Below are 288,358 nucleotides of genomic sequence, written 5' to 3' on the forward strand. Positions count from 1 at the left end.
AGCTTTATTAATACTGCTATATGTTTAACGTAACTCAGATTATCATCTAAAACATGATTTAGGTGATAGTCTGACGTTGATTATTATTCAGGGAATTATAATATAATAGTTCACGTACTTATACAAAGTTTATCCATTTAATTGGGTAGGTTATGCTGTCTGTAATATTCGTTGCTGGACAACGACATATTTAATATACTATACATTATATAACATACCTACATATTTACATAATATAAAGGTTTAGTTGTCGTCAAAGTAATCAGGCTCTCTAGCCCCTACGGGGACTCTAACCATTAAGACAATTCATTCCTAGTTTTAGTAGTGTTTATGAGTCAAATTATACATATTTCTATCATTTGGAAATAGCTCCAATACAAACACTATAGGTACTATAGATGGTGACCAATTTGAACCAGATTCCAGTTAGGATCCTGGAATTCTTAATTTTATAGGTAGGCACCTACTCTATCACTCAAGGAGAAAGATATCAATCCACATCATCAATTTCCCAACCAATTGATTTTTCTGCTACATCACATAGAAACCTATCGAGAACTTTGTTTTAAAGTTGTACATATATTAATTATTTAAATAAAAAAGGATCTAAAGTTGAGCAATTTAAGTATTTTGCTTTTCAATAATTTTCAACATTGTTAGTCAGCCAATATATTTATCATTATTGTAATCCCATTACATATCTTATAAGTGACTAATGAATAAACCATATACTTACAGTTAAATAGCGCCCTTGTCACAAACCCCGAAAAAAGAATTCATGTTGTTCCGTTTGACATACAACAGAGGAGAATTCGCTGGCCTAACTCGAAGATTACCTAAAAACTCCATTAAATTCGATCTAGGCCTTTTGGCATCCAATAGGCCTGTATATTCAACACCTACATACACAGGTTATTTTTATATATTAATAAATTTAATTTAATGACGTCGCCAGTAACTGCAATTATACTAAGATTTAAAAAGTATTTTAGTTAGTCTATTGGTCATGCAAAATTAAATTGAATTAAATTTCTAGCTGATAGCGATGATACCACGATTTTGGCAACCAACGAATCTGAAATGGTGGAATTACTCAACAGAGTTGCTAATATTAGATTGGAACTAGGCCCTACAATAAACCACACTATTACTAAGCTTATGGTAGTCGATCGCGCCTAAAAGCTAACAATGACTGGGGCAAGAACATAGACAATTTCATCTGGGGTCTAGTATCAGCAATAACGGGTCATGCGAGCTGAAAATCAGGCGTCGCATTGGAATGGCCAAAACAAAAATATGGCGTGAACGTAACATCTCACGAAAAACTGAAGTGAGGCTAGTCAACACTCAAATTTTTTCCATCTTTAGCTATGGGGCTGACACATGGACACTAATGAAGGCCAACAGAGATCGGATTGATAACTTCAAATCGCTTGGACAGCATTCCGCACCAACCAATCCATCCTTCACACTCTAGGTGAAAAAACTAGACTATCATGCATCTGCCTCCGTAGAATCTTAGAGTTCTTTGGACATATCAATAACCAGAAAAGATGGCCACAACCTCGAACAACTGATACTTACTACTTATCTCTGGATACTGGATGACGCACTGCACGTAGCCAAACACAGGCACAGATGGCGAACTATTGCCAAAAATTTGCATCCTCAGAGAAGTCACGACCCTCATCAATGAGGAATATGACGCGAGGAGGAGGAGGAAATTTCTAGCAATGATATAAGGCTGTATAATTATTATACACAATTTTTTGTCATTTAGACCGAGACCACATATAACTACCACGGTGAAAGATTAGCTATTATTTCTTATATTATACTAATAAATTGTTTGGGATGATGTGAGGGAAGAAGAGTTTTGCTCGCTAATTTAATTTTGAATTTTGAAAGAATTTTCTTTGTACTTTTAAAGGGAACAATGAAATAGTATAACCAAGCAGCACATAATTAACGTTTAAAATATACGAACAAACATACTCTGTGATCGAGTTTCAGTCAGCAGTTCTCGAAAATATATGTTTTAATTATCTCTGAAACTGCTCTACAATTTTGATACAAGTGGATCTAGTCGCGATCTAGTTATCTCTCTTTCTTCCTTCTCATGAAGCTTTATCTCTTCCACTATTTTGAGTCAAATTTCTATATGTCGCAACGACTCATTAACCTTATACAAATACCATTCGTACAGGGTAGTATTAACACAACACCTATATCTATCTTCAATAAATTATCTCGTAAAAATGCCTCGCCTAGTTTAGTATACTGGTTCTCGAAAGCTCGAGTGATTGCTAGTTTCGCGTTTATCTGGAACTTGCAGAATCGAAAGCAAATTGAAATTGGCTAGAAGAAACATCCTTTATCAAATTAGCCTACATTCTTACTCAGGTCCGGTGCATCCTACTACCACTTAAGGCGTGCAACGCAGAGTTTTCCGAACAGTCGGGGATCCGGTGATCTGTAAACAACTCGATTATATCAATTAAATTAAGATCTAAGCAAGAAGAATCTCGCTAAGTCATAAAAAATCTTATAAGGATCATTATGTTAGAGAGCCATCTTAATGCACTTACTACGTTTCCAGTTTTTGCGTGTTACTTTGCGACTTATATACAAGAACTATTTAGATTTCAGGGACAAACAGTAAATATAACACACTACTTGACTTTACTACAATCATCAATACTTAAGCAGATTTGTATGATAATAATACATATATAGTAAGTTTCAATTTAAAACTGAACTTGCTGAGCTGATCAATTCGGATTGACTATCGCATTGAAATACTAAAGAAACCATAATTTATCCAAGCACCATACTTATTGAAGCTTAAACCGTGTTGGAAAATTCGAGCACTTCCGTTCGTGACAATTTCAAATAAGATTTGGGTAACAATTGTTCATGTCAACCTAAAATTACTTGAAGTGAACTCACAAAAGGATTACGTATTTACTTATAGTATATATTACTCTTTGGCTAAACTGTCTATCTAATATTAAAAATTTTTATAATGGAAATAGTCTGAGCTGAGGGGGTATGGCTTCGTTTTATCCTGAGTTTTTGAAGCGTCACTTAATGAATGAGTTCCCTAATGAGCTACATACGTTAAATTTCTAGCAGGCAAAGTCACGGGCAACACTCGTTTATCATAGTAATTATGAGGATAATGATGCATGGTTCTTAGCTGGTTCTGCGCAAGCCACCTAAAATTGTATGATAAGTATTATTTTAATAGGCTATGTTGTTAAATGATTTAAAAGATGTACTAGCATTATCTTATCAGTGCTTCTGCCAATGTCAAAGCCCTTTTACGAACTGATGTAGCTTCACGAGGCTTACCAAGTCTTGTTGCAATATGTCATATTATTGTCACTCCCTATGATAAGATATATTTCTAATTCTATTTCAACCACAGTAAGCGTAGCCGAGTTTGACTTAATACCTATTTCATTCTGTCTAATATTTCGTATCTATAATATAATATATTCCACAATTATAATTATATAAAATGTATTATATGAACGTGAAAAATTTATATGTGTGCGCCTCCCACTGGTAATACACATACTGGTAGTTAAATATGTTGCCACTGAAAGTGAATTAATTTTATTTTTTCACTTTCAGTGGCAACATATTTAACTACCAGTATGTATTACCATGTATTACCAGTGGGAGGCTCCGTAGCACAGGATGCCGCCTAGACTATGGGTACCAAAACGACGCCTATTTCTGCCGTGAAGCAGTAGTGTGTAAGCATTACCGTGTTTCAGTCTGAAGGGCACCGTAGTTAGTGAAATTATTGGGCAAATGAGATTTGACATCTTATGTCTAATTGTGACGAGCGCAGTTGTAATGCCGCTCAGAATTCTTTTGTATTTAAATCTTGAGCTACGCTGCATTGTAATGGGCAGGGTAATATTTAGCATCAGGTGAACGTCCTGCTCGTCTCGTCCCGTATTTTCATTAAAAAAAATAGGAATGAAAATAGTATCATCGCCCTAATCTGATGGTGGAATAGGATTATGAAGTGGGCATCGGAAATCCTTACCTAATAGAATTCTAGCTGTGTTTGTGCTTATTAGAATTTACATGAGACGTACTCTTTCTCACTCTTTAGATTGTAATTGTATTGTCCCGTGTATCTCGGATCTTTACTTTCGGATAAGGGACGGAGTGAACTCGATATCAGAAGACGAATTCAAATAGCCAAAGTCGCGATGAGAAAATTGATCAGAATTTGGCAATGCAGGAAAATCTTTAATACAAACAAATAGAGTCTCGTCAATACCTTAATCTTCCTCTATGGATCTAAAGCGAGTGGCAGAGATGCAAGAACAAACAAGTCTATACTGGAGAAACTTCACATTGGCACTAGATAGTTCACAATCTGCTTTAAAATAATGGGGTATTTTGGCCACATTGCCTTCCCAGTAATTTAGACGAACCGATAGGCAAGGTGGAGGGCAAAAGACCACGCGGATGATCACCCAGCCGCTGGTTGAACCACATCATGACACTCATTGGCCTACTTACGACCACAATAAGGAAGGCCGATGACCGAAAGGAAGGCTTTAGTGACCAACGTTATGAAAACTTTGAAGTACGGATACGACCTTCAGAAATGAAGAACCAAGAACGTATTTCAGTACAATTACAATAATAAATAAAGTTTTAAGAGATAATGTACTAAAAACAAAATCATTTAAAAAAAATACATTGCTGCCAGTTACAAGATTAAAATTTAGGTACTTTAACACATATATACCATAACTACCTGCGACTTGTATACTTCGAATTGACTTTACATTACGTTTTTGCTAAATATGCATCAACTTCAAAATTTTGTAGAGTTAAAATTAATATTTTACTTTTAAGTTACTTTCTTTTAAAGCATGCTTAAAATAAGCTTGCAACTAATATGTATTTTTTATTAAATCTAGGCATATAATATTTTGAAAACTTGAGCGAATTTTCTATCTATAGGTATTACATATTTAATATAATATATATATAACATGTTACATAATTGTCCATGAAAAAGCAAATATTTATTGAATTAAAAAAAGTATCAACCCTAATAACCTATCATGTCAATGAAAGAATTTTCAGAGATTACTTAGACAGTAAAAAATAAGTGTATATTATCTATATACTATATATATATATATATAATAATTGAAGAACAGAAGAAAATTTATCTAACCTAACCTAAAGACTATTTCGTTTATGGTTCCAAAGGTCCAATTCCAATTCCAATGTACTCGGAGTTTTTGAAATTATATTATGTGAATGACATGGAGACGGTAATTTAAATAGTGCTCACGAACTGTATCTACAATTTTTTATTGATGCCATACCACCTGGGATTGTAATGTTTCGTGGATATGGCAAGATATCTACATTGTACAGGCGGGTATTGTTCTACTTAGTAGTAGTGAACTACAAAGCACTTATGAAAAGAGGCCGAAATGATGTTACAGCATTGCTAAGAGGTACCAACACCTACCACCACGAGAAGAGCTATGATAAGATGAAAAAAGATCGAACCATGTTGTAGCCTGGCAAATTCGCCGCAGCGATGGTCAACATCCCTGCTGATATCCAGGAAAATTTTCTGCGCATTGTATCTCAGGCAGTTAGAAGTGTGCACACGTAACGTGAACTGTGTTATGTGGACTATTATGGCAACATTCTCAAGGTCTAGACGATTAGGACGCAACCAGTTTTTATCACTGTAAGTGATCAAGTAGGCAGTCGTTTATGGTTGTTGTTATTCGCCTTTCAGATGAAATTTGGTATTTCCGTTTTCCCTTTCCAAGATTGCGTTTCAATGCTGATTATTTTATGTTTAATCCATCTTTTATCTTTTTTTATACAAACTACGGTGTCAAAATAATCATCATCATCAGCCGGAAGACGTCCACTGCTGGACAAAGACCCCCCCAAAGATTTCCACAACGATCGGTCTTGCGCTGCCCTCATCCAACGTATTCCGGCGATCTTGACCAGATAGTCGGTCCATCTTCTGGGGGCCTATCAAAACAGCGTCTTCCGGTAAGTGTTCGCCATTCGACGACTTTGCTGCCCCAAGGGCCATCTGTCTGTCGAACTATGTGCCCTGCCACTTCAGTTTCGCAATAATTTGGACTATGTCGGTATCTTTAGTTCTCCTACGGATCTCCTCATTTCTGGTTTATTGTATATTGGTTATTGTCAATATACTTTTTCCATTTGGACAATTTATCCCCCAAATTATGAATGTCCTAATTTTTATGTTTCACTGGGCACCATCTGCAAATGATGTAGTATGATTCTGGGTCACGTCTATTAGTTCGGGTTCATGTTGAAAAGTCAAAGTTTTCCACCTTTGATACGCCATCTCGGTTTACATGTAGAGTAGGAAATAAAATTTTGACCAATAAATGTAGGGAATTTAGTTTCTTCGAATATGTTTCATATTTTTATTTATAAATGACCCTGACATGTTGTCGTACATAGTCTAACAGAAAGAGGCTATATCTAGACGTATAAATTACCTAAGCTTTTACTCAATAAAAAAGTAACTATCTTCCACGTAAAGGTAGAACGAAATTTATTTCACAGTTTTTCGAGGTAGGGTGCAATGTGTTAGGTACCTTGTATGTAGGTACCTTCGAACAAAGCGCTTGCAACTATTTAAGAAGCTGGCAACGTTCTCGTGATTCCTCTGATGTTGCAAGAAAGAGAGAAAAAAACATTTTCCTTCCATCCCATCCCCGTCTATCAAAAACTTGTAAAATAGCTGAAAAAGAGTAAACTAAAGGCCATAAACATTTTAATTTGGATGGGAAAAGCAATATTTTCATAGGCACATAAGTGAATTTGCCAGAAACTGTCATAACCATAATGATAACACACATAAACTGATGATGCCTACTACTCGGCTAAGTTGAATTAGTAAGTCTTTTGTGGGGCGATGTATATGCTTTTACAACAAGATCCCAGAAAATGTTCAGAACAAAAGTATTACGTTATTCAAAAGAATTGTTAAGAAACGTTTATGTGGTAAAGGTAACATAATAGACTTTAATGATACCACAGATTGGGAATGGAGTGACCGCCCTCAGGCTATTAAATAATAATTTTAATTGTACAATATTACTTTGTAAACATATTTATTCGATGAAAAAAAAGCCCGCTGAGGTTGTTGCGCCCATTCTTCTCAGGTCTGAGGCATTCATTTTGGAATGGGTGGTAGTTTTTTGTAGTAGGTAGTTTTTTGACTTTCAATAAGTGATGTCACATCCTATTTTAAATAAAAATATTTGAATTCGAATTTGAATGAAAGTGCATCTTTTCCGTTTGGGATTGTGAACTTTACCGATATCCATACTTTTGAACGGACTAAAAAAGGTGTTATGTGTTAGTATTGGATTAAAAAAGGTTTAATGTTTCTTACCTCACAACTCCGACCGTTAATGAACCGGTTTGAAAAATTACTTTATCATTTTAAATGTATAATACTTCCAGTTAGAAGTAAAAGGTAATCTAATTAAATCAAACAAATTCTAGTCTGACAAACGTAAAAGTTGACATTTGCAAGACTTTGGCATTTTTATATAGAATAAATATATTTTTTTGTGTAGACACAACAGATGTCAAAGAACGTTGGAACAGTTAAGCAACTTTGTAGGCGTCAACCATATCTTATGGGTGATTCGAACGGTAGGTACTATCGATGCCATCTGCAGCTGACGAAGCTGAAAGGAAGGCTTCGGAAATCTTTGATGAAAACATTTACCCTAGCCTTGTTTGGACTTATTGGATTTGCCATAATACACGCTTTTTATAATCTAATGATAAAATCCCATATTATTCCACTACTTGTATAAAAAAGGTATGAACCTTTGATTTTCATTAACAACAAGTTGCGGCAACGCTCCTGCGAGTCCTCTGGTGTTGCAAGATAATATGGGTGGCAGTGATCACTTAACACCAGGTGACCTCTACGCTCTTATGTCTTCCTCTTCCATAAAAAAAGTTATCCTAGTAAAAGGCCCACTAATTTTCTTAATGTGTTAAATGATCACCTAAACTTTTTAATAACATTTTAGAAAGTTAGTAGCTACCAAAAAATATTTTTTTAAATAATACTTTGAATTTGGTTTATTCTGGTGCACACCCCTGAACAACCACATTCAGCACGCGTCGATGTCGGCTGTTCCGCCTGAAAATGTTGGGTGTATGGATAAACGAGGACAGCCCTATCGCAACTCTTTGAAATTGAGACGAGAAAGAACCTTCGTATCTTCAAAAGTAATTACCAGATGGAACAATGAATTGAGATCTTACACAGACCAGTGGGAGGCTCTTTTGCACAGTATGCCGGCTGGATTATGGGTACCACAACGGCGCCTATTTCTGCCGTGAAGGAGTAATGTATAAACATTACTGTGTTTCAGTCTGAAGCGCGCCGTAGCTACTGAAATTACTGGGCAAATGAGACTAAATATCTTACGTCTTAAGGTGACGAGCGTAATTGTTGTGCCGCTCAGAGTTTTTGGGTTTTCCAAGAATCCGGAGCGTCACTGCATTGTAATAAGCAGGGTTTTCATTAAAAAAGACAGGTCCAAAATAGGAACTGGCGCTGGCATCTTCTCACAGGCACTAAACACTAGGAAAGTCCATGGCTAAAATGTCAGAAATGGAATGGCGGTGCTAACTGCGCTGAAGCACAATACCACAACGGCGCCTGTTTCTGCCGTGAAGCTGTAATGTGTAAGCATTACTGTGTTTTGGTCTGAAGGGCACCGTAGCTAGTGAAATTACTGGGCAAATGAGACTAAATATCTTACGTCTCAAGGTGACGAGCGTAATTGTTGTGCCGCTCAGAATTTTTGGGTTTATCAAAAATCCGGCGCGTCACTGCATTGTAATAAGCAGGGTGTATCAATTACCATCAGCTGAACCGTCCTGTTCATCTCGTCTCTAATTTTCATTAAAAAAAGACAGGTACAAAATGGGAACTGGCGCTGGCATCTTCTCACAGGCACTAAACACTAGGAAAGTCATGGCTAAAATGTCAGAAATGGAATGGCGGTTGAATTTGCATTGTTGAATTAAAAGTTCTCTTTGGTATTTGAAAATTTTCCTACTATTAGATAAATCGGTGAAAGATGATGGTTGAAATTTAAAAGTAACATCAATTCCTGCATAATTGACGATAGATGAAAATTATATAAATTAACAAAAATCTTATTTTGCAAATTGAAAAATGGAATAGTGTTTTCAATTTAATGTATTGTCATCAGTCCTCGATAAATCTATGAATCTGGCCGTTTAAAGTGGGTCTAAATCACGCCTAAATGAGTGGGTTACAAACAAACATACATACAGGTGAAGATAATAAAAAGCGTGTAATAAGAAGATTGAGATAGCGCTGGACTGGTCTCAGAACAAACCTATAAAGAAAAATATCAAAAAGATAAAAAAAAGAAAAAAAAAAAGCCACATAGGTATATTAAGCTATATATTATCTAAATAACTGGTTATTGAAAAAGGGTTTTATTATTATTATTACCGAGGTCAAAGCTGCAAATTCATTAAAAGCTGCAGTTTCTCAAAACTCTTAACAGCAACAGTTTGACTCTTAAAATAACAATAATTTTAAAATATATATTTTGTATTTTATAACATCACTTTACGAAAACGGCAAAATTTTAAATCAAACCTACCTACCTTAGAGTATTACGTAAATTATAGAAACAGATATCACTAGTACATAAGAGTTATATAAACATACATATATCATTATATATCCATATCAAAGTATTTATGAACCTAGTTATCAACTTGAAATTATCAAAACTACTTTGCAAATCCTGCGTACTATCTACCGACAAAATGCAGAATGGACAAGTTTTAATAATAACCACGCCTTTTCCAACATGGTGGTTCCAACAAGTATCTCACTATACAAACGGTAAAAACTAACAAACATATCTCTACTTGATCTAGAATGAGACATCTATATTATATTCAGCATGTATTAAAAAGAGACACGCTATAAAGAGTGAAAGAGTCAGAGCATATCTTAGTGCATTTCACGTCATGATTCTTTTATCGTGCAATGGAGCGGATATCTGCAATGCAGAATGCAACTCTATGTTGTTGGTAAAGAGTTGTATTTAGATTGTAGATTTGCATCGGCCATGTGAGATCCTGATTGAGAGAAACGGAAATATGATTATGAATACATTGAACAGAGATATAATGCATCAGATGAGAGTAGGCTCTTCGTGTAATACTTTTGAATACTTTTAAAAGATGGCGGTAGGGGTACATAATGCGATGTGTTTCCTTAAAAGTTTCAGTATTTATACAGCCATCTTGACACTTTGATAGTAAATGGTAATAATGATATATAAACATGATATTATTGTAACTATTAAACATATTAAAAAAAAATACAAACTTTGATTTTTATGAATTAAAAACCAAATAACTCCTGCTATATAGCAATTTTGCTTTTAAGCCTCAGTTTTATAGATAAAACATAGATAAAAGGTGGTAAGACTACAAATTATGCAAATCATAGTTTTTGTAGGTACTATGTTTATTCTAAAGATTCTAATCTTCCTATTAGATTTCAGTCTAGAATTACTATTCATAGTAGGAATTAACCATACCATATCATTATAAAATAATTTATTTTGAATTTTGCATATGAAATAATGTAACGTTAGCCAGGTAACTTGTATTACCAAACCTACATTATAGAAGAAATTAATGCAAAGAAATAGAGAGGTTAGTATTTCTATTTGTTGCTAAGTTTTTGGGATTACTTTTTATTAAAAATTACTATAAGCCGCGTCTTCTTCGATAGCTTACTTAGGTTTTAACCCAGCCAAAAATCTATATGTATATTATGAGATCCAATAACAATTATATACCTACATTAGATACAAATTTTGAAGACCTACTTCATGTATTCATGGTCTAGGTATTTTCATAGGTAGATACGGATATATATACCTACCTGCCTACTTATTAAAAATACCTATCAATATAAGGTATAAATAGTTCTCCTTTGTGGTAAAATCACTGGTATACATTTTAACCTGTTACTACTTCTATTAACTATAATCTAATTATCTATCTTCTATAAACTAAATTATATAATAAATATTACTAGTAAGGTATATATACCTACATAGCCTAATTTTGGTCACTCTAAGTTTGAGGAATTTGATAGGTTCTTAGGTACTCACGTATCACAAAAACCTGAATGATTTAAACAGAGCAAACTTGGAGTTGGTAGGTAACTGGATTTAGACTGTGTTATACTTATTTATAACACAATATTGTTTCAAATTTCTTTCATTCGTTGAAACCTAATAACACGGCGCTTAAAATCATAATGAGATTCAATGTTGATAGAAATATTTAAATTTTGTACTCACGTGGGTACAGCGGGCGTAGCAACTTTACCTTCGAGACTGCCGGCGACACAGAGCGCGCCAATTCGTCAAATAACCGCTTTTCCCTACAAATATCACAGACTTCCTCACAAAAACCACGGGCATATTTCGGTAAAAGTACGGAGCGAGTCGAGATGTGTCGACCGTAGCCGCGTTCGCATCTAAACGGCCCGACTTTTATGTTAGATTACAGACGTAACTTTTATAGATCCTCGGTGCTATATAACGCTGTCGGCGGCTTTAGGGGACACTAGACCTTACGTTGTGAGGTTAAGAAGTAGATTGGTGTGGGGGTTGTGGTGCACGGGTGTCATTAAATGTCGCGCGACGAGGGGCGGGGGACGAAGAGGTGTGTGGGTAAAGTTTTGGGTATTGATTGAATATGAGATGGATTAGTCACTAATGATCATCAATTGGCTGGAGAAATGGTGTAATTGGTGCCCTCGTCGCTACAAAAGAAAATGTTTACACTGGGGTGTCTTTATTAATTTTATATGGATGACTGTTTCTAATGCTTAGGTAAATCTACACCTACACTTGAGTGAATATAAAATATGGAAAATTTATTTAACTTGGTACTTCATAGCCCGACGTATACAAAAATGATGGCCGATTTCATTGTGACTAGAAGAGAGATTTCATAAACAAACTAGATTCAAGAACAAATCTTAAGATACAAAGTTTTATACCTTTGTTGACTTTACTGTGTTGAGAAAGTTAGAGGTAGAGTTTGATGATGATATTAGTTCTCTTGCTTTTGTTTTTACTATACAATTTAGGTATGAATAACTATAGTTAAAATTGTAGAAGTTTTGTAAATTATTTTTATTCAGTTTTCAGTCGGGTTATTGTATCTAATGCTTAGCCATAATAAGTACAATTATCCATACCTACCTATGAATATTAAAATTTACCGTTTAGGGTATAATTCATATTTTTCATGACAATCACTGATATTTACTTACTTCTTAGACACGATTTTAAATAATGATAAAGTTAATCTTCCAAAAACATGTAGACTCTACATTTTCATTATGTATGTATGGCGTATAATAACCGAAATACCAGCTATCTTTCACCGTAAATTGTATCATTAATTAATCGATTGTTCTGCTTAAAGAAATAAGTATTTTTTTTACAACTAACATAGTGAACAATTTTTGTTGAAATTTATATTGAATAGCTATAAGATCATAAGTGATACGACTAGCTGTGTACTTCCGGTGAGTCATTATATACAAATAGAAAAAAAAACTTTAAGAAAATCTAGATAGGTGCGTTGATTAAAATATGAAGTTTCGAAAATTCTTTATGCCTACATATGAGTCTGACCAGACTTATTTAGCCATCAGCAGATAAAAATGGGATAATTTTTTTTTAATAAGTTACAATCAAATCAATGCCGTAATGAATCACTGATTCAATTTATTTATGTTTTTAAAGTACACTTTAAAAAAAACCCAACATGCTCGATGAGCTTACAAATATTGTCATTTAATTCAAAAACATTCTTCACCTTAAAGAAAAAAACTTAAGGGTGGAACCATGCACAATTTCTCCATCTTTGATTTTCATTTTTATCGTATATTATTTATATATTAGGTAATAGTTATATTGGTAAATAATTAATTCTCATAACCATAATATTACAATATTATATTCAATAAGCGATAAAGTATATATTCGGTATATATACCTGTTTTTTGAGCTTGTTGTAAGAATGTTGTTAAGTGATGCTTCATAAAGATAATATCTTAATAACTTAACAAGCTCCCGTAGCCATTACGACATAATGTTTAACATTTTTTTAATAAAACACTTTTTAGAGAATTGAAACGCGTGTAATTCTAACTTTGTTTTTACATTAGATTTTGTGTAGTAGTTACATTTTATTATTAATTAAGTTAATCCGACGTTTCGTAACCTTTCCTGAGCACGTTTCTGGGAAAAACACAATTACATTACACGCGTTTAAATACTCTATAAAGTGTTAATCAAATAAAAATACTTAATTTAACATTATTAAAAATGGCTTTATTATGTAATTTAATTAGATTAATAATGTCTGAAATGTTTTTTTTTTATTTACATTAACTTATTAATAAGATCTATTGAAACATATCCTTATGTCAGATACACATCTGTTAACCTACTAGAAGATGGTACTAGATTTGATTATTTAAAGAACAAAATTTTGACTGTATTCTTAAATTAATTCGCGAAGTATTCTTGTTACTGAATTTTATTTAAAATATAAATTATTTAAGGGTAAAAGGTACTGTAGCAATTACAGAAATTCCTCTGATAGGCGGTCATTTTTATATTGTTACTAGCTGACTCGACAGACGTTGTTCTGTACATAGTAAATAAAATACTGTTTTTTTTTTATGAATTGCCAATAATATTTCATAACATCAAGAATTATTTTATAAAATATGCACCCTGTTGTTAGAATGAAATTGTTTCACAGCGGAACTGTCAAACCGTGCGTCAATAAATTTTCTCATAGAAAATATGTCCATACAAAACAAATATTGAAAATAAAAATAATTATGAGTCGCAAATAAAATAAAAACTATCCTATCTCTCAAGTTGGACCAAACTGCACTCCATGAAGTAATCCCCATTAAAATCCGTTCATTAGTTTAGGAGTCCATCGCGGACAAACAACGTGTCACGTAATTTATATATATTAAGATTTTGGCATTTATAAAATAACGAACTGTCAATATTTAGCTATCTATTGCTTGTTTTTAGTTGGAGATACATACTGACAGACGGTCGGATTGTCAGATGGTACGAAACTTATGTAAGTTTTAAATCTCACTAGCTGACCTGGCAAACGTTGTTTTACCATATAAAAATATAGACCTTTCTTGAGCTTCAACGAATATATTACAAAAGATTTCATTGAAATCGGTCCAATAGTTTAGGAGTATTAGGGAATATACAAACATACATTCTCTTTTATATATAAAGATAGCAGTATTGACATGTTTAGTTCATACGTAAATAAGATCTTATACTTGTAGGTACTAATTTTTACTAAATATGTATTGTCATACTGTATAGCCGAGTGGTTAGCGATCCTACCTACTAAGCTAGAGGTCCCGGGTTCGAATCCCGGTAGGTGCAAGCATTTATATGAAGAATATGGATGTTTGTTTCTGAGTCATGGATGTTTAAATGTGTTTATGTATGTTTATATGAATTTATGTATGTTTAAGTAAGTATATTGTATTAAATATATCATTGTCTTGTAACCCATAACACAGGCTATATATATGCTTAACTTGGGGCAAGATAATTTGTGTAAAAAGTGTGTCAATATTATTATATTATATTATACTCAATTATAACAAATCCCTGATCTTTGCTCCATTCAATAATCACATCACGTCTGCAAAGCATGTAACATTGAAACGTCGTTACAAGGTTTCCGTACAATGCTTTCGAAATACATTTTTTTTACTGCTTGTTCCATAATATGCACTTTAAGAGCAGTGGATGCTGATTGATTTTTGTTTTTTTAATGTAAATAAGGGACAAAATGAGCTGGACGTTCAGCTGATTGTAATTAATACGCCCGGCCCATGCCAATGCAGTGCCGCTCAGGATTCTTGAAAAAACCCAAAAATTCTGGCACTACAATTGCGAACGTCACCTTGAGACATAAGATGTTAAGTCTCATTTGCCCAGTAATTTCACTAGCTACGGCACCCTTCAGACCGAAACACGATAATGCTTACACATTACTGCTTCACGGTAGAAATAAGCGCCGTTGTGGTATCCATAATCTAGCCGTCATACTGTGCAAAGGTATGGTTGTTGGTTTCGTTTCCTAATTATGATCAATTTTGTCATAAGCGTTTCATTTTACAATTAATTTAGAGTGCTTAAATATGATTTAAGGGCCATATTCGACACGGGTTGCGAAGGCTCAATGGAGATGGTTAGAGGAGGCCTGTGCCAGAAGTTACTTTTGATCAGTTCTTTTAAAGTGAAACTTTTATAACATCGTCTCAAACTTTCTCGTCTGCGTGTTGCATGCCGCGTGACGGTCGGGCCGCCCCTATAGTTCGCAGCAGCTGACCGTGTAGTGTATAGACTATTACTCATTTGTGCCAGTGCTCCACGCTATTCTGGTTGTTTTTGTAAGTGTTTAAAGTAAATGTTGTTATTTATCAAAGTTAAACTTTTATTCAATATTTTTAACCAGGGCTAAGACACAGAGTTCAATAAAAATATTAGTTGGAGACTTAGTCTACTTTTACTATTTCCCATTATTATTCCAATTTTCCAAGTATAAAATTAAGATTGATAAAGCGATCTTTATACCTTTAATGGAATATTATTCCAAAAAATATTTAGTTAAATGTCTATAATCTGAAAAAAAGTTTCACTATTACCGTGGTTTCATAAAACCACACAATCCTTTTTTAATATAGTGTACTTTGATTTATATTTTAGATAAATTTATCCTAGTTTCAAAAATAAAAGGCTTTTTATTTATTTTAATATTAATTGGTGATAGACTTATAATATACTAGCGTATAGAAGACTTGACAGCTCTATAATGCGTGATTAATTTTGATAATGAATGTGTGATTGATGATGTGATTTAATATTTAAAATACTAAGGACCTAATGTCTAGCGTGGCTGACTGTTTACGAATTGTAGATCGAATTCGGTTACAGTTACAATAGATTCGCTTCCTTTTTCTATCTTGCTGTATCTTCGTAACAGATATTCATCCAACTCCCGCGCTATGTTTGTATATCTTCTTCTTGAGGTGCCATCTCCTACCGAAGGTCGGCTATCATTAGTGCTATTTTTATCTTTGACACAGCAGCTCGGGATAGGGATCCTGTGCTAAGATTGAACCATGTCCGGAGATTCTTAAACGACGAAGTACGCCTTCTTCCGGGAGGACGCTTTCCCTGGATTTTCCGTTGCATGATGAGTTGGAGCAGGTCGTATTTATCATTACCAAAGTACTGCAGCTTGCGTTTCTTGACAGTATTAAAGATCTTGACAGATGTTTGTATACAGTACACTATATTGTAAGTCCATAGATTTGACAAACCATATTATTTTTAACTATTTTTTTATAGGAAAACTAGCTGACCCGACAGACGTTGTTCTGTATATAATAAAAAAAATAATGTTTTTATATGAATTTGTCAATACTCGTAATATATCATAACATCAAAAATTACTTCGTAAAATATGCACCCTGCAGTCGTAATGAAATTGTTTCACAGCAGAACTGTCAAACCGTGCATCAATAAATTCTCTCATAGAAATGATGTATGGACACATCAAAGGCAAAACAAATTTGTTGTTTTTATTTAATTTAGCAGCATTTTCCTATTTATTCGCCTTTCAAACCTTCACTGGACATCCACAAATAATTCAACACCTAAATATGCCAAATCGGTCCAGCCGTTCTCGAGTTTTAGCGAGACTAACGAACAGCAATCAATTTATATATATATATATATATAGATAGGTAGACATGTTATTATTAAGAATATTAGTGGGAGTAGTTACCTACCTACAAAAAAAATGAGATTGTTATTATTACTGTTGGATTCTTTGATTTCAATCGTTTATATTCAAATTAAAATCCTTAGCAGTTCTGCGGTAGAAGCTATATGTTACATAAAATATTATCAAATATCGAGGCCAAAGATACTCAAATAACCTTTGTAACGGTGTATTCGGCAAATGAAACTGTCAGTATTTTGGATACAACAAAATACAAGTTTTATTTTTGTTTCTTTTTTGTTGAATTCATTATTTGATATTGGAATATTACTGACGTTTATGTGCACAATAACGTATCCTATATGAAATAATAATTTTAAGGCAAAATATTTACTTAATGAAGAAGCTACAAAAATAATTAAAAAAAAAATTAAAATATTTAGTTTATTTTTAAGAAAATAAGGGACGAGGCGAGCAGGACGCTTAGCTGATTATAATTTATACGCCCTGACCATTACAATGCAGTGCAACCCAAATTGCGCTCGTCACCTTGGGACATAAGATGTTAAGCCTCATATGCAATTTATATCAGATTATCAAGATAACTTTAATTCTGTTAATGCCTGATGGTATTATTGTTAAAATTTTCAATATTCGCTACTTATACATCAAGTTATGTGCTTAGTGAAGGGTCACAACACAAAGACAGGTAGTGAGTAATATCTACCAATTTTCTTTTATTTGATCCTTCAGCTTTTGGAGGATATTTTGATTTTTCCCCACCTTTGTAATATCAATATAACAGCTGTTAACTCAATGCATACAAAAATATAAGATAAATTTGGGTATTACAATACTGCCAACTTAATCCGATATAACTAAGACAAAATGAATTTTTTGTCTCTAAATTATTTATTTATTTATTTATTGAAAAGACCAACAGCATAAATATTACAAATTAGTCTTAAAAATTAGTGTACATATAATAGCCAATTACAGGTCTCTCTATATAAACAAAAATCAACTAATGAATTTTCAACTTAAATAACTTTAACTTATAAACAAAAAAAAATCGACTTAAATTAATTTCAACTTAATTTACTTTAACAAGTAAGTTAAATTAGTTACTATAATGTGAAAAATGGTGCCCTCAGAAAGAAATTCTCCCAGAATAATGCTCAGTTAACGAAATCTATGCGAGTGAAGTCTCGGGTGAACTTTAATAATTAAATTGATATAATACACGTCAGTCGTCACGCCAGTACTCAATATACCAGCTGTTTTAGAGCCAAATGATATTATCGGCCGCGATTGCAAGCGTCCTGATGGAATGACGCTGGTGTCTTGACGGACGCGACTTGCATTCACTCTGTCTCCTTCTCATGTCCAAGTTACGTCAGTTGGTGCTGGGGCTGCTGCTTCGACTGCCGAAGACGGCAAGCGTCTCAAATATGTTGGTATCAGTGAGTCATACATCTTTATGCCCTTTGGTGTCGAGACACTTGGCCTGTGGGGCCCAGAGGCGCGGAGAATGTTCAAAATACTATCTTCGCGCCTGGAAACCCAAGCGCTGGCAGCTATCTGGGTCTACGGATCAGCCTAGCTATCCAACGCGTAAATGCTGCCAGTATTTTAGGTACGCTTCCACGTAATGATAGTTTAAATTTTGTGTAGTCATAGTATTGTAAATATAGTTATAAGATTTGTTTTGTTTGAATAAATATTTTAATGCTTATATAATCACATCAAGAAGTAAATAAGATCGTAATAATTACAACTATAAAACCAAGCACCAAGTTTTGTCTCTTAACTTTATACCAAAATCCTTACAGCTTAACCCTACGAGACAGTAGAACTTCCACCGCAGTATTAAAGGTCTTAAGTTTTGCGCAGTTTCTCTCCTATTACCGAAAACAAAGCCCAACCGGGGGCACGGGAGGCTGTTACAGTTTTACGAGCTGGCTCAGTTTGCGCACGCGTGATGCAGGCCTTGATTTGCATTGAGCTATTGACATATTCATGTATATAGATATATTACCTACCCACACCTTTCTATGAAGTAATTGCTACGGCTTTTTTATGATACTATCGAACTAGAGCCCTTATAATGTGTGTAAATAAGTGAAAGTCAAAGTCAAAAATATTTAATTGACATAAAATCAAAAGATTGCTCTACAAAGTCAATCACTAAAAATACAATACAAATACAAAACATATTTTTAAAATAATGCAATCCAGTCTTCAATACGTCAATAATGACACAAAAGTATATTATATTTACTACTAGCTGAGCCAGCAAACGTTGTATTGCCGATATTAAAATCGCGATACAAAAGTAACCGTAGATGGGTGAAAAAATGAAGTGAAGTTGTATGTATTTTTTAATGCTGACTCATAATCAAACAAATTTAAAAAAAATGTCATAAAAATTAAAAAAAACATTGGTTTGGACCACACTTACCATTTAGGGGGATGAAAAATAGATGTTGTCCGATTCTCAGACCTACCCAATATGCACTCAAAATTTCATGAGATTCGGTTAAGCCGCTTCGAAGGAGTTTAACTACAAACACCGCGACATGAATGAATTTTATATATTAGAGAGATTTAATATTGTCAATTAAATATTTGTGTGGCAATACAAGTATTTGACCACGACTCATACAAATACATAATTTACATCTCATTGAAACTTAACACCTAGTCTCAATGTGAAGAACGCAATTCCGTTTGGAATTGAGTTTTCAAGAACCATCGAGGGCATTGTATTGTAATGGGCAAGCCGTATCACTTATCATCAGTTAGACGTCTAGTTCGTCTCGTCATCTCTTAGAGCCTAAACACATGTCCGGATCTGAAGCCCTATTACGAATATCGAAATACGAAGTTTCGGTTGACGGATCGTACATTTTCCAATTACGAAAGTGTTTCGGATCCGAAGATCGAAACGAAGTTCGTGATTAAACATTTTGTCTTTCGCTTACCTTATTCCCAAATTACCTTATGTCTATGGTTCCGCAACGATATCCGTGCGCACGATTCGGATCCGAAGTACTTTCGTAATAGGATTTAATTTGGAATTCTTCGTTCTCTCGTTTCGGACCGAAACTTCGGTTGTCCATTTTGGTAATAGACCTCCTGATACGGCCGAAACCTCGGACGTGGTATTGCTAGAGGCCCATTTTCAATGGTATGTCACATTGTCCATCACACAAAATTATTATTATTACCGTCTGGACCGCACTGAGTACGACACCGGACAAATAGATGCGAGACCAGACCGGAGAAGTAGGTCCGGCCATACCAAATATGTGTTTAGGCCTCTTACACCTCAATACATGTTTATGAAAATAAGGGACGAGACACGGCATTACAACTGCGCTCGTCGCTTCACTAGCTACGGCGCCCTTCAGACCGAAACACAGTAATGCTAACACATTACTGCTTCACGGCAGAAATAGGCGCCGTTGTGGTACCCATTATCTAGCCGGCATCCTGTGCAAAGGAGCCTCCCACTGGTATGCACTTGTCATTCAATGTAGACTGTTTATTCACTTAATGATTATTTGTTACTCTTGAGACACAATTTGATTAAATGTCTCACTAACTCATAATAAAAACAATTGAATAAATCAAGGGGTCATTGCTGTTCAATTATTATTAAAGGAACTCCATACTGAGCTTATTAATGTGTATATATATAGCTGTAACCTATTGTGATAAATATAGCCTATTGTTATAAGCTGTCAGTATAGACGAGCACATACCAATAGGTACTTTAATGAACGATCTTGTTGTGAAAACATAATTTGATCAGCAAACAGTAGTGTGTGCCAGAATTATATTTGCTTCGGCTAAGGTAATCGTACCTACCTAGTGAATTACTGGGGTTTTGAAACTTAGCATCTTATGTCTTGTGAGTTTAATCACCATATAATGTCTTATTTATAAACGCAGTGTAAAGTTACTTCAAGCTTAAAATTAGTTTGCCCTATCATGAAATTTTGTAGTGACAAAATTAAGATAAAGGCAGACTGTGTTATTACAAAAAAGTTAAACATGTGTTGAATTTTCTTATATTTAAAAACGAGTCCAAGCATGTCTACGGTGTGCCACATCATATCATATTCTTAAGGATTAAGATAATATATGATGACAGATAAATGACAGCTGTCAAAAATTGCGTAACGTTCTTTTATTTGTTTCGGTAGACTTCAGTTTATACGTGTTAAACGAATTATAAGTTGAACACTGTTTTGTAAAAGAAAAGCATAAACTCCATTTTAGGCGTCGTTATTGTTAGGTCACTCTTTAACAAAACACGTGTCTAAGCCATGTTTAGTTTTAGTTTTGTCTTCCAAGAATCGAATACTACGAGGTGCACCTGTTTGTCCTTTAGGCTACTAATTTTCATAAATAAATAGTCCATATATTAGTGATATGACAATATACTTCATACTTCCCACGGCAACGGGAAAAAGCAATATTTTTAAGTTTAAGTATGTTTTCCCATTCTTTATATTGAGACAAAAGCATACTGTATATCCAACGAAGTATTACAATAAATATTCAATTTTATATGCCACTTATATGCCAAATACATTACCGTAGATGTTGATAATATTTATGCTAACTTAACTATCTTAAAGCACTAAATGTGTGTACTTTGAAAACTATTTATATAAAATTTATCTGAAGGTGACCCAATGATTAAAGAAGGAGTCAGTTTAATGTGTTTGCTATTTAATAAAATGCTATTTGGCAAGGAGTCGGTTGCAACAATCTTGCAAATGTATCGTACAGATATATTTTTATCGTTGTTGTAAATTGTTTAAATTGTTCGCATGATATCGTCGCTAAAGCGTCTTAGCATAAACACTGAGCTTTATTGGAACCTTTTTAAGGAACTAGTACTTGCACAATGATAATTTTGCGAGAGGACTGAAACCTTCAATGTTTTGGTCATATTAATATATGATGTGGTAGAATATAGTTTGACTACACATGTACGAATGCTAGACATATTTGAGTAAGGTAAATATATAAAATAAATAAATAAATCATAAAAACCTTCAGTGGTTTAAAGTTCAGTAGGGGAATTTACCTAAGCGAACTGTAATATGTATGAATTACGTATTATATATTAATATGTAGGTATGTATGTATTACGTAAAAAAATTCGCAATTACAGATTTGACCGGTCAACCCAAGTACCGCTCGTTCACGAGCATTACGCATTGAATAGCTATCGCTGCGCTCGGCATATCTGTAAGAAAGGAACGACTCGCCCCACGACGCTGCCACAAGCAAAAACATTTGATTTACTCAAAATGGGCCAAGATAACAGTACTCAGAATATGATTGCTTAAATGAAAGAGCTGAATTGTTACATACAGATTGCTATAAATAATAAAAAGATAAACTTATTAATAAATAGATAATCCCAATTAACCCATTATTAATGTAATTTACTTTCAGATCTTTATAATTAACAGATCGTCATCAAGTTACATGAAAGGACCCCCCGTAGCTTATTTGCATATAAGACGGAAGGCTGCGTAACAGTAATGGGGAATAAAATTAAGTTTTTATTAACAACGAAGTACATTATCTACTTGTTATCTTAAATAAGTTCATGTTATTTTAAGTGAAGCTTTATAATTCGAAGTTTTATTCCTCTCTTATTCAAGAAAAAGTATGTAAGTATAAATATTTCTAGACTAACGAAAATCTAAATGTATCTTTTTTTCTATATGTATTATATGTATCTTGGTAAGCGATTACAGTTAGTGCTACTGTATACATATACATAGTATACACATGTATAGCAAACAGCTATCCCCTAAATTATATTAATTGTAAGAAGGCTCTTCATGAACCACTTCAAAATATGTCCAATGAAGATACAGAAAAATTACAAATAGCGTTAAAATAAACATTATTTTTATTTAATTTGTATTACTTAACAGTCATTGCTTTGAAAACATTGTTTACTTATATACTTAACCTGTAGATAATTTAAACCTTTTTACTTTATTAATTAAAAAAAAATGTCTTTTATGTGATTATTTAGTTTTAATATCAGCTTGATTTACGCATGAAACACATGTTTACCTAGTTCAGGCACAGTGTTAACTAGCTTTTAAGTAAGACTTGTGTAACTATTCTTATTTTGTATCAACTGCCAAAGATATCAAATGTTACAAATATGTTGGTATCAGAGAGTTTTAAATCTTTGTGATGTTTGGTAATGAAACTGAATGCCCGTGGGGCCGGGAGAGTTGGAGACTCTACAAAGTCCTTAATACACGTCATAATAGAGCTACTGAAAGGCTAGCGCTGGTATTTATTTAGGCTATCGGATCAGACCAGCTATCCAGCATGAAAATGTTGGTATCCATTCGTGCTATGGTATGCTTACCATCAATACATTTATAAGCTATCCAAAGCAGAAATGCTGTATATATTCTTGCTACACTTCACTGTAACAATAGTTTTTTTTTTTTATGAAAATAAGGGATGAGACGAGCGGGACGTTCAACTGATGGTAATTGATACGCCCTACCCATTACAATGCAGTGCCGCTTAATATTATTGATAAACCCAAAACTTGTGAGCGGCACTACAACTGCGCTCGTCACCTTGAGACATAAGATGTCAAATCTCATTTGCCCAGTAATTTCACTAGCTACGGCGCTCTTCAGACGGAAACACAGTAATGCTTACACATTACTGCTTCACGGCAGAAATAGGCGCCGTTGTGGTATCCATAATCTAGCCGGCATCCTGTGCAAAGAAGCCTCCCACTCCCATTTATTGAGTATCGAATCAAAGGGTGGGTCACTTGTAGAGAATGTATTATTTTATAACATGATGTTAAACTATAATTAACGCACTCCTTAAACAAATACTCTTACCTCAAATTAGCTCAAGTCGTTACTTAGGTGGATTCAATATGTATAATATATATTATATGATTCAGCGATAAATAACTCCAAGTCACTATGTCAAACTGTATAATAAGTGAATTACACTCAATATAAATACTTTCACATTTTACCATTTTAAACAAAGTCTTAGTCAAAATTATAGTCACATTTTATTACCAGATATTTTACTTTTAATACCACTTCTTAATTAACTATAACACATTTACACTGCACAGTTGCCAAGAACATAATATCGTTTCGACGACAGAATGTGAAAAGAGTCTAGTCATAAATTTACATTTGCATAAAAACAATACCAAGTCTTGCTTACTGCCAATCCTTTTGTTTATGTTCAATTAGTATATTACAAACATTTTTATATGTTTATTGTTCATTCCATAACTTTGTAAGTAATATCTATATTTTTTGTATATAATTTATTTAAATTTCATTTGGCATTTGCCTTAAAATTAATAAATGGCACATAATGCCATAACAATCTTAATCATAATTTATCTTATTCAGAATTAATGACAATTTTGAGATTCTTTCAAAAGAAAGTTTGATACTTGTCAAGCACTCTCTTGGTCATTTAAACTTTCTCAGTTAAGAAAAGAATATTTTTATGAGAGTCGCTACACTTTTAAGAGAAAAAAGGTTGCCTTCATCATAATATAATAATATATACTCAATGATATTAAATTTATTCAAAACAATACTTATTTAAGTGAAAGTTATCAGTACGAGGAAGTGTAGATAATGACAGCATTAACTCGTTTGAAAGCTAGGCTGATCTGTTGACTGAAATAGCTACCAGCGCTTGGGTTTCAAGTAGCTCTGTTAAATCAAATCACTTTATAAATGTAGGTCAAAAAAATTTTTTCTTATTGAATCTAATCCTACTTGGTAATGGGTTGAGCTAATGAGAAAAGTAGCAAGAAACTCAATTCCACTCTGTTAAGGCGCGTAGATAGAACTTTGTACATTCCCCCACGCCTTACAGGTCAGTGTGTGGACACCAAACGGCACAAAGATGTAAGAAACATTGGGACCTACACATTATGTGACGGTCTCTCACCATTTCTAATTTTCCAGTTAAACAAATACACAGCCATGATAGATTTAATCTCATCGGTGGATCGCATAGGCGACTTCCATCGCGGTCTGGTGCCATCAAATATATAACACGTACAACGAGTTCTATGAACTGACAACCTTAAAATTTAAGTCGACTGTACTAACGCAAAAACAACTTGATACCTTAATATTTTAACTGTCAGGCGTAAAACTGAACGGCTCAATTACTTGGCAGAGCACATATACGGAACTTTAGTGTGTATCTTCTACTGCATTTATCATTTCATTATTTATTTATCAGATATCAGCATTATATCATCTACAAACTTGAATCATCACCAACATCACTATACGGTTGTGTGTCTCTGTAAAGTACGGTTCTCAATAATATTGAGAATTTTATTTTATTTTATGGAATGAGCTTCTTTGGGTGGTAATTCCATGTCGAAACGACTTAGGTAACTTAAAAAAAGCACGTACTAACGTGAAAAAAACGTTGCCAGACGTCTTGTATGGGCGAGCAACGTCCATAAGAAACACTGATATCTTGTACAAAACCACGATCGAGAAACCCTAAGCATTTTACCTTTTGCAAGCCTAGAACGCGAAATGGCGAGGTTGTGCTTTATAACCGACCTGTCAGGGTCACACGATATCCACTCTTTAAACTGCATATTTTTTCTTCTATTACCATTACACATTATAAAAAGCACATCAATATATAGCTGAGACACTAATAAATAATCCCGATACTTATTTTAAGTTGTCGAATACGTATTAATATAAAAAAAAATCAATAAAAAATTTATCGTGGACGTCCATTAGTCTGTGGTTCAAAAAAACGGCGTGGTACGGATACCTCGAGAGCGACATGATGAAACGACTTAAATTTTTTTTCACAATTTTCAGAATTAAGCAGAGTAGGTTTCTTTTCGAAAATCATTACTGTAGGCCTTCTCGATTTTTTTTAAAAAAACGCAGGTGATTCGATTTTATTCGAAATTTAACTTTTAAAAAAAATATTGCATTAACGTTCGAGGCGTGCACTTTTGGATTTTCCAATTTTTTAATTCTACAGCTTCTTTTACTTCCACTTCTTTTAATAACTAAATACCATAATAGTTTAGAAATACACGTTTATTAATGTAGGTATACAATAGAAATATAAGGAGAGACTTCACGACAGACTCTAATAGGATAATGACACATTGGTAGCTATGGCGTGGTCAATATCCTTTGTTATGATAATGAGAGAAACTTTGTGACTGCCTCTGAGATATAACCCGATATTTATCAATTCTGGGAGGCTGGGAATACAATGATAATATTACATTGTGTAAGTTGAATTTTTATGAGTTAAGTTTATTTAATATTGGTCTAAGTAGTTGATTTATTATTATAATTCTATATAATATACATCTAGCCTGTGCAGTCTCTGTATATAGGTACAATTGATATAGACGAACCATATAGCCGAATGGTTAGTGACCCTGACTGCTAAGCTAGAGGTCCGGCGTTCGAATCCCGGTAGGTGCAATCATTTACATTATCTTAATATATATAAATCTCGTGTCACAATGTTTGTCCTCAATGGACTCCTAAACTAATGAACGGATTTTAATGGGGATTACTTCATGGAGTGCAGTTTTGTCCAACTTGAGAGATAGGATAGTTTTTATTTTGATTCGGGACCCATAATTATTATTTTTTTCAATATTTGTTTTGTATGGACATATTTTCTATGAGAGATTTTAGTGACGCACGGTTTGACAGTTCCGCTGTGTAACAATTTCATTATAACAACAGTAGGGAGCATTTTTTACCAAAATAATTCTTGATGTTTTGAAATATTATTGGCAAATTCCTATAAAATAGTACTTTTATTTTATTATCTACAGAACAACGTCTGTCGGGGCAGCTAGTGAATATATATAAAGTATTAAATATATCGTTGTCTTGTACCCATAGGCTTTGCTTAGTTTGGGGCAAGATAATTTGTGTAAAAGTGTGTCTATAAATAAAAAAAAAATGATAAGCTGTAAAAGTAGTTCGTATTTACCTTTATCTTGTTATATTAAATAGATTCTAATTTTTATTTAGTTCAATAATAATATTGATATTCATGTCATTTGCAGATTATGAGATTCCAAATTATTTCAATGTCATTATTTCACCGTATTTCACTTAAAACATAAATGAAAGGGACTATTACCTATATCTATTTTTTTTTAAACTAAAACCTAATAAAGAAACCTACCTGGGTATGTAAATAAACATGTTACTGTAATAATAAAACTCAAAATAGGGCTTGGTAAATATTTTTAACTTAACAGCAGATATTAAAATCAATTATCAAAATTAATCTTAGTGAATTTTAATGCAATAACTATCTTACTTAAACTTTATTAATGCGCATAAATTGAAACGTACCTATATACCTGCATTCAGTCCTGTCACTCTGAGGGATTGCTAAAGGACTTTAATTATGATATTTCTGATTATGTAATACTATTACTAAATATACAATACTATGACTACACTTAAAACTATCATTACGTGGAAGTGTACCAAGAATACTGGCAGTATTTCCGTGTTGTATAGCTAAGCTGATCCGTTGACCAAAATAGCTGCCAGCGCTTGGGTTTCCAGTAGCCTTATTAAGATATAGCCATTATTAAGTTAATAAGTATTACCTTATTATTATTAAGAATTACCTTATTAAGTTCGCCATTATCAAAGATGCCACCATGAAACTTTGTATAAAAGTACTTGATAAGAAATAAATGAATATTTACTTATATATTATATAGCTTTATCATCCTTCTTTTTGAGTTGTTCTTGGTAATAATTTATATATATTGGGCCAAAAGGGCCAGAGGGTTGTGTTAGGAAAAAGCAAAACCTATATTTTATTATTAGTTTTTTAACTAATAAGAACTTTTAATATTCATTAAGAAGTTTTATATCTTTCAAATTCAACGGGACATTTTATTATTATTTTGTTTTTATGAAAATAAGGGACGAGACGAGCAGGACTTTCAGCTGATGGTAATTGATACGCCCTGATCAACCCCAACCCCAATAATTCTAAGCGGCACTACAACTGCGCTCGTCACCTTGAGACGTAAGATGCTAAGTCTCATTTGCCCAGTAATTTCACTAGCTACGGCGCCCTTCAGACCGAAACACAGTAATGCTTACACATTACTGCTTCACGGCAGAGATAGGCGCCGTTGTTGTACCCATAATCTAGCCGGCATCCTGTGCAAAGGAGCCTCCCACTGGTATGAGATTCTGAGGAAGCACGAAATGCATTTAACATGGACATAGCCGCCGGTCAAAGCAAGTAAGATATAAGCCTCATTCTCTACCTACGTTTTCTATGAAAAAATGAGTATCGGAAGTCACAAACAGAATATAAAACAACTTACAAGAAGACATTGTAGTGTTAATATTATGCAAATGGCAAGAGACGAGAACTGAACAATAACCCGATCGAATGAATGAAAGGATTGTTGTTTCAACTCTACATTTATTCATTCATTTGTTATGGTAATTTAGAGAAAGCTCTACTGATTTCTAATACCCAACGAATATTGTGCTTTGAATCATAGATCTGTCCAAATGAGAAACAATAAGAAACCTTTGTCAAAAAAAAGTCGAGTAAATTACGTTCAGGACTTTCTTTAAATTTTAATGGTTTCAAAACTTTAAAACTAATGTATGACAATTTATGTTATATTACTATAAACTAAAACAATCGTTAGCGTGTTTTTTTATGGAATAGAAGGACAAACGAGCGTACGGGTCACCTGGTGTTAAGTGATCACCGCCTCCCACATTCTCTTGCAACACCAGAGGAATCACAAGAGCGTTGCCGGCCTTTAAGGAAGGTGTACGCGCTTTTTTTGAACGTACCCATGCCGTATCGTCCCGGAAACACCGCACAAGGAAGCTCATTCCACAGCTTTGTAGTATGTGTTTAAGAAATATACGCGATGTATTTCTGTTTATTGTATTTGTATAAGCTCCCCGTTATATAAGCGTTTGTTTGATTTTAATCGGTTCTTAAATTGAAAGCTGAAACTTCACTGGCAAAGTCGTGAGCCCGTTAGCCCTTGCTGACTAGGTATGTACTACACTAAAGTTTTACACTGAACATAATATTATAAAATAAACATAATTTAAATGACTCTTCTGTTTACAAACAGTTAAAGTCAGCTGTAAGAAACATTATGTCAAAAATCATTATTTATATCTATAAATAAACTAGCTGTCCCATCAAACGTTGTATTGCCGATATTAAAATCGCGATACAAAAGTAACTGTTGATCGTAGATGGGTGAAAATTTGAAGTTGTATATATTTTTTAATGCTGACTCATAATCAAACAAATTAAAAAAAAAAATCGTGTGGACCACCCTTAACATTTAGGGGGATAAAAAATAGATGTTGTCCGATTCTCAGACCTACCCAATATGCACTCAAACTTTCATGAGAATCGGTCAAGCCGTTTCGGAGGAGTTCAAAGTTTACACCATGACACGAGAATTTTATATATTAGATATTGCAACAAAAAGCTATATATTCTGTAGTTAGTTCTTGTGGTTACTGAAATCCTGGAAGTTTAAGATTTACAACCGCTAGGTGGTGACTCTATCAATGTGTTATTTTTATATAGTAAAAAAATAATCCAATTTTTTTTGTCTCTCCGTTTTGCTTTGTTGGCAGTAAATGCATTGAAATAACAGAGCGGGACCGCATTTTGTGTTGACTCGAATGGTATGATACGAAATATAAAAAGGTACTTAGGTACTTAGGTACTTTTACCAGTGCGAGGCTCCTTTGCACAGGATGCCGGCTAGATTATCAGTACTACAACGGCGCCTATATCTGCCGTGAAGCAGTAATGTGTAAACATTACTGTCTTTCGGTCCGAAGAGTGCCCTAGCTAGGGAAATTACTGGGCAAATGAGCGGCACTACAATATAATGGGCAAAGCGTATCAATTACCATCAGCTGAACGTCCGTAGTTATTCCACAGAACAGTTTAAAGAGATTACTTTTACATTACTGTAATAAGATTACTTACTTCTCTTCAACAATTTCGGTGGGTTATCCGACAATACTTGTGAAACATAACTTAACTACTTTAATAACTTTTTTGAATATTAGTAGGATTTTTTTTGAAAAAACCTGACAATTTAATGGAAACTTTCAATAAGTAAATAATTTGTCTTCTAAACATAATCATTATCTTTCAACAGTTGTACCAGACCAGTGAATTTGCGCAGTAACAATCATATACAGATTATCTAAAAACTTGCACCTATGTTACATCAATACGTACTTATTTTTTATTGCTGTTAAAATAAACTGTCGTAATTTTAATAATATTATATTGTAAAACTCGAACAGCATAAAACTAAACGTATGATAATGTCCAAGTATTTTAATGCAAATGATTTAAGTTTTCTTTAGTGTTCATTCCGCCAATATTTGTTTTTAAACAACTCGACACGTGTTTCGCCTATACACGAGGCATCCTCAGGACGTGTTGTCTCGCTAAAATCTGGCACGAGACTGGAGTCTAGTCGAATTGTTTAAAAACAAATATTGCCGGAATTAACACTAAAGAAAACTTAAATCATTTGTATAATTATGGATTTCCGCAAAGTAACGCCTACTTCAATAAATTTTCAAGTATTTTAAGGTACAACTTGTAATAATGTAACTCAAACAATGATGCTTCGCTTTGAAATCCTACCACAGAGCTCAGTTTTAAGATGTCTATATATAACTTAAAAGATCTAATCAAATAAGTCCGATAAAATGATTAATAATGGAAATACTTATACGAAGAATCAATGAAAGAAGAACAGAACAATATAATAATTAATACCCAAAATAATATTGTGATTCCTCTTATTCTGTACTATCAGAGCTTGGGCGGTGCTGATCAATTACAAACTTAGCAAAAGGTAACCGAAATCACGTTTGTTTGCCCCAGTGATTGAAAAAATAACAGTTAATACAAGAGTATGTCTTTATCAGACCCTAGAGGATTGGCCAAATTGTAATGATTAGAATTATAATTTTAAAGTGCAAAAGCTCACACAAAAATATCTGCAAGAAACGAACAATGGCTGAAATATTAAAATTATTCGAGGAGTCGTAACATTACCTAAAATGTTACATAGAAAAAACTGTATACAAGAGAGATACAGAGAATAAAGGAGGATTTATAAATAGAAAAGTAACTGTTAATTTAAGGATGTTAAGTATATTCAAGATAAACTTGACATACTATATAATATTTTTCTTGATTACCAACTGATAACAAGTTAAGATAATAAGCATATTAAAAAGACACAATGAACTTACTCTGATGGTACATAAGTTATCACAAGGCATGCACAAAGTAAGTAGTAAGTGATATATAGTAAGTACTTACGTTGCGACAGCAACAAGTTGACGTCACGAAGGCTATATCACAACACAACAGCGCTACGAAAACGCTTCCGTCTTCTCAGTATCACTTGCATATCTCCGCTCGCGAATACGAACTGATTTTTTCTCACGCAACGGCCCATTAAACTTAGAAGCTTCCGTCTCGCTCACTATCGGAATTGTTCAAACGTGTGGAACAAGGAAAGGTTGCGGTTTATAGGTTGTTGATAGAATTGATATCCGCTTCGTAGTTCGTAGCGTACCGACGCTGGTCTTGACGGCGTGTTGCATAATTCTGTTTACTGTGACATTGTAATGACGTTCTTATAAAATAAAGGATTATATTCTTCTAGTTTTAATATATTAATTTTATGGATTACTTAAGACACATATATTGCAGACTTTGTAAATTTCACCTGGATAATTTATACTTTCGTATTATTGGTATCTTATACCTATCGTTTCACAAAATTCTAATATCAAAATTGTCAGATCATTATTAACATTTCATTTATGAATTAAATAAAAATTTATCTGAACTGTCACTTCTATGATAGTTCTATAGTTTGCTATGCTATCGTACACGATAAACACTTTTCTAAGTTGTATGGAACAAATTCATAACATTATTTTCACATTAAATTAGGCACGTAAATACAGCTGAATCTTTATTTAACCACAAATTTACTTAAATTATGATTCCTTTTTTGAATAAGCAAACATAGATTTTTCAGCATTGTAAAATATAATGATATCAACATAATATTAGATAAAGTCAAGATACGTTTAGATACAGACAAATGGAAACAAATTAAAGCTAAATACGACTAGCAAAACGTTATTACAAAGTCACAGCGCACAGTACAATTGCGCCAAAAGTTGTTTAGGGAACATAGGCGTCGCCCAAAGCGCAGCCGTAGATCTATCGTGGTTCGGTTTCATCTCTACGAGCATTGGAGAGCAGACCATCAAAGAGCCCCACGCTCCCCGGACGTGCCGCACGGAGGGGGTAAAACACTCCGATGGGGTAATTTTACGAATATTTTTATTGTTCTGCGCTACGTCGGTACGGTAACGAGAGTTATATTAACTTGGAATATGCAACTTTGCCCTCAGTTTTATATATTTTCATCTAGATTGGACTTGAGTTTAGATGCGACTGAAGACACTATGCTTGTCTGTTTGTTTATCATAAGGGTTTTTTGCAAATAATAATAAATTTACAAAATGCTAAATACAAACACAAATCTTGAATGTAATTTTTTAAAATGAAATATAATAAGCAATAAGAGTAACTAAAACTTAATCTTAAAAAAACTAAATAATTCCTAAATTTTCCTTCCTCCACACCACCTATTTTAAATGTCATTTTAGTATTGGACAGAAAATCTAATAAAAAATATTGTTAAAGGTACTATCACAAACATAAAATATGGTGTATTGATTTTTTGATATTAGGTATATACGTGTGGCACGTGTTTAACTAGTTATTAACTTCAATTAAACATATATGATCCGCAACGTCGAATAGTACTGCAAAGCTCTGTGATTGGACGATAAGACTATTAATCAATCGGGGTCATGTACCCACCGTCTAGATTCGGACCTTGATATGGAGAGCTGGCATTGGCAAAGAGCCAATAGCAGAATATATTATGAAATTTTGATTTAAATTGCTATTTGTGTCTCTCAATTGAGACTGAATACTATTTATATGTTTATATAATACACACATCAAAAAAGTCTAAGCAACATGTACTAATTTAAATTTTAGGATGGTTTTTCACATTATAACATTGTATTTTATTTTTAAAATAATTTTTTTAGGGTCCAATGATGTAATTATAACAGCTGTTGTCTTTATAAGTTCTTTTTATAACAGAAATTATTAGATATTAGATTATAATGAGGAAACTAAGGTACATAAGCAAATAAACATTTGTTTTTTAACAAAATGAAATCTCTAAATAAAATTAATTTATTGTGAAAGGATAGGATAATTTAATACAAAGTATGGCCTTTGCTATTCAGAACTTCTCGGCAACGATTATTCATTGAATTAATGAGACTGTTTATGTCATCTTGCGGTATTCGCTCCCAATGGAATTGTAGCAAATCCTTCACCTGTTGGGTTTTTGTCACTGGCAAGCACAAGATCACCTCTACTCACGTTTTTTTGTGACACCAGAAATTAGCTGAGAAACAAAGTAATACATGTTGCCGGAAAATTAATTAAATAATTCAAGCAATGGAAGACTTTGATAATCCATGGGAAATACTTTCGTCCGTTGATTTGTAACTATGTTCGTGTAAACCATACCATACCAATAAGGCTTGCCTTTTGTAGGCAGGGATTGTTAGTTATTCCTTTGCACAGGGTGCTAGATTATGGGTACTACAACCTCGCCTTTTCTGCCGTGAAGCAGTAATGTGAAAGCATTACTGTGTTTCGGTCTGAAGGGCGCCGCAGCTAGTGAAATTATTGCGCAAATGAGACTTAACATTGCAAGACCGCAATTGTAGTGCCGCTCAGAATTTCAAGAATCCTGAGTGGTATTGCATTATAATGGGCAGGTAATTACCATCAGCTGAACGTCCTGCTCGTCTTGTCTAGCATCTTCTAGTGATTCGGAAATATCCTAGTCGCAAATGTGTCCAGACATCTACTTACTATATACTTGAATAATATTTACTCGATCTCATTTATAATTTCATACGCCTGTTTTGAAAACACTAACAATAATCCAAATGTTATACTTTTATAAAAATACTAAAGCAACGGAAATATTAACCTGAATGAAATGTGATTTCATAATACTTATGATATTTTCTAGCTGCTGTGCACTCAATAAAATTTAAAATCTAATGGGAAAGATATAATTTGTACAAAAAAAATATTATTTAAGAGTTCAAGAGACTCGTAGCACAGGTTTTAATTGCTTTACTATTCTTATAATTCTTACTAAATATTGAGAGAAATAAACGTTTTTTGTATTTTTATCAATATGAAAGTCTATAATAATATTGACAATTTGAACAACACTTCATACCAGTGCGTAAATGAGTCTCCATTCGTATATGACGCAATAAAAAGTAAATAAAATTCTTTATCAGTGTTTTAAGTTAACTAACTTTAACTATTTATTTGCCTAAATTATCTTAACAATATCACAATGTCAACTCGATTTGACAGTTCAAATTATGTGAGAATTTTCCATCTTAATACGCTAATTATTTACTAACGGCCGTTCCCAATATACTATCTACAGATAGAGATAAATTACTACCTTCTACTGTCAGTAATAAGCTGTCAATAATCTAAAGCTGTCCCAATATACGCGATAAGTCATTCTTATCGCCAGTTCACTGTTGCAATTTCCATACAAGTGGTAAGCTATACGTCATCGCATTGGCAGACAGCGTGTACGGATAAGGTGAGTTACCGTCGATAAGTTTATTGGGACAGAAAAGTCAACGATAGTTACGATTTTTATCTCAAGTAAGAGATATACTGAATATTGGGAATGGCCGTAAGTATATAATAACATGAATAATGCTACTGAAATTTAATTCAAATGTCACATATATTTACAAAGAAACACATACTACAGATAAGTTCGATTATTTTGTACTACATATAAATCTCGGGTTTCATTTGATTTTACGTAACGAAAATTGATGGAACATTCTAAAAGGACAAATTGAATCTTCACTTGAGTCCAAATAGGAAATTCCTGATAATCTTGAGTGTGGGTGAAATTCGATTTGCCTAATCGGAAAGAGGGCGTCGACTCAATTACGGAGAGTGAATTGAGGTACGCCGTAACAATGAGTACATAATTACATTATCTTGACACAAATTGTCAACGAGCAGAGGTTTTGCTTATAAATACGTGAAATAGTAGAAATAAATCAAATTTTTGTGACTTTGGTATATTCTTTAATTACTGTCGTGTATATTATTTGATAAGTATATAATTAGACATTGGAACTAATATAGTAAAACATAGTTTTTATGTTTTTATATACCTTATTTGCGTGCATCAATAATTTCGTTTAATCAAATTAAATTCTTTGGGATTGTTTATAAACAGGTAGTATACTATAAATTCTGAGAAAGTTTTTTACTCCACCAAATGGAAAGAGTAAATTTAAGTGAAAAAACAAGCATGAGTTAGGCTCGGGCACTAAAATGTTCTGTCTGTTCTGTCACTGTACATCAAAACATTTTTTTTTAATTGCTTAACAGCAATGTTTTAATTACCAATCTTAGTTATTATTATTATTTATTTCTATGACAGCAAGCAATAGTAGCAACATACTTTTTCGAAGTTTCATCTGACGAACTGTTTTGATTTATGTGGTACAGCTTACTGACAGACGGACAAGCGGACAGTAGAGTCTTAGCACACTAGTTTCTGTCGGATTCCCTTCAAGTGTGAAACGTTAAAATTACCGCTTATAAAGAAGAACAGAAAATAACGCAATCCCCCGAACAGAGACTACCTAATTGATGTTATCGTAAAATAAGTAATTTATATTTCCAAAACACTATTTTAAATGCCAGATAAGGTCTTACAATGTTGCATTAACTGCATTGCTATCAGTACATGTTACATATCTGTAAAATACGGACACTAATTTAAATAATATTCACGAAACTATTTCAAAATAAACAAAATAAAGGACAGAATGCGACCAATCAGAAGGGACTCTACATTTAACGCATGAAACCGCCCAATTATCATTGACCCTCGATAATTTTTATACCGAACTTGAAACGTGTACTTTACAATGTTCATGAGGGATCTGAGAGGTCTAATAAAATGGTGAGTTGTATAAAGTTGTTTCGGCCAGGTTCATTTATATGCTAATTGGCGTGGAGGCGGCATTTTCGAACCGGTACGGGGCAAGTTATTAAATGCAACTATGTTGGAGTTTATAGAATTTACCTACCCTGAAATGGTAGATATTATCTGCCTACTCAAAGTAACTCCGATTTTAATTGGTGTTAAGAAAGCTTAATGCGCCATAATGAGATTATAATATATATCGAATATACTTTATAAAATTTCAGAAATAATTATTATTCATTATAAAATCAAATATTGTTATAAATAGTTGATTTTGCAATGAACTAGTTTACTTAGTCTTTTTTTTTTAATAACAAAAACAACTTTTATATCATAATAAAAATATAGCATATAAATATAATTCTATCCTGTTTATTTGATAATTTTATCTCTCTCTTTATATCATATTTAGTAGGTAAGAGTTAAGTATAAGACTCTATTTTATAAATTTATTCCTTATGCTTAAACTGAAAATTATTAGGAGTAGTAATTAAAGAATTAGTAATGTAAGTAATAGTAAGTAGTAAGGCAAATAAAAAATAACGAATTAGGGTAACCGTTAAAAAACTTTTTAATGGTCACTATTCCATATTTTATTCTTTCATTGTCAACATTATCTAAAATGATGTTGACGTCTTATATTTCTATAATAGATAAAATCCCGTTCTAAATATACTTAGGTCATTAATTTATTCTGGAAACACTATAAAGTTATTGGAAAATTTTGAAATATTGATAATGCTTCCTTTCAAATATCACTATATATTGGTGCTTGAGATAGTTAATTAATATACTTAACAAGCAATAATATGCTGTGTTTTTTTATTATAATATAATATTTTTGTGAATTTAATAAGTTTTCGCAGTCTATGAAAGTAGAGCTGTAGTCGTAGTTAGTATTGGTATACCATATGGAATTTAACGTGTGCTAGGAATAATTTCATTATAAAGTACTGTGTAACACCCAATTATTTATAATATTATATAATAACATATTTTTACTCCCATTAAGCAGAATACCAACTCTTAAATCGTAAAACAAACTTAAGATTTAAAATCAACACCAGATGGCGCTGATACAAAAGTGCCAACAATTATTAGAAAATTTGCTGAAAAAACTTTTTTTTAAATCAATGCTATCACTTGAATCAAGATTTCAATAAGAGTACTTTTTTGTTCTTTTTTGCTTTAATTTCCTTTATCTGTCTCTTTTCAGATTTTTTGTTACCATCTCTGTAACTACTCAATGGATTTATATATGAAATCATAAAGTCAATTCAAGATATTTTTTATTCCTATTTAATTTCTTTAGTTCTAAGATGTGGAATTTGTGTATTTGTACTATTACATTTTACCTTTTTCACTGTGCTCAATGCGGCATTCCACTAACCACATTGTGTAGGTATATTTGTAACAACTCTTATTATTTTTTGTGGAAGAGGAGGGCATGCGAGCGTCCGGGTCACCTAATGTTAAGTGATAATCTTCGCCTAAATTCTCTTGCACCAGAGGAATCACAGGAGGGTTGTCAGGATGTTAGAATGGTAGGTGTAGGTAGGCGCTTTTTGTATACTATGAAACCTCTTAGAAACTAGTTGGAATAGTACTCACAGGAATCCATTTATACGAATTTATGAAAAAAAATGTAGAAACCATCAAAGAATGAATAGAGTTGCTTGACAATAATTTATCAGCACCGCCATCGAATTTATTTGAAGTGATAATTCGTTCAATATACATTAAAGATAAATTATATGAATTGTAAAATATTAAAATTGCCTTACAAATATCATCTTTAGTGCGAGTTGCTTAAAAATGTAGAAAATTTTAGTTCAATAACTAATCACTTCCAGGTCAGATGAAGCACTAATAATTTCCCAACCAGTTTAGATAATGAATCGTGCACCATAAAGAAATTAAATAACTAAAAATATAGAAATATACTAGAAATAAGGGATTGCTTGCAACTACTTCTAGTAGGCTTCATAAGACACATAATAGCTTTAAGGGTAACTGTATACACTTATACAATAAAGTCCCAGCCACTGTTCAGGCATTATCTGTAAATAAATTTAAATGTTTTATAAAAAAATGGCTCTGTCGTAAATCCTATTACTCCACTGCTGAATATCTAAATGATCGGACAGCCTGGGACTAGATTGTGATTATTTTATAGCGATAGAAATGACTGTACAATATTGTATATTTTTATTGAAAAGAGCGCAAAAAAAGATTGCTGGGAGAGTTTCTTGCGCCGCTTCTTCTCTCTCAGAGCGCCATTTGTTTCCGAAGCGGTAGTAGTATCTAGTATATTAGAAATGACATCAAAAATAATTCTGAAGGAATCAATTTTGAGAAAATAAATGCCTTTTATGCCTTTTTATATTCTGTTTCAAAAAAACTTTTATAATTTATAATAATGTTCAATTTTAAATATTTTACACCGACCGTATTAAAGCTTAAAATTTAAGACCAGAAAATTTTTATGATTTCACGAAATACATATTGTATTTCGTGAAATCATGTTTTATTTAGTCTTCTGTTAGTTTTATTAATAGGTCCACCCACACACACAGTCTTAGAAGTTATACTTTTATTTTATTTTAATTTTAATTTCACTTTTGTATTATGACAGTATTTTTATTTTATTTTATCTGATTTTGATAATTTGATTTGACTAGGTATGTCTGGTACCGAGTAGTCTCTGACAGCTGAAAATTCAAATTCAAATTCAAATTCAAATATTTTTATTCAAAATAGGATTTAAAATCACTTATTGAACGTCAAAATCTACCACCATTCAAAAGAGATTGCCTCAGACCTGAGAAGAATGGGCGCAAGAAACTCAGCGGGCCTTTTTTTTTAAATATAAAATATGGATTACAATAAACATTTATAATTAAAGAGCCTGAGGGTGTTCGCTTTATTCCCAGTCCGTGGTGTCATGTCGGGAAGGGTCCAAGAATAGACCCTTGTGGTAACCCCATACCGAGAGGAGTCCCAGGAGATCTCCTGCCATTCACCTCGACCCTCTGAATCCTATTATTTAAATATGAGATCAGAAGATCGAGTGCAGATCCTCTTATACAGGTCATACAGGTCTCTATCGACGGTTATTGCTCGAATACCAAGCCCGTGAACGCTGGAGTGCCTCAACGCTGTGTGGTATCTCCCACGCTGTTTCTTCTGCACATCAATGATATGTTGGACACCTCCAACCGACGGCAGCACGGACGATGTCGTATACATGGGCCATCCAGATATCTCTAGGGAAATCATCGACTAGTGTGGGGAGAAACTTGTGTCTCCTATCGAGTCCTCTCTTGAGAAGGTCGCGGAATGGGGTAAATTGAACCTTGTCCAATTTAACCCCCAGAAGACTCAAGTTTGTGCGTTTACCACTAAAAAAACCATTTGTCGTATTACCGCTCTTCGACAACACTTCCCTTACAGCCTCGCCTAGTATCGGAATTCTGGGTCTCGATATTTCGAGTGATTGCCAATTCCGCGGCCATCTGGAGAGCAAAGCCAAATTGGCTTCGAAGAAACTGGACGTCATAAATAGAGCACGGCAATACTTCAAGCCGGCCCACATTCTAGCGCTATACAAAGCGCAGGTCCGGCCACATATGGAGTATTGCTGTCATCTCTGGTCTGGCTGACCCCTGTATCAGCTCGACTCATTTGACCGCGTACAACGCAGAGCAGCTCGAATTGTCAGGGACACAGTGCTCTGTGAACGGCTGGATCACTTGGCGTTGCGTAGAGACATCGCTTCATTGTGTGTCCTTTACCGCATTTATCATGAGGAGTGTTCCGATGAGCTGTTTAACCTGATTCCTGCCGCCGAATTCCACCTTCGCATGACACGCCACAAGTTAGGATATCATCCCCACCATCTGGATGTGTGGCGGTCCTCCACAGTGCGGTTTTCAAGGAGCTTTCTTCCACAAAAATGTGGAATGAACGTACTTGTGCGGTGTTTTCGGGACGATACGACATGGGCCTGCAACACCTTCAAAAAAAGCGCGTACACCTTCCTTAAAGGACGGTAACGCTCCTGTGATTCCTTCTGGTGGTGTTGCAAGAGAATGTGGGCAGCGGTGATCACTTAACACCAGGTGACACGTACGCTCGTTTGTCCTCCTTTTCCATAAAAAAAAAGATATTAGTAGTAGTCCTAGACCAGTAGGTTGGTCTGTAGACCCGTTGAAGCTCATCACGTGCCAATATGTGTTTGGTTTTCGAACTCGTAAGTAGGTACGTTCTACGCTCGACAACACTCCTGTGATTCCTCTGGTGTTACAAGAGTAAAGGCCGCGGTGATCACTACTATCATATTTTGATCTGAACGAGCATACATAGGTGCCCTCGTTTCTTTTTATTCTCTTCAATAGAAAGCCAATACTATTTCTTCTCTTTTATTCACCTCGCCACACATACTGTTTCGTTCCGTTAGGCAAAATAAATAATTTCATTTCATTTCCTTTTCTATTGGTCTTGATAAAAGTAAAGCTTAGACTGCGTTATTATTGTCGTCGAGGTTTCTTCTCACCCCCCTGTGTGAGAGCGTCAGGGCTGAACCCTGTACTCTGGCACTTCTTCTCCCAGTACATTAGGAGAGTCTTTGGGTATTGTTGGCTTCGTCGCTATTTGCGTGGGCGTTTTCTTTTAAAATATTTTTTTATTAATTATAGTGTTGGTATACTCAATGTATTTAAACACTCAGCGGTTTCGAACGCGAGTTTCTTCAATCACGATATTTATTGTGGCATTATTTGTGTCGCACGGTCGCATTAATACGTTGTATCTAAGAGTCTTGTGTGGTTGAAGTTTTCGAAGAGTTTCGACAGTTTCAATAAACCACACCGCATTTGAGTTATGAGTACAATATGTAGCAGGACACCCTATTTATATATATGTAGAAGAACTAACAGTTATGGAATTTTTGATTCTAGAGCTATAGTTACCAATAGATCAAAAAGAAAGTCTGCAAACTTTAAAATAAACAGTTAAAACATTCGCCAGAAATTCGTAGTACCTACAGTGCATAACTTACGCACAAAACTCAATAACGAAATAAAAGTGAAGAAAGTTACTTAAATAGAATGTTCATTTAAACGATTCTGTTGTGTATGAACACCTCGGACACTATTTCCATACATAAACAGATATGTACTCTATAGAAATTAATGTCTGACATTTATGTTGCAATTTCTGTCGTAGTCTAAGCTTAGCTAATGATAGTATCGCCTAGGCTACTGACTTCATACTTGGAGAATTCCTTACCGTCTTTATAACTTCGGACTTCTGGATATGCCCACTCCGCTTGTTACAGCTTTCAAATTATTTATATTAATTTATCAGTTGTGGCGGGTCAACATTCGGTGATCACTTACTGTCAGGAGAAGGCTCCAAGTCACAATTCCTTATAAATACAATTATACTATTATTAAACTTTTTATATCCTACTTTTAGTATGTTTCAGCAGCAAATGTGCATTAAAACTGAAACTCAAATAATTTTATCCAAAAAAAGGATTTTTAAATTTACTTATTCAACGTAAAAATCGACTCACTATTCTAACATAACATTCCAGGATGCGGCAATATTATGGATACCACAACGGCGCCCTATTCTGACATGAAGCAGTAATGTGTAAACATTACTGTCTTACGGTCTGAAGGACGCCGTAGTTTGTGAAATTACTGGGCAAATGAGACTTAACATCTTATATCTCAAGGTGACGAGCGCAATTTAATGCCGCTCAGAATTTTTGGGTTTTTCAAGAATCCTGAGCGGCACTGCATTGTAAAAGGCGTATCAATTACCTTTAGCTGAACGTCCTGCGCGTCTCGTTCCTTATTATCATAAAAAAACATACTTCTTAATATTATATCTAGGCACAAACATCGTATCGAACGCTCGGTGATTTTCTATATCGTCTCTATAGAATATCCCCCTTGGATAACGCATACTATAGGTACAGTAACTATCCTTATACTAAAAGTGTCTTACGTAAGTCACATATAGTATTAATTTAGCCTCATGCTTATCACATCTGTGACACTATTAATAAGCCAGGAGGTGGCCTACAAGATCATTACTCTCCCTGACTTTGTATAAAAACAATATTTTAATAATCTTAAACACTCAGGTCAGTCCATATGATAAATATGCATTTAACTTTGAATAATTGTAAATAATAACAGTTATTAACGAGCGTCTGTTATCTCTTCTTTTGTTGCACTTTCGTTGTATAATAATATTAAAAATACGGGTAATGTAAAGAGTAACATATCAACAGTTTACCAATGGTAGCCTCCTTTGCACAGGATGCTGGCTAGATTATGGTTGCCACAACGACGCCTATTTCTGCCGTGACGCAGTTATGTGTAAGCATTACTGTGTATCGGTCTGAAGGGTGCTGGTGAAGTTACTGGGCAAATGAGACTTAACATCTTCAGCGTGACGAGCGCAATTGTATTGCCGCTCAGTTTTTGGTTTTTTCAAGAATCCTGAGCGGCACTGTATTGTAATGAGTAGGGCGTATGAATTGCCAACAGCTCCTCGTCTCACATACCATCAAGTGACACGTATGCTCGCTAGTAGACATAAAAAAAAATAAAAAGGTTGAAAGAAAATAAGCCAGGACACGACGAAATATTTAATTTTCATTATTTTTCTTACATTTCTTTTCTAAATTCGTCATAACTGTTGAGAGCACATTCAATTAGGTAATTATATATTGTTACTTAACAAAACCGCACACTCGATCTGTCGAGATTTCAACTAAATTAATTTATCTGTACAGCGTTTACGAATTTTTATAACTATAACGATAGAAGGAAGTATGATTTAGTTATAATCGTAAGTCGAATTAAATTATGGTTTATACATAGATTCTACATTAACTTAATCTGAAAAGCAATATTCACGAAGAGTAATTTATATTTTAAATGGCACATCCAATTCTTACATAATCTAAGTACTTGGCCAATCAATGATATTAGTTTCATGTAATTATAATTAGGGACATATTTTTATGTCGTTTATATGTTTACAATTGACATTAATTTCACATGACTTTTGTAATTCAAAATTTGCTTTTCAGAGGGGAGAAGAAGCTTAATATGTATGGCAGTTACTATTTAGATACAAAGTTTATTAGATATATTATATGGGATAAGGAACCACACCTTTTATATAAAATAGGGTAACTTATGTTCGCTATATCAGTAACTAGCTTAAATAAATATGTCGATAAAACCCGATTTTATTCATGATATAAAGGTTCAAAATTAAATGAATATTAATTTTCATCCATGTCTTTAAGCAAGAGGTCTAAAACTCAATGAGATTCTTGAGGATTCGTCTCTGTATTACTTAAGCTATTGCAAAAATTTAAGCGTATATTGCTTGTGTATATACTATTTAACAGGGTTATTGCCTCAAAACTAGTAGATAAAAGGAGTGGTTTAGTTTCATAAATGCACAGAAGTTAAGATGGATTTGCGCTAATGTAGAAATTCGGTCAACTAGACGAGGTCGCCATTTTGTACAAACATCTAACCATCTATGCCAGAACAACAGATATAGCATATGTACTACCATAGAACAATTACATAGATACGATACAATAGGAAAGTACGAAGCTATATTATGATAACCTTAAACATGGTATGACTTTTCATGTTACTTATACGAATACACTTACAATAGAAAACTGTACATATTTAGAGATTTAATTCGATGTACTACAGTAAAATACAGCTATAAATGACGATAAAGGCTGTAAGTATATAAATAAATAATAAAATATTTAACTAAAACAAAAAAGCGAAAAGATCGTCTTAAGCGAAATTAAAATGAGTCATAGGACAATAATGCACCTGCCCCTATCACCTAAGTTTTAAAGACAAGGCTCTCTGAATACCCGGCGTCTCTCTAACATATCCCAATAATTTAAAGATATCAAACAAGTGCTTTAACATATGAAATTTTAATAAAAAAAAGTTAAATAAAGATCAAAAATATCGTTGCTCACATTGATTTAATTTGTATGAATGAAAACATGTATACAAAAAAACTTTTTTAATAAGACGTTAGGTCTCAAAAGCCCAGTAATGGTAAATGTTACTATAACATAATTAATGACTTTCTTAGTAATCCACTGATTGGGAATGGAGCGACTGCTATCAGGCTATTTAATGACAAATAAAAGAATTCCTCTGAGTTTCTTGCGTTTTTCTCAGGTCTGAGGCATTCATTTCCAAATGTGTAGAAGTTTTTGACTCTCAATAAATGATTTCATATCCTATTTTGAATAAAAATATTTGAATTTGAATGATACTATCTACGGCGCCTTTCAAACCGTAACACAACAGGGCCCGATTCGGCGGAGGGCAACTGGGGCTACAGCCACAATAGAGACATCGGAAAAAAAATTCAAATTCAGACTAATGAACAACTTTTCTTTCGTTTCTTTCGCATTTTAATTTAACCTACAATAATTTGTATAAACATGATTATATTCAAGATAAACAGAAATCGTCGATGTATATTTTCTTACACGAAAAACTAAATTGACCATTTCATTTGGAAAATATCTTGGGGCTGGCCCCAAAATATGGCCCCTGGGGGGCCTCCACTCTTTTGTTGCCCCGAGACTATGTCAGAAAAAGCCCTCGAACTGATAATCGTTTGTAACTTTATATTTCTTTCTTTTTTCTTTATAAGTGTGAGCTTGGACATTTTTTTCCTATGATGAAGCTTTCCTTTGATATCATTAAAATACTGAGATGGAAGAGAGACAATGGTCTTCAGCAAGCTTCGTTTTTTTAGTTATAACATCAACTTCAATATCAAACAACAGTAACTTAATGTAACTACTGGAACCAAGTTAAAGCTTTGTCAGAAATCCATAATTTAAATAACAAAAATTCATTAGATAGAAAATAAACATTAATAAATATTTGATCAATCTTGACACAATAATATTATGAGAGTACAAGTAAAAATATTTTTCAAAGACAACTGCCACCAAATTAACCCAAATAATTCAACAATTTGGTAACGAAAATAAATGTAACTGATTAAGAATTGAACAGCGATAAGAAAACAACTTAGAGCATTTAATCAAAAGAAGATGACATGCGCACGACGCCCATATCGCAACTATAATGATTGTCCTTTAAAGGACATTTCTAACGCACACAGAGCAAATCAAAAAACTAACGGCTATATTGTTACGCACGCACACAATAAAAATGAGCTCACAAATAAACAATTACGCACAACAAACAAGAATCTTAGCTGTGTGCATGAACCTTATGTAATATTACGGGTATGAGTCGTATTATTGAAAACTACCATCCATCCATGCCGTCTTCGGTTGATTAAATACTCCAAGTAATACAACAATAAGCAGTCTCACAAATATTGTACAAAAATCCATTTCAATAAACTAGAAATATTCATATGCTCAATTGCATAAGTGGACACTTATATAACTTCAAATACAATAATATCTAGCTTTATCAATATCAGGAATCGTAACTACATATATACTACTAGTTTCGATATTACATGCACATAATTTGTAATTAATACTATACACATAAGACGAAACATTATTATAATGAGATTCTCTGGGACTCGCCTATCGCGCGCACTAGTCGTGGCACTGCACTGGTTAAAAGCGTCAATATTGCGTTCCTATACCTACCACACGTTAAAGCCCTTTTAGTCTATTGGCTAACTTTGGACGTCGACCTTTAAGTACAACCATCAGAAACTTCACTCGAGTCCTTTGGAACTACACCTTCGGATTTAGCTGGGAATACCGTGGTGAAGGGGATAAGTCCCAGAGAAAGGCGCGGGTCACTGGTGGTGTTTCGCTGGCGGGGCGTGGTGCAGCGCCACATGGTGAGGGGCATGATGATGCGCACTATGGTGGTTGTGGTTATTGGCGTTTGAATTATTATTGTTATTTTGTGCCGCCTGTGCCGCTTGCCTCTGCGAATTCTTCTTATTCTTCATCCGTCTGTTCTGGAACCATATCTTCACCTGCCTCTCGGTGAGGTTCAGATTCCTCGCCAGTTCCCATCTCTTTTGTTTGGACACGTAAGCGTTGAAAAGGAACTCTTTCTCTAATTCAAGTGTTTGGAACTTTGAGTATGGCTTGCGTTTTTTGCGCACGGAGACCTGGCCAGTCCAATCCAGAGGATTCGATGATCCACAACCAACGCCCACTCCCACAGACATGGAGAGCGAACCTGTACAAAAAAATAAATAAATTTTATCGCCGTAATTATTTTACTACAGTCAGTTATGCAATGAGAAAATTTCGTAAATAAAATTGATCAGGTTATAAGTAAGTTTTTAATATTTCAGAAGCCTATATGAAATTTTAGTCTATATTCATCCCGTTACAAAAGACTACATTCAAACTAAATTTCATTAAAATCGTTCGCGAACTTCATTTACTTATTAAGATAGAAAGGCATAGTACAATCGTGACTACTTATCTTAAAGTTTGTTAGTTTTTCAGTTTAACATCCAAAAAGTACTAAAATAGACAGAGATACTGTTGCATTTATAATATCTATATGAAATTAAGAAACTATTCAAAGTCTTACTTTGAACTTTATGCCAACACGAGTACCTACAAAACACCATCACTAATTTGCGAATTACTATTCAATGCTCGCAAACAACCTATTGTACAGGTACGGTGTTACAGTGTTACTATCGAATGCTGCGATTAATGTAGGCGGTTGCTTTGATGAGGTAACCGGCTATTTGTATGCGTCTTACAACCTTTCCGATCTGATGCAAACTGCACCGTTTCCTATACCAAACGACAATCTGCGTTCATTTTGATATAGATGCCTCATTGTTTAGCGAATGAATGCACTGTCGTAAGATTATTCAGGTGTCAACAATCATATTTATTAATTTGTGTCATGCAAACTTATATCTGACGTACTTTAAGTAATAAGATACTAAATAGTAAACTACGCCAAGTTATGTGACTTAAGTCGCATGAAATTATAATATCCATCCAAGCGAAATAATTTGTTTTTGTTTTAAAAGGCCGCGTCCATACAAGAGACAATAGAGATTTTATAGTCGGAAATAAAATCTAGTTTGCCAGCTCCCTGACATTTTCGTTCGTCATAATAAAATTGAAAATTGTTAAACTTTACAGAATACACCTATTTTTATGATGCCGTAAACATAACTGTGTGTTTGTATAATAATATATGTATGTTGTGCAAATTTACAGACACATGAATCATACCTAATAATGACGGAATTGCGAAAAAAAAGATTCAAACCAGAGCAGATTTTGCTGCTCAATTTCGTTCCAGCTGATTGATATTAATATACTTAATTTATGAAAACAATCTATTAGTAAAGTCTCTTTTAATAACAATTATATTAAAGAGCAAATTGTTTCTTACACTGTTATGATAAGCTTCGTTAAAACTAAAATATTCCGAACCAGAATTGGGACGCGTAAATTAAGCAAATGTAGTCCGAGACATAAATTATTAGCAACGACTGATGCATTCATGTTATTTACACGAAACAATTATTTAAAGAGAGCGTAACAACAAGCGGAGTTGTCAATTAAGAGAGGATAGGTAGCGATCATTGGTAATAAAATTGTGGGCTCCATTCGCCCATAAACTCACCTACCCAGACCGCGAAATCTTAAGAAAACTTGTCACTCGCTAACAACAGTCTTTAACCCTCGCTGTAAGGTCGAGAATCGCTTGCGGCGATGAGCATTTGCAACCTTATTTCAATTAAGGTTAAGTGTCAAGAATTCACGATTTTAAACAAGATGAATTTATTTTATAACTGAATTAGAGCGCTTTGTCTGTATGTTTTGCGACCTTCAGATAAGCTTTTTAAAAACAAGGAACTAATTTGTTAGCTGCGACAAATTGGAGAGGACGATTTGGTGATAAACTATGATATTACGTAAGCTTATTTGTAAATAAAATGTATGTGACGCGTATCAATAAAATATGTTTGTACGACTCCCCGTATATTAGCATCATACAATTCAAAATCAATGTCAACTTCAGGTGGGCAATAAACATACATTCATAAAGTGACGCGCACACCTCGTATAACTTTTTCAACAATTGTTTCCTTTTAATAGGCCATTATATGTACGTTCACGCAAAACTATATCGAGCTACACGTCTGCTGTAGTAGAGGTGTGTTTCTGTGATCTGTTTAGACACGCAGCGATGGAAAGCGAATTGTAGAGCCGGCCGATTTGAATGAAGGCTTTTATTGCTCTCGTATTGACACATAGTATACTAATTAAGTTTAGGATGTAAACCGGTGTTATTGAATGGTCATGACTCAGTCGCGGTTTTACGATATCATAAAGTGATATAGTGGGGTGATTCCTGGATACCAACCACAATTCAACGAGATATAGCGCTTACGTCTATACGCATAGAGTCCACATTATTACTCTGTACTACAATAAAAATGTGTTGTACTCTGTGGAAGCAAACCTGTGGTCAGTATTCAAATTCGCTTTTGACATTTACCCAAATTAGACACGTGAAGTAATATAGAAATATCAACTCTATTACGAAATGCTTAAGAATGAAATTCCTTAAATATTCTCAGCGTCATTCACCAAAAAGTTTGTATTTTCCACTAATCTATTTATTGCAGCAATATTTGGTTTATTACACCGGCTACTTCTCAAATTGTTTATTGTCTTAACTCCATTCAGGTATTGTATTTATTTATTAGTTATACATTTTTATTGGTGCTTCATTTAACATAAAGTTTAATTTATTGTTGATAGTAAAGTGCCGTTTTACATGCCCTATAAAACGGTGCTTATGGTACGTTTTTAAACATTTGTAGCACGTGTTTCGTTCATTCATCAAATTTATGGTGTTCTGTGGGAAAATGTTTTGATTTGGAATTTATATTGCTTCATCGATAGACGTTTACTGTTTGGACCATAACTTACGCTTACTTAGCTTATCCCATTACAGGCTTCTTTACGTGGTAATATCTGAGTACTTTGGTATTACCTATTTCATTTTTTAATTTCATAAGAAGCTCCTTACAAATTGTAGAGTAGGTATTCTGTCAATTTTTTACATTACTATAGGTAGCATAAATATAATCACTTATGATCTAGAGTTTTGGATAAATACAAAAAATATATGAAAAAAGTTATATTTTTGAACTTTAAAATATGCTGGTATTTTCATAGACGTACGCCTAGTTTTCATATTATTATAACGTCCGTGCTGCCAATGCATTGTATGCATTGTATGTAGGTAGAGTTTCAAGATAACATTACTCTCCCACACTCGCAACGCCAGCTAGCTTGTATGCGTAACGCACACTTATTAATATTGTCAATGTGTGCCTCCCAACAGCGCCATCTACTGACGAATGGAGTTAAACAAATGAGGTGGAGGGTCAAGGTTGAAAAACCCATTATTAATATTTTGTTTTTACAAACATTTATATTTCACAAAAGTTACGGGTTTTTGTCTCGCTTACAGGGAAAAAACCCACAGTATTAATGGTGCAATTGTTTCACAAATTCCGGACACTGTTTTATTTATTATCGTTAATTTTAAAGTTATGAATAAATTTAAAAAAAAATTGACAAATAGAAAGGAAAATTAATGAGATGTAATTTGACTGTTTACTGACCTGGTAAGGCGCTTGAAGGTGGGTATGGTGCACTGGACACTGACTCAGGAGCGTAGTTGCGGAGGCCGTAGGCATCGTGAGAGAAGCCAGACGCCTCAGAGACTGCAGCTCGTCTCTCGTCGCCTACGTAGGGCAGGGGCTGGTCGCCCCGCGGCGCTCCGTACGGGTAGTTCCAGCACGGCTGGGAGAACCCTTGGTGACAGCCGTCCGTGTACGGCTTGTATTCCCCACCGCTGGCCGGCCAGAACGGTAACGCCGACTTGCGTTCTCTCTCCACCGGGATGTTGTAATACGTCGGCCCCGCCGGGTACTGGTGCTCGAAGGAGCCGTCCGGGGGGTAGCCCCAGGACTGCTGCGCGTGGCGGATGACGCCCGGCTCGGGCTCGTAGCGCTTGGCCGGGATGTGCAGCGGCTGGGGAGGGTTGGAGCCCACGGACGCCGGCGACGCGGAGGAGGCCGACGGAGGAGCAGCCGCCGGGGCCGCGGGGGGCGAGCCGCCCGGGGGCGAGGCGTGCGCCTCCTCGTACAGGGCGCCGCCGACGCCGTTCATCATGGTCCACCAGGCCGGCCCGGCGGAGTGCCCGGAGGCGGGCGCTGGCGACGCGGCGGCCGCATCGCAGGGCGCGAGCCCCCCGACATGGGTGTCAGGGTACAGGGTGGCGGCCGGGCAAGCCACGGGGGAGCAGGCACAGGCCGGGGTTCACGCGGGCAGCGGGCACATGTCGCCGACCACGCAGCGACACATGAAAGTTAAAAGGCGGTCCCCGATTTAGCCAGCGAACGATGTCACACTACTGGAAAATCTAAAGTTTCACAAACGTCAGAAAACCAAACTAAATCTTTTTAAAGTCCAAGCGACAAAGTTATTTAATCTATAATGTAAACTGTTTAAACTCAAGTCCGAATATTTTAGTCTTAGTACAAAAACAATTCGTATAAGACACAAGTTTGTGACGGGAAGCAAGTCGCGAGTGTATCGTAAGGTTCGCGAGAACGGAGAACACAGTAATACACGAAGCGCGCAGTCGGCAGCGCGGTCGAGCGCGGAGTGGCGACGTGCCGCGGTGTGCGGAGCTCGAGCACACACGCGCAACCCGCCGCCCGCCATCTAGCGGCGGGCGGCGGTACTAGCGCCGACTCGCACGGAGCGACGTCCGGCCGCCCGCTCCCGCTACGCTTTATGGAGATCCGCATTCGCATTCAACCATTTAGACTCTTGTAACTAATTCGATGGATAATTTAATTATATTTTACCAAATTATATTTCTATTCCAATCTTATGATTCTGAATATATTTTTATCTTATTCGAAGGTTATGTCTGTATTATTATTTAGTGTAACGCAAGCTTTTTTCAGTATAAATTTTTACCTAGTAGTATTTACAGGCTCCTCTCAATCGACCATATAAGAAAAAAGATACGACTTTAATACAGACTATAAGTATGACTTTTAATTGAATAATTATTTTACCTTAACATATTTTTTAAGTATTCATAATATGTTGCAAAGGTTAATACTTTACTAGGGCAATGTTAATTATTGTGCATAGACTTATTAGATCAAATATCTTGATATGTAGTTATGTATGCCCTTGGTCGTTGGATGTTCAAAGCGCGTGTCGCGGGTGCGTAGTAAATCCATTAATGGGCGCAAAATAGCCATAAACTGCCGTTTAACCAAACTGCAAGCGTCACTCGACGAGTTGCCATCAATAAAAAACGCGAGACTTTATGACGGCAACTCACTCACGTTTTATTGTGAATATAAACTTAATTTTATCGTCTGTTAATTTCACCACAAACAATCCTAGACTCTAGACATATTAAATTATAACTATAATCTGTGTCAGTGTCAAGGTCGCGATACACTGCTCGTAATTTTTACTATTACCACAGAATACATAATATATGACGTTAGAAGTAATTTAGAGCGAGATAGAATTTGTATTGCTTCTCGCTCATTTTGGAAGCCCCTTATAATAAATTCGACAAAACATACACAATGTACTACTGCACAATAAAACCTACAATATTTCACACCTAAAAAAATACATGTTCTGTTTACACAAGAAACAGCTATAAAATATGTCAAGTTAACAAAAGAAACAGCATACACACATGCTAAGTATTGTCATAACTCTTGTAATCGCTCGCGGATTCCTTTCAACGCATTATTTTAATTTTGGCCGACTTGTAAATATAAAGTATGAGATTTTGCATCGATGAATCAATTTCCCACACTTAGCTATTGTTGGGTGCCTTCATAATTACGCAACGACACTAGAGGAACGGTTAAATTTGTCAATGGACGTGCTCTTGTGAGTTTATTTAGGATTATTTTGTGCAAATTTATTTCATAAAGACATCAATATGTTATATAGGCGAGTCCCTACCTGCGTTTTTCAAATACTTTTCATATTTTATATAAAGTCTATAATATAGAACCATTCTTAACTTGAAACGTTTCTTCACAGTTCAAACTCAAAAATATTTTCATTTTAAACTACTCAAATTCTGTATGAATAACACAATAAACTCAATATTTTTTGTTATTATTTTAGTTATTACATATATTAAGACTGATGGTTGATCTTCCTTACAATAATTTTCAATAAAAATCTAATAGTAACAAAAAGCCAACTACCTATAGGTCTTTACGAATGGCATATTATGAGCTTAAAATAGTTACATACACTTAAGTAAATACTGTTCACGATAGTAGTAGATATAAATATGCTCTAATAATTTAATCAAAGAAATTGTTATCATCAACTGCCTTATAATAATAATACATATATAACGCTTATCTCCCATAAGAGTTAGGTACACCACAAAGCATGATTTACCACCAGATTCCATGCTCATCTCGCATCGACCCTAGCATTTCTTGGACTTCCATTAATATCTCTATTTTGAGCATTCAATCTGATTTTTATATGAGAATAAGGGACCGGACGAGCAAGACGTTCAGCTGATGGTAATTGATACGCCCTACCCATTACAATGCAGTGTGGCGCTCAGGATTCTTGAAAACTCAAAAAAGAAACCCAGAAAAGACATAAGATGTTAATTCTCATTTACCCAGTAATTTCACTACCTACGACGCCCCTCAGACCGAAACACAATAATGCTTACACTTTACTGTTTCACGGCAGAAACAGGCGCCGTTGTGGTACTCATAATCTAGCCGGAATCTTGTGCAAAGGAGGAGGTGACGATGGTAAAGTATTCAATCAACATTCACTCAAGCCCTACACAAACCAAACCCGAACATTCCCTTTTCTCGCAGCAACCATTTTAATCTCCCAAATCAAGCCGAGCAACAAGAAAAAGGTATATAAAATAAAAACGTTATGCAAGACAAGGAACAAAAAATCATTATCGTGTTTTAAATCAGTGCCTTGTGTGCTGGAGTCGTGTTGAATGACAGACACAAACACAGCAAGGAGTGCACGCCTGAGCCGAGCAAGCGCGTCTATAAATATTTACATTAGGAAACTCTCCAGGCCAATGGCTGGTATGAGGCATGTAAATAGGAACATATTCTTATCTCTAACGTTGCGTTACGCAAATAAAGATGTTTGGGCTACCTCTATAGCTAGTTTTATTTAAAACTCTACGTTCAGCAATACACAATTTGCTGCGTGTCGGTTCTTCTCAATCAAATTTGATTTTGGAGTATTTTTTTTAATGAAAATAAGGAAGGAGATGAGTAGGACGTTCAGCTGATGGTAATTGATACGCCTTACCCATTACAATGCAGTGTCGCTCAGGATTATTGAAAAACCCAAAAATTCTGAGCGGCACTACAACTGCGCTCGTCACCTTGAGACATAAGTTGTCAAGTCTCATTTGGCCAGTAATTTCACTAGCTACGACGCCCTTCAGACCGAAACATAGTAACGTTTACACATTACTGCTTCACGGCAGAAATACGCGCCGTTGTGGTACCTGTAATCTGGCCGGCTTCCTGTGCAAAGGAGCCTCCCATTGGTGGTAAGTAATTTAATAAGTAGATCATACATTCATTTAAAAATTTAATTAAAACGCATAAAAGTCATTTTATTTCTCAAAAAAAATTCCTTTAGAATTCTTTTTGATGTCACTTCACACACTACCACCGCTTCGGAAACAAATGGCGCTCTGAGGGACAAAAAACGGCGCAAGAAACTCTCCCAGCATATTTATTTTGCGATTTTTTAATAAAATATATGATAAGTATAATATTTATACTGCCATCGACGTGAATTTCAGTTTTTCACAAATTCCGCGGGAATCATGGATTTTTTCAGGATAAAATGTAGCCTGTGTCCTTTTCCAAGCTCTAATCTATCGCTGTACCAAATTTCATCAAAATCGGTAGAGTAGCTCCGGCGTAAAAGCGTAGCAAACAAACTCACATTTATAATATTAGTACGGATAGGTGAGTTAAAATTGGATGTAGTTCCAGAAAAACGTTCCAAGCCACAAACATCACATTTTAAGTAATTTGTGTTTAATGTTTAATAAATATTGGTGTATTCCATACATGTGGGTTGAGCTATTAAGTCATGATGTCATTTAAAGAGTGACGATAGGGCTGCCATTTTTTGTCAGTCCGTTAATATGAATCACGTGACCAGTTTTGTGTTTTTAACTCAATTTCGACATGATTGTGGTTTGGAACATTTTTCTGGAATTATGTCCAATTGTAAGTTAAAATAATGTAAATTTATAACCTATATACTAATATTTTTTAAACGAAAGCATGTTAGTAAAGAACAAAGATGTCCATTTATACCAGGTCACAGTTAAAAAATCTCGTTGAAAGCTAATTTCAGTTAACGAGCTTTCTCTTATCGGTGCATATCGTAAATTAACTTTTTATAGGTCCTGATTGTTAGTTACTGGTTCCGTTACAAACGTATCTTATATGATTCTTAACATTAAATTGGCATCATATTTTAAAACATCTCTGTTCCTTGTACGTGTCTTCTATAAATTGAGCCGAGGTTCGAGGAATTAAAAATAAATTTAACGCTTTAATAATTGGGTAGTTTTAAAACTGATTGCGATATCCAGTAACACAAATATTGTCTTTAGTTATCAATGGTAGTTTATACTACTGAAAAATAGAAGATACATTTAATATAAAGTATAAAAATGTGATTATAATTGGTATTGGGCAAATATGTAATCGTTAGTAAGTAGTAATTTGGAATAACAAATATTGCTTGCTGGTATTTATTTATTAAAAACTAACCATGAATTAATTGAGTTTGGGTGTAGGTACTCTTTTTAAATCATTAATTAATTAGACTTGAATCAATATTCTTAAAACACTATTAATGACATTAGCATTTGCTAAGCAAGAGTACTTAAGTATTATTTAGCTCATTTTTAAACCTAGGCTTTATTGCTTGAGGGAGATATCCGTAGACATACTGTTAAGTAAATATGGTATGCGTTTTTTGAAGTTATACTTCTTTAGGTGCGTTATGAAAAATTGATGAGAGTGAAATTTTAAGATGCGCGCGCATCACTGTAACACAAGAGTAACAAGGGTGAAGTTGGTTGCTAAAATTTTCTGACGTTTGCGACATTCGTTTTTTTTTTATTTCTTAGTTCATTATTAGGATAGGCAAAGGGTTCAAGCCCGTACAGCCGTATTCAGTATAGCAATTTATTGTCAAAGCCATCGTTGCATTATTTTTGAAGTTATACGTCTTTTGGCACGTTATGAAAAAATTATGGTACTTCTAAGTTACCTATGACTAGAGTGCAGCTATATATATATATATATATAGTATATTATACATATGATTAGGATATATAATTAAGCTCCTTCATAATGATTTTATGTACGAAAAAATCTAGTGATGAGGTAAGGAAATCGATAAAACCAATATTTCAGTAGTGTAGTAAATATTTTATCGTTATAATATTATGATAGCTGGCATTCAGCGAACAGGGTATATTTATATTTCAACCATGAGGCCTTGTTCTTGTACTAAGAATAAATGACAATTCGAGTCTTTGGAATGAATGGATGTATTTTAACATAGAATTATTATTAAGTAGTTATCTGTATGAAGGTCAAGTTATGTCACTAGATCAAGACCATGGTTATCAAACACCATGGGTCGATAAGTGCGATAGATTACGTAAGGTACTACGTCTCAACAATCACGTAGCTTACAAGGGATGATGCCATAAGTCTTCCGGAAGTAGTTTCGTGTCTTTTTGGAATTGGTTTTAAAGTAGATATTATCGCCAGTAATTCAGTCAAATCTGTGTGAACATTTTTTTTCTCGCAAATATAACTGTATTAAGGATTTATATTAGAGGGGCTAACAGGTAGCTAATTTGATTTTAAGTGAATATTGTTAAGGATGGGCAACTGTAGTAGAATAATGAGTTACCGGCTTTTTAAATATTGTTTTCTCACATAAAAGCTACTGAAATTAGTTTTTTGTAATAAAACCGATTATCTGAAGGAGCGACAAATTTGAAATGTTATTTTTAACAAACATTCAGCTGGCTTTTGACTTATTCATGACAGATAATAGAAAATTATAAATATTATTATAAAGTGATAGATTAGATATTCACCTTGTCGTAAGCTAGCGAGCGATGTCTGCGTGAAGGGGCACTGCAATCTGTAAATAATATCAACACAGAGTATATAAATGTTTTTATATAAACATAACGAGAATACGGTACGGATGAGAATTGAAATCACATCACCATACACAGATAAAATTTTAAAACGATGCGGGCCTTGATCCCACGACCTCTCGCGTTCCGTGCGAGTACTCTTCCAACTCAGCTAACCGTTCGAGTGACGTATCGTCATAAAATCTTTTTAAAAACATAACAAATTGATCACATCACCGTTCATATACGCTGTTGCTGATGCAGCATGCACAGTGAATGAATTCTTACAGTGTTATTAAATATATTTATTTTACTTAAACTTATTATCTAAATGAAAACAGAAAGAAGGTATTTGGTTGAAGGTAGAAGTTTGTATTATTGAGCCATCTTTGGTTTATTATAGTATCATGTAACATAAACTAATTAATGTGAAAGTGCATATAATTATTTTAAAGTAGGTCTCAATATATATTATTTGTCTATAAAACATTTTACTTTTATATTTTGAACATATAAATGTTATTTTTTATATTAAGAAGGGCGCGGAAAAATAATGTAAGTGTAGCTATACACTTAGAAATTTTTGAGGCTATAGTCTAGAAACATACCTACTCCAGTTTTAAGGTGCAGCAACGCATTTCTAGACCACTGCTATTGCATGTTCATGGGCGATTTTTTTTACTTTCCATAAGTTAAGCCAGTTGCCCATTTGTTATATAAACATATATATATATATACAAATAAGCTCGTCTCATTTTAACTTATAACGTCAACACAAACGAACTCATGCCATTTTATTTTAAACCTCTTCATTTCATTGACAAATCTCTACAATTCCCAATTTTATATCTTAGCCTTATTCCGTTACGAATATAAATCCTTTCTAAGTCATTCGATACGGCACAAAGTCACGAAGTTTACATAAAATAGGTGATTTGCGCCGATTGCCACGGTTTTTTCCTTCGTCGGGGTGTGGAACGCACCAACCCACTTATATTTCAAAGAAAAAAATATGTTTACAGGGTTTTTTCGTTAACGATCGGAGACTTGGACGCGTTAGCGATCGTAAATCTGTTTTGTGTTTTGTAACAATTACCCACGTTTCCGTGGAGTGACTTTAAACAGATTTTTCAGGATACTGTTAGTCTATGTACAAGAGGAAATATTATCTATATATGTGAGTAAATATGAGACATGATGACAGATGGCCGATGGGGCAGTAAAGTCCTCGAATGGCAACCACGTAACGGAAGATATAGTGTTGGTAGACCCCCACAAGATGGAACGATGACGTGGTCAAGATCGCCGGAATACGTTGGATGAGGGCAGCGCAGAACCGATCTTCGTGGAGATCTCTGGGGGAGGCTTTTGTCCAGCATAAGGCTGAGATGATGAAGTAAAACTCAGGCAATTTGCTGAAGAGTCAGTCAGAATCGGTTATAAGCTGAGGTGCGTCCAAATTAGGTCAGGTCAGCTTCAACTTTTAACACTATTGTGTTTCTCAGGAACATTTTCATATTTATTTCCATGTCCAAAAGGCGATGCTATTTTCAAATTAAACAGTTGTTTCTTTGAGACTATTCTAAACATAATCATATATTTCTATATAGTAGGTACCTATAATTATGATAACGCCGTATTTAAGCACAAATATTTAAAATATTTTATATACAATGTTAAACCTATTCATAACAACATAGCTGTGTTTAAATTCAGTCATTCGCTTTAAATTCATAACATTGAGATCTAAGGCTTCTATCGAAATACAGATCTGAGTTCTTTTTTGTTAATTTTTATTCAAGAATGGGTAAATAGCTGCATAGCTATAGCGCACAGCACTCGCTCCGACATTTACGACTCAATTTAAAAGCATGCCGCCTCCATCGTCGAGTGTTTTCATCACCAATACAGTAAGGTCTATCTGTCTGTTTAAACATAATCCCGTTGTAGACCTTACACCGCTGGTGAATATATGTTTCTATAATGTGGTGACAGGACAAGTTAAGTATGTATCACAATGTGAGGCTTTATCTTCATTGGTTTGCCTTTCAATTTGTTTCCCACGCACGATTGAAAATTTTAATTAGTTCATACATCGATAAACGAAACCTAGTTTAGCTGCCTACAAAAAAAACAAATCTATTATATTTATAGCTGAACCGATAGACGTTGTTCTTTTCATAATTCCACCGGTTCGAAAATATATGTTTGTAGCGAACTCTCCTATTCCTAGGCTCGTATAGTTCGTAAATTATTTGTATGTAAGTTAAGTGAATAAAATGTAGTCATAATAATTATATTTCTTAGTCTTTTATAATAATAATTTAAAACTAAATCATTTAACCATTATTACTTGTTAGCATATAAGTTTTTTTTTTCTCTTAAACTAATGTTTACTTTGTGAAAATTATTAACGCTTTGGTAGATACCTGTAATTGTTTGTAACATTAAGTGCATTATATTTAGTCTGTATTATAAATATAAAATGCATCAATGTACACAAATGTTGATATTTCTAAATAAATAATTGAATAATAAGAAAAACTCTTGCATGGTATTTCGTAAAATCCGTTCTTAGCTGACCTTTACTCGGCAAAAGGAATATTCCAATCAAATTTCAAGTCTCTACACCTTATGGTTCCAGAGATATCGTAATGAGTCAATATATCGGTGGAAATCTCTTATATATATAAATATATGCAGACTAGAGGTTTCCCGTGACTTCTTCCGCTTTTATCAGTGCTATCATGTTAGCCTATATACAAAACCATCATATATCTGTCATCGCTACGGCAGCGTTTTCGTAAGATAGGTTTTCGTTCGACCGTTTTTTCTCTGACTTAGGTACTTTGCAAATCCAACACCATGAAATTTTTTTTTTGTTTTGGGTTAATATTATGTGGTTTTCTATATCTAACAAAATTTTAAAAGTTGGTTCATATATCCAGAAATTGTACCTCCTACAATCTCACAAACATTTTCCTCTTTATAATTATTATAGATTAGTTAATATAAAATATGTTATGGCACAGATCTGCCAAAACTTCCTACGTATTTAGTAGATATAAATGTACGTATAGGATAGAAAGATGACGTTAACAGATATGTTTACGTAACACAGAAATATTTACAATAACAAGTGGAGGGGAGCCGTAGACTGTCCGAGAGTTTAATGGTGCGAGAACAGACTGGATCATATCCCTGAGTTTACGACGCGAAAGTAAACTGCCGATTCATTTGCAATTCTAACTGCGATTTAGAAACGGTTCACCGACAATCCCGGGACAAACTGACGTCAATAATCGCTCTCATTTTATATAAATATAAGCATATTATATGTATATACTCAGGGCTGTGCATTGGTTTTCTAGCAAGGTAGGCACTGTGAATCTAACAAGTCGTAGTTCGGCTTTGGAATATACAAAGATTGCTTACCGTAGGTATCTACGGTCTATATCTAGTATCTAGCGTAAGGAAAAATTTTATGAGTGGGTGTTCAAAAAAAGTTTGGTTATAAAATAACGGAACCAAATTAAACTAAATTAACTTTAACACTAGTGCTATATTTATTTAGGTTTATAACGAGGTAAGCACTGCCTAATTGCCTACATAATATGCACGCCCCTGCATATACTATTCCATAAATATACGAAAAGAATGGAGTACTATATAATATCACGAAAGATAAGCAATTGTTTCACATCTTTCTATATAGGTATTAATTAATATGCTTACTTATTACAAATGAATTTCCCAACAGAAACGACTTCACTTTACGCGTACTTCTATCATAAAGACCATCGTATCTTTTGACAGATTCTGATACTGCGAAGATTCTAGAATTCAGCGAAAGTCCAAGTCTTCTAAAGTCTTTGGAAAGTCGTTGGTTTGATAGATGATAGAATCATCAATATTCTGTTATTTATATTATAATAATAGGTTATTTAAATGCAATAAGCATACAATACCTACACCGAGGTAGATCCATTTCTCATCGGAACCACATTGGTCACAAGATTGGGCTTAGCACATGATGTACATACAAAACGTTTCGTAACGCGGTGGGCTTTGCGTTTAGTATTCGATACAAAAACAGATATTATCTTCAAGGGCATTGAGACGGTGGAACGCCCAGAATAGATCGCCTCGATCGATACAACCATGAATTAGAATGACTAGTTTATACAAATATTTCAAGTGGTCGAACTTAGAACCTTAAGAAAACAGAAAAGTTCTGAATTTCTTCTATTACAGGGGCTTAATTAAAATGATGTATATTTAAAGTTAGAAATAATAATACAGATTGTAACCCTTATAAATAGTACCTTGTATCAATGACTAACACTAATGTAAATCAAACAAAGTAGGTACCATGAAAAGTATTTGTTTAATCAGATAGCGTGTGTGTCTTGGAGTCGAAACTTTAAGATGCTAGAAGTATATTTTATTTAAATAAAACACTTTTAAAGGATCAAAACGCGTGTAATTGTAACTGTTTTTACATTCTTGTTTTGCGCAAAAGTTACATTATAATTTAAGTTAACCCGACGTTTCAAGACCTTTCCAGATATCGTTTTCAGGGGGACTGCAGATGAATTGAATGAGACGAGATCTAATGTAAAACAGTTACAATTCCACGCGTTTAAATCCTTTAAAAGTGTTTTATTGAAATATGTAACTTAATTATATATGTAATAACTGATAAAGCGCCTAGTTTTCAAAAACATTCTGAAAACTCTTGATTTTGACTCAAGGCGTCTCTTAAAAACTACTCTATTACACTACTGTTTTAAACTAACTGCGCAATTTCGACAGAAATTCTACAATTCAAAAGGTGACTAAAATGTCATTAGAATACTTATCAATTAAAATAAATCTTAATCGTGGATAAGATTCATATTATGAATAACTGTTATGTGGCATTTGAATGTATTTTCCGACTTACTTTTCGATATATTTAGCACCATTAGTTAACCTTTAGTTACTACACATAGCGAGTGATTTATGATCTGTATAAAATTCGTTGTGAATAATTTTACTGTTAACATGTAAATTTATTGACATTTCCAGTTTACTTAACATATTCCTAAATAATGCAACTTGTTTACTAGTTGGAGATCTGTGCTAATTATGTAGATACCTAATAAATTTTTGTAGTGAATATATATTAACTTTTTAAAAATACTGCAGTTACTTATGAGTAAAGAAATTGAGCATTAAATGAAAATAAGTATAATAAAGTATAGCGCAGGGAAGTTTATTAAAATATTAATATTAAGAGGATAAAGATGGCTTTAATAAAATAGATACAAGGTTAAGGTTAAATATACACGTCTTAGTAATGTTTTTTTACATTAATTATATAGAGAAAATTCGTATTATCAAAATATTAATACCGTTAAGATGTTCTATATTAAAATATAATATACCTATATGTAGGTAATAAAAAAGTTAAAACATACTGAAAGGTTTTACAAATACACACAATTTTCTCGATGAAAGCCTACGCAGAGTTGAAAAACAGAACAAAAAATACTTAAAAAGCCTTTAAAGAAAAAAAGGCTTTTCACAATACTATTTGCATGTCATTTGTATATAATTTCTATACACCAATTTAGTAATTTAATAATACACGAGAAAAAAATCAATTAATTTTTATAAAAAATATTCATATTATATTTGGAGCCATGAGTAGGTTTTTGATGTATCAAAACATCTAATTGAAGATAGCAATGATCATAATTTATATTCTTTATCTCTGGAGAGAGACAGTTCATGAATATTAATGTTTATAGATACCAGATAGTAGGACATTTGATATGCTTATAACAGTAATGCTATATTAAGCTGGTTAAATTGTATTTTGTACAGTTATAAACAGCTCTGATGTCACAGGTCAATCATGTTTTTATGAGAATAAGGGCGAGACTAGTAGGATGTTCAGCTGATGGGTATAAGCCCTGCCCATTACAATATAGTGCCGCTCAGAATTATTGAAAAACCCATAAACTCCGAGCGATACTACAATTGCGCTCGTCACCTTGAGACATAAGTCTCATTTGCCAAGTAATTTCACTAGCTACGGCGCCCTTTAGACCGAAACACAATAATGCTTACACAAAAATGCTTCACGGCAGAAAAAGGCGCCGTTGTGGTACCCATAATCTAGCCAGCATCCTGTGCAAAGGAGCCCCGCCCCCCACTGGACTGACTGGATTTCTGGACTGTGATTAAACGTGAATGACAGTAAACCAAAAAAAAAAAAATAAAGGAAATAAAATAATTTAAAGTGATAGTGAGAAAAATTATGAAAATAATAATGATAATGAAAAGCAGTGAGTGTGGAAATAAACAAAAATAATTGAATTCAAACCTTAGTATCATGTTCTGTGTGGCGTCGCGCCTCACCTGTTAATAAGGTTCGACCGCGGTTCCCGCACGCTCGAGCCTTCGCTGCTAGCCTGCAACAATTACAAAAGTAAAAGTCAAAGTGAAAAATAATTATTTTTATACAGAATACTCGATGCCTCAGCCATAAGTGTATTTGTCACATTGAATCATTTGACTCCCCACTAAAGTAATTGTAATACAACTTTCTCAGCGCAATACATCCTTTCCCCCAGCCCCTTATTTAACTATATGTTATATTAAAGCACGTTATTTATGCATAGTCAATAGTATTAGTTTAGTTTAAGCATTCGTAGATACTCATGTTTTCCCAGTTTCTTCGAATTCGTTCAAAAACATTTTGTATTCGGTTACAAGCAAGTTTCATCCTCCAACACGTAGATAGAGTTATATGAAAAGGTTTTTGAGGTTTATTATAAATTGCTGAAATTAGCGACTTTTGCTAAAATTGAATAGTCACATTTAAAATTCTTACAATAGTATATAGTAATATTACACGACTGATTAAAAATATCAAAACTGAGGCAATAAATTAAATAATTTAAAATTCAATAATTTCTATGATAATATAATTGCACTAATTACTAATTTAATCTTCCACAAAAATAATTACTATTTTACACTACATAAGCAAGGAAACCCCTAACTTATAAGATAGAATAAAATTTTTATTTATTTATTAAGTACATAAATAACTTATGTATTTTGACAACTTACGTGATGACAGCTTATTTCTGTAGACTCTTTAAAGCAGCAAAAATTCAATAATATACATTTTGGCTGCGGATAGTTAACGATACCAATTCAGAGCTTGATATATTCGGTAGTGGGCTGGTCAGGTTTAAAGAAAGTGTTGTTAAACACTTAGCTGGTACTCAATCTGCATTTTTCAAAGAAGTAGTTTTTCTTTTTTATTCGTCTCCATTATTTCAATTAATAATTTGTACTTTCATATCTTATTTTGTTTTTATTGTAGCGATAGTATTAGTTCTATTTTTCAGAAGTAATTAGGGAGTATTTTTTGTAATTTTTATGTTCACCATATTTGTCCTATACTTTAGTACTACTAATTGTAACATAAGAAAGAAAATTGTTTTGTATATAATGTGGTGTGCTTTAATAAATAAAGTAATAAATCAATCTACGTATCCCTTAAAGAATATTCCATATACAGTTTTTACTTTGTTACGATATTATTATACCAACTATATTTTTCGAGTCAACAATGTTTCCAGATTTGTTCGTAACCCATTATTTTAGTACAACGAACCCTCTGTCATATATTAGTTTCAGAAATATGTATGTTGGTTTTATTAACCCTTTCAAATGTGGCAGACAGTCAAACTACTGTTCTAATAATGAAGCTTATTATGTTTTTAAAGACAAAAACTAAACGAATTATAAACGCTTTGCTAGAGAAAAATATCAATGTTGTTACTGAAGATATAATTATTTATATATTTCACGAACTGCTACAAAGTTCAAATAATACCTTAATTTATTTACGATTTGTGTTAGTTAATGCACCAGATAAACTCGCAAGTATAATAATAATAATAACCTTTATTTCTCACCAGCAACCAAAATTAAAATATAGCGAAAACTTAAAAATACAGGGGATACATAAGTTTTGGTCGTGGATCGCTGGTGCCTGTGGTAGGTAATAAAATACCTGTATTACTAGTCACCAGGATTCCACTTTTACACAGTGACTAAAAAGCTTGATATTCCAAAGAATAGAGGTAAATGTGTGTGTGTGTGTATGTGTGTGAGTATGTGTGTGTGTGTGTGTGTGTGTGTGTGTGTGTGTGTGTGTGTGTATGAGAGAGAGAGAGGGGTGTATGTGCAAACATGCGTACGATAGGGTGTTCTCGGTTTATAGGTGTGCTAACTATCCAAGACCTCCAGAAGTCTCTCTATGTGACATTAGTCTTGCAAAAGGAGCCATTCGTGTGCAGCTGACCGACATTTGTACATGTTTAGACCATACAAACATAATACCTTGTGTAGCTTATTAAAAAGGTGCGGTCCCAGAAACAGAAAGAATCTGCGGCTAAATGCATAAGAATCTAGATAATATTACGAACTATGGCGAAGAATGAAAAGAAACGAAAGGGAAAGAGTATTTGTGGCATAAACTTACAAATTACTAGCGTAATGACAAACATAGTGCGAGAAGAGTAGAAAAACGTGCGAGAAAGAAGGACATCTCTTACGGAAATAGAGTAAGATAGAACGGGACAGCGAATAAATTGTTACTGTTTGTTTTGTTTGACAAGATATAAGCAGTGAGCCACGCTTGGCATAAGATCCTTACCTCCTTATTCATAATGGTCTGCTAACTTTAAACAGCCGCTTAGGAGTGTTTTTTCTCATTCTGACTTAGGTCAATAGAAGAAGACAGAGTGAGAATTAGCAATGCTTTAAGTTAGCAGACTATTATGAATAAGGGGGTTAGTATTTTGAACATTAAACATTGTAATAATATAAACTATTATTTAATTTTATGAAAATTTGTAGTTTCTATTTTCTACAGCACGACTTTTATGAAACTTCCCCACAGCATTGATAATTATTCTGTATAAACTTAAGCAATAATCATATTTGTGTCTATACTAAGTTATGGCTTCTGTTTATGGCAAAAAAGCCGAACCAACCCTCGTAAGTAAGTCAAGGCATTCCAGCTATAAATGCCCACCAAAGCTAAATTTATTTTATCGCTTATTCCACTTAAGAAATAGGTTTTAAGTATTCCCAATATTTTATGTAATTTGTCGTCGCACTTTTTAGTAGCGAAAAATATATATGGGGTCACAGTGAATAAAATCGAAGTAAGTAATGTCATTCCTTACACAATAGATATGTTATTCAAATCAGGTGTAGTCTTTTATTTTTACTCTTTTAATATTAAAATTGGGCTTCATATTGGTTTTCTATATACGGCAGTAATGTTATTAAAATATAATGTATTTATATATTATATGCATGTGAAATTGAAATTCAACTATTTTTATTTAAAATAGGACTAAAATCATTCAAACATTTGAAAGATTGAGTGATTATATTAAACTGGTTATTAAAATATTTTGTGTAAATATTTTAACAGCAAAATAAAAATGAAATAGAAGTTCTATGTTTCTTTTCAGTTTTAGTCTTTAGCTAGTAACTAATAAAATGTGTTTAATACTTTGATATTTCAAGTGTCAAAATTGAATGTATACTGTTTATAGTAAATGTAATTTATTTGTCAACACTATTATATTTCAAAACGATTCGGAAAAGGCTCCCGGAAGATTATTTCAACAATGGCAGAATAGTTGAAAAGTGCTTCAGATCGTAAATTATACCTTGCTGAAAGATGATTTTTATTTTGCAATTTACGTGTTAGGAAATACGTGACCAGACGTAAAGTGTACAATATATCTTAAGGGACTACGCGCACTTATTCAGCTCCATTCGCGTTTCGCTGAACGATTTTGGTCACACTTATACAGCTCTGCTTCTATCAGCCGCGTACTGAACTTTAAATCACGTCTACACTCTTAAATCTTTGCGTGCATAATGATTACATCAAATCAATGCAGGAACAATACAGTTAGCAACTTGTCGAAAAGGAGTCGCGAACCATCCCTGTAAAGAGCTGTTTTAACGAAACAAATTTATCCTCATTTTATGCTGGTTTGTCGCGAAAGCAGAATGGACGCGGAAAGCTGAATCGACACGTACACGTCTCCATACAAAATTGTTGTTTTCTATGGACAAAAGCTGAAAAGAGCTGAATAAGTGCGCGTAGTCCCTAATACGTTTTATTACGTTCTTTAGTAATGCGAAAACCAGTGCATTGCTCTCGTCTGACTTCTTAGAAGTGCAGTATCAAGAATCTCACTCTTATGTCGTTGAGATCCAACGATGCACTTGAAGATTAGGCCACATTCTCGCTTCTACCAAAAAAACGACGACCCTTCTTGATTAAGATAAAACATGAAAACAACTTTATTTATATGTATATACAGGAACTAATGTAAGCTTACATTGAATTTCTGTTGTCAGAAGTTGAAGTGCACGTCAGAATTATTACCTATGCTTATTTTATTAAGGAATATGAAAACAAATTATTGGACTACCCGATGGCATGTACACCAGAGGAATCACAAGAGTGTTGCCGACTTTAAAGCACCGAATTTAAATCTAATATATAAAATTCACGTGTCATGGTGTTAAACATTGAACTCCTCCGAAACGGCTTGACCGATTATCATCAAATTTTGAGTGCATATTGGGTAGGTCTGAGAATCTGACAATTTTAATTTTTAATTTATTTGACATTCTTTTTAAATTTGATTGATAATGAGTCAGTATTAAAAAATACATACAACTTCCAATTTTCACCCGTCTACGATCAACAGTTACTTTTGTAACGCGATTTTAATATCGGCAATACAACGTTTGCTGGGTCAACTAGTTATGTATATGAATTCGAAAAACGAAAAACCGTGGGCTCCGTGGTTAAAGAGTTAATTGAGTCATTAAAAAAACACCCAAATGTTGGGAGTTTTATGGAGTATAAATTCCGCAAAGATTTGTTGACACGTGTTTCGCCTCTACACGAGGTCTCCTCAGGAGATGTTCACTCGCCGCATTTCGGCATGAGACTTGTGGATAACTTTGAAACATTTTAATACTTATGGATTTCAGCATAATAACGCCTAATTCAATAAATTAAAAAAAAACAGTTTATTCATGAAATAGTATACGGCAATTAATGAAAGTTTGATTAAAAAGTTAAACGATGTTTAAGTATCAAAAATTCTATCTAATTGAAGTAAGTGAAGGAACTGCAATAAGTGTTTTAAATATAATATATTTGTAACTTAATAAACTACTACTAAACTACTAAAATACTTCAAATGTATTTTGATGAAAGTAATCATTATCAAGAAATTACAAGAGAAAAGCAGAATTTGTTCAATTAGGTATATATTTATTTTATGAAAATAAGGGACAAGACGAGCAGGACGTTCAGCTGATGGTAATTGATACGCCCTGACCATTACAATGCAGTGCCGTGCAGTATTCTTGAAAAACCCCCAAAATTCTGAATGGCACTAAAACTGCGCTCGTCACCTTGAGACATAAGTTGTTAAGGCTCATTTGCCCAGTAATTTCACTAGCTACAGCCCGCTTCAGTCCGAAACACAGTAATGCCTACACATTACTGCTTCACGGCATAAATAGGCGCCGTTGTGGTACCCATAACCTAGCCGGCATCCTGTGCAAACGAGCCTCCCACTGGTAGGTATACAATAAATTAATATTCTCAAAACAAACTGGAGAAAATATATGTCTAAAAGCAAGATTAGGAATTATATAATCAACGTATAGAATTTAACTCGAAAATCCAGCTATTGTTTTAGTGCCCAAACTTATCGGAATTACCTTCATACGAACAACGAAATTACTGCATTCGAGAGCGTCGTAAGTGCAAAAGTGCACAAGTTAACTTTTATGGAGTTGAATGTCATATTTAAAGGGGCGGAGATAAATGCATCTCTTTGTTTGTGGATTTATATCCGCTTTATTACAAGTTCGTTATGTGGCCGCATGCTGAGTACCATTGTGCAAGTAAATGAGCTATAAACGAAATACTGGCATCTGCAGGTAGAATTATATACATAATTATAAAAATATATTTAACTGTTATATTATACTAACACAAATAATAATGCTTATTTCTAATAAAAAAGCTGCTGCTTATCTAACTAATATTATAAAGCTGCAGTGTTTGTTTGTTTGTTTGAACGCGCTAATCTCTGGCACTACTGGTCCGATTTGAATGATTCTTTCAGTGTTGGGTAGTCCATTTATCGAGGAAGGCTATAGGCTATGTTTTTTTTTTTCAAAATTATTATTATTAAATTATCCGTAATAGAATTGCTATTTTGTAACACAAGGTGTAAAATCGAAAACCTATTTTTGCGTGCGCTGCAAAAACTATTGACAATAGAACAAAATGATGTACAGGCTATAATATAGGCAATATTTTATTACTTATAAAACTATCGCGTGAATTATACTTTATATGGCAAAACAACGTTTGCCGGGTCAGCTAGTTGCTAATATAATTTAAGGATAGGCGCTTAAGCTAGGTATAACTTGTGTATAACCTTAGCCCCCCTCCCACCAGCCCTCTAAACTAATAAGTCGATTGTAATTTATTATAAATTTTATTGAGGCTTATAAGATGTGTTTGAGTGTATGTCTAGGTTTGTATATCTGATTGGTATGAAAGTTTCCCGAGAGCATCATCTCTTAAGATTTGGTTTTATAGAAATCTAAATAAGAAAGTAAATAAAAGTAAAAAAAGTAATAAGAAAGTAAAGACTTACTTTAAACCAACGTATACTTTGTAACAGATATTTTGTAAATCTATGTAACTAATATGGTACTGCAATAAATTATTCCATTCTACTCCATTCTAAAGTATTAGAAGTGAAACAGCTGATTTTAGCAAAATTTTAATGCTCTCTATTTTTCAATATTTTTGTAAAAGTTGTATAAATACAAAATAATCTCTAGCTCTCTCTCTCTCTCTCTATATATATATATATATATATATATATAAATACATAAAGCTATTATTTTTTATTACATTTATTGCAGACAATTTGGACATGATTTGAATATATCAAGGCGGATGACAGTGGATGACAAAAGCATCCCAAGTATTAATACAAGCTTCTACTGTCAGTAATTAGCTGTCAATAATCTGAAGCTGGTAAGCTATACGTCGTCCCATTGACAGACAGCGTATACGGAAACTTATCAACGGTAACTCACCTTGAGTTACCGTTACCGGAATAGTATAAGTTTATTGGGACAGAAAAGTCAACGATAGTTACGATTATAATGTCAAGTAGGCCACAACCGGAGATAGATTGAATATTGGGAACGGCCGTAAGAATATACGTATCAGCGATCTATCAATCGTTCTTGATAATATTATATGATATTGGAATAACTTATAGTTAAGGTAACTTATAGTTATGATCTATGACAGCGATTTGGCTTCTAGCCCACTGTCTGATAGTTAAAACGGTCTCTTCACTCATAAATATGAGTAGTTTACGTGGAATTCAGAAACTGTATGTAGGTTTTACATAAATCATACCTATCTCTAAAATTCCAAATCTCCATTTTCTTGAAGACACAAAATTTTAAGATAAATCAAATATAATATATTGAATAATAAGGTAAATTAAGACGTCTATACTGAAGGATTTTTTATTATCTAATACAAAGTATCACATATATGTATGTAAGTAAAATGCAATTTAAAATGTAACTTCGTATAATCCTAATCTATTGGTTAGGATATTGTATCTCAAACTCAATTACATGAGTGTTATTGATTTTCAAATTCAGTTTTTCCATAAGTATAAAACACGTACGACGAAATGCGATATTGGTATTGCACATATTGCAATTCGAGATAAGGGGAAGGAAACCGTCCGTTGTTTCAATATACCCGCATATGTGACCAATATTGCTTTTGTAGTTTTATCAAGATGACTTACTTTGGCGGTCTTTATTGCTCGAGACACCTTGGTTTTGCTTCTTACTTCTGTAAAACAACACCCACAAATTGTAGTAAACACTGGGCTTATTCGTAAATGTGCAAATACATTACTTTCGGTGTAACTTGAGTCACTTTCGGCACGATCTCCATTTTGTCAGCCAACCAACAAGCATAACCATTAGCTGGATTTCATCGAAAGTATACTATCGGAAAAATGCTGTAAGCTTAATTAAGGACCATAATATATATAATATTGATATTAATGAATTTAAATTTTAAATCATCATTAAAATATTTCGTACGTTTCGAAACTTATTTGAGAATGGTAGAAGAATATTAAAAGAAGTAAATAAATTATTAAAAACTTACAATCGATTTTATCGTAGGAACTACAAATGAAAAAAGATTACTACTTATTTGATCAATAGGTATAACAATATGGATATATTTGTTAAGAGTTAAGCGTTTTAAAATTCGCGAAGACATGATCGACCGGTCATCCTAAGTAGAGCTTATTCTCGAGCATAATGCCTGGACAAGCCATTGCTCCTCATAGGGAATACCACCATATCATAGGGAACGACCCACTCCATGACTCCGCCACAAGCATGTCAAATTAAATATAAGCGAGCATAACTAAGGCTGCCACTAGCATACAACTAATTAAAAACATTTGTATAATATACACTATATTATACAAATGTTTACGAAATTTTTATTAGAATTTAATTTATTCATTCAATAATTAATTATAAAGAAAGTACATTAATACATAACTGTAGTTATATAACAGCACCTAATTCATTGATTGTATTTGCTATGGTTCTTGTGAACGTGTAAGTCATAACAAACTATGGTTTCCTCAAATGAGACCGGCAACGTCGCCTGTTACTAATCCGGATATTCTCTGATTACACCCACACACACACAACACACACTGCTTTATATCTACATAACAAGAGGTATATCTACGCAATGGTGTTTGTAGTTCTAGAGTCTATCTTGAAATTTTTTCGTATTCAATTTGTTCTCTGCCAGTTATCAACTGAGAAGAATGGAAGATGATCACTTTCGCGCATTACAGTAGCTTTTATTTAAGCCTTATGTTTGAATTTAATATAATTAATAGAATTATCCCTTGGTGGCAGCAAAGGTACTGTCATTCTGGGTAAAAATCCTCCCACTGGTAAATCTAATAATTGGCTTCTAGTCAACTTTTATGTATCTAACTAAATACGTATTTATTTCTCGTGTGCTCTGAAGACTTTCTTACAATGGATTTTTCATTCTAAAACTTGCAGCAGCATCTTATAGATATATGGCGTTATTTCAAAGTAATTTACTTACCAATAATGTTTCATACAGATAACCTTTCAATACAGTATGTATCCGACATTTTGTGTTTAGAAATACCCACTGGAAAATTTCAAATTAATTTCATATTCTGTTAGAACGTAATTCATTTCAGTGAGCAGTTTTTATTTATAGCAAATGAACTAATCGAATTAGAGAAGGCGAAATTTATTTGTCAGGAATAGTATTAAGTGCCATATCCCTTCCTCTGGTAGAAAGAGTGATGATGTAAGTAAGCAATAAAATGAACACACCTATTTTCGTCACATAGCGCCGTGAAAATTATTTTAAAACCGCGCCTAATTTCGTTACATCTGCGATGAGCCTAACAAGAATGAAGCGACCCGCTTTTCATCTCAGAAACGCAACATTTACATTTTCGTCTCATTTATTTGCTATTTCGGGCCAACTCAGCTCTCCCCTCTCTCCCTTGCGCCCGGCACTCCCTACAATGAATAAGTCTTCCGTACGACGGGCGAGAGTAAAAAGGGAATTGGGAAGGAACGCTCTATAAAGTCTAATTAACTTTGAAGTGAAAGAGCAAATGTAAGGAAATATAAAAAGCGAGAGAGATGAATTTACAACGCAGCTACCGTTCTATAGAACACAAATTAGTTAAGGAACAATGAACATCCTTTTAAATGAAAATAAATCTTGTTTGTATAAATAGACGTAAATCAAATAGACGAATTTCATTCAGTGAAGATTGCTAACGGAAGCGGTATTACGTGATTAGAATTGACTGTGGTTAACTGAGATATTTACGAAGAAAAATACCCAATGTTGTTATTCAGCGGTCGTCCAGCATAAAAATAATGTATCCCTTTGTTTTTGGGGCGGCACCCTTTTTCTAATAGAAGTTATTATATTACCACCCCCTCGCTTGTTATTCGCGGCTTACCTTTAACAGGAAGCAACTGTATTACCTGATGAAACTACTTAAGTTATAACTTACTTAATATAAAGCCTGAGATCTATAGAGTTCTTAGACTTTCCTCAGACTTACGTAAAACTTAACTGGGTGTAAGCTTAGAATAATCTTTGATATCGTTTTTACAGTCATTTTGCCATTTTGCAGCTAAAATTATGCTTAGATTAAGCTAAGACAGCTCAATGCAAAAGTCAAGTTCTTATATCATACGCAGCTGATTTTTGCGAAAGTAAAGTTTGAGCAAAGTCTAAGTACGCTATGTAAATATCAGCCTAAGAGGTAACATACCTGCGGTCTTTCTCAGATTTAAGAATTCTAAATCAATATTTCTGTCGCGCTAACGTCGTCGGGATAAACATAAGTGCAATACGACCAAATACTGATACAACTAAAAATCTTGAGTAAACTCAAAATTCAAGGTTTTATTCTCTACTATTTCTCCCTCCAAAACTTACACAATCGCAATGGAATGGAAATATTCTGTGTCAAACTGTCTATATCTATTATCTATCCAACTCTTCTCATGAATTGCGCTACTCTTGGTGACTGGATGATAAAAAAGTTTTTATATATTTTATAATTGCTCATAGAATGCTCGCTTAATAATATTTGTTTATGGTGTGTGTGTGTGTGAATTATGAATCTACTGTACCAAATACTCCGGTGTTTTACTTATTAATTTACATTTACTTTTCTTGACTTCTCTACCCGGGTGAGTGAGGCATTTAGTATTTGTCGTTTAAGTATTTTTGTTGTATCACTTTACATATATTGAAATAGAAATGATTTGTCAAGCGATTTAGCTGTAAATGTTAATCTTAAACAGTGGCAATGAGTTTCTTGCTCTGTTTCTCATTAGAGCTCAATTATTTCTGAAGTGGCATTAAATGTAAAAATAAAAGAAAACTTTTGACATTCATAAGTGTAATTTCTTTGACCTACATGAATAAAGTGATTTTGATTTGATTTATCTGCCGCTTAAATCAGTATATATAGGTGTTTAACTGACAATCAGTAACAATTGTTAGCTGTGTTACCATACGAAGGAAAGAATAATAATATCTACAGAAATTCGTTTAAAATCCTCAGCAAACATATCGTAAGCCAGATTTCTTCTGATAGAAAAACGAAAGGCCCAAACGAACCCCGAATATAAATCGCCTTGTTATATTTTCCGGGACATTTGGATTCATGAAGTTTGTGAGCCTTGACGACAGGCATTATTAAGTTATATAAGTAATATTCTACTGCTTTCGAGAAAGTATTCATGAAATATATAACATAAAAGTATACTCTCTATACTACCAAGCTGGTGGTATTACTGAATGACTGTGCAATATTTTGTTTAAAAGGCATTTATTATCTCAAAATTGATTTCTTCACAATTCTTTTTGATGTCATTTCTATTACACTAGACACTACTACCGCTTCGGAAGCAAATGGCGCTCTGAGAGAGAAGAAACGACGCAAGAAACATTCCCAGCATTCTTTTTTGCGCTCTTTTTAATGAAATATACAATTCAATTTAATCTTGAGTAAAAATTTAAATTATTTCTACATTAAATGAATGGAAATCTTTCTCGTCTCCTCAACACATAAATTCATAACCATGATTAAAAATATTGACACAACCATTCCAATTAACGTAATCAAGTAGATTTCTTGCCTACATAAATAACATGATCAGCTGTTGTATGAACTCTCAGAAATTAACACAGTAAGGTGGTCACCCACCCATCACAAGTGAGTGCCAAATTTTATTAGTAATACTCAGATAGCTGCAACTTTGACTATAAATAGTAGTAGTTTATAAAAACAGGCTATTAAAACCTGTTTTTCTACATAAAAATATGAATATATGATATATCAGGATGGTCTATCTTTTTTTTTATATAAAAAGGCAAACGTGCTAGATACTCATGTGATGGAAAGTGGTGAGGAACCGCCCAAGGACATCCACAGCACTAGGGGTTAAGAGATGTCTAAAAATATAATCATTTGTGTTTAAGACTTAAGATAAGAATTTTCATAAAATGTAGAAAATCAAATTGAATGTTATTGTTTTCATTCAAGTTCCAGTAGGAGGCACCTTTGCACAGGATGCCGGCTAGATTATCGGTACCACAACGGCGCCTATTTCTGCCTTGAAGCAGTAATGTGTAAGCATTACTGTGTTTCGGTCTGAAGGGAACCGTAGCTAGTGAAATTACTGGGCAAATGAGACTTAACATCTTATGTCTCAAGGTGACGAGCGCAATTGTAGTGCCGCTCAGAATTTTTTGGGTTTTTCAAGAATCCTGAACGGCACTGCATTGTAATGGGCAGGGTGTATCAATTAATATCAGCTGAACATCCTGCCCGTCTCGTTCTTTATTGTCATAAAAAAAAAACATTTTTGGTTTTGTTCAAAAGCTTGTACTAACAATAGTTAGCTTTTACACTTGTTTCGAAGGGCATAATTAAAAAAAGACATTCATAAGCAAAGCCAGGCCTTTAAGTTGGGAAGTATTCCTTACATTTCATACCTAGATAGGTGGTATGAAACGTTAAGGGAATGCATAATACTCAAAAATATATTTAAGTAAATTTAAGCTTTAAAATATGCATATCAATGTTGGTATAGAACGTTGGCTCAGCGGGGTATCTCAAAAGGCTCCTCTCAAGACCGTCGCATTTATAATAACAATACTTCAAATGCAAATTTATCTGCAAACAACGAACGGAGAAAATACAATGCCTTTATAAGTTTATAGCTTAAGATTAAGCTAGCCTTATTTCTATTATAAAGTGGCAGAAGTTTAGGTGATAGGTGTAGAGTATCAAATTATATCAAGGTTCAAAGTAAAGTTATGTTTTAAAACAGTAACAAACTTTTGAAATACGTATTTTATTACATTTATTTATGAAGTTGCTATTCCTTAATAAATTATTAATTTAATAATATCAGCTCTTTGAATTCAAACAAGTTTTAAGAGAAAGTTTAATAAGTTATCATATAAAAGTTATAATTGTTTCAGATATGAAAATTAACGAAATTTTCAACACGAAATTTATTACCTATTAAATCGCTTTTGTATTCCTTTTACTGAACTAGGAAATAGTAAAACATAGAATTTCTATCTTCTACCAACATTTTTATTAGATTTTGTATGTAGATACAATCTTAATAGGTACATTTTTAACCAACTAGAATTATGTAGTTTTTAACGTTTTAAAATATTAAATATATTTAGTACACATTCATATGTTTCTCAAACTATCAATGTCAACTCAATGAAAGAATGTTGATCCTTATTGTAACATTTTGGCAACTTTCAAAACTATTTAAATTACAATAACTAAAACAGCAGGAAACACAAGGGTAGAACAAAGCCTACAATGGATGGTTACATAACATAAAGGGTGAAAGCCTCCGCGATTATGAATACGAATGAATTTCTTCGCGTAATTAGGTCAGTCAAGCCTTTTGTTGAATATGCTTTTGTCAAAGTCCAAAGCATTTCTTTTAGCTTTTACAAACAATTGTTATAAAAGTCAGGCTTTGATTATTATTTAGAAAGATAAACTGAAGATGCTCTTATAATTTATGCAACGATGTCATTCGACATTCGTCGACCAAATTGGGGACGTTTTGTAAAAAGAGTTTTTCTGAAGCACCCGAAACCAGCGAGCATGTATGAAAAGAGTAATTAATGTAGAAGAAGCGTGTGAGTTTCGTAAGGATAGAAGCTAGTGACATTCTGTTATCTCTGCCTATCCCGACGGGAAAAAGACGACAGTATATTTGTGTTTAAATGTCAAAGTATTCTTCTATTACTTAATAAATAGTAATTAAATAAATACTAAAAAGCCCGCTTTTTATAGAATACCGAACTGAAATATTTGATATTTAAAATTAACATCAATTCTTAGCCTTATTGATGAAAATTATATAAATTAACAAAAATCTTATATATGATTATTACATTATATACCTACTTAATAATTATAAAAAATGGAATAATTTTATCAAATTATTGCATTGTCATCGGTCCTGGATAAATTAACGAAGTTGAAACGAAATCTGGCCGTTTAAATTGGGTCAAAAACGCGTCCAAAAGTGTCTGTTACAAACAAACATACATACAGGCAAAGCTAATAAAAAGCGTGTTAAAAAAGGCTAACTATTGCTAAAGCTTGAAAATAAAAATTAATATATATGTGCTACATGTTATTTTGGTTGATAAAATTTGTCATTATTAAAAAAAATCATCATCTTAATCTCTTGTGATTTTTCTCTTCCGTTTGTAATATGAGTAAATCATGACCAACAATGAAATTAACTAAAATTCATATACATTTTGAGGCAAATTATTAGTCACTGTTCCAACAAATAAAGCAGTCAATTCAATGTTATTTAACGCTCCACTAAGTTTCAAAGTGTGAGGAAATCATATCAGTAGAAAGTTTTACTGCCGATTTTGCGATTCGCCGGGCGCCTAATTTTCTCGATTTTCCCGTTTCCCTCGACCATCGCGTTGGGTATTTATTAAAAGGCCGGGAAGGGTGTAGCTGGAAACGGACCGCAAACTAAGCCCTTTACCTCTACCCTAGTAAATGAGGTTGATATGAAGTACGCTCTTAATATTGCTATGGCGTTACATATATAATTATATAATTAAATTATTAAATTATAGTCTGTTTTAAAAGACAGCTTAGTATCATTTCCATATCAACCACCAACAATTCAATTTTATATTTTTATGAACTTAATTGTTGTAGGTACTGGAGCGTTCTGCCAATGCTCGCGTGGTACGTGTTGCCAGAGCAGTATTGCCGATATTGCACGCTCGCTCGCACGTGAAGAGAAAGACTTTTAATAACATACAATTAATAACAAAAGACTGGCTCTGGAACTTTGATGACTACCAAACCTATTAGTAACATTTAAGAAACAAAATATATCCACTTAAGATATCTCATCTTTTGTCTACTTATGTTTCTTATTCAGAAAAATTACTCAACACTTAATTTGAAACATTAGAATGATTAGTTGCCTAAATTTAATTGAAACTTATACCAAAGTAGAACTAATGTAACGTTTAATTTGGTTGAAATTCAGTCTATTCTGTTTGGCATAAAAGAAAATATATATAAATCCAGTGTCCTGAAGTTTGTTCCCAGTGAATTCCTAAACCAATAAACGGATTTAATAGGGATTACTTAATGGAGTGCAGTTTAGTCCAACTTCAGAGATAGGATTGTTTTTATTTCGATTTGTCACCCATAATTATTTTTATATCCAATATTTGTTATTTACGGACATATTTTCAGTGAGAGAATTTATTGACACACGCAGTTCTGCTGTGAAACGATTTCATTATAACAACAGGAAGCATATTATACGAAATAATTGGATTGTAAAATTAATGTAACTGTATATAACTATGTAATCTACTCATTTATTAATTTAAATAAATGTTTAATTCGTAACTTATTCTATATAATACCTAAAATTAATTATTTATGTGTATGCTGTGTTTATTTGTAATCACTACATTTAGTCCCTAATTTTTAGTTCTAATTTTTATATTTGTGTGTATTATTGTAAGTGATTTTAAATAAACCTAATAAATGAAATAAAAAAAAAATATTTCTTGATGTTTTGAAATTCATAAAAATCAGTATTTTAATTATTATGTACAGAACAACGTCTGTCGGGTCAGCTAATAGAAAATGAATAAATTAATATGAAGAATAGTATATTTGAAGTTCATCACACAACGTTCAAATATTTCTAAAATGTTCCTCGTTTGTTTGCGAAGAACACAATATATTATGTACACAAATATCATAACCTTCCAAGTCTACGGAAACCTTATATCTCACTTCTCTGTACTTTTGTTCAATTTAAAAAGGTATTAGATGCCAAAATTATTATAGGAGAATACACTTATCCTCATTGCAATAGAGAACAAATTTCCTCATGACAAAGACTGTACTAAATCCGTTTACAGTCGTATGCGTGTGACACGAGCGAAGTTAAATGTTCCTACCGATAGTTAAAGTTACCGCAAGACACTGAGCGAAATATATTATGACTTCTTGCCTTTTATTCCAGCTACCGAGCTGGTATTTAGCCTTTGAATTATCTTATACATGAATCCTTATTACAGTAACTCCTAAATATTCTACATAGAATTGGTTGAATAAATAAATATATAATATTGACACAGTTTTTTACACAAATTATCTTGCCCCAACTTAAGCATATATAGCCTGTGTTATGGGTTACAAGACAACGATATATTTAATACAATATATTTACTTAAACATACATAAATTCATATAAACATACATAAATACATTTAAAAATCCATGAAATAGATAGCTTTTTAATTCACTGTACTTAAAAGACTTAGATAATTTATACATCTAGATAGAGTCTCTTGCTAGACAACAGATAAAAACAGGCCATGAATATTAGTTTAGTGTACATGACAAGTTACGTCTTACAGTTATACGTCTAGATAGAGTATGACAGCTTTAAAAACGTCTAAAAAATTGAGTTCAGAACTATCTTTTATTTTGAGCAATTCACGCACACTAACACAAAGTGTCATACAAATTGCGATTGTAAGACGTTGCTTGTCACGCACACTAAACTAATATTCCTGGTTTGTTTTATCGGTTTTCTAACAGCAAGAGGCTCTATCTAGACGTATAAATCATCTAAGATCTACATATTGAAAGGGTGAATTCTAGAGAAAAATTGAATTAGAATCCCAAAACATCTCCATCAATTTATATATTCGGTCTGAAGCTTTTAATAAATACAAATTTAAGAACCTACCTATGATTAAAAGACATAAAAGGCATTTATTGTCTCAAAATTGATTCCTTTAGAATTCTTTTTGATGTCATTTCTAATATACTAGATACTACTACCGCTTCGGAAACAAATGGCGCTCTGAGAGAGAAAAAGCGGCGCAAGAAACTCTCCCAGCATTCTTTTTTTGCGCTCTTTTCAATTAAAATATACAATATTGTGCAGTCATTTCTATCGCTATAAAATAATCACAATCTAGTCCCAGGCTGTCCGATCATTTAGATATTCAGCAGTGGAGTAATAGGATTTACGACAGAGCCATGTCTTTATAAAAAAATTAAATTTATGGATAGATAATGCCTGAACAGTGGCTGGGCCTTTATTATGGAAGTGTATACATTTACCCTTAAAGCTATTATGTATCTTAAGAAGCCTACAAGAATTAGTTACAAGCAATCACTATTAAGAGCAAAGTATATTTGCCTTTAGATTGTATTTTTAGTGCCAAATATATCTGCTTAAATAAATTATTAATTAATTATACTTAATGAGTCAAAAGAGATGGCACAATGTATGCTCTGTGCCGGATCAGTGAACGAGTTAGCGGTCGTAAATCTCCGCTGCTTCGGGCAAAATCGTCACGATTCATTCCGAATCACAAATATTGTCCTGAATTGTAGCTCTTGGCATGAAATGGAGAATTCAATGAAAACTATTCACATTATAGATAGCTATAGGTAAAGAAATAAATAATTGAAACGGGTTACGCAAGAGAGGACGCGCTGTGATTGTAAATTTAAATTTAAACTGAAAATTTTTACCCTGAACCTAACCTGAAAAATCTAACAAAAAACAACCGATTTCAAATAAATGTTCTAAAACAAATAGATAACAATTTGCACTAAAAAGTTTAAAAATAATTGCTTATTTTTATACCTATAGAGTCATAATTGAAATGCGACCACACGGGCTGCAGCTTCCAAATAAAAAGAATCATCAAAAAGTTCTGAGGTAACAAACAAAAACAAAAAGAGTCGAATTGATAATTCCCCTATTTTGAAGTCGGTTAATAATACAAAATATATAGAGTTTCTTAAGATATTACTATAAAATTTTATTATCTAAATTTAGAAAAGTATATAAAAATAACGTTCTTAAATTAAAATGGGTTAATTCTTTCAGATTGATACCTACTCGAATATCAAAGATTACCTCGCTGAGACCTCAAAAAATAACGCGCGAGCACAAAAAAGTAATTCCATTGATGATCGCTAAAAAAACGCAGGTAGAATAAAAATCAAGAGTTATTAAGCCGATTTACTTAAAATGACATTGTAATATCAAAATGCAATAATCATAATCCTTTAGTTCTCCGACTAAAATGCATTCTTATTCCGTTTAGATAGAGTATTTATTCACTTGATAAGTCAAAAAATTCTTAATGGAGCGTACAAAAAGCTTGGGTTCGGACGCGCGTTTATAAATACACTAAGCGGCGTCCATGTTGGATTTCGCGCCAATCAGAGAGCACGCCACAGAGCGTGCATAGCGTAGACCTATGGCTACTATGACACGGCTATCACTCCCTATTATTATATCAGATCAAAGAATGGCCGTCGGTTTTGGCCCAAATTCAAGAATTTTAAAATGCACCGAGGTCGGCGGTTCTCTCGCTACAAGTTCTGCGAATTTTAAACTTGTATTCAGAGGCAGGTGTGTTTTGATGCATTTAATGAAGGGATTTAATTAGTAATTTAGCTACGTTTGATAAGCCTAAGTACGTAAAATATATATGAGCGATAAAAAAGGATGGTGCATTGCTCACTAATTTAAAATATCTTTTTATTATTTTATAAACCCTGAAAAAAATAATGAATTGGTTTCATCACCTAAGTGGATATCTACTGCTATTTTTAGCTAGATATAAGCAGGTCCTATGCTGTGTGTAAAAAAAAACAACAAAGCCTACTAATTCAAGCCGAAAAATATAAATTTATAGTACTACTACTCTTGTATATTAGTCTATTAGACTTAAAACAATATCAAGTTTTATAATTTATCATTATTTTACTGACAATGCTTAAGATGCAAATTAGATGTCATTTTATCTGTATTAAAATTAATTTATAACCCCATAACGCCATATTTAGTAAATCTTATAATAGTAAAATCGCTAGGTACTCTTTGTAAACAGACTTATCGATACACAATTTTTTTATTTGACTTTATATCTCACAGAGGAATGTAAACTCTTGATAGGGTTCGTAAGTGTTGATATCGTTAATAGTTCTCTAATGAAGAGATAAAGATTCCAGTACGAGTATATTGAAACGAGCTTGATAACTCTGCGACTGAAATATAGCAACAGATGTTGCGTGTCAACGACCTCACCGGCCTGTTCGTGATTTATATATGCGCCCACGCAATAATCGATGGCGGGGAAAATTTCTTAATTTGGTACCTACTTAGGTACGTAATAGACTGAGTGAATAAATTAAGTCATTATTTATATGTGTTTATACTTTTTAAATGAATGACAGAGATATTTATGTTTTAGAAGAAGGTGTGTACATTTTTAAACGTATATTTTAGAAGAGAACAACAACACAGAAAATAATTTAGGTACTAAATAAAATAAAAAATTTACTTAAGTATTTCAGCTTAACAATTTTGTATTATATTTACAATGTATGCAAAGTTATGCAACAAAAAAGCTCAAACTTACTCATTAGCTGAAGTGAAAACTTGAACATACTTAAACGTTGTGTATTTTTGGATATTTTGGAATGGTTAGGGAATAATTTAGCACAAACTGGGTTATTTATCAGTATAAAAGTACTTGCATTTATGTGGTTTATTATAATATTCATATCCTATTGCGCTGAAATACACAAAAATGACCTACATAAAAAATTTAACACTTTAGAACTATTACTAAAATCAACTTTCATCCATAATTTCAATAACTGTCTAACGAATTTTGGATCAGGTCACGTGTCCTGACGCGAGTTTAACATTTTATACCCATCTCAAGAAAAGTGCTCAACGCCGCTACAGAACTTTACACTTCAAAAAAAAATTAAATCATAATAAAAAACCAAAAAATTGCTCTATAAACGCTATAAATAAATAAAGGTATTTTATGAGAGTAAGTAATCTTATTATAAATGATTTGTCAATTTTACTTAGCATGGAAATGAGCATTGTAACATTTTTTTAATTCTAAGGTTTCATACTTATTATTATTTTCGTGTATTTTCTTAAAAGTTATTGACAATTTTTGTGTATATCGACATTTGTATGTAAGGTACGGTAAGGTAGGTAGGTAATTACTATGTTGCTATTATTTGAACAAAATAATAAACAATTTTGTCCATCAAGTTTCATTTTAAATGTCATTGAAAGTAGGTGATATCAATGGATAGTTTCCTGCCATTTAATCCTCCGACATCCAAAAAATATTCATAGAACATCCTCGTAACTTAAAGGCTGATAACGCATCTGTTGACCCTTGGACAAGTTGACAACTTCATATCATACGAGCCTCTTACCCTTTGCTCCATTTGCTCATATATAATTAAAACCCAATCCAATTATTTTATTTCAATAGCTCAAATAAATCACAAAGTCACTTGATTATAACAATATTATCCTCGATATAATAATTTCATTTTCCGTCTCGATATTTTCACCCCACATCTGCGTAAGAAAGCTTTTTATTTCCTCATCAGATATTTCAAGTTAATAGACAGTTAGGAGTGGCGGATTGTCAGAGGTGATTTAAGAAAATTACTTTATAAAAAGAAACGAATTCAGAGGGCTCTGGTAGGGTGGGCGGCACTCTTTAAAGACATTATAAAATGCACTCATTTATATTCAAATGATATCTGGATACACCTGCGCATTAAGGCATTACATTGTTGTTAAAAATGTTTCTTAATAAACGATTTTATTTAGTTTCACTGGACTGACAAATAATACAGCTTGCGTTCGATTTTACGAGCCTACTTTTGTACACTGGAACTTTTTGTTACGATTACAATTTGCGCCGAAAAAAAGAGTTATGGAAACTTTTTTTTTATGGAATAGGAGCACAAACGAGCGTACGGGTCACCTGTTGTTAAGTGATCACCGCCGCCCACAATCTCTTGCAACACCAGAGGAATCACAGGAGCGTTGCCGGCCTTTAAGGAAGGTGTACGCGCTTTTTTTGAAGGTACACATATCGTATCGTCCTGGAAACACCGCACAAGGTAGCTCATTCCACAGCTTCGTAGTACAAGGAAGAAAGCTCCTTGAAAACCGCACTGTGGAGGACCGCCACACATCCAGATGGTGGGGATGATATCCTAATTTGTGGCGTGTCGTGCGGAGGTGGAATTCGGTGGCACGAATAAGGTTAAACAGCTCTTCGGAACACTCCCCGTGATAAATGCGGTAGAAGACACACATTGAAGCGACGTCTCTACGCAACGCCAAGTGATCCAGCCGTTCACAGAGCACTGGGTCCCCGACAATTCAAGCTGCTCTGCGTTGCAACTAAACTACCTACTTAATTTTATTTTTAAGGGTTATTTTAATTGGTAGTGGGTTCCATGCCATATTGGCCAATAAACACCTGGCATATGCTATTTCTTAGTGTGATTGGACGCAGAAGAGTGTATTATTATTATCTGTTTTGCTTTCAATTGAAAAATGATAACTTCAAATGTTCATAGGGTGTGAATCTGAGTTACGGTAAGGCTGAGGTAAGTTAAGGTAAGGTAACGTAATAAGGTAAGTTTCTAAAGAGCCGGCAACACTCTTGTGTATTGAAGTAGGTGTGACTTTGCGGAAATCCTTAATTATACAAATGTTTTGAGTTTTCTTTAGTGTTGATTCTACCAATATTTGTCTTCAAGCAATTCGACACGTATTTCACCTCTACACGAGGCATCCTCAGGAGATGTTTACTCGCCAAACTCTGGCACGAGACTCATGCCTTTGAGTCAATACATTTGAACAGTCTTGTGATTCCTCTGGTGATGCAAGAGAATGTGGGCGGCGGTGATCACTTAACACCAGGTGAGCCGTAAAGATTGTATAATGGCACTCCAGTCCAAATGATTTGTTAGAATCAATAAATGTATAACTATTATACAACTACGGATAAATCTTAGATTGTTCACCAAATAATGCTTAATTTTCTTTGAAATATCACATTTAAATTTTTAATAACTATACGCATCTTCAAATAAATTGATTTAGTCCGAAAGTAGACCTTTACAAATACTCTAATCTATTGTAAAGCAATTTTGTAACTTAGTACAACAAGAATATAAAGGAACATAGAGTAAGTAGCAAACACGTAAGTTTTTACAGCCCTGTACTCGGATCTGAAAAGAAAAACGAAGGAAATATATATAACTAAAGTTAACCTGTAAAAACTTTCTTTATTATCCGATGCTATCGACCAAACTGATTCAACTCTGCTCTCGTTTCAGCAGGACTGCAAACGAAGGGTTAAACGACATTTACGAGTACCTTCTATCTAGATATTAGATAAACCCGGCATAAAACGGAGGGATTAATTATAACAAAATCGTCGGCGATATTAAAACTTTTTATGTTAAAATTATTCAGATAAAGCTTAACCTTTACTAAGCCTTTTGTTAATGTTTCTTACGCTAAGATTGAGGGTTTTATGTTAGTGTTTACGGTAGAGAAAATCGCTCAATTAATAGTAGATAAGTCATAGATATATATATATATATATACCATGAATGGTGAGCACTTATGGAAGAAATCTATGCATCGAATTTTCGGACGACCCATGTAGCCCACACGGACTTGTAAAAATATAAAGACTCCGTGTCACCTTACATAACAATGTAGCACCAATACAAGCCGATTTACGTGTAAATACATAGCCCCCACGCATACACTACTACAGGCCGATAGGCGGCCATTATGAGAATTGTCGTCGTTTGTTACAGATCAGTTTGCTCAATAAAATATTAAAAAAATGCCATTGTGCATTGAGAAAAAGTGTAAAAACGATACTATATAAGTATTTGGGGGCAATTATGATTATTTAAGGGAGAAAAAATTGTGTAACTAGTATCCCCCGTAACCGCACACACACTAGCATAACCGTGCTTCACTTGCTAATATCACGGCGCGGAGTCCATTTTTTTACTCGTCCGTGGTAGCCCAGTGGTTTGTGCCACTGCCCACTGAGCTAGAGGTCTAGATTCGAATAACGTAGGCACAAGCATTATATGATGACTATGAATGTTTGTTGTAGAGTCATGGATGTTAATATGTATGTTTAAGTATGTATATCCTACAAACAAAATTTGTATACAAAAAAAAATCCCGATGCGGGATTCAATCCTGAGTTAAACGTTAAGTTTGTAAATCTATGTGGCGCCTATTTCTGCCGTGAAGCAGTAATGTGTAAGCATTATTGTGTTTCGGGCTGAAGGGCGCCATAGCTAGTGAAATTACTGGTCAAATAAGACTTAACATCTTATGTCTCAAGGTGACGAGCGCAATTGCTCCCAAGAATCCTGAGCGGCACTACATTGTTATGGGCAAAGCGTATCAATTACTATCAGCTGAACGTCCTGCTCGTCTCGTCCCTTATTTTCAGAAAAAAAAAATCGTAACCAACTCACATAAACATTTATAACCCAATAGTAGTAATTAGGATCATTTATTTAATTTGAATTTGAATATTTGAATTGAATTTGAATTTGAATTCATTCATTACTATCGTTCATATAAAGAACGTGCGAATTATTAGCTTAATTAAGTATAAATCTGTCTATATTAGTATGTGTATATATCTATAATTCCTTCATGAATCATACATTTTGTCGAGTCTATTGTTTATGAAATTTAATGAAATCTTTTTGTTGCGTTCTCAATAACGATTAATATCTGCCGGAACGATAATCACAAGGCGAATACCGCTCCGGGTTGCAATTACGGAATGTTCTAGAGCATCCAATTAAAACGTTTATCCACAAAATTCCAAGGAAACTTTGTGAGATTCCTTCATCCACGCTTCGACGGTTAATGACTTGAATTCAGAAGATATCTTACGTTTGCGATATTTCACAGGATGGCAATATTCCCGTTTCATTATAAAGTTTAATTCTATTTTATATACCTACCAAGCAATTATTGTGCTAACAATACTTATACTATAATTTTATGTACAATACTATTATTGTAGGTGGGTTCGAATATTTTCAGGGTTCAAGATACTACTAATTACTTACTTGGGTGCCACTTAGGTATTACTTATAAATAACTTACTCAGGTACTACCTAAGTACTACTAATTACCTACCTAGATGCTACTTAATACCTACGTAGGTTCTACCTAGGTTACTTCTCATTAACTACCTATGTGCTATTAATTGCCAACCTAATAAGGCACTATCTAGGTATTACTAATTATCTACTTAAGTTCTACCAAAGTAACTTCCTACTATAAAGTTACTAAAGTACTTTAACGTGAGAAAATTTCAGCAAATGTAGTGCCCTTGATAATTACATAAGAAACTGGGCAGTGAGTGGCCCCTTCGTTTGATAAACTCATTCATTGATAAACTAGTCATATTGAAAGTTAGGTAAAATAATTAGGTACCTAGTTAGAATTTGCTTATTTGAATCATATAATTTTGGTGTACTGCCATAAATCTTTAATAACTTTGAAAGCATGGTGAATATTCATTACTAAACACAACAGAAAAATCTATTGCTTGCAATGCAACCAAAAAACGATGTGTAGGTACTTAACCACTTTGTAGAAGTTACAACTTCATTAAGGCGAGGTTATTAATATGAAATACAACTCATTTTTGTTCTGTATTTATAGAGTAATTACATATAACGTAATTTATAATGAGCAACATAATTATAATAGAGTTAGTATGACTCTGTTAAATTTTACTCTGTCATTCGCCCTCCTAAAGTCCACTTGAGCCCACTCTAACAGAACAAGCGTTACGTATCGAAGCGTAACAGTTTTGTTTCATTCAAAAACTACAAAATAAAGTGCTCAATGCGGTTAAATTAGTATTCAATTGAAAAAACCACCAGGACTTCATAATCGTAAAGCATTGAAACAATTTATGAAACCAAACAAATCTCTTGTGGTAAGCACAGTTATCCCATATGCATGACTGGAAGCACGCTCCTCCATACTTAAGCATGAGTAATATAAAACAATATTGAGGATCGTTTAAGACGCTGGTACATAAACTTCGCCCCGAGAATAAATGGATTACTTATGTCCACAGAGCGCCATCTAGCGGGGGGCTACCGAAACTGTATGAGTTATTGTTATTGCATGGATTTCCCCGCTTCCGATGTGTACCACTTACGCCCCCCTTGTACGGAAACTCATAAAAATCCGAACGTCTTATTAAATTGATTACATTTACAAATATATGTAAAAGTGTTTCAGCAGAATGCTTTTTAAATTTAAATGCCAAACTCGAACCATAAAAATGCGGAGATATTTTATTTTTTATTTCTTCAATTACATAAATGCAATTATTGATAAGTGCGTTCATAATTTGATTGAACTCAGTTAATTTTTGTGATATAGATACATTCTTATACTACCAATTACTACATAATATACAACTCTGAAATATGTACACATTTTATAAGCCGATACATATTTTATCAGCCCAAATTATGACTCATATGATGGTTGCTATAATTTTAGCTATAATAATCTTGCCCAAAAATGTATGAATTACTTAAGACAAGCCTTGATAATGAGACTTCCAGTACATTTTAATAATAACAATATTTTGTTCAGAATAATCACTAAGAAACACAACAATAGCTTTGTAACTATCAAATATGTATTTAAGACAAGTAAGGGTTTTCCTTTAAAATATTATATAAGGACTTTATGAGAATTTCTATTTACTATACTATTTATTTCTTTGCAATGTTATAACCTAAACATATGGTTGGATTCGGTACAGCCGGATCGTCGTACGGTCCAGTTGGTGCCTCGCACCAATTGGTCCGGCGTCATATCCGGGACGTTCCGGACGGTATTAATAATTATTTTATACAATGGACAATCCGACATACCATCGGATATAGTCCACTAGATTTTTTTTTAAATTAATTATTTATTGCTTTGTAGCCTTTTACTCTTTATGTACGAGAACATAACGATCCTCTTTATACAGAACTTACATAATGTATCTATATATAAATATAGAGAAAACTACACTCAAAAATCGAAACATTACAGTGGTTTATAATTTTGTTAAAATATTTGAAGGCTAAAGATTAGGTACCGACATGTCGTTCGGGAGTGGTCTTAAATTACAGCATACGGTGCATTTCAGGAGGACAATTAGAACACCCGCGTCGAAAGTGCCGCCACGTGAGTGTAGTTAAGATGCAAACACCCATAGCTGCATATTCATTAAGTCGTGTTAATAATAATTATTATTGTTTGCAGGCTTCTTCACAAATATATAAAAGAAGAAATAATATGTGAGATATTAACTTTTTTTTTATGGAATAGGAGGACAAACGAGCGTACGGCTCACCTGGTGTTAAATGATCACCGCCGCCCACGTTCGCTTGCAACACCAGAGGAATCACAAGAGCGTTGCCGGCCTTTAAGGAAAGTATACGCGCTTTTTTTGAAGGTACCCATGTCGTATCGCCCCGCAACACCGCACAAGGAAGCTCATTCCACAGTGGGGATGATATCCTAACTTGTGGCGTGTCGTGCGAAGGTTGAATTCGGCGGCAGGAATCAGGTTATACAGCTTTAGTTGATCCAACATTTTTTTATCTACATGGTAGTGAGCTGGTAGATGATTTTTAACCTACTGACTATACCTACTAATATTGTAAATATGAATGTGAGGTTGTTTGTTACGCTTCGACGCCTAAACCACCGAACCGATTCTAATAAAATTTAATACAGAGATAGAATAGAGCTTGGACATAGGCTACCTTTTATTGCAAAATTTAAATGGAGAGGTTGAAATAGGGGATGGCAGTTTGTATGGAAATTCGTGTTTATTAAAGATAAAACCATGAAACTGTCTATTAAGGCACTTGATAATAAATAATTTATGAACATTTGTTCGAGCATTTTCGAAACTTTAAAATACATGGTAATGAAATAGGAGATTAAAGTTCACAGGGAAATACTATTAAAGAGACTGTCCACAGTGACAAGGGATATGCGCTTTGTCATAGAAGAGCGTTGCCAGCAGCGGAAAGAGCAGTTGGTATGTGTATTATTTAAAAAGTATCCAGAAAATAAAATAAAAAACGCCCAAAGTCAACGCGGACGAAGTCGTGGGTAAAAGCTAGTATTATTATAAATGCTGAGCCTGCAAACGTTGTTTTGCCCTATAAATAAACGTACCGCGCGCCCGCTCATTGCATGAACTGTTTTAAGTAATGAAATTTCATCGATTGAATTATTTGTATTGCGAATATATAGGTATTTCTATCTCAAAAAAGTGCAAGTTGGGATAAGTAATAACCATCAGTTATTTATTAAAACCTTCTCCGAAACACGACGCATCCAATGGTATAAGTATAATTCCGATCAGTTGTTTCCGCAGTATAACCGAAGGAAAAAACGGCTCTAAATTTAGTGTAGGTAGGTAAATAAACACCCTTGCTCTATCTGTTAAAGATATACACACTAAATCTGAATTTGCAATCAAATGAAATCAAGAAATTCACGACCTTTCCTTTTGATCACGATACTTCCGTAACCTTTTTTATTCATTTATTATTTCAACCGTCTAGAAAACAAGTACCTAATTAACTTAGTGAGAATCGAACGCATAAAACTGCTCCACAATCAATGTAGGTCAGAGCATATGTAGGAACAAATCTGTGGTAGATAAGATTTTAATTAATTTAATCAAACATCAAAATCGGTTTAATTTCAGTTAGCCTTTTGGTATGGAAAGCTAATGTACCCGTCTAGTGACATTTAAAGTTACTCCTATATTAAAAACTTCAACTTGGATTAAAACACTTCATCAAAGCTTTCCCGATTATTTAAAAGTTTCATTTCTAAAAACAAAAAAGTGGATACCTACCTACAAATTAAGGGTAATACTTACTATAATTTCTACTGTTACCGATAAAATAAAACGTATAGTATTTTATAACCTCACTATCGGTCGATAGGAAGCCAACAAAATTAGGGACATAAGTATTTTACTAAGGACCACACAAGCAGGGCATTTAGGCGGTTAAATGAATAATTTAATTCAAACATTAATGAGTATTCCATTAAAAGGCCTTTGGAACTATTTCTTTTTATAATTAATAAATACATGCTTTTCGAGTCTGCATTATTTTAAATAAGCCAATTTATATTCATACATTAATATTTTCTTGCTCAATGAAGGTTCGTAAGAAATGAGTTTATAAGCATAATAATTGTTGCTATAATGAAGTCGTTTTTATGTGAACGGGAATGTTAATGTTTATATATTAATTTACATAAAGGGCTCCTTTGATCTCGGTATTAAGCTTTTCAATCTATTTCTATCTACATTTTAATTTGATACGCACCTTAATAATATTATTTAAAGTTTATAATTATCTACAGATACAATTATTAGCAGTAAATTATGAATTAGCATTGATCAAGCCTGTTAGTAGCAGTATTATGTGCATTAAGTTGCTTGCAGGACTATAGTCTTCTGCAAATTTCTATGAATTCCGTCACCGACCTGTATAGCCGAGTGGTTAGCGATCCTACCTACTAAGCTAGAGGCCCCGGGTTCGAATCCCGGTAGGTGCAAGTTTGTTTCCGAGTCATGGATGTTTAAATGTATTTATGTATGTTTATATGTATGTTTATAAGAATTTATGTATGTTTAAGTAAGTATATTGTATTAAATATATCATTGTTTTGTAACCCATAACACAGGCTATATATGCTTAACTTGGGGCAAGATAATTTGTGTATAAAAAGTGGCTAAAATAAGGACTACTCTATTTTAGATCTAGTTTAAGTACTTTAAAATGAATTATCAGTTAGTATTTATGAAAATACAGTTTTGTTATCTATGTGTATTGTCTGTGATTCGAGTCAGAATTCAGAACATTTAATATTAATTAATCTTAAGGAATAATATGTTATGAATTGATTGTTAAAGTATTGTATTGTGTAAATAAAACATGAATACACAGAATAGTTAAAGTTAAAGGAGAAATAATAATTATAAAACATATAAGAATAGATAATAATATAATAATAATATTGACACACTTTTTACACAAATTATCTTGCCCCAAGTTAAGCATATATAGCCTGTGTTATGGGTTACAAGACAATGATATATTTAATACAATATATTTACTTAAACATACATAAATTTATATAAACATACATAAATACAATTAAACATTCATGACTCGGCAACAAACATCCATATTCATCATATAAATGCTTGCACCTACCGGGATTCGAACCCGGGACCTCTAAGCTTAGTAGGTAGGGTCGCAAACCACTCGGCTATACAGGTCGTCAGATGAAGTAACTATCGATTTTTATTTGATATGTACCTAATCTAGGAAGGTAGGTATTGTGAAAAAATATTATATGAATTAGGAACCTCCTTAGAATCTGTGAGGGTATTGGTACCAACGTGTTTTAGAGAGTTCCCCAATACTTTATTCATTACTTTACAATGTATTTAATATTGATTATTATGTATTGAACCTATGGCATTCAACTTAACTTTCATAAGCGTACAATTTAGATTAAGGATTGGTCTCCGCTGCGCTCCAACTAGATGCCGCACTATCTATGAACAATACTATTTTTATAGCGGCAACTATTAGATGCTTGTGTGCTATTGCTACATACGCATAGTGTTATTTTACATTGAAATTGATAAAATACAATACTTACCGATAATATGATCCCAGTCATGTCTTTCTTACCTATTTCTTGTAATATTATTATCACAAAGTTTTACTACGCAACAGTTTTACAACTTGTACCTATTTGTTTCAAATATAAGCAAATTTTAACAGAACATGTGGCACGTCAACGTCACACATTGTTCAAGACTGGCTCGCATACGCCCCCTTGGGCGTAGTATTAGTTGCCGCATTTTGCAACTGCACCCTCGGTATCTAGTTGGAGCGCAGCGGAGACCAATATAAGACCTCATTGCTCTAATTATGATTTCAATGATGTAGGTAGGTAATTATTATCTGTCATTCAGTTAAAAATTTCTAATGAGAAATGGTGAAGTAACCAGCAAGGCATCTAATGATCTTGAAAAACACAAAATTCTGAGCGGCACTACAATTGCGCTTGTCACTTTGAGATATAAGATGTTAAGTTTCATTAGCCCAGTAATTTCACTAGCTACGGCGCACTTCAAACTGAATCACAATATTTCTCATTCTCTCTATTACAGTAGTTTTGAAGCACTATTAAATAGTGCTTCATTTTTTATGAAGGAAAAGCAAGAATCCCACTCCCACATAATTCAAATTCAAATATTTTTCCTCAAAATAGGATTCAAAATCACTTATTGTACGTCAAAAACTACCACCCATTCAAAAAAGCCTGAGAAGAACGGGCGCAAGAAACTCATAGTTAGGATTGTCAGCCGTACCTACTTTAAAATAGAGTATTGTACTATATATCATGTGGTAGTACTCTTTAATCTATAACACAAGTAGGATATGCTAAATAGGTACCTACTCTTTTTTACACAATTCTTTTAATAACCATGAAAAATTGTTATGTGCTGCAAAAATACAAAAAAAAAATATAAAATAAATTATTGTCTTTTTTTGAAGTCCGTACTCTTTATTAGCTCCTCTGAAATCAGATATAATCTATTTCTTTTTATTAAAGTTGGCATCCCTACACATACGTACATACCTGTGCTCAAACGACTGATTAAAAAAGTCAGTAGGTACCTAACTAACTCACTTTTGGTAAAGATGGATTTGTGAACACATAGTTCCAAACCAAAGGCAATATAATGTCTCTTATCAAAACAACAACTCATACCTTTCTTAGTGCATTTACTGTGTTTTCCTTTGTAATCAATCGTTCGTAGTTACAGTAATTAACGAAACAATAATACTTCGTATGCAGGTGCTCCCACATGGTTACATACGTTCATAGACCTACCTAAGCTAGATAGGTCAGAAATTCTTGCGTACCGTGTCTTGTATTCTTTCGTACTTGTTTTCCAAATTTAGATCGCATCGTAAATATATTCGTTTGTACTAAAGTAATGATATGTAGGATTTTACGATATATAAAATAAAAATATAAAAGTTTAAGTAGATAATATATCAAAATATATATTGTTGAGCACCAAACAAAATATTCTAAAAGATAAGCTCATACCATTTTAAAAGATTTGACAGCGCCATCTGTTTCTTAGTCTTGAGAATACACATCGTAGACTTTAACACAACTAATACAATCCGGTTAGAAGGTATTATTTTGAAAATAAATTAAAAAGAAATGATATGAAATTGCACAAACTTAATAAGCACAACTAAACTCTTTCGTATCTCAAAATACACTAACATTTGTCTCTCAACAGCTTTCTCTTTGCCTGCAAAAAACTGATTTGAATATTAATAGAAAACTGGGTCAGTATAACTTTCTAGGAACGCCACACATATTGTTCCAAATCTTAAAGTCCCTTTGGACCTTTTTGTTTATAACTCATTTACATAAAATGTCTAGTGAAGTTTAGGTACCTAATAGAACCAACCTAAATTATTATGACTAGCTTGTTACAAAAATTCTTCGAACGCGAACCCTACAGGGAGATCGCAAGATCTATACAAAAAAATGTTTCATCATAAATTAATAAGAAAAACTTAAATTGTTCTGATTGGAAAATACGCCACGATTACCAATGTGAGGGTTTTATAAGGTGCAGTATGTTGATAAATGTTTCAGTTTCTGGTTCACCCCATTTCAGGATAGGTAACTTTTCAGGAGCTGTTAAGATATTAATTTGTCTCTGCAATTTATTGTGCGCGTAAGTAGCTATCGCGTAATATCTACGTATCTACTTATTCGCCTTACTTCCTTACCATGTAACAATTCATTATTTTTAGTAATTACGTATCAACTGATAATGATAATTGACTTTTCTTGTTAGCGCCATCTAGTAAAAACTCAGTGAACTATTTTTTAGAGCTTTTGTAGAAGCTTTGTATTAAATTTTAACCCTCGTTTCATAAAATAAAGTTACCTTTTATTAAATAATTTTAGTACCTGGGTACTAATATTACTACTAACTATAAAGAAATTGATATATTTGAATAAAACGTATGTAGAGGAAACACATTTAGAAGATGGAAAGTTAGTATGGGGACATAAAATTATAATAAATGTAGGTACAATAATCATTATCTAATACAGATATAGATACCTAATTATTTTTAAGAAACTATCTTCGAAGTAGGTAAGGTATTTAAAACAAACATTACTTTTTGTTCACATCTTTCGACAATAGAGGAATATAGGACTATTAAAGCGGTGCTTTATTAGAGTGTAGGTACATTTTGTCGGAAGGTAGAATGTACCTAATATAGATAGTCCTTTAGGTATAATTTTGCAACAAGGGACAAATTGTGAGTAGTATAAAACTCATTATAATAGTTTTAGGCTTCAACAGTTTGTAGTATTTTATTTAAATCTGTAACTTGATAATTTTATATCGGCATGATAACTACTCAAAACTTTACAAATTAGCGCCATCTATGCCACAAGTGTAAAAGTTCTATCCCAAGTCCTGTTGGGCACTCACAATTCAGGGGAAATCAACATTTGGAATTTTTCAAAATTGAATACAGGGAAGAATTTTAAGTGTAATTATGATGGCTATTACGAAAAGCTGCAGTCATAATTATACAAATACCTAAATGAGCTTTGGAAACTTTTCTTATTTTTTAGTTATTAATTAAGATTCTTCGGTACACTGATATATCTAAGTATGTTCATAGGAATAGTTAAACTCTTTCTGTATACATATATGTTAATATGCATATTTTACAAGTATATGTGAGGTTGTTGAATGTCACCCGTTGATATACTGAAAAATCTGTGGAACATACACCAGCTTTTGAACAGGTTTAGCGGCACTGTTGATTAGTGTTGACCACCAAGGAATTTACAGCTCTAGATTGAAGTAATAATGAGTCTACCCATTACAACGTCTTATACCATAACAGTGCTATGAACGTATCAGGCACAATCAAAAAGAGCTTGGAAAGGACATCATACGCTGTTATAACGTGCATGTTCACCTTTTCGCCACCTGCGCACACCGATTTGTAACTTCACGTGTAGGGAAGAGTGCAGGAAGCAGATCAGCACCGGCAAAATATTATAACCGAATTTTGAAGCATGACTGAACTGTTGAGTAGGCTGAATGGTCCCATACTTATCATAAGAAATAATATTTTTTGCTTGAAATATTCAAAATGTGGTAATATGAGACGATGTACAATAATATGTATAAACCAGAAAATGCATAACTCAAGTGTCATACTAGATTCCCTTCAAGAGGATGAAAAGTCTTCTTTGAAGTTCTGCCTTTACCATTATGGGCCATCGAGCATTGTTTATTCATGAAAAATATCGTGAGAAATTGATCTTTTTATTTTTTTTCATGTCATCCAAATTTGCTTATACAAATTAATGCCTTAATAAATTCGTAATGCTCCTCAGTGAACTCCTCGATCATAAATATCATAACCATATGCCAATACGTCACGCGCGCCCAACTTGCTGACTTGTTTTGGCGCCAAACCCGGAGCCGGTCACGTGAAACGTGATACCCACTTGTCCTTATAATACTCGAGGAATCATTATGTAGTTTTTTTTATGGGTTGCTAGATATCAAGTTTGGTTATTGACGCCGCTCTTTTGGATTTGTACGAGAAATTGTGACTAAACGTGCATTTTGCTAAACGCGTCAAAATAAAAATAATGCCATTGATTTCTTTGTATTATTTTACTACAGTGAAACCGTTATAATATTATGATCTTATGAATTCTTTCAAAAATATATTTATACACAAAAAAAAATTTACAAAATAATTTTCCCCATGTATATATGTAACAAAAATGGATGCCGCCAGCTAAAGCCAAATAAATACTAATATATTTTGTCTTCAAAAGCATCGCGATTTGTTTTATGGCTCTTGAAACCAAGAAAAATTACTAATATACCCGGTAAAAAATTGTCTCTGGTGTTTTTGTATAGGGATACGTAGGTATTGGCAGTTTGATAGCTGTCTTGTAGTGTCCACGGTGATACGGTAGCATAGGACCATAGAAACACTTGCCATGTTCACTTGTGCACTGTAGCATATGGGAAGCAGATAAAATTTTAATACAAGTTTTCAACATTTCAATTATGACATTATATTATCAAAATCTAAAAGCAATTTTTTCAAAATTTTCTTTATTTTCAAGTTACAAGAACATCCTATTACACACACAAAAAAGTAAAAAAAATTACGATTAAAACAACCGACTTTAAAAACTTAAAAGTATAAAATAAAAAAGATTGAATTTAATACACCTCGTATGCTTGTTATTAACAATAATAAAATACCTATTATAATATTTTGTGTGTGATACCTATTGATAGGCTTGAAGTCGGTGCCAAGCCAAATGTAATAATAGCAGGTACCTACACTCGCCACGCGTGACTTAGAGCGGGATAGCTTCGTCTAGCACATACAAATAATAGTAGGTATTCGATTAATATTAATGGTTTACATATTAGGTGTATTGAAATAAACCTTTTATAAGTTATTTTATACTTTTTCGTATTTGAAGTCGGTTTTTTTAAAAGTAGTTTTTTAATAAGCAATTTTTGTAAAATGTATATCAATTGTTAAAATTATAAAAATAATCTACCTAATATCATGAAACTAAAATTTGTTTAGTGAAAAATAATCGTCCTACCAATTGTTCACTACAACTGACATAATCATGTCTAAATGTAACGCACACAAATACAAATCTTTGTGTGCGTGTCAGCTATCAACACTTGAAACTCATGCCATACTTCTTGTGCAGCCATATTTGTTTATCATCCCATCTCTTTCCCCCATGATTAACTTTGATATTGCTTATTGAATGGGCGAACCGCTATCTCTCTCGGATTGGGCGAATTCTTTTTGCTGTTTTTGTTTGATATTTGAGAAGGGGAATTTATAAAACTCACATGGCTGCGGTTCAAATTATTGTAATATGATACTGAACTGATAAATTTAATCGACAAAATAGATATGGTTTTATATACGTTTGGTATATGGATGAAAAATCGTATCGTAAGGCGTATTAAGAATCTTTGACGCGTGCTTACCTAAAAGCTTCATAAAGGGATGGTGTTAAAAATATCAGAGTAAATAAAGTCAACAATATACAATTACTAGCTGACCCGACAGACGTTGTTCTGTCTATATAATAAATAAAATAATATTTTTATATGAATTTGTCAGTAAAATAAAAAATTACTTAGTAAAATATGCACCCTGCTGTCGTAATGAAATTGTTTCACAGCAGAACTGTCAAACCGTGCGTCAATAAATTCTCTCATAGAAATTATGTATGGACACATCAAAGTCATCATGATTTAATTTAGCAGCATTTTTGACCATTTATTCACCTTTTAAACCTTCCCTGGACTTCCACAAATAATTCAAGACCTAAATTTGCCAAATCGGTCCAGCCGTTCTCGAGTTTTAGCGAGACTAACGAAAAGCAATTCATTTTTATATAAATAGATACTCTAAGCTTAGTGATATGCTACACGTAATTATTATATATGTATCCAATTAATATTAGAGTGTAACTTACCAAAATAATTACTGCAGCCTAATAGTTCTTATTCTTCTTTTTCAAATCATTTTAATATTATCTGAAACAAAAAAAAACAATTCTAATTTTGTAGGTACATATAATATTTTGAAAAAACTATAGGTATGTATCGTAACATAAAGGTATGTACTTACTTAGACTTATAGCAAAGTTGGCATTTTGTGGCATAATTAAGTTTTACGCTTATTTTTGTTAGGACGCATGCTGCAACAAATTTATAAAGGTATGTTGGTACCAACCTATTACCCACCTACCTGCACACTAGGTTCTTGAAGATAGAAGTGCTGTGGTACCTACCTAAAAATTCATTTTCAAATTTAGTTAGAAAGTGAAAAGTTACGAAAACTATTTCTCCACGAAAAAATACCGATATTTATATTAATTATTTATCAAGCGATAAAACAATTCCATTCAACTAGATTTAAAAAAATACTTATGTATGAATATAGCTATTTTGATTATGAGAAAAATTTACAAGACGAAGTAGAAGTTCATCTCATGATAAATGATACACTTTCTATTATAATACAGGATTCTTGATTGAAACCAGAATTGAATCCAAAAGGCATCGTTATTTCACTGATAACTAACTATTTCGGTAGCCCATTAGTTTCACTAGGTATTATTATTTGAAGAGGGTGGCTATTTCCTAGTCCTAAAGATTACTAGTAACACCGCGTCCAAAATTGAACTATTGTGTTCGCCACTCATACTAAAGCTCGTCGTCAAGCCCTGCTGCCTTTACGAACCGGAGTATCTCCTTGACGCGAGTGTTGCAAACACCATCTGGTGGCACGAAGCAGTCACCAAAGATTGTGTTACGCTTATACATTAGTGGGCCGCAGTCGCAGAGTAGATGATTCACTAGGTAGCTATGGTGCCCTTCAAGGGCGTAGCTACCGCCATATCTGTCATATCATTTATACGGGGGCCCCCGACGTGTGTCAGCAAAAATTAATAAACACTTTTGCTGCTTGCCAAAAAAAAGGCAGAGTATATTTAATTAGAATTTTGCGTAAAAAATTTGGAAAAAGTGACAGATGGATAATAATTATGATGAATATTAATAAAAAAAATGATGCAAACACTTTTTTTTGTGAGAAATCTTTACCCTTCATCCTCATAAACTCATGGACCCTCGCCCACTAGCAAATTTTTATAAGGGGCCACACCAAGGCGTAGCTTACGCCACTGGTGCCCTTCAAAACCAAAAGACAATAATGCTTGCACACCCAGCAGGGAAGTGCATTAGGTTTCTAGCTAGGCAGGCACTATATATCTAACTAGTCGTAGTTGAGCTTTGGAATATACAACCTAGAGATAGCTTACCTTAGGTAATTAATATCTAGCGTAAGGAAAAATCTTATTAGGTTGTTTAATGTTTGGTTATAAAATAACGGAATCAAATCAAACTAAATTAACTTAAACACTAGCGGCCTTACAAATAAACTTGGTATAAAGTTATAACTGATGATAAACAAAGAAAATGCAAAATGTTTACAATATCGTTGATAACACTGTCAATACAATGATAATTCTGAAGTTTTCCTAATGACAAGCTGCCTTGCAAATAAACGCGGGAAACGTTATACGTCCGAACAAACCATTCGTAAGCGAAATGTCTATTTGTAAACATTTTACATATTCTTGGTTTATGCTTAGTTATAACTTTATGCCAATTTTATTTGTAAGGCCGTAGGTATATTTATTTAGGTTTACCACGAGGTAGGCACTGCCTAATTACCTATATGATATGCGTGCATAAACCCCTGACACCCAGTAACCTTAAGTACTTCCCCATTGCAACCTGTACAAATAAGCCGCAATTAATATAAATATTATAGTAGGTGCCTATATACCTAAAGCATATGTAAAACTATCAGAGGACCCGATAAGTACCTAGGTAAGTATAAATTAACTTAACCTGCACTTACTGCTGTTATTTACAACACCACGGCAAGATAATCTTTACTAAGTGCACATTTTACTGTTTGCGAGAGACATCTTAGTGCACCGCTTTATAGTAACTCAAGCAAATAATGGCAGATAATTTATAGGTATAAGTACATAAAAGATGTTGTTTCTTATTTAAAAATATATACCTATTTAATCGACTTCAAAAAAGGAGGAGGTTCTCAAGTCAGTCAGTATTTTTTATGTTTGTTACCTCAAAACTTTCGACTGGGTGAACCGATTGTGATAATTCTTTTTTTATTTGAAAGCTGGTGCTTCGCGTGTGGTCCGTAATCGTAACTAGAATTAGATTAATTAATTAGATTGTATAGAAATTCGCAGTTTTTTTTTATACTTTTAAGTGCATATTATGTCTATTGTTTTGGAATAGGGTTTTTGAAGTCAGTTGTTTTCTTGTGATTACCTCTTAATAAAGAAAATTATTCATTATTGCTTCTACTGATAAAGAAAACGTAAGTGCTTAGACTTTTAAAAGCTTAATTACATTCATTTAAAAACTTATAAAAGATGACATAACATTTTATATATTCAGTAGGTTAATCCGTTTTAATTTTAACCATTATAAAGTTATTACCAGTATTTACGGACCATATAAACTAAATTTTTTTTTTTTTTGCAGATTGTAAATTTTGGTGTAGAAACTTCTAAACTTGGGTAGGTTGAACTATGTTACTGCCCTCTTCAAAGTGCACCCGTTGTCCGCCACTGCATGAGTGAAATAGAATGATAATTGGGCAAAGGTGACAGTTATTAGTTCAATGTCCGAAATGATTTCTTCGCTATTAGGATCACTTGCATCATCATATTCTACCAGATTTTTCACGGAGAGCCTTCCGAAGAGCTGTTTCACCTGATTCCTGCCGCCGAATTCCAGTTTCGCACGACACGCCACAAGTTAGGATATCATCCCCACCATCTGGATGTATGGCGGTCCTCCACAGTGCGGTTTTCAAGTAACTTTGTCCCACGTACAACCAAGCTGTGGAATGAGCTTCCTTGTGTGGTGTTTAAAGGACGATATGACTTGGGTGTCTTCAAAAATGCGGCAATGCTTTGTGAGTCCTCTCGTGTTGCAATAGAATATGGGCGGCGGTGATCACTTAACATCAGGTCACCCGTACGCTCGTTTGTCCTACTCTTCCATAAAAAAAATGACAAAATACCTACTTATAATCTCTCTGCTTAAGATATCTGGGAATTGCGAGTAGTTCTGCTTGAGAGTTTAGGGAAAGAGAGATAGAAACATTAATTGCAAAGTATGTATAAGTAAATGATCTGTCGTTCAGTAGTTTGGTTATAAATACAGACATAAAAAATAAAAAATATATTCGTAATAAGAAAATATTTTTTGAATATTACAATTTACACATCCTTCTGTAACCTACGCCAAAACATTACTGTATGTTTATTAGTGTACCTACGCTTGTCCCAGAATATGCTTAACCGTTTTAAATGCCGTTCAAAACTAAAAACTATAAACTCAAGTAGGCGCAACATTTCTTTTAACTTCCATTTCAAACAAAATAGCACCAATTAAACGTTCATTTTCATCAACGAACATTAGCATACCATAAAACTGACCATGGCTACAAGTTATTAGATATAAAACAGTATTTACAACGTTACGAGGTCAAGAACGCATGGCGAGGGACTGGTTCATACTTCGCATTGATACGATGTTATTTATTGCTTTATTGTCATCATAAACTTAGTACTGAATGGCTAATAAGTACTTGTTGTAAAGGATTTTTATTTTAGAAGTAGCAGAATAGGTAATATGTAGCATTGGCCTTACAACTTCTGGTCTCCTAATACCTCTATGGTCTTAACATATGGTCGGATTTGGTACGGCCGGACGATAGGAAGGTTCGGTGGGCGCCTTTTTTATGGAATAGGAGGACAAACGAGCGTACTGTTGTTAAGTGATCACCACCGCCCACAATCTCCCGCAACACCAGAGGAATCACAAGAGCGTTGCCGGCCCTTAAGGAAGGTGTACGCGCTTTTTTTGAAGGTACCCATGTCGTATCGTCCCGGAAACACCGCACAAGGAAGCTCATTCCACAGTTTTGTAGTACGTGGAAGAAAGCTCCTTGAAAACCGCACTGTGGACCGCCACTCATCCAGATGGCGAGGATGATATCCTAACTTGTAGCATGTCGTGCGAAGGTGGAATTCGGCGGCAGGAATCAGGTTAAACAGCGCCTTGCAGCAATTGGCCCGGCGTCGTACTCGATATGGTCTGGATGGTAATAATAATAATTTTATGCGATGGGCTATGAAATATACCATGGAAACTCTGGCGCAAAGTATGGCACCGGACCTTGTCCGATGGTTCGGCCGTACTCAATCCGATTATGTGTTTATGCTATAATTAATTTATAAAAAGACATGAAAGGCATTTATTTCCTCAAAATTGGTTCCTTTAGAATTCTTTTTGGCGTCATTTTTAATACTTCTTACATATTCGCAACGAAAACAATTCAGTCAACTAACCGAGGTGAGCGGGCGCCGGATACTGAAAGTTCATTGGTCAGGGAACGGTCACACCATATCGTAAACAATTTCTATTGGCTACTCTGTAATTAGATCTATTTTTATAATGTGGTATTTTAAAGAGTTCGTATTTTACTTGGCGTCTATGGATTATAAGGCTATTGTTATGCAGGTCTATATAAAAGAAGGTTTTTTAGGGTTAAATTAGTTGCACCCTGCATACTTTTGAAGTTATCCTTCCCTTGGCAGGTTTTGGTAAAATATGACAATATCTACGATGGGCAAGAACACAAGAACAGCGAGTTAATTTTCTGACAGCGTGAAGTTAGTCGATAAATCCCCCTTTAATACTTCATTTAGCAAATGACACTGTAAAAATTTAACAATAAGTAGGTAATTACGGTAACCGAGACAACAAGGAACAGAATTTTGTTTACGTGTTGCTAGGATGACACAATATGATTTCAACCTCTATGAAAGGCATTACTATTACCGCTACCATATTTATGTTCTCCTGGTGTCTATGTAGTAATACGTTGTGCGCATGACGTCAGAATATATTAAGGTGTACTCGCGTTATGCTTAAGACAATCTCTGCTTCAACTATGATCGCCTGGTACCATCTCATTCTTTCGCAGGCTGAATCGTATACATTTAGTATGGCTCTATCGTCTCGCTTTTTCGTTTCATGAATTTTCAAATCACAACGATTCTATAGAAGTTTCACTTCAATAATTACATATATGTGAAGTGCCGCATGCTTTTTCTAGTGTAACAATTATTAGTATTGCCACTTTGAGTTGCCCGTAAATTGTGTAGGTATATCGAATCGATTAAAACGCGGAAGAAATATTTCTTTATAAGCTGGCACGAAAATGTCATATAGAACCGATACAAGTTCAATTGTTTCATTGTGTATCGAATACAATTTATAGCGTTTGCAGGTTTATGGGTAGAGTAGTAGTAGCGGTCGGCGACCTTTAAATTACCTGATTATGCCTTTTTTAATGACTTTGCGGTGTATTTGTAAATATTTCATTGTTATATGGAACTTCCAGTTAACTGGAACTGTTATATAATAAGTTTAGCCATTGATGTAATTGTTTTAGAATTCATAGTTAGTTTTTTTTTTAGTTTATAAAGGTCTTTATTTACCATAAGCTTAAAATCTAATACAATGGATACTGTACATAATCACTTAAAGACAATTATTTTACATAGACTAATTACGTCTTTCTAAAATATTTTGATATAAAACAATATAAACTTAATAAAAAAGATAATGAAATAGGTAGGTATTAAAATACAAAAATATCTCTCTGACTTTATGGTAATACAAGTTTTTGATTATGTACCTTCTTAATTTATTTTTAAGAAGGTATAACGATTTTATTTTGCAATATAAGTATTATTGTGACATAATAGTAGCAGATTAAACACAATTAAATTGTTCAATACTAATCACAAAGAAACCAATAACGTAGTAATACTGTCTTTAAATCATAGAATTCATAAGAAACTCGTTTGGTTACGATTTTTATGATGAAGGTTATTTTGTAGTGAAAAATTTTTTAGGCGCGCTGTACACTTTATTTTGAGTATTCATTAAGCTACAGCTGTCACACTCGGTTATGTAATGCTCGTTTGGGTAAAGTCGGCTCACGGCGACTAAGGGAATGCAATCTTAGTAAAATTCACTATAATTTAATGATTATATTAGATTTCAAAATATTATGCAGTGTTTTACATAAGTTTAAAATATTTTTTCATTAATTTTTCATAATTTTAACATCCACACGACAGCATCGAACCGTTATGACTTTCATAATAAGTACACGTTTATTTTTCAACACCATTTTTTTCCTAGAAAATATTTATCTAGTAGTAAATTTATAATTACTATATAATAATTTCTATTTTCATATTTTATGTAAATCAGAATACTGCACTGAAGTATTGTTACATATTTTTAAGAATTGATGACCCGTGCCTATGTATCGCAATCAATAAGCGAACAAACTGAAATACTCTAATAAATAAAACACTTTTAAAGGATTATAACGCGTGTAATTGTAACGGTTTCTTTTTTGGTACGTGTAGTTATGGGTCACTATATAAGAAGAGGACACTGTCAGTAAATTTTGCCAAAAACTATCTGTGTACAGCAAATACCACCTCCGAGGAAATAAATGGCGCTAAACTTCATAATGACAACTATGACAAATACTATCTTTGACTCACTTCATCTGCAGTACCCTTGAAAACGAGATCTGGAAAGGTCTTGAAACGTCGGATTAACTAAAATAAAAATGTAACTTTTTACGCAAACATCTAATGTAAAACTGTTACAATTACACGCGTTTTAATCATTTAAAAGTGTTTTATTTAAATGTGTAACACTCGCGTTAAGCAAAGAAAATACTCTAATAAACTTACAATAGTGTATGGCGTCTATGTGTGTACCTAAGGAAGCTGAACGGGTAGATCTTCATAATTTGATGGGAAAATCTGTCATTTTCGTTAAATTAAGATTGAAGTGCTGCTTAAATCATTAAATTTGACGAAAATTATGGAAGTTATGGCGTTCTTATTAAAACAGATATATTGGTAGCATGAATATGATATGTCTTTTCAAAATGTAACCAGGCATAGAAAATGGTAAACACCATTTTTCAATGGTAAGTGTAAAGTCTACTCAGTGGATTTTTTTTAAAACAAAGCGTTTTCAGAGATTACATTGTTGTCTTATTCGAAGCAGCCTCCATGCAAGCTTTTTGTAGAATAAAGCATCGATACTTTAAACACTGTCCCATCCCTTTTGCTCAAATTTAGAAATAGCCTTAAAATCATTGGAACGTTTTAGTAAAAATACAACCTACATACTAGAAATAGAATAGCTTCTAGCATTGTAAGGAAGTATTCGAAGCAATGTGATCGATGTATGGTTGTTTAGTGATGTTGTAAATCAAATCATCAATTATCGACAAGCGTTTACACTAGTGACGCCGCCCTGTAAACAATTCGATCATTAAAACAGCTACCAACGTTTTACGACTATTCGATTTGGGGTAAAATCGATTTTATTCGCTCGGATTTCGATCGATTCACGTATAGAATCGCTCGTTGTAACTACATATGGTTTACCTAATGCAGGTTTTTTCTATCAAGGAAGTGGTTAGCGGATGCGCATGGTGGCGTCGAATTTGAACTTTGTTTATTTTTTACCTATTCATGGCACGAGGTCGGCAGCGTATTTATAATATACACCTAAATGGTCCAATTTTTTATGTTTTTCTTAATATTTCCTTACCATTCCATTTCTTAATTGAGTTATGATTTGATTTTTTTGAAGGAGGAAATATAGGGTTGTACTTTTCGCACTGATTTTGTCCCTATCGGTGAGCGCGATAGATATATTGATGTTATCTCTTAAAATTACAAATTAATAACCAAAATACTTACCAGGCAAACAGACTCTGAATTTTCTCGCATTCACATTTCTGTTTTTCGCGATATCTTCGATTATAGTTTATCAATCACTAATTAAACAAAACTCTCTCTTAACTCCAGTGCATCGCGTAAGGTCTTCATCTATACTGAACTAGTATCGTCCACAATTGTATCACATTCATGTATCTAACAATGCTCCAACAAATTGATATGTTTATCTACAGAGGACAATAAATTCATTCATTCGTGGCTCACCCTTTAGTGAGGGGACCCACCCTTCTGATTTAAAAAATTGCAAAATATTACATAAATAATAAAAAACGCTCTTCCCCCGGATGTTCTGGTACATATAATTTTGGCTAAATCATAGTTGTGAGGAAATGGTCTGTGAAGGTTGGTAATATTTTACGATTATTCATGAGATTCATTCTAGAAAGTTGACTTAACTTCCTGTATCACCTAGCTGGGGGGCAGCCTCTACAATTATTATTTTTTGAGACTGAAATAATTCTACAAACATGTTTGTATTCCATTTCATCTTATCTGTATTATTTCTTAAGATCTCTTAATTTTATAATATCTTCTAATATGTTTTAAATGGATGCACAAGCTTAAGGAAAACTACAATTGAACTTATTTTGTGTTGTTTCGGCCGGAAAGATACAAATATTTTTTTTAGTATCATGGTGATCATCACAAAGCATCGTATAAAAAAATTGCAATAATTATTGAGTAATTACCAAGCAGGTCAGAAAAGTTTTTTGAAATTTGGTTTTTGTCGATATAACTTAAGTATATAAACTATAATTAATCGATAAGTGAAATCATCGATACATAGTCAACAATCACCCGTACAACACTTGGTATAGATATGCATGTGCGATGGCAGTTGTTGCCAGAATATTTATAGCCGTTCAGATAATTTTACGACAAATATAAATAATTATTCATGAATTTTTCATGATTGTTAAGCTTGTGAACGTAATTGTCCGTTTTATGAATTAACAAATGAACTTTTTTAAATTAATAATTGAACTTTTTTTTATTAATGTCGACATGCTTACTTATGATATAATTAAATTTTTACTCTCTTTAGTGTACGTATATTATTATCTTCTCAATATATTATATATTAAAGCTTCTCATTCCAGGAAAAGTAGTATCTTTATAACCATTTTAAAAGTGCTGTGATGGCGGGTCCCGCGCACGAATACACTAAATCAACTCAAACAGTGAAAAGTTCTGGAATTGTTCAAACAGCAGTGGAATTTCACCTCGACAAAGTATAGAAGAGATAGATAGAAAGAGAGTAAATAAATTTCATCTGCACCCCTATGATGCCTTGTATTTCACAACCGCACGGTTCACATGATAAATTCACTTTAATAAATATATTTTCTATAGCGTCATTTCGAAAAAACCTGTAAGTACCTAGGCTAGGCTATCCGCGCGCTAGCGGAGGCACTGTTCTTTTTTTTTATGAAAATAAGGGACGAGACGAGCAGGACGTTCAGCTGATGGTAATTGATACGCCCTACCCATTACAATGCAGTGCCGCTCAGGATTCTTGAAAAACCCAAAAAATCTGAGCGGCACTACAATTACGCTCGTCACCTTGAGACATAAGATGTTAAGTCTCGTTTGCCCAGTAATTTCACTAGCTACGGCGCCCTTCTGACCGAAACACAGTAATGTTTACACATTACTGCTTCACGGCAGGAATAGGCGCCGTTGTGGTACCCATAATCTAGCCGGCTTCCTGTGCAAAGGAGCCTCCCACTGTTCTTTCAGAACTTGTAGGTAAGTAGCAATCACGTAAAAGATCACTTTTACGTATGAGTATATATAATAGTATTAGAATCAATAAATTAAATTTAATTAATGAAATGGTATCTACACAAACATATCAAAACAGTAAAGGGCTCGAATTTCAACAGATCTTCAATTACCGATCTCAGAATGCTTTTAGCTGCGCTTGGGATAACCGCTTCTAAATTTAACTTGTTTTTTTTTTCTTTGCCTGTTAGTCGGAGCACTAATTCTGAATGTTTACGACTGTGTCTGCCTGCTCAACCCGTTTCTCATTTGGCTCCCACGCCGCCCCGAAAATGTCCCTTCATACGGTGTTGGCGCGGGTGTAACGAACTTATGATTCGGTCCAATTTTAGTGGTCTTTTATGGGTTTGATTGCATTATATTTCAATAATTTTTTATCAGGATTTAAATAAGAATTTTTATTTTACAGATTATTTTTACCAGTGGGAGGTCTTTTTGTGCAGTTAAGAGGGTTCCATTGCGAATTAAATTATTTACCTTTATGAACTTGAATTTGTTAACATTATACATAGGTGTCGCCAAAATCTGGCACGAGACTGGCGAGACAACAGGTCCTGAGGATGCCTCGTGTAGAGGCGAAACACGTGTCGAATTGTTTTAAAAACAAATATTGGCAGAATTAACACTAAAGAAAACTTAAATCATTTGTACAATTATGGATTTCCGCAAAGTAACGCCTAATCCAATAAATTTTCTTTTATAAATATGTATAAATAATAGCATTGTGAAATCCGACATGTTTCAGTATAACAGTAGTGTGATGGTATTTAGACAATTTTATAACATACTAGCTGACCCGACAGACGTTGTTCTGTTCATAATAAAAAAAAATTACAGGCGGAATTTCGTAAATTCCGTTCTTAGCTGACCTCTACTCGGCGAAAGGAATATTCCTACCAAATTTCAAGTCTCTACGGCTTATGGTTCCAGAGATATCGTGATGAGTGACTATATACGTGGATAGCTCTTACAGGTATATATAGATTTTGCATGTCAATTGACGATACATATTGTATTATCAATAATATTATGTTAACATCTTATGTACAAAGTTTCTTACAAATAAAATTTCATTTCATTTCAATGAGAGGGCCGTATCGCTTTTACCGTAAGGTAAGCGGCTTTAACGGCTCGTGACTTTTTTTTAATTTATTTAGGAAATCAAACAGTTTTTAATATAATAAAAAAAGTTTAAATTAATTAAAAATCAGCTTAAATTAAACACAAACTTAAAATTACAAAGCAAAAGGACGTTCGTTAAATATATTTCACAAATATTCACTTAAAAACTAACATTTACATTGTTACCCACATTAAACATCTAATAAAAAATATAAAAAGAAGAAAAAACATTTTAAACAAGCATCACTTACTTTTCTTTTATATAAACTAATACTTAGTGAGGATATGTCAATATTTATTAATTTCTTTTTAAAAAAAGTAACTAAGCCTATAGTTTTTTCTACAATAAGTGTGTACAACCAGGCTTAAAACGAAAATTCTCGAGAAGTATGTAATTAAGTATGATTCTATCAAATTTTACCCAAAGCAGAAATTTTTAACTGTACAAGTGACTAGTATAAGTAAACGTTTATAAACAAGCTATAAGTTTCATCATAGTTAGCAAAGCTATTTCGAATTTGATTGCTATTACAAGTTAAGTAACACGTATATTAACTTAAATCGATGTGTGTGAAGGTGCCCTTATATTGCGTTCGTTCATCAGGATCCATGTTTATAGTTATAAAAATAACATTGGATGAAACATATCGATATAACTCGATAAAGAAACGGGTTTGCTTTTCTCTGATTGGTTGAAAGCTCATTTTTTTTGGTAAGTGGATATTCTTGTACTTTAAACATTCCTCGAGCATTTATCTGTTGGTATATATAGGTATTTACGCTTTTAACCATACTGTAAGGGACAAATATGGAGTTTTATGTTATAATCCAATTTAAATTTCTAAGCTTCAGTTATAGGATACTATTATGGCTTGCCGTTTAGATTATGTTTAGGATTGTCACATTGATTTTGAAAGTACCCATGTCGTATCGTCCCGGAAACACCACACAAGGAAGCCCATTCCACAGCTTTGTAGTACGTTGAAGAAAGCTCCTTGAATACTTGTGGCGTGTCGTGCGAAGGTGGAATTCGGCGGCAGGAATCAGGTTAAACAGCTCTTCGGAACACTCCCCGTGATAAATGCGGTAGAAAACACACAATGAAGCGACGTCTCTACGAATATACGCCCTTCAGAATATTATAAACAACTGGAGTAAATGCGGCAATGTATAGATATAGCAGTTGTAACTTATTATGGTGTTATTTGTGACATGTTCCAAATTTCGGCTTCGTTTTTATATAACGTGATTTGTCTTTAGGTACTATGTATGGATTATCATTGGTTGTAATCCAAAATATGTATAAAATATAACATGAACACCTGACACATGAATTTGTTATCGCGGCATGAGTTCATACACTGCATCAAACACATTTATCGCGCATTCCGACATGAGTAAGTGTGTGTACAGCACATAAAACAAATGACTGTGATATAGTCGGAAGCCATAACCGCTGAAACAACAGTAAAAGTGAATGAAACCTGAACTCTTGATCATAATCACATTGTAAATCAGTCGCGCTGCTAGCGATCGCAACGGTAAGCTGTTATTCGTTATAAATCCGAACTTTTTATGTACCACTAAACTATTTTATTGGTTATTAACACGTGTTCTACGAGTAAGTCTAAACATTTGTAGAAAACTCCGAGCATTAACATAATATGAGTGTGATGAATTGCTATTGAAGTAATTCATTGCGGGCCAATTATGACCGTTTATCATTTAACAGCTTAACGATCTAAGTAATGGTTAATTTTCACAGACACTGTTATCACGATCTAATACACCGTTCAGTGCGTGGTCTAGGTTGTGTAATCTTAATTTTCTAAATATATAGTAGTTAGTTTTTGCTTATGATAACTAAGGATTAACAATAATCAAATCTAATACATTGTTATGGGAGATGGAGAAAGCGCTAGGTAGTTAACCTTATCATCATCATCAGCCGGAAGACGTCAACTGCTGGACAAAGACCCCCCCTAAGATTTCCACGACGATCGGTCCTGGGCTGCTCTCATCCATCGCATTCCATTCGCTAAGGTCAACAGACCAGATTGTCGGTCCATCTTGTGGGTGGCCTACCGCGTTGTCGCCATTCGAGGACTTAACTGCCCTTTAACCTTACAGTAAACAATTATTTCGGACTGTGATCGAGAGAAATCACAAGAGCGTTGCCAACTCCTAAACGAAGACTTGACTAGCAGCTTTCCAGATCAAAGATAAAATCAAAGAAGAAGCTACATTCATGTCTACTTGAAACTTAGTAAATACATTTTATTTAAATGAAAACAATTGATGAGACGCGCAGGACGTTCAGCTGATGGTAATTGATACGCCCTACCCATTACAATGCAGTGCCGCTCAAGATTCGTGAAAAACCCAAATATTCTGAGTGGCACTACAATTGCGCTCGTCACCTTGAGACATAATATGTTAAGTCTCATTTGCCCAGTAATTTCACTAGCACGGCGCCCTTCAGATTTAAAAACAGTAATGTTTATACATTATTGCTTCACGGCAGAAATAGGCGCCGTTGTGGTACCCATAATCTAGCCAGCTTTCTATGCAAAGGTCTCATACCTCCACTGGTATAAATTTTACAAAACAATCTTTCATGATTTTGAAAATAAATATCCTACTAAAAAAGCGAATATTATTGAATAAATATGACACGAATTATCATATTTTTATAACAATTATTGTTTATATGAAATATTTAACTATTATCTGTAGTAGATATATTTCATACTAAAACACCATAACAGCAAATACTCAACAATAACAGCATTTCTAACTGTAATTTCAGTTTTTTCATAATTCCATTAAAATCCGATGCATTTACGATAAGAAGGTTTTTCATATTACATTAAAATAATAACACGAATTCTCATCGTTTGTTTAAAAGTTACATGTAACTCAGAGTACCTATTCGGTTAATTAATTGTTTTTAACACATTATGAATAAGGACATCAAATTAATTGAGTGCTAATGAACATATTAAATTTTATTACGTTACATTGTTTCAAATCATAATCAAACAAACGAAATTAGTATAACTTAACACGGCATCAAATTAACATTAATAACCGACATAAATCAATTATTCCTTTCAAACATTCATCGACTTTTAAAACGTAATAAATGTATAAACGGCAGTCAATTTATTTATTGCCTTAAAGTTGTAAAACGATAATATTATACGGTGTAATGATGTGTGTTATTGGCATTTATTTGAACCATTCACCATCTACCACTTACCATCAATAGTTTTTTAGTAATTGGTCCTATAATGTTTTATTGAAGAATTATAATAATTAGGCTTTGATGTCAAAGAGTCCAAACCCGCAGTGCCATAAATCATTGTTGAAATAAATGGACGCAATTGCAGAAAAACGTTCCAAGCCACAATCATGTCGAAATTGAGTTAAGAACACAAAACTGGTCACTTGATTCATACTAACGGACTGACAAAAAATGGCAGCCCTACTGTCACAAAATGACATCATGACTTGGTAGCCCAATCCACATGTATTGAATACACTAATATTGATTAAACTTTAAACACTAATTGCTTAAAATGTAATGTTTGCGGCTTGGAACGTTTTTCAGGAACTACGTTCAAATTGAGAATATAAACTCTAAATTTTATATATTATAAAATAATTGATGCGTTATTTACACTTTTTTTTCTTGACCGATACAATTCATTACTGCATAAAACATTCTTTAGGTTATGTCTTTGTGTTACCAGCTATTGAAGAATATTCCGTGGCAAGATTTTTTGTCCCCTACTGTCAATTTCTAAGATGCTCAAGTTAAGAAAATTGTGAACAACTGCTGTATTTTATTACTTGGCATATCTTGATCTTTAGTCCAGGTACATAATCCAAATCAGCGGCTTCAACTCCTGACTAGGAATATTGATTTTCGAAATCCAAGTGTTAGTTGTGCTCAATATGGATCTCCAAATTTAAAAATTATTGTTATTCCTAAACTATATCACCAGTTTCTTCGCATAGGATGCTGGATAGATTATAGGTACCACAACGGCGCTATTTCTGCCGTAAAGCAGAGTGTGTAACCTGTAAGCATTATTGTGTTTCGGTCTGAAGGGCGCCGTAGCTAGTGAAATTACTTTGTAAATAAGACATAACATCTTATGTCTCAAGGTGACGAGCGCAATTGTAGTGCCGCTCAGAATTTTTGGGATTTACATGTATCCTCAGCAGTACCTCAGTTGTATCACTTGCCATCAGCTGAACGTCCTGCTCGTCTCGTCCCTAATTGTCATAAAAATATATATAGTTAAGGATTTTCCCAACCACGTACTTTTATTAAAAAAAGTACAAGAAAATATGTATAAATATAATAAATAAAAATAAAAAGTACTTATATTACATAACCATTATAATAGGTTACGACTGTTAAAATGAATGACACACATTAAGGCTGTGTACTATTTTCTTTTCTTTTTCAATTGGATCTCAGGATCACATAAAGTATCTTGTAAGTATTTTTTTTAGATGATAGTTTAATATTGTAATTTTAAGTGATTGTAAAAATAAATTAATAAATAATTAAGGTTATATAACTTCTTGTATATTTATAAGGTTCTTGTATAATACCTTTTGTTCAAAATCTTATTAAGTACAGAGAAGGTACAAAGCCACAAAAGGAACTGTTATTTACATCCACTTAATTTTATAGAAATAGACCAAATTGATTTTTAAAATTACTTTCACAATAACAGCAATTCTCACATTACTATAATTTTTATTCGAAAGTTGATACCATAACTTTATAGTTACGTAAAAACGTTATTTTTTTTGCATTTCTCTAAACGACAAAAGCGTGACGGCATAGACCTTAATTTAAAAAAAGCTCAAAACCAGTTATTAAAAAAGGTCAAAATTCACTGTTTTCCTAATAATAAAAGTGCCTTCAGAAGTTTTAACTTTAAAATACTCCAACTTAAATTAGATACTCACTTAGATACAAAGTTTCATAATATTCGACATTACTAACGTTTCAAGACAACAATGTATTCTATAGTACACACGTCGCGCCAGACGTGGCCTGACCATGTCGTATAAATTCTCACTTGATTTATTTATTACTCGTTTGTAATGTCAACAATTGAATATTTTAAAAGTGAAACGAAAAAGGATTACTCAAAGGGTGTCCAATCTTTGTATTCCCGCCCTGTTATGCAAATCACTACTCTGAAACCGAGAGTGTTATTCTGTAACAATGACAGGATACGCGCCTAACCTTTTCATAAATTATCGATACGCTTAGGTAATTTACAAACGCTTTTGTATAAAAGGTTTGTAGCGAAAAAAAAATGTCGTTTGTAAAACAATAAGAATAATCATTGCGCTATTCACAGGCCGTGTTATAATCGACTCATCTGCATAATATGGCTCGGTTAAATATTTTGAGTTTTGTGGGAAATGAAAGTGCTTTATCGCTTTCGTTTCTCCAAAAATTTGCATGACAGTTCAACTTTGGTATTGCCGAGAAATGGTTGCGTGAGTTTACGTATTAACTTGTGGTATCTGTCAATACAGACCACGATATTGTTTTACATAATATTCCTGAGTGCGTTTATATCTAGTTTTATATTGTGTATGCGTGTTTCATAGTTAAGTTTTACTATCACGATGTAGGGGTGGAAAGAAAGCCGACGATTTGTTTATCGTTTATATGGAGGCAGTCGATGACAGTATCAATGTCGATCTATATGTAAGTGCCACCTTTACTATCCTGTTTATTGCTTTTTGGTTGCCTTAAGTTTGAAACGACTACACTATGCCTTTAAAATCCAACGTAAGTTATTCCTGCAATTGTCAGCATAATGTTTTTAAGCTCATATCTTTTATACTAGACTTGGAGCCGAAGGAAATTTTTTTAACTACGGAGGCGCTATTTTTTTTTTACCGGTCAATGGTAAGAGAACATGAAAAACGTAACGTTGAATTCTAAATAGAAAATGGCGGAAGACCAAAAGATGTAAAATAAATAACTTGATTTTTAAATATTTCAATTTTGCTAACTACAACAAGCTTTTATATCATATAAGATGTGTAGTGTTATAAGTTGATAGTAACTAAATTTTTATTATTATTTCTGGCGCATTGTAATAAAGCCTCTTTTTTTAAAGTTTTTTAATCTTTAATTTATTTTATTCGATACGAGTGATATTTTTCTAGTATTCGTTAAACAAAACCGCACGAAACAAGGGTACGGGTCTACCATTTGGCACGTACGTTTGTCTCGTTTCGATTCTTGTGAAATTAACCGGTTATTAAGGGATGCATATCAACTACCTTAAATTATACGCTACGAACGAAATAATAGATACAAATAGATCTTAACTGTCGATAGGTATCCTTAAAACCGGTTCCGAGTTTTGTTTCTAACTATGTTCTTCAGATGAGGCATCTTCAAGTTAAATTCTACGGCTCTTGGTAGGCTTGCTATCAACATTCTATTTAATTGGAACTTACACAGCTCAAACAAGAATACATCTTATATACCTTTAATTGCCTAAACACATGGTCGAATTTGGTATGGCTGGACTATCGGACGTACGCACCAATTGTTCTGGCGTCGTACTCGGTACGGCCGGACGGTAATAATAATAACTTTTCGCGATGTGACATACCATCGAATATAGTTCACTACCAGACCGCTCCGATGGTTCGGCTGTACCAGATCCGATCATGTGTTTAGGCTTTAAGCTACAAACAGAACCGGTTTTACAATAAAGACATCTGGGCGTTGGCTAAAAATGTCATCGTGACCGCAATCCAAAATGGCGGCGCAACCACACGTAGCGTTCGATGGAAGTGTTATAAAATTGAAACAGTTGATCCTGGTTCGGGAACGATTGCTGTGAATCATCATAAATCACTCCCGCAGAGACCCGCAGGCTAACTCTAATTGTGCTAGATCTGAGCTATTATAAATCATACAATTCGGGTGCGGGCATTTTATTGTATACCCACGTCAATTGTGAACTCGTAAATCTATCGTTGCTGAAATAATTTGTAACTGAAAATTTTCGACGCAATATCTTCTAACGAACTAACTAACAAGTTGATTTGTTTTAAAATATTTGAATTATATAGTAACATACCTATCTAGCAATTTTCTGTAAGACCGTTACAGATAAAGTAAAACAGAAAATTATGGATTGTAAAAATAATTCGATTAAAAATTGGGGGTTGCACAAAGCTTAGACAATTTTTACATCCAATTAGAGCCTCTTCCTATTAGGCAACGCATGACAAACTTCTTCTTCTTCTCTTCTTCTTCTTTAGCCGTTCTCAACCTCTAATGTGTTGGCCTCCTTCAGCTTATGCCATCTTTTCCAGTCTTGAGCAGTTTCTAACAACTTTGTTCCCGCCAGTCTTTTGAATTTTGATATCGTCGTACCAACGCCTCTGTGGTCTTCCTCTCGGGCGTTTCTCATCCCACTACTTGTGATGCCATGCACCACGAGCCATGCTTGCGCGTGACATGGCCAACCCACTGCTGTTTCAATTTCGCAACACTTGGGTACATCGCTCACTTTGCTCTGCTTTTTGACCCATTCGTTTCTCGAAACGAATGACAAACATTGCAGGTTTATTACTTTAGTGTGCATGACAGTAACGTCATACTCTCGCGATAGTCACTTTGTTTTAGTGTGCGTGAAAATAGAGGTTAACTGTCGTTATTTTTTCGACGTGCTTGCTGCAGCTTTTACATTCTATCTAGATCAATAAATTATCTAATACACAATGTAATAAGCGACAAGTAAAAAACATAAGTCATCGATGAATATAGACATGAACTGGCGTTGAAATGAATAGGGGCCTAGACATATGGCAAGATATTCTGATTAACAAAACGTGTTTATATAAATTCATGATTATACTATGAATAATGTAGTAGGTAACATTAACATAAAACAGGTCAAGATCGTAGCGAAGAATTTAATATCTTTCTTAGTATATAAGGACAATGTATTTCTATAAATTGAATATTCATGATAAAAATGCAATTATTGGTGTATCTAAAGTTATATAATTTGTCGTCGGCCGAGACATCGAGACAATATGGCCGGCAAAATCACGAAGTGCGGGCGTTTCAAAAAGTGCCCAGCCAATTTTTTTGTTACATAACAAGAAACCACGTATTTCATGTAAAAATGAACTAGATATAAGTACATATTTATGTCTGATGGTAAGATTTTTTTTTAATTAAACAGGAGGTCAATCGAGCGTATAGGTCACCTGATGTTAAGTGATCACCGCCACACACATTCTCTTGCAACACCGGAGGGATGACAGAACTGTTGCCGGCCTTTTAGAAAGGTGTATTCGTTTTTGTTTGAAGGTACCCGTGTCGTATCGTCCCACAAGTAAGCTCATTCCACAGTACGTGGAAGAAAGTTCCTTGAAAACCGCACTGTGGAGGAACACTACATCATCCAGATGGTTGGAATGATACCCTAAGTTGTGGCGTGTCGTGCAGAGGTGGGATTCGGCGGCAGGAATAAGGTGAAACTGATCTTCGGAACACCCCCCGTGATAAATACGAAGACACAATGAAGCGACGTCTCTACGCAACGCAAGTGATAAATAAGTGTTACGCCCTTCCCATTACATGCAATGCTGCTAAAATTCTGTGGAACAGGTCGTGTCGTTACCTTGTCATATAAGATGTTAAATCTATTTATTCCACTAATTTTTACTAGCTACGGCGCCTTTCAAAGAAAACGCCGTTCTGTCATTAAGTCGGCATCTACTGCAGAGAAATCTCCCACTGGAAAATATTGTTTAGTGTGAATAATAGTTCATCAGTTACATATTCTAGCGCGACTTATTAGTAAGACAAGCGTGTTATATACCTTTATTATACCAATGTTAATATCTTTTTTACACGCTTTTTATTAGCTTCACCTGTATGTATGTTTGTTTGTAACCGCCTCATTTGGGCTTGAATTTGACCCAATTTAAACGGCCAGATTTCTTTCAAACTTAGGAGATTTATCAAGGACCGATGACAATATTTTCAATTTGCAGAATAAGATTTTGTTTATTTATATAATTTTCATCTATCGTCTATAATGCAGGAATTGATGTTAATTTTAAATTTTAGCCATTATGTTTACCCAATTTATCTAAAATTAGGAAATTTTCGAATAGCAAAGAGAATTTTTAATTTAATAATGCCAATAATAGTTTAAGAAACATTATAAATAAATCAAACTAAAAAGTCTCTATTATTCGTTCAGTTTTCAATAAAAAGCATGTTTTTTAGTTTTTTAACTACTATTTATTATTATGTTTATTTTTGTGATAGTTAAGTAATTGTTAGCGATTTAATAGGCAAATTATATATAATGTTATTATAAACTCTTGTTCTCCTATAATTGATAATACATACAAGTTTAAATAGTTGTTAGGCATGTATTCGTTGTTAGTTAATATATTAACTCTTGGAGATCCATACAAAGAGATAAATAAATAAAATAAGCTATCCAATTAAGAAAAATAAACTTACTTAGATGAAAGCTATTTTCACGCAATCGCCTCATCAGACGAATTATCCCTCGTAATTGAGTCTCGCTGGGAAAGCAATAAATACTTATTGACGTTGCCTATAAACTTCACAATTAATACATCTTCAGTGTTATGAGTATCTTCACGGTTTCATTATCCGCGAATCATGTTTTATTCACATTCTTTGACGAATATTGAGACATAAATGTGTAGGTACTTCGCTTGATTGGAAGCAACAATTATAGCTTTTATTGTATTTAATGAACCTTTTTACATTTCCCACATATTTCGTATGAATTTATATAGTAATGTAAATTTACTTTTTCAACTTTACAGTGGTACCTAATGATTAAACTTTTTAGAGTTAATATTGCATGGTAGTAAAGGCATACAAGGCATTTATTTTCTCAAAATTGATTCCTTTAGAATTCTTTTTGATGTCATTTCTAATAACTACTAGATACTACTACCGCTTCGGAAACAAATGGCGCTCTGAGAGAGAAGAAGCGGCGCAAGAAACTCTCCCAGGATTCTTTTTTTGCGCTCTTTTCAATAAAAATATACAATATTGAACAGTCATTTCTATCGCAGTATAGATATTTTGTTTCTTTGAAACTTACTTAATTCTATATTATATCCTTCTAGTATCTGTATGGTATAATGGCATAATATTGTTTTTATTTTTATATTATTTTTATTTTTGGAAGAGGAGGTCAAACGAGCTTACGGGTCACCTGACATTAAGTGGGAGACTCCTTTGTACCGGATGACGCCTAGATTATGGGTACCACAACGGCGCCTATTTCTGCCGTGATGTCTAATGTGTAAGCATTATTACAGTATTTCGGTCTGAAGTGCGCCGTAGCTAGTGAAAGAACTGGGCAAATGAGACTTGACATCTTATGTCTCAAGGTGACGCAGTTGTAGTGCGTCACCTCAGAATTTTTGGGGATTTTCAATAATCCTCAGTGGCACTGCATTGTAATGGGAAGGGTGTATCAATTACCATCAGCTGAACGTCCTGCTCGTTGCGTCCCTGATTTTCATAAAAAAGTGATCACCACCGCCTAAATTCTCTTACAACACCAGAGAAAACACAGGTTACCAGCCATTTTGAGAGGTGAGGTGCTGTACACGTTTCTAAAAGGCCGTTAATAATTTAATTGTGTTAAAATTAATTGTTTTCAATTTGGATTGTTGTCTACGGTTGCAAACAACCTACTGAATACCAATGAAGGAAATATTGAACTGAGGGTTACCTACATACAAAATATTACCTAATTTCCGGTAAGTAAGAATTTTATATCCTTATTTCGCGGCCGTATTTCAGTCTATTTATCTTGGGGTGAAGTCATTTGCCACCGACGCCCTCGAACCATAAATAAGCCTGGCATTTTAAGAACCTAGCCTAGTATTTTACGTGCATTGGCAAATACTTAGGCACAATGCGACAGTAAATCCCATGAATTCCCGAACGTAGTAAACAATTGGGCATGCTATCGTAAATTAGACTTAACAACGAATGGAACAACGATGTAGTTCGCTTGACGGATGTGGCATGTGCTTGCAAGCAAGACAGCTAACAATGGCGACTCACGATTCAAAAACAGATTTATGATCGACCACGATAACGGGCTTGCGATAAAAATTTTGCCGTTCCTTGGAGCACGTAAATAACCCTCTATATATACATACCATAGCGTCAAACGTGTTACACGAAGACGGTTTAGTGCTGCACTCACGAATTTTAGTCGTGAATATATAACTATTAAACAGTTTTAGGTTACAGACGCTTGTCACGATCATAATGTTACGTTTCAAACCGTTTCCTTTATTCAAGCGATAGGAAAAGTAGATTGTTAACCAAGGGTCGAAAGAATCAATTAGTAGGAATTATTTTACCCGTGTTAAACACTCTACTTTTCATTTCGAATATGAGGAAGATAAAAGTAGTAATTGTTTATCTAAACTATTTATTTATAATATATAATAATATTAGTAGTACCTATTTAAAATTAGTTGTCAAATTAGGACAATTTATGTCGACTTTTTAAATTTTAAATATGGAATTCACCGCGTAATTTTTGCGGCTTATTCCGCTCAAAGAAGTTTACGCTATGTTCACACTGGCTGTTTAGAAAGTCATATTTTTTAATTAGTTTGTTTTTACATAATACTCTTCACAGCAGACAACAGTTCTATTTTCAAAGTTCATTCCGGCCCTTAGGTGGGAAGTAATTTTTATGAGTTTTTCCCTCTATATGGAGGGAAGCAGCATTTTCCACCCAATAATCAGATCAAAACAACATTAATTTCCGAGTATGAGAAATGAAAAAGTTATTTTTTGTTTGATTTAGGTACATGAAGCCGTTTTAAAATTTCCATACAAATGCTATCTATAAGTACCTACTAATATTAAAATGATGCATTTTTTTGTTAATTAATGAGGTAGTTGTTAATAGGTAGGATAGTATTTAAGCCAGTGTTAGCTTAAGGTAGGGTTGTAACATTTATAGCTGTAGGTGAGATGTGCTTGTATGGCACGCGCAAAGCGACAACGAGAGAGGCGAGAGCGGGGCCACCGATTCCAAAATGAACAATAATTGTAACTAGAATTAGATTAATTAGAATTTTAGATTTAAATTAGAAGTTGTTTGTTTTTTTTATTTAAGTTGTACTTGTATTAATTATGTTTTTCGAATCAGTGGTAGATTTTAACGTTCAGAGAGTGATTTTTATCTTTTTGCTATATATCGTTATATGATTGCATTTTCTTTAAACGCTTCAAAAATAATATCTGATTGCTAGGAATTAGATCGGCTTCTCGACAATACCTACTTACGTAATAGCTACGAAACCCCAAATAAAATCCTTTTTTTTTCAATAAAAATATTTAAATTTGAATATATCTCGGTCTACTAAAATGAACAATAAATAAAAAAAATTACAACTATATTAATTGGTTGATAAAGTAATTTCTATAAGAAAAAAACCTAGAATATTTCTTTAAATGTCACAAAAATCACAAACGAGTTTAAACTTCTAACATGCAGTCCTCCGATTGAAAATTTTTCTACGACGCGATATACCTACATATCTATACTTATATTTATAATTAAAAATTGTTTAAATAAAACACTTTTTAAGGGATTACAACGCGTGTAATTGTAACTTGGTTTTTACATTAGATTTTTGCGTAAAACTTACAATTTTGTTAATATTTAAGATAACCCGACGTTTCAAGAGCTTTTCAGATTTCGTTTTCACGGGGACTAAGACATTTTTCTTAAATGAAATGAATTTGTTTCCTTGAATCGTGCTCACAAAGTAACGAATATTAAATTGTCAATATTATATAGTAGGATTAACTTATTACCCATGCCATCAATAATAAATTAATGATTGCTTAATTAATACTAAGCCAAATATTTTTCATATTTTACTAAACAAGTGTTACCTCTCACTAAATTCACATTAACATTAAAATATCAATTATATGTTATTATTATAAGTTGTATAAATCTCTGATGTTAAAACAGCTCTCAGCGTTCTGTATTCAAACCAATGAATTAACCCATTGCTGAAAAAAAACTGAAATTTTGACGCACTAATAGCCTAAGAACATGGTGGGATTTGATGGCCGAACCATCGGACGCGGTATGGTAGCGGATCATATTGGATGGTGTGCCGCATTTTCCATCGCACAACATTATTATTACTACCGTCCGGACCATACCGAGTACGACACCGGACCAATTAGTGCGAGGCGCCCAACCACGCGAACCGGACCGTCCAATGATTCGGCCGGACCAAATCCGTTCATGTGTTTAGGGTATAACAACAAAAATGCAAATTTCAAAATACCCGCCACACACATAATTTTTTTTTTACTGAATTATGTACCTACATAGTGTAAGATGTCGATGAGATCTTGTAAGATGATGTTATGTTGGTGTGATTGGACTTCAATTAGTCGGATTGAGAACCGAAAATTGTTACTTTAGCATAAAGTATTCTATATAAGCCAATAAAACGTTTATCTTGTATAAGCTACAGTCCGCGACGTCTTCAGTGTGGATGTTCTAAGCAGCAAATATATAATTTGTCCCAAACTCTCGTTAATATACAAGCAAAATTTAAATAAAAGATATTCAGTATTTCATGCCGGAATAGCGGACCGTTTGTAATAATATTTATATTAGTATATCTATTAAAAGCGATATAATAAAAGCTATTCGTTACATTATCGAGCAAATGTTTGACATTTGGTGATGATACAAATCTTAATATTAACATTAAAAGCCTTATTTAATAACGTCTTTATTCTTTGTGCATTTAAATCTCTTAGTAAAAAAAATTATTTAAAAATTTGTTCTCAATACTCCAATAGCTAGGGTAGTTTGAAATTGTCCATTTTAGAAACTTTTATGTCTCACCCCGCACACAGCGTAACGTTTACGAATAGTAATATCAGTGATTTATGTGTTGGAAAACGTTTCAGTCCCATTTTGTGAACATTTTCGTTATCGTAGTTAAAAAAATAATTAACTTAAAATGATATACATATGAAGGTATATCAAGTGAATGTGATGCTATTCCATTGATATTTATATAAAACTAGCTGACCCGACGGACGTTGTTCTGTAGATAATAAAAAAAATACTGTTTTTTATGAATTTGTCAATAATATATCATAACATCAAGAATTACTTCGTAAAATATGCACCCTGTTATTAGAATGAAATTGTTTCACAGCGGAACTGTCAAAGCGTGCGTCATTAAATTCTCTCATAGTAAATATGTCCATACAAAACAAATATTGAAAATACAAAATAATTATGGGTCTCAAATCGAAATAAAAACTATCCTATCTCTCAAGTTGGACCAAACTGCACTCCATGAAGTAAACCCCATTTAAATCCGTTCATTAATTTAGGTGTCCATCGCGGACAAACAACGTGTCACGTTATTTATATATATTAAGATATTTATTAACCGCTACTTTCTTCATCGATAGCAATATACTTATTTATGCTAAATAAGTGATAATCTTATTAGAAGAATTCTTGATTTTATTTAAATACAAAAAAATTCTTAGGATTTTTACAGACAGAAAAGTAAATTATATGTAATTGCTACTTATGTTATACCTACCTATTATTATTACCTTCTTATTAGGTTTTTTTGGGGCTCCTAAGTAAGAAAGAGAAAATTTATCTATTTATACGTAGGCTGCTATATGTTAGTACCTACAATAAAAATATATAATTATTAGAATAATGTTGTATAATAGGAACCTACTATTTATATATTTGTTGTAAACCCTACTACGCCACGGCTGATTATCTAAGTGATCCGACAGCCTGGGACTAGATTATAATTATTTTATAACAATAACAATGACAGTTCAAGTTTTCTTAGACCGCTGACATCAAATATAATTGTAAAAGAATCAATTTTGAGAAAATAAAAACCTTTTACGCCTTTTTAATACTTTATACGTATTTTATTGAATTCTCATTTTCACCTGATGTCATATCAACATTATATATCTAAATGTATTCATTTAGGTAGGTAGGTATAATTTTAATATATATAAATTACGTGACGCGTTGTTTGTCATCGATGGCCTCCTAAACTAATGAACGGATTTTAATGGGAAGTACTTCATGGAGTGCAGTTTGGTCCAACTTGAGAGATAGGATAGTTTTTATTTCGATTTAGCACCCATTATTATTTTTAATTTCAATATTTGTTTTGTATGGACATAATTTCTATGAGAGAATTTAGTGACGCACGGTTTGACAGTTCCGCTGTGAAACAATTTCATTCTAACAACAGGGTGCATATTTTACGAAGTAATTCTTGATGTTTTGAAATATTATTGGCAAATTCCTATAAAACAGTATTTTTTTAGCAAGCAGCTGGTTATTATATAAAGTAAAAATATAATACCGTAGCTTACATGGGGTATATAAAGCAACTTAAGTTTTCACAATTTTTATTGAACAGGTACTTAATATAAAGATATTTTAAATGGTTATCCTGTTGTACTCCGTGTATCAATATACTTTATTGTTTGTTATATACCATTAAAATAACTATCTCAAACAGTTTCTAATAACTAAGTATTCACTCACCCTTGAGTTCTGAATCATCTTAAAATAGAGTCATATCTTGAGTCATAAACAAAGGTTATTAACATACTCTTATGCACTTCAAAACGTCTGTCAAGCACAGCCGATAATGCTAATGGACTCACTCAAGTATTCATATAACTTCAAATAATCATGCTGCTTATTTTAATATATGAAGTTGATATTGACGCCATTTTGTCGGGCGTGCGTACGCGCCTGCGCGCCGCGAGAACCGCGAAATTACAGTCGGCGCGAGCGCAGCGCTTCATGTATATAAAAATAAAATAAACTTAAAACAACGTCATATTATCGCTCACGTGTGTGTGAGCCGGTATTTATTTATAGGCTAGTAGCTATGTAAATAACTAATATACGTGCCCAAGGAGCGCTTCGTGTGGTTTGCGAAATATCTCTATTGTAGTTCTGAAACATATACGGCATTGTAAAGGTTAAGGATAGTTTCGAAATTCATGTGGAACATTACAGCAGTATTTCAAACAACCTAGTTTATTTGTTATAATGATAAAATTGATAATTGTAGATAGGAGTTAGAATATATTATAACAATTTAGTAAGTAACTACTAAGTAATTTAGCACCTACGAATCTTTGGCTTGGCATGGATTTTGTTAAACTTTTGAAGGAAAATAACCTAGAGCAGATAAGGAATTATGGTCTTTTTTATGATAATAAGGGACGAGACGAGCAGGACGTGCAGCTGATGGTAATTGATACGCCCTGCCCATTACAATGCAGTGCTGCACAGGATTCTTGAAAAACCAAAAATTATAAGCAGCGCTACAATTGCGCTCGTCACCTTGAGACATAAGATGTTAAGTCTCATTTTCCCAGTAATTTCACTAGCTATGGCGCCCTTCAGACCGAAACACAGTAATGTTTACACATTACTGCTTCACGGCAGAAAAAGGTGCCGTTGTGGTACCCATAATCTAGCCAGCATCGGAATAAATTGCATTAAATCAGTAGGTACCTATATAGTTACATAGAACTGTTTTAGATAATTTTTTACTAGTTTTAGTAAATTAATTTCACTTGTTCTGAAGTGTGCCAATGTAGGTACTAAATTCTCTATTCAAACAAAAGTGTCATTTGGCACACAGAGCACTTAATTTTGAGGGAATTAAATGACTACGTCACTCTCGCCTATGTAACGGTCATTCGAGTAAAGTCGGCTCGAGGTGTGACTAAATTAGACTCGCTATTAGATTCATATTGTTAAACTCATTTTAATGAAGTTTAAACTTCTGTCTTCTATTCTTAAGCACAGATTTTTTTTACTTATAAGTTTCAGATTTACATATTGTAGAGTTTGTTTCAGTGTCGTATGTTTTCTTCAAGATATATAATTCCGTTTATACAAAAGATAAGAAAAATAACATCTTTATCAGACCTTTAATAAATCTACATTTTAAAGCAATATAATTTAGAAAAGATATAACATCGGGAGGTACTTAAGCCGTATAACACAATAATATACGGACTATACTGCTTTATAAAGCAAATTAAGAGTATCTTGACAATATAATTAATGTTTTACAAAGCAATCTAATAAGGTAGAAGTCCCATAAATTTCTGTTAAAAGTAAAGCCGGGCACATACGCAAGATATTGCGATTATTTCTGAAAGCTCGGGCGGTCGTGTTCGGTCGTCGACCCGAGCTTGTGGCCCAAAGCAAATGGTAAGCTTTTCAGGGCTGTCAAGCAACAGTAACTTTTCGAATTTTGATTTAATTCCATTTTCAGTTTATGAATTTGCATGTACGTTTGTTCGACGCTTTATAAGTTCGGCGACGCTCTTGTGATTCCTTTGGTTTTACAGTGGGAGGCTCCTTTGCACCGGATGCCAGCTAGATTATGGGTACCACAACAGCGCCTTTTTCTGCCGTGAAGCAGTAATGTGCAAGCATTATTATGTTTAGGTCTGAAGGGCACCGTAGCTAGTGAAATTACTGGGAAAAATGTGTCATGATGACGTAGTGCCGCTAAGAATTTTATGGGCTCTTAAAGAATTTTGAGCAGCACTGCATTGTAATGGACACGGGCGTATCAATTACCATCAGCTGAACGTCCTGCTCGTCTCGTCCCTTCATAAAAAAATAACACCCTAGTGATGCTTGTGTTACACACCGTAACAAAGCGATGATGTTACGTCATCTTCGTTTGATCCAGAGATAATAACACTATCTATATATTACATAATCGGGTAGTTAGTTAAACGTACAATGAATTATATAAAGTTAACAAAGTTAAGACGAGAGTGTAGCCCTACTGATCTCGTCCGGTTTTTAATTTTACATCGCAGCTGACAGACGCCTGTATAAACACACCCTAACCATGCAGAGAGTAGACGCGAGCTTCGACAGAAATACCGTCCAATACCAAATACCAACCACTTTGTAACTCATTATTATTTTTACGTCTTTATTAAGCTTCTATTTTATGTTACGAGATTATATTTTATAATAAGATATATTGGGCGTCATGTTATCGATTATGATAATATATTTAGCACTCAATTCTGGATCTAACTAGTTGTATCTACCTTAAATGATACCTTCAATTGGGGACTGAGAAAATACTTTTTGAAGTAAAACTTCTTTCCATACGCTTGACTTGGCGGTTAAGCTGGTGTACGGGTGATGAGAGCGATACGAACGAACGGCGATTTCTTGATAATTTCGTAATTTCATTTCGTTCCTGAACAATTTTATAAATTACTAATATTTTGTTTTGCCTCAGTCTAGTGGTCTAAAGCACACTCGTTTTTTGTTTGTTTATTGTGCCAGTAATATCGCTCTCTTCGCCCTTAAAACCAAAACTGATAATATTATTCATCACTCAATCATTACTGCTTCACAGCAGAAAAGACGCCGCTGTGATATACTTACATCTAGTCGGAATCCTGTGAAAAAGAAACCTCGCGTGGTATAATACTTTTAAAAAGGTAACTGTACTATCAAAAATTCAAAGTAACTTTAATCATTTATCGCGGTGTTTTGTTTGACATTATAGGTAATGCCGGATTTAGAGATCTGGAGGCCTCGGGGTAACAAAGTAATGGAGACCCCCTGGCCCCAAATTATTTTCCAAATAAAATTAAAAAAAATCAGTCGAATAAATAATTTATTATGAAGCCAAGAAAAGGTTGTTTGCTGGTGTTTACTAGTCTGAATTTGATTTTTTTTTCTTAAGCCTCTTTTGTGGAGGTCCGTCTTATATGGAGGCCCCGGGGCTGCAGCACCGGTTGCCCTCCCCTGTTACAGGCAACATGATCGACTGAGGTCGAAAAGTACCTATAACAATGTGTGATTCTTGTGTAAATTGAAAAAATATATAATGTTTCATAAGTAAATATCAATTAAAAACCGTTTGCAACTGCAAAATCCGGCATTCACGATTCGGCTACTATTTCTGAATCTTACAAAAAGGAACCTACCTACGATTTAAAATAGAAGTAGTCCGCAAATCTCATGCTGGCCATATAAAGGTTGTTAAAAAAATGTATCCAGTACTTCGTATTTAGTGAATATATTTATATACAAGTTAGAAAAACAAAATGGCTGTGTTCACCAAAAAAAAAAGATTTATCTCCGATAGTTCTAACAACTCCAAGAATCGGCATTTTAAAAATAAGATCAATAAATTACGGGAATGATATTAAAACAAAATGATAGCTTACGTCTTAATATTTCTTAGATTTAATGATAAGGTCTCGGATAGATTCATTTGAAGTGTATTTTGTAAACATCTCGTGTTGTATAAAACGAATGTCCGTATATATTACGAGGGTCCCCTTCAAGGAAGAATCCTCCGCCCCTTGGAAACAATAAATATGTCAGTAGAGGATATTACAACGTTAAGACGCTTGCTTCTCTCTGGGTAAATTATTACTCTGGCAACTTTTCTGATGAGTTTTGTGTACTAAATAACTTTGTCCAATTTATTGTTGTCTATGAGTTTTTCGTTGATGCTTTTATATTAGAATTATCTATATTAACTTATTAGTAGTTTTGTTTCTTAAATAAGTACATTCCTCCTGTAAAATATCTAAAATAAATAAAAATTAAAAGTCTATCTGCATTGACCAGGAAAATAATTGGTTATTCTAAATGCATACCTAAGTATTTAGCATGTTTTTATGATACTATTAACAGATTACCAATTCAAAGGCATATATTCAAAATATATTGAAATAGTAGGTGAACGTTGGGATTAGCCGTGCTGAAATAAAATACATCTTAAAGGAAAAAAACGAGTGTTACTGTTTTTAAAAATGTTAATTCCCCCTTTATACATGCTAAGAAAAGATCACTAAGCATTGGGTTGAATAAAATAATAATAAAAATGAAACTTTTATGCAAAAACTAATATAAAAAAAACACAGTGAAAATTGCACGCGTTTTAATCTTTTAAAAAGTATTTTATTTAAATACCTACTAGCTAACCCAGCAAACGTTGTATTGCCGATATTAAAATCGCGATACAAAAGTAACTGTTGATCGTAGATAGGTGAAAATTTGAAGATGTGTGTATTTTTTAATGCTGAATCATAATCAAACAAATTAAAAAAATAAATTTCGTGTGGAATTTTAACATTTAGGGGGATGAAAAATAGATGTTGTCCGGTTCTCAGACCTACCCAATATGCACTCAAAATTTCAATTTCGGAGGAGTTCAAAGTTTAACACCATGACACGAGGATTTTATATATTAGATGTAACATTCGCGTTAATCAAAGAAGATTAATCGTCTGGTAATCCATTTCACTATTTCACACATTTCACAATGGAAAAGGGGGTCAAACGTCCGGGTCACTCGTTGTTAAGTGATCACCGGTGCCAACATTCTCCTGAAAGTATCTACTCGTGTCATATCGTCATCACGCGCAAGGAACTTAATTCTATAGTTCCCAATTCCAGGAAAAGGAGATAGGTGATGTAAAAAAAGTGAATAAGTGAGCAAAACCACCCAAAGGTATTTACGTACGCAATATTTTTTTAATTGTGATTTTTTTTAAGTTATAGTAAAAATATAGAGGATAGGTAGATACAAGTCGACCAAACTTACTTTAAATTTTGCCTTAGGTATTATTTTGTAAAACGGAAAAACTGCCGCACAGGTCTACTTAGGTGTTATTGTATTTAAAAAAAAATATTCAAGAATAAATCTATTCTAAGAAAATATTCAAACAAATTAGCAAACATAAACTTGTTTTGCCTACTACCTTTTTTATTGCAGTAAGTAAGACAAGTAAGTGCTTTATCAACATAATTCTAGAAAATTTACAAAAACAGATGTATTGCGATATTCAAAAGAAATCTTGTTAAAAAACGTTTATGTGGTAAGATAAAACTTAACTAAAAGTTTATAACTCTAGCAATTATTTTGTATGGACCTACCTTACCTTACTAAGATTTCTCATGTTTTTCTATGAAGACATTGGTACCTATCTTCCTACTCGAATGTCTACATAAAATATTTACTTGTAAGAAAGTAACAATATCATACAGTATGATACATACTCTACATTATTGTTTTCCTAATTAGGTACATAATATGTAATTATTGTATAGGTAGGTATACAATAATTACATATTATGTACCTAATCAAGTATTTACTTCAATACGAAGTTTTATATTCAGACCGCAGGTGAATAAACCTCATATTTCATGACAAATTTTGTAGAAGACAAAGGAGAGTACTAAAACACATTGTAGTACTAAGCAAACAAAACATTCCCCGCAAAAAATCAGGAAAAAGTGCGCTAGAGGAAAACAACGGTCATAAAAGAAAGAGCAGAGTTGGCGGGAGACGTGGCGTGCTCACTCAGCGCAGCTATTGGTGGGGGCAAGTCTCCCTCGCCCCTTCACCCCCTCGGCCCCCGGGCGTACCGCGCCCGACCGTAACTCACTCTTCACTTGTTTTTACGGCGGCCATTTTGTGACGTTCGCTCACGTCCGACCCACGGTTATTCGTACACACACAAACAAAGGAACCGGTGGTGTTCTTATGTGTGCGTGAGCTTTACAATGCTGAGTCGGAGCGCTTGTGTATTCAAATTCAACTTAAATAAAACTGAATTTTGGTTTGTATTTTTGTTACTGAAATAGTGCAACTGTAATGTTTTAAAGAGTATTGAGGTTAGATAGAGGTTAATATAATAAGTTTGAGTTATGATGTTAATATAAATGATTACTAGGTACTTAGGTATGTAAAAAAAATATCTGCGTGATAAAATTAATGTTTCTACTAATTTTAAGTTCTTTGTGTATACTGTGCTCTTAATTTACTCTCTCTGAAGATCTGTCATCCTAACTGTGTACCTAATCCTAACTTCTTCTAGAATAAGTTGTCAACCTTACTTACTGATAAAAAGTTTAAGGATATTATTTTGTCTTGACTAACTTGATTGCAAGCCACCTCGGACCAACAAAAGATGCAGAAATGGCTTTTTACTCTTTCAACAAACCATAATAGCGAAATATGTAGCTGAAATTTATGGTTCTTGATTATTTTTATAATAAGTACTTAATAGATAATAATTCCAAATTCACAATAGTGCTTACTTAAATACCTAACTATATAACAGCAATGAATGTTTTAACACAAACTAATTTGTGATATTTTTTTTGTTTACCTTAAATAAAAGACTTATAAAAAGGATACGTGTAATTGTAACTTTTTACATTTGATTTTTCCGTAAAAGCTACATTTTTATTGTTATTTTAGGTAACCTGATCTCGTTTTCAGGGGGACTGCTTGTTACCTACTTAAATAAAAAATGGTCTAGTAATTGAGAGAAACATATATAAATATACACAAATTAAATTTGAAAGCAAAATTTATGAACGATGCAGGACTCGAACCCGCGACTTCTCAATCCCAGTGAGGATTATCGCTTTAAAAAATAACAACTTGTTTATATATGTTTTATATATATTATAATTAAGTAAAACAGTAGTCCAGCGTGTAATAGAGTATCTATGTACGGAACCCTCATGTAATTACCTAGTCTGCCATCTCCCGGGGTCATTAGATGGACCGTCACGTCCAATCTGCTAATGAGCGTCTGTTACATAGATGTATGAAGACCCCATTACGGTCCCTAATGTGCCACCTAACGTTTATGTCTCTATCATCTTATACATTTACGTAAAATACACTCAAATACAGGTAATATATATATTTGTAATATTATTTCTTTTTAAGTCTTACAAAATGTTCACTATTTTTATTAGCTTCACCTATATGTATGTTTGTTTGTAACCGACTCATTTGGGCGCGATTTTGACCCACTATCTAATCTGGTTATTTATAACAACCAGATTTCGTTCAAACTTCGTAGATTTATCGATGACCGATGAGAATACATTAATTTGTTAAAAATATTCCATTTATCAATTTGCAAAATAAGATTTTTGTTAATTTATATAATTTTTTCTTCTATCGTCGATAAGGCAGGAATTGTTGTTCATTTTAAATTAAGAACTTATTAAACGTTATTTTAAACTATTTTTATTAATTTAATTAATAACTTAAGTAGTGACATATTATTCTAACTATTATCATTAATTGTAATCTACCTGGCTTTTTAAATGCTAAGTTGACCTAGTGTTGTACCTATATTTTTTTTTGCCTTATGTCAAGTTATAATATCTGCTACAATTTTAGGTATACCTGCTACCATAACTTTTATGTACAAATTTTAATATTTTAGTGCTATAAGTAACTGTCATTCATTCAGTTCCACTCATGTATCGGACTGATTCACGTGTATTTTTTAAATTTTATTTGTCATTAATTAGCGTTTGTATTCAGCTAAATGTTTAGGTAGGTATTACATGTATACCAACACTAATGATAACTGTATGGCTATTATAGATAATTTTATTAATAATATTAGGTAAAGATGTGATGTTAGTACTACGAATTGTAACAAATAGGAACCTACTAGGTACTATTTCCGATGCAAAAACAATTTTAAAGCCAGCGAAATCAAAACGTAAGCCAAACAAAATAAAACTTAAAATTAATACCATGTTGAGGTTATAAATTACTAAACACACTATTATCTTTTTTAATCTGAAGTAAGTTGAAGGATTGATGAGCTTCGAAGTGAAATGCTATTTCAGGGGAAAATGGGACAAGGAAAGCGCCATATGTTGCCTTAAAACTCTCTGGCATATGTTAATATTTGTTGCTTGGTTATTTTGAATTCTATACGTTCAGGAATATGGGATTGTTTATAAAATGATGGAGTGGTCCACCTTGGAGGTGACATCGAAACTGTCGATACATTTCACAATTGTCGTAAACTGAAAGACGGAAGGGGAGCGCAATAAAATTATCATTTTATGCCGTTCGACGACTGAAATGACACGGGAATGTTGTAAAACTGATTTATTGGACACATCCCGGAGTCACACTCTGAATTTTTGAGGAGATCTTTGTTAGAATAACGAGTATTGGTTTCCGAATCGTGGTTATCTGTTTTGAATTATCATAAACGTTCATATTAATTAACAAGAACCTTATAATCATTTTACCTACAAAATTTATTATTAAGATTGAAGTTTGGTCCAATTTTTTTAACAGCTACACTGTTTTTAAAAAGAGTTAGCAATGATCTGCTAATTTGTTTGCTAAAACATTTTATTATTTAATAGAACTTCCTAAGCCTTTTCACCATTGGGAGGCTTCTTTGGACAGGATGCCGGCTAGATTATGGGTATCACAATGGCGTCTTTTTCTGCCGTGAAACAGTAATGTGTGAGCATTACTGTGTTTCGATCTGAATTTGGGAGGCTCCTTTGCACAGCCGGCGAAATTATGGGTACCACAACGGCGTCTATTTCTGCCGTGAAGCAGTAATGCGTAATGATAAATGTGTTTCGGTATGAAAGGCGCCATAGCTAGAGAAAATATGTGCAAGCGAGACTTAACATACAACGCAATTGTAGTGCCGCTCAGAATATTTGGATATCTCAAGAATCCTGAGCGGCACTGCAATACCATCAGCTGAACGTCCTGCTCGTCTCGGTCCTTATTTTCTTTAAAAAGAAGCCTTACAGAAAAAAAACAGGAGGTAGGTTGTTTGCGGATGACATTTCACTGATATTTAAAGGGAAAAGAAACGAAGTAATGTATGGCGAAGTAAACTATATTCTATGACATCGTGTGTCTGGATTAGCGCTAATAACCTAATGTTATATAGCAAGAAAACGAAATATATAAAATGCACCGTACTACCTGTCAAAACTGTAGCCTGTATGCATAAAACCGGTGGAGTAATAGACTTAGTTCCGCAGCATACGCGATTAAAAAGATTAGATAAATAGCTGATATAGATACGGCGACGAGTTAACTTTAGTTATTTTCATAGTATTTATATTCGTAATATCACTTAACAAGCTGTCCTGGTAAACTTTATTTTTCCATATCTTAATATATATCAATTAAGTGACACGTTGTTTGTCCGAGATGGACTCCTAAACTAATGAACGGATTTTAATGGGGTTTACTTCATGGAGTGCAGTTTAGTCCAACTTGAGAGATAGGATAGGTTTTATTTCGATTTGGGACCCATAATTATTTTTATTTTCAATATTTTTATTGTATGGACATATTTTCTATAATAGAATTTAGTGACGCACGGTTTGACAGTTCCACTGTGAAACAATTTCATTATAACAACAGGGAACATTTTTTACGAAGTACTTCTTGATGTTTTGAAATATTAATGGCAAATTCCTATTAAATATTTTTTTACAAATATTTTTTACAGAACAATGTTTGTCGAGTCAGCTAGTAAAAATATATGTAAAGATAATAATTAGATATATTGTTTGGAGCGATGAATTTAATTTAATCATAATTGATTTAATTATTTTAATGTACAGTCTTATAATGTTACTACCATTATTTAGAAGTAAATTAACACTTATAAAATTAGCAATTTAATGAAAATTAATGAAATTTCCGTGTGTTTTCCTAAAGTAAATACGGCTATTTATCAAATAGAGCACGTTACAATGATATTAATTACCGGCGGTGTTTGCACGTGATTAGATTTCCTCTCATCGTTTTATGACCCTGTATTTCTTGATTAAACCTTCGACCTGCCTTCATTGTTATTCTACGCAAATACCGCATATTTAAACTACAAATATATTTTGATCTACTTAATATACAACAAGCAAAATTAATCTTCAGATTATAAGTTATATTGAAATATGAACATTAAATAAAGCACAAAAAAGTATACAATTGAGTGACAGCATAATTACAAATGTGTTAATATTATCTACTAATAATGGAAATATTATACGAGATGATAACTAATGGGATTCTTATGATATTCTTATTTAACTTGTTTTTTTTTATAATAGAGGGGAGAAGCGGGCAAGTGACTGATGAAAAGATTAATACAAGCAAATTGTGAAACTTGGTAAAACAAGAACTCAAGAGATACGTTAAAGGCTTTTGTGATGGAAATTGAACTAGACGAAGGCTCTGTATTGGATCGTTTCTGATACCACAGCAGATGGCAGTTGCTTTGTGAGGTTAAATTTTTTTTGTGAAATTCGCAGTTATGAAATGCCAAACATCAAACTTAATGAAGATGGAATTACGCATTTTAACGTTATATAATCTGTCAAAATCAGCTGCTGGATGTTTCGATTATATATTGACGTGAATAAATTCAAAAAATTCAAATTCAAACTTTCTTTATTTGTACACAGTCATTTACAATCATATATGAATACTCTCCTGGTCGATTTAGATAATCTGTGTTAGGAGAGTAAGTTATACAAAACAATAATAAAGTCAGGAGATAATTGTCTCTAGTGAATTGGATTATAAGCAAACAAAACCAGTTATCTAGCCGGCCTGGCAGCCCGGGCAATCGCATGAGAAATAAGTCATTAATTTCATATATCTCTTTGCGTACCGAGTAACACGTGTACGTGTGTCTTAATTTAGTAACACGCACGAAATACCGGGTAAGACGATTGACTTGAAATTCGCACGCCAAAATCGCCCGGTATTCAAGGGATATTTAAGGCAAACAGTAGAAGATGCAGACCCGCAAAAATCAAGCCGATCAGAGATGTCTTGATCGTCAATGATTTTAAATATTTATGTTAGTTATACTAGCTGAACTCGGTATACCTTGCAACACTAAAAAAAAAATTATAGATTTTTATCGGCTAGGAACCGACGCCATTTCAAATTACAGCCCCAGTAAAGCTAATCAAAGTTTCATCACAAACTAATCAATAGTTTCGGGACGTATCGACAACAACCATTCCAGCTTTGATATTTATTGATAGATTTTAAAATTCGAATGATAGGTTACCCTCGCATATAAAATAAGTACTTAATAGAACGTTTTTTAATGAAACTTCAACCATTAAAAATATATCTTTTAACTAACATTAGATGTTGAAACCCATTATATTATTGAATTTATTTCCTAAGTAGGTACTAAGTAAAATATACAATACTTCAATTCTTTTATCTACTTTGAAGATTTTTTTTTTACGAAAATATGGGTCGACACGAGCAGGACAGCTCAGCTGATCCTCTCAGGATTCTTGAAAAACCCAAAAATTCTTAGCGGCACTACAATTGCGCGAGTCACCTTGAGACATAAGATGTTAAGTCTCATTTGCCCAGTAATCTCACTAGCTACGGCGCCCTTCAGACCGAAACATACCTAGTAATGTTTACACATTATCAACTGCTTCACGGCAGAAATAGGCGCCGTATAATGCATTATAATTACTTCAACAAAAAATTTAAAAACTCGTTACACCACAGGATTTATCCGAAACTAGCTGACCCGGCAAACGTTGTTTTGCCATATAAAGTATAATTCACGCGATAGTTTTATAAGTAATAAAATATTGCCTATATTATAGCCTGTACATCATTTTGTTCTATTGTCAATAGTTTTTAGCAGCGCACGCAAAAATAGGTTTTCGATTTTACACCTTGTGTTACAAAATATCAATTTTATTACGGATCCCTAATTTTGAAAAAAAAATAGCCTATAGCCTTCCTCGATAAATGGACTACCCAACACTGAAAGAATCATTCAAATCGGAGCAGTAGTACCAGAGATTAGCGCGTTCAAACAAACAAACACTGCAGCTTTATATATTAGTATAGATAAAGTCAACACAACTTCTTATTTTCAAAAATTTTCTGTTTAATAAGGTTAATATTTTATTTTTTATAAATAACCTTCAAAATAAGCGCGTACACCTTCCATAAAGGCCGCACCGTAATTCCTCTGGTAAGAAAATGTGGGCGGCGGTCATCACTTAACACCAGTTGACCCGTACCTACATCCGATTGTCCTCCTTTTCGATAAAATAAATATGTTATTGGATTTTAATGTAACTTAAATTAAGATTTAAAAATACCAACGCATTAATAACGTACTTGATAAATAGCAATAAACGAATTTGTATCGTCTCACACCACATTAAGTAGTTATTAAATCTTACGCGTATGAATGTACAGACGTAGCGTACTCTCGACTTGCGAAAAACACATTAAACAAACAGTGCAGTAAAAATAAATCTAACTGCCAATAAAAACTGCCATAACTATCACTTAAATGGTATTGTGTAAGCGCCTTTTAACTTTACGCTGAACTAAATGTAGGCAACATTGTGCTTCACTTTAAATACACTTCTCCACGGATTCTGCACGATTTGTCCAAAGAGGATGTAAATACTACGTAATAAGAGGCGCGACTGCCTAACCGCCGTTCCCAATATACTATAGATATATCGATAAATTACTACCTTCTACTGTCAGTAATTAGCTGTCAATATATTGGGACGCGTGAATTACAATTTCCATACACACTTTATATCGCTGGTAAGCTATACGTCGTCCCATTGACAGACAGCGTGCACGGATAAGGTGAGTTACCGAGGATAAGTTTATTGGGACAGAAAAGTCAGCGATAGTTACGATTTTTATCTCAAGTAAGAGATAGACTGAAAATTGGGAACGGCGGTAAGTTACAATTGAAATTTAGCTTAGTATGAAACGTGTAGTGTGATTTGATATAATGTTTGAAACAGTTATTACAATATGGCAACGAATTATAATCCAGCTAAGTTTAAAAGGTAACAGTTACTTAAAACTTATTGGATTTCGGCTCGATCTCCTATTTTTACAAGATTACCTATAGCTGTCATCTGTCAATCTATCAATGACTGCACTTTTCATACAATCGAGTGAATCACTTTTTTTAGAGATTTTCGCTAGGCTGAACTGGTATTAAATCCAAAGTTCTACCTACTTTGAGGTAAGTAAAGGGCATGTTAATTTAGAGGGTAAAAAGCTGGGTTAGGTACAGTTGAGTTCAACTCAGACGAGAAAAACAGAATAATAATAACACTACAACTGACCAATATTTACAATTTTCCGAGAAGGGCATTCGGGCGAAAACTATTTATCCGGTTTTCTTAGTTATAATAATTTATCATTTTTAAAATTAAATTATGTATATTATATTTTTCGTATGTATCAAATCTGACTACAATTGTCTTTGTTTATGCAATGCGAATACGAAACAAATCATAATTCGAAAACTATGGAAAATCACGAAAAGTACATGGGGGTAGCCCTTATGGCTAATACTTATCAAAAGAATAAGTGCAACTTGTTTTTACCTTGTATACCACCAACATAATTTGTTTTATGTCTAGTTCAAATCCGGTGAATATATTATATTTGCATGATACTACTATTGCGCCATGTTATCGTTGTCACTAAAATTAAAAAAAATGTCTAAATTAAATACACAGGTAAACATTGAAAAGAAATTTAAAAAAACACATTTAATGTGAAAACAATATAGTCCTTACAATTAAAATTCCTCATATGAACCGGTTTGCCCTCAAACAGAATGTTAGTCCTCTTATACAAAAACGCTCAAACGACACCCGAACACTAAAAATCATTTACCGGTACAAGATATGTGAACGAGTATTAAAATACTTATCTGGCGATGCATACATGATAATAATGTAGCAAGTTTATGAGACGTCTCCTGGTGACATGTTATCGGCTTCAATTAAATACCATTTTTATTGGGAATCGTTGGCAACGCCCCGCGGTCAGACCGTCTTTTATTTTGTTTGACCACTTGTAGCATCGGTTTTGTTGGAATTTATATCGATTTAATCGCGAACAATGTTACATGTTACTTTTATGTGAGATTAGCGACCTTTTACGTTTCATATTGGTTTTACCGGGTTCCGTAGTACTTCTGATATTAAGAGCGGAATCTTTACAGAAAAAATCATTTCGTTGTTCGTGGTGGTAACGCGTGGAGGAATTGAGATGAAATTAATTTGAAATAGGTATTCACGTCTGTGGTCTCTTAAAGTTTCTAAGTCAAATCAATAAAGTTATTAGCAGCTATTATTATAATATACAGGAAAATCAAAACTTATACAATACTAGCTGACCCAACAGACGTTGTTCTGTAGTTAATAAAAAAATACTGTTTTATAGAAATTTGCCAATGACGTTCTATTTGCCAATAATATTTCAAAACATCAAGAATTATTTCGTAAAAAATGCTCCCTGTTGTTATAATGAAATTGTTTCACAGCGGAACTGTCAAACGGTGCGTCACTAAATTCTCTCATAGAAAATATGTCCATACAAAACAAATATTGAAAATAAAAATAATTATGGGTCCCAAATCAAAATAAAAACTATCCTATCTCTCAAGTTGGACAAAACTGCACTCCATGAAGTAGTCCCCATTAAAAACCGTTCATTATTTTAGTATTCCATCGCGGACAAACAACGTGTCACATATATATATTAAGATTTACAACGTGGATGTTTGTATATAGTTTATTTATATAGAAGTAGTACCTCTAGTTAATTTGTATCTCTAAGATCAAGTATAAGTTTTCTATAAACTAAATCTTAAAAGAGGTCCAATGATATCCCACAAATTTTTAGAGCGCGGACGAAGTCACGGGCAGTAGTTAGTTATTACTATTATGATCCGCTTCTTATAAACTTCAAACATACTTCGTGTAGGTGCTTACATGATAATATAACTAAATTATGTAGGTACGTATACTGCCTAATTCGAATTGAATGAAAAAAATAATTTATGAACTATCACTAAATAACCAAATTATTAGTACTAAAACCATCGTTTCATCTAAATACAATATTTATAAAAAGGGAATTAGTACAGACATATTTTATCTCAGAACCAAACAACCGTGTCACTTACCGATTTAAGATCTCCACATGACGTAGTAATGATCCATAGATCTGAAAAGAATAAAAGGCGACCAATAAATATATCAACAACAAGTCATATAAGCTCTCACAAACTTTCTCAAATAAATCATAAAATAAAAAAAAGTGTTGATACGATTATTCGCTAAGCATGAGTCATAAAACGGATGTGAACCCGCGGCCTTTGGGACAATGAATACGAAAACGCGCCGAGCACAACGAAGATCGCTTTCTTCAATGGTTACTTTATATGCAAATTTCAGGCAATAAAACTTCGAACCCTTCTAGTATTATGTAGAGAGGCAAGAGGCAGAGCTATGTATAAATACACAATGCTTTGGTAGATCGAATATCGATTTTGCTTATCATTTTCTCTCCCTACGCCTGTGGCATAGTTATTTTGAAAGGAAAACGAATAACACTTGAAACTTTTACTGTGTATTGTTCTGAAGAGTCGTGGTGCAACATTATCTATTACATTATTTAATTGGAAATAGTATTAAATTAAGTATTCCTATTTTTAAACAATAAAGTTTTCAATACTTTCAGCATCAACAACAAAACATTTATATTGGTCCATCTTGTGGGGGGCCTACCAACACCACGTATTTTATTCATTCGAGGACATTCTGTCCGACAAACTATGTACCCTGCCCACTGCCACTTCGGTTTCGCAATTATTTGGGCTATGTCAGTGACGGTGTCGGGCTATCTCCTCATTTCTGATTCAATCTCGCAGGGATACTCCGAGCATAGCTCTCTCCATTGCCCTCTGAGCGACCATGAGCTTTCTCATCATGCCCATAGTTAGCGACCACGTCTGCGTATCGTTAGTCATCACTGGCAATACGCAATAGTTGAAAACCTTCAGTCACTGCGGTATATGAGACGAGAAGATTTAACGGAGCTTTTCTAACGCTGCCCATCCGAGTGGGTTTCGACGAGAGACCTCTTTCGTGGAATTGAACCTGCCTTACTTGATTGTCTGTCCAAGGTAGACGTACTCGTCGACAATTCCGAGAGTACCTACAGTTTCCAATTGTTACGGGAGTAGGTGCGACATCGACATTTGACATGATCTTCATCTTGTCTATGTTCAAAACACATGAAAAAAAAATCAGATGAACCTACTACTAAAACTAAAAATGTTTCAATATGATATTATATTACGAGCATGACAGTAGGTAGTAGAAACCATCCCATTTTATTTATGATAATAAGTATCCAATTTTTCAACATATTTTATTTAACAACAATTTGTATTTTAAGCTTTCGGACCCATAGCCCCTAAGTTATGACATATAATAACCATAATCTTTCCTCGATAATCTTGGAACTAGAAACTTAATAATAAATTAATAAGTAACTGCCTTGCAGGTCCATATAGTTTGTGTATTACGAGGATTTTATGCTATTATTTAAATTGCCTTAAAGACACATAATGTTTGTTAAAATATCTTCCATAAGGTTCTTTTAGTAAATATTATTTAGGAATAACATTTTGACTGTTGCTTCTCAATACATTTTTGATAATGTTTTGTATGTTCATAAGCACATTGAGGAATTTTCTAGAAACTGTGACATTAATAATGTTAACACGAGGAACAAGCTGGGTCGAGTTAGTAAGTCTTTTGTTGGGCGATGTATATGCTTCTACAATATGATCCCAGAAAATGTACAAAACAAATGTGTTACGAAATTTAAAAGAATTGTTAAAAAACGTTTGTGTGGTAAAGGTTATAATAGCATAAACGATTTTCTAAATGACACCACGGACTGGAAATAAAGCGAACACCCTCAGGCTCTTTAATTATAAATGTTTATTGTACGATATTACATTGTAAAACATATTTTATATTAAAAAAAAGCCCGTTGAGTTTCTTGCGCCCATTCTTCTCAGGTCTGAGGCAGTCTCTTTTGAATGGGTGGTAGTTTTTGACGTTCAATAAGTGATTTTAAATCCTATTTTGAATAAAAATATTTGAATTTGAATATCGTTTTATAATTGAAAATACGGGATGAATTAATGTTAGTTTACGAATAAATGATTTATCAATACTTATTATTATAAATACACATGTATGCTATATACCTACATAGTTATATAATACTACATAGTTATATAGGTAATAATCCTCTCCGTATGTTTTTATGTAATAAAAATCCAAATGTATCCCTTTACTTTCTATTGTAAGCTACAAATACATACATAACGTATTTTTGCATGCATTCATTTTATAAATATTGGGTATTTCGTATATTAATTGTGACTGAATAAGTTGTGTGGCTTAAATATCTGATAAAACTACATATTGAAGCTATATGTGTCGATATAAAACCTAATTTGAATCGCATATTATCACTAAAATTGCAAATAATTACAATGATACGAATAAAATTATACCCTTTGTCAAAATATCAATGACCATTATTGAATGTAATATGCTGTTTTATTGCGAAACTTATAACGAACGGTAATTTAGCATTTGATACACTCCATAACACCTATGTAATAAAATAAACTTTTCATTTTATATTTATTACCTATTTACTAGTATAGATACGATAATATCTTTCAGTTCAATTTCAAAGCTGTATTTTCTTTTTTGGTCCGAGATATGTTTGTGATGTATAGGTATGCCATTGAAAAGCTGAGACATTTTGCTCGTTTGGGGCCGGGGTGGGTGATAGCATCTACGTTAGCAATTCTTTTGTGCACGCCCCGAATTGCCGACATAAAACTTCCAAACCAGCACTGCTACGTGATCTTCAGGCTTTTTACTGTTCACATCGTACGACGAAAGTATTCTTATCAGTCGAACGCGTTTTTCCTTTTTTCTTCGACCGAAATCGTAAAGAACATTATTAAACCTGTCTCGAAGAAATTTAAAAGGGAGCTGCAAACTTTTGCAATTAATGTTTTAGGACACGGGGCAAAGTTTTTTCATCCCGTGATGTAATGAGTGGCCCCGCGGTGAAATGTCGTAAAACAACGTACAACTTAATAAATAATCTGGGATTCATTAAGATTTATAGCAAGGCCCATATTGCTGTACGTGTCTTAAGCGCGGCACATGAGTTGGATAAGGTTGCGGTTGTAAAAATAGAGATATATTATAAATGGGGTCCGCCTCCGTATCGTACAGACCTCTTTGTATGATGTATTTTGACATTTCTTAGTAACAAAAACAAACGCTGCGGAAAAAGTTTAGCGGCGCGGCGTATTCTTAGTACGGGCTTAAATTAAGATATTTCTAGAAGCCATAAAGACGTCGAGCTAATCTTGATCACATAAAGCTTATGGTTATATAACAATAGGTTTATCTACCATCAGGGATGTATATTGTGGAACGTTCTCGAATATTTTAGCGGAGTAAACTCGTGTATTCTGTTCACGTTTGCGCTCAGGTGTTACGAAGATATAGGTTGGATCAAGTTTTATTGTTATTCCCACTTTACGAATTGAATTTGAAACAAGCGAGTGGGGTTCAGAAAATCGATATTGTGAATGTTTGCAACCCTTAAGTATACACCGGGCGGTCGGGTATAAATGATTGTTTAACTTAATGTTATGGTGAGGCGGGGTCCTTGTTATAATGTTTTATTACCAAGAGTTCACAAACAAATGAGTTATTTGATTTTATAGTACAATTATTCCTAACTTTATACCCTCGAATATATTCGAGTTTTGAAGTGGATACTCTAGTATTAGGTTATTCTTAACCAATCTAAGATTATTTGAATGAAGCTTATGTTGAAGAATATGTTTGAAAGTAATTTAAGTATTTATTAGAACTCCCTCGATGTGAGTCATGGATGGGAGTATTATTCTGGCACTGACCTATATAAATACCACTGGACAGTCTGTTCCATATGTTTGACAGCAAAATTTTTTGTGCCTATTTGAAGCGCCACTCGCGAGCGTCCAGAGAACTAATTTTGATGTATTATACAAATGGCTGCAAAGGAACGTACAATACTCTGAAGTATTTTTGCATTTTGAATTCATTTCGTTCGTTTTCCGTGTTATATATATTTCAAGAATCAACTTAATAAAGTAAAGATTTTTTTTTGTAAATAGTTTCTCACCATCTATCGATGTTTGCTGAGGTTGTCTTCAATAGTTTTAGTACCGCAGACTATCGCATGGCTAACAGCGCCAAAATGGCGAATATTAAACAGGCACAAAAGCACTTTGACTGCCGCCAGTCTAGTGGCATATAGTAGAGGTCAGTGTATTCCGGACAAATCCTTTACATAGATGAAGTTAGTTCTATTGCTATTAAGTGTAAATGTTTATATAATAGACCTAATCGAAGGGTACTCTATGAAAAACATGCTAAAATGCTAACACAAAGCAAAATATCAAGAGAAATACATACTGTCACAATAACATAATAAGTAATTTAAATTTAATTTAATTTGTTTACAATTTTTGACAAGTACAAGATCCAAGTCCTGAATAAATATCATTATTTAAAATTTAAAAAACAAAATTTTATGAACGATGCGGGATTCGAACTCACGACCTCCGGCGTTCCGTGCCGGTGCTCTAACCAACTGAGCCAACCGTTCGAGTACCAGCTCGTTATAAAATTCTGTTTGCTTTGTTCAACTCTCAGGTTGTGGCTTCATCTACAGGATCTACTTTACAGTTGATAACCTGCTCAACCCCAATATTTGCATATAAGAAAATTGACTTGAGATGTCGCTCTTGTAAATCTAAACAATATGTTATGTTTTTAAAGTGATAACCCTCACTTCTAGGATTAATGACAAAATTTTATGAACGATGCGGGATAACATTTTGTTTTTCAAATTTCATTTATGTATTAATTCTAGAAGTGAGGATTATCACATAATGAATTGATCATTGTTTAATTGTCTGAAGCCATGGAAAATAAGCAATTCCTGTAACTCCAGCTGAAGAAATCTCACTAACCATCAAATTCTCACTAAAAATCAAATTACTCTATATTTACTTGTATTTAACAATTCTTATTTTCTTCTCGAGCCTTTTTCAATTTTAATTTTGTTTTAGAGCCGACCCGCGGGCTTGGCTTACTCGGATGCTATTATCTGGCCCATTTTATCTCCGATGTAATCTTGTTAAGAGGCCTAGTCCCTCGCGTCCCTCGCGTCCCTCCACCACCCCCCGCTCACGCCCTCTCAAGCAATATATTTCAAATCCCCGGGTTTTGGAGCTTAGCTGTATTATAAGTATAATATACCAGATGTAGGTTTCGGTACATTGTTTCAAATGTGGCTCTGTAACGGAAGTTTTAATATGGTTTAGGAAAAAAGTCAAATTTTTATGTTTCGTGTAAATTGGTCCCAATAAACAGCAGAAAGCGTGTTTTTTGTAGTTTCTTTTTTTAGATTAATTGAATGATCGTTTGATGATTTTTTTAGTTAGAAAGAAGGGAATTATTTTATAATTATACCTCATTAAAGATCTTTCAATATATCTATAGAAAAATCTAGATATTTCTTTACCTTATAGTTGATAGATAGATGGATAGTTTCATGAGGAACAAATAAATGTATCTAGAAGTTACATGAAAGCTACATCATTTTTAAACATAAGGGCAGTTCATGTAATATTTTTTATTTCGTTTTTGACTAAACATGTATACATAATAAAAAATAATCATTTGAGCTAACACACACAACAAATAATTTGAATAATACTCTAAAATGGAAACCCTAAAACCTTTTCAGTTTATTTTTTTCAAAGAAAATACAAATGGTATAGGAATGGCTTCATCGTGTGATAATACCAAGGTTAAATGGTGCAACAAGTGCCCTAATATCACCTAAAGCAATTTACGTTAACGTAATATAAATCATATTGAGGTAGAAGTATAAAAAAAATTCCCTACCAACATCTTTCGCGCACTCTGATATCAGGAAAAAAATCAGCTGTTTCATACAAGTAGAACATGTAGTGAACAATTGGATGCTAAAATCAGCCTGTATGTGGATATTCAGTTGAAATAGAATCCCTCTGAAAAAATAATAATTCAAAGATAATCACAGATAAAGAAACTCAGTAGAGGTTGAGTTATGTAGCTTATAGTTTTATTGTACTCAACTGACACATGTCTATCACACTTTAGTACTTAAAATATTGTAATATATTTTATATTTAGTATTAAGTAAATAAAGAAATGTCGCCAGGATACACTTGCAGCTTGCCCCAAGTGGATAACTGTTGTGGATGTGTCCAAGACATAAGCACTGCTACAGCAATTATAGCTGTTTTGGGTATTGTAAGTTAACAATATTTTAATTTAAGTCTTACAGAATATTGCGTGTTTATATAAAGTATAATAGCTTTACAATATTTTGATAAATATCTGTTAAAAACTGTTAATCCTACTGCCAATAACAGTCGGAGTTCAAAATATACGGACAGTTTATAATACTTATAATGCATTTTTCTCTACAAGGGAGCATTACCTTGTAATAAGAGTGGTAAAATTATAATCGTGGAGTAAAGCTCTATCAATTACAATATTTTTAACTCATAATTCGTGCTACGGGATACTAAGTTTAAACTATAATTGTATACCTACAACTGGTCATGTTGATATGGAGATCATGAAAGTTAATTGATGAAAATATTTATTTTAAAAATGAAATGAGACCACATATAGTCTACTTGAATCAATATACGTAAAAGAAGTAAATCTCCTTAGCAGACTCATCTATATCAACGATACTAAAAGAAAAAACAGAGCAAAGAAAAACTACCAAAGACAGTCTTTGAAAGAAAATCATGTGAGATCCACACGGGGAAGAATATATCCCACGACTTTGTTAAAGTGATGCTGAATGCTCAAATTCGCATACAATTCCGTGAAAATGAGTCCTCCAGTGATAAGACACAAACTGATAAAATCAATGCGTTCACAATCTTTCATAAGTTCACAGAGGCGTTTATAGACAACTAGACTGGTGTGCGTTATACTCTGACAACTGTTTGGAATCAGTAGTGGCAACTTAACAGATATTATTGACGACCTGTATAGCTGAGTGGTTAGCGATCCTACCTACTAAGCTAGAGGTCCCGGGTTCGAATCCCGGTAGGTGCAAGCATTTATATGATGAATATGGATGTTCGTTTCCGAGTCACACATGTTTAAATGTATATATGTATGTTTATATGAATTTATGTATGTTTAAGTAAGTATATTGTATTAAATATATCATTGTCTTGTAACACAGGCTATATATGCTTAGCTTGGGGCAAGATAATTTGTGTAAAAAGTGTGTCAATACTATATTATTATTATTAGAATAGTTAGTTTTATTACAGCTATAGAATCATTTAAAAACTGGGCTTATATTAAATGATTTTATCTTCTTAATTCTTCTGCAACAACCTGAGAGTTGAACAAAGCATACAAGATTTTATGACGATACGTCACTCGAACGGTTAGCTCAGTTGGCAGAGCACTGGCACGGAACGCCAGAGGTCGTGGGTTCATGTCCCGCATCGTTCATAAAATGTTGTGCTTCAATTTTTATTTGTTTATCTTCTTAAATGTTATATTAGCTATGATTTGAAATGGATTCAGTTTGAAGATTCTATATAACTCAAAGTATTATGATATTTTATAAGAGCTAGATGTTATAATAATTTGTGATTTTCTACAGAATGTACTAAATACAATAATAATTCAACACTTTATTCTCAAATGGTACCTATATTTATAAGTTTTCAGTAATTACTGATACATGATATATTATGCAATCATTGATCCTTAGGGTGAAAGGCACTATGAGTTGGGATAGGGTGTAACCTTACCACCTTAAGTCGATTTTACGTTGTTATTTAATCAGATATTATCGTCATTGCTATGATTATTTGCTGGTTCTCAGCGTCGGTGGTCAGTTTGCTCATTTCGTCACTCACTTTAAGAGATATATTTCCACCTTTTCAGGTCACAAACCCACTTGTATCTTGGGCGATTGTTCGACATGCTTACGTCATACATGTGTCTTTCGTTATTTCAACCAACTCATCTCGTTCGGATATCGTCGATATCAACCTCAACAACGTGGTGAGTAGTAAACAGCTCCAGTAGTTTTAATTAAATGCTATGACTTTAGATTTTTTTTTTATAAAATAGTCATAAATAAATTCAATTATTTTCTATAATAACTGTATTTGTTAAAATAATACCTTTGAAGTAGGAATTAATTTATAACACAATCTTAATAGTATGAATGATTTATTAGATAATAATATAGCATGTAATATTGAATATATTGAAATTTTCATTTGGTAATTGTGGTTATAACGTTACAAATTTTATTTTTATTACAGTAAGGGACGAGACTAGCAGGACGTTCAGCTGATGGTAATGGATACGCCCTGCCGATTATTAATTATATTAATAAGCTGACCCGGCAAACGTTGTTTTGCCATATAAAGTATAATTCACGCGATAGTTTTATAAGTAATAAAATATTGCCTATATTATAGCCTGTACATCATTTTGTTCAATTGTCAATAGTTTTTGCAGCGCACGCAAAAATAGGTTTTCGATTTTACACCTTGTGTTACAAAATAGCAATTTTATTACGGATCCCTAATTTTGAAATAAAAAAACATAGCCTATAGCCTTCCTCGATAAATGAACTACCCAACACTGAAAGAATCATTCAAATCGGACCAGTAATACCAGAGATTAGCGTGTTCAAACAAACAAACAAACAAACAAACACTGCAGCTTTATAATATTAGTATAGATTCTGAGCGGCACTACAATTGCGCTCGTCACTTTGAGACAGTTAAAGTCTCATTTGCCCAGTAATTTCAGTAGCTACGGCACTCTTCAGACCGAAACACAGTAATGTTTACATTACTGCTTCACGGCAGAAATAGGCGCCGTTGTTGTACCCATAATCTAGCCGGCAACCTGTGCATAGGAGCCTCCCACTTTAATTATTGAATATCTACTGATTCAGATGTTTTTTTTTTTCAGTTAAGTTTTGGATTTGGTTCAAACGCAGGTGTTGGTTCAACGTGCCTTACAGAACAAAACAGTGCGAATTTAGTGAAAAAAGAAAGTACATTAATAAATTTCATCAAATATTTTGGCTGGGTTGTGGTGGTTGCCGATGCATTCTTTCTTATGAGTAGCATAAACTTGCTACTAAAAATGAATAAGGTTATAATTTGCTTAATTTCTGTGATTCAAAATATTTTTGATATTGTTATACATAGGTATATAAATAGGCACATTTGCGAATTTTCTAGAAACTCTGATAATAATTATATTGGCACCAGCAACAAACATAAACTAGTTATGCCTACTATTTGGTTAAGTGGAGCTGGTAAGTGTTTTATTGGGCGATGTATCGGCTATAAAATGATACCAAAAAATGTACAAAACAAATGTTTTACCAAACTAATGTAATTATAAATTTTATTGTACGTTCTTGGGTTTCTTGTTCCCGTTCTTCTCAGGTCTGGCGCATTCTGCTTCGAATGGTTGGTAGTTTTTAGACGTTCAATAAGTGATTTTAAATCCTATTTGAATAAAATATTTTAATTTGAATAGGATATTAGTTGCACTTGTAATTTTTATGCACACGCTAAACGTGAGATAAAAAAATATAATCAAACTAGCTGACCCGGCAGGTTTCGTGCTGCCTCAATCGATACCTACATAAAAATAATCTGATAGACAGTTAACAACTGTTGTTAATCTACCAACTTTAATAAAAAAAATCTGTTTATTTTTTACCTCCTGAGAAAGTTAGAAAGATATAAAAATTCCAATTAGTTAATCATTTTAAAATATTATTTTAATTTGATTTCTGAACGACGGGCGACACATCGCAGGAAAATCAATATCGTTGTTTTTATTTAATTCCGAGCATTTTCATATTTATTCACCTTTTAAACCTTCTCTTCACTTCTACATATAATTCAAGACCAAAATTAGCCAAATCGGTCCAGGCGTTCTCGAGTTTTAGCGAGACTACCGAACAGCAGTTCATTTTTATATATATAGATTAAAAACTGAAATCTCACCGATTTGTGTCTATCTTTCGTAGAGTTATTACAATAATATATTTTAAAATGTCGTTATTAAATTATTTGAGTAACCATTTCGCTGCAGTTAATGTATGAGACATGAGTTATGTCGTCACTTTTTCTACTGTTTCTTTGTTTCAGGATGTTGCAAAGAAGGCTGCATCTATATTTTTAATTTGCGGTTCAGTTTCCATCTTAATTACATTTATATACGGATTGCTTTATATATCCGCATGTGTGGCGATTGGAGGAGCATTTCCTTTGTTTGAATTGTTATTCAGCCTTGTCGATGTTGCTAGTACGTTTCATATTTCAATTTATTTATAGACTAGGAGGATAAACCTCATGTTTAAGTGATCACCTTCGCATTTTTTACGGACTAGGAGAATAAGCCTCATGGTTCAATTAACCATCACCTCCGCCCATTCTGTCTTGCCATACCAGAGGACTCAAGGGAGCTTTGCTGGTTTTTTAGGGAGAATGTATTCGCTTTTTTACGGTACCCATTTCAGCTCAAGCTGCAGTCTCATGAAATATTATTTTGTATATCAAAATAATAACAGTATCCTAAGATAACGATCATGTTTTCTTATAAGCTAATTCTCATTATTAGAATCGACACAATAGAAGAAGCTAAAGAAAGTTATCCTTATATAAGCGTTTGAAAACATGTACTTATTTCTCGACTTGGAAAAATGTGTGTTATTGTAAATTAATTTCCTTACAATCTGTACAAACCCACTATCTATTTGTCATATTAAAATACCATCAAAATTTATCGTGTTTAACTCCAAAAAGGCTGGACTGGTTTTAATGGGAGTTTCACTGTAAAATATGATATAAAAAAATATAATCTACAAAGTATCTAACAAAACGAATAGAGTGGCAACTTAACCAATATCACTGCAGTCAAATAGTCATATTATATAATATGTTCTCAGTGGGATCAATCTTACAAAACTTTGCCTCGAAAGACAGACAAAACCACTTGACCAAAGGGATCAAACATCATTATTATGGTTTGGCAATTTTTTAATTTACTCTTTTTTCAGAGTGGATGTACTTCTTAATAGTTGTAAATACTTTCAAAGAGAAAACCCCAACGGGATGAAGAAAAAATATAGAGAAAAAGATATATTTGAGGAATAGACACGAGTAGGTTTGCAAAGACAATTGATTATTTTATTCCAAGTATCACGAGGATATACTCAGTGCAGCGATTGTGATAAGCTTTTACGTTTTCTGTTTACGATTTTTTGAATAAAATGATATTATGATAAAGAATAGATATATTTTATTTGAAAAGTGTTCTTATAAATGGAATATTATGGTTTATAATAAGATTCAATTTTATATAATACTAGCTGATGCCCATGACTTCGTCCGCGTATATATACGGCTTTAAAAGCAAGTTTGGTATTGAAGATTATCTGATGCCCAATTCCAGTACCGATTCCCGTTTCGGCTCCCGTTCCCAAATTATATGTATCTTATTTCGAGGAAGATTGCTATCGCAAACTAGACCTACTATTGGAACAGTTATAGCTCATTGACGTGAATTTCAGTTTTAAATAAATCCCGCGGGAACCATGGATTTTTCCGGGATAATAATAATGCCTATGACCTTTCCCAAGCTCTAGTCAATCTCTGTACAAAATTTCATCAAAATTGATTCATTAGTTCCGGCATAAAAGCGTAACAACTTACATTCACATTTATAATATTAGTGTATCGACATGTTTGAAATGTATAAAAAAGATGTGTGAAAACTTAACCAAGGCGACATTTATAATAATTTAAAATTTGTTTTATAACATTTACAATATAATAGATTGAACTGTGTTTAAATCACTCTGGTGGTAATTTTTTATTCTGACCGCTGTTTTCTTCGTATTCTTAAAATGAAACAAACTACCTACTCTAATAATTATTTTCCTATTTAAATACAGTAGCAATGCTTTCTCTGCGAGAGGCGCGACTGGTTATGGCACCATGGCGTCCCGGTGATATACAGCTTTAAATAGTAGGTATTACAATTATTTTACTCTTATTCACAGTATTTACATCATATTAGTTTCACACCTTTTGACAGAAATGTGTGTGTTCTCTTTGTAATATTTGTAAGACAATAACGTCACTGAATATCTGAAAGAAATTATTGAGATTTTAATCACATATTACACTTATTAATATAAGTATTATTATAAATGTGTATTGTTTAAGTCGTATTTTAACTTTCATGTAATGATAATTGCCGGTAAATTACCTAAAGTACAGAGATTCTGTTACTGTACTCGAAACTTAAAATGTGCTTGTTTTATAGTGATTTTTATAGGAATGGTATGTTTATGCAAATCTTAGCTCTATTAAGTAATTTCATAGAAAGGTTGTATTACTAAACTTCCTCGTTTTTCAATAGTTTTCCAGTATTCAAAAAGCAGAACTACTGGCTAAGCCAATGTGTAATGAACTCTATATTTCATCCAGCCCCGTGAGATTGATTGTGAATATCTTAAGATGGCTTCTATTTACAGAGGAGTTAATTCTTTCAACAAGTTGTTTTGTTTTTCTTCTTGGTATTTTTATGGTAAAGCAATATTTTTAAACTTCACGTCACTCATATATTATAATACAATTTTGGACTAGCTCTATTCACAAATAATTTGGAATTAAATACTTTATTGCAATAAAAACAAACTCATACTGTGTGAGATAAAAATAATTGACTTTAGCCTAAACATATGGTCGGATTTGATACGGAAGGACCATAGGACGGTCCGGTGGGCGTGAGTGGACGCATCGCACCAGTTGGTCCGGCATCGTACTCGATACGGTCCGGACGGTAATAATAATTTTGTACGATGGACAATGCGAGGACTACCACGTGACCTAGTCTCCTAGGACACGACTTCTTCGTCGCCGCTGGCTGATACCGGCAGGCTCGACCTCGCTGAGCGGCGAGTTCAAGCCAACAATGGACCTACCACCCTGCCGCAGTCCACAGATCGCTCGCCACTCTACGCGGGCTCGATCGCACTACAGCAGGATACCACCGGACATGGCACATGGACCAACCGGTCCTACCCAGAGCCCCGCCTGTAGTTGCAGGTGGTGATTATATCACTGAAATGGGTCATCGTTCTGTACGGGGGTACAGTTACCCAGAGGCCCGTGAGGGCCTACGCGGAATACCCAGACGCATGGCATCGCGCTGAAAACTGGCTACTTATAAAAACATTGAATCAGTGACATTGAATGAATGTTAGATAGATAAAAAGATAGATACTTTATTTAATACCATACAGAATTAAAAATAAAAATTTATAAAAAGGGATCCTAAGCTTATTACAACTTCCAGATCTAAACAAGGAACAGGATACAATAAGTTCATAAGGCATCTTGAAAATAACGCCTGTAAATAATTTATTATTCATAATATATTAATAATTACAATAACATAACATATATACTTATGTTTATGTGATCTAAGAAATAAAACAAGTAAATTTCCAAACCAATTTTATCATATAAGTACTTAATACAAAATTAAGTACAAAATGTAAACGAAATGTTTGACCCGCTGTAATCACGTTCCACTCTATAATCTGTTCAGAATATCTTCTCTAGTGGACAGTACGTATAATATTACTTCAATTCTTATATTATAGATTCGTCTCCGCTGCGCTACAAGTAGATACCGCACTACCCCAAAAACAATAGCTTTTCTATTACGGCAACTATTAGATGCTTGTGTGCGTTGCATCTTGACACCCACTGGCATCTTTCAAATTGTGACATACGGTTCATGTTATTTTACATTGAAAATAATTAAATACAAAATACTTACTCATAATATGTGATGCCAGTGTCTTTTTGTCGTGTGTAGTATTATTTTCACAAAGTTTTACTTCGCAATCCAGCATTTTAGTGTAAATTATAATCAAAATTTAACAGAACATGTGGCAAGTCAACGTCACACATTGGATCGAGACTGGCTCGAATACGCCCATTTTCGTAGTAAAAGTTGCCGCACTTTGCGACTACGCCTGCGGTATTTAGTTGTATCGCAGCGGAGACCAATCCTTAATCTAAGCTTCAATGATTAGAAGTTAATTTTTAATATTAATTTCAGAAGTATCCTGTGACCGCTGATATTTTGATAATAAGCGCCTTCATAACTCTAATAACGACATTACCTTACACAATTCTTATTATGATTCAAGAGCAGTATACAGAATGTAAATGGTACCATTCACAACTGTTTCATTTGCTTTTGTATTTTGCAAGTAAGTTTTCTACAGTCTTTATATGTATACCTTCACCAGTGGGAGGCTCCTTTGTACAGGATGCCAGCTAGATAATGGGTACCACAACGGCGCCTATTTCTGCCGTGAAACAGTAATGTGTAAGCTTTATTGCTAGTGAAATAACTGGGCAAATGAGACTTAACATCGTATGTCTTAAGGTGATGAGCGCATTTATAGTGCCACTCAGAATTTTCGGGTTTTTTCAAGAATCCTGAGCGGCACTGCATTGTAATGGGCCGGGCGTATCGATTACCACCAGCTGGACGTCCTTCTGGTCTTGTCTCTTACTGTCATAAAAACAAATATCACGTGTTTGTCTGCAATGAACTCCTAAGCTAATGCACCGATCTTAATAAAATTTTGCTCACTGTGTGCAGTTTGATTGTGCACTATGCAGCCAACGTGTGAGATAGGTTAGTTTTTATTTAGATTTTTGACCCTGTTTTTTTTTTAATTTTAAAATTTATATCTGTATGAATATTTATATGAGAAAAAATGTTACTGTCGCACAGTTTGAAAGTTCAGCAACGACTATAGTTCTTTACAAGAACAGGAAAAAAACACAAGTTATTATAGTAATGATTTCGTAAATAAGAAAATAAATCTTAAATTATGATTTTGATTTTTTTTATGTAAACATTCACACAAAGGATTTTTGTTTATTTTTCGTCTTGTTTCAGTGTGGTGTTATTTTATTCTCGTGGTGAACTCTTATAGCGATGAAATGTCAAACAATAATTAAAATACACACTTCCTAATGTATAAACCTGAATTAGCATAAATAATATTTTATTAAAAAATTATGCTAAACCAGCCTTTTTTTTAATACAACAGTAAGATTAAAACCAATATACATATAATAAACCAGTGGGAGGCTCCTTTGCACCGGATGCCGGCTAGATAATGGGTACCACAACGGTGCCTATTTCTGCCGTGAAGCAGTTATGTATAAGCATTATTGTGTTTTGGTCTGAAGGGTGTCGTAGCTAGTGAAATTACTGGGCAAATGAGACTTGACATCTTATGTCTCAAGGTAACGAGCGCAATTGTAGCTCCGATTTTCAATAATCTTGAGCGGCACTGTAATGGGCAGAGCGTGTCAATTACTGTCAGCTGAACAGCCTGCTTGTCTTGTCCCTTATTTTCATAAAAAAAAAATTGAAAATCTAAAATTTGTCTCTTTCAACTCTTTTATTCGTTCGTTTATTTTCGAAATCAATGGCATCTGTTATGAAAACTAACATAATAGGTAGATGAATCATATTATGACAAGATATTTCATAATTTTCATCAGTTTGTTTGTCGTATTCGTGATAGCCCCCAGAAACAGCATAAACGATCCAGAATTACGACTGTATTGCAAGAATCTGTTTCATGAAGAATATGTTTCATGTAAAATGGCTCACAGTTAAAAAGATCTATCCCAAGTAATCGCCATAATGGCGCATAATTGAAACGTGAAGGTTTATATAAAGCTTAAATTTTTCCATAAAATAATGATATACCTACAGAATATGACAAGAAATTTTATTTTATCTTTATTTTTCTATTTTTAACTAACTTCAAAAAAGGAGGAGGTTCTCAGTTCGTCGGTATTTTTTTTATGTTTGTTACCTCAAAACTTTCGACTGGGTGTACCGATTTTGATAATTATTTTCTTATTTGAAACCTGGTGCTTTCCTTGTGGTCCCATTGTAATTTGGTCAAGATCTGACATTGGCATCTATGAGAAAACCATAAAAGTCTTAAATTTGCTATACGTATGTGGGTGATAAATTTACATTTATTTTTAGATTTTTCATTGCTCCATTGAAAAATTTAGTATATCTACATATTTAGACAAATTGTTGGTTAGTGTACCTACTTCAAATTCACTAAAAATAAAAAAATAAAAATAAAATTACAAAATAAATAACCGAATTTAAAAACACTATTCCAAAACAATAGATATATTATGCACTAAAAAGTATAAAATAATTGCGTATTTTTATACAATCTAATTAATTAATCTAATTCTAGTTTCTATTATTGTAATTTTTGGAGTCGTTTTCATCCAAGATAGGTTTGTTACTACATACATAGTTATAGGTGAGATGTGCTTGAGTCGTGAGGAGGCGAGAGGCGAGAGGGGGTAGCGGCGGAATGACACCGATTCCAAAAATAGCAATAATTGTAATTAGAATAAGGTTGATTAATTAGATTGTATAAAAATACGCAATTATTTTTATACTTTTTAGTGCATATTATATCTATTGTTTTGGAATAGTGTTTTTGAAGACGGTTGTTTTTTTTGTTAAATTTTTTTATTTATTTATTAGACAGTGCGAATAAAATCACCAAAAAACCCCTAACTTCTACAGTTGGAGCAATGATTGCAAGGCTCTAAAAAACAGGCTGCTAAGGTATAGCTATATAATCGGTTATTGAATATTATTTGTAACAAATGTAAGGCTTTTGGTTTAAGGCGAGTGTTTATGTGGAAAATATTAGACGACTAACATTTATTATGTTTTTACGAGCACAATGGGTTTCATCCGTGCTGTGGTCTATACCCCTATCTACCACTCTAATCGTAAAGATAATGCTTCAAATGTTTATATGAAAAATGGAACAGCGCCTCCAGCGGTTGGCATATGGAACTAAATTTTTCATTCGAATAATATTTAAATATGCGAGCCTGTAAGTTCTGGGCATTTGTAATTGTTATGATAAACTTATTGTATTTTCTTTGACTAACGCGAGTGTTACACGTTTAAATAAAATACTTTCAAAAGGATTATAACGCTGTCCGGACTGGATCTCTTTTTCAACGTCCGTTTAACTAAAATTATAATAAAAATGTAACAATTACGCAAAAACTAATATTAAAACACAGTGTTTTATTTAAATGATATACTCAATCGCAACTACAATATTCGTGACTTTATTTTAATTATATTATAAATCCACCTTCGCACGATACGCCACAAGTTAGGATATCATCCCCACCATCTGGATGTGTGGCGGTCCTCCATAGTGCGGTTTTCAAGAAGCTTTCTTCCACGTACTACAAAGCTGTGGAATGAGCTATCTTATGCGGTGTTTCCGCGACGATACGACATGGGTTCCTTCAAAAAAGCGCATACACCTTCCTTAAAGGCCGGCAACGCTCCTGTGATTCCGCTGGTGTTGCAAGAGATTGTGGGCGGCGGTGATCACTTAACACCAGGCGACCCGTACGCTCGTTTGTCCTCCTATTCCATAAAAAAAGACTTACCCATTGGATTGCATGATGTTTTCATGTGCAAGACTTTAATTCTGCTTCGAACATATCTGCAAGCGAGCATTTTGCTCCTTGAAGAGAGCGCTACGGTCCCACTGAATGTCATAGTCATCTCTTATATAATAATAAAAAGGTGTGTGTCTACTATGTATTCCACGCAAGAAGTTATACTTCTTTGGCTTAGTAAAAATCATTAAAATGATTAATTCCTCGTGCTATTCTACGTTTTTAGAAAGAACAATTTTGTAAAAATCTTGCAAAGATGGCTTTGACTATTAATTATTACATAATGAATATGGCTGTATGGGCTTGAACCCTTTGTCTGTCCTAACTCCTAATAATGAACGAAGAAAATAACGAATGACGCAAGCGTCAGAAATTTTTAGGAACCAACTTCAACCTGTTGCTTTTGTGTTACAATGATGCGCGCACATCTTATAATTTCACTCTTATCATTTTTTATAACGCGCCTAAAGAAGTATACCTAACTTCAAAAAAGTTTATGTTTCAACACAATCTTATCGCTCGGCTGTCTTTCAAGATTAGGGGACGAAGTTTTGTATCTGCATATTATAATGGAATGGAAAATGTTAATTAAGTAGGCCCGTGGAATGGGTCAAAGAGCCCGCCTCGTACCGATTTAGTTTCTCAAATCAGTATAAATGTCACTTGAGGAAGGTTTAATTATCGCCTTGTTCACGACCCACCGCTGACTCGATCATAAAAGGGTTGGAACGTAACATTTCCAAGACACGTCACCGAAATCTCTAATTCGATAGAAACAACTTAGTATATAATGTCGTAGAAGTAAAAAAAAAATATTCGAGTTTTAGAGCTAGCTTTGTGATTTACAAATAATTAAAGATTACCTCATTAGATTGCAATAATGTTGCAATATAGATACACTTTCAATATTCTCAATTCCTTAGATAATTTATACGCCTAGAATAAGTCCCTTAGCTAATAGAAGTCTCTTGCTGTTAGATAACCGATAAAAACAGGCTAGGATATAAGTTTAGTGTGCGTGACAAGATACTATATACACTCGCGATTTGTATGACACTGTGACTTTGTGTGCGTAAATTGCTTAAAACAGAGGTTTGTCTAAACTCAATTTTTTTCGACGTTTTCACAGCTATCATGGTCTATCTAGACGTATAAAAGATCTAAGCTCGATTCAATGATAAACTTTCTTTTAGTAACAAACAGATGTAAAACTTTATTTTTCTCAGTCATTGTTTTCATTGGCATATATAAAGAAGTATTCGCATTGACCTCAACTATATATATAAGACTGGCGGCTGTCAAAGTGCTTTTGTGCCTGTATGATATTCACCATTTTGGTGCTGTTGGCCATGTAGCGAGAGTCTGCGGTACTAAAACTAGTCATGATAACCTCAGCAAACATCGATAGATGATGGGAAACTATTAACAAAAGGAAATTGTGTACTTTATAAAGTTGATTCTTGAAGTATAATTAATTCAAAATACAAAAATACTTCAGAGTATTGTGCGTTTCTTCGCAGTCATTTGTATTATACGTCAAAATTAGTTCACTGGACGCTCGCGAGTGGCGCTTCATATAGGCACAAAAATTTGCTGTCAGACATATGGAACAGCCTGGCCAGTGGTATTTATAAAGGACAGTGAGTATTCGATATTTTCGATTAGAACAAAAAATGAAAAACATACTTTTGTTCTGCTCTCTCATGCAAATGTTTATTTTACTATGTAGATTAATTTCTGATTAAATCACGCCATTAAGCCCTAAAGAGTGGTCTCATTCTGTGAAATACTCGGCGATAAAATGATAAAACTATAGCTCATTTTGATACCTAGTTCTTAGACTATAAAACAGTAATCTTTGAACGTAGTGTTTAAATTCTCTTTGGTAATCTTCTTCTATATTATAGACCTTGTTTAATTATAGCTTATCAAACAACTTTTTGAAATATTATTAATTCTACGACAGTTTTGATTGTCACGCAATTTAATTTTGTTTTCGTAGTTACTTTTTGCAATATTTACCTATCTATTTATATTTTTATAACAGAATTCGAATAAATATGTCTGTATTTAATTTTTTGCCCGTAGTAAAGAACTGTTGCATGAGTTGCAGCTTAAAAGTTGGTTCAATTATTATCGCTGTGTTTATGATAGTAAGTATTGATTGTTCTTTCAAGAATTACATAAAAAGTAGTATTTTGTTTAACTTAACGGTGTTCCTAGTCATACGATTGTCGTATGAATAATAAATAATTATTTGTCCGACAATTTTTAGGTTAAAACTTAGTATCCCGTAGCGCGAATTATGTGGTAAAAAATATCGTAATTTTTTTGAGATTTAGTCCACGTTTATAATGCTACCACTGTTATAAGAAGGTACCCAATACACCGTTATAGAGAAAAAAGCATTATAACCTAACCTCAAATTATGACATTTTTAAGGGTTGGGATATTTTTATGAGGAGAAAAGAAAGGGAAATGCCTAAGATTCGTTTCTGGTTGTTTTAACTGTTCTAACATAACCTAACCTAACCAATTTTTATAAATTGTAGTTGATAGGCATAAAAGGCATTTATTTTCTCAAAATTGATTTCTTTAGAGTTCTTTTTGGTGTCATTTCTAATATACTAGATACTACTACCGCTTCGGAAATAAATGGCACTCTGAGAGAGAAGAAGCGGCGCAAGAAACTCTCCCAGCATTCTTTTTTATAAAAATATACAATATTGTACATTCATGGCTATTGCTTTAAAATAATCATAATCAAGTCCCAGGCTGTCCGATCACTTAGATATTCAGATTTTTTATAAAACATTAAATACATTTATAGATAATGCCTGAACAGTGGCCGGGACTTTATTAAAAGAGTGTATACATTTACCCTTAAAGCTATTATGTATTATAGAACTTTGGTCCACGATTATAGTGCTACTAATCTTAATACAAAGTAATGGAGTTTTCAAGAATATAAAGAAAAAAATTCTAACCTCTAAACGGGTGAAACACGTAAATAAATTTTGAATGTATTTATTTTAAAAATTGTCGGACAAATAAATAATACTTAATGATACGATAATCGTATCATTTAAAAAAAATCCGAAAATTCCCATTTTCGAATTGAATTCCCATTTGAATAGACACTTCCTTAATTGGAAGTAATTCCAGAAAAACGTTCCAGACCACAATCATGTCGAAATTGAGTTAAGAACACAAAACTGGCCACGTGATTCATATTAACGGACTGACAAAAAATGGCAGCCCTACTCTACTCCTACTCTTTAAATGGCATCATGACTTACGGCCGTTCCCAATATTCAGTCTATCTCTTACTTGAGATAAAAATCGTAACTATCATTTACTTTTCTGTCGAAGTAAACTTATCGACGGTAACTCACCTTATCCGTACACGCTGCTGTCAATGGGACGACGTATAGCTTACCAGCGATTGAAATTTGTATGGAAATTGCAATTCACGCGTCCCAATATAAGGCGATATGAATGACTTATCGGGTATACTGGGCCGCTTCAGATTATTGACAGCTAATTACTGACAGTAGACGGTAGTAATTTATCTCTATCTGTAGATAGTATATTGGGAACGGCCGTTACTAGCCAACCCACATGTTTGGAATACACCAATATTTATAAAACTAAACACCAATTGCCTAAAATGTGATGTTTGTGGCTTGGAACGATTTTCAGGAACTACGTCCAATTAAACTATACAAAATTTTAAGAACATTCTAACTTTACAGAACAAATTTTTGGTCAAAATCACAGTTGCATGGAAATAATTCCACCTTCGCACGACACGCCACAAGTTAGGATATCATCCTCACCATCTGGATGTGTCCTCCAAAGTGCGGTTTTCAAGGAGCTTTCTTCCACGTACTACAAAGCTGTGGAATGAGCTTTCTTGTGCGGTGTTTCCGGGACGATACGACATGGGTACCTTCAAGAAAAGCGCGTACACCTTCCTTAAAGGCCGGCAACGCTCTTGTGATTCCTCTGGTGTTGCAAGAGATTGTGGGTGGCGGTGATCACTTAACAACAGGTGACCCGTACGCTCGTTTGTCCTCCTATTCCATAAAAAAAAAAGCATTCATGTTTATATATTTAGCAGCAGTGAAATATGTACAACATACAGTTTATAATCACTTTGTTTTTGTTACAGATGTTTGTAATTTTACAAAGTTTGCCGCTCGTGAGTAAGGATTTTAGAGATGTGATTGCAGAGGCAAATGCAACCGAACCTCCCAAGACTATACAATACATCAGTGCTATTGTTGCTGTTATAACTATCATCGTATCTGTAATGTTTATCATCGGCATTTGTATTGTGAGTCTGATAAGTCCCTATAGTCGATTATCTAGAGATTTCCACGTATATAGTCACTCATCACGATATCTCTGGAACCATTAGAGCTAAAGACTTGAAATTTGGTAGGAATATTCTTTTCACCGAGTAGAGGTCAGCTAAGAATGGATTTTCCAAAATTACATCCGCAAGAGTTTTTTTTATTATGAACAGAACAACGTCTGTCGGGTCAGCTAATAATTAATATGGCTATTTGAGTATAAACTTTGACTTGTTCTCGCACGAAATAATAGCTTCACAACCAAGATTAACTTTACTTAAATAGAAGGAAATAGTAAAAGTTACCAAAGACAATATCACAGTTTAATACAATGTTCACTCATCCGTAGCCACATGCAGATAGCAATTGATACGCCCTACCCATTACAATGCAGTACCGCTGAGGATTATTGTAAAACCCAAAAATTCTGAGTTGCTCTACAATTGCGCTCGTCACCTTGGGACATAAGATGTTAAGTCTCATTTTCCCAGTAATTTCACTAGCTACGGCGCCCTTCAGACTGAAACACATTTATCATTACGCATTACTGCTTCACGGCAGAAATAGGCGCCGTTGTGGTACCCATGATTTAGCCGGCTTCCTGTGCAAAGGAGCCTCCCACTGGTGTTGTACAAAGAGGTAGCCTGAATACATAAATAAATGCATTTATTGCTTTTATCAATAATGATCTTTTAGATTTGAATATATTTATAAAGCAAAGTATCTATTCTTTGATCTCTGACTTAGCGGATTGTCGCAAACAAGAAAATCTTTGTATTTCGTGATCTCGGCCAATTTTTTTGTTAAGAATTAGATTGTATGCTCCAACAGTAGCAGGAGGAGAGTATTGTAACCAATAGTTGTGATTTTAACAATTATATCAATCAATTTCAGAATAAACCAATAACAGCTGAAATGTTTTTATATGTCCTGGCGTTGCATGTAATTGTAACAATAATTTTTATAATTTTTTATTGTGTTGGAAAGATAATTGGAAAAAACTATTCCTTAATGGACATCTTTGTTCATTCAATTGTTACAATAAGTAAGTAATAAACGTATTTTCTACATATTTTTATTAGAATTTTGTAGCAAGCGATGGCAATCATCAGCGACATTTTCTGATCCAACCAATAAACCAAACTATATCTTTTAAAATTATTTTGTTCCATAAAAATAGAGAAGGGAGCTGAAATACCCTGGCCTCGGACATAGAATAGTTATGTAGCTATAATTAAGGAATTAATTGTTGGGGTTTATCTTTTTACATCCTTGAACCTCACAAGTAGGTAACGTCATACAAGATTTGTGTGGCGGCCATTTTGGATTTTGGCGCGAACTTAACGTCTTAATTACAGACAACTATTGCGATGACTATGAGACATTTTTCTCAGTTTACGGGTTACTGTTCCTTTTCCTTCTGTCTGGAACCACAATAGAGGAGAAAAAGTTCATAGTGACAATCTTTTTTTTAAGTTTATTGGCCAGTACAGAACAAATACGGTATCATTTTTATACAATTGCGCTCGTCACCTTGAGACATATGATGTTAAGTCTCGTTTGCCCAGTAATGTCACTAGCTTCGGCGCCCTTCAGACCGAAACACAGTAATGTTTACACATTACTGCAGAAATAGGCGCCGCTGTGGTACCCATAATCTAGCCGGCTTCGTGTGCAAAGGAGCCTCCCACTGGTTAATACCTACGTCTTATAATTTTGCAAACTTGCTTTTTAAAGTGTCGCTTTTGATGCGAATCTCTCACGTATTATAAGATTATACATTTGTTCGTCACTTAGGTCATACCGAATAACTTTTGAGCTTCGGATACTTCGGGCCTGATACAAGTGCAGTGGACGTGGGCTGACATTTTGAATTAAAGACTATAATATAAGTTTTAATCTTATAGTTTATTTATTTTCAGTTATGATTTATTTTATGATTGTTGTGAGAAGTTTCAAAGATGAAATGGAGGAATAAATATAATATAAACTTAATGTATTCAAAATAATAGATTTTAAACTCATAATGTCAGTGCTGGTAAGTTTAAAAAGGCTTCCATTTGTCAAATCCTTTACTTAGTAAGTTATTGTATATTGGTCTAATTGTTTATTATATCAGCTTTCCAAATTAACGTTAGGTTTGATTGTATTACATTACTCAATCTGTTTTTTAGCTAAGAAGAAGTAAAAGTTTGGTAAAAAAAGCGACTTCATAAACCTATTCCAAAATTAGCACTAAAAAGTATAAAAAAGCGTATTGTTTTGTTTTGTTTTTTGTGTAAAAAAAAATTATTTGATTTTTAGTGAATATGAAGTACACCAACTCTTTATCTGAATATGTATAGTCTTACAAAATTTTGTAATGTTAGCACATTGCAATTTGATTACAGATAGTTTGAAATTCTGCTACAGATAGCACCCTTACTGTAAGTCGTTAAGGAGTTCCATTGATCGTTACGTATTCATATTCGACTACGAAAATTACTTGACCATAACGAGGCTACGGTAGGTGACTCAAATATCCGGTTTGCATATAAAAGATTCGACTGAGTAATTGGACCACACGGGAAGCACCAGCTTTCAAACAAAGAAAGAATCATCAAAACCGGTTCACCCAGTTGAAAGTTCTGAAGTAACAAACACAAAAACTAAAAAAAAATACCCTCGAATACCTGCTCCTTTTTTTAAATTAGTTACAAGTTTTCGATATTTTTCAATAAAAACAAGGTATTAAAATTATATTTTTGTTTCTGCTCTGTCATTTGCATGACATGCTAATTTTACTGATAGATTAAATTCTGATTAAAACACGCCATTAAGTCGTCTCAGTCTGCGAAACACTCTGCGATATAAAATATAAAACTGTAGCTCATTTTGATACACATTTCTTTGTCTATAAAGATGTATTCTTCTTCTATACCATTATAGACCTTGTTTTTGAGACATGACTAGTCAAGCAACATTTTTAAATATATAAATTCTACGACAGTTACTATTGTCAGTCAATTTCATTTTGTTTTCGTAGTATCTTTTTGTAATATTTACCTATCTATATATATCTTTTTAGGTACAGGAGTCGAATCAAAATGTCTTTATTTGATTTTTTGCCGGTGGTAAATAACTGTTGCATAATTTGCAGCTTAAAAGTTGGTTCAATTATTATTGCTGTGTTTATGATTGTAAGTATTGCTTCTTTTTCAAAAATTACACAGAAAAATTGTATTTGATTTCCTGTAAACCAATCAGGTTTAATTTAAACCAAGTATATAAAATGTTAAAAACTAATGGACTAATGGCTTTTCATAACAAATTTATGGTCAATATCACAGTTGCATGGATAAAAGCATTCATGTTTAGTTCTATACTATAGATGATCTACATGATAGGTACAAAACATACAGTTTCACTATTTTCCAAGTACAGCTCTATAGCGCATTATACGGCATAATGCTCAACGTTGGTTGTTCCAACTACAGCAACGCTTCGCACAATCGAGCACACTCAAAACCTATCTACTGCTTTCGCGTGATGCGTAGACTCAGTGGCAGAAAATTAACGTGTGTTTTACTATAAGTTGGCCAAATCCAAATTTTATTTACTATCGGTAGTAATATTGTTTATTGTTGAAAAATTTTTGACAAATTATTCGAAAAATGATTTAAATATTCTTCGTTTATTGTGTTTTGATTTGAGCTAATGGCGTTGTTACCAATGCTCAAAATAAATAAAACTAAAACTTAAGGTACAAAAATTGACTATTTAATTTTATATAAACATTTAAAATGTGAATACAATTTCATTTTAGAATTCTAAAGTATACACAAATTTATTAAACAGAAATATACTTTTGTCAACATTGCAATGGCGTGATCGAATATAAGAACATATTTATCAAAATGAAGAAGACATCTTATTTTCTTATTAGATTGCTAACTCTATGAATGTTTTTTTTTTCAACACATGCACTCTGCTGGTGCATTTTAAAACTAATTGGACGTAGTTCCTGAAAAACGTTCCATGCCACAAACATCACATTTTACGGAATTCGTGTTTAAAGTTTAGTAAATATTAGTGGATTCAATACATGTGGGTTTGGCTACTAAGTCATGATGTCATTTAAAAAGAGTAACAGTAGGGCTGCCATTTTTTGTCAGTCTGTTAATATGAATGTGTTCTTAACTCAGTTTCGACATTATTGTGGTTTGGAACGTTTTTCTGGAATTACGTCCAATTCATGTTCCAATCTAAGCATCAGCACAATTTCGGCATTGTGCGCCATTGAGCCGTATTATGCTCAGTAATTGGAAAACCACCTATATAATCATTTTGTTTTTGTTTCAGATGTTCATAGTCTCAATAAGTACATGCAACTACTACCACTACAACTATTTTAATACTACAATATTTTGTAGAAATGCGTATACGATTTCAGACAAAAATACATTCGAAGATCCCAAAGCTGTTCAATACATCGTTGCTATTATTGCAGTTGTAACTCTCATCATTACCGTTGCGTTTCTCCTCGGCATTTGTATTGTAAGTTTGATAAAAAAAATAACAAAAAAACAACCGACTTTAAAAACACTATTCCAAAACAATAGATTAAATATGCACTAAAAAGAATGAAAATAATTGCGTATTTTTACGATTATTGTTATTTTTGGAATCAATGTCCTTCCGCCGCGGCCCCGCTCTCTCCTCTCGCCTCCTCACGTCGCGCGTGCGACTCAAGCGCATCCCACCTTTAACTATGTATGTAGATACAAGCTTGCCTTGATTAATAAAAAAATAATTATCAAAATCCGTTGAAGCGATATTGAGTTATTCGTAAATATGTCGTCCACATACGTATAGCAAATTTAAGACTTTTATGGTTTTTCTCATGGATACCATTATCAGATCTGGACCAAATTACAATGGGACGACACGAGAAGCACCAGCTTTCAAATTAAAAAAAGAATTATCAAAATCGGTTCACCCAGTCCAAAGTTTAACGAGGTAACAAACATAAAAAAAAGACATACCGACGAATTGAGTACCTCCTCCTTTTTTGAAGTCAGTTAATAACAAGAAAAGTAAAATAATTTTTCAGGCTTCCGTTTAGTAAATTCAGTTATATTGTTTGTGTTTATAACTTTGACTAGTTCTCGCACGACAAAATAGCTGCAATACCAAGCGTTTCTTAAATAGAAGAAATAATAAAGGTATCCAAAGATAATATCACATGAAGATTTGTTCAGTTGATAGGCCAGGAGTTCCCGCAGGTGTATGTAATCTGTGTAATTTTGGAATCTGGTGATTTTATATATCGTGTCTCTAAATTTTCGAAGTTCCCTAGGTGTTGGTACATATCAACTATCTATTGAGGTATCTTGTATACATAAATAGATCTTATTTTATGAAAATAAGGGAAGAGGTTTGCAGGACATATTAAAGATACGCCCTGCCCATTACAATGCAGTGTCGCTCAGGATTATTGAAAAACCCAAAAATTCTGAGCGGCAATACAACTGCGTTCGTCACCTTGAGACATAAGATGGTAAGTCTGAATTGCCCAGTAATTTCACAAGCTACGGCGCCCTTCAGAACAGTTTTGGTACCCACAGTCTAGTCGGCATCCGGTGCAATAGTACTCCTCCATCTGAATGCATGTGTTGCTTTTATCAATTATGAACTTGTACATTCGAATATATTATATTTATCAAGCAATGTATGTTATATATGATCTCGTATACATAAACCAACTTCGCAAATTTTCACGGAGTAGAAAATGACGCGGTTACTTTGTAATTCAAGGTCTCGGCAGATTGTTATTGAAGATTAAGATATTAAATACTCTAACAATAACAGGAGAAGAGAGTATAATAACCAAAGGTTGTGATTTTAATAATTATATTAATCCATTTCAGAATAAATCAAAAACTGCAGCGGAAATATTTTTATATGCGTTGGCGTTCCATATAATTTTATCAATAATTTTTTTTATTTATTATATTGTTGGAAGAATAATGGGAAAAGACTTCCGCTTATATGAAATCATTAATTATCCAATGTTTATAATTAGTAAGTGATAAAGGTATTTCTTTTTACATTATTTTCAATAATTATAGGTCCCCGCAAGCGATGACAATTATTGGCAACATTTGTTGATACTTGTTTATCTTTTTAATAATATTAAAAAATTCAAAATTACAATTTTCTGGAATAAATATTCCAGAAAAATAGAGACTGGAGCTGAATTTCCCAGGACTCAGACATGGCATAGCTATGTCTGCTGGCTATAATGGAATTTATTGGTTATTCTCCATTTAAATGGCCGTTTCAATATTTTTGAACCTCACAAATGGTTCATTTCGTAACATCATACAAGATCAATACTATGTTCTTTTCTAAATTCAAATTCAAATATTTTTATTCAAAATAGGATATAGTATCACTTATTGTCAAAAACTACCACGCATTCGAAAAAGTATGCCACACACCTGAGAATAACTGGCGTAAGAAACTCAACGGATTCTTTTATTTTTAATAAAAATATGGTTAGAATATAGTATGGTAAACTTTACTTAATATTTAATAACCTGAGTTGGGTCGCTTTTCCCAATCTGTGGTATCATTAAGAAAGTCACTATGCTATAGTAATCTTTACCACACAAACTTTTTCAAACTATTCATTTTCCGCCCCACAAAAGTCTAACTCGACTTAGCCGAGTACTAGGCATTACAAATTTATGTTTGTTCCTGGTGTTAGCATTACGGCTAGGATAGTTTCTGTCAAATTCACTTATGGTGCCTATGTAGGTACATAATGTATATCATTATCAAGAATATAGGCAAAAGTTAAGAGGTTTATTTCTTTAAATTTAGCTCGCAATGGTTCATTAGGACCTAGTATATAAATAGTGCGAATAGCCCTCTTTTTTATATAATAGCCCATTTTGAATAAGAAATATTTCTTATTTTCGGGGCGGCCATTTTAAATTTCACTGTCAATTTATTAAAGTAAATCATGCAATTCTCTAAATTCTCTGTCAAAGTTTCAGCCAACAATTGCGATAAATATGCGATATATTTCTCAGTAAACAGGTTCATGAGAAGAAGTTCACAGTGACAATACGTCTGACCATTTTGCGAGGTTGCTATTTCAAATGTCGCCTTCAATTCGAATCCTCGCGTATTATAAGGTTGAACATATTAACATGAAAATAATAAGCTTCAGATATTTCGAGCCTGTTACAGTGTACACGCGGGCTGATATTGACGTTTTGAATTAGTTACTGTATAATATAATCTAATAGTTTATTTATTTTCAGTGATGATTTATTTTATGATTGTTGTGAGAAGCTACAAAGATGAAACTGCTCAATCGATATAATATAAACATAAACTTAATGTCGATAGAGCATACCAAATAATAAATCCAAAACTCAGAATGTCAGTGCTGGTAAGTTTAAAACTAAGATCATTTATACGTCTAAATAGACTATGACAGCTGTGAAAACGCCCAAATAAATAGAACTAACCTCTACTTTAAGCAATTCACGCACACTAATACAAAGTGTCATACAAATCGCGAGTGTAAGACGTAGCTTATCACGCAAACTAAACTAGTATTCCTGGCCTGTTTTATCGGTTCAAGAGACTCTATCTAGACGTATAAATTATCTAAGTTACACTCGTAATTTGACTGTTCAGATTCAACCAGTCTAATACGTAGTATTAGTCTTTAATGCATAGATATTTAACAGTTACAAAACATTACGTCACTTATGAGCTAGGTATCCTAACAGAGATTTTATGATATATAGGCAACTTGATTACAGATATACCACAGAGAAAAGAGTACGCATATTATATTTATGTGTGTATGTGTGTGTGTGCTTAATGAGTTCATAGCTAACAAACGTGCACGTTTATGTATGTGTAAGTTTTTGTTATAATCGTTGTGGTTTGAAACTCGATGAAACGAAAAAGCGAGACACAAACAGGTAAATGTATAGGATTCAGCCGGCGAGAGAGTGAAAGGGACGCATAAATTCATAGATTTAACGTGGGATAAAATGAGATACTAGGAAGTATTATACAGTGTTTAGGTACCAGGCGATCATAGTTGATGAAGAGATTGTCTTGTGTATGATGCGATTGAATTCATCATTTTAGAAGGTTTCACTTCTACCACGTGTGAATTGCACGTTTTTTATATATTTTCTATTTCACGCGAGTAAAAGTGAATATGGTTGCCTGCGACTTTGCCTGCGTTTTTTATAATTCCCTTGTATAAGCGACAACCTATGTGAATCATCGCGATATAGGCATCCACCTAACATTACTTACAGTGACTTTCTGTGGAAGTGAACAAGAATTTAAACATTAAATTAATTTATGTTCTAACTATCAATGTCAATCTTGTAATCATCAATTTTAAAATGGCAGATAACTCAATATTTCATGGAACTAAGAGAGTGTATATATTCTATGATTATAAAAAAATACTTTGATGTTCTCTTTGCAACAACTAGTTGTTAGAAATCATCAAAGAGGATGTAAATACTACGTAATAAGAGGTGGGACTACCTAAGTAAAAATTGAAATTTAATTTAGTATGAAACGTGCAGTGAGATTTGACATAAGTTTAAAATAGTATTGCGACGAATATAATCCGGCTAAGTTTGAAAGCGAGCAGTTGCTTAAGACGTAGTTGATTTCGGCCATCACCGTTTTGTACAAGATTATAGCTGTCATCTATCAATGTACCAATCACTGCACGTTTCATACAATCGCTTTTTTCTTAGAGAGTTTCGCTAGGCTGGAAATCGTTATGAAAAATTCGTGACAATCACACCTAATGAACTGTAGATGCCTATATTAATATATTATATCTTGAATCGAATTGGTAAACAAATAGATTTCAAATTAATACAACTTCAGCTCGCTTCAAATTACATCGCACAAGATGTGGGACCATTTAACATACGTATAAATCTAATATATAAAACTCTCGTGTCATGGTGTTAAACATTGAACTCCACCGAAACGGCTTGACCGATTCTCATGAAACTTCGAGTGCATATTGGGTAGGTCTGAGAATCGGGCAACATCTATTTTTCATCCCCCTAAATGTTAAGGGTCCACACAAATTTTTTTTTTATTTTTTTTTACATTTTTTTTTAATTTGTTTGATTATGAGTCAGCATTAAAAAATACGTACAACTTTTCACCCATCTACGATCAACAGTTACTTTTGTATCGCGATTTTAATATCGGCAATACAACGTTTGCTGGGTCAGCTAGTAAACTATATAAAATACACGGGGATAAATCAAAAAGTATATACTAATACTTTCTACTTATTACATTATTTCTTTTCAGTCATCGTTGAAGATTCTAGAAGCCATAAGGAGCGCATGCGCAGATACCCGATGATTCCTAACTATAATTGAGAATTCCTTATTCTATATGTGGATTTATGAAAAGGATTTAGTTTATGTAAAAGTTGCGATATTTAGATAGAGTTGTCACGGGAGTAATAAATATAACTTTAGATTATGATTTAATGATTGTAATGCATAATTTTATTAATAATATATGTGTATATTCTATATTATACCTGTATTATACCTGTGTATTAATAATATTACAATGATGTCTGATAACGGAACGGCAAAAGTGTGCTTAAAAACAATGTACGCACACTTAACTCCTTACGTCCTTTCCCAATATACTATCTACAGATAAATTACTACCTTCTACTGTCAGTTAATTAGCTGTCAATAATCTAAAGCTGTCCCAAAATACCCGATAAGTCATTCTTATCGTCTTATATTGGGACGCGTGAATTGCAATTTCCATACGAACTTTTATCGCTGGTGAGGTGTACGTCGTCCCATTGACAGAGCGTGTGCGGATAAGGTGAGTTACCGTCGATAAGGTTATTGGGACAGAAAATTCAACGAAAGTTACGATTTTTATCTCAAGTCGGCCGTTAGTCGTGTGTCAACTCACTGTCCAAATCGAATCAAAACTGATTAATGCTTTACATTGCTGCTTACGGACTAAGAGTATTTTTAAAAACTAGAGTAAATGGGGCAATGTATAGATATAACTACATTTGAGACTTATTATGGAGTAAACTTGGGAGTTCGATATTTCGGCTTTGTTTTTTTTTATACGACATGCTTTATCTATATGTATCGAATGTCGTTGTATTATGATTAAATGTTGCCTAATGTTAATATGAGTTTGATTCATTATGTAATTTTTAACCGAGTATGTAAATATTTAAAAAGAATATTATTTTATTATTAACCCACCCGGAAACTCTACAAGGTATCCACAGTATTGTGGTTGGTGGTAGAATTCTCAACGTCGCACATGTAGATAAGCTATGATGGGGAGGAGAAACTGATGAAAAAACTGAAAGAAAACCAGCCCAAAAGAACCAAGACTAAAATACCTACCAAGAATAAGATGACAGTATAGTAGTAGACAGTAATATAGTATGACAGGTTAAAATGAAGCTGAATAAATTTTGTTTTCAAATTTAAATTCTGTAATAATTAATCCCAGAAGTGAGGGTTGTCACTTTAAATAATAACATTATTTAAATATATGAGCATTAAACCAATGTGACAATTTTATAATATTGAATCTACGCAGATTCGTAGCTTAGATACATTTTTTATAATGGTCTGCACTTTAACGGCCGTTCTATCAATATAGTATCTACAGATAAAGAAAACTTACTACCTTCTACTGTCAGTAATTAGCTGTCAATAATCTGAAGCTGTGCCAATATACCCGATAAGTCATTCTTATCGCCTGATATTGGAACGCGTGAATTGTAATTTCCATACAAACTTAAATCGCTGGTAAGCTGTACGTCGTCCCATTGACAGACAGCGTGCACGGATAAGGTGAGTTACCGTCGATAAGTTTATTGGGACAGAAACGTCAACGATAGTTACGATTTTTATCTCAAGTAATAGATAGACTGAATATTGGGAACGGTCGTAAGAAAAGACCCAATAATTGAGCCCTCTGGAGAGATAGCGTTTGTTAAGAAGGTGAAGGTGAAAGATTATCATTGGACAAAATGCCTATATCTACATTACCTACAACTTAATAAAAATTTATTAAGTAAATCTAAAACAACTTGGCATATAATATCTCTAAACTAATGCTAGAAAGTTATGCAGAACTAAGTTGTTTTACTTGTTGTTGTCTCTTGCAGTTAATCGAAAAGCTAATGCAAGCGTGGCTGACTGTTTACTTCTTCTCTCTCGCACGCTATGTTTGTCTATCCTACTCTGTACTTGTAGTCATATTTATTCGTAGATAGAAGATGAGTAAGATGCCATGCGAGTGTTTCCCAAGAAAATAATTAGAGTAGATAATTTGTAAATTTATTTTAATAGATGTATATAAAGTTTAAATTTTTGCATCTAGGTTGATTTAATATCGATGATGATCAAACCCAATAAAAAAGTGTTTTTTTTATCCTGACTTTTCGTGACAACCCTAGCAAAATAGTAACAATTTTGCCGGCTCAAGAAGCTTATCCTCTGTACTGTTTATTTACTCATGTGCTATCGCTATCGCATCTTATATCTACGTAATAATAACGGTTTACCAATTTTTTGTATAGTGCAATGGTTTCTTCTTATGGGAGTATATTAAAATATGTTCTGTGACAATCTATCTCTAAGCTAACAAAGCTCATAGCAGCATTTCTGTCATTATTATTCTTTGACTCTAAGATTTGACTGATACGATTATAATGACAAAGAATATTGTATTTAACTGTCGATATAACATTTAATAAATTATTTGTACATATAAAACTCAAAAATAATTTTCTTTGCCTACTATTTATACGATAGTTTTCAAAATCATTTAGTTCCAACATTTCATAGAAATATAATGTCTATTTTCGATTGTTTGCCCGCCCTACCACGATGCTGTTACTGTATCAATTTGAAGATTGGAGTAATCCTTATGGTGATTTTATCAATAATTGTAAGTAGCTTTTCTTGTCCTAACCGTTAATGTCTGTATTTAGTCCATATTGTATTTTTTATGTAAATATGTCAAATATATTAAGCTGTCAATATATTTGAAATATAGTGTGTATTTTGTATAATATTGTGTTGTTCCAGCCTTGAAACTAACCCTATAAAATAATGAGACACTCTGATAAAACCTGCCACTTACAGATTATCCAAATCAAAAGATTCAAGTCAAAATTCCCAGCTAATATCAACCATTTATAACATAATAATTTCCGCGCGCCTGTTGCAGTCACATGGCATATCACAAAAATTGAATCGAATTGAATTAGCAGTGTCCAACACAGATTATTTTTCAATTTGTTCTCGTATTAAGTACATTACGAGTTCTGATTGAATTTAAGACACTTCCAACGGTAAACGGAAAGGTCTTTATGAAAAAGGTTAAAATCGTCTAGGAGAGTTTGGGTTTCTGAGTGGTGGGGATCAAAACCTATTCCTATAGAGTTACATAGAAGATAAGGTTTGTTCACTAGAAGCCATAGTGGTTAAGTCACTGTTGTAAGCTATGCTATGGCAAAATATCCCCCATGTACTTCCTATGGTAGCGCGACCCACTATAGAAGGAATCCCCTATGACTGAAAATGTCTGCTACAGGAAATCGTGAGACTGCACATCCTTTTTGACCCAATTCGAGCATTTTTTCTTAGATTTAAGTAACATTGCATATGCTTAGCCAGGCATGCATAGATATGGTAGGAGATGCGCGAGGGACGTCCGGGTCTAAAAATTATTAAAGGAATAAAAATAAAAACTATTAAAGCTTATCTTCAATAATTTCATTATTACAGATATTTATCAAACAGCGAAACTTTAATGAGATTTGACTACTAATACACAATCTAATCTAATAATGATAATTCAACATCAATCAAGCTTAATCAATAACTTTCCTCCACGTACTACAAATCTGTGGAATGAGCTTCCTTGTGCAGTATTTCCGGGATGACACGACATGGGTACCTTCAAAAAAAGCGAGTATACCTTCATTCAAGGCCGGCAACGCTCCTGTGATTCCTCTGGTATTTTTCTATACCTGTCAGGGATCCATCTAATTGCTTATTGTTTTTAGCTATTTGCTTGATCCTTCCTATAATTTATTACCTATATATATTTATATACAAGACTATAATAGCTCAGATGGGACATTGAGAGATCCGGAAAGCAGAAGACCCCGGTTCGAATCCAGATGTCGTATTAGTTTTTGTTTTTGTTCAAGTTTTATACATTCTTAAAAATCTGAGCAAGGCTCGGTCGTCCGGATATTATTATATATAAGAGGTTTATATCTATGTATTGACTGATCACGGTGATATCTGTGGAACTATAAGGCATAGAGACTTGAAATTTTGTAGGAATATTCCTTTCGCTGAGTTGAGGTCAGCTAAGAACGGATTTTAAGCAATTCCACCCGCCATACAACGTCTGTACGTTGTTCTGTTCATAATAAAAAAAAGCTAGTAAAATAGATAAGTTACAGGTAGCTTATTCATAACTTTAATCGGACTTTTTGAAACTGACCCTTAATCCATTGATTATATTTTCAGCTTAGTGGAGCATTGATGGCATGGATAATAAATGAAGTTGATTATAATGATCAAAATGGTTTAGCTCAAGATACTTTTTTTGATAAGAATGATACAAATTTTCTATATGCGTTGGCAGCTGGGACTGTTATCTTCATAATATTTACGTTTATTTTTATTTTTGGTATTATATCGGTAAGTGTTTGTTTATTGTTAATATTATTCAGATGAAACGATTTTCATTAGACTAGAAAATCCACCAAAACCTCAACGTTTAAAAAACGATATTAAATATTTCACGTAATAAGTAAAAAAGGCTGCTTAAACTCCAATATTCATTTAACTCACTTGTAGTGACGCTTTGACAGATGTTCTGTTATGAAATTATGATGGGCTAGTTCTTAGACAATTTACACGACTACATTATAGCCTCTTGCTGCTAGACAACCAATGAAAGCAGGCCAGGTTTATAACTATAGTGTGCGTGTATTGCTCAAAATAGAGTCACAGTCTAGGTTAGACTGTGACTCTATTTTGAGCACTTCAATTTCAACACTTCATCAAAATTTATAACATAACGTAACCTTGCAACACAGGGCTAACAATATTAATTATAGTTGCAACGTCAGAATTGCATAATCTTCTATATATATAAAAATGAATTGCTGTTCGTTAGTCTCGCTAAAACTCGAGAACGGCTGGACCGATTTGGCTAATTTTGGTCTTGAATTATTTGTGGAAGTCCAGAGAAGGTTTAAAAAGTGAATAAATATGAAAATGTTTGGAATTAAAAGAAAAACAACAATTTTGTTTTTTCTTTGATGTGTCCCCTGTCGTTCAGAAATCAAATTGAAAGAATAGTATAAAATGAATAACTAATTAGAATCTTTGTATGTTTCTCAGGAGGTAAAAAACAAACGTAATTTTAGCTATAATTGGTAGAATAACTACAGATGTTAACTATGATGGCAATATAACGTTTGCTGGGTCAGTTAGTTTATAATATTTTTACAATTAATTAAACAATTAGTAATTAAGACAAAATAATCATATGATTTTTTTGACTAATGAACCATTCAAAAGTTTCTGTTTTGTTAAAGTTTTGAACGTCGTCGTTACAATTACATCGGTGAACATGTTTTCTTCCTAAACAATTAGTATGTACGCTAAACATCGAAACATCAAACAGCCGGCAATTTATTTATTTATTTAAGCCTATTACAAAGTAAAACTATTACTAATTAATTTACACTATTTCATATATCATTCCACCTCTGGCCAAAGGCCTCCCCCTTCTTCTTCCATTCGTCCTTATTGTTTGCTGTGCAGGACCATATCACTCCTTCGTAATTTACAAGATCGTGCAAATTTAATAATTACTTGTCAAGAAATGCTTAACATTTGAAAACAATTACATTTCAAATATGGGACGTCAGTAAACATCCATATAAAACACTAGAAAAGCTTCTTCATAATATAGCTTGGTTGGGTAATTTGGGTAAATTGCATGGGTACGGTTACGACCTACTGTCAGGTATCGGGTTAATTTCTCCTATTCCATGAATTAACACAAACTATTTATTTTATTTTATTGGGGGTGACAAAAGCTTAATATAAAATAATCACTTATAATTAAATACAAGAACATAGCCAATTATAGTCTACCACGGTTTACCTAGTGGAAGGAACAGCAGTGTTTACAATAATAAAGAAAAAAATGAAAAATGAATAGCACACGATCAGAGAAATTTAAAAGCGTTGATTGCAAAAAAAAACTAAAAAACGTATGCTTCTATCAGCTGTAGTATTTGTAACAATTTTTTACTTGCCTCTTGAAACTTTTATGCAACAATATTTAGGAAGCATGTTTTTACAACATGAATAATCACAATTTCAAGGTCAAAAACGCTTATATTCTTCATTTTTCAGGACAAAGAAGTAATAGCTATATTGTATCTGTTCGCAACCGCCTTGGCGCTGTTGTTTTTCACTGTTGTGTTTATTTTAATATTGTTGGCAACAGTTGTCAACGCCGGAGATGCCAGGCCTTATTCAACCCTTCGTATCCCTATATTCTGTGTTGGGTTTGTATGTAAGTAGACCATCGTAAATACTAGCTTAAGTTACTGAGTGATATGCGATGTGTTTGCTTTTACAACATGGTCGCATAAATATGGTTATAAGTCAAAGTCAAAGTCAAAAGAATCTTTATTTTCTATCTTTATTTAATAAAGATTCTTTTGACTACTAAAAAACTTCAGAAGTACAAAAGTTACAATAGCATTCAAATGAGTATAACAATATTCATTAACAAAATTTAGAACATCAATTCCAACTATCTTTATCATTCAAATAATCTTTCACATTATAATAGGCCTTAGATGTTAATTTATTTTTTACGATACATTTAAATTTTTTAGTAGGTAATATTTTAATATCATTTGGGAGTTTATTATAAAATATAACACAATCCACTTTAAAAGATTTAGTAATTTTACGGAGCCTAGTAGATGGAATTGCGAGTTTATGTTTGTTTCGAGTATTGACATTATGCACATAACTATTCTTTTTAAATTGGCTAATATGTTTATGAGCGTATAGGAGGTTCTCGTATATGTACTGGCAGTGTACTGTCATAATATTAATTTCACTAAACTTTTCTCTCAATGAATGTATATTGTAACTTTAGAACAAAACATGCTAAAATATAATTTTGCACAGCGAGATGTTTATTTAGTAAACAATGCAAAATAATTTAATAGAGTTGTAAGTATTGCATTGTACCAAAACTTTACAAGACTAGATTTTCAATAATTAATGTTATAGTCACAAAATTTAATAACGCTACTCGCCGTCGCCGCTAAATTATGCTTGATGATTTATATTATTCTATACTATTTAAGTAACAAGGAACTTTATGAAATATATTAAAGTTACTTTGACAAAGAAGGCTTACTATAGCAGATTACATAGAAGATAGTAATGAATCGTTCTTAACTGGCTTTGCGCAGGCCACCTAGCAATTTTGTTATTGTATGATTTAAAAGATGGGCTGGGAGTTTCTTATTACTTCTTCTCCCCATGTCAAAGCCCCTTTACGATCTGATGTAGCTTCATGACATTAATCAAGTGTTGTTATAATTATTTATGCAACTGTTGTGTAATAAGGGGTATTAAAACACGAATGTGGATTTGTCTCGCTCGGCTTCGCCTCGTGTGATAATAGTATCACATGTGTGTTTTAATACCTAATTATCAACAGTTGCATACAAGACTTTATCTACACCCAGAATATGAATCCTCTAAAAGATTCTGGAACAGTTAGCAAATTGCTAACATTAAAACACCAGTCCTAGTAGTAGCCTCATATCATTCATTACTGATTATATACAAATAAACTAAGTATTAATGTATCAATTATTTATTTAATTATAGTAATTTACATTTTGTATAGTGCAATAATTAAAATTCACTCGAATATTCAGCGTTTAAAATGAATCGCTCATTTTTTGTAAACAGCACAAAAAGAATATAGAAGAAAAATGGCGGGGATTCGATTAACCTATTTTTTTTTTACGGTGCGTGACGTTCTGGTAGTGCGGAACGCGCGTAAACGAAAATGTTCTTTTTTTGAAATTCATAAAGATACCACGCATCGTGCAATAAGAATGTGGCTGTCTGTTGAAACTCTTTGCGCTTGAAGGGATCGAAAAAAAAACATAGGAGTGTTGTTATGAAATTCAGTACAACATTACAACACTCGTTTGGATGATGTAATGATTATTAGAACATTGGGTGTTTTAATGTTGGCAATAAGCTAACCGTTTCAGAATCTTTAATAGAGGATTTAAAGCATTGGTGTAGATAAAATATATTATGCTATTGTCATTTCTATTCTATTCTACTCTATTCTAGTGTATTCTATGCACGCCTGTACTGCTACAATTAAGCCGGATAGGTATTTCATATTAAAGCTTATGTTAGAGGAACCTATGTGTTTTTTAGGTGCTAAGTTGACCTAGTATTGTTTATACTGAAATTGTAATACGATAAATAAATTATAAATAAATAATAGTTTAAAAAAACTAAAAAACACGGTTTTTATAGAAAACCGAACTAAAAAATAGAAAATAAATTTTAATAAATTTAAATTAAGAATAGTGTTTAAAATTTCAATAAATATAAATTAATAATAGTGTGAATAAAAAACAATTATTTTATTTTAAAAAAAGCGTGGGGTGCATGGTGTCAATAGTTATAAATATTTTATTGACAGATATGAGTAGAGTGATTATCATTTTGATAATATCTTAAAAAGCACCCCACGCTTTTTTTAAAATAATTTTTTTTTTATTCACATCACATATGTCATCGGTCCTCGATAAATCTACAAAGTTTGAACGAAATCTAGCCGTTTAAAGTGGGTCAAAATCGCGCCCAAAGAAGTCTGTTACAAACATACAAACATACAGGTGAACCTAATAAAAAGCGTATAAAAAAGTCTCAAGCAACTTTCAAAGCCTACCTACAGTGTGATGGAGGCGCTTTCTTTTAAAAAAAAAGAAACTTATTATTTAAGCAATTAATTGTTTCGTTGTGACTTTCAGGGCTAGTTTACTTAATGATCATGGTGAGAAGCTACAAGGAGGAAATGCTTGTCTTACCTTAAGGTAAAACACCCACAAAATTATTCAATTATAAATTTCAATGATAGAAATTAACCCTATTTTCTTATTAACTCCATTGACCTTACTTTCAGCTAAGCGGAGTGTCGGCATATTTAATAATGGAAATTGTTCATTTACAAGAGAAACTGATGTTTATGTATATTAATTGTATATAACTGTTGGATGCCGGGTTTTTTTATGTTTGTCATAATTACAATTTTCTCCTTGTTATTTGATCGGTTAGTTTTGGTTTATTATTTTGATCATGTGTATCCAGATAATTTCATTTAATAAAGTGTTAGAAAACACGTCGCTCAAACCAACTATCGCTCGTAAAACTGCAGATCAGAAGTGAAGATTTTTGACTTGACAAATTTGGAAATATAATTATTGGAAGTAAAAAAAATTAGCACGAATGCTCTAATTAATCGTTGAGAGTCTTTGAGCTAAATAAAATACTTCTAGCTCAGCTTGAAGTAAAAAGAATAGAGAGGCTTCTTTATAAAAAATTATTAATAATTTACATTTAGAACTGGATTCAGTTACTGTGTTTACAACTATTGAATTTTATGACAAAATGGCATGGAAGGAATTAAAAATATAAGTAACAAGTTGGAATAAATATATTTTCATATCGCCATTAAGTAATACTCAGCAAGCAAATATAAAATAGTAAGACTAGACTACTTTATAAAAAGTAGACTTATCTTTAACTATGATCTTTGCTAAGAGTCTGTCTATAGTAGTCATGCTTATTTGCGATTCAATATATGATTAAGTTTCTATATTTTTAATACTCTTGTATCCCAAAAAGACGTTATGGAAGGAATTTTAAAATATAACATATTTGAAGGAATATCCCTGTTGCTAATTTTACGGTTCAAATAGTTAACAGCAATATAATTGAATGGTTTTTAGAACTGCAGGGGCAAGATTTTTATAAAATTTATTTCATATTAAAATAGTAAATAATGAATAATGAAGAGTAAAAAAGAGAATTTGTTAGTTTGTTATTTTTTTTTAAAAAAACTTCACTAATAATATAGTCATTGTTATTAATTTTGGTATAGATTTTCTGTATTTGTAATTCTACCGATTCTATAATATAACTACAATATTAACATTTAAACGATAATATGTGAAACTACCAATTGTAAAATATCCGTAGCAACGCTTAGGTTAGTAGGTAAATGTAAACATACAAATTTTTTACGCAAAGTTTAAGGTTTGAGTCGGTGAATACCAAAGAGAAAAATAATTATACTGTGGTTGTTTTGTATTTTATATTGTAAATGTCTGTGATATTGTAATTATTATTTTGGTAATTAAATTAAATAAGGTAATTGGTATTCAATCAAATGATTATGGAATTTTGTTGTGTTTAACCTGTTTGGTCAGATTAAGGTCGGTACAGCTGTTTGTTTGAAATAATGTCAGAATAAAATTATTGTAAAGTACAGAACAGTTTTTCATTGATCCCCTGAGTCGAAAGCTTTGAAAGCGAAGAAAGGCTATGGAAGAAAAAACCGATGTCACAAACGAACAAAACATTTTCTGTTTGTGGTCTCTTTTAACGGCCGTTCCCAATATTATTCCCAATATATCTCCGGTTGTGGCCTACTTGAGATAAAAATCGTAACTATCGTTGACTTTTCTATCCCAATAAACTTATCGACGGTTACTCACCTTATCCGTACACGCTGTCTGTCAATGGAAGGACGTATAGGTTACCAATAGAGAATTTAAGCACTACGTTCAAGCTTACCAGCGATAGAAGTTTGTATGGAAATTGCAATTCACGCGTCCCAATATAAGGCGATAAGAATGACATCGGGTGTATTGGGACAGTTTCAGATTATTGACAGCTAATGACTGACAGTAGAAAGTAGTAATTTATGTCTATCTATAGATAATAAGTGTTGTGAATTCTATTTGATATGATAATTGATATAGATGTAAATTGCTTTCATATGTGGTCTAATGCAACGCCAATATCAGCTCGTATGTTAATTAGTAAAAGTTAGAAATTCCTGATTAGTTAAACTTATACGGCCTTAAAAATAAATTTGGTATAAAGCTAAGCCTGATAATAAATAATATTTTGCAAAATTTTTACTATATCCCTATACAATGATAATTAGGCGTATGGACTTGCATCCCGTGCCACTTAATAAATTAAATAAAAATAATAATTTTGAAGTTTCCATGAATGGTAGTTAGTCTTGCAAATAAACGCGGGAAAATTCATACGTCCGAGTAAACCAATCATAAGCACAGTAGACATATGTAAGCAAAATATTTATTTGTAAATATCTTGCATATTCAAGGTTGATTGTCAGGTATATATTTATACCAAGTTTATTTGTAAGGCCGATAAGTGTTATATATTTAATAGAGGTAACATTTACTAATTGAGGTCAGTGATGAGAAGACCAAGGTGTTTTCCTATAGGTAAGTAACACGCCCTGCTGGTTACAATGCTGTGATGCTCAGGATTCTTGCAAAACCCAAAAGTCTGAGCGACAACACAAATATACTAGTCAGCTTGAGATATAAGATGTTGAAGTCTCAATTGTCCAATCGCAGTAGCTATGGCGCCCAAACAAAAACATAAATATGATATTGTAAGTATTATTGACTAAGCGTGCGAGAAAGAAGAAAATCTCTAACCGATATACAACAAGATAGAAAATGTAGGCGAATCTATTGTTACTGTAAACGATTTTGATTGAATTCAACAGCCACTCTTGGCATTAGCTCCTTAACCTTACCTTACCTTAAGCTAACACATAATTTTACAAATCAAAACTGGTTACGCATTTCGAGCTGTCAGGCTAACTCTGCTAGTATATTCTAAGTCTATGGTAGTTGTATTAATACGTTCTCTTATGTAGGTATATCATCTCGCGCGCAAGCATCGTCCACGCAGCATATTGGCCAAAAAATTACCGCTTAAGCTGATTTAATTTCATTCATAACAAACAAAACTCACCTAAATATCACAAATATTGAAAATATTAGTATAGATTCAACTAGACTAATATAGACATTAAAACCTTTTTCATAAAAATGCCTTTCGTATCTATTCGTACTTAGTGTTTAAATTCTCTTTGCCAATTCCCTAGCTTAAATCAACCTTTCTCAAACTTCATACCAAGGACTTATCATACAAACAGAACTGATAACTTTGAAAAGGGGTATTTACAAATATTTAAATAGTATTACTTATAGATGAAAAAATATTGTTAACATCCACAGAAAAAATATCAGTGCGTTTCTAAACATTTCCTTAAGTAAAATTACTTAAGGAAATGTCACTCGGCTCTTTTTTGGGCATCTATAAGTCTAGTTTGTATGATAAGTCCATGAGCCTTACAGTTCCATAACTGTTACTTGTAACACTATGTTGTGTTTAAATTCTCTTTGATCTGTCATTTAGACATTGTTGTGTTAATAAATGTGTCAATTTCCAATGCATCAGTATCAGGAATATTATTACAAATAATAATATATAATAATAAGTTAGTAGAAAAACATACTAAGCCATACAGCTGATGAATAAAATGTCTTTATTTGATTTTTTACCAAAAACCGAAAAGTGTTGTGTTTACTCTAATTTAAGGACTGGTTCCATTCTTATTGCTTTGTTTATTGTTGTAAGTAGATTTTAAATAAATAACATTATCAATAGTATCGCAGACTGTTTGACCTGTCTATCGCCGGTTTTCAGCATCATCACCAGTTCCTTACACCGGCTCCTTTGCACAGGATGCCGGCTAGATTATGGGTACCACAACGGCGCCTATTTCTGCCGTGAAGAAGTAATGTGTTAGCATTACTATGTTTCGGTCTGAAGAACGCCGTAGCTAGTGAAATTACTAGGCAAATGAGACTAAACATCTTATGTCTCAATGTGACGAGCGCAATTGTTGTGCATAATTTTTGGATTTTTCAAGAATCCTAACCGGCACTGCATTGTCATGGGTAGGGCGTAACGGTTCAATCTTCGCCGATTAAAGCTATTGTTAATGTTAAATCGCTTAATTTATTGATATTTCACTTTTTAAGTTTAACTATGCCAAGTAATACGATGGTGCAACGCATCCCCAGTCTATGTAAAAGTCAGCGTTACTGTTAACGTTAAATTAGACTTAAACCTTTACTATAACAGCTAATATGAAGCAACTCAGCTTAATTATTTTAGTCATCCGATGATATTCCGCGCGATTTTCAAATGAGCCAACCGTTCTAGTGACGTATTCGTATATCTTGATATGTCTTGTTCAACTCTCGGGTTGTGGCTCCATCTTTAGGATATACAGTTGATAACCCACTCGACCCCAAAAATTGCATATTAGGAAATTGCCTTGAGATGTCACTCTTTCAAATTTTTGTTGGCACAGTGGATGAGCGCTCGGACGGAACCCGAGAGATCGCGGGTTCGAGTCTCGCATCGTTCATAAATTTTGTTTACTTTCGCACATTTGCAGTCTTTTCTAGATAAGCCCTTCTTTGCCACTTCTGTCACATCAGCTGTATAAACTGTAGCCACTTTCATAGAGAGTATGAACTCTTGACTTAATAGAGTGGCAATGAGTTTCTTGCTACTTCTTCTCATTAGCTCAACCCCTTACGAAGTAGCAGTAGATTCAATAAGAAAAAAAAATATTTTTTGACATTCATAAGTTTCATTTCCGTGACCTACATGAATAAAGTGATTTTGATTATATCCTCTTCATAACAAGTTAACCCAGATAACAATATTTCAGTTTACCCTAGGTATGGCAACATGGACCTTAATAACTCCGCCGGCAGAAATTAAAAGAATAATTACGGTTATAATGTCAATATTAACTGGACTTTATGTTATAAGTGCCTTGGTTTTTCTTCTTGGTATATGCATGGTGAGTTTACTCTAATTTTCTCCACTAGGAGGCTCCTTTGCACAGGATGCCGGCAAGATTATGGGTACCACAACGGCACCTATTTCTGCCGTGAAGCAGTAATGTGTAAACATTATTGTGTTTCGGTCTGAATGGCGCTGCAGCCATTTAAATTACTGGCTGACTACATTTTCATCCTGCCATACATACTTGGTCGAGAATATAAAGCTTTCAATTTTCTAAGATTCTAACAAGCAAAATATAAACACTGATTATGACATATTACTGTGTTACGCTCTGAAGGGCGTCGTAGCTAGTGAAATTACTGGGCAAATGAGATCAAATCTTATGTCTCAAGAATCCTGAGATATATATCTATCACCATCAGCTGAACGTCCTGCTCGTCTCTTCACTTTACTGACATACTTCACGCAAAATTATCTCGAGGGGATATTAAAAGGCTTGGCAATTTTTTTTGGTTTAGATCCGTACCTATCCAAAGGAAAAACGGGACCGTATTACTAAGACTTCGCTGTTCGTCCGACTGTCACCAGGCTGTATCTCGTGAACCATGGTAGTTAAGTAACTATCAAATAGTTGAAATTTTCACAGATGACGTGTTTCAGTCGCCGCTATAAAAACAAATACCATAAAAACAGAGTAAAATAAATATTTCAGGGGGCTCCCATACAACAAACGTGATTTTTATAGCAAACCTTGAGCAAAAATTGATGTTGACCGATTCTCAGACCTATCCGATATGCACACAAAATTTCGGAGAAGTTTGGTAACAAACACCGCGACACGAGAATTTTATATATTACATTATAGATGTATGTTATATTACGTAGTATTAATAATAAACAGTTTATATTTCATTACAGGACAAAAAAATCACAGCCGAAATATTTTTGTTTTCATTGGGCTTCCAACTAATAAGTTTACTTATAATTATTTTCACTGGCGTTGTTTGGGGGTTTTTAGGAGAGAATTTGTCCATAAGTGGTATTAGTATGAACGTATTTGCATGCTTATGTAAGTATTGAGTGTCCTTAGCCGTTTTTTAAAAAACCGGTAGATACAGTACTATCATGCACCGGTTTTATTATCTGCATGGTATTTGCCTTACAATAGATCTTACCTACACATGGCTTGACAAGAATAAGTTAGCGTAAGGCAAAATAAAACGAAGTATTGAACTTTATTTGTTTAAAACGACTTTTCTTATGGTTTGTCGGAGTTGGTACCGACTAGTTCCGGCCATTCTAAGGTCCATCATCAGGGTTAGTGTAGTAAGTTTTGAGATGTCTGGTCTCAAACTATTCGGTACCAATTCCGACAAACCGTGAGTAAAGCCGTTATAGACAAAATATAAAGTTTATAATGACTCACGCAGGTTTTAATAATTTAAATGTGGTGGCTGGATGATCTTGTTACCGGGAGGTCTGCTTCATGTTTTTTTTTCATTTCCTTTATTTAATTATGTTAAAATTGAATATATTATATATGTTTTTTATTAAAATGCTCGCACAATGCCTTTATTTATTTACGGTATGTGTGGTTTGATACATCTACAGTTCTCAATAACTCTTGTGTTTATAATTATTAATTTACATTTTTTTGACTCACCTACTAGTGTACCTAACACCTTTAACTTTTTGACGTTTGAGTATTTTATTGCTTCACTTTGCATATATTTATTGTAATTGAAATGATTCGTAAATTGCATTAAAAATAAGAACTTGTACACCAAATCTGTTTTGAAAAGAGCAACCTTAGAGTTTCTTGCTCATTCTTCTCTGAGGAAATATGCCTTCCGAATGAGCTGTATGTGTGTGAAAAAAAATTACATATTTCAAGTGCAATACGATTTACCTATGAATATAAATGGATTTGATTTTATTTAAAAGGAGTATTGTTCATTACATGTTATGATTAATTTAAAATATAACAGGTATATCTAAGAACTTCATAAATACCTGAGATCCCAAGCAAATGAGAAAGTGTGTCGAGTCACATAATCTCTTTTTCAAAACCCCAACCCCTCACATTTTGTACCTATGAGTATTTGTGACGATTTTTAGGTAGGACCCGTTTTTACATTATGCTTTTAATACATAGTTAACCTCAAGCGTCTAGACTATTGATAATTAATCAAAGTTGCTTGACTCCGACATGTATTTAATTTTATTATGAATATAATATAACACCGCAGAAGCGACCCCACTTAGGTACCGTCAACTTATATTTGACGATGGGTGTGGGTATGCCCTAACACGGATGTTGAACAGTGTCATTAAAGATGCAGATAAAAAATTACTTTTTCACCGGTAGAGGGCGCGGGGAGGGCTTTCAGTGTACAATAATTCTGTAAATTTAGTTTATTTCCTTAGTTGTTTAGTTCCTTGTAACATAATCAATCTGCTATTCAAATTGTCTATGGAATCGGTTCTTTTTATTAGTTTAATAATAAAAAAAAACAAAAAGTAAGTTTTGCAAAAAATGTGTGTTCTAAGATCCGTTCACATTAATATTCATTTAGTAATATATGTTATTTTGTCATAGCAAACAGACATTTAAATGTGATTATATATTTAAGGATTTAAAAATTGTAAAGGACAATATCATTTTACTAAGTTGATTAATAATTCTATAATAATACTAGCTGACCCGGCAAACGTTGTTTTGCCATATAAAGTATAATTCACGCGATAGTTTTATAAGTAATAAAATATTGCCTATATTATAGCCTGTACATCATTTTGTTCTATTGTCAATAGTTTTTCGATTTTACACCTACAAAATAGCAATTTAATTACGGATCCCTAATTTTAAAAAAAAATAACATAGCCACACACTGAAAGAATCATTCAAATCGGACCAGTAGTACCAGAGATTAGCGCGTTCAAACAAACAAACAAACACTGCAGCTTTATAATATTAGTATAGATAGGTCTTTTAAATAGTAATTTTAATACTAAACAATTTGTTATTTTAAAGGTGATAACCCTTACTTCTGGGATTAATTACACAAATAAAATTTTAATACAAAATTCAAGAATTTGCAGGACTCCAACCCACGACCTCTCGCGTTCCGTGCAACCGCTCTTCAAACTAAGCCAACCGTTCGAGTGACGTATCGTTTTTTTTTACGGAATAGGAGGGCAACGAGCGTACGGGTCACCTGGTGTTAAGTGATCACCGCCGCCCACATTCTCTTGCAACACCAGAGGAATCACAAGAGCGTTGCCGGCCTTAAAGAAAGGTGTACGCACTTTTTTTGAAGGTACCCATGTCGTATCGTCCCGGAAACACCGCACAAGGAAGCTCATTCCACAGCTTTGTAGTACGTGGAAGAAAGCTCCTTGAAAACCGCACTGTGGAGGACCGCCACACATCCAGATAGATGGTGGGGATGATATCCTAACTTGTGGCGTGTCGTGCGAAGGTGGTGGTTTATAAATCTTGTATGCTTTGTTCAACTCTCAGGTTGTAGCTTCATCTACAGAATCTACTTTACAATCTTGTTATTAATCCCAGATGTGAGGCTTATCACTTTAAAAAGTAACAAATTGTTTAGATTTCAAAGAGCGACATCTCAACTCAAACATTGGGGTTGAGTATATTATCAACTGTAAAGGATTATTTGTGTAATTTCAATACTAATTATTGTATTTTTTTAGTGACTGGCTACTTCATGATTGTGGTGAGGAGTTATAAGGAAGAAATGATGCAATAGCTGTAATATCTTCGTAGATAATTAAGTAAAAAGAATATGGAATCAAGACAGCTGAGTTCGAGATAACTATCTATCTGTTAAACTTGCATATTTGAACTTAAACGTTGCTAAGTATTAAAGGAGACTTACCGTAAATTTTCTTATATAGTTTCTTTTTTTGAAGTGAAGACTTCTTCAGCCGCGTGCCACTTTTTGGTAAGGGAAAAATCTTATGCGTCACCGACATGCTCATGACTGGAGCGCGTGATATTATTTATTTTATTTATATACGGGGCGAGACGAGCAGGGCGTTCAGCTGATGGTAATTGATACACCCTGCCCATTACAATGCTGTGCCGCTCAGGATTCTTGAAAAGCCCAGAAAATTCTGAGCGGCACTACAATTGAGATGAGCTAAGATGTTAGATATAATTTAAAAAATAAGAATAAATATATATTAAGACACTTTTTGGTGAGGTGAAATCGCTTGAGTTCGCGTCACCGACATGCTTAAAGCAGTATGACGTACGTTTACAACATGCTGAACATTAGTGCATAGGTATCTTATATGTGAAATTGAATGGATGTAATGAAAAGTTCAATGTGTAGGTATATACCTACTACTATGTACCTAAATATATTAAAATGAGCTTAAGAAGATACTACATAGGGATTTTTAGGTAAGTAATTGGATATCTAATAAAGGCTAGGTAGGTACCTAGGTACTAGAGAATTATCTTACCGACGGCAAGTTGCCGACGGAAAATTGTAACCAAGTTACATTGATAAAGGAATTGACAACTAACGGACCTAATAAACAAATTCTAATGAATACGATACATTTTAATTTTCACTCTATTAAACTATACTAGCTAGACTAGCAGCTGCACGCGATGTCGTCCGCGTGGATGCTAGAATGCAGCAAAAATGCTATGTCACTCTCTACCGTGATAATTAGCTATCTATCTAATATACATACCTGATATTCATGCAAAGTTATAGTAAAACAGAAAAAAATACTATAAAATAGGTACTTTAATGGATTCGATAGTGTTTGTAGTAGATAAGTATTATTCAAAAGAAATCAATCTACAGTTTTTGATTTGTTGATGTTTTATTATATCTAAGTACTTATACCTACATAACGATGACTTTTAAACGCTTTTCATTAGCTTCACTACTTTGGGCGCGATTTTGGCCCACTTTAAATGGCCATATTATTTGGGCCAGATAAGATTTTTGTTAATTTATATACCTAATTTCTTCATCTATCGTCGAAAACGCAGGTATTGATGTGCATTTTAAATTTCAACCATTTTCTGTCGAATCAGATTGTGTTTTTTAGTTTTTTTTTAAACTACTTTTTTTTAATAATGTTTGTAGAAGCCTATTTTAAAATAGATACAATTAGAATACCTTTAGTTTGGATGAGGGCAGCGCAGGACCGATCGTCGTGGACATCTTTGCTAGTCGTGCAGTCACAGCTGACATCTTCCAGCTGATATGATGATATCTATGTTAAGTGATCTCTATACCAATACTAGGTGGATCACACGAGCGTTGCCCACTTTTTAGGTAAAGCTTATAAGAGGCCAGCAACGAACTTTAAATTCTTAATGGAGAAGAATGTAATAGAGTGCAAAAAAACCCTTGGCTTAACCCGCCTATGGGTTCATTAAATGCTTGTTTTTGTACAAGAAGTACCTATATTGAATGTTAAATTTCCATAAAAGAGTTTCTAACTAAAGTACCTAATATAAATGTACATTCCTGCGTCAGTAGGTTGAGATAAGGACTTAAAAAGCTTTGGTGTATCTACTTACCTCCTACCCCGCAACAAACTTATATTACTTCATTCGTGTCATAAACTTCTATTTAAAAGCGATATCTACACCTATTACTCAGATGTACTTAGGTAAACTACTTCTTCAGTATTTTCAATTCATTTGTAACCCTTACCATATTTTGCAAAGGTACGAAGGTAGGTATGTATCTACATACCTAACTACCTACTCTAATTTTCGTTTGTATTCAGCAAATTCCTGCCTCTTTAATACCAATTCCCACTCACCAAGCGTTAGTAGGTATATACATATGTACCCATCTTCACTCCAAAGTTCATTAGATTCACTTACGTCGAAATAAACTAATTAGACACCCCTCTAATAGGGACGAAATAATTATTAAATTAAAATGTAGCAGCGCCATCTCTGCGTAATTATAAGAAGCAATTTAATAGAGTTTCAAGAGCGCATGCGCGACAAAAATGGCTACCGATCAATAGCATTGCCACCCCAGTCACCCCCTTGAGAAAGCGAAAACAAAATTTAAACCAAACACATCTATATTCCAGGGGTATAAGTGTTGATTTTGAATAAAGTCCTCAAATATCTTGGCGGGATCTTTGTTTGCGACCATCTTGCCGGCTATGCATTGTGCTTATGTAGGTTACCTAAATCCTACGCCAGGCTTTTACGCCTTTGATATCTTATGAGGATTATGTAAGTAAATGGATTGTGCCTTTAAATTGGTATTATCTGGCTTCATTTTATTACTTTATTATTTCTATGCCTATTCGACTTTTATAATACAATACCTACTGATTTTACTCGATTCGAAGAAAACTTATCTAACCAACATCCTACCAATACCTAAAACGATGTTTGTTTGCCCAGCTTACTTGCAATCAAGACAATAATTGTAATTCTTACTTATAAGTAAAGGGCCAATGTTAAAAGAACTGCTGAAAAGCACTAATTAGGTAATATTCAGTTTGCTATAGTACGTATAGGCACGTTCCTGATACCCAGCCAATAAACGATTAATTTTGATTATTTCATGCCTTTGAACCCCAAGTAGACAAGTAGGTACTTGATGATACTTACGTTAAGTGGTTTAAATTCCTACTACTTGGATTCTGTACCTATCTGCCTTAAAAGATAATGCATTAAGAATTTTGCTACATATGTATTTCTTATTATTTATAATATGTATCTATTAATGTTATTACCACTGGTGGATTTAAATAGATAAAAAACCTCCAGACCTTACTCCAATAGAACACTAGGTTCCTACCTACTTATTTTATGAGACTAGAAAACTATATTAGTGGTTTTCGTGAGTCACCTTTTTAAAGTAAACATATTTCTTCGATAAGAATGAATCACCGTTGAGATGGTATGAGTAACCGTACTCTAAAATAGAGTATTGTACCTACTCTATATTATGTAGACGAACTCTGTGATATATAAAACACTAGAATAAATAAAGTATGCTAAATAGAGAATGCTAAAATACTCTTTTTTACACAATATTTGCTATACTAGTGCCAGTCGTGTAATATTATGCAAGCCCAGTAACATAACTAGTAAATACTTAGTAGTTAAGAAAAACTAAAAAACACGCTTTATATAGATAACCTAACTAAAATATATAAAATTAACATCAATTTCATAAAGTTTTTTTCTAATTTTGCAAATTGAAAAACGGAATAATTTTATCAAATTAATGTAATGTCATCGGTCCTCGATAAATCTACGAAGTTTGAACTAAATCTGGCCGTTTAAAACGGTCAAAATCGCGCCCAAATGAGTCGATAACAAGCAAACATACATACAGGTGTAGCTAAACTTAAGTTACATAACATACTTAGTTGATTTTAATTAAATTATATATAAAAAAAATACAGATAAATTACTAAAAAAAAGTCCACTATTTACTGTTAATACGTTGGTATCCTCAATTCCCCAAGCCATATTCGGACGTTTCTGAACGCAGCCACTAATGTCAATCTTATGTCACAAGTTGTTTAGAGAAGTGTGGCATTTTTAAAAAAAATATAAAATAAAGGACGAGATGAGCAGGACGTTCAGCTAATGGTAGTTGATACGCCCTGCCCATTACAATGCAGTGCCGCTCAATATTATTGAAAAATCCAATAATTCTGAGCAGCTCTACAAATGCGCTCGTCACCTTTAGACATACGATGCTAAGTCTCATTTGCCCTTCAGACCGAAACACATCAACAACTGATTCACTGCAGAAATAGGCGCCGTTGTGGTATCCATAATCTAGTCGGCATTCTGTGTAAATGAGCCTCCCACTGGTGGCTGTTAACGACAGTCAAAAACTATCCTCTCGTTACAGATGATCTTTTCTCTCGCACGCTGTATCTATACGTTGGTATATTGTATATCTATAGGTTCAGCTGATGAATAAAATAATCTTAACTATTTTTTTTTATATAAACTGACTTATCTTGCACTATAACCACTAAGTTACATAGTTAAAACTGCAGTGTTGCCAGTTAATAAATTAGATTAGGTTATTTATTAGCTTAGAAATTTATACGTCTACCTAGCCTCATGACAGCAGACCAGGTTTATTACTTTTGAGTGCATGACTGATACGTCTTACACTCGCGATACGTATGTCATTTTGTTTTAGTGTGCGTGCGTTGCTGAAAATAGAGGCTAACTGTATGCCGCTATTTTCTTCGACGTGTTCGCAGCTGTCACAGTTTATTTAGACGCTTTTTAAATTATCTAAGGCATGTTGATTGGGTGATAACAAGTTCTATGTTAACATGAAATAATGGAAATCAAACCGCTGGCAGTTATCTCGGTCAACGGATCAGCCTAGAGCTATCCAACGCGGAAATGCTGCCAGTATACTTGGTACCTACACTTCCCCGTTACGATACTTTTACGGCCGTTCCCAATATAAGTACTATCTACAGATAGAGATAAATTACTACCTTCTTCTGTCAGTAATTAGCTGTCAATAATCTGAAGTCATATTTATTGGGACGCGTGCATTGCAATTTCCATACAAACTTCTATCGCTGGTAAGGTATACGTCGTCCCATTGACACACAGCGTGTAACGTGTACGGATAAGGTGAGTTACCGTCGATAAGTTTATGGGGACAGAAAAATCAACGATAGTTACGTATCTCAAGTAAGAGATAGACTGAATATTGGGAACGGCCGTTAATTTATTATTTAATGTAATCATAATATTGTAAATATAGTTATAAGATTTGTTTTTTAAATAATTTCTATTGTGTGAACATTCATATTAAATTAATTTAAATAGTTCTAACACTTATCTACTGATATCTTTAATTTTATTTATATGTTTAAACTTGTATTATCTTTTATATTGCAGTTCGTGAGGTATCTTCGTAGATGTATCAATAATGAACCGGATGATTTTAAAAACGAAGTCTTGGGACGAGAGGAGACGAAGAGGTACAAAAAACTAGAAAGAGAAAGCGAGTCTATTGTTATTGTAACCGATTTTCATTGACAAGTCGTAAACAGTCAGTCTGACGCTTATGGCCTAAGCACGTATGACGTTTGAGTGTGTTTGTTGCATCATTTTAAATTTTGCATATTATATTGTAAATGAAATGATCTGTAAATCTTGATATAAAAGAGTGGCAATGAGTTTCTTGCTACTTCTTCTCATTAGCTCAACCCTGTACGAAGTAGCGGTAGATTCAATAAGTTTTTTTTTTTTTGACATTCATAAGTGTCATTTCCGTGACCTACGTGAATAAACTGATTTTGATTTGATTTGCACATGATCGGATTTGGTATGGCCAACCGTCGGACGCGGTCTGGTAGCGGACCATATACGATGGTATGTCAGATTGTCCGTTCGCACAAAATTATTATTGTTACCGCCCGGACCGTATCGAGTACTGACGTCAGAAACGCCGGACCATTTGGTGCGAGGCGACCACCCATGGCTACCGGACCACTCGATGGTCGCGCCGTACCAAATTTGGCCATGTGTGTAAGCTATTAGCATTAACCGCTTAGTATTTTGAGTAGCCTTAACTTATTAAGCCACTAAGCTCACACATATTGAAAAATCATAAAAGAACCGACTTCAAAAACTGAAAAGTATCGTCTAGTAAGTCGGTTTTTTTAAACGTAGTTTGATTTTTATTTTTTTTTTACATTTGAGTGTCAGTTAATAATAATATATAATCAACCTGACTGAAAATTCCAAAAGAAGCCGAACCTACACGGAAAACAATTATGTCATCCAGGTGGATGAAAATTTTCATAAAATGAAAACTACTAGGCCAAACTATGTAAAATTTAAAAAGAATTACGTAAATCGGATCATAAATCTCAGAGTAATCGGTGTACATACATGAAAAAAAATACCGTTCGAATTGATAACCTCCTCCTTTTTGAAGTCGGTCAAAAAGAGACCGACCAAGCTGTCAGATCGTCTATACGCTAGTATATTTTAAATAAATGACACATACCTACTTTTCTCTTTCATTCCATAACTTTTTTATTTGTGGCCGCGTTCTGACCCATGTTGGTAACGACAGGGGCGTGCATTAGGTTTCTAGCTAGGCAGCCACTGTATATCTAACTAGTCGTAGTTGAGCTTTGGAATATACAGCCTAGATATTGCTTACCTTAGGTATTTAATATCTAGCGTAAGGAAAAATCTTATTAGGTTGTTTAATGTTTGGTTATAAAATAACGGAATCAAATTGAATAAATCAACTTAAACACTAGCCCCCTTATTCATAATAGTCTCCTAACTTAAAGCATTGCTAATTCTCACTCTGTCTTCATCTATTGACCTAAGTCAGAATGAGAAAAAACACTCCTTAGCGGCTGTTTAAAGTTAGCAAACCATTATGAATAAGGGGGTAAGTATATTTATTTAGGTTCATCACGAGATAGGCACTGCCTAACTGCCTAATTGGGTGACGAAACAATGGGAATATTCTGAATTTTTAACGAATAATTTGTATGTCTTAATCTGTCACACATGGTTGGTAGGTTTGTAAGATACCTACGACGTAAAAATAGTGGATAGGTAGGTAAGTGGTTGTGGTGGCAAAAACATCTGAACTAATAAGATTTTATGGCTTACTGGGGCACTTCATAGGAGGTACATTAGGCCGCTCAGACCATAGATTAATTCGATAACAAAGTTTTGCCGATATTAGCGAGACATACTTAGATAAGGCCGAAAAGTGCAATTCTATCTTCAAGGACTTTCATTTGTAATGGTATTTTGTTTTTTGGTGCAATTTTAAGCAATAGGTAAGCTTCCTTAATTATAATACTCCAATTAAATACCTGTACCAACCATTTTAAAGTAGGTATTGTAAGTATCTTTAATTAGATGTTATTTAATAGGTAAGTAGGTACCTAATTAAATACTACAAAAATCAATCCAAATAAAAAATCAGCAGTTTTCCTTCATTTTTTATTAACAGTCTATAGATATTATTGCGAAAATAGATTTTTAAATTTTGCTAATTTCTGTATATATATATACCTAATAATTTTTTGAATAATATACCTTCCTACATAGTTAAATCAAAAAGATACGACTGTTAAAATTAATAATATTATTTTACTTATTACCTTAACAGCGCCACCTGTCCATTCATTTCTGAACCTCTATCACTCTCAGGAGAAAATACAGTGCAGCATTCTTCCATTCTGTTTTGGGGAACAGTGACATCTATTGGAGACATGATATAAAATTATAACGTACAATTTGAAAAGTAAGCATCTCTGCGGAAATAGATTCACATCCTCACGTTGCTGATATTATAATTACACAACAGGTGTCACTATTTACAAATATCTTAATACTTAAAATTTTTTATATTATGTTTTAATTTTTTTGTTGCATACTAGTCCTTCATGAGGGAAAAGCATGACTTTGACCTAACCAGGCATTTTTAATCTTTCGGGGGCTAGCATCTGTGCTCAAAGCGCGCCTGGTAAGTAGGTATGTTTAGTTAGATACCTTCAAACAAACCTTTAGGTACCTTTGTCATATTTGGGTTCTTTGTTACATAAGATTACAGAGGTTTCGAAAATATTTATTACCAATTTCCTATTCCAACCAATAAATTTCAATTAGGTAGATAATTACTTTATAAATTCTTGATTCTAAGTCAAAAGAAATACCTACTAGGTACAACTCTATATTCTGGGCTAGGTAGGTATAATATAGTTTAGATAGTAACTGAATTATTGGGTTGAATTTTGAAATCAATCGACCAACAAATACCCATGCTTATCTTAATTTCTATATCTAAAAAAATATGGTCGATTTGTACGTCAATGGGTCGATAACAAAAGATAATAATAAATTATGAAGCTGTTCATTGATAAATTCCAATGATTACAAATTGACCTCACGATTGGTTAAGTATTCAAAAAAGAATGTATTATCTGTATCAGTATTGGTTGATACCGCCGCCATTTGTAAAGGGACGGGCTTGGCTCCGCCTTTAAAACGCCTTCCGTTCTGCCATATTTGAAATCAGGATTCCCCATCGTGCAAAAGGGAGGCGCTGAGATAACCCTACTAAGTTATGCAGGTACTTTATAGCGGTAAACTGATTGGGAAGGGGATGTCGCCTTAATTTTTCAACATAATGTTGTGTGAAGAGGTGAATGATCTATACCAATGGGCTTAAATTATGTTTGAATGAAGTTAAAAAATACACCCGTATTTTCTATTATGAGCTAATTCATTAGATTGACACACGTTCCTTAAAACTCCTTTCAATCCTATTCTTAATTCTTAATTAATTAATTTAATTCAATCTTAATTCCTTTAAATTCAAATCCTTAATAAATATGGGCATATGAGAGCAATAAAGCAATTATGCTGCTATTAAGTAAGAAAAGTTTAATTTACCCAAAATTTAATTTGTATTTTCGTAGTTATCATACGAAATTGCAATGTTAATTTGTCATTATTTTATTGCAAAATCTGTAATTTAAAATGTTTGAGTATTTTTGTCAACATTCGTAAGCTTTTCAAAGGTGTTTGAAAATTTGATGAAGCACTACGGAAGTATTTGTTTTCCGAGGAAAAAACATCTTTGAAAAAAATCTCTCGTTGCAGAACTCGGCAAATCAACATCTCCTGAGGATGCCTCGTGTAGAGGCGGAACAATATTTTCTTAGAATGTCCTCTCTCAGAGCGGCAACTGTTTGTAAATTCAAAATGTATTTATTTTTTTTCTCTCACAGTCATATAGTAGGTATACACAGTTTATTAGTGCCTACCGATCCATATTAAGCCTAATACCTATGCCTTTTATTTTTTATCTCATGACATTTATATAATTAATTATAGACTTCCGCATTGTAACGCCTATGAATTAGTTTTCTGAATAGGTAATAATTTTCTACAGATATCTAAAGATTCTCATGAAATAAATTAGTGTTTTTTTTTAATTTAAGATACCTATACGTAGGTGACTGGTGTAGTTATTGAGATGCAGTAGGTATACCTACCTACATATAGGTAGGTAGGTACCTAGGTCTGTACCTACCTACCTACCTACCTATATAGGTAGGACAGACATCTGCACAGCGCGCGGTTCACTTAATTTCCCGGTTAGTTAACTTTACTACCGCCGGCTGATTGGATATTGATTAGAACCACCGTTTCACTGGTAAATGGTGATTTTTATAAAATAACATCGTACAACTGCACATTTACACTCACTACTCGATTGTAATTACCAATGTGAGTTTTATGAGCACTCTTGATTAAATAAAACATGGCATTAAATCGGTTTTAAATGGAATTTCTAATGTATGAAGGTTTATCTGTTGGTAGTAGGTAGCTGTTATTACTGTTGTCTTGAAACTGTCGAGTGTTTCTGAAATACTTTTATTAGGAAATATCTTATCTTCTTAATTCTTGTATTTATAATCTGAATCTCGGAAACGGCTCTAACGATTTTTATAAAAATTAGTATACAGGGGATTTCGGGGGCGATAAATCGATCTAGCTAGGTTTCAATTTTAAGAAATGTAGTTTTATCCGTGTTTTAATGAAACAGCTACAATAGCTATAGAAAACAAAGGTAAATTTCGCCTTTATATACAAGACTATAGCTCAGATGGGACATTGGGTGATCCGGAAAGCAGAAGACCCCGAATCGAAACCAGATGTCCTATTAGTTTTTTTTTGGTTCAAGTTTTGTACATTCTTAAAAATCCGAGCAAGGCTTGGTCGTCCGGATATTTATAATTATAGTAATACGTTAAATAGATTGGGAGGTTATAGAGTTTACCTTCCTAAATCTGAAGTGCCCCAGGGCACTAAATTTTTCAGACACACCAATGTCGAGTGTGCCATACGGCACCCTACTCCCTCACCAAGTTCTGGTCCTTATTTTGTATATAAAATGATTTATTTTGCATGGTCTTATAGCTTGTTTAAATAGCTTTCTAATACATTCAATCAAATCATGTTAGTTGTAAGCAATTTATTGCTAGTCGTCGCCTAAAGTCGCGCCGATCTATACCTACTGCTTACCTGATGGCACCTACATGATCACCACAGCCCGTAGGTAGGTATGTACTCTCTACTGTAGGACCAGAGGAATCACGAAGACTATTACCGCCGTTACAAAGCGTTAAAACCACATTGGTATGCAGCGTGCGAGGATCGAACAGATGGAAACGAGTAGAGAGTCAACTGTTCTACCTATTGCGCCAAGCTTCAATAATTGAGGATGGATAAAAATATTGCACCTACATTGCATTTAACAGTATCGAATGGTTAAGAGAGGTTAAAGAAGACTGTAAAGTAGTACTTAAGAAAAAATTAAAAGAGCACTTCCTTAACGTCTCCACATAAGCCTTAATATTAATTAGTATTTATATATAATATTTATATTAGTATTATATAGTATAGTTTAGTTTAGTTGTTATATGTATACAGGTAAGATTTTACTATGTGTTTTAGGAATATTATGAATTAATAACTAAGTAATGTATGTGTATTAGTAATAGTGTAGATAACTTACAAATTGGTATTGTTTAAATTATTATAGACGCACGATATTATAATATAGATAGTCTAAGAGCGTAAACTCGCCAGCAAACTGTTGCTGGCGAGATGCAAAATTTAAGTACCAACTGTGCATACTTTTATAATTAAATAAATTAAAAAAAAAATAACTAAAGACCTACTACTGACTACTACTTGTCTGTGGCTACTGAAATAGATATAAAAATAATATATTTAGTATAGGATGAGAGACTTGCGTCACATATTGCAACAACACTTGGTAAACTTCATGGGGAGACGAACTGTTAAGAAATTCCCAGCAATTATTTTGGTTGGCCTGTGCAGAACCAGACATACCTACCCATGCCGTTTCTCAAATGAAGTATGTATGAAAAGAAGTGACAGTAAAATAAAATAAACAGTATTCTACAACCAAAGGGAGAGGGTTTCAAATGTTGATTTTTAAACATTATTTATGTAAGTTAAAGAAACATAGCCAACCCTATGTGTATAAGTTGTATAGTTCAATTCATTATGCTTAATTGATATTCATCTACAGCTGTACATCCAAATTTGAATTGAAATTTTATCTGTTTTAAATTATTTATTTATTGTTATGAAAATAAATGTATGATTGAACTTAAGACGTTTCCAATTAATGTTATGACTTCAATTAACGGTTTGATTTGAAAATTTATTGAAGTAGGCATTACTTTGCGGAAATCCATAATTATACAAATGATTTAAGTTTTCTTTAGTGTTAATTCCAAGATTCAAAATGCCATCTCCAGTCTCTCCACTCCAGTCTCGTGCCAGATTTTGGCGAGACAACACGTCCTGAGGATGCCTCGTGTAGAGGCGAAACTCGTGTCGAATTGCTTAAAAACAATTATATGGCGAAACAATTATAAACAATTATAATTAATTATTATATTGGCGGAATTAACACTAAAGAAAACTTAAATCATTTGTACAGTTTTGATTTGATATGATTTGAATGCTTCAAATAACACTAAAACTCCCAATTGTTTGTGAAAATCATCTACAGTTAAATTACAGTAATAGGTGGTGATAGGAGTTCAATACAGATAAAATATCCATATAGGTACATGATTCTTGCCTATTAACTCAATTATCATTTAGTGTATGGAATTTTAACGACAATGATTTTAAACAGAATGACAACAAATTTGAAATAACTGACTAAGAGATATGTAGTTTCCTATTATAACGCAAAAATTTATTAGTAAAAACTATAACGTAGAATAAGCTTAAATCAACAAACAAAATTGAACAATTATGTTAATCAAAAATGCTTGAAAGCAAAACTACAAAATAAAAATGAATGTTATTTTTCATAACAATTAATGTTCAAAATCGGTCATAAATTACTTATACGTTTGAATGCCTTTAAAAAGCATTTTATTTACCTATAGGTTACCTAATACTAAAGAAAAATAATATATTAGAACGAATTAAATTATTCATGTTGGTCACACGGACTAGTGAAAAAAGGAGGACTCTGCGCCGTGATTTTAGCAAGTGAAGCACCTTTATGCTAGTATGTGTGCGGTTACGGGGTATAGCAGATACACTTTTTTTTCTCCCTTTAATAATCATATATCAACAAATACATTTAAAGTATTGTTTTTTCACTTTTTCACAACGTACGACGGCATTATTAAAATATTTTATTGCGACGCAAACTGATCTGTCACAGACGATGGCAAATCTCATAATGGCGGCCGATCGGCTTGTATTAGTGTAAGTGTATGCGTGGGGCTATGTAGTTACACATTTACGGGCTTGTTTTGGTGACTCACTGTTATGTAAGGTGACACGGTGTCCTTTTTATCTTACTCGTCCGTGGTTGGTCAATAGTTTTTGACATTTATTATAAACTAGCTGACCCGACAGACGCTGTTCTTTCAATAGACAAAATGTAGGTAAGTATTCGGTTATAATCTAGTTTAAAGCCATCGGAAATGTGTAATCTTATTTAATAAGTTTAAAATTAAATTAAAACGTATTTCTGAATGATTATATTATATGTAGTAGGTAATAAAAAATGATAAGGATTCATATCGTATTTGTGCTGACAGCTTTTACATCACCGCTATGCTATTGCCAAATTCTTAAAGTATTAAAATGTATATAGTAAGTTATACTTAAGAGATAGACATTTGCCATCGCAGACTTTTCTGTAGACATAAGATACACAATTCCACCATACATTATTTTGTTATATCTCAAATGGTTTTAACAGCGTTTTTGTTGAAAGCTTTCAGAAGGCTTATTTTTTTCCGACACCTTCAACAATTACTATTAATGTATACTAAAATGGATATAAAAACTCAACAAATTATATACTAAAATCTTCCTTGAGAACCACGCTATCCATTGGTAAAAAACCTGAAAATCGGTGCAGTAGTTTTTGAGATTATCGCGAACAGACAGACGCGGCGGAGGACTTTGTTTAATATTATGAAGTGATCTAATTGCCGCTGCACTTGTTGGGTCAGCATCGGTACGCGCTAGGCTAGTATTAGATACAAGATTTTAAACTTTCTTATTAATAAACGCAATGTAATGTTATTCCAAGCTTAAAATTACTTCTCCCTGTCATGTAATTCTGTAGTGACAAAGATAAGATAAAAACAAAATGCTTTAAATTTGGAATAACATAACTTCGCGCTTATTAATAACACACAAATGGTGTGGCGCTTCTAAAGTCATCCATGTCGTTACGACCAGGAAATAGAAAGCTATTTTCATTCTTTTTGTATAAGTAGAATAGGTATATGCTGTTAGTCCTGGTGATTAATTTTATCGCGAGCAAGAAATATTCGACATTAGTAGATATAGTTGGAGACGGACAAGAACACTGTCGATATTAAAATAATATTGAAAGGAGGACGTACATTGTCGTCATCTTTCATAAAAAAGTCGGACATCAATTCAGGATACGAAAATTCGCCCGCATCAAGTCGATTTCTTGTATCCCACAACCGCGCGTTTCGTATGAATATCATTCCCTCGAACAGCCACACACACTTTGTGGCCTTCAAGCATAGATCATAAACACTCCGGCATTCCTTGACCTCTGTTATTTTGGATGTCCATGGAATTTCCATTAGATGAGCTCTTGCCTGTTTTCTCCCGTCTAATTAACAAGGTAGGTAAGTCTAGAACGTGTAAGTCTTACTAGAAAATGATGCAATTATGCCAGATGTACTCAGCGACGATGGAGTCCATTCACATCAACTGTATTGTTTATTTGTCGCCGATATTTTTTCATTCCCTTTTCCTTAAAGTAATTGGCAGCTTACTTAAAAGCTGTTTTAATAGAACCATCAATCAAAGTGCTCTGCAAAAGATAAGACGTCGATTTAAATTGTTTTTCTTATTTTTTCCTGAGTAAATGAACGTGCTGAAAAGCAGTGTTGACTTGGATAATCCAAGTCAGCACTGCGTTAGTATTGTGATAGTTTTGTCCAACGAGTGATTTCTGTCTTAGGCGAACAACGTAACAATCTATTTTATGAAATATAATTAAATACAGCAATAAATCGAAGTAAAATTATAAAGCTTATAAAATACAATGCTGCAATTATTTCAACCAATTAACTAGCGGTTGGACAGCAATTATGTTTCAGTGTTCTCCGCTACTTCAACTTATTTCCTACTAGAAAATTTGTAAGAGAAATGTTAAACCGTTATGCAATTATCTAGAAACAGAGTACTTACAACGTATTGTTCGAGAGAAGCTATAAACCATTATAGATAAAATTGAAATTTACAACCGTATCAATACAAATAGCGTCTTATAAATCATTCGAAATTCGTCTATCACGAATTACGATTCGCTAAATGAATGACACCTCGGCCGTAAAATCATTATATGTATTGAAATGATTCGCCCACGTGCAACTCTTTAGAATCATATCCCTATTTCTAATCTGATGAACATAAGGTTCAAAATGTATATGGTTCAGTAGTGAATAAGTAAAGATTGAGTTTTATTACAATATATATCTCGATGTAGAAGTAGACACCCAAGCAGTAGATTAAGAACGAATGCTTTACGCAACATTAGGAGTCGTAAAATGATTCAAGAGGTCGATTTAAAGGTTTTACGATTTGTTATTACAATAAAGTGATAGTACCATTTATATTGTGTACTTTTTGTATTTGATTACTTTCATATTATTATAATGAAAGCAACGAGGTAAGCTTTTTCGAAAATGCATCATGAGCTGTAGAACTGTATAGAAACTTTTAAGCGGAGAGCAAACATGATATGATGGATGAAAGACGATCGACTACACAGTTTCGTAGAGAGAATTTGAAAAGAATTTATTTGAATGGGAGAGGTCTATCTTTCTTATCTAAGCATACATTAATATTAATAAGGAATAGAACATGTCTTAAAATTAAACCTTGTAAGACCCCCATTTATCATTTCATCGAGGAGAAGAAACTTTTGGTTCACATCCACCTTTTGTAGTCTACAGTTTAAATAGGAAATCGTTATATCCAATGATATATCCAATGCCGTAATGGTGAAGATTTCGGTCCTATATTTTGTTTACCACAAAATCGAAAGCTTTGGATAAATAAGAAACGTTGGATAAATCAGTTTCAACCTACAATCTTACATGTATTAATTTCGATACTTCTTGTATTATACAATCATTGTTATTACATAGTATGATTATTGTTCCTAATATAGGATGCAGATATTATATACCTAGTTTCATTGAAGCATTGAAGGTAATGTCAAGTTGGATATAGAAGACAAAGAACTTAATATTATAAATTTGTAACTTTTATGTATGTTTCAATATTTGGTACTCAATCACTTTAATTCAGCTGAATACATATTAATAAAATTTGACATACATATATTACAGATATATAGATAAGATATATAGATCATAAGCTAGATTACCAAAATTTAATAACATATTTTATTATTGTAAGGCAACGCAAGTCACACTTACCGCAAAAGTGGTTATAAAGTCATCTTTATAAAATTGATTCATTTTTCTGTACGATATAAAGTTATGAGAGTAAATTACATTCACCGGAAGAAACAGCTCGTCACCTTGACATAAAAGGTGTTAGTCTTGGTAGCCCAGAAAATAGTGCTTGCACATTATTCTTTGGCGGCAGAAATAGTAGCGTTGGAACACATCTGTAAGTCTGTACTAGCATCCTGTACAGCGCCTGTCATCAAGAAACCTGTTTTTACACGATTTTTACTAGCTTCACCTGTATGTATGTATGTTTGTTTGTAACCGACTCATTTGGGCGCGATTGTAACTCACTTTAAACGGCCAGATTTCATTCATCAAACTTCGTAGATTTATCAAGGACCGATGACAATAGATACATCAATTTGATTGAAAAGAATAGAAATTATTGCATTTTTCAATTTGCAAAATAAGATTTTTGTTAATTTATATAATTTTTTCATGTATCGTCGACAAGAGTGTGTTTTTTTGTAGGTACTTTTTTAGCTTTTTTTATTGTTGTTAAATTTAAAGCTATATTTTCTAGTTAGTTAGTCATTTACTAGTAAAGTTGAAACGTTTATTTAATGTTCGTATAGTAAAATTATTTATTTATGTGAATTAATATATCCACAGGGCTAATTATTGGAGTTTTTTGTTATGTTTCACTTAACTTTTTTGAAGTGATAACTTCTTATGAGTTGGTAAACCACTGTGTAACGTAACGCGTTACGGCCCCCGTCTGTCTAACTTCCTTTTCTCTCAAGTATACGGTAACGGTAGACAGGCTCCTCTCTCTCTCTCTAAAGTCTAACCAATTGTTACTTTTATAGGATTAAATAAAATACTTATAATGTACATATACAAAATTCTAATGCACATATGCAAGAATGCATATATAATGTAAATAAGAATATAATCTGTATATAGATAATAATTTGTGAATGTATATTAAATTTTCATACATTACGTCAATTTACAGTCCTAACATTTATTTGTTTAACTACAATGACAATAAATACCTAGTTGTAAAATTTAATTCTGGAGATCAGAAACTTAATACAGAATACTATAGTTACTATACTATACTATAGTTACAGAGTATCAAACTTAAAGCTTTTGATATTTGGTTGGATAGACTCATGCTCAAAATTTTATGGACAGACAAGGTACTAATCTTTCAAGAAGTGCTTGAAAGATTAGTTACCTTGTCTGTCTTATATAGAAGAATGAGAAAGAAGATATAGGTTGTTGAAATCGTATATAAATAGAAAGTTGCTATGGCCTCATCTACAGAAACAATAAATATGATTAAATCAGACGGATCATTGAGAGCAAAATAGAACGGGAACAGGGGAAGACAGCGTAGGAGGTTAACGTGGCATGACAACGTTAAATCTTGGATGCTGAGAGAGCTGACGAGCTTAAAAGAAAGGCTGAAGATAGAGAAGCATATAGAGAAATGATCCGCAATACCCCTTAGGGGGATATGGTACCAGAAGAAGAGGATGTACATACGCATACAAACAAACACGTCATAGACAATATACTAACGTTTAGACAGATAAAGCGTGCGAGAAATAAGAATATCTGTAGCGGAGATACAGTAGTATAGAAAAGGAAAGCGAATCTATTGCTACTGTAACCGATTTTGATTTACAAATCGTAAACAGTGAGCCGCGCTTGGCTACATTGAAAAATCCCAACTCTACGTGCTAATATATTCTAAGTCTATGGTCTTGACATTATTTGCCTGCCTTTTTCCACACATACCTTTGATAAATTATTTCTTGTTCTTGGTACCCCTAACCCAGCGCCTTTTTAACCGACTTCAAAAAAGGAGGAGGTTCTCACATCGTCGGGATGTTTTTTTGTTTGTTACCTGAAAACTTTCGACTGGGTGAACCGATTTTTGATAATTCTTTTTTTATTTGAAAGCGGGTGCTTCCCATGTGGTTCCATTGTAATTTGGCACCGATTCCAAAAATGACAATAATCGAAACTAGAATTAGATTAATTAATTAGATTGTATAAAAATACGCAATTATTATTATACTTTTTAGTGCATATTACCAATATCTATTGTTCTGAAATAGTGTTTTTGAAGTCGGTTGCTATTTTAGTAATATTTTTTTAATATTCCTCTGAGCTGATGGTAGCATGTACGCCTAGATCGACCTTTTCCATCACGTACATCCACAGTTGCTCTATAAAGAGAACTCACTTGATGGGAAGTGTAAGGCGACCGCCTATGAACGTCCACAATACCAGGGGTCAACAGATGAGTTACCGGCCTTTAAGGTGGGAGTATGCTCTCGGCTCGGGAAAACTACAACCGCTAATTAAATCCACAAAGTGACTGCGAAAGAAGAAGCTCCTCACACAACGTGCGGTCGTAGAATGCCAGTGGTCACCATGAATGCGAGTGGAATTTTGCATTTTGACGTTATCTCACAAATTCTATTAAATTTTATATTAAAAATCCATATAAGTGCCTGATCAATGTTTTTATTTAACAGGTAGGTACTAGTCGGACTATCGTTATATTTTTTTTTACCCTTAATTTCAAAACTGAAAGCTTGTTTATTATTTTTATTAAACTAAATTTAATAAAAAATAACTAGAATTAGTGTTACTTTGCGGAAAACTATTTCTACTTAAAATGTTATATTTTTATTATATTATATATTAATCTTTAGTGTTTATTCTGCAGATTTAATCACTTCAACACGTATTTCGCCTTTACACGAGGCATCTTTAGGAGCTGCTCTCGCTCTCTAACACCATATATCAGTTGCAAAAATATTATTTCTATTTCAATTGGTTATTTTTAAATAGATAGTCCTTTGTAATGTAAATAAGTTTGCCTGTTCGATCCGCTCTACCTTTGCTTCAAAGAGGTTAGAATATTTTAAATAATTGTAAATGGTATTGGATTCTGTATGAAAAACGGACTTAATACTTGTCCTAATAAATTAGTTAGAAAAGATAGTAAAATATAAAATGATAAAATTCAGATTTCACTTAGAATAATATGAGAAAATCGTTTATTGTTCGTTATAAGTTTGTAGCATTATTTCAAAGCTATATTTAAAGCAAGTGTATTTTCAAATTGTATTAATATTCAACACATAATTACATAATTGTAAATGGTGAGGTATATTTAGGTAACTACTACGTAACTTCAAAAAAATATTAGATGAAACAGGAAGTATGAATCTGATTAAGGATATCCACTCATCAGGAAGCTTTTATGAAGTTGGTAATACGCAGATTATGTAATAAATAAAAAGAGACAATAATTTAATGCTTCCATGATTAAAAAACACGATCCTGTCTAAACGAAATCCAATGATAATTGTGACGACAGTACACACTGAACATCCCGTGATTAACACACAAATAGAACAATCTAAAAAGTCAGTTGATTAAACAAACAAACGGCCAAACAGCCAAAGATCCCGACAATCCCGCTGTTTGTACAACAAACATCGCTTGAGGCCGAGCAATTATCACTTACCTGCGACATGCGATCATAACACTGCACAGATTTATAGTCGATAAACTGGTATCATCACTTTTACTGGTGTTGTAAATTAATTACACTATTCGTGCGCTTGTTCGCGGCCGATCGCGGCGGGACCGTATGGCGGTATGCGCCCACCAGTCGGGCGGAGCTAAGTCACTCTCATCGAACGCTTGACTGTTGAAGCTCTACGAAGCGCGCGCCGTTCTATCTTGATACAAACATCCCTCCAGAATGACTCGAAATTCGTCTCGCCTTTCTCAAGGGCTGTATATGTAGCGTCTCTACAGGAGACTCGAGTGTTTTGAATGTTTTTATCGATCGAGCGCCATTGCGATTTGGCTTTTTCTGTTCTTAATACTCTTTGAAGTGGTAAAATTTTACTGTTTGAAATATCTGATATTTATAATGTAGAATTCCTTAATATTTAATATTTGTTATATGATATATATGCTTATTTAAAGTGTTCTTTAAATGATACGTTAACTAAGTATTTACATATATAAACTATGGTAGTCAGTGAGTTAATCGTATTCTAGTTAATGCAACTGTGATATAAATGAGTTCACAACGATCATTTCATGAGAAATTATTACACATATATTTTTTTGTGTCTATATTTGGCGAATATCAGAATCGGCTCTGAATATACATCACAGCTTCGTAAAGACAATCCAATTTAGCTTTCATCTCTGAGAAAACGTTTTCATACTTTAGTGGTCTGATAATAAATAACCACTTATTATACAGAAAATTTAACCGAATTATTTTGATTCTTTTAATACGTAATAACTTTAGATTCACATTTACACCAGTTCGGAACGGAAATCCTACCTCTATCCTGAGATAAAAACTCAACGAACACAAAAAACTCAGCGGAACTCCAATTGGACGTGGTTCCTGAAAACGTTCCAAGCCACAAGCATCACATTTTAAAGAAATTCGTGTTTAAAGTTTAATAAATAATAATGTATTCCATACATGTGGGTTGGGCTACTAAGTCATGATGTCATTTAAATAGTGACAGTAGGGCTGCCACTTTTTGTCAGTCTGTTATATATCAATCACGTGACCAGTTTTGTGTTATTAACTCAATTTTGACATGATTGTGGTTTGGAACGTTTTTCTGGAATTACGTCCAATTTAACGCAAAATTCTTAATACACAATAACACAATTGAACACCTAATACGCCTGCGCACTAAATTGAACAGTTACAAATGTAAATTATTAAACAAACGCAGGGTACATCAGCAATAAACGCGTCCCAGATTATCACTGCCGGCGATAATTAGTAGCAATTGCGGTTCCGTTACATGTTAAACTAATAAACTTACCCATCCAGCCCAAATTAGAATTATCTTGATCAGATAGCGTCTTTTTAGAAAGTCGTTAAGCCGACTGTAACTCCCTATGTATAAAAAACACGAAAAATATCGAGGCCGACTTCTACATGGGGTTCCGTTCGCTGTATTATGTCTACACAGAAAGTATGTGTGTCTGTACTTATGTATGCACGCAGGAAGTTATACTAATTCTGTGGCCTAACGAAGCAAAAATCATTAAAATGATTTATTCCTCGTACTATTCCACGATTTTAGAAAGAATAATTTTGTAAAAATCTTGCAAAGATGGCTTTGACAAATACTAATTATTAAATAATTAATATGGCTGTATGGGCTTGAACCCTTTGCCTGTCTTAATAATGGACGAAGAAACCAAACAAAAATAACGAATGACGCAAACGTCAGAAAATTTCAGGGACCAACTTCAACCTGACTCTCTCAACATTTTTTCATAACGTGCCTAAGGAAGTATAACTTCAAAATAGAAATGATAAACTTAATTCTTTACGGTCAAAACTACCAATAATTTGACAATGTACCAACCTATGCCTCAGACTTGAGAAAAACGTGTGCCCTTGCAAAAAAAAAATTAGACCGCTGAGTTCCTTAACTCAGCGGTCTAATTTTTTTTTAATAATATTTCGTCACAATGTATAATCGTAAAATAAAGTTGAACTGAGGGCGGTTGCTTCATTCCCAATGTGTGGTATTAATATGAGTGTCATTTATATATTATAGCCTCAAACAACCCTATTTTAAATTATTTTTAATTTTGTAACCCCTTGTATTTGTGCACTTTCTTGGGTCATGTTACAAAAGCACATACATTGGGCATGTTTGGGTACTAACTCGACTTAACCGAGTAGGTAGAAGTATATATTGTGTATTCTTTGTGTTATTAAATGAAAATAATAAAGATAATTATCAAGAATATATTGAGATACAACAGTCTAAACGTTTATTTCTTAAAACTTTTAATTTTTAGGGTATACCATCTCAATAGATCCTATTAATATTATAAATGTGAAAGTTTGTATGTCCGGATGTATGTTTGAACTTCTTTAACGCAAAAACTACTGATTGGATTTTGATGAAACTTTACAATAATATAGCTTACACACCAGAATAACACATTTATAAAACTATCGCGTGAATTATACTTTATATATGGCAAAAGAACGTTTGCCGGGTCAGCTAGTATAAAATAAAATTGTATTAATGAATAAAATTTACAAGCCTTCATATGAAAACATAATCAAACGGTTATGTATTAAGATCTAACTCTTACGGCCGTTCCCAATATACTATCTACACATAGATATAAATTACTACCTTCTACTGTCAGTAATTAGCTGTCAATAATCTGAAGCTGTCCCAATATACCCGATAAGTCATTCTTATCGCCTTATATTGGGACGCGTGAATTGTAATTTCCATACAAACTTCTATCGCTGGTAAGCTATGCGTCGTCCCATTGACAAACAGCGTGTACGGATAAGGTGAGTCACCGTCGATAAGTTTATTGGGACAGAAAAGTCAACGACAGTTACGATTTTTATCTCAAATAAGAGAAAAGTCAACGATAGTTACGATTTCTATCTCAAGTAAGAGATAGACTGAATATTGGGAACGGCCGTTAGTACGAGTAGGTCCTATGTAAGGTAACTATATTAAGCCTTCCCTTAGGTATATATTGAAGAAGTGTAGCATTGCCTAAACAATATGGTTTTACCGCAATACCAGCTAAAAGGGAATTACTATCCCTTTTTGCAAAAGTGTCGAGCAGTAGTTTATGATGTTCAATAAGTGATTATATAATCTATTTTGAAAAAAAAAATGAATTTGAATGGGAGAATAACAGAGTCACACTTTATCATTAGGTATATAATAATAATAATATTGACACACATTTTACACAAATTATCTTGCCCCAAGTTAAGCATAATATATAGCCTGTGTTATGGGTTACAAGGCAATGATATATTTAATACAATAAACTTACTTAAACATACATAAATTCATATGAACATACCTATAAACATACATTTAAATATCCATGACTCGGAACCAAGCATCCATATTCATCATATAAATGCTTGCACCTACCGGGTTTCGAACCCGGTATATAGAGTGTAGGCTTTTTGAAAAAATAAATAATTTTATTTTACAAGGTGGGTAAGCAGTAGGAAAACCACATCTCTTAGTATCGTTTTACTTAAGTAAATATAAAAACATGTTTCATTTATTCGCAATGCAACCAGCAATAAGGAAACTTAGTTACATTGGAGCCACTAGGTAGCCTTCACTATTGTTGTTGCAATTAAAATTTTCTTTGTGCAGTTACTGTGTTATTTGAGTAATGAAATAATGATTTTTTTTTCGTGTAGGTAAAGAAATATGAAAATGGACAAACACTGATTTTTTTTGTAAACAAATACACATATAGATATCTATAAAAATATAACATGTTGAATTAATTTTTTTCTTATACTAATGGTAAATTGGTAACCTTTCGAGCAGCATCTAAATCGAATTTATTTTTTAAAAGTCCTACCAATATCAGTCCACCCGTTGCGGATTACTCGGAACAAAAGACAGACAGACAGAATTTGCTCTATCTCTGACAACTGACAACCTGATCCGTACACGCGTTACATATCCTATCGTGACAGTTCAGTCCCATTAAATTCTTGGGCTCATTCAAGGGTTGTTCAGACTTCAGAGTATGTTAAATCTAAATTTTTCCATACACAGATATTTACCCGCATTTTCGCATCGCATTTCGTTTGCAAAACAGGAGCTATACCAACGAGAGATATAACTTTAACATTAATAATGATATTTTTATTCAAAATAGGATTTAAAATTACTTATTAAACGTCAAAAACTACCACCCATTCGAAACAGTATGCCTCAGACCTGAGAAGAACGGTATTAGGTGTAACACATCATAAAACTACTTTACTAGGTAGTAAAATTAACAAACATAAACTTATTATGCCTACTACTCGGTTGGGTCGAGTTAGTAAGACTTTTGTTAGGCGATATATATGCTTCTACAATATGATCCTAGAAAAAGTACAAAACAAATGTGTTACGAAATATAAAAAATTGTTTAAAAACGATTTTCTTAATGACACCACGGACTGGGAATAAAGCGAACACCTTCAGGCTCTTTAATTATAAATGTTTATTGTACGACTAGCTGACCCGGCAAACGTTGTTTTGCCATATAAAGTATAATTCACGCGATAGTTTTATAAGTAATAAAAAATTTGCCTATATTATAGCCTGTACATCATTTAGTTCTATTGTCAATAGTTTTTGCACCGCACGCAAAAATAGGTTTTCGATTTTACACCTTGTGTTACAAAATAGCAATTTTATTACGGATCCCTAATTTTGAAAAAAAAAAACATAGCCTATAGCCTTCCTCGATAAATGGACTACCCAACACTGAAAGAATCATTCAAATCGGACCAGTAGTACCAGAGATTAGCGCGTTCAAACAAACAAACAAACAAACACTGCAGCTTTATAACATTAGTATAGATATCACATTGTAATCCATATTTTATATTTACAAAAAAAAAGCCCGCTGAGTTTCTTGCGTCCATTCTTCTCAGGTCTGAGGCAGTCTCTTTTGAATGGGTGGTAGTTTTTGACATTCAATAAGTGATTTTAAATCCTATTTTGAATGAAAATATTTGAATTTGAATTTGAATTGTTAGTGAATCGTTAAACTTTATCCACAATCTTAAAGTAGTATATTAAAACAAATTTTGAAATGTTATGTGATGACTTTTCCTTCCCAATAAACTTATCGACGGCAACTCACCTTATCCTTACACGCTGTCTGTCAATGGGAGGACGTATAAGCTTACCAGCAATAGAAGTTTGTATGGAAATAGCAATTAACGCGTCTCAATATAAGGCGATAAGAATGACTTATCGGGTATATTGGGACAGCTTCAGATTATTGACAGCTAGTTACTGACAGTAGATGGTAGTAAATAATCTCTATCTGTAGATATTATATTGGGAACGGCCATAAGACTCCACTGTCCTTCAGTCCGTTTTGATAGAGCGTGTATTATTCAATACTAATACCAATGTTATAGTTAATATACTAGCATATAGACGACTCGACAGCTCGATAATGCGTGAACAAAATTTGATTTGTGTACGCTAGCTAGTTAAGCTTAGCTATACTTAGGAGTTACTTCCAATCGTGGCTGACTGTTTACGACAAGTCATGCAAAATCGGTTACAGAAACAAAATTCGCTTTCATTTTCTGTGCGCTGTGTCTCTGTTACAGATGTTCTTCTCTTTCGGAATCTGTTTGTCAATACTATAGTATATTGTAAGTGATGGCCGACACCATTACTAAAATGATAAAATGATAATCTTTTCGCTAATCCAGCGAGATTGAAAATCAATTGTCATATGGCACAGGAGCCCTATTACGAAAATCGAAATACGAAGTTTCGGTTGACGGATCGTACATTATCCTATAACGAAAGTGTTTCGGATCCGAAGATCGACACGAATTTCGCGATTAGACATTTTGTCTGTCATTTTAATTATTCCCAAATTCACTTGACATTTACTTTTTCGTTGTTTGACATTATTATGATCGTAACTACAACTTCACTTTTTATGGTTATATCTATGGTTCCGATACGAAATGGAAGTACTTTGGTAATAGGATTTAATTCGAAGTTCGTCGTTCTTTCGTTTCGGACCGAAACTTTGGATTTCGATTTTGGTAATAGCCCTCTTGAATGTATTAATGGACAACAGAGCAGTATTTCTGTTTTATATTTTATTTGTCAAATCTCATGATTCTCAAACAGACGCTCGAAACTCACTGGCATAAGTTTAGTAAAGGCCTTGCAACCATAAATAAACAAGGAAAATGTAAAGGCATTTTTACACTCGGTAGTGTGTATTCTAATTTTTAACTGTTTACTATAGTTTGATTACAGGCAGCGTTGTTAAACAATTGTTAATTACTACTCACGTCTCGCTAGCTAATTAAAACGTCGTAAAACTAGATGTAGGTATCTACTATTTTGCATAAAAATAATAATAAAAGATGCGTGTTACTTTCGTACAGTTCTACCGAAAGGAAAATATCCCTTTTTAAAAGAAATGTTTATTTCACATAAATACACTGTTTATTACCCACAAATACAATTATGAAAGAAACAGTGGAAAAGCTACAGTGAATATAGATATGGTAGAGTAAGTAACATGTTTATTAGGATAGAAGACCGGCGATTGACTTTTTTTTATGATAATAAGGGACGAGACGAGCAGGGCGTTCAGCTGATGGTAATTGATACGCCCTGCCCATTACAATGCAGTGCCGCTCAGGATTATTGAAAAACTCAAAAATTCGGAGCGGCACTTCAATTGCGCTCGTCACCTTGAGACATAAGATGTTAAGTCTCATTTGCCCAGTAATTTCACTAGCTACGGCGACCTTCAGACCGAAACACAGTACTGCTTACACATTACTGCTTCACGGCAGAAATAGGCGCCGTTGTGGTACCCATAATCTAGCCGGCATCCTGTGCAAAGGAGCCTCCCACTGACTAGCGGCCGTTCCCAATATTCAGTCTATCTCTTACTTGAGATAAAAATCGTAACTATCGTTGACTTTTCTGTCCCAATAAATTTATCCACGGTAACTCACCTTATCCGTGCACGCTGTCTCTCAATGGGACGACGTATAACTTACCAGCGATAGAAGTTTGTATGGAATTGCAATTCACGCGTCCCAATACTTACGGCCGTTCCCATTATACTATCTACAGATAGAGATAAATTACTACGTTCTACTGTCAGTAATTAGCTGTCAATATTCTGAAGCTGTCCCAATATAGTCATTCTTATCGCCTTATATTGTGACGCATGAATTGAAATTTCCATACAAACTTTATATCGTTGGTAAGCTATACGTCGTCCCATTGACAGATAGCGTGTACGGATAAGGTGAATTACCGTCGATAAATTTATTGGGACAGAACGATAGTTACGATTTATATCTCAAGTAAGAGATAGACTGAATATTGGGAACGACCGTAAGGGTATAACAGTACGTACCTTGTTGTACTCATTGATTCGGTTGTTTTAGCATTATTTTATGGACGGCTACGAGAAACGATTATACATACGGGTCACTGGAAGGTCTTTTGTAACACTTGAAAGTAGAAGGAAGTCAATTAATAGTACAGTAGTGTAACTCAGCGGTTTCCTTGAAATTTATACCTACGTCTGGGTGGACCGCTAGGGTTGGTACAATTTTTTTTAGGTATTATAAGCGACGAGACGAGCAGGACGTTCAGCTGAAGGTAATTGTTACGCCCTGCCCATTACAACTCAAAAATTCTGAGCGGCACTACAACTGCGCTCGTCACCTTGAGACATAAGATGTTAAGTCTCATTTGCCCAGTAATTTCACTAGCTACGGCGCCCTTCAGACCGAAACACAGTAATGCTTACACATTACTGCTTCACAGCAGAAATAGGCACCGTTGTGGAACCCATAATATAGCCGGCATCCTGTGCAAAGGAGATAACGACCTGTCGCAACGGCGCACTCAATAGTTTTGTCCTCCCAAGATTGCTTAGCGACCGTGTAAATCGTTTGTATGTGTGCGTGCGATGATTCGGGCGCTCTAGTATTAAGTTAAAGTACTATTCTATGATCTATTATTGTATTAATAATACTAACCTATTAGTGTATAATGCCTACTACTCGGCTAAGTCGAGTTAACAAGTACTTTGTTGGGCGATGTGTATGCTTTTACAACAGGATCCCAGAAAATGTTCAAAAAAAAGTATTAGGTACGTTATACAAAAGAATTATTAAAAAACGTTTGTGTGGTAAAGGTTACTATAGCATAAATGCCATTCTTAATGATACCACAAATTGGGAATGGATCGACCGCCCTCAGGCTATTTAAATAATAAGTTTAATTGTACAATGTTACTTTGTAAACATATTTTTTGATGACAAAAAAAGCCCGCTGAGGCTGTTGCGCCCGTGCTTCTCAGGCCTGAGGCATTGATTTTGGAATGGGTGGTAGTTTTTTGTCTTTCAATAAGTGATGTCACATCCTATTTTGAACAAAAATATTTGAATTTGAATTGTGGCGTTGTTGACTATATAAAACGCCGAACAAACGTCATTATATAATGATTGCGACACGTATTTGAAAACTCAATTGACTTGGTCTGTTGCGGGAGAGAATCGTACCATCTGCCACGTTGTTAGAGTCAACAATTGAACCTATTGCGCCAACGATGCTTTTAAAATGGATACTCGGTTTGATTTCTTTGAAGTTCTGTTAATAAAACCTTATCGCTTAAATAATTGTTATTATAAGCAAAAAAATTGATAATATTTACTTGCAAATGCACTTAGTACATCATAAACGGATAAAAACTTGAACAATGCAATCAAGTTAGTCTACCGTGATGTTATCAGGGAAGGATGTGTGGTTTTGATTAAAATATTACGAATTACGAAACGTAGAAATAAAGGCTATCTAAAATTGAACAACTCTTGCTGAAAACGCTATTTTTAAAATGGGTATTTCTTTAGTGTTAATTCCGAGACAATCTCGTGCCAGATTTTGGCTGTCTCGCCAAACACGTCCTGAGGATGCCTCGTGTAGAGGCGAAACACGTGTCGAATTGTTTAAAAACAAATATTAGCGGAATAAACACTAAATAAAACTTAAATCATTTGTATAATTATTGATTTCCGCAAAGTAACGCCTACTTCAATAAATTTTCATAACAGTTACCAAATTATAACTTGGGCAGATCGGTAAGGCTTTTCAGACACGTGTTACAGCTTAAATAGGTCTATCACATAGATTTATAGTACCTAATAGAAACATGCACGATAGAAGAACATGAACCTTTGTTGCATCATTTTACATTTTACATAGTATTATATTGCAATTGAAATGATTTGTAAATCGATGTAAATATAAATCTTGATATAAAAGAGTGGCAATGAGTTTCTTGCTACTTCTCCTCATTAGCTCAACCCTTTGCGAAGTAGCGGTAGATTCAATAAGATTTTTTTTTGACATTCATAAGTGTCATTTCCGTGACCTACGTGAATAAACTGATTTTGATTTGATTTGATTTGATTTGATTTGATTTGACCAAGATACAGGAAGACAGCAAAAGAACGCGAATCTAGTTTCTGTTACCAATTTAGATTAACTGTCATAAACAGAGCCATGATTGGAATTAACTCCTTAGTATTTTTAATATCAAACTAGCGCAAAACGCACATTTTGGTAATGTCTTATTTCCACTGTATTAAGTGTAGTTCTTTCGTCGTTTTGCCATTTTTGAAATAATAATAATTATAAATCTAATTATGCGAAGCGACAAAGATTAATTACCTATTTAGTTATAGTGCTTTCAAAAATTCCTAACATCGTGAATAAAATTTAAATAAAACTATCTGACCCGACAGACGTTGTTCCGTAAAAAAAAATACTGTTCTATAAGAATTTGCAAATAATATTTCAAAACATCAAGAATTATTTCATTCAAAATGCTCCCTGTTGTTATAATGAAATTGTTTCACAGCGGAACTGTTAAGCCGTGCGTCATTAAATTGTCTCATAGAAAATATGCCCATACAAAAGAAATGTTGAAAATAAAAATCCCAAATCGAAATAAAAACTATCCTATCTCTCAAGTTGGACCAAACTGCACTCCATGAAGTAAACCCCATTAAAATCCGTTCATTAGTTTAGGAGTCCATCGTGGACAAACAACGTGTCACGTAATTTATATATATTAGATAAAGAGGAAAGATTTGATTGTTTGTTTTTTTGTTTGTTTGTATTGAATAGGCTCCGAAACTACTGAACCGATTTGATAAATTCTTTCACAGTTGGAAAGCTACACAAACCTCGGGTGATATAGGCTATATTATATTTTTTGTTATTAGGAATCCTTACTAAAACTCCAATAATGTAACCCGAGGTGTAAAAAAATACCTAAAATATTTTTTTCATCGCGTGTGCTGCTAAAAGTATTTATGGCTTTGCAGAACACATAATTATTTACAAAAAGTGTTGCGACAGCGTATTATGTTATGAGTTTTCTTAAATTTTTTCTTTTGTCCTGTGTGTACGCAGACGAAGTTTTTTTTTTTTTGATAATAAGGGACGAGACGAGCAGGACGTTCAGCTGATGGTAATTGATACGCCATGCCCATTACAATGCAGTGCCGATCAGGATTCTCAAAAAACCCAAAAATTCTGAACGGCACTACAATTGCGCTCGTCACCTTGAGACATAAGATTTTAAGCCTCATTTGCCCATTAATTTCACCAGCTACGGCGTCCTTCAGACCGAAACACAGTAATGCTTACACATTACTGCAGAAATAGGCGCCGTTGTGGTACCCATAATCTAGCCGGCTTCCTGTGCAAAGGAGCCTCCCACTGGTTGTTCATGAAGTTGCGGGGTATCAGCTAGTTTATATATATTAAGATTAATAACATTATTTAAACATGTCATCCCTATTGTAAATAGCTTGCTGTAACAGAACAGCATTACAACATACAGTTATGAGAGATCCAGGATCACAATATATAACTAACGTTGCTAGTATCGTACTGTGAATGCTGTTAGGATATTATAGATGTACCCGCGCCACATTCCTGGGTGTGTTGACTCGAATCTCGCTTCAGTGTGTCTGACTAGGTCGTACGGACAGCATAAACAATTTAATCGAATAATAGCAAACAGACAAACAAGTTACCAGTATGTAATAGTTTGGAATATAGAAGTATTTAGTAAGTAAGTAAGTAAGTATATATCTTTATTTGGAACAAACACTACAAATACACGTGAATATTTACAAAATATAATAACAAAAAATATGAAAAAACTTATCTTAAAAATTACTATAATATGCCTAATCTAAGTAAAACTAACATACATTAAAAAACTAAAGTAAGGCTTATTCTATATCAACATAATAAGGTGGTGTTTGCAGTGTTATGTCCCAAAAAGGTTTGCTACTCAATTTCGACAGTAAGTAATCGAGATAAACACCAGGACCGTATAATATGCATTTTTTTTTTAAATAATGTAACGCATATCTAATATATAAAATTCTCGTGTCGCGGTGTGCGGGACCGAACTCCTCCGAAACGCCTTGACCGATTCTCATGAAATTTTGAGTGCATATTGGGTAGATGTGAGAATCGGATAATATCTATTTTTCATCCCCCTAAATGTTAAGGGTGGTCCACACGATATATTTTTTAATTTTTTTGACATTTTTTTTTAAATTTGTTTGATTATGAGTCAACATTAAAAAATACATACAACTTCAAATTTTCACCCATCTACGATCAACAGTTACTTTTGTATCGCGATTTTAATATCGGCAATACAACGTTTGCTGGGTCAGCTAGTAATAATATATTATTGGTACCAGACTGTCAAAATCAAGTAGGTACTTCCTATATATTATAATGTTACATTTGCTTTAGTACTAAATTAGTACTTAGTACTAAAGTACTTGCCAAGTCAAGCTGATTCCTGCCGCCGAATTCCACCATCTCAAACAACTTAGAATATCATCCCCACCATCTGAATGTGTGGTGTTCCTCCACAGTGTGGTTGTGAAGGAACTTTCTTACATGTACAAAAAAGCTGTGGAATGAGCTTCCTTGTGCGGTACTTCCAGTAAGATACGACATGAGTTTTAAAAAAAGCGCTTACACTTTTTTAAAAGACGACGGAGGCGATAGCGTTGATATTGCCAGACTGATCTGACTTGCAAAACATAACTTTCCCGTTTTATAAACTAATATTAAAATAAAAACCAATAATAATATTATATATTTTAAAAATTATAATTTCCCTTGGATAAACAAGGTTAAATGGCATAATAAACTTAACTAACCATAATATGGATTCTTATGCTTTTTACAACATTTGAAATTGAATTTGAAAACATTTCGTATTATTATTCAAGAACAATATACGACTATATATATTTGAACGGTTTATTATTTATAACTTACAATGAAACATTTGATATTTATAACGTTTTTATCATTTTAGCGCCTTACAAACTAAATAGTTACGTTTTTTGTTTATTACAGTCAGTGTAAAATACTCTATTTAATTTAAAATTGTTCTTCTCACGAGCTCTACTTTGTCCGAACATATGTTATTTATATCACTGTAGCGATGATTCAAAAGTGTCTAGTTTAAACCTAGGTACTTGAATAATGTTTATTTGACTTTGAAAACATAGTCAACAAAGGCGCCATTAAATGTTCTCCTCATATTTTCAAATTCGGAATCACATGGGTATGATGGGTTCGTAAAATATATCTAATATATGGTGTCACTGTGTTAAACTTTGAACTCCTCCGAAACGGCTTGACCGAGGTCTGAGAATCGGACAACATCTATTTTTCATCCCCCTAAATGTTAAGGTTGGTTTTTTTTTTTTTGACATTTTTTTTAAATTTGTTTGATTGTGAGTCAGCATTAAAAAATACATACAACTTAAAATTTTCACCCATCTACGATCAACAGTTACTTTTGTATTGCGATTTTAATATCGACAATACAACGTTTGCTGGGTCAGCTAATATAATGTAACTGATTATCTAAGGAATACTAATAAAAATTTGTATACAAATTCAACATCAATGATAAATTAAAAAGCAAAAATAATTTAGTATTTTTATATTTTCATTTTATGCTGACGCTACTCAGGAAATGTCTATATACAGACATAAAGTGTATGTATGTCTGTTTGCAAAGTGCGCCGCTAATTGCTGACGGCTTACAGCTGATCTTACACCTCGGAGCCTTAAATATCCGCTGCGTCAATATTGTGCTGTATATCTTAGTGTTTATATTTTAACATAGATTCTGTGTCTAATAGATAGTAATGGAATATTGTGTAATGCCGTACGGCATCGCTAGTATTTTTAAGTCCTATACTTACAAAATACTAACGTATAGACAAAAAAAAGCTAAGCAAATTATGTGGTAACTGTGTGGTAACAGATTTTGATTGACAAGTCGTAAAAAGTCAGCCACGCTTGAGATTAGCTCCTTGGTATTTTGAATATAAAACCCTTTATTTATACGTCTAGATAGAGCCTAATGCTGGTAGACAACCGATGAAATCAGGCCATGAATATTAGTTTAGTGTGCGTGACAAGGTACGTCTTACACTCGCGATTTGTATGAAAGTTCATGTTAGTAGTGCATGAATTGCTCAAAATAGAGGTTAACAGTTCACCACAATTTTTTTTCAATGTGTTCACAGCTATCATAGTCTATCTAGACGTGTAAATAAGCAAAGATAAAACCATTAGCTAATGCACACATTGACTAATCAAAACACTTCGAGCATTATCGGGCTGCCAGATCTTCTATACGTATATTCTAACGGTCTTATTCATAATGACTTATTGGAGGTTTCAAACATAGCTAACAGACGCTTGTTATAAATATGTATTCATAATCGCATATTTGTGTTAAAATACTCATTATCTCTTCGATAAAGCTGTCGTTACTTATAGTAACTAGGGCCATTCTATAAACCTATTTTAAGCCCTCGACAGCATAAAACATGGCTGAAATTGATCAGCTGTCTCATATTTCACCTTTATTTTTCGATGTGAGTCAGCTTACAGCTGTTATTAGTTTTCATTACCAACCTACAGCGCTACTCAAACCTTTGATTTTTGAAGTGTGAACTTATTTCACGACTTCTGACAACTGACAAGCCATTGACATTGACAAGATCTCGGTTCTATAGACAGTTCCTCGATAAATCAGTGAAAATAATGGTTTTTGTACGTAATGGCAACATTGCCTGCTATAGAGACTAATTTGTTACTGGAGGTTTATCAATCGATTATGTATAAGGAAGTTTATCGAACGTTCGATAAGCTTAAAACACGTTTTAACTAATATTATGTAGGTTAATATACATATAGGTTATGCTAATATATGTTAATACTTTCAATAAGCGTTTTAGTCTTTAATATGTTTATTTCATTTACTGATCAAATATAACCTTAAAAATATTTAAAGAAGGTATCTATCTACTCACGAAGTCTGAACAACTTTGAAATAAATTATGTTCCAAAAAACACAACAAATATATCTGGTACTTGCACACAATAGCTATTCTATAGCAAGTTAAATGTATTCTTTGGGCCCAGGATTGAATTTATTCCAAGTTTTATTGCGTCTTATAAACCCGTCGTAAACTGTAATATCGGGCCGGACTACTATGCGTTACGTGGAACGTTATATTATTCTCAAATTCTGTGACGTAATAGAATTCGATGACGAAGGAATGTAATAGTATCAATTCTGTATTTACTATTTTATAATCGTGAGAAATTGAGATGAGGCTTATAAAAATATGAGCGATAGCTCATTGGATTCGGAATGACCCCTGGTAAAATATATACATATTACGGGTTTCACCGTCCCTAAAAAGTGCGTGAACGAAATAAGATTTAATTCAAATTCAAATATTTTTGTATTTTCTCTGATTAACGCGAGTGTTCACATTTAAATAAAACGCTTTTAAAGGATTAAAACGCGTGTAATTATAACTATTTTTTACATTAGATTTTTGGGTAAAAGTAACAATTTTATTTAAGTTAACCCGACGTTTCAAGCCCACTGAAAATGAAATCTGGATAGGTCTTGAAGCGTTGGGATAACTAAATTAAAAAAAAATAACTTTTACGCAAAAATCTAATGTAAAAACACAGTTACAAATACACGCGCTTTAATCCTTTTAAAGAGTTTTATTTAAATCAAATATTTTTATTCAAATTGGATTTGTAATCACTATTGTGTGTTAAAATTTTATGCCTCAGACCTCAGAAGAACGACCCGCAAGAAGCCCTTCTTCTTCGTCTTTTTTTTTTAATAAAATTTGGTGTGTAATCCTTGGTATTATTTAGAATGTCATTAATGTTATAGTAATCTTTAGTTACCACATAAAGTTGTTCAATAATTCTTTTGAATTTCGTAACACATTTGTTTTGTACTCTTTCTGGAATCATATTGTAAAAGTATATACATCGCGTAAACAAAGATCTTAAGTTTTTTCCTTAATAACTCAAAAACTCTTTCATAACCACTAAAGTTATGAAAGAGTTTTTGAGTTATTAAGATTGATCCAATTATAGAATCTATATGTATATTTATGATTCAAATGTACCATTATAATATATAGGAAGTACCTACTTGATTTTGACAGTCTGGTACCAATAACATATTATTACTAGCTGACCCAGCAAACGTTGTATTGCCGATATTAAAATCGCGATACAAAAGTAACTGTTGATCGTAGATGGGTGAAAATTTGAAGTTGTATGTATTTTATAATGCTGACTCATAATCAAACAAATTTAAAAAAAAAGTCAAAAAAATAAAAAATAAAAATTTGGCGTGGACCACCTTTAACATTTAGGGGGATGAAAAATAGATGTTGTCCGATTCTCAGACCTACCCAATATGCACTCAAAATTTTATGAGAATCGGTCAAGCCGTAGAGGGAATAATAGTAATAATAGAGCTCATAATAATATTCTCCAATCGTGCTAAGAACGTGTGCCCCTGAGTTGACGCCGGTGCTAACGCGTTTATTCCGGCACTCTTATTCCAAAGGCGTAGTCCCTGACTCATGGAAGTCAGCCCTTGTCCATCCGATCCAAAAAAAAGGAGACAGTTCGGATCCGGCGAACTACAGGCCTATTGCTATCACCTCCCTGCTCTCCAAAATGATGGAGAGCATAATTAGCCACCAGCTTTTAGTATACCTAGAGGGTCACCAGTTGATCAACAACCGACAGTACGGCTTTCGCCATGGACGGTCGGCAGGTGATCTTCTGGTATACCTAACACATAGATGGGCGGCGGCTATTGAAAACAAGGGGGAGGGCCTGGCAGTTAGCCTGGATATAGCGAAGGCCTTTGATCGTGTATGGCATAAGGCGCTCCTCTCAAAACTTCCATCATTTGGGCTTCCCGAGAGCTTGTGCAAGTGGACCTCCAGCTTCCTCACTGGGCGTAGCATACAGGTCGTTGTCGATGGATATTGCTCGAACCCGAAGCCCGTGAATGCTGGAGTGCCCCAAGGCTGTGTGCTATCTCCTACGCTGTTTCTTCTGCATATCAATGATATGTTGGACACCTCCAACATGCATTGCTATGCAGATGACAGCACTGGTGATGCCGTATACACGGGCCATGCAGGTCTCTCTCGGGAAATCGTCGACCAGTGCCGGGAGGAACTTGTGTCTTCTATCGAGTCCTCTCTCGAGAAGGTCGCGGAATGGGGTAAATTGAACCTTGTCCAATTTAACCCCCAGAAGACTCAAGTTTGCGCGTTTACCACTAAAAAAAAACCATTTGTCGTATCACCGCTCTTCGAGAACACTTCTCTTAAAGCCGCGCCTAGTATCGGAATACTGGGTCTCGAAATCTCGAGCGATTGCCAATTCCGTGGCCATCTGGAGGGCAAAGCCAAATTGGCTTCGAAGATGCTGGGCGTCATCAATAGAGCACGGCAATACTTCAAGCCGGCCCACATTCTAGCGCTCTACAAAGCGCAGGTCCGGCCACACATGGAGTATTGCTGTCATCTCTGGTCTGGTGAACCCTAGTATCTGCTCGATCGATTTGACCGCGTGCAACGTAGAGCAGCTCGAATTGTCGGGGACTCAGTGCTCTGTGAACGGCTGGATCACTTGGCGTTGCGTAGAGACGTCGCTTCATTGTGTGTCTTCTACCGCATTTATCACGGGGAGTGTTCCGAAGAGCTGTTTAACCTGATTCCTGCCGCCGAATTTCAGCATCGCACGACAAGGCACAAGTTAGGATATCATCCCCACCATCTGGATGTGTGGCGGTCCTCCACAGTGCGGTTTTCAAGAAGCTTTCTCCCTCGTACTACAAAGCTGTGGAATGAGCTTCCCTGTGCGGTGTTTCCGGGACGATACGACATGGGTACCTTCAAAAAAAGCGCGTACACCTTCCTTAAAGGCCGGCAACGCTCTTGTGTTTCCTCTGGTGTTGCAAGAGAATGTGGGCGGCGGTGATCACTTAACATCAGGTGACCCGTACGCTCGTTTGTCCTCCTATTCCATAAAAAAAAAAGAGAATTTTATATATTAGGTAGATTGTTGAGTGGAATGAATTGAACATTGTCTTCATTTCTTTTTGACAGTGTGTTTTTATAAGTTGTATGTATATAATATATATGTATCTGGGTGGCTGTATATATCCTATATTATGTTAATTTATTGCCTTATCTCAAGTTCGTAATAAAATGTTGAAGAGATCGCTGGATAGCGATAAGATTGTCTAATTGTGCTACCATAACTGTTATATACAAATTGTTATCGCTATTTTTGTGTAATAAAGTATTTTCATTCATTAATTCATACATTAATTGCTCTTGAATCAGAGCAAAAATGTAAAATTGGTTTAAATTTTTGTGATTTGTTCTACTAAGTATCTTAAATATTCGCCTCTATTTCGAATTCCGAACATATATGAAAGGCATTCATTTTCTCAAAATTGGTTCCTTTAGAATTCTTTTTAATGTCATTTATAATATACCAGATACTACTACCACTTCGGAAACAAATGGCGCTCTGAACGAGAAGAAGCGGCGCAAGAAACTCTCCCAGCATTCTTTTTTTGTGCTATAAAATAATCATAATCTAGTCCCAGGCTGTCGGATTACCTAGATATTCAGCTGTGGCATATTCAGTACTAGGATTTACGACAAAGACATATGTTAATAAAACATTTAAAATTATTTATAGATAATGCTTGAACAGTGGCTGGGACTTTATTATAAAAGTGTATACATTTACCTTTAAAGCTATTATGTATCCTATGAAGCCTACTAGAATAAGATACAAGCAATCCCTTATTTCTAGTGTTATAATAATGAAAATCACTATTAAGAGTAAAAAAGGTGACGATTTTTGTGAACTTGGTATATTAAATTTTCATAAATGTATTTACAATGAACAGTCATAATATTTATTTCTTTTAATTTTTCTTTGAGAGACTGTCTATAATAAGAAGTTTTCTTCCGTCGACATTTTCAACTTATCACGTTTGAGGTTCAAAAAACTGATATTAATCTATTTAAATTGCAGGAGTTAATATCAGTATATTCAGAATAATTTATTAATCGTCACAACTTTAAACATTATATTCGAACAAACACTCACATTCACCCACACCTTACAACCTACACACCATTTCAGTTACTCAATATGGATACGATTTCTTCTTTTCTAATTATTTAATTTTTTTTTTGTAAGTTCTTCTTAATTTTCATCTAGTATTTTTCGTTTTTGTGTTAAACTACAAAATTTCCCGTAGAGACTGAAGTTAAGAATAACTCCGGTTACAGTTCTCTATTGATAAGGTCAATGTTACCACAGTACCCTTGTTCAAAAAGAGAGCCATAAAAGAGACCAAAGATAGTGGGTATAAAACACAAGTTTTGCCTAATAATGGACTTAGTTATAGATTATTGTTTTGTATTTTACTGTCTGAATCCTTTCATTCATGTATTTGTTATAATTCTTCCTTTACGGCCTTCCGTTTTCTGTACATTAACACAATATTAAACATTTTTTACCACAGCAAGATTTACAAGGAATTTTCCATATGATACATGTATCACCAAACGTGCACATCCTAGACTTATAGTCTGGCAATATTATTTTTATTCTTATTGATTTAAAACAGTCTTCTACGAGTCTAACATGCTTGTTTGTAGCACTATCTAAAAAATGGCGTTTAATTCAACACATTGTCCATTGTTTGTTTTCACACCCAATTCGACGCAACCGACAAAGTCACTAACAAAAGCCCCAACGCCAAAGGGTTGAAAAAACAACAATCAACACAGTAGACTTGTAAAAACCTCTTTTGCATAACGTAAATATTTATCTCCAGGACATTGAAAGGGAAGCGTGACGTAAGATCACAATATGCGCCCAGGCTTTCACTTTCAATTTTTTCGTAGAAAACCCCTTCATAAATCCGCTACTGTTTGCGGAGCTCATTTGCATAATAGTGTACCTACAAAACAATAAAATGCGCGTTTATTTGAACGCGAGAAGTGAAAACGAGGTTCAAGGTGACCTTTATGTGCATTAGTGGTCAGTTGTTGTTTTGATTTGAGTTGTAAAGCACGCAGGCTACGTTTAGAGATAATTTAAGGCTTCATAAAACATTTTAATGGCTGTGATTAAAATCGTCGCAGATAAGGCGAACACATAAAATAACGTCGGTGAGTGGTCAAGTTTAGTTACTAATATCTACAATGCTACAATTTGTATGTTGGAGACGTTCATGGTCGTTTTCTTATTATATTTATAACTAGTTAATGCATGTGACTTCGTCGAAAAATACTATGTAGCTAGCTAGCGTGATAAAATCTAGCCTATAAGTTGTCCCTCTTGCTATCCTTGAGAGATATTTGAAAATACAGACAATATACTTTTAAGGGATTAACACATCAGTCCCACTGAAAAAGTGCTCTGTCACGAAACGTCGGGTTAACTAAAATAATAAAAAAAAAATGTAACTGCTTCAATGCTTTAAAAAGTATTTTATTTAAAAACAAACAAAAATTCTTTTAAGTACTTTTGTTGGCTTCGGTATTCATTTTGTAAACCACACTGCAAGTATTTTTTATTATATAATGTATAGTTTTTACTTTATTACGATTTTATTATATGTATAGAACCTTATTTTAACTAACAATTTATTTGTAAATTGTATCTCTTTAGCTATTGTACTGGGTCTTTTACGGCCGTTCCCAATATTCAGTCTATCTCTTACTTGAGATAAAAATCGTAACTATCGTTGACTTTTCTACCCCAATAAACTCATCGACGGTAACTCACCTTATCGCGCTGTCTGTCAATGGGACGACGTATAGCTTACCAGCGATAGAAGTTTGTATGGAAATTGCAATTCACGCGTCCCAATATAAGGCGATAAGAATGACTTATCGGGTATATTGGGACAGCTTCAGATTATTGACAGCTAATTAGTGTAGATAGTATATTGGGAACGGCCGTTAGTCGTGGATAAGGTATAGCTAGCTAGACAAGTATGCTTGAAAACATTTCATTGGAGGTACATACCATGTTCTAGAAGTTGTCGATGAACCTTTCCTAGTGAATGTTTGCACTTAAACAATACTGTTATCAGTATCTTACAAATTGATCAATAGAAGAAAATATATTTTATGTCTATTCATATTTATTATCCATAGAGATATTCTGTATCCATAGAGAGGAAAGCTAATTGCCTGTTCCACTTTTTCTTTATGCATATGCATAGCTCTAGAAGTTAAGAATAAAACCGGTTGCAGTTCTCTGTGGACAAGGTCTATGTTACACATTAAGCTTGTCCGAAAAAGAGAGCCGAAAGAAAAAGAGAGAAGATATAAAACACTATTTTTTGACTACGATTTGACTTTGTTGCAAAATATCGCTTTATATCTAACTGCATGAACCTTTCCAACTCAACCTATCTTCTTTACTTTTCTTATTCTTTTACGGCTAAAGTTTTCTTCACCTGAACACAAGATTTCATCAATATTTGCGTTACTCTACAGTGCACACGTACAAGGAATTTTCTCCCACGTTTCCAAGATAATAGAAACTAGTGCGATTGCCATGGTCTTTGTGTGGGCTTCGGAGATTACTAAATATCAGATCAAACCCTAATTTCATATTTTACTCATTGAACTCATTACAATAATTTTTATACTAGATTAGATATAGAAGTATCAAGTTAGTATTACGCTTTCATACGATTTCTTTCCACCACAGGAACAGCTGATAGAATGACATTGACCTTATTTTATGATGCCCGTAATACTTCACAAATTAGTCAAACGTTAACTCGGGATGAATTGCTCTCGGGTGCAATAAACGCCAACCGATCACCCAAATGCAGTTTTGATATTCAAAAATCACACAATAATAAACTTAACAGCTCTATTCTTACAGTACATTTTCATTTACCAGGTTGTAGAAGAGATAAGGCATTTTAATATTGCAACACAGTCTACTCAGGATCTGTTAATAAGTCGAGTACACAAAGTTTTGTTTGCGGAGTTGGTTTAATCACTTTGAACCAGCTTAACGAAACTAAGACTCAATATTTAGTGTGAACAAGTCTTAAGCACCGATATTTACTTTTAAATATTTAATTATTGCTCGTACTTTTGAGCGGCGGCGTTTTTGTCTCACTTCGCACTTACGCTGAGGTGTTACTGTCACACTAGACTTGATATATTTGCTGTCATTTGTTTAAATATTAAAATGTTATAATAAACAGTTGCAGAGGCGTTGCCAATTATTCAAAATTCATTGTTTAGTTCTAAAATTCACGTTTAAGCATTCCGGTTTTGTATTAGTAATCGTTATGACACTGTAAAACATAACAAAAGCGCTTAAAGTAATATAGGAAGAGTTTCTCAGAGCGCTAGTAGTTTTCAAATCGGTAGTTTTGCTTCAATTGACATCAAAAAGTGTTCTTAAAGGAATCAATTTTAAGGAAATAAATGCCTGTTCTTATAACGATGTATTTCCACTTATCTATCAAGTTTTGGTAGTCTTACGTTAGGCTTTATGTTGAAAATTGTTCTATTAGTAGTTATAAAGTTTAGATATTTTAACATCCATAACACTAGAGATTGATCGAATTGTTAGGAACAAAATATATTACATCTAGACAGGCTATTAGGTAAATCCAAAAGATAAGCGTGTGATAAATTATTATTAATTAAGTATTTTAGTTTTTTCGACATTCTTAAAATATTCAAGCGTTCTTAAGTTGACGAGACAAATATCTCTTCTTATGAACAGGAAACACTTTTAAAGAAATTAATTTATGAGTTTCAACCTTATGCGCTTTTACACTCTTTAAAAATAAACTATGTCGGAATTGAAATATACACAAATGTGCCTGTATTGCGTTGTTGGAATACACTTAACTGATCTTCAAAATAACTTCCAAAATATTTTTACGTTTTAGTGCAAAATGTGCCAAACGAAGGACCATCATATCTTTCTGGCAGAAAATCATGATTAGATGTTAATATATGATAAATGATAAATGCGGCAAAAGAAAAAAGTTCGTGCGTATTATCTTTACACGCGATTGAAGTAAGACTTCTTGGACTAAACTTCACACTTTTCGTAACGCTCTCGTCACGCATTAGACACCAGCTTACTCCCCAAGTCAAGCGTGCGCTAAGAAGATTTATTTCAAAATCTTTTTATATTTCGGGATAAAATGAACACTATATTCTTTTCTGTAACTTACAAAATTTCGTGAGGATTACAAGCTTGAGTAGATACGGTGTGAATAGCGTGCTGGACAAGCAGCTAAAAACTGCAGTTTTGAAATGGGTTAAACCTGCAATTTTTGAAGCTAGAGTCGTTTGCACACAAATTGGCAGAGAAGGTGGATATCAAAGTAATATTTACATACTTTAGCAGATATCTCCTGGCGAGAACAACCTTTTTTAGTCCACTTTCTTCAGTAGCTCTTGTCTCTTGGTCCCAATCAGTTGATGTCAAATTCTGCCCACCTTCCACCTGTCGATCTTATCACGTGATAAGCCCAGTGTTGGTCACCTATATACCATTTTTACTGACTGTCTGAGTTAAAGCAAGTTATTAAATATTCCTGAAATATTTAATAACCTTTTACGATTATTCTGTTTAAACTTTTTCGTAATTTTTGTGAACATTGCGTGGTTGCCGTTATAATCAACAAAATGTGTTTAAAACGGCCGAATCAATCGGTCATCGGCCCAAATAATTCAGTCATAAATGGTATTTAAATACGTCAGCTGGAAGGCATTTCCTCCATAATAGATGCGGTTCAGTTTATTGGGAGTCATATAACTCGACCGAGCCCGTACCATGGCTATGTTAGTCCAATTTTGAACGCAACAGAGTGAAGTCAATTAGTCTTCATTTAATATTAAAATTTCTCAGTTATTTTAACGCCGTTTTGTGCACACACGGAGAATCAGGTTGGTAAGTATCTCATATAATATGCTTACCCATTGCACACCTTTAACCTAACCTATATTTTCGCTTCTTAATAAGTGAAGATCGTATCAGTCTATGCATGATAACGCTTTATTTATTTTTTGACAATAAAGAACGAGACGAGTAGGACGTTCAGCTGATGGTAATTGATACGCTCTTCCAATTACAATTCTTAGCAGCACTACAATTGCACTCGCCACCTTGAGACATAAGATGTTAAGTTTATTTTATATTATTAGCGCAAACCTCTTACTAATCTTTATTTTATATCTGAGAAAATATTTTCTGTATTTTACTATTTTTTTTTTATTCCTAGTCGGCCTACCATCCCTAGGGCCGAGGAGCTTCTATATCTAATTTCTCATGTATACCATTGAATCTTAGGGGTACGGGTGGAAATATATTTTATTCAGCTTATATTTGTTTTGGTCTCTTATAACTTACATTATATATTTTACATTTACTTAGGTACTTCTTAATACAAAAATATACAGCTAACAAGTTTATTTTACAGACATAATCCTTGCTACTTATTATCTATAACATGCATGCTTCTATCTATAAAAATTACAGTTCAATTACGTAAACTATCTTATTCTAGGCATATTTACTTACAAACTGGGTATTTATTATGGGCCCTATGCATAAACATAGGGAACCATATGATACAATTATTTCTACTACTTCCACAGTGCGGTTTTCAAGGAGCTTTCTTCCACGTACTACAAAGCTGTGGAATGACCTTCATTATGCGGTGTTTCCGCGACGATACGACATGGGTACCTTCAAAAAAAGCGTATACTCATTCCTTAAAGGCCGGCAACGCTCCTGTGATTCCTCTGGTGTTGCAAGAGATTGTGGGCGGCGGTGATCACTTAACACCAGGTGACCCGTACGCACGTTTGTCCTCCTATTCCATAAAAAAAATACTAACTATTTACAGATATAGATTTAACCTAACACTATACATGGCTTTTTCATGTAGTGGAATATATTAACTTTATACAGCCTATTCTATATCAAAAGTGTTTATTCCTAACTAAATTTATTACAATCTAAACTGTTCAATACAAATATTGATGCCGTTTCTTGACAGAAAACCCGATAGGATTCGGAGATAGAACGCCTCAAAAATCTTTCTGTTTGGTCGCCTCATGAAGATGGGAAGGTTTGCGAGAGGGTAATGGAGGTATTAGGTGACAAGAGTGCTCGTTGACAGAAAGAAATAAAAATCATTGAACTAATTAAGTCATAATGACACTTATGAGGATTTTATCACCACTTCGGAAAAGTTGAGCTTTATTGAGAAAAAGTTTATTTTTTATGAAAAAAATGGGACGAGACGAGCAGCTAGTTCGAGTGATGGTAATTGATACGCCCTGCCCATTAAAATGCAGTGCTGCTCAGTATTCTTGAAAAACCCAAATATTCTGAGCGACACTGCAATTGCGCTAGTCTCGTTAAGACATAAGATGTTAAGCCTCCATTTTTAAGGAGCCCTTCAGACTGCAATACAACAATGCTTACACATTACTGCTTCAGGACAGAAATAAGCGCCATTGTGGTACAAAGGAGCCTCCCACTGGTAAACTGCCAAGAAACTTATTGCCAGTCTTTTCAATCTATATTTAGAGTTTCAGAATTTTACATTATTTTTTAACAATGTATATAAATTGCATGTGATGTGGGATGTACCAAAATTACTCAAATGTTTTTGCTTGTTAATTGCTTGAGAATTGACGAAACATATTGGATTATCCATTATATTGTTAACACCTTAAGTACAATGTTTCCTGCAAATAAATTTCATTTCATTTCATTTCATTTCATTTCATTTCATTTCATTTCATTTCATTTCATTTCATTTCATTTCATTTCATTTCATTTCATTTCATTTCATTTCATTTCATTTCATTTCATTTCATTTCAAAAAAGGGAAAACTCTAAATAAAATCACTTGCTTCTTCTATTCCATGAAATAATAGCCTAACCTTCAAGTGTATAACCATGGTTTACTGCTGAATTAAAAAAATTATAACTTATTTCTAATTTAGACATATCATACTTTAAACCTTAGATAATTGATACGTTTAGATAGTCTCTTGATGTTAGACAACCGATAAAAACAGGCCAGGAATATTAGTTTAGGTGCGTGATAAAAAATAATGTTGCAATATAGATACTTTCAATATTCTCCATTCCTTAGATAATTTATATATCTAGACAGAGTCTCTTGCTGTTAGACAATCGATAAAAACAGGCGAGGAATATAAGTGTAGTGTGCGTGAATTGCTCAAAATAGAGGTTAGTTCTAAAGTCTATTTTATTCGACTTTAAAACAGCTGTCATCGTCTATCTACACGTATAAGTGATCTAAGTTTCAAACAATCCAAACATCAAAGCCTTCTTATCAAATTTTTTTATGAAAATAAGGGACGAGACGAGCAGGACATTTAGCTGATGATTATTGACACGCCATGTCCATTACAATGCAGTGCCGCTCAGGATTCTAGAAAAACCTACTACTACTCATTACATAAGATGTTAAGTCTCATTTGCCTAGTAATCTATACTAATATATAAAGCTGCAGTGTTTGTTTGTTTGTTTGTTTGAAAGCGCTAATCTCTGCTACTACTGGTCCGATTTGAATGATTCTTTCAGTGTTGGGTAGTCCATTTATCGAGGAAGGCTATAGGCTATGTTTTTTTTTTCAAAATTAGGGATCCGTAATAAAATTGCTATTTTGTAACACAAGGTGTAAAATCGAAAACCTATTTTTGCGTGCGCTGCAAAAACTATTGACAATAGAACAAAATGATGTACAGGCAATATTTTATTACTTATAAAACTATCGCGTGAATTATACTTTATATGGCAAAACAACGTTTGCCGGGTCAGCTAGTTTAAAATATAAATGATATTATATCACACCCATCTTTGTAGTAGGTACCTATCTTTAAGTCTGAACTCGGTTTAAACTGTAGGGTCAGTATAATTAGAAAGCTTTGAGTTATCTTGACATGTCAAGTTGAGTGCAATGTTATGTAGAGCTTATTTCCGTTACAACTTAGGCTCTTCTAAAGTAACTTTGTAACATAGTACCAAATAATTGTTTCTATTCATTACTTACATAGTACCTGAATGCCTTAGATATTTTATTACGTATCCCAGAAGATGTTTTAATGCGTAATATATGATCAATTTTCCATTGTCTTCAGATCTGAGAATAAAAGTGGCAAAATATACTTATATAACAGATGATTTATAATGTCGTCTTCTGAAAGACAAGCCCTAGGCCATAGTCGCGTGTGTAACCTATTTATAATGGATCAACTCCTTTGCTTTGTCGCTAAATATCTACAGCTTTCTATAAGATGTTGACCCATAGCTATTAACTTTTTTTATGAAAATAAGGGATGAGACGAGCAAGACGTTCAGCTGATGGTAATTAATACGCCGTGCCCATTACAATGCAGTGCCGCTCAGGATTTTTGAAAAAACCGAAAAGTTCTGAGCGGCACTACAACTGCGCTCGTCACCTTGAGACGTAAGATGTTGAAACACAGTAATGTTTACTCATTACGGCTTCGTGGCCGAAATAGGCCACAATCGTGGCCGTTTTGGTACCCATGATCTAGCCGGCATCCTGTTCAAAGGAGTAACTACAGCAGTCAGCGTATTTAAAGTTTAAAAGTTCTAATAAAAATTCAATAAATTGTAAATTCATGCTGTAAGATGAGAACACCAAACAAGTGCAATTAATATCGTGTATGTGACATGCCTTAATACGAGTACCGATACGCAAGCGAGCGAACCGGTACTAGCGCATACGTCGCGGGTAGGAGAAGGACGCCGCTCTCTTTCCCACCACTCCCCATAATTGCTACGTCTAGTTGTCTAGTAGATTTATAGTTGTATTTATTATAGATATAGTATAATCATGGAGGACTCATTTATTATATTAAAGAATTGCGTAAATACCGGCCACGTAGGTATCTCTCGAGAAATCATCGACCCTTGCTAGAATAAACTCATATCTTCTATCGAGTCCTTTCTTGAAACCTAAAAAACCTTGGGTAAAATAAACCTTTTTCAAATCAACCCCCGAAGACGTAAGTTTAAAAGCGTTACCTTTTTGCTCTTAATATAGTGATTTTCATTATTATAACACTAGAAATAAGGGATTGCTTATAACTTATTCTTGTGGGCTTCATAAGATGCATAATAGCTTTAACGGTAAAAGTATACACTTTTATAATAAAGTCCCAGCCAGTGTTCAGGCATTATCTATAAATAAATTTAAATGTTTTATTAAAGAATGGCTCTGTCGTAAATCCTAACTTATACCCCACAGCTGAATATCTAAGTGATCGGACAGCCTGGGATTGTGATTATTTTATAGCAAAAACAATGACAGTAAAATATTGTATATTTTACTAAAAAGAGCTCAAAAAAGAATGCTAGGAGAGTTTCTTGCGGCTCTTCTTCTCTCTCAAAGCTCCATTTGTTTCCGAAGCGTTAGTAGTATTAGAAATGACATCAAAAAGACTACTAAACTAATACCTACTGAAAAAGCCGAATTTATCGTATCTTCTTCAATATTAATCTCCTTAATGTCTCGCCTAGCATCGGAATATTAATCGGCAGAACGTATCACTTACCATCAGGGAAATACCATTAAAAAAACGCACTACAATTTATTATAATATCTAAAACTTCAAGTGAAGATAAAATAAGGCATTTGACTCGAGATCGAGTTCCACACGTACATTAAAAATCGACGTTATCTTAAGTTATTGAGTTTTTGTATAATATTTCATCGGCCGGAGCCAATGTGGTATCATTTTTAATCAGGGTGGGTATTTTTAAGTCGATAAATTTGGTTGTCAGGGCACATGTGTAGGTGAGATAAGTGCTGGGATAGTCCCCGCCTCTCTGTGAGCCGTCGTAAAATATTATCCTGACGACATTTATGGCCGCTTTGAAATAGGTGCCGTGGTAACATTTTTTGAATATTATGTATTCTGACGTAAATATATTTCACAAGAGTTGAGTGGGTGAGTAGATACGTATTTTAAAAGAGCAACAGTATGTTTTAGGATAATGTGTTTTTGTTAAGTATAGGTTGAATGAAATAAATCTATATGGATTGGAGATCTTTCTGAAATTTAAAAAATTAATAGTTTATTATTTTATTTTAATAAACAAAATATTGATGAGGGATATATATGTATACTAGTAGGTTAGCACTATATCTTTTGAAATTATAGCTTATGTGTTATTCTGATGTATAAGCTACATTATTGTTAAGTTTCTTTAAAATCCATTCAGTAGTTTTTGCGTGAAAGAGTAACAAACATACATCCGTACATTCTTACAAACTTTTGCATTTATAATATTAGTAGTTTACATAAAGTAATTTATTTCTGCTTTAGATTCGCTTCATCTGTATACTTACTTTGTTTGTAACGAAAATTTTAAAAGTCATTTTTACCCACAATATTTTTTTTTTCATTACATTTTTATGAGGAAAACTTATTTATAAACATATTTTATTTATTTATATATGTATATGTGTATATGTGTACCTAAAGTTAGTCAATATGTTCAAAAACGTGTTAATTCTTGATATAGGATCTCGAGCATGTATTTATTTTTTCAAATTATATTTGTCCTATTTTTCAACTTTACAAAAAGATTTTAAGATATATGTGATTTAGTGGTTAAGATATTTTCAAAAAAAGCGCGTACACCTTCCTTAAAGGCCGGCAACGCTCTTGTGATTCCTCTGGTGTTGCAAGAGAATGTGGGCGGCGGTGATCACTTAACACCAGGTGACCCGTACGCTCGTTTGTCCTCCTATTCCATAAAAAAAAAAAAAATAAGATATTTTATCAGATATCAAACACATAAAAACTATAATCGATCAAAAATCTTTATGAGCTGTTAATTGTTAGTATTTAAGGCAATTATGAGGGACCGTTTTTATTATGAAACCTATTGATAACTTGCTATCAAAATCATCGCTTATGTGTGCATTCATGGTCTTTAAATAGTCCATCATTACCCTCATAAAAAGTCGCTAATGTCTATAATACATTACCTGCTGTATCTTTATTAACAATTCTATCGCCATAGATTCTTTTCAAAGCGATCACCAAAATTTATGTCCAAAAGTTACGACTCCCTTTCAACTTTCCTTTCACACAAAACTATCATCTGAAAACACTGTTTTCTTTATGCGATTCAATACGCTATATATTCGTGAACTGGGTTCATACACAAGCAACATTGTTGCGAATGACTGAATTGTTGGGAATAAAGAGACTGTGAGTTTATAAGTGCGAACATAATCCCTATAAAGTCAGTTGGTATAAATCAGACACGTACAGAATCTTTTAAATCAAATGTATGAACATATTTTATTATGGGGATTTATTTAAAGTGAACGAAGCGTTATTACTTATGAGTAAAGCAACAACTTTGTATTTAAATACTGAAAGGCAGTTATAATTTTTATTTATTGCTTACATTTGGTATACAAGATATTTTTCATTTTATGTTATATCAGTGGTAGTTTTTAATCTAATTGTTGAGTGCTCTTAACTAGAGCCTCGTGTAGGTTACTATTGTATTATAATAGCTGACCCAACAGACGCAGTTCTGTCAATAGAATAAAGTCACCGGAACAGTTTAATCAAAGTAAATGAGTTAAAAATGAAACAAAAACGTATTTCTGAATGATTTTATATTATGTGGTAATAAAGGATTAATATCGTATTTGTGTAGTCAGCTTTTACATTATCGTTTTATAAGTGCCAATTTTTTAAAGTATTAAAATGGATCGAAGACTTTTCTGTAGACTTACTATATAAGATACACAATTCGATACTCGAAGGGTTTTGATAGTGTTTTCGATGAAAGCTCCCAGACAGCTTAAATTTTTCAAACATCTCCAACAAATATCGTTAATGAATAGAAATATGTATACAAAAACGTAACAAATTATATACTAAAATATTCCTCGACAACCACGCTATCCATTGGTGAAACGAGGATGATAATCGGTGAAGTAGTTTTTGAGTTTATCGCGAACAGACAGAGAGACAGTCGCGGCGGAGGACTTTGTTTTACAAAAAGGAATCAAAGGCATTTATTTTATTTCTCAAAGTTGATTCCTTTAGAATTCTTTTTGATGTCAATCCCAATATAATACTACTACCGCTTCGGAAACGAATGGCGCACTGAGAGAGAAGAAGCGGCGCTCGAAACTCTCCCAGCATTCTTTTTTTGCGCTCTTTTTAATAAAATATATAATATGTAGTGTATTTTTAGAAAATTAATTGAAGTAGGCTTTACTTTGCGGAAATCCATAATTATACAAATGATTTGAGTTTTCTTTAGTATTAATTCCGCCAATATTTGTCTTCAAACAATTCGACACGTGTTCGCCTCTACACGAGGCATCCTCAGGACGTGTTGTCTTGCCAAAATCTGGCACGAGACTTTGGCCGACAGATTAATAGTACTCGTATGTAGTGTAATTATCAATAATTGAAATATATAGTTATTCTTTGTTATGTTTTGAGTTGGTTTGTTTCTACTAATATTATAAATATTTATGAAATTTTCATAATATATTAAATTTAAATTTTTTAAATATTTTTAATAGATGGATAAGTAGAACAAACGAGCCTTCATAGATATAGAGTACCTATTTAAGTAATCACCACCGTTAATAGTATTTTACAACACCAGAGGAATTTCAAGAATTATGAATTTTTTTTAGTTTCCGTGGCAAGACTACTTGAAAAATAAGGGTCTTGAAATTTGAGGGTCGACTTTAGTTTCACTGTTGCAGAACGAATGCCTTCCGTTCCAGTTTAATCAATTCTAATACAATATATATAAGTTAGCAGGTCGTATTTATCGGTTTCAAACATTATACAAAAAATTTAAATTCTATTTGAAATAGAGAATTACAATCTCTATATATAATTTATTAAATAAGTATATTTATTATTCAAACAAAACAAATCTTATAACTATATTTACAATACTACGACTACATAAAATTAAAACTATCATTACGTGGAAGCGTACCAAGAATACTGGCAGCATTACCGCGTTGGATAGCTAGGCTGATCCGTTGACCCAGATAGCTGCCAGCGCTTGGGTTTCCAGTAGCCTTATTGAGGTGCGAAGATAGTACTTTGAACATTCTCCACGCCTCTGGGCCCCACGGGCCAAGTGTCTCGACACCAAACGGCACAAAGATGTATGACTCACTGAGACCAATATATTTGCAAAATAAGTTCTTCGTCAAATTTAATTATTCAAGCACTGTTTAAAAGCGTATGTTTACCGCTATTGAGGACAAATACAATAAATGTTTTGAAATATTAGATTTTCGAAATACACGATAATATACTCACATAGATGTTTTAGGATACACCATCTATTATCATCGTTCTGTCCAGTTGATTTGAAGTAATAAATATTATATAATACTAGCTGACCCGACAGACGTTGGTCTGTAGATAATAAAAAAAATACTATTTTATAGGAATTTACCAATAATATTTCAAAACATCAAGAATCGTTTTGTAAAAAATGCTCCCTGTTGTTATAATAAAATTGTTTCACAGCAGAACTGTCAAACCGTGCGCCACTGAATTCTCTCATAGAAAATATGTCCATGCAAAACAAATATTAGAAAAAAAAAAATAATGATGGGTCCCAAATCGAAATAAAAACTATCCTATCTCTCAAGTTGGACTAAACTGAACTCCATGCAGTATCCCCCATTAAAATACGTTCATTAGTTTAGGAGTCCATCGAGGACAAACAACGTGTCACGTAATTTATATATATTAGATGTTACTTATTTTTACTATATTATGTAACGTAACTGATCATATCGATGCGATGCATTTGCACGGGTCAGTCATTAATTAAATTATTTGCATGCGTAAATACAATAATACAGTGGAAGTCCTAACTGTTCATCAAACGGACCAGCCCTCCAAATGAATAATCAACGAGCTGACGAGCCATCAGACTAATTATTAATTTGTAATAGGCAGAACACCTAACAATAATTATTGTTGTTGTACACTTTGCCTTATTTTTTACTAATCACATTTTATAAGCAAGGTGAGATTATTCTCCTATATTTATTACAAAAATCTTGAAGGACTGTAACCAGCGGTGGATTTACACTAGAGGCAGTTGGGGCAAGTGCCCAGGACGGCAAATTTTTTAGGGCAGCAAAATTTTGAAAGGGAAAAATTTTTTTTTTAGTCTTATCAAGATTGCTCAATTTAATTAACAAATTCTGTTAAATAATAATTTTTGATTTAATTGATAATTCAAGAAATTCAATTTATCTATTATTTGTAAATTATAATTTTGCCACGTTTAGTAAATATAATATATATGAAATAAAAACGAATTAATCAATTTATTTCCTTGAAGACAAATATTTATTCATGTTTTTAGAATAATATAATAACATATAATAATGATTCTGCAATAAATAAGTTATTTTTAGTTTTGAAAAATAAAGTATATTTTAAGTTTAAGTATAACTCCAGTATTGGGGCGGATTTTTTTCCGGTGCTCAGGGGCGGCATTAAGTTTAAATCCGGCCCTGACTATAACTGAAAATGAAAATGGTGCCACCCTAGCGCGTATCCTGTGCATAGAAATCTCCCACGTGTCAAATAATTATCGGGTACATTTTGTTGTTTTGGACAATTCTGAGGAGTCATTGAGACCAACAACAAAATTTCGTCCGGAATATAAGGTTTAGCAAAGTAGGTTACTTACGTAACTTAATTGATTCTGTACGTAAACTTTCATTTAACCTCTACAAAAGTTGCCTTATAATTAACCGCTATAAATCGATGGTGAAATTAATGATTAATTATTTGAGCTTATCAAGAGAATGGAATTATTGTTCCTATATATGCAAAGTTTATTCGAACAAAACAAATCTTATCACTATATTTACAATACGACAATTAAAACTATCATTACGAGGAAATGTACCAAGAATACTGGCAGTATTTCTGCGTTGGATAGCTAGGCTGATCCGTCGACCGAAGTAGCTGCCAGTGCTATTGTTATATTAATATATAGCCAATTATTATTAATATAAATACTATTATCTACACCTTTAATATCTTTACGTAAAGTTTTAGTTACTCTATCTTCTCTTAATCTTCTCTGAATTTATCCAACAAATCTCCATGAATGTTTGATATAAAAACTAATAACATGGATTATCAGTTATTTTATTATTAGATAAATATACTCAGATGAGAAGATAAAGCCCACAAATTATAACATTTATATGATTCTAAATATTTAGTGAAATTAATAAAAAAATATTAACTTGAACCATCCATTAGGAGATTAATATAAGGATAGATTTTAAGTACAAATCTAATCTTTCTATCGAGAATTGTAAAAATTGTTATGTACGTATATAAATGTTTTTTTTTAATTTATAGTAATTTATGTATTTTCACATAGTTAGCTGTTATATTATAGATGGTTAGTTATATTATAGTAATATAAACGTACCTACCCAATAAATTACATAAAAAAACATGTTTGTGCTAATTTCATATTAAATACCTATGTATAGACACGGACGAATAAATAAAGGACTCTGTGTCACCTTACATAACAGTGAAGCACCAAAACAAGCCGATAAACGAGTAAATACATAGCCACCACGCACACACACTAATACAAGCCGATTGGCCGCCATTATGAGATTTGCCATCGTCTGTGACAGATCAGTTTGCGTCGCAATAAAATGAAAACGTGTAAAAGAGATACTTTATAAGTATTTGTGGCCATATATTTAAGGGAGAAAAAATTGTGTAACTAGTATCCCCGTAACCACACACACACTAGCATAAAGGTGCTTCACTTTTTACTCGTCCGTGTCTATAGAATGCAATATTCATCTTAGTAATTTTCCGAAATAGTTACAAGTCTGAAGAAATGACAAAGTTGTCTTCTCGCGAAGCGTATACTATTTCACTACTGTGTCCGTTATAACTAATAGTTATTAGATCAAAAATATTACATTTGATTGTGTAGATAATTGTATGAAGTATGTAAAAACTTATCAACAACATACTGCGTAGTAAGTTGATACTATACTAATAAAAAATTGGGTCCGGAGAAGTATTCACCAACATATTATATACTAAAAAGTTCTCCAAAACATGCAGCTTCTTATGGTATAAGTATTATTCCGATCGGTTCAGTAGTTTTTATAAAAACCGCCTCTCCATTTATAAATATAGATGAATATATTATTATTAGAAAAAATATTTTTTCTATTAGAGACCGCATTAGTAAAAGTTCCAATATTGTTTTAAATGTAATGAACAATTTTGAAAATATAATGTTTTACTAACCCTACAATAAGGTTTTACTAACATTATATGGGCTATGGCCTCGTTACTAATATTCTACCAATAACATTACCATTTCAAATCTATACAAATATTATAAAGAGGTGAGGCATGTGAGGTTGTAGGGGGTATAATATTTAGATCTATTGTACCGATTTTTATAATTGTGTTACCAAAAAAGACACATTTTTTTGAATTAAGGCTATATATTAACCCAAAAAGTTAAAAAAAATCCTTGGTAGTCGGAATTGAAAGGAAAGTGGGAGAAAATGAATTTAAGCGTAGGCTTTGTAATTTTTTAAACAATAATTTAATTTCTAATTTGTTCTTTAAGTGTACTTTTCTTTTTATTTGTGTAGAAATAGTTGTAGAATATGTTTTTAGATTTATAGAATACGTTATTAGTATCTAGCCGACAACCAACGTCATAAAAGTATGTTTTTTTTTAATTACTAATTTAATTTAAATTTGTTCTTACATGTTTTTCTTCTTATTTGTGTAGAAGTAGTTGTAAAATATTTGTTAGATTTATATAATTCGTTATTACTTTATAGCCGACAAACAATCGTCATAAAATTATGTTTCATGCATGTCTGATTGCCTGTAAGTAGAATCGCAATTATCATTTTTTTTAAGTATGTTGTAATTATAGTGGAATGTATGTTGTAGTTTCTGTAGGTAGTCTTAAATAAATAAATAAAAAACAGTCGAACTGTATATGATTGTTTGGAATATATGCATGCAACTAATATGGTAACACTGTAAAATGCTGCAAATAAGTTTAAGAATTCGTAGAAATCAATTCGAAACCTCAAAAACTTCTGCAACCGTTATCATCCATATTATATGACTGCAATAAACTCATTAAGCCACATAACCGCCAATCCAACTTTCCAATCACGAAATTAAAATTACGTCCCTTTTATTGCACTCCGTTATGAGCTGCGAAAAAAGGGGGTATAAATAAAAAAGGGGATATAAATAACACCTTCGGGGCTGAGGTGCTCATAAATTATGCCCATATTGCCTCACGATGAACGAACGAATCATTAAATAAAAAAATGTATCTTAAAGGTTTCTTGTTCTGTCGCGGCTTAAGATTTGCATCTCAGCTGGAACATAAATCACGTGAATAATCTGCACCGCAAGAAATCAGTAAATACCACACTCTTAAGCGTAATCCTAAATATTTACCCCCTTATTCATAATAGTCTGCTAACTTAAAGCATTGCTAATTCTCACTCTGTCTTCTTCTATTGACCTAAGTCAGAATGAGAAAAAACACTCCTAAGCGGCTGTTTAAAGTTAGCGGACCATTATGAATAAGGGGGTTAAAATATAGCACATATTCATTCCACTACCTCGAACTGTATCCAAGTGAAATTCTACCAAATGTATAACTAACGGCATAACTTCTATATATAATTATTTATCAAATATAATGAATTGAAACACCATTTTATGTTGCAGCTTATGTTTATCCTAAAATAAAATTTCCAAAACATTATGTTAAATTAACAGTGAAAGCTGTGGACTGTAAAATCATTTATTGTTTTTGTACCTTTTATACGCGCGTAGATTTTATTTACATATTCATGTAGTTTATTTATTACGTATTATATCAGATATTATATTTATATCAGCTATTCTTTAGTCTATGCGTATCTCGTTAAGGGCTATAATGATTAAGATGAACTTCCTGGGCTTTCTGAGCGAAACACTGATCTACCCAGTTAGTAGGAACTAGATCTAAACTCTGAGAAAATTAAATGATGTTTAGTTTTATCTAAATATATCGGAAATGGTTGTAGCGACTTGCAATAATTTCATTACCTGGTCATTATCAGTGCCAAACTTGTCTCGAGACAAACGCGTTTTACCGAGACTTACAAGTTGCTCTTCGCATTTTAGACTTTTTAATTTTAGTGGTGTACATGTGCTGTTTCACACACACCCGTAGGTTTGGGCTTGCTGTCGATACTAAGTTATTATTGATCAACTGCATAAACAGGGTCTGTTGAAGGCTGTTTATAAATTTTTGGCAGTCTATATGTGCTTTCTGTCCAATTGAGTGTTAGCGAAAGCGACACCTGATAACAACACATACTTTATTCATTACTTACATCATTACACTCACTATTTATAACTTAACTAAACTAAACTTACATAGCTTTTTTAATTTTATCATTTGAACTGGTTTGCAGTAAAACCCCGTAGCCTTTAACTAGTGAAAACTGTATTCAGCGTCATTGATTCCACCACAAATTGTGTGTGAGTCAATTATATCTTCTGTTTCAGAATATGATTATTGTATGAAAAATATTTAACAGAGTCGCCCTAGAGCAGGGGTGCTCAAGCTTGAACTGCTGGCGATCTACCTCAAAATTGTTAGACTACGATCGATCGGCTCTCAGGGGCTTCAAGTATGTGTGATGATGGATTGTCGTCTAGGTAGAGTGTCACGATGACATAGATATTAGTTTTGCGCAAAATATGCATTTTTTTTGTTAAGGTAAGTGTAGGTCTGCTATTAAATGTCAATGAAAAAGCTCATAATTATTATTCTAAATTGCGAGTTTATTGGTTCTTACAAAACAAACGCGTTCTAAAGTTCTAAGCTTAACTAAAGAGTGACTTTGGATGTTGAAGCGTGACACTGCATGTCCTGAGCATACTTTTGATAAGATGGTACGTAATTACCGATTTTAGTTTATTATACCGGATTTTTTTCTCGAGATCGACTCAAAAAGCACTCGCGATCGACCTGTCGATCCCGATCCACCGTTTGAGCACCCCTGCCCTAGAGGATCTCATAAGCATTGTCAACGCTCTAATCTAGTACCTTACATGTATTAAACCTTTCTAAATTACATCCTTTACAAATTTTCATATACACCACAACCTTGGGTGACGTCATTAAAATACACACGTGATACAAATAAAGAATTATTATTATCAAACGTGATAGATGACGACAAGACTAGTAAAATTAAAGAGTAAGGGGTTACTTTGCCAAAATCCAATCCATCAGTTTATAATATTATTACTGAAGACGCCTCCTGTCGATGTCGTGTGATTTTGTGAAACTAAGTGAAATTAAGACTCAATATCATCATCATTATTTCAGCCGGAAAACATCCTTCAAAAAACTCCATGACGATCGGTCCTGCGCTTCTCTCATCCACCGTATTCTTTTTTTTTATGGAATAGGAGGACAAACGAGCGTACCTGAGCGTAACCTGGTGTTAAGATCACCACTGCCCACACTCTCTTGCAACACCAGAGGGATCACAAGAGCGTTGCCGGCCTTTAAGGAAGGTTAACGCGCTTTTCTTGAAGGTACCCATGTCAAATTCGAAATTGTATTCCGGAGATCTTGACCAGATCATCGGTTCATCTTGTGGGGGGCCTAACAACACTGCTTCCGGTACGTGGTCGCTATTCGAGGACTTTACTGCCCCTGTCCCTGTCTACTGAACAAGTACCGTGAGGGAAAGTTGAAAACAGGCGCGATGTATGTTGTCACGTCTGTTAGTGGACAGTCGGGTGCTCACCCAAAAAAGTTGGCCAAGTATCCTCATCTCGGTTATCCGAGCAACGGGCGCGGTGGCCTTCAATTGACCTGAAATAGATGGTTCCGAAAGGTTCCTCGGCGGTTACCCGTCAAACTTGGTGGAGGTAGCTTTACCGACACGGGGGCTATGGGTACCAGTGCCCCTCCATTGGTGTTGGACTCGTAGTGGCTTGGTGCAAATGGGATGTAGATCTTGATAACCGAAAGGTTGGTAAGTCCATGGGAAGGGGAATGCCCCAACGGTCATTATTCAATATATATTAAATAGATCTGATAGAGCCGATTTTTATGAAATTTGATACAGTGATAGACTAGAGCTTGGGAAAGGACATTGGCTACATTTTATGCCAGAAAAATCAATGCTTCCCGCGGGATTTGTGAAAAACTCTAATTCACGACGGTGTGCTTTAACTATTCCAATAGTAGGTTTAATTTGCCATAGCAACCTTCCTCGAAATAAGATTCATATTAAATATTAGGAACGGGAGCAAAAAACGGGAACTAGAACTGGAATAGGACATGAGATAATCTTCAATTCCAAACTTGATTATTATTTTTAAACACCCTTGTCTACGCGGACGAAGTCGCGGGCATCAGCTAGTAATCTATCTATATATATACAATGAAAATGGCCTTTGTTTGAGGCTCTTTCACGGATAAACCACTGATCTTATCAACATGAAACTCCCACATTCGATGCGAAATTTATCCTAGAGGATATATGACTATTTATTTTTTTATTGTATTTGTAATAAGATGAATAAAATTTCATTTATTTCCTTTTAAAATTCGCCCAGTGAAGCGGGCGGGAACGTGTACAAATAAATGCCTCATACAAAACAATAATAGAGTCAAATAAACAAAGGAACTCATACCTTGGACGGTAGGAAACAATTCCAATGACGTAACTACCATACAAAGGTCATCGGCACACTCGAGGCTCAATAAAACGCTTTACAAATCTTGCAATTGAAGTAATTAACTCAAACGAAAGCGAAACTCAGAAACTGGTATGGGCGCTCGAACCGTTTTCGGTAGATTTACATATTTATTGGGGCATTTTATGGCAGTTGAAAAAAGTTCGGGTCGTAATGGACAAAAAGGGTGGCTTCGTGTATTTATCCTGTCGCATCCTTTTTACGTGCGATAGGACGTCGATGGTTTTTTCGTCAACAGCGAAGCACATTTGGCGTCGCTCTTTGCATAAATTGGATCGTAAATGTACGCCGTTCTGAACGAATCCGAGCATATGTTGTATGAATATGTGAAGTAATATTGAAATACGGTTTTATGAAGATGTAAAAATACGGTCGACTTGAGTTAGGAACGCGTGAGCGCTATTAATATACTATTAATATTTGATTTTCCACCTGCCTGCCTAACTTTTCGAATAATCGTAACCATAAAGTCAGAATTTTGCAGCAAATAGCATTTAATTCATTGCGTTTTTAACTAATCTGGTCAAAAGTATTGTTACAACTTTAAAAACTAAAATTTATACTTCTTTAGGTGCGTTATGATAAAATTATGAGAGTGAAATTTTTAGATGCGCGCGCGTCGCTGTAATACAAAAGTAACAGGGTGAAGTTGGTTTTTAAAATTTTCTGACGTTTGCGACATTCGTTATTTATTTATTTGGTTTATTCGTTCATTATTAGGATAGGCAAAGGGTTTAAGTCCATACAGCCGTATTCGTTAATTAAAAATTAATTGTCAATGCCATTTTGCGATTTTTACAATATTGTTCTTTCTACAAACGTAGAATAGCAACAGGAATAAATAATTTTAAGGATTTTTGCTTTGTTAGGCCAAAGAAGTCTGAGTTCTTGCGTGCATACATACACACTTCTTACGTACACACACATACTTTTTTAGTTAAAATGAAGAACGCGTTTAGTATGGAATGGGTTGTTAACCGTCGCAGATTTGCTGTGATTGCCTTGCACAAAGTGGGCTTGTAGCAATCGGTCATTTTTAAGACACCTCAAAAGCTAGGTATAAGCAGTCATATGTCGGTATATAAGACATCCTCGTCCATAAAAGATCGGAGTGGCTGTTGTTAGAAGTAAAAAGGGCATTAATACTGTATATGCCAGAATTCGCCGAAATCCTATAGGGAAATGAAATATTTTATCGCAAGTAGTGAACATTTCAACTCTTCGAAGGACATCAGGACTCTTCGCGTATTATTGAAGAAGACCAAAAGCTTGGTGCCTTTCTTCAATACACAACACATGCCCTATATAATTCACGCGGGTGAAAAGTATAATATTATTATTTTCATCAATTGAAAATTTTACGAGGCTTTACAACACTACCTATATAAGAGCTGAAGACTGGTCTTCGTCAAGATCTCCTTGGATTACAAATATTTCTCCGACATCTCGATTTCCCATTTCTCTTGACAGGCATCGTCATGCTCGCTTAAATGCCTCTGCTTGTGGCGTCGACGTGGGGCGGGTCGTTCCCTTCCCTAAAATATGGTCGAGGGAGGCGATGGCTGGTCCATGCGTCATGCTCGTGAACGGGTGCTACTCGTGGTCGCTGGATGGTCTTGTTACCGGGAGGTCTGCTTGATGTGTTTTTTATTATTATTATTTCCCTTAAAGTTAAAGTTATTATATATTTTATTTGATGAAATGCTCACATAATGCCTCTATTTATTTACGGTATGTGTGGATTGATGCATCTACTATACTCAATAACTCTTGTGTTTATAAGTATTAATTTACTTTTTTTGACTTACTCGTGTAAGCCTTTCAGTTTTGACATTTGAGTATTTTTGTTGTGTCACTTTGCATATATTGTAATTGAAATTATTTGTAAAACAATTAAAATGTAAATCTTGACTTAAAAGAGTGGCAATGATTTTCTTGCTACTTCTTCTCATTAGCTCAATCCTTTACGAAGTAGTGGAAAATTCAATAAGAAACAATATTTGAATTTTTTTTGGACATTCTCAAGTGTCATTTCCGTGACCTACATGAATAAAGTTTTTTTGAATTTGAATTTGAATAATGGACAGTTTTAGAATCGGCTTTGTTATTAGGTTAAATTTTAAAACATAACGTAAAATACTTTTCTTAAATTCACTTTCACTATAGTTAGTATCTGTATACAGAGGTTTGATAAATATGAAGATAATATTATATTTTTAAATGGCTATGAATCAGCAGTATTATAGCTTTCATGATTAATTTCGCACTACCTTCCAAATGTTACTTATTAGCTTCATGTCAATATAAATTTAAAATTTGTATATTTTTTTGCCTTATTATATTGATGTAATAATAGGGCTGTTATAATTATACTTTCCACCTATTTATCAATTTAACTAGAGTAAGAAAACGGTTTATTGATTATTTTAAGTGTATAGAATATACTTTTGAGCAAATAATCTTTAATAATTATAGCATCTTCATATAAATATAATTGCATTAACATCAAGCACATGCCAACGTAATAAAACAGTTGTTGAAGTTATTTTTAATCATAACCTCAAACATATGCGATTAATATTTATTATTAGAAGACAATGTGCTGTTAGATATGCATATGCCAATCATAATAACGATCCTATAATAAAAAAAAGGTTTATTATAAGCCATTGCTATGGTTACAGAATGAACTGAATATTCCTTATATGGGCAAGAAATTCATATTCAAATTCTTCCGTCCATCCAAACGTTAAGGTACGATTTCAACATGTTTTTCTATTTCTAAGGCACCAGTGGGACGTTTTTGGGCTGCTGAAACTTCATATCTATCATCGTCAGCTTACGAGCGCGGTTTATTACTCTCTATTTCACAGGGCGTGTCATTTGTTATCAGGTGAACTAGGTGAGCAAATGCTCGCACGTCATTACACTTTTTATCATTAAAAATCAATATTTTTAGATTTACGTTATTTTATAGCCTTTATCAAAAAGTGTGTATGAAGTTTTTTTTAAAAAAAAAAATATGAATGTTTCGTGCGTTAAGAAATTAGAGACAAGTATTGGCAGTATCTCACTCTTGTCTTTTTGTGTGGTATTTATTACTACACTTAAACAAATTATACGTCTAGATGGAGCCTCTTGCTATTACACAACGCATGAAAAAAGGCCAGGTTTATTACTTCAGTGTGCATGACAGATACGTCTTACACACGCGAAATGTATGTCACTTTGTTTTAGTGTGCGTGCATAGCTGAAAATAGAGGTTAACTGTTAACCGCAATTTTTTAGATGTGTTCACAGCTGTCAAAGTCTATCACGACGTATAAATTATCTAAGTTGAAAATTAATCACCTTTCTTAATCCCACAAAATGTTTCTCTATCTTGTTGACTTCCCTTTTCCTTTTAAATAAAACACTTTTAAAGGATTAAAACGCGTGTAATTGTAACGGTTTTAAATTAGATGTTTGCGTAAAAGTTACATTTTTATTTTAGTTAACCCGACGTTTCAAGACCTTTCCAGATCTCGTTTTCAGGGAGATTGCAGAGGAAGTGAGTCAAAGATAATATTTATCATAGTTGTCATTATGAGTTTAGCGCCATTTATTTCCTCGGAGGTGGTATCTGCTGTACACAGATGGTTTTTGGCAAAATTTACTGACAGTGTCCTCTTCTTATTTGGTATGTGTAGTTATGGCTTTTAATTTAGAGATTATTGGATAGAGAAGATTGTCTAAAATTATCTAACACCTGGGAGCCAATAATCTCTAAATTAAAACCCATAACTACACATATCAAAAAAGAAGAGGACACTGTCAGTAAATATAATATAAATATAATATATAAAGTTAAAAATAATCAAAGAAAATACTATTCCCTTTTTCTCTTTCTCTTTTGAGAGGGAATGAATTAAAACCTTTTTTCCCTTCGAAGAAATCAAGAGAAACACGTTCAGTACTGATATATTGAAATATTTTTGTCATGTTTAACTCGATACATGAATTAAACTAACTCCATTGTTACCTTGTCACACGGTCTCTGAATCCGGCAATAAGTTTTATATCTCCCATGTACTTATATATTTCTCCTATTTATTTAACCTATAGTTAAAATACGTTAAATAAATTTAAGTAGTCAAATACTTATAATCTTAAAAATATTATAATAAATACCTTATTTATTGCTATCTTAAATGAAATATCGTTGGGTCCGTCATAATTTATAACTTACATACATCTCGCATTTTATTCTTTTACAGCTTGGGTGGGCTGAAAGCTTGAGAACATTGTAAAAACTTTTGCGAACGTATCCTTGTTTTTATTCGCAGTAAATCTCTAGAGTTCTGTTGGTACTTAATTGCAAAAGCATGTCAGTGTTACTTCCATATCTAGAAACTAGTTACGTGCGAATCGAGTATTTGTTTTTTTTGTTTTTTAAGTGAACAGTTCAGTTTATGTTTATCATAATTTCAGCTTCAAGATGCTGAAGGATTGTTAACTTACCAATAAACAATAAGCGTTTTATTTTCTTCGTACACTAAAACCTCTGAAAATAACTTCTCTGCAAAAAAACTTAGTATTGAACTTTTTTTTTTGGTAATAAGCAACAAGACGAGCAGGACGTTCAGCTAATGGTAATTGATACGCCCTACCCATTACAGTGCAGAGCCGCTCAGGCAAAAATTCTGAGTGGCACTACAATTGCACTCGTCACCTTGAGACGTAAGATGTTAAGTCTCATTTGCCCAGTAATTCCACTGACTACGGCACCCTTCAGACCGAAACACAGTAATGCTTACACATTTCTGTTTCGCGGCAGAAATAGGTGCCGTTGTGGTACCCATAATGAAGGCGGCTTCCTGTGCAAAGTAACCTCCCACTGGTTAGCATTAGTATATACTTGGTTTATACTCAGGAATAACTTAATACCAAGTTTATTTGTAAGGTAACAAACGTTTTATTTTCTTCGTAGAGTAAAACCTCTGCAATACAAATTTCAAGGCGTGAATAACTTAGTTTTGAACTAAATTAAGTTTTCACTTAGGCAAGTAGTGTGATAGTACTGTAGCGCGTGAGTCCTCCCTCACACGCGGGATCGTTTCAATATTAAAAGAAACGTTTTCAATCATCATTTTTGTTCATTTTATAACTTAAGGCGCGGACTGACTAGGATTGTAAACGATACAACTAATAGTACAATATTTGTGTTGATCATGAGTCTAAGCTGCAAATGAGCATTTATTTTACTGGTTTTCTTTTGTTTATTCAAAATATACATATTAAATTGAATAATTGTTCGGTTTAAGTTTTAGAAAAATACTAATTCTATTAAATTCTTTAAAAAAAGAATGTTATTATCGCTGAAAATTCAGAAATTTTAAACTCCAAAGTTTATTTTTGGGAAGCAACTTCCAAATTTTTTATTGGAAATTTCAAATTACATATAAACATTCTATTCGGTTCAAATTTTTCTTTAAGTATTTCTTTTTGTAACGTATTTTCTGCGTCGGAATATTTTAATTGCGTTACGTTGTAATCGACTCTCCTAGAATCGAATTTTTGTGGATATTGAGGTATGACCGCGCCTAAATACATCTTATGATTATATTTTATATTGGGCCGAAGGCAGACCGTTCTTACTTTACTTCATTTCTAATCTCATCTGTCAAGTTATTTAATTACTATTCGATTGTCTTCTCATTCGTGTCAATATTCAAATCTAAATCTTTAGCTAGACGGCCAACCACAGAACAATGAGTTCTTATATGCGGTCAAGAACTCCTTGTTGAACTATTCGTGGCATTCGCCGTAGTTAGTGAGATTACTGCGCTAATGAGACTAAGTATTATATGAGTTTCGTGCACACGTTCTTATCGAGTCTTCGACGTTTAATATTTGATCCTTAATACTGTTTTGAATAAAACTATTTGAATTTGAATGTCTCAAGATAATGAGCGCATTCGGAGTGCCGCTCAGATTTTGGGGATGTTTCAAGAATCCACGCACTGCATTGTAATGAACAGGGCGTATTATGCACCTACAGGAATGTTTTTCTTTTATGAAAATACGGATGGGACGAGCAGGACCTTCAGCTGATGGTATTAGTACGCCTTGCCCATTGCAATGCAGTGCCGCTCAGGATTCTTGGAAAACTCAAAAATTCTGAGCGGCACTACAATTGCGCTCGTCACCTTGAGATATAAGATGTTAAGTCTCATTTGCCTGGTAATTTCACTTGCTACGGCGCCTTTCAGACCGAAACGCAATAATATTTACACATTACTGCTTGTAGTAGCCATAATCTAGCCGGCATCCTGTGCAAAGGAGCCTCCCACTGGTAAATATGTCTTTATGTCACTTTTTCTCATAAAAAGATAAGTCGCTAAAATGGCATTACTTAAATGTCGTTGGCTACGAATCTTATGACAATATAGACCCACCAACAGTTGAACCCTGTACTTATCAATGGGCAACATAAAAAAGTGGAATGCATACAGTAACTCACCAGAAGGGCACTAAACAAGGCTTTTAGTGCTCATCAGTGTGGCCGTAAGCTATCGCGTGCATCATAAAGTTGTTATTTTGTTGTTACTAGCCATACTAACACATCCGACAAATTGTCTCAAACTCCTTCCAACTGCTAAGATATCTTCCCTCTGTATATATCTATATATATATAAATGAATTGCTGTTCGTTAGTCTCGCTAAAACTCGAGAACGGCTGGACCGATTTGGCTAATTTTGGTCTTGAATTATTGTGGAAGTCTAGAGAAGGTTTGAAAGGTGAATAAATAGGAAAATGCTGCTAAATTAAATAAATACAACAAATTTGTTTTTCCTTTGATGTGTCCATACATAATTTCTATGAGAGAATTTATTGACGCACGGTTTGACAGTTCTGCTGTGAAACAATTTCATTACGACAGCAGGGTTCATATTTTACGAAGTAATTTTGATCTTATGATATATTATTGACAAATTCATATAAAAACATTATTTTATTTATTATATACAGAACAACGTCTGTCGAGGCAGCTAGTATATAATGAAAATGGTCTTTGTTTGAGGCTCTTTCAAGCCTAAACCACTGATCATATCGACATAAAACTACCACTATTCGATGTGAAATTTATCCTAGATAGTTTATCGCTACTTATTTTTTGAATTCCAACGTTTGTTCTTTTTAAAACTCGCCCAGCAAAACGGACGGGAACAGCTAGTCTATATATATATACTGAAAATGGTCTTTGTTTGAGGCTCAAGCTCGCCTAATCCACTCATCATATCGACATGAAACTATCACCATTCGATGCGAAATTTATACTAGATGGTTTATGGCTACTCTTTATTTGTTATTGTTTAATTTATTTCCTTTTAAAATTCGCCCAGCGAAGCGGTCGATAACTTCTAGTGTTTTATTTATTCTTGAACTTTCCACCTTAAAATAGACGACTATTAAGGAGAAGCTATATCGCAAATGCTAAATCTGTTAACGTTCGATCCCAACCACGTACCTAATATGATTTGCGGCCATTTTCAATAATGTATCACTAGTTAAGAATATATTGCTATCACCGTTTAATGACAAGATCTTATCTATCCATAGTTATGTCCAATTAACGGCCATTTTCAATTACCTATCGACAGATAGTATTGGACTGTAACTATATTGGACATAACTATGGATATATAAGATCTTGTCATTAATAGCAATGTATCCGTATCTAGAAATATGTTTTTGAAAACGGCCGGTAGTTGTAGTCCAATATTTTCTGATGGTAGGTGAATGAATTGTGAGTAAGCATAAAAGGATAGATTTGTCTACCTCTAGTAAGTTAAACTAAGGATAGATAGGTTATTGAAAACGGCCGTTATACGTCTAGAATCTCTTACTGTTAGACATCCGATAAAAACAGGTCAGAATTATAAGCTAGTGTGCGGGAATTGCTCAAAATAGAGGTTAGTTCTAAACTCAAATCTATTCTACGTTTTCACAGCTGTTATAGTCTTAGCGTATAAATGATCTCAGTCAATGCAAAGTAATGCAAAAAAATACTCAAATGTTTCAACATAAGTGTAAAAATAAAGATACCTAATTCAGAAGACACGTTGGAGATAGAATGAATATATCTAGATATTATTCATTAGCCCCGTAATCAGTAGATTAGATAGTAACGTTATTTACGATCCATTCTGAATGTACGGAATTTAATTTCATTAGGGGATTTTAGTGACACCCGCTGGGCCGAAGCTCGCATACCGACATATTTCATTCGAGCTGTCAAAATCCGACCAATCACGCGCGGGTAACACTTGAATGTTCCAAGTTTAAAAATGGTGGAGCGATCCGAAGCGCGTTTCATTGTGACAGGTCGTTATTTTGAATGTTTATGGTTTAACTTGAGAATATTATTGTGATTTTGTTCCGAAAGCAATATTCTCATATGTGGGCTATCTCTGTAGGTGTTTATCACTCTGTAGGCTTTTAAGAATTTAATATTAGAAATTTATTAACAGGGAAGAAAAAAGCTTTCAATTTCCAAATTTTTTGTTATTATTTAGTATATTAAATTTATTTTTCTCAGAGTTTTCGAGTTGTCTTGAAGTTAAAATATGTATACGTTTACACAGCTTTCAATTTTATTTTATTTTTTTGTTTGGTAATAAAATTAATGCTATACATTCTGTTATAATCTAATAGCATAATTCTGACGTTAAAAACATAAATATATAATATTTTTTTTTTGTTAAAATATTTGTACAAAACAATTAACGCAGTTTCAGCCCCGTTGTCATATTAATATAAAGGCAATTTGGGAATAGAATACGTCTTCATCCAGTTAGCGTTATTAAACCATAGGTTCTCAACGTGGGCGACGATGGAGCAGATGGGGCGTGAGTAGATTAAAAATTAAAATTTAGTCTAAAAAGGCAAAAAAATACGAGAAATAACTATAGAAAAAATCATATTCTCAAAGTGGGCGGTGAGCAAAATAAGGTTGAGAAACTATGCGTTAGACGATCTGACAGCCCGACAATGTGTGTTCGTTCAATTATGATTTGTCAATTCAAATCGGTTATAGTAACAATAGATTCGCTTTCCTTTTCTATATTACTGTATCTCCGTTAGAGATGTTCTCTCTAGCACGCTCTGTTTATCTAAACGCTAGTGCAGGGGTGCTCAAACGGTGGATCGGGATCGACAGGTCGATCGCGAGTGCTTTTCGAGTTTGATTGACTAAAAAAATGCATATTTTGCGCAAAACTAATATCTATGTCATCGTGACACTCTACCTAGTCGACAATCCTTCATCACACATACTTGAAGCCTCTCAGAGCCGATCGATCGTAGTCTAACAATTTTGAGGTAGTTCGCCAGCAGTTCAAGCTTGAGCACCCCTGCGCTAGTATATTGTAAGTTTATGGAAAAATCTATGTCAAGGTTATAAATTATTAAATTTCGACCAGAATTGTAAACAGTTTTATGTAAACCCCTTGTTATCGTGTTCGTAATGAAATGATCTTAATTTTTTAACGTCAAATTAAAGTTATGTTCATGTTTTTGTATCTACCAACCCAATAGTAATGATAATAGACTAATAAACAGCCTTAACTAGAGTTTAGACTAAAAAAGCGCGGGTGAGAGAAGAACATCTGTAAAGGGGATACAGAAAGATAGAACAGAAGGCCTACCATCGACTTTTAATTAGCGATGCGATTCCGATGCAGTTCAGTTTAGGTACCTAAACTAGAATGAACGAAATAAATTTGTCTGTGGTCCGCGGTGTGAGAAAGAGATGACGCTCTACAGTCGTTGTATAAGTTTGTCTCTCTTACTCGAACCATATGCGTTGCGTTTCGAAACCTTGAATCATATGATTTTAGCGGTTCTTTGCGTAGAAAATACAAAAAATACATTTTAAAATCGCACTTTATAGTGTCAAATAATAAACCATTAAGTAATTTTGTACTTAATAAATAATAGTAATATAAATATACAATTGTTCTTTGAATTACAAATTAAATGTTTGCTTAGGTGTTTTCGTAAAAATAACGAGTTATGAACGCACCTCCATTGATGTAAGATTTGACATGAGCACAGAGTAGGTACCTACATTGTTTTTAATTCGTTCTTGCGAACAGGCTATAGCCCGGGCCCTTACTGCCTCTTTAGTATTTTACTCTTATTATTATTTTAGTCTTTAGTACTTTTGGTATTTGAGCCAGATTAATAAATTAATACTTATATTTATTTCATTCCTTAATGAGGGCATGGGCGATGTTCTTATATGCTTTTACAACTTGATCCCAGAAGATGTACAAAACAAATGTGTTACAATTTAAAAGAATTGTTAAAAAACTTTTATTAAAGAAATGTACTATACGTATTTAACATAAATAATTTTCTAATTAATTTTAATTTTTGACTTTCATTAAGTGATATTCTATTTCAAATAAAAATATTTAAATTTGAATTTGATAGGTGACCGTCACTTCCTAATAGAATTCTCTACTAATCTTCTTCATATATATAAAATTCTCATGTCGCGGTGTTTGTAGTTAAACTCCTTCGAAACGGCTTGACCGATTCTCATTAAAATTTGAATGCATATTGGGTAGGTCTGAGAATCGGACAACATCTATTTTTCATCCCCCTAAATGTTAAGGATGGTCCAATTTTTTTTTTTAATTTTTTTGACATTTTTTTTTAATTTTTTGATTATGAGTCAGCATTAAAAAATACATACAACTTCAAATTTACAACCATCTACGATCAACAGTTAGTTTTGTATCGCGATTTTAATATCGGCAATACAACGTTTGCTGGGTCAGCTAGTAATATATATAAATTACGTGACACGTAGTTTGTCCGCGATGGACTCCTAAACTAATTAACGTATTTTAATGGAAATTACTTCATGGACTGCAGTTTAATCTAACTTGAGAGATAGGATAGTCTTTATTTTATTTATTTCCAATATTTGCTTTGTATGGACACGCTTTCTATGAGAGAATTTATTGACTAATAACGGTTTCACAGTTCTGCTGTGAAACAATTTCATTATAACAACAGGGAGCATATGTTACGAAATAATTCTTGATGTTATGAAATATTATTGACAAATTCATGAAAAACAGCATTTTACTTATTTATTATGTGCAAAACGTCTGTCGAGTCAGCTAGTATATTATAATTATCATATTGAAGACGGAATGTCTTTGCTATCTAATGACAACGCATATAAGAATTCATAAGTAACAGCGTATATGGAATCATAAAGATTGCCGTATTTTCCGAGCAAAGTCAACTAGTAAAAACTTCCATAAAACAACAATTTCAAACGGGCCATTTCGCACAGGAAAAACATCGTGCCTAGGGTGGGTTGGAGGGTGGGGGGGAGAGCCAGGGAGGGTGAAAGTGAAGCCTGCTGCTTTATGCCGCGGAATTACGACGTAGACGTTTCAAACAATAACTCTCGCCAATTCCGGAGCGATTTCTTCACGCATCGTAGGTTCTATACTTATTTATTATTTATTTATACAACTTTTTTGACACCACATTAACAAAATATAACTTAATTACTAACATACATAATTGCATGATATGGTGCAAATGGCTGCCTTATCACTATATAGTGATCTCTTCCAGGCAACCATTTGTAATACAATAAAAGAGAAAGGCAGTACATTAAAAGGGTAAGAAGTGTCAAAAATATAGACAGACATAATATATACTATACTAAAATATAGATAAATTTATAAGAAAGTAAAATATGTAAAATGTAGGAACAATAATTAACATTTCAGAATTGTTGAATTATGTTGGTGGATACATACAGATAGATTCTATCAAATAGAGGACAGATAATGTTTTTTAGTTGATTTTTAAAGGATGCTAATGATTGTGCTTGACGGATAGTAAGCGGCAGTTGATTCCAAAGAGTGATGGCATTATTATTTTTTGGCGTATTTTCAGGGAACGCTCTTAACATTGAATCCACCCGTCATTGTACAAACTACTTAAAATTTTCGTTTATCAGCAATAGATTTTATGCTTAAGATTATATTATTATTTTATATTATAAGTTCGAAGCGTTGTTTTATGGAAGTTTTTACCTACTTTGCACCGGATGCCGGCTAGATTATGGGTACCACAGCGGCGCCTATTTCTGCCGTGCAGCAGTAATTTGTAAACATTATTGTGTTTCGGTCTGAAGGGCGCCGTAGCTAGTGATATTATTGGGCAAATGAGACTTAATATCTTATGTCTCAAGATTATGAGCGCAATTGTAGTGCCGCTCAGAATTTTTGGATTAATCAATAATTTTGAGTGGCACTGCATATTTAATGGGCAGGTCGTATCAATTAGTATCAACTGAACGTCCTGCTCGTCTTCTTTTTATAAAAAAAAAAAACGATCCAGCTACTTATTTATAAGAAACATTATGTAGGTATCTGTAATTGAAAATAATAAATCTGTCTTTTTGTCGGAACATGCAGACTTGGAGCTAATCTCCGCACCCACTAATTTCGAATATATAATATATATATATGTCAGCTCATATTTTAATTAGGCTTGCCATCGTCACACAATATAAACGTCTTTTGCGCCGTAGCTAGTGAAATTAGACTTAAATTGAGACCTAACATCTTATGTATTAAGGTGACGAGCGCAGTTGTAGTGCCACTCAGAATTTTTGGGGTTTTTCAAGAATGCTTAGCGGCACTGCATTGTAATGAGCGGGGCGTATCCATTACCATCAGCTATACGTCCTGCTCGTCTCGTCCCTTATTTTCATAACAAAAATACAATTAATGCGTTATAATTTATATTTTATTGAACATAAGATATTTTACTGCGGTAAAATGTGTATATTAAACCGAGACATCGAGCTTACAGTAGGTACATTGGTTACTATTGTATTAAATATTATGTGTTCTTGTGTGATGCGAGTAAAAAGATACAGACAGAAAAAAATCTGAAAATGTTGCTTTGGCTTCTATACCTGTAGTATAGACTTAACAAATTGGTTTTTATTTAATATCTATAATGTATAGATTCATTTAATTTAGTTATTTTCTTATCTATTTTTTTATGAAAATAAGGAACGAGACGATCAGGACGTTCACCTCATGGTAATTGATACGCCCTGCCCATTACAATGCATTGCCGCTTAGGATTCGTGAAAAACCGAAAAATTCTGAGAGGCACTACAATTGCGCTCCTCATCTTGAGACATAAGATGTTAAGTCTCATTTGCCCAGGAATTTCACTAGCTACGGCACCCTTCAGACCGAAACACAGTACTAATGTTTAGACATTACTGCTTTACGGCAGAAATAGGCGCCGTTGTGGTACCCATAATCTAGCCGGCATACTGTGCAAAGGAGCCTCCGACTGGTAATTTTATGCCTTCAAGCTATTGAAAATGTACAACAATTCCCTTATGAAAAAACTTAGTAGGTTATTTACATACCTAATGTAATATTTATAGATCTAAAGCTTAAAAGTAATTCTAATCTTGAAAAGTAATAAACTAACCTTAATAAACTGAGAGTTTTCACGAGGCCCGTAAAAGTGTGATAAAGTTCACGTAGATACGAAAATATGTCGAAAAATAACGTATTTTTTACGTTATAATAGAAATTAAAAGGATGACAAAGGTATGGGTTTGGTTCTCTTTGATGGTTGTGAATGCCGATGTTACAGCATTAAATATCGGCTAATAGGGAGCAGTGCGATTTCTTGTTGACATACTGTGGTACCCTACGCCAGACATCGTATTGTGATGCGTTCACAAGAACTCGAAGTTCAGAAGACTCGTGCACAAGAATTTTTTTTTATGAGTAAACAATGCCGCTAAGCATCAAGTGAATCAAATCCTCCATAATCCTCGTTTTTTCAGTTATTACCATAAAAAGTGGCCTATTGTAGACTCATTTACCTTAGGCCTATTAAATCAAATATTACCTTAGTATATAATATATTTAAACACACATAAATACACATAAACATCAAGAGTTTGAAACTAAAATCAAACCATCATAGATATATGTATTTCTATCGGGATGGGTTCGAACCCAGGAAGTATAATAGTGGGTAGGGTTACTAACCACTAGGCTGTGAAGGTGACTCAAAAGTTACTTGTACGTACAGACATACCTCGTAACAATTCCTATTGTCGTAGGTTTTACTAATTATTTGAGACATATGACTTCAAATAGTAGAAAGTTCAAGTAGGTTGCACAAAAAAGAGGAGGACAAACGAGCACATGGTTCACCTGATGGTAGGTGATCTCCTTAGCCCATACTCTGTTGTAACACCAGAGGAAACACAAGAGCATTGACGATCTTAAAGAGGGTTAAATAACGTATTTACCAGTGGGAGGCTCCTTTGCACAGGATGCCGGCTAGATAATGGGTACCACAATGGTGTCTATTTCTGCCGTGAAGCAGTAATGTGTATATATTACTGTGTTTCGGTCTGAAGCGCGCCGTAGCTAGTGAAATTACTAGGCAAATGAGCCTTATATCTCACGGTGACGAGCGCAATTTCAGTGACGCTCAAAATTTTTTAATTTTCTAGAATCCTGAGCGGCACTGCATTGTTATGGGCAGGGCTTATCAATTACCATCAGCTGAATGTCCTGTTTTTTGAAAACACGTTAATACGTGGCGGACAAAGATTGAGCCGGGGGCTCCGTGGTGAGAGACAATGGCTCAACCTATTGCGCTATAGATGCCACATTTCTTTGTTATTAGTTAAACAATATGTTTTTAAACAATCAGCTAAGTACTAGGGCTATAAAATAAACATGCACTTAACAATGAAGGGTCTTGAGGCTGGCAAAATCCGCACTTGGCTTGATTCGTAGGCGCCCAGGCCCCTTCTATAAAGGTGGATTAATGCTGCCGAAAGCCCAACTTACTTAATAAATATAAAAGCCTTCTCCGCCTGGTCGTAAACCGCCCTCTTCACTCCAAGATTACTTATCCACGTCCATGATAGCTAGGTCCCTGGATTTCATTATTTCAATGCAAATTCTTCAGTGGAGGATGAAAGATAGGGGCTCCTGTTAGAATGGACTTGCTATTATCAGCCTTATGTAGATTGTGCGTTCGCTTGCGTTGCTTTCTTCCAGATAAGGTTTTATGACTGCTTTGTAGAAAGGATATTAATATACCTACTTGATGTAATGTATAAGAATAGTATGTGTACGCTTTCACTCTTACATATAACATAAAGTTTACGCACCGATTTTTCCTGTAGCAGTTTGTTTGTTTTGTAATTGAGGTTATTTTCTATCTATATATCTTCTATAGTATGATATGACTTGTTCAGAATCTTATCTATCACGGTAAAACAGCTGAACCAATTTGGCTGAAAGTTGAAATGGTGAGAGATTATATATGTAATTATTATTTATATAATTTAATTTGTTCCAAAGCTTATGGACGATGGGGGACTGAAACCCGCGCCGTCGGGTTTTATCCAAGCGCTCTTACCAACTGAGCCAACCATTCGAGTGATACATCGTTCGTAAGTCTTGGTATGTCTTGTTCAACTCTCAGGTTGTGACTTCAACCGCAGTATCTACTTTAGGTACAATTACACCTGCTCCCCAATAATTGCATATTAGGAAGTTGACTTGAGATGTCACTCTTTCAAATCTAAACAGTTTGTTATTTATATATAACTTCTGTAATTAAATATACAAATCTAATCTGTACCAAAATTTATGAACGATGCGGGACTCGGACCCGCGCTTCTGGGGTTCCGTCCGAGTGGCGGAGTGATCGCGACACTGAAACCGTGACAGTTACAAAGTTACAGTATAACTGGTGTGAAACTCACCATATTTAAGGTGAATACTCGGCACTCGATTCTAGTTAGTATTTATGTAATAGAATTAGGTAAGTACTTTATTTATGAACAACGTATCTCTGTAAATTACATAGCAGACGGTAATCACTAGTTGGCTCTGCACAGCGTTTCCTAGTGAGCTATCCAGAGAAATTTAATTTAAAGGTGCCTGTTTGTTTCTGTTTTTGAGATTGAGACTAAATTTATATTAGGCATGTAGAACAATGTATTTAATTATAATATATATAAATAAAATAAATAAATCAAATGTGTATACATAATCGCTGGGAGCGCGACTATTTATTCTATTTAGCGCAAGCGCCGACAGGTGCATATGTACCTTCCCGCTTCTCTCCTCTACGCCCCGCGGTTAGTGTGTAATCCGTGCTTCCACGCGGTTGCCGTGAGTTGCGTAATGAATTACTTAACCATCGGCTAAATTTACTAAGAAGTCAAATTATATTTATTTTTAATGCAAATCTTTCTTCATTACGATGATTATATTATGATTGCCAAATAACACACGTCCTCAATCATACTGTAAATTATTTTTTATGTTCTTATAAAGTTATCCGCTTACCATCACCCGTAGGCTTATTATTTTAATGCAGAACAAAACGCTACAGCACTTTTACTTCGAAAACTTTACTATTTTAATAATTTAAACGCATTACATGCTAAATTTAAACAAGAAACCATTTAAAACAAACATTTTTCGGATTAGGAATGGTCGCTGGCGTCCCCATTACTTTCTATAAAATTTTAACATAATCTGGATGTCAACTCGGAAAATCGACAACGATGGGTACATTCAGATCGATACAATAATACTCTGAATATATCGCACATACCCTCCTCTAACAAATGATCGAATTTCTTATCGTTTATCATAACCATTGTATTAAAAGTAAAACTGACTTTATTATTTGTCAAATTCGAAAATTCGTCACTGACATTTGCAACTAACGTAGTGTTAGAAGCGATAATATCGAACAATGTTTCGTTCGTTCAATCATCGTTTTGATATAAAATTCGATGTAACTAAGAGTAGGATTCGACACGACTAATACCACGATGTATCGAATATCGATTTTAGGAGTAGGCCCCCTGATCTATAGCTTAGGATCGCATAGGGAACAAACATTGATGTTTTATATTTCATTCTTCTTTTTTTGTCAGTGTCCCATATAGGGAGCGAATTCTATATTCGCGTATATAGTCGGGCGAACCTACGTCCCGTCACGTGCAGATAACAAAGTTGCAGTAATTTACGACGGTACGTTTTATTACCGTTCGCAGTTCACACATGCGCCGCTTGACTCGTAAATGTAACCCTTTGCCAAATGTATGCGTAATTTATTACAGCCTATATATTCTGAGAGGTTTTGCGCCTAATTGCAAACTTGGTATTACTTGGACGGACCCAATCTTAATAATTTATACCTATATACAACACTGAGATGTTTGAGTCTTCTCAACAAAGTGTGCAAGAGAGAAGAACGTTTCTAACAGAGATAGAGTAAGATAGAAAAGGAAAGTGAATCTGTTCTGACTGAAATTTTGATTGACAAGTCGTAAACAGTCAGCCACGCTTGATAAAACATCAGATCAATGTGTCAAGGCTTCTCAAACCTAATGTCTATTTTTTTTTAATTCATTTATTGCAGTAGCCTTTACAAATTTCATGAGTACAGTCTGCCAAACTACGTAAGCAGTTTGTCGGCAGCAGCTCTCGTACAAAGATAATACTAACAATACTACTTACAATAATACTAAATTTACACTATTAACCTAAAACTACTATTAAACCTAATGTACAGCATTAAACTTATTTCGTATTTGTAAATTAACACGGCATAGTAAAGTTATAATTATAAATAAACTTATACTAAATTCATTTCATGGGCACAGTGAGAGATAATCATATCAATATATAATAAACATCTTTTAGCAAATCCTGTGGCAGTTCATTTATGACAGTGGGCACTATCCAGCGTTTTTCTCTTTTCCCATAGTTGTTTTTAATTTGAAGAGTTGGTTGGAAGTGCCCCTGATTAAGTCTCACCAGCCAAAATACCTGATAATAATATTAATAAATAAAAAGAATAATGTAAAGTTTACACAAAAGCCTAATATAAATGTATAGCTACAATTCATCATCGTCAGCTGGAAGATGTCCACTGCTGGACGTAAGCCTCCCCCAAAGATTTCCACTACGATCGGTCCTCCGCTGCCCTCATCCAACGTATTCCGGTGATCTTGATCAGATGGTCGGTCCATCTTGTGGGGGGCCTACCAACACTGCGTCTTCCGGTACGTGGTCGCCATTCGAGGACTTTACTGCCCCAAAGGCCATCTGTCCGTCGAACTATGTGCCCTAAAGCTACACCCAACACGTTTAAATCCTTGAAATAACATTTGATTTACTTATGGAATTCACTTGGTTTTATTATATTTTGTGTCAAAATTTCAGCTGTCTCATTAACTTTTATAACTAACGTATCTACAAATAAACTTGGTATAAACTTATAACTGAGAACAAACTAAGAATATACAAAGTGTTGATATTCCCATCGCTGACAACACTGTCAATACAATGATAATTCTCCCAAATGTCAGGCAGCTTGCAAATATACGCGGGAAACGTTTGACGTCCAAATAAATCAATCATAGGCAAATGTCTATTTGTAAACATTTTGCATATTCTTGGATTATGCTCAGGTATGACTTTATGCCAATTTTATTTGTAAGGCCGATAGTGTATAGTGGCCTTATATGTAGGGTATCTATAAGGCATAACAGCGCGATAAAGCGTCACTAATTTTAGTTTCTCTTTGTGTTAGCTATTGACTTAGTATTCAAGATATTAAGGAGCTAAATATCAAGCGTGGCTGACTGTTTACGACTTGTCAATCAAAATCGGCTACAATCAGAACAGAATCGTTTTTCTCTTCTGAGAGAAATATCTATTGTTCTCTCTCGCACGCTATCTTTGTCTTTACATGTCCGGGAACAATACTTATATGAATCTATCGCTTAAAATTTGAATATAAATAAAATAATAATAATTAATTATACATTCGTTAATACGACGCAATAAATTAACTATAAAGTTCGGCGTTAAGTAATTTATTAAAAATCAAACGAACATTGCATTCAAACGACTATTTTATTTTCAATTAAAAAGCATTTTGAGCTCATTTAGAGCAACTTAGTAGCTGTAGAGAAATCACCATAAAAATAACACTTAATTTAAGTTCGCAATTACGAGGCAGTTAAAAGGGCTTGGGAAGGACCGCGGCCATAACATTACCTCATACAACTAGTGTACTTCATACACTTGCCGACCTGTCGTAAACTACAAAATGGTCTTATGCGCAATTTTATTGAAAAGTAGGCTTTTCGCCTGCGATTTCATTTGAACAGTGCATTTGGAGCGTTTGCCATTACATCATATTCTATACCTACATCTAGATAGATAATGACAGCTATGAAAACGTCGAAAGAAAAAAAAATCGCGAGTAGAAAACTGTTCCTTAAGAATTAAAAATGTTAATTGTAAATCTATGTCGCTGTAATTGTTAAGGTGTTCAAAAATAACTTTCCAAATATTTGAATTGTAAATTTATATTCATTTCATAACCTTATTATATTCATTTAATAACTTTATTATTATTTCACCACCATGTCAATAAAACTTTTGTTAAAAATAACACATTGCTGAAATGGAAGAGCGGAGACACTTGGTATAGGCATTATTTGCCTAAAAGGTGACTACGGCCACTAACTGCTGTAAACTATGTTTAAAAAAAAAGACGTGGCTTGTCACACTAAACTAATTTAGTTTTTATCGGTTGTCTAACAGCAAGAGACTCTATCTAGCCGTATAAATTATCTACGCGCTTGCCATAGGAATTAGAGCAGGGGTCAAAAAACGTTTATTCGCGGCCTCGGATTCATTCACTTGGCAGTCGACTGAACTGGTTCTTGTGCACTGGTTTCTGCACCTCCAAAACAATTGCTATAGTAAAAGTACCTTTAATCACACCTTAAGATAATGATATGATCTATCTGCCAGTGAAACTCCCGTCCACATCTGACAAGCCATATAGTAGATGAGTAATAACAAATAGAAAAGTTGACTTAAATTTAAAAAAAAGTTGTAGTCTGATGTATGTTTTTTTATAACAGTGAGGGACGAGACGAGAAGGACGTTCAGTTGATAGTATTTGAAACGCCCTGCCAATTACAATGCGGTGCCGCTCAGAATTCTTGAATAACCCAAAAGTTCTGAGCGGCACTACAATTATTGCGCTCGTCACCTTGACACAGGATGTTAAGTCTCATTTCCGAGAAATTTCACTAGCTACGGCGCTCTTCAGACCAAACACAATATTGCTTACATATTACTGTTTCACGGCAGAAATAGGTGCCGTTTTAGTACCTATAATCTAGCCGGCATCCTGTGCAAAGGAGCCTCCTACTGGTATATAACAATATGCTATTACTGAAAAAGTGTTATTTATTATCGCGGATACATTAATTAATTAATTATATTATGTAAAGTTTTGTAAGTTATGGACGCAAGTAAAATCTTCTTCCTCTGGTGAATGGTGATAGTGGTGAAACCGACTGGATGTATATAAAATTCAATTCCCAAGTGTTTGTTTTAACTATTGACTCTAATCTTTTAGATGCACTTTTATATAGTATAGTAGATAATATAGTCTGGTAATTTGTAGCCTTATAACCTTAAAAAAATTAAATTACTTAAGTTGATCTCATAACCATTATTGTTATTTAGTTATGTTTTTTGATTAAAATTTTACTAACCAACCAAACTGAGTGATGTGCACATCTCTTATAATCATCACGGACTAGTAAAAATAGAAGGACTCCGCGCCGTGATATTAGCAAGTGAATCACCTTTATGCTAGTGTGTGTGCGGTTACGGGGTATACCAGTTACACAAATTTTTCTCCCTTAAATAATAATATATCCACAAATACTTTTATAGTATTATATTTACACTTTTTCACAACACACGACGGCATTTATAAAATATTTTATTGCGACGCAAACTGATCTGTCACAGACGATGGCAAAGCTCATAATGGCGGCCGATCCGCTTGTATTAGTGTAAGTGTATGCGTGGAGCTATGTATGTACACGTTTACCGGCTTGTTTTGGTGCCTCACTGATATTTAAGGTGACACGGAGTCTTTCTTTTTTTACTCGTCCGTGATAATCAGTGTTTATTCCTTTATAAAGTATGATTCATTGTTTGTTAAATATGACATGATGTTGATATTCCGTATAAATAAATAACGAAAAGTCAGACTATCTGATTGTGTACACTACTACCACAATTTTATTAATTGGAAACCCGCATTTGAAATGATAATTAAGATATTTGTCATAATTAACCACATACTCCTAACAAGCCACCCACTCACAGAGGACAGGAGTTATAATTAAGCACACGTGTCTTTCATTGTTATTTTTTATTATAATGACGGTAGTTACATAAAACATAAGATTATATGAATTTATTCATAAATAACACACATTTAATACTAATACTATTAAAGAGACATTTCAATTAAACCTTGATTAAGAAACTTATAAGAGATTAAAAACTATAAGTTAAATCAATTAATTTGGTAGAACAAGTTATGTTATTTTTATATAAGTTAGGTTAGTTAAAGATTATTTTAAAAATGCAACAAAACATTATCTGACAAACAAACACTGACTTCGAATATACGATTCGGGGAGCCTCCCAATCGTATATGAAAATAAGGGACGAGACGATCAGGACGTTCAGCTGGTGGTAGTTGATACGCTCTACCCATTACAATGCAGTGCCACTCAGGATTCTTGGAAAACACAAAAATTCTGAGTGGCACTACAACTGCGCTCGTCACCTTGTGACATAAGATGTTAAGTCTCATTTGCCCAGTAATTTCACTAGCTACGGCCTCCTTCAGACCGACACAGAGTAATGTATACACATTACTGCTTCACGGCAGAAATAGGCGCCGTTGTGGTACCCATAATCTAGCCGGCTTCCTGTGCAAAGGAGCCTCCCACTGGTAAAAATTGGTAATTAAAATTGCGGTTTGATTCCGTCGGATGAAGCTTCTAACAACCCGGATCGCAGCAATTCTGTAATAAAAAAAACTTATTATATTCAAAGATAATATATACTACTAGACAGGAAGTTAGGAATAAAAATAACAAATGTGTCGCTATTTTTGAACGCACGGGGGGGGGGGGGAAGAGGGGAGCACAGACAATGTTTTATTGGTCATTTTAAGCAACATCGGTGTTAATTTGTTGAAAACAACTTTCACGGCTTACAAAACAGGGCACTGGTCTTCTCGCCTGCTCGCAGTGGACTAAACGAGTTGCGGCGTCGAAGCCGAAACTCAGTGAGAAATTATTTAAGACCACAGAGCTTGTACAGTAGTAACATAGAAGTCTTTGATTAGGTATATTATTATTTGGAGGATTAATTCACATATTTATGTGTTTAGTAAGTAGTAAGCGATAAAAAAAGAAATAGGACACGGTACGCTACAAATTATGATATCATCTCCACCATTTGAATGTGTCCTCCTCCTTGTGTGATCCTCCACAATGCGCTTTTCAAGAAGCTTTCTCCCACGTACTACAAAGCTGTGGGATGAGCTTCCTTGTGCGGCGTTTCAGGGACGATATGACATGGGTACCTTCAAAAAAAGCGCGTACACTTTCCTCAAAGGCCGGCAACGCTCATGTGATTCCTCTGGTGGTGTAAGAAAATGTTGGCGGCAGTGATCACTTAACACTAGGTGACATATATGACATATACGCTCGTTTGTCCTCCTTTTTCCATTAAAAAAAGTAATATGGCACTGTTCTGATAAAAAGTATCAAACTATTTGTATCTACATAATATTATACAATATTATATCTATATAACAACAGGAAAGATCTTGATAAAATTTTCAGGCAAGCTTGTTGGCGCTGCCACAGTCTTGATTAGACTATGGCTGATTTGACGTTAACATTCTTATTCTGACTGTATCAAACTGAAATACTGTTCTTCAAAATGGGATTTTAAAATCATCTATTGAACCTTTAATCTACCCCCAATACAATAAAATTTATGGGGGCGGTCACTCCATGTGTGGATATAACATAGGAAATCATTTATTTTATGGTGACGTTTTGCCGACAAATATTTTTTAACAATTATTTACTATGTAATCTGCTTTTTATATATATTTTCTGGGATCCTGTTGTAAAAGCATACACATCGCCCAACAAAATACTCACTAAGTCCACTTAACCGAATAGTACGCAGAACAAGTGTATGTTTATCAGATAGGTAGGTACTGATCCATGGTTTTCAGTGGTTACTTTATGGCAAAATTGTATGTATCTTAAGAATTTATTTTAAGAATCATTAAGAGAAAAATTTAAAGAAATAAACATTTTGACTGTTGCTTATCAATATATTCTTGATAATGTTTTATATGTTCATAAGGACATTGAGGAATTTGCTAGAAACTGTGACAATCATAATGTTAACACGAGGAACAAACATAAGTTTGTTATGCCTACTACTTTTGGGCGATGTATATGCTTTTAAAATAAGATCCTAGAAAATGTACAAAACAAATGTGTTACGAAATTTAAAATAATTGTTAAATAATGTTTGCGTGGGAACTATAGCATAAATGATACCACAGACTGGGAATGAAGTGAGCGCCCTCAGGCTCTTTAATTATATATTATGTTAATTCCACGATGTTACATTGTAATCCATATTTTAATAAAAAAAAGCCCGCTGAGTATCTTGCGCCCGTTCTACTCAGGTCTGAGGCAGTCTTTTGAGTGGTAGTTTTTGACGTTCAATAAGTGATTTTGAATCCTATTTTAAATTAAAATATTTCAATTTGAATATCTATTTATATATATATAAGAGATTTCCACGTATATAGTCACTCATCATGATATCTCTGGAACCATAAGGCGTAGAGACTTGAAATTTGGTAGAAATATTCCTTTCTCCGAGTAGAGATTAACTAACAACGGATTTAAAGAAATTCCACCCGCAAGAGTTTTTTTTTTATAACAGAACAACGTCTGTCGGGTCCGCTAGTCTGTAATATTTGATAACATTTAAATTTATGGGTTTAAATATATTTTGGGCTTCTAACAACGGATTTAAAGAAATTCCATCCGCAAGAGTTTTTTTTTATAACAGAACAACGTCTGTCGGGTCCGCTAGTCTGTAATATTTGATAACATTTAAATTTATGGGTTCAAATATATTTTGGGCTTTTATTTATTTTATTTCTCCCCTAAAATCCCTTATTACCCGAACCGACTTAATATAATATTTTGAGTTGGGAATTATAAGGTATCGTAGTCGAGTGAGTTCAGAGGGCAATAAATTCCAGTACATGTTATTAGTGCGTCATACCCTAATGCGATCGGATGACGAAAAGTAACAGCTCCGATAACGAGGCTCGTAAACTTTTCGAGTCACGGGATTATTTCACTGGAGTGCTTTTTATTTCCATTCTGATAACGAATACGAATTGGTAGAGCGTGTACAGTTAACAAGAATTCCGATGAGAAGCATATTCATGATATGCTTTTATCTACCAGTGAGAGGCTCCTTTGTACAGGATGCCTGCTAGAATAATCTATAAGCCATAAGGCTACCACAACGGCGCCTATTTCTGCCGTAAAGCTGTAATGTCTAAACATTACAGTGTGTCGGTCTGAAGGGCGCCGAAGCTAGTGAAATTACTGGGCAAATGAGACTTAACATCTTATGTCTCAAGGTGACGAGTGTAGTTGTAATGCCGCTCAGACTTTTTGGCGTTTTTCAGGAATCTTGAGCGGCACTGCATTGTACTGTTAGCTATGTAAAAAACTAATAATTTATTCCTAAAAAAGAAACTATATAAAATCAGCCTTTGTTTTCCAGATCACCGAAACGACAAGTGCTATAAAATATCGACGCAAAGTGAATTAGAAGTTTCCAAGATTTCACAAATCACAAAGGGAGGTCGACTCAGCGTCCTTTGTTCGTCCCATCTGCGACATGCCATCCTGCTTACACATCAATGACTCACGGATTCAAGTGTGCCTCTCTGTCCCACATTCAAATATGGCGGAGGCTGCGATTCTCCCCTACGTCGAAAATACGAAGGGTGGCTGGGGCTGAGTGAAATTAAACGAATTGAAGAATTTTAGAATTGACAAATATTTGGAGCAAACCTCATTTTGTTTAGCTTGCGTTTCGTCAACACATTTATACCTACATATTGTATGGGTATAATAAAGATATAGCAATACAGATTATGATTATTTAATAGCAATAGCAATCACAGTACAATATTGTATATTTGATTAAAAAGAGCGCAAAAAAAAACTGCTGGGAGAGTTTCTTCCGCCGCTTCTTCTCTCTCAGAGCGCCATTTGTTTCTGAAGCGGTAGTAGTGTCTAGTATATCAGAAATGACATCAAAAATAATTGTAAAAGAATCAATTTTTATGCAGTTTTATGCCTTGTCTTTACAAAATTCTGTTAGTGTTAAGTGATTATTAATCTTATATTTAAATAAAAATATATTTTTTGTGTTTTTGCATTTTTTAGGTCTATATTGGTTGATTGGACACAGTCTTCTCTGACCTCTGAATATTGTTATACAAAGCGGTCCTAATTCCAGTGTGGACCTATGATAAGTATCTATTTACCTAAAAAGAGTAATTTTCAAGTCAAAGTCAAATAAACTTAATTCAATTGAGCTTAAACTAAGCCCTTTTGAATCGTCACTATAAATGTTTCATTTAAATTACTGTATTAACCATATGTTTGGAAAAAGTAGAGCCCGTAGAAAGAACATACAAGAAACTCAACGGTATCTAACTCTTCAATCAATAGATGTAAAATATATCTAATAATATATCAATAATATAATATAATAATCTAATATAATATACAAAACAAATTAGTTTGTAAGGTGCTGCATCCTGTATGAATCGTATTCAAAGTTAAAAGCGTCTTAAATATCAAATATCTCCAAAAAAAGTAATAAAGTAAAAAATATAAATTATTCTATATTGGATGCATCTTTAGAGCTTGAATTCATTGTTTGTGTAAGGATGCTTCGTGAATATGATGGTCGTTATTGCTGTCATAATTAGTAATCGCATCCAACAAATACAATGATTTATTAACTATAACAGGTCGACCTGGCACCTCAAGCAGCACCCGTTCACGAGTTGACGCATGGACCAGCCATCGTTCCCCTTGCACATTTTAGTGAGCATGACGAACCATCCATAGGTCATATACTCATAAAGCAAGCCCACTAAACGATTCTATATAATGCAATCACAGTAGTTATTTATTTTATGCATGACCTGAATAATTGTTATTCAGGATTAGCTCATTGTAAAGGAACTCTTCATCTGTCAAAAGTATAGATACGAAATCGAATACGAATCCATTTTATTTATCTTCATAACATAGCTAACAGCACAAACATTTTCAAGAAAGAATAGAAAAAAATCAATTATTCAATAAGGTCAAAATGACACTAATGAATGTCAAAGCTTGAACCACCACTTCCAGCCATCGCTCCCTTCGCATATATCTTAGGGAAGGAATCTGCACCATGACACCGCCACAAACAGTGCCAATCTAGCTTATGCTCGCATAAGTACTATTTCATGATTATTTCCTGCAACGAAAGGTTGATACAGATAAGAAACAGAAATGCCCCTAATATTGACCCCTGTGGCACCCTCATTGTTACAAATGAACTAAATAATAAATTATCATTGATATCAACTCTCTGAATTCTATCACAGAGGTAAGATGTTATAAAATTCAGAGTGATACCACGGATTCCATAATAATATAGTTTCCTGAGCAACGTCTGATGTTGAACGCAATCAAAAGCCTTAGACAAGTCACAGAAACACCATAAGCGTCATGTGACTTCTATATCACGTGAGTTCAATAAAAGGGTTCATTGAAAGGGTTTGATAAGAATAAAAGAATGAATTTAAGCTTAATAATAAATAAGTATCTGTCACATAAAAAGATTTGAAGTCGGACTCATTAAAAGATTGGCGATTTGCGTAAGATATCACATTTTGAGCATTTAATTAATTAATTTACAAAAAAATACCCACTTAATTGACTACTTTCTTTTAAAATACTATGTTATTTAAGAAGAGTTATTAGTTTTGGCCATTCTTTCGATTGGCATCATAAGAGTAGAGGTGTTTTTTTTTACATTGAAGTCGGTTCGATTCCCAGACGAGGCAAGTAATTTTTAGAAAATCTTTGAATGCAGAATTACTAACTTTTAAAAATAACATAAAGTCTTCTTTTAGTAAAATAGCCTATCTTCGATATTTAAGGTACTTTCCCTTCATGTCCCATAACTTTGGGACACCCTGTATATATATATCTAATGAAAGGGGGCAATTAAAATTACAATGACATTGTAATATCACGGGTACACTATAGTGATATGAGTGTGATACGTCGAGCGTTCTGATTGGTCAATCTTTTACATACACAATTTTGAAAACTATAATAGTAAATATTCGAGCGTTGTTCAAATAGTAGTGAACAAGTGAATTCGGTTCAGGTACTGGCCGGCCGCTGCCGCGGCAAGCTACGCTCCTGCGTTGTATTCAAAAGTCTAAATTTGTTTTTGGGACTTACTAGTGAACAAAGGCCGATTCACTTATTTAGCAATTAGTTGAACGCACTAATGTATAACTACAAAATAATGACTAAACACTAATATAAGAAACGGAACAATCAGAGGCGGGCCTAACGATCAGTAAAATTGTCAAAATATATGTATAGTTCAAACACAAAACTGTTCGATGAGCTCTGTTTTCAGATGAATGGATTCAATAATAAAACTTAAAAACAAGTTAATTAAAGTAATTAAAAAAAAACGACTTCGTTTCTGTGTAATTTGGATATGAAAAAAACCCTAAAATAATAAAATCATGTAAGTTAACTTTGTAGCAGTCGGGATCAATTCTAGAAAGTCAGCCGTCTGGTCAAAAGAATGGAGTAATCTGCAATGTAAATTGTAATATAGATATGTGCTCTCAATTCTCTAAGCCTCCATTTCTATAATGGGTCCCGGAAACGGTAATCCGTTTGCGATATATAGCACTGGAAGACAGACGTACGGACAGACTGCTAGAGAGCAGAGTCTAGTAGTTACGTTGGTTTCTCTTCGGTTACGGAACTCTGAAAATAATCCTCTATAATCCTTTGGGTGGGCGCTTCTATTTCACCACGCTGAACATTGCAACCAAACCACCATTTCTAAAACAAACATCTCAGGACTTAGACGTGAAACATAACAGTACCCGTAAATGAAATAGAAGAAAATGGGGGAAGGTTAATTACTACAGAGTAATTCTACCGTTCGTTAAAGTGGAGTTATAGCAACCAGTAATGGATCCCGAGCACTTTCAACTAACTAATGTATAGACATTAAACTGGGCAAGTAATATTCTCAACTGCAGTATCGCTAATTTGGAAACTGTTTCTGCTTTTTAATAGTTCTGATGGAATTCCAATAAGAAGATAAAAAATAACTTGTTTTCATAGTTATTGAGTCTATTTTAAACTGCGTGTCTTATGTGTTCTCTTATGTAAGTAGCCTGTAAATACCTTCCTATATATTTTAGTGCATAAAAATTACTTAAAGTATAGATACCAATGTCAAAAAGTTGTTGCTCGTCGATCGATTTAAGTCATAGGTTGGTGGAACGGTCCTAGAATAGAACCTTGCGGTACCCCTGTATTGACAATTGAGATACCCAGGAGAGAGATACCTCTCGTCCAACACCAAATAACCCCAGCTGGAGCAGTCCTGGTCTTTAAGGTAGATGAATTCTCTGAATCTAAGAAAACAAAAAGTTCCTTAAAAAATTAACTTGTTGTCACGTATCTAGATCGTGAGAATGATACATAATTTTTTTGGGCTTGGGGTACGATGGAAGACTGCAGCGGCTCCCAGCCAATCTTTTTAACTATAGAATAAAAAAATTACCTAATCTATATAATATAACACTGTACAATTTAGGTGGCCTCGCGAAACCTGTCAATAACCATGCAATCTTAGTTTTAAGTTATTTAATTATTAAGTACTGTGATGTATACAATTTTATTTTTAAGTACATCTTATTCAATTTACTGTAATGGGTTTAAAATGCCTGAAATAAATGACATAAATGACATATTATTATTATTAACATCAATACAACAACATGCAACGGTGAACAACAACAATGAGCGGTCTTCACTAAGAGGGTGCGCGATCCAAATGGAATACCTGGTGCAATTTCATATGATGCTGGGTAGCAATAATAGTAATAATAAATTTCTTTATTGGGGCAACAGAGGCCCATATTTTGTTAGTAACAGGCTTAAAAAACAATGTTAGTATATTACAATTTGCCCAATATACTTACTGCGTCCATACCACGCTGTTAAGTATTTGTACCATGACTATCACATTGACTTTAAATAAATCTTAGTGTAATTTGCGATATCTGCGTACTTTTCTACAATCAAATCAAATTAAACGTAAAACAACACGTCTCCTTTAACGTTCTATTTATGTAATACCCATAAGTCAACTCTCGAGAGAGGGTAGGGCACAGGGCAAGCCCCTTTCCGGTGACCCCTGCTATTGTACCGAAATAATTGTGTAGGAGGACTCTAAGTGTACCGTTAATACAATCCGCCTGGCTTAAATCACGGACGGTATACAAAGTAACATCTACCCATTATATGACTAACATCGCTTTATTTGGTAAAATCAAAGTTCGATAAAGAGCTTTTTTTATGAAAATACGGGACGAGACGAGCAGGACGTTCAGCTGATGGTAATTGATACGCCCAAAAATTCTGAGCGGCACTACATTTGCGCTCGTCACCTTGAGACATAAGATGTTAAGTCTCATTTGCCCAGTAATTTCACTAGCTATGGCGCCCTTCTGACCGAAACACAGTAATGTTTACACAAAATTGCTTCACGGCAGAAATAGGCGCCGTTGTGATACCCATAATCTAGCCGGCATCCTGTGCAAAGGAGCCTCCCACTGCTAGACTCTCGCTAGAAGTACAACCGTACAAGTTTGTATTAATTATCTGTTAGCTGGGTTCGAGAAGCTAAAGGATGTTAGTACTAACAGGTCTGTGAGCAGGATAACTATTTCTACCTATTTTCTAGAAAAAGGAGGACCCTAATTCATAGGGCTGCTAACGTTTTTTTACATTTAAATAAAACACTTTTAAAGGATTAAAACGCGTGTAATTGTAACGGTTTTACATTAGATGTTTGCGTAAAAGTTACATTTTTATTTTAGTTAACCCGATGTTTCAACCATTTTTACAGATTAATAAAAAAGAGTTTCATTAAAATTTTAAAAAATATTTTTAATAACATTATATTTTAACATGACAGTTGTGTAGCTACGTTCAGTAACAACCGAATTATGGCTTTGGGTTCCGATCAGTTGTACATCCTAAGTGCAGTAAATAGAAAAATCTTTTTGTTTTTTTAATATTCAAGGCTAAAAAGTGAACAGAAGGCCAAAAAATTTAGTCGATGTAAAATAGTATTTAAGATGAGACATCATTAGTCATTTTCCATACAAATGTACAAACTCGACCCTTTTCTCCTTGGCTATTAACCCGAAATTGAAATTATTTTAAAATAAAATCAATATCATTATTATGTATGTCTCACTGTTGCTTTTGACTCTTTTGTTTATGTTTATGTCAATACTAGAGTACTTCAAATAAGGCTTTAAAAGGCTTCATCATATACTTAGTTAGTATACAAATCCGAGAACGATAATCGTAAAAATTAAAACAGTCCGACAGAGCATATTATTTCCTTCCCATTCATAGGTATTCTGTAATTTTGTTGCGTAAGTTTCTTGAGGAGGAAATTGTCGATAGTGAAACCCTTGTTTTTAGGGCTCCGTACCCAAAGGGTAAAACGGGGCCCTATTACTAAGTCTCCGCTGTCTGTCCGTCTGTCACCAGGCTGTATCTCATGAACAGTGTAAGTTAGACATGTGTAATTTTCACTGATAATGTATTCCTTCTGCCGCTATAACAACAAAAACTAAAGAACAGAACAAAATAAATATATAAATAAATTAGGGAAATTGGAGGACAAAACACCAGAGGAATCACAAGGCCGGCAACGTCTTTAAGGCGCAACGTGTACGCGCTTTTTTTTAAAGTACCCATGTCGCATCGTCCCGGAAACACAGCACAAGGAAGCTCATTCCACAGCTTTGTAGTACGTAGAAGAAAGCTCCTTGAAAAGCGCACTGTGGAGGATCGTCACAAATCCAGATGGTAGGGATGATATCCTAATTTGTGGCGTGTCGTGCGGCGGTGAAACAGCTCTTCTTAACACTCCCCGTGATAAATGCGGTAGAAGGTACACAATGAAGGGACGTCTCTACGCAACGCCAAGTGATCCAGCGATCTTTGATCTTTGTGTGAGTCCGACTCGCTCTTGGCTGGTTTTTGATTTTTTGTCTTCATGATTTTAAAGTCATAGCTGCAGATGTCCTTATCGCACTCATTATAGTCTCGCCCGCGTTAGCGCGACGGTATAATATTGTTTGAGAATTCTTAAATCTGACAAAAGTCAGCAAATTTCCTTTTAAGCGCACTCTTTTAGTGTTATACATAAAGTAACCTGCATAAAATAGAGTAAGGATCTACAATAGCTTACTTTAGAGTACAGCAGGCAACCCTACTAGCTCATGTAGGAAGAGACCATAGACTTACAATATTATAGACAGCGTTGATATAGACGCACACACCACAAGAGGGATAGCCAATTTATTGTTTCTGTGACTGATTTTGATTGACAAGTCGTCAAAAGTCCGCCATGTTTGGCTTTACCTCCTTAGTATATTGAATATTCAATAGACTTATTATCACCTTAGAGTGTAAGGCTTAGAATAGTAAAAAATATCTCCGTATATGACTCAATTGTATAAAAAATTAACAAAATATGATGCGAAGACATGTAAATGGTTTTATTTTATTTACTTTTTTTTATGATATTAAGGGACGAGACGAGCAGGACGGTCAGCTGATGGTAATTGATACGCGATGCCCATTACACTACAATTGCGCTCGTCACCTTGAGACATAAGATGTTAAGCCTCATTTTCCCAGTATTTTCACTAGCTATGGCGCCCTTCAGACCGAAACACAGTAATGCTTACACATTACTGCTTTACGGCAGAAATAGGCGCCGTTGTGGTACCCATAATCTAGCCGGCTTCCTGTGCAAAGGAGCCTCCCACTGGTAAACACCTACTTATATAGTTTTACTGTACTGTTTTTTAAATAAAGTAAAATACTTGCCCTGTGCTGCCCCGGGGCGTAAAAAGAATAGGGTAGTCCCAGGTCCAAGGGTGTCGTAAGAGGCGACTACGGGCTTTTTGAAAGTGGGAGAGTCACGCTGCTGTCTTATGACGTCAGCACATTCGGGCCAGACTCGTCCGGGTTACTTACCACACTCGCACAGAATACCGGCGTGAAGTAGCGGCCTAGTGCCGCTATGTTTCGCATAGGTTAGTGTCGAGGACCGGAGGCCATTCCCCCCCCCCCCCCCCCCCCCCCAACAAAATATGAGAGCGGTCCTAAAAAAGAAATTACCCCAGGAGGGTACCGGCTCTGGTAGAGCCGGAGAATCCCTCCCCGAGCATTCGCGCTCGGGCTGCCCCTCGTATTCTGGGGAGGGCACAGTACCGCGTATGTCACAGGACAAACAGGGCAGCAACACCACGGCACCCCGCTCCACGCTTAATGTGGACTTTTGTAACATCCGGGGAATTCACTCCAACTTAAACGCCGTCCACCACCACCTTGAGACGGCGCAGCCGGCCTTGTGTTTCCTTACGGAGACGCAGATATCTCGACCTAGCGATACGTCATATTTAACGTACCCCGGGTACAAAATTGAGCATAATTTCATGCCTCATGCCGGGGTATGTGTGTACGTTAGGGAGGATATCTGCTGTCGCCGTCTCGGCAATTTTGAGGGTAGGGGCCTGTCTACTCTCTGGCTCCGCGTAGATTTAGAGGACCGCGTCCGCATCTATGCGTGTGTCTACAGGTCCCATAGTAGTAACGCAGAAACGGATCACCTCATGGGCTGCGTTCAAGCGGCATTTGATGACGTGCTTGCTCAGATCCCCTCCGCTGAAATCGTAGTCTTGGGTGATTTCAACGGGCACAATGCCGAATGGCTTGGATCACGTACCACAGACTACGCAGGGCGATCTGTGCATAATTTTGCATTGGCGTATGGTCTGTCCCAATTGGTTGAGTCGCCGACGCGGCTCCCGGATGTGGATAGCCACATACCGTCCTTATTAGATCTTCTGCTGACTACACATCCCGATGGTTACCAGGTCTCTGTCGACGCCCCTCTCGGAACGTCCGACCATTGCCTGGTCAGGAGTGTAGTGCCTATCCGACGCCAACGTCGCAGACCACCAGCGACCCGCCGCGTTTGGCACTACAAGTCAGCAGATTGGGATAGGATGCGTTCCTTTTTTGCATCCTACCCTTGGGGCAGGGTTTGTTTCCTTTCGGATGATCCTAGTGCCTGCGCCGTTGCAGTAGCCGATGTGATACTGCAGGGCATTGATATTTTTATACCAAGCTCTCTAGTACCGATCGGTGGCAGATCACAGCCCTGGTTCGATGCGTCAGTTAAAGCAGCATCTGACTGCAAAAAACAGGCGTATCGAACTTGGGTTGCGGCGCTGGGCTCAAAGGATCCGAACTGCAAAGTTCTGAAGAGGAAATAAAACCGTGCCTCCAGATTTTTTAAGCGGCAAATCGCCCGTGCGAAATCGAAGCACGTCGTCAAAATTGGCGAGCAGCTTTCCAGTTACCCGACCGGAACACGCAAGTTCTGGACGTTGTCGAAAGCTGCTCTTGGTAACTTCAACCAGCCGTCCATGCCGCCGTTGCACATGAGGAACGACACCCTGGCCCATACGGCAAAAGAGAAAGCCGATCTCCTGTGCACTCTTTTTGCCTCCAACTCGACTCTTGACGACAACGGAAAAACACCGCCGACCATCCCGCGGTGTCAGAGCTCCATGCCTGAAGTACAGTTCCTACAGAAAACTGTTAGGCGAGCTCTGTTTTCGTTGGACGTCAGGAAGTCGAGCGGGCCGGATGGCATTTCTCCAATCGTGCTTAGAACGTGTGCCCCTGAGTTGACGCCGGTGCTAACGCGTTTATTCCGGCACTCTTATTCAAAAGGCGTAGTCCCTGATTCATGGAAGTCAGCCCTTGTCCATCCGATCCCAAAAAAAGGAGACAGTTCGGATCCGGCAAACTACAGGCCTATTGCTATTACCTCCCTACTCTCCAAAATTATGGAGAGCATAATTAACCGCCAGCTCTTGTTATACCTTGAGGGTCACCAGTTGATCAACGACCGGCAGTACGGCTTTCGCCTTGGTCGGTCGACTGGCGATCTTCTGGTATACCTAACACATAGATGGCGGCTATTGAAAGCAAGGGGGAAGGCCTGGCAGTTGGTCTGGATATAGCGAAGGCCTTTGATCGTGTATGGCACAAGGCGCTCCTCGCAAAACTTCCATCATTTGGGCTTCCCGAGAGCTTATGCAAGTGGACCTCCAGCTTCCTCACTGGGCGCAGCATACGGGTCGTTATCGACGGTTATTGCTCGAATCCCAAGCCCGTGAACGCTGGAGTGCCCCAAGGCTGTGTGCTATCTCCCACGCTGTTTCTTCTGCATATCAATGATATGTTGGACACCGCCAACTATGCAGACGACAGCACTGGTGATGCCGTATACACGGGCCATGCAGGTCTCTCTCGGGAAAACGTCGAGCAGTGCCGGGAGAAACTTGTGTCCTCTATCGAGTCCTCTCTCGAGAAGGTCGCGGAATGGGGTAAGTTGAACCTTGTCCAATTTAACCCCCAGAAAACTCAAGTTTGCGCGTTTACCACTAAAAAAACCCCATTTGCCGTATCACCGCTCTTCGAGAACACTTCCCTTAAAGCCTCGCCTAGTATCGGAATACTGGGTCTCGAAATCTCGAGCAATTGCCAATTCCGTGGCCATCTGGAGGGCAAAGCCAAACTGGCTTCAAAGAAACTGGGCGTCATAAATAGAGCACGGCAATACTTCAAGCCGGCCCACATTCTAGCGCTCTACAAAGCGCAGGTCCGGCCTCACATGGAGTATTGCTGTCATCTCTGGTCTGGCGCACCCCAGTATCAGCTCGATCCATTTGACCGCGTGCAACGCAGAGCAGCTCGAATTGTCGGGGACCCAGTACTCTGTGAACGGCTGGATCACTTGGCGTTGCGTAGAGACGTCGCTTCATTGTGTGTCTTCTACCGCATTTATCACGGGGAGTGTTCCGAAGAGCTGTTCAACCTGATTCCTGCCGCCGAATTTCTTCTTCGCACGACACGCCACAAGTTACGATATCATCCCCACCATCTGGATGTGTGGCGGTCCTCCACAGTGCGGTTTTCAAGGAGCTTTCTTCCTCGTACCACGAAGCTGTGGAATGAGCTTCCTTGTGCGGTGTTTCCGGGACGATACGACATGGGTACCTTCAAGAAAAGCGCGTACACCTTCCTTAAAGGCCGGCAACGCTCTTGTGATTCCTCTGGTGTTGCAGGAGAGTGTGGGCGGCGGTGATCACTTAACACCAGGTGACCCGTACGCTCGCTTGTCCTCCTATTCCATAAAAAAAAAAAATAAATAAATAAATAAATAAATCAAATATGAAATGCTTGCAATATCATCCTATACGTATAACGCCCTGGCATGACAAACACAAGACAGGCTAGGTAGGTACTAGGTTGATATCTTCATTTGAGAGGTATCTACATACACCATCTGGTTATAGGTAAGTAGCTATAATATTATTTAGGTACATACAACTAATATTACCAGCATAAATTAGAAATTAAAAGCATTTTTCGATGCATAAGGTTTTATATATTTCGTCGTAAGTATATTGTCAAAGCCGTGATGTTATAATTTCACAAGTGATATTATAATTAAACGGTACATTGTCAATCTACTAAAGAGAATTTAAACACTTCTACTTCATTTCTTACAGTTTAATAGGTAGCCTGGTTTTAGTCACATTGTAATGGCATTAAAATGTCACTAAAACAATCTTGCCAATCTAACGTTTAATTATAGTATGTATCACTAGTGAAATTGTAATATCACGGCTTTGACAATATCCTTACCTATGACAAAATATCCAATGTCTTGTGGCTTTACAAAAATCAAGAGTTTATCCGTTCTATAGAACGTCATTCGATATAGCCAAGCCAAATACCTAATATTCCAAAATTTAGTAAATAGCTTAGATAATCCAAAGTAAAAGAGCATTGTGAGATAATTACAGTAAAAGTTTTTAAAGGTATGATAAAAATTATAATTATTTTTAATTAAGTATATTAAAATAGCGTTTGAAAATAGTAAGTAGTAAAATAGTATATTAAAATATTGTAACGCTTTTATTATGATTAATGGTGGTTTCCCGAATAGCGTCATCTCTGGGTTTTTAACACACTATAATTTATTGTAACAGCGCCACCTAGTAAAATTTCAGGGAACTACGTAGTTAGCCAGAGTCTAAAGGATTTGGTTTGAATTGTGATTTGACGATACCAAATTAAATAGTAATTAATATTATTCGTTGTACTAACTAGAGGGTTCTGTGAGCAATTTAATTATAATATTAACAACATTGAACGACCTTCTAAATAAAACCCTTAACCAAGCTTTAACCTGTATTTTTTTCATAGTCTTTGTTTAAACTTGAAATCAAATTATTCAATTTCTAAATTATTTTTTCCCAAACATAACATTATATATTATGTTGAAGACTCGGCGGTGTAATATCGTTCAATACTAATTTTAATGCCTTTGTAATTTTTATTTTTCTTCTAACTTCCTGTTACCTACATCATTAGTTTTATTTTATGCTAAACGCCAAGAAGGCTGAGTTGTTGAAACTGAATAGGGCTGCAGGATGAAGTCTATTTAATGTTCCCAACATTATACATAGTTACATTTTTTTTCGAGAGGAATATTAATGACCCCGAAACGGGGCCCGTATGTCTGACTCAAGTGTACGCGTTGCCGTATGGTCGTTGTAATTGTTTATAATAGTGACATCTAGTAGTTTCCTTAAAAACTACTTTACATCAATTACCAAGTATCAAAACTGCAATGAAGTCGTTATTTCTAATATCATTTGATACCAAACAAAAGATGGCGCTAGCATTATTATGATACATCTGGAATAAAATCTGTCATCATGATTGTTAGATTAATATTGCAGCTCCCTGTTAAGTATAAATAATCCTATTTTAATATATTATTAATTTTTCAGTACATATAATATTTAAGAATCCTTAGATGAAAAGGTGTACGAAATCTTCCTGCTCGCTGCTAGGTAAATAGGTACAAATTAATGTTAAGTAGTTACCTACTCATTGTTAAATTTAAAAACTCATTTAAAATATGACGAATTATGTAGGTATATCTATTACCTACCTTACACTTTACAGTCTCATACCATCCTGTTTTTTATTTACGTAGGTACCTATGAAATACCTACCCTTAATTCGTGTATATGGCACTTGCGTAAGAAGCAATTGACGATGTGCTTGCACAGATCCACTCCGCTGAAATCGTAGTCTTGGGTGATTTCAACGGGCACAATGCCAAATAGCTTGGGTCACGTAGGTACCACAGACTCCGCAGGGCGATCTGCGCATAATTTTGCATTGGCTTACTGTCCCATTTGGTTAAGTCGCCATCGCGGCTCCCGGATGTGGATAGCCACATACCATCATTATTAAATTGCTGACTTCACATCCCGATAGTAACCAGGTCTCTGTCGTTGCCCCTCTCGGAACGTCCGCCTATCCGACGCCCACGTCGCTGACCACAAGCGACCCGCCGCTTTTGGCACTACAAGTCAGCAGATTGGGATAGGATGGGGCAAGGTTTGTTTCCCTTCGGATGATCGCAGTGCCTGCGCCGTTGCAGTAGCCTATGTGATACTACAGCGCATGGATATTTTTATACCAAACTCTGTAGTACTGATCTGTGGCAGATCAGACAGAAGATTGTTCGGCGAGATCTGTTTTCGTTGGACGTCAGGAAGTCGAGCGGGCTGGATAGCATTTCTCCAATCGTGCTTAGAACCTGACATACGTTCTTACAGTATATACAGGGATCTTCTGGTATACCTAACTAATAGATGGGCAGCGGCTATCGAGAGGTTATGCATGTGGAACTCGAGCTTCTTCACTGGGCGCAGCATGTATGCTATAGCGTAGGTCGTTGTCGACGGTTATTGCTCGAACCCGAAGCCCGTGAACGCTGGAGTGCCCCAAGGCTGTGTGCTGCTTCCCACGCTTTTTCTTCTGAAATCAATGATATGCTAGACATCTCCAACATACATTGCTATGCACACGACAGTCGACAGCACTGCCATGCAGGTCTCTATCGGGAAATCGTCTACCAGTGCCGGGAGAACCTGTGTCTTCTTGCGAGTCCTCTCTTGAGAAGGTCGCAGAAATGGGGTAATTTGAACCTTGTCCAATATAACCCCACGAAAACTCAAGTTTGAGCGTATACCACAAAAAAAAATATTTTTCGTATCACCGCTCTTCGACAACACTTTCCTTAAAGGCCGGCAACGCTCCTGTGATTCCTCTGGTGTTGCAAGAATGTGGGCGGTGGTGATCACTTAACACCAGGTGACCCGTAGGTACGCTCGTTTGTCCTCCTTTTCCACAAAATTGCTAATCGTTGCATCGTGGGTTGCCTCGTTACCTTCCTTGAGATATTATGTGCTAGGGAATCGATGGCTGCTCCAGGCGTCATGTTGTGTCGGACAATCTTGTCATCGGGGACTTACAGTCGTGGTCAACTAATTAGGGACACTCTCTAGTTAAACCAAATTATGAATTTATTTTTTATTTTCCAACGAGTCTAAACAAGATTCCATATCCCTTATATGTAAGTGTAATTAGTCATTTATGTGCCCGATCATACAAACAATAACAACTTCTAAAACATTAAACCTCTTTACAGTATAGCTGATAGATTATCACAGTGCTATTTGTTAAATAAATTCTGGCTGGTCATTTAATTAGAGACACTGAGATATTGCGTTCTATTTTCAAAATCTGGATCTCAATATTTTTTTATTTCTTCTCCTATTGCTTCGTGGTAGTTTTGGCGGCAATCAAGATTATTAATTTTAAGTTTTGAGAACTATTTTGAAGAAAAATGGGCAAAAATAAAAGTTGCGATGCAACACTACGAAAAATCATCACGAACTTTGTCGAGCGTGGTTGTTCATACCGAAGGATAGCAGAATATTTAAATTGTTAAAAAACTATGTATGTATGCAATGCAGTGCAACATTTCAGGCGCAACAACACAACTTTATAAGTGCGCAGAAAAAAAAGATCGAGAAAAACAACTCCGCAAGAAGATAAAACTATAGCCACCTAAGAAAGATCCGTTCTTAGTCTCTGTTTTAATTAAACACGAAGTGTTTGTGGCGGACGAAAGAGTGGGTGTATCTGCGAGGACCGTTAGACGACGTCTGGTAGAAGCAGGGTTGTTCGGAAAAGTGGCTCGCAAAGTATCGTTGTTGAAGAAAGAACATAAAAATGCACGTTTGACTTTTGCACGTAAATTGGAAATTGGACCTATGCCCAATGGCAACATGTATTATTCTGTGACGAGACCAAGGTTAATTTGATTTCTTCAGATGGAATGCAATACGTACGGCGTCCTGTAAAAGCGGAAATGAATCTAAGAATCACAAATAAGCAGGTGAAACATGGCGGTGGAAAGATTTAAATGTGGGGTTCATTTTCAGGACGTGGAGCCCACTCCACGTCCAGAATCCAATCCAGGTCCCAACCTGTGAGGAAACTTCAGGGTAATTTTGACCAACATCAATACAAGGCAATATAAGAGGAAACTTCCCTACGCTGAGGAACATCTCCCTATTATATGGACGTTTCAGCATGATAACGACCCGAAACATACCGCCCGTTCAGTCAAGTCGTTTCTTGACAGTCAGGCGGTATCAGTGCTAGATTGGCCAGCAAATAGCCCGGACCTCAACCCAATGGAGCATCTTTCGCACAAAATCA

General features: G+C 34.0%; 4 protein-coding genes and 2 long non-coding RNA genes across 11 annotated transcripts; 5 read left to right on the top strand and 1 right to left on the bottom strand.

Moving 5' to 3' along the window:
- Positions 1-42,926: 42,926 nt before the first annotated feature.
- LOC126966867 (homeobox protein abdominal-B-like) lies at positions 42,927-208,835 on the bottom strand. 4 transcript variants are annotated; one of them, XM_050811143.1, is made up of 7 exons: positions 208,709-208,835; positions 140,499-140,539; positions 98,596-98,656; positions 63,037-63,089; positions 56,584-56,630; positions 49,994-50,587; positions 42,927-46,551 (listed from the first exon to the last, which is right to left on the bottom strand). In XM_050811143.1, exons 6-7 carry the CDS (start codon positions 50,544-50,546, stop codon positions 46,157-46,159), a joined length of 948 nt encoding a protein of 315 aa, XP_050667100.1. In that variant the 5' UTR covers positions 50,547-50,587; positions 56,584-56,630; positions 63,037-63,089; positions 98,596-98,656; positions 140,499-140,539; positions 208,709-208,835; the 3' UTR covers positions 42,927-46,156. The 4 variants fall into 4 exon arrangements, with proteins under 4 accessions (XP_050667100.1, XP_050667098.1, XP_050667101.1 ...); XM_050811141.1 differs by having other exon boundaries at positions 63,002-63,089; XM_050811144.1 differs by lacking the exons at positions 140,499-140,539; positions 208,709-208,835 and adding an exon at positions 125,193-125,410.
- On the top strand, positions 146,615-155,643 carry LOC126966882 (uncharacterized). 2 transcript variants are annotated; one of them, XM_050811169.1, is made up of 5 exons: positions 146,615-146,778; positions 148,456-148,575; positions 149,503-149,688; positions 154,693-154,846; positions 155,548-155,643. In XM_050811169.1, the coding sequence occupies exons 1-5, from the start codon at positions 146,677-146,679 to the stop codon at positions 155,607-155,609; spliced, it is 624 nt and encodes a 207-aa protein (XP_050667126.1). In that variant the 5' UTR covers positions 146,615-146,676; the 3' UTR covers positions 155,610-155,643. The 2 variants fall into 2 exon arrangements, with proteins under 2 accessions (XP_050667126.1, XP_050667125.1); XM_050811168.1 differs by lacking the exons at positions 154,693-154,846; positions 155,548-155,643 and adding exons at positions 150,702-150,858; positions 151,613-151,784.
- On the top strand, positions 160,131-164,532 carry LOC126966904 (uncharacterized). The gene is made up of 4 exons (XR_007729842.1): positions 160,131-160,288; positions 162,310-162,474; positions 163,388-163,538; positions 164,416-164,532. It is a non-coding gene; the product is annotated as an uncharacterized LOC126966904 (long non-coding RNA).
- LOC126966901 (uncharacterized) lies at positions 164,888-172,865 on the top strand. 2 transcript variants are annotated; one of them, XR_007729837.1, is made up of 6 exons: positions 164,888-164,998; positions 165,561-165,672; positions 166,835-167,029; positions 168,403-168,556; positions 169,807-169,937; positions 171,863-172,865. It is a non-coding gene; the product is annotated as an uncharacterized LOC126966901 (long non-coding RNA). The 2 variants fall into 2 exon arrangements; XR_007729836.1 differs by lacking the exon at positions 164,888-164,998 and having other exon boundaries at positions 165,546-165,672.
- Positions 174,334-182,155, top strand: LOC126966886 (uncharacterized). The gene is made up of 5 exons (XM_050811173.1): positions 174,334-174,508; positions 176,107-176,280; positions 178,015-178,177; positions 180,693-180,755; positions 180,845-182,155. The coding sequence occupies exons 1-4, from the start codon at positions 174,413-174,415 to the stop codon at positions 180,752-180,754; spliced, it is 495 nt and encodes a 164-aa protein (XP_050667130.1). The 5' UTR covers positions 174,334-174,412; the 3' UTR covers position 180,755; positions 180,845-182,155.
- LOC126966893 (uncharacterized) lies at positions 184,283-189,488 on the top strand. Its single transcript, XM_050811183.1, has 4 exons — positions 184,283-184,408; positions 185,522-185,656; positions 186,520-186,670; positions 189,319-189,488. Exons 1-4 carry the CDS (start codon positions 184,307-184,309, stop codon positions 189,372-189,374), a joined length of 444 nt encoding a protein of 147 aa, XP_050667140.1. The 5' UTR covers positions 184,283-184,306; the 3' UTR covers positions 189,375-189,488.
- Positions 208,836-288,358: the final 79,523 nt, after the last annotated feature.

The sequence above is a fragment of the Leptidea sinapis genome, chromosome 11 (assembly GCF_905404315.1).
Source record: "Leptidea sinapis chromosome 11, ilLepSina1.1, whole genome shotgun sequence".
In the NCBI taxonomy this organism is placed as follows: domain Eukaryota; kingdom Metazoa; phylum Arthropoda; class Insecta; order Lepidoptera; family Pieridae; genus Leptidea; species Leptidea sinapis.

Bases quoted from the DNA above. Each gene is read 5' to 3' on its own strand.
- LOC126966893 (XM_050811183.1), top strand. From the start codon at position 184,307: ATGAATAAAATGTCTTTATTTGATTTTTTACCAAAAACCGAAAAGTGT. The intron at 184,409-185,521 runs GTAAGTAGATTT...ACAATATTTCAG, and splicing joins TTATTGCTTTGTTTATTGTT to TTTACCCTAGGTATGGCAAC. The intron at 186,671-189,318 runs GTAAGTATTGAG...GTATTTTTTTAG, and splicing joins GAACGTATTTGCATGCTTAT to TGACTGGCTACTTCATGATT.
- LOC126966867 (XM_050811141.1), bottom strand. The intron at 50,588-56,583 runs GTGAATATCTAA...CCGCGTCGCCAG, and splicing joins GCTCGCTAGCTTACGACAAG to CGCCCGCCTCCGGGCACTCC. The intron at 46,552-49,993 runs GTCAGTAAACAG...TTTTTTGTACAG, and splicing joins ACCTTCAAGCGCCTTACCAG to GTTCGCTCTCCATGTCTGTG.
- LOC126966886 (XM_050811173.1), top strand. From the start codon at position 174,413: ATGTCTATTTTCGATTGTTTGCCCGCCCTACCACGATGCTGTTACTGT. The intron at 176,281-178,014 runs GTAAGTGTTTGT...TTCATTTTTCAG, and splicing joins TTATTTTTGGTATTATATCG to GACAAAGAAGTAATAGCTAT. The intron at 178,178-180,692 runs GTAAGTAGACCA...TGTGACTTTCAG, and splicing joins ATTCTGTGTTGGGTTTGTAT to GGCTAGTTTACTTAATGATC.
- LOC126966882 (XM_050811169.1), top strand. From the start codon at position 146,677: ATGTCGCCAGGATACACTTGCAGCTTGCCCCAAGTGGATAACTGTTGT. The intron at 146,779-148,455 runs GTAAGTTAACAA...CCACCTTTTCAG, and splicing joins TTATAGCTGTTTTGGGTATT to GTCACAAACCCACTTGTATC. The intron at 149,689-154,692 runs GTTATAATTTGC...TATTAATTTCAG, and splicing joins TGCTACTAAAAATGAATAAG to AAGTATCCTGTGACCGCTGA.